Genomic DNA, 288,358 nt, shown 5'->3' with positions numbered 1-288,358 from the left:
TCCATTACAGTACATCGATTTGAGGATCGCTTTACTTCATAGTTGGCGCCGATGTTTCCTGGATCCTTTGGCTCCCATTTGAGATATAACCTTAAAGTGTAACTCTCCATTATATCAGTGCTGGGTGGTATAGTTGTCAAAGCAACCATATGATGTTCAGCAAGTTTGTGCATGAGACATTTTCTGATTAACGGAATCATGCATAGAACTCACTTGGCTTTGTATGGTTGCCTTGGCAACTATAGAGCCCAGCATAAGCGCTGGACACATTCCATGCTAATGGGGAAAAATCACTTAGCCAAACACTTATTACATTTCATTTTTAACATCTGGATCCACAGGGATCAAAACTTCCAACATGTCATTGTGAAAGGGTACACACACAGAAAAAGGTAAGGTCTGTGTAAGAGCTGGAAATGTTGTCCCCAAATCCTTTTGGAAGCCTTTTCTTTTGGAAATGGCTTACTTGCTTCCCTTTTGCCCTTTTGCTCTGGAAAAAGTGGTCTCTGACTCGATCCAAGATGTATTTATTCTGAAGAATCGCTGCAAAAGAAAAGCTTCTGAGAATGTAGAACTCATTTTTCAGCTAGTGACGAAGGCTAAATTCAAACTGAGAAAATTCTGCACAGAGATTTCGATTGCGCCCCATGCAGACTGTAAGTTAGCGCTAGGACCGCACGGAAATTGCCGTTCCCATAGGTGTGGATTTTGCCTCAGGAATGACAGAGATCATTCTTTTGGTGGGGAAAACTCGGCTGCTGCAATGCCATAATGTGGACGGTGCAGCGGAATTCCTTTGACAGCAATGGGATTCTACCGCAATGGAATTTCCGAGTGTAATTTCTAAGCAAAATTCAGCTCAGAAATTCCACAGTGTGAACCTAGCCTAAAAGTCCAGTTTTTACAGAGCTGCAAATTGTTTTCAATGCATGGTTTACATACCTACAATACTCATAAACACTTAGAGGCTCATGAGAGTAAGAAGATGGTATACTGCATCAATATTCCACAAGTGCATTGTCATTCCTGTTTACTGGGCATGAACAGGGCCGGATTAAGAGCATCATGGGCCTGGTGCTGAGGATTTTGATGGGCCTACAAGTGTCCGTGACCCAACAGCTGGGTTGCGGCCATTTGTGGGTTGCAGTGCAACTCCATTTACTTACATTATGTGCGACACGTACGACAAACATATGACATATGTAGGTAGCCAGGTCAGTAGCTTGCCAGTTGGATTGTTAGCGAACTAGGTAGATTGCCAGATAGCTAAGTAGAAGCAAGGTAGAGCAGCACATCCGAACAGCGTCAAGGTGATGTGGGTGCAAGTGGGCCCAATCGCAGCCCTGGTCGCTGGCGGCAGTAATCGACACAAATAGAAAGCGTCCCACAGCCTCCAATATAAGGTGCAAAGCAGTGTAGTTTATTTCCTCATATGTGGCAGATCTGTGAAACGTGTCAATGGCCGGAAGAAATGACCAATCAGAATGGACATTTACTGGTAAAACACCTGTGTTACTGAAGTGCATGCACTGACTGGCTGTCTGGTAGCGCCCCCTACAGTACAGGAAGGTACTACATGTTCTTTACTACTCTTTACCTGTACCAGGGTTAGCTGCTCCTTTGGACACCAGGTGAGGGCGACTCCATGATACTTTTTTAGGACACTGTGTACTGTACAGGACCCCGAAGAAGCTCCTGTCCTCTACATAGACCAGTGTTTCCCAACGAGGGTGCCTCCAGCTGTTGCAAAACTACAACTCCCAGCATGCCCGGACAGCCTTTGGCTGTCCAGGCATGCTGGGAGTTGTAGTTTTGCAACAGCTGGAGGCACCCTGGTTGGAAAACACTGAAATGGACAGTGATTACAGCTCCCAGCAGATCTTTCTTATTTATGTGTAAGGATTTGCTTTATCTGTATTAGTTATCTACTTATTTTTATTTAATCCTCACTTTTTCCTATTTTCAGATGACATTTTGGGGCTTCAGAACCAATTACCAGGTTTCCATAGAGTTCTGGTCTCAACATACAATGGTCGTCCCGAAACCTAATAATATTGTAACTTGAGGGACCATTGTATGGATATATGCGTGCAATGAAATACAATGTGTTTTGTGTTATTACATTTACATATCACCAAACCGATCATAGCGAAAATATAATCATGATTAAATACGTATCTTCAAGAGAATTAAAAACAATGGCGGAGGAGGGGTTAGGTCAAAAACACTCATCACATGTGTAAGTAATCATGGCAACGTGACAGGTTGTAAACAGACGCTCACTGCCTTGTGAACATAGAAAATGTGATGCGGCCTATACGCAGACCAGTATCACTAATAACACCACAATACAAGGGACATATAAATCTACCACACCATGACCACTACCATTACCACTGACACTGATATATTGTTATTGAATAAAAACCAGTACAGTATACAAAAGATCAATAACCCTACACAGGAATAGATTTGAGCTGTACACAGGGGCTGCAGACCATATAGGTTATTATAGTTATATACTCACGGGGCGTCTACTCTGATCTGAGTCGTTCACTTTTCTCTTTCTTCTCCATCTGTTCTGGGTCATCATGAAGATTTCTCCCAATCACAACTCGTCTTCACCGAATCTGCCGGACAAACATTTTAGGATTCTTGCTACAGCAAAGTCCTCACCCCTATATGTATTACACTGCCCCATATAGTAGTCCCTTCTGTACCCCTGTATAGTATTAGGCCCCAACATTGTCCTCATACATTATAATGCCCCCTCTCATTGCCCCATATAATATAATGCCCCCTCACATTGCCCCATATATAATAATGCCTTCTTACATTACCCCCCATAGATTATAATGCCCCCTAACATTGCCCCATATATAGTAATGCCCCCTCACATGACCCCCCATATATATATAGTAATGCCCCCTCATATAGTAATGCCCCCTCACATGACCCCCCCATATATAGTAATGCCCCCTCACATGACCCCCCCCCATATATAGTAATGCCCTCTCACATGGCCCCCACACATATAATAATGCCCCCCTCACATGGCTCCCACACATAATAATGCCCCCCTGACAGGCCCCCCCACACATAATAATGCCCCCCTCACATGTCCCCCTCATATAATAATGCCCCCCTCACATGTCCCCCACATATAATAATGCCCCCCTCACGTGTTCCCCACATATAATAATGCCCCCCTCACATGTCCCCCACATGTAATAATGCCCCCTCAAATGTCCCCCACATGTAATAATGCCCCCCCTCACATGTCCCCCACATGTAATATTCCCCCCCACATGTCCCCCACATATAATAATGCCCCCTCACATGTCCCCCACATATAGTAATGCCCCTATCACATGTCCCCCATATATAATAATGCCCCTCTCACATGTCCTCCACATATAATAATGCCCCTCTCACATGGCCCCCACATATAATAATGCCCCCTCACATGGCCGTCTCACATATTAATGGCCCCCACACATATTAGTGCCCCCTCACATATTAATGCCCCCTCACATGGCCCCCTATTATATTAACGCCCCCCCTCACATATTAATGCCCCCTCACACATTAATGCCCCCTCACATGGCCTCCACATATAATAATGCCCCCTCACATGGCCCCCTCACATATTAATTAATGCCCCCTCACACATTAATGCCCCCTCACACACATATGCCCTCTCACATAGTAACGCCCCCATATATGGAGGTCATGTGAGGGGGCATTACTTATATGGGGGCATTACTATATATGGGGGCCATGTGAGGGGTATTATTATGTATGGGAGGCATGTGAGGGGGCATTACTTATTGGGGGCAAAGTTAGGGGGGCATTACTTATTACTTTACCCCCATATAAGTAATGCCCCCTCACTTTGCCCCCATATAAGTAATGCCCCCTGTCACTTTGCCCCCATATAAGTAATGCCCCCTCACATAATAATGCCCCAGCAAAAAACAAAAAAAAACACTCACCTCTGTCTCGTTCCCCCGCAGCTCTTGTTCTCTCCTCTTCTCTCCTGTGCTGACAGCCTCCACAGAGCCGCTGCCGCACAGGAAGCCCGAGATGGAGTGACAGGACGGAGCCACCGGCTCCTTCCTGTTACGTCAGCTGCCGCACCGAGCGCACGCTCAACGCTGTGTGCGTCTTAAAGGCGCACTCAGTGTTGAAAGCTGCGGTCGCTCGGAGATTCGGGACAGGTGTCCCGGATCCTTCACCTGCTGGCCCAGTCGCAAGGGGAACGATGGGACCCGCAGGTGAAGCGTCCGGTTATGCACATGCAGGGACCGTGCCAGCACCGGTACCAGCATGTTGCAGCCCTCGGTCTGTGCGGCAGTTTGTGCAGGCCGTCGGGCCTATTTTAACGCAGGGGCCTGGAGCTGCCGCTCCATCCGCCCCTACGTTAATCCGGCCCTGGGCATGAAGATGAAATTTTATAACAATACAGGAGGCCTCGCATTATTCAGAACTTTCTTTACTGCAGCAAATTAGCAGTTAATATATAAAAGGTTTTTTTTTTTACAATAAAAAACTTGGGCACAAGGTGCAATCAAACATGCTATGTATGGATAGTAACCAATGAGAGTATACCCTAGGTTATAAAAGGAGCTGTAACTGAGGTAACTTCCTCTTTCTTTGCTGCTAGGATACAGATAAGTACCTATATAGCAATATTTTATTGTTCAACCACAATGGCCCTCATTTACTAACATGATTCCTACTCTTTTTGCCTGGTTTTGCGCCCAAATTCTGTCTCAGGGACCATGCGTCAGAATGTGCAACTGAAAAAACCCGACAGAATCTGAATCACTCTGAGTGAAAAAAAAAAACCTACAAAATGGGTGTTTTCTTTTTGGGAAAAGGGGCGTGTTCCCTACAGTTCATCCAGAATCACTAGTCTTTTCTGAAAATCACTCCGAAAATCATGTGAATTTTCTGGGAAGAAAACACGACACTTTAAAGCATGTATAAAGTTTCAGAAAGTGGAGTTAATTCTCTGGCTGTTTGTTCCTTTGCCTGCCTCGTCTTTTCAAAGCGATTCTTACTTGTAATTTTTAACTTTTTTTTGCACAATTAAATTATTAAGCAACGTTTTAGCTTTAGCGTGTCTTTTCAACACGTTTTTTTTTTGGGGACTTTAGCGATCCAAAGAAGTGTTGGAGATACCTTTTTGATTCAAATTTCGTAGGGTACTATTAAAAAATATTAAAATAAAAGATACAGCAGTGATGGAAAAAATTGTATTTAACAAAATTTATCTTTTTAATAACAACATTTTTATTAATTTTTAAACAGGGATCAATTTATGTGTGCGGACAGGGACCTAAAAATTTAGCCGACAATAATAAAAATGTAGTGTGTGTTTTTCACTACTTTTTCTACATTTTTTTAGGTAGCACTACTACTGCCGCCTTGTATAATAATGGGTCCCTGTTTCCCATATAATAGTAAAAACTTAATAAATAAATAAATATATACTGGCGCAGCAGATATAGTTAAAATAATTATTATAATTTATTTGGTTACTTGTATTCTTTTGCCACAGTTCCTGTATAGCCAAGAGAGTTATATATAAATTTATTAAATGCCAAAGAAAATATTTTGTGGCTGTAAAAATATTTATAGAAGTAGGCTATACGCACGTATTACTGCTATGCTGGTTTGTATGTGGCGAATTCTCCTAATAAAATCGTGGAGGAGGTAGCACCGTTTATAGGAAATAAATGTAATTCGTTACCCCTAGCAACTAAGAGAAATGAACACCTGCATAGACAGATCGCAGCGGGTGTTAGAAGTTACACTCTTTGCGATCTGTCTATTAATGCAGATACTACAGCTCCTAGCATGGAGCAGAGTGTGCATAGTATAGCAGAGATGCAGAGCGGCTGTATACATCGCTCGCTCGGCCACTCACTCATTCATATTTCCCTCAGAGCGGTGATTGGCTGCAACCATCTGGCCAATCACGATTCTGGGTGGAAAGTATGAATGAATGATGTGAATTTGTTGCATGGGGATGCTTCGGTCTTTTGCAGCGCTGGAGTCCTTCCTTCTGGAGCCCACTCTGATGTACCAGATCGTATATTTAGTTCAAATCGAATTGAGAGAAGTGCTGGAGTTTTCTTTCATTGTAACAAGCTGTTTGCAGATACATTTGTGCACAATGAGGAACGCGATCCCTGTCTGCGGATGCACTTGTGTATACTGGGGATCGCGATCTCTTAAAGTCTGTACAAAGAGAAGACAGCTCCGGTTCAGATACATTCTGATGGGGTCTCCCTGGATCATGGTGAAGGTATATGAGGAAACCTTACAGGTTAGCTTAAGTATTGAGGTTAGCCTGGTTTGGAATCGGCAGGTGTCATGTTGATTCTTGTCTGCTGGAGTCTTTGCATTTTTGCAGCACTGGAGACCCTCTAGTTCTGGCCCACCTTGCTGCGCATGGTATCTCATTTATAATTCACACGATTAGTTATGTGGATCGCAATGGTATATTATAGAGAGTCGATTATTTATATCTCCCATGTTTTTATTTGTATTTTTATGTAGTGCTGGAGACCTGGAGTTCAAGCCTACTTTGAGTTCCCCTTAGTTTTCTTTGGAGTGGGGGCCATTGTGTAGTGGGAAAAAGTAGTTATTCGGCAGAGTTAGAATATAGGTCCAGGGTAGGACATCAAGGTCACCTAATTAGAGTGGGTCCCTAACGTCCCTAGCATAAAATGGTGTAGAACTGGGTGGCGACCACCACCACTGCAACACCAGTGCCTACAGGGGGAACGACCCACTGGCAGACTGGCCCCAATGCCACTCAAACCAGTCCATGGGGCGCACCTCCCCACAAACACGGTACCACGGCAGCAACGGACGCCACACAGCACCACTCCAGTGTGAACACGGTGTAAAAGCTCACTTACCATGTGCTCCCAGTCAGACTGGGAGGCTGCTGGGAAAGAAAAGGCCCTTGTGTAGCTACCTGCTACTTATACCTGGTGTACCACACCACTGGTGTGGTGCTGTGTGGCGCATGTTGCTGCCGTGGCGCCGTGTCTGTGTGGAGGTGCAACACATGGACTGGTTTGAGTGGCGTTGGGGCTGCTCTGCCAGTGGTGTTGTGGCGGTGGTGTTTGCCGCCAAGTGCTACGCAATTTTATGTTAGGGACCCACTCTAGTTAGGTGGCCTTGACGTGGCGAGTGGGCTTGTACCTTTTGATCAAAATGTATACGAACAACCTGTTTTTGAATTTATGCTGAGAAGCGATTAGATCAAAATACAATATGTAGATGTGCGACCATGTCTGTTTCTTCTACTTGAATATATATATGTTCACACATTGGTGTGCTGCAGTCGCCCTTACTTGTGTGTATATGTGTATAAATGCAAGGCAAGCACTCACCACTCTTCTGGTAATATTTTCTTTATTCAAGTGGTTCGCATGACAAGGTGCATAATGTGCAAAGACAAGCAGCGGGTGGCAGAGCCGTGGGAGCTCTTCAAACAGGTAACAGCTGCTTCATAGTACAAGACAACTTCATCAGACCTCCCTCCTGGTGGCGTCAGTACCGGTTATACACCTGTGGTTGACGACGTCATCAGGTAGGCGTGTAACTAAAAAGTGCTAGTGATTTTAAAATAGTTAAAAACAAACAATGCAATGTATAATCATTAACAAGAACATCACTGTAGCGACAGGAATACTCCTAAATCTAACTTGTCATTGAGTCATGCATGGGTCATGTGGTGCTTCCCACATAATATCTCCTACAGTCGGCCCCGATCTGGTGCAAGAAAGGAATTTTTAGAAGGATAATAGCTATGCTAAATGCCCTAATATGGGGAAGGAAAAGAACGAGGATAAAAATAGAATACTTAAGTAAAGGAAGAGAGAAGGGAGGACTGAAACTTCCTGATATACAGGGATACTTTTTAGCAGGTCAAATGTACTATGGGGTGGAGTGGAGGAGATTTGGAATCTTTAAAAATATCATGGAAAAAACAAAAGGGAAATATCAGGTTCTTGAGTCAGGCCAGTTAAAAGAAGGGAGGTGGAAGGAAAATGCTATAATAGTAGGGATTTGTAAAACCTGGGAAAACTTTAAAAAAGAAATGAAAATAACGGGAATATTAGAGACAGCGCCAATTTGGCACAATGTAAACTTGAAAGAGGTAGCTAAGATGGAAACTAACAACTTGCATAGTGGATGTAAAATTTTGAGAGACGTGTGGAGAAAAGGAGAGTTAAGAAGGTGGAGAGAGGTGCAGGAAGAATTTAAATTAGGAAAAGGTATGTGGTTGGAATTTCAGGGTTTAAAAAGTGCCATATGCGGGTCACTAAAAGATAGTGGTAATCGGATAGTGGAAGGAACTGAAACTATAAGAAAAATGGAGGAGGGAAAAATAGTAAAGAAAGTTATGGCAGTAATTTATACCGAAATAATGAAAAATAAAGAAAATAACTTAAAACATAAATGCTTCCAGCAATGGGACGAAGAGTTAGGTGAGAGAAACAAATGCGGTTGGATGAATGTGTTCAGGAATATAAAAAGAATTTCCCCAAGCTTAGACCATCAACTGATACAATGGAACATAGTATATAGAATTAATTATACACCAAAATAATGGCAACTGTCCAAGATGTAAAATGGAAAACGCGGGATTCCTGCATATTATATGGGAATGTGAAAAAATATAAGAATATTGGGTGTCAATAATTGATGATATCGAGAGAAAAATAAAATATGAGATAAAAGATGATATAGCTTTGATTATCTTGGGTGATGATGGAAAAGTAAATAAAACAACAAAAGAAAGAGGAACTACTGAGGATGCTCTTTTATGCTAGATTATTAATAATCAGGAGATGGCTGGCCACAACTAAACCAGAGGTATGGGAGTGGAGGGAGGTGACAGGAAGGTTATTTGGTTAAAAAAAGGAAATTAGGTATTTTTTTTATTAATTTTTTTTTTTTTAAATGTGTTTTTTTTTTGTTTAATTTTTTTTATCTCATTATTATTATGTGAGAGGGATGGGAATCAGGGGGACACAAGAATAAAGGCGGGTAGAAATAATTGGGAAGATACCAAAGATCTAAAATGGAAAAAAAATGAAAGAAAAGAGAGAGAGAAAGGGAAGGGAAAGGAAAGAGAAAAGAAAATGAATTGATATAGTATAATGGAAATAGTAACAGAATGGGAAGGTGTTGTCCCTCTGCCTCCCGCCCACCCAGTAAGGGGAGATATGTCATGGGGGAGAAAGGTGAGGGCAGGGGAGGGGGGTGGGAAAAAAGATAAAATCTTGAAATTCAATGTATAAAATGTTATTTATTAAAATGTAAATGATAATTTTTTGATAATTAAAAAATAAAAATAAATAAAAAATATCGCCCACAGTCGCATGTCAACGCATATACGACATAGTCGCTTCGACAACACATGAAATCTCAGATTTTTACAAACTGCCCTCCTACATTAAAACTTTTACCTGCTAGGAAGGGGTTACACCAATTACAACTTTTACATTTGTAGTTACCTACTGGGGCCGTGCTACTCAGCCAATCTGGTTTCTCTGTGGAGAATCTGCTGCGGGTGATGGTGTCTCCGATATTATGCAACTAATAGTCTTTTTTTGAGCAAATTGTCCCAGTATCGGGTCCTTCTGTATTAAATACCAATTTTTCAGGATAGATTTCCTGATTTGGTTTGACATTGGACGGTGTTGAAATGCAAAGCAGACTCGTTGATTCTCAGCATCTTTTTTGTAGTTTTTGCTTTTTGAATTAATAGATTGTTTTAACAATTGATTCCTATCCATTCTATTAGCTTTATTGTACGCTTTATGTAAGATTTGCTCGGGGTATCCCCTATCTAAGCAATCGTTCAAACAGGTCACTTGCTTGTATTTCAAAATTATGTTGGGAACTGTTTATTCTTTTTAATCTTAAAAACTGGCTGTAAGGGACAGATGTTTTAACGTGTGTTGGGTGGTAGCTATCATGATGGAGGCAGTTGCTTGCCGTCTGTTTTCTTTACCCTTCTGTGTATATTACTCCATCATATACCTTAATCATGACATCTAAAAATTCCAACTTGTGAGGGCCAATTTTGTAAGTACATTTGAGATTTAGATTATTAGTACTGTTGACATAATTCACAAATTCCGAGAATTCTGCACCTGATCCTGTCCAAACAATTAACACGTCATAGACAAATCTGACATAATTTTTTATAAATTTAAAAAATTTATTTTTTGTGGAAAAAATGTAGTTCTGTTCAGGTGCGGCTGCATAAATATTTGCCAGGGAACAAGCCACCGGTGTCCCCATGGCTACGCCGCTCTTTTGACTATACCATACATTATTAAATTGAAAGAAATTGTTGGACAGGATTAGTGTGCTGTCCCATGCATTCAGCTTGTATTGAATATATGCAGTGCCAGACAAACTGTTACTTACACGTGTGTGTGTGTGTATATATATATATATATATATATATACACACACACACACACACACACACTTATACCTCACTCTCAAATATATGTGTTCATAATACCTCAACATCATACATTCATATGTCACCTGCACCAATAAACCCTAAAAATGGACCTATATTATAACTCTGCTGAATAACTCCTTTTTCCCACTACACAACAGCCCCCACTCCAAAGAAAACTAAGGGGAACTCAAAGTAGGCTTGAATTCCAGGTCTCCAGCACTACATAAAAATACAAATAAAAACATGGGAGATATAAATAATTGACTCTCTATAATATACCATTGCGATCCACATAGCTAATCGTGTGAATTATGAATGTGATACCATGCGCAGCAAGGTGGGCCAGAACTAGAGGGTCTCCAGCGCTGTAAAAATGCAAAGATTCCAGCAGACTAGAATCAGCATGACACCTGCCGATTCCAAACCAAGCTAACCTGTAAGGTTTCCTCATATACCTTCACAATGATCCAGGTAGACCCCATATGAATGTGTCTGAACCGGAGCTGTCTTCTCTTTGTTCAGACTTTAAGAGATCGCGATCCCCAGTATACACAAGTGCTTCCGCAGACAGGGATCGCGTTCCTCATTGTGCACAAATGTATCTGCAAACAGCTTGTTACAATGAAAGAAAACTCCAGCACTTCTCTCAATTCGATTTGAACGAAATATACGATCTGGTACATAAGAGTGGGCTCCAGAAGGAAGGACTCCAGTGCTGCAAAAGACCAAAGCATCCCCATACAACAAATTTGCCTGACTCATTCATATTTTCCGTCCAGAATGGTGATTGGCCGGATGGTTGCAGCCAATCACCGCTCTGAGGGAAATATGAGTGAGTGGCCGGAGTATAGTGCAGAGATGCGAGCGCTGTATACAGCCGCTCCATCTCTGCAATAGACAGGACGATCGCAGCGGATGTCAGTAGTGATACTCGCTGTGATCTGTTCTTACCTGCAGGTACTACTACTCCCAACATGGAGCACACTCTGCTCCATGTTGGGAGTAGTAGTACCTAAAGTGTATATGTGTGTACCAGCGCTTCCACGGGATATGTAAAAATACAACTGCCAGGTATTAATTATGGATCCCTGTATACCATAAGAATTGTTGCAATGCTAAAAAAAATAATAAATACCGGCACTTAATGAAATTTTTTTTTATTATTATTCAAATGAATAAAGGAGTAAGTGATCAATAAAATTCTTTAACCCCTTAAGGACGCAGCCCTTTTTCACCTTAAGGACTGAGCCCTTTTTCGCAATTATGACCACTGTCACTTTACGAATTAATAACGCGATAACGCTTTTACCGAATATTCTGATTCTGAGATTGTTTTTTCGTGACATATTCTACTTTATTTTGGTGGTAAATTTTCGGCGTTAATTGCATCCTTTTTTGGTGAAAAATCCCAAAATTTCATGAAAATTTTGAAAATTTTGCATTTTTTCTAACTTTGAAGCTCTCTGCTTGTAAGGAAAATGGATATTCACAATAAATTTTATTTTTATTCACAAATACAATATGTCCACTTTATGTTGGCATCATAAAATGGACATATTTTTACTTTTTGAAAAAATTAGAGGGCTTCAAAGTAGAGCAGCAATTTTCAAAAATGTCATGAAAATTGCTAAATCTGAAGGGACAGATGTTACAGAACTACAACACCCAGCATGCCTGGGCAGTTGAGGCATGCTGAGAGTTGTAGTTTGGCAACATCTGGAGGGCTACTGTTTGGGCACCACTGTAACAGTGGTCTCCAAACTGTGACCCTCCAGATGTTGCAAAACTACAACTCCCAGCATGCCCAGACAGCCTTTGGCTGTCTGGGCATGCTGGGAGTTGCAGTTTGGCCCCCCTAGTGGTTGCCACAGTAAAGATCGATTTACTTTCACTTTCAATTCCCCCCCCCCCCCCCAACCCCCACCCCCCAGGGTCGATTCCCTACCTGATCAGGATCCAGCAGGCTCCAGCGAAGATCCCAGGTCCCCAGGCATCTTCTCCTGCAGGCACGGCCTCCATCTTCTTCCAAGAGCCCCTCGACATCCAGGGGCGGGCAGAATGGGGGGTTGCCATGGCAACCCCCTGTCCTGCGCTGCCATTGGTCAGAACTCCGTTCTGAGTAATGGCAGGGGATAGGAGTAGATCGCAGCTTTGCGACCTCACTCCTATCCTTTAGGCTGATCGGGGCTGTTGCTGACAACTCCAATCAGCCCTATTATCTGGGTGATCGGGTCACCAGAGACCCGATCAGCCCGGAATTGGAGAAAATCGCATGTCTGAATTGACATGCGATTTTCTCCAATCGCCGACATGGGGGGGGGGTCTCAGGACCCCCCTGGGCGATGTGCCAGGGTGCCTGCTGAATGATTTCAGCAGGCATCCGGCTCCGGTCCCCAACCGGCTAGCGGTGGGGACCGGATTTCCCACGGGCGTATGGATACGCCCTCGGTCGGTCCTTAAGGACTCGGATTGCAGGGCGTATCCATACGCCCTGCATCCTGAAGAGGTTAAAAAGAAGGTTCATTCAGAGTGTTGGTGAGGGAGGGTTTTGATCATATTCCAAACAGTGGAAGGATGGTCGAGGAAACGGAAAATACAAATGTAATGAATGAGAGACTTCTCAATTATGATAGTAAGGTATATGTGGTTAAATGCTAACAAGTTTCCACGTGCCCTATTATGACAATGTTGCTGAGGGAATTCAAAAAATGTTCCTAGCGGACAAGTTGATTTTGGAGTGAAGGTGATATAATATAGACCTGTGAAGCAGATATGTATATAATAAATGAGAAAAAGGAAATTAATGTTGTTATAGTGTGAACGAAACAGAAAAAATAAAAGTGAAAGAACGTACTTAGCACGCTATAGGGAATCTTGTCAGTCCAGATATATGAGGTGAGGATAAGGATACTTCTGATGTGTACCCTTTAATTTCTCTTTGGGAAATGTAAAGCTGTTCCAAGGCTGGCAAGGAATCATTTTTGTGGAAGAAGATGCGTGCAAAAATATAAAGAAATGTATTTTAAAAATAAACTGATGTAGACAAATTTTTTTTTTTTTTTTTCATAAGAGGGAAAAATTCTAGTACGCTACTTACATTTATTTATACCAGAAAAAAAAAGGGTATATATGTTTAGTCCAATGCTTAAAAAGTGCTTAAAAAGGCAGCAGCAGTTTATTTGAACTGAGAATATACCCATAGGCGGGATACTCTGCAGGCATATATGGTAAAGTCCCGTAGTGTTGCACTTTTATAGTTGGAAGTGATTGTATTCTGTGGTCCTTTTGATATAGAAAAAAACAATACTTTAGTAACAGTTTCTGTATTGACATATAAAAGAAACAATGTATACTCAGATCCAGTGTGTTAAGTACACGCTAAGTGTAGCGGTACAGGTGTAATCTTCTGCAGTTGCGCTTATTGCACTGAAAAAAAAGTGGGATCCCCGTTGAGATGTATCCTATCTGAACGGTACTTAAAAAGTAAAAAGAGTACCTTATGAGGGGTCCCGGGGTGTTCTGAGGTTTCGATGGTGTCTCGGCATTTGTTGGTTTAGAAGTCCTGAATGGGGCTGTCTCCCAGACCGTTCAGGATTTCTAAACCAACAAACTGCAGAAGATTACACCTGTACCGCTACACTTAGCGTGTACTTAACACATTGGATCTGAGTATACATTGTTTCTCTTATATGTCAATACGGAAACTGTTACTAAAGTATTGTTTCTTTCTATATCAAAAGGACCACAGAATACAATCGCTTCCAACTGTAAGTGCAGTACTACGGGACTTTACAATATATGAGGCATACTAATGATGACGGCCATTTTTCTCTCAAATATAAGAGACCTACTATTAGAGAAATGGGTCCAGTTACCTATGACAGCGCGCATACATCTTGCAGCCACTATACCACCCCAGTGTTGCATCATCAACCCTCTACCCGAGAGGTCTGTGACATTTGGGTTAATAAAGCCTCCAAATGATCTAAACCAGGTTCATATGTTGAAGAATCTAATATTGAAGACTCGGATGATGAGCATGATGATTATTATGATTGTTCTGATGAATCAGATTCTAATGACCCCTCTTTCAATCCGAATATATCAGAGGGTGGTAATTCTACTTATGATGACACCTCTCTTTCAGATTCTCCTGTGTTAGACCGCTTAGGAGTCCCATTTTTTGATTGTGTGGTGATTAAACATCCACGCACTGGAGAATGGACTCCAAATCCTCAAGTGGAACGGTTCATCTCACATCCAAGACCAGTGCTCTCTTTGAATGCTGCACAAAACCCAGAATTAGACACCATACTTAAATACATACAAAAGTCAGCCAAAAATTCCAAAAAGGGCATTGATAGCAGCTTCTCTCTATGCCAAGATAAATTCCTTGACCTTTTGGGACCCCTTACAAAAATTTTAGATCTCTCAGAAAACGCTGCTATCACAGGCAACCCAATCAATATCCCTACTATGAGAGATTGGGCTCAAAGAGCCATTTGCCTTTTTGGCAGCATCAATGAAGCCTTTTGCATGGAAAGGAAAAGATCTATCCTTTTTAAAATTAGACTCACAATTAACACGCCTTGTTTCTTCCCAATCCTTGGTTCCTACTAAGGGTTTTCTCTTCTGAGATGAGATAATAAAGGAAATATCCAAATATGTTGGACTATTTTCATCATTAGATAAGGCTCAGACCTCACTGAAAAAAGTATTTTCAAACAAGGTTTTTGGACGGGCAGGTAAAAGTAGGGGACGTTTTCCCGGCCGAGAAAATTCTTTCCGTTCCCAATATAGAGGCCATTATCAACCTCAGGAAAGGTCAACTTTCCCAGTCCCAACCATACAAGCCCCCCCCCCTCCATTCTTCCCTTACAGAGGATGCCCTTGGAGGCAATTACGACAAATCCATTCTAGTTCCTTCTCAAGAGGTAGAATTTTTAGGATTCCTTATCAACACCCAGTCTACCCTTTTAAGTCTTCCTTCAAAGACATTAAAAACCATCAGGAAAGAGATTTGCTCTCTCCTCAACAAAGATCTTATCTCTTTGGGCCCGTATCATAGGTCTTCTTTCAGCTTCTATTCAAGCAATTCTTCCAGCCCCACTTCACTACAGAGCCCTCCAACGGTTGAAAATTCAACATTTACGAGAAGGACTAAGATATTCGGATCAAATCCATATTTCTCCTGAAGCAAAAGAAGAACTTCTATGGTGGCTTCACCATATCCAAGACTGGAATGGCAAAACAATCTTCCAATCCGGATCAAATTTTAGAATCGGATGCAAGTCTTTCTGGTTGGGGCGCTCAATGTGGCTCCCTTTCTACAGGAGGCAAATGGTCCCATACGGAATCATCTCTCAGATATTTCGAATTCCTGCATTTTGATCCGCATGGACAACATTCCTGCAGTACAGTACATAAATCGTTTTGAAGGCACGAAATCGGAACTCCTTTCCAACATTGCCAAAGATCTTTGGCAATTCTGTCTACTCAGGAATAGGGAATCAGGAATAGAATGTCTACTCAGTCTTTCCAACAGAGTTACAGATTGGAACTCGCGCTATCTAACTGACAGGGCTGTTTGAAGGAATTTGGGGGCCCCAAGCATAATGGACATGCAGGGCCCCCCCTTGATGTTCACGCACGTCATGCTCTAGGGCCGGCCCTTGAATTCTGGGAGCGCAACGTGAGCGAACGTCGATACAACGCACATTAGGTGCAGAAGAGTTCCCCCCTTATTAGGTGCAGCAGTGTTCCCCCCACATTAGGTGCAGCAGTGTTCCCTACCCATACCCCCTGTCCAGACCCCCCCCAGGGCCATTTTTTTGGTGGGGGGTTTGACTGCTGAGACCCCCCCACCGATCACCTCAGTTGAAGTGGTTCTCCAGCTGTTGGAAAGCTAAAACTCCCATCATGTCTGGAGAGCCTCAGGCAATGGGAGTTGTAGTTTTGTAACAGCTGGAGAGACACAGATTGCACACAGTTTTACCCATCATCACTGCAGAACTTACAAGTGACTACAGCTCTGATGGGACAGTCAGGAGAATACACAATGATGTCAGTGACCTGAGTGACGTCTTCTGACCGGAGTGATATCTTCTCTGTTCTCTGGTCCAGAGACCAGGTCTTCCTCCAGCTCCATCTTCTCTGCAGAGTCTGACATCCAGACATTGTTGGCTCCTCACTTTGTCAGCAGATCCTCATCCTCTGCATGATGACAGTAATCATTATAACCTTGCCAGAAAGTGTACCCTAAATAAAATACTGCCCCACACTGTACCCTGAATATGATACTGCCACACATTGTACCCTGAATATAATACTGCCCCCCACTGTACCCACCCTGAATATAATACTGCCCCCCACTGTACCCTGAATAAAAAACTGCTATACACTGTACCCACTAAATATGATACTGCCCCACACTGTACCCTGAATATAATACTGCCACACACTGTATCCACTAAATATAATTCTGCCACACACTGTATCCTGAATATAATATTGCCACACACTGTACCCTGAATACAATACTGCCACACATGCATACACATCATATATACATATACACCCTCTCTTATCCTCTGTGTCCTCATAACCCCCCGCCAAACCTCTCCTCATCATTACTGGGGGTGTGATGAGGAGAGGTGCAGGGGGGGGCACCTCTCATCACCCCCATAACCCCCCCCTGCATCTCTCATGACCCCCATAACACCCCCCTGCATCTCTCATGACCCCCATAACACCCCTGCATCTCTCATGACCCCCCCATAACACCCCCTCTGCATCTCTCATGACCCCCTTAACACCCCCCGGCATCTCTCATGACCCCATAACACCCCCCCCCCCTGCATCTCTTATGACCCCTATAACACCCCTGCATCTCTCATGACCCCCATAACACCGCCACACGCACAAACACACACACCTTCTCATCACCATTGCAGTCCCCTAACCACCATACAATCCCCCCCCCGGGCCAGTTTACTTACCCTGACGGGGATCGTTGCAGCGGCGTGAGTCTGCTGCTGCTCCTGTCACTGCACGGAGGATGCTGGAGGTTCGCGTGGGGATGTAAGCAGGGACAGGTCAGGTGATTGGCGTAGACGTGCGTGCCTGCGCAGGGCACGTGACGTCTCTACTCCCATCAGCCCCGGACCTGTCCGGTGCCGGCCCTGCTTTGTTTCTGCCGGCCCACGCCCCCCTATAAAGGTAATTTTATTGAAATGTGCGTCGTCCTCTCCCCAAATATCATTCAACTTGGGAAGTTAAACTACTTTTGCAACTACTCTTGAGAGGATAATGACTATCTTTCTCTAAAATTTTTCTCTCAAACTCACCACTTTATTATGTCTAATTTCTATTAAAATAGTGTCTGATGTCAGAGATCTAGATATATCCCATAGACACTAGTCTCCTCAAGGTGTTGTTTTTGATGTTCAAAGAAGAACGAAAACAAATTTACAAAGAATCTACTATCCTTCTTTTCCTCATCACGATAAACTGTGTAGTTAGATGTCTTAAATCTTACGAAAATAAAATGAAATCTCTTTGTCATCCTTCCCACTCTCAACTCCTAATTTCCTACTGTAAACCTCATTTACCCGTTTCTTTCCACTACTCTTGCGAAATGGGTCAGACAATGTATGCTTCTGGCCAATATTGACGTTTCTGTATTTGGTGCTCACTCTACAAGGGGTGCTGTTTCTACTAAAATTACTCAATCGGGTGTCTCGTTATCAGACCTTCTTAAAGCATCAGATTGGTCATCTGATTCCACCTTCAAGACCTTTTACTATTGACCTGAACCTCATGTCTCTATGTCTCTTCTTGAAAATGCTTAATTTTGTAATATAATTTATTTTAGTTTCAGTCATAGCTTTAAACTTTGTGATGGAAAGTATCGTTTTTTTTTAAATACAGGAGGCGAGCATTATCCCGCCCATTACCCACCCTTATGTTCCCTGGTATTGTTTTTCAGCATATTGATCATATTCAACCAAGACTTCATCTCAAGATACAGTTCCTGTTTTTCCTATTTTGAACCTACAACTCTACTCACCTGCCGGACTCCGAAGAATGTTACTGTTCATCTTCATCCATAGATGTTCAGCTGATCAACTTCATGGAATAATTTACTTATGACTTTAACACGTTATATTTAATGTAAAGAAAGAGGAAGTTACCTCAGTTACCGCTCCTTTTATAACCTAGGGGATACTCTCATTGGTTATTCTCCATACATAGCATGTTTGATTGCACCTTATGCCTAACTTTTTCTTATTATTGTAAAAAAAAAAAAAAAAACGTTTTAAATATTAACTGCTAATTTGCTGCAGTAAATAAAGTTCTGCATAATGCTCGCCTCCGGTATTTAATAAAATCTATACCTTCTGTCACGAAGGGTAGGAAAATTGGAAATTTTCCTATCCTAGGTGACGGAAAATTTGGATTTTATTAAAGACAAGATGCGAGTATTATGCTATGAACTTCTTTACGGAAACTCAGCAGCAAATAGATACTGTATGTTATCAAGAAAAGATTTTTTAAGGTGCATATGAACGTGCAACCTAGGATGTAAACTAGTATGATGTCCTATAAAATTAGCCAATCAGGTAGCATCACAGGTGATATAGATAATTGATTCCTAGGTATCATCCTTCTTCTTTGCGATCTGTCAACAAAACGAGAAGATCAACAGGAACTCCAACAAGTGAAGGTGAAAGTAGATGAAAGATGAAGGAAGGATAAGATCCATGAAGTCCCATCAAACTGGTACGGAAGGATGAATGGAAGTCACTGTGGAGCTGTTGAACAAAATAGAGAGAAATAGATTATAGGGATGGGTTCAGGGAGGGATAAGTCTTGTCTTCAATAAAAATCCAAATTTTCTGTCACCTAGGATAGGAATATATCCAATTTTAAGGCAAGACCAGACGCTTCGTATTATGCTAGTTTAAAGCTAATCATAAATTATATAAATATATAAATTAGAATATTTTAAATAAATACTAATATTAAGTTACAATAACATAGAAACATGGGATTCTGGTCTAAAATAAAAGGTTTTGAAAGTAGAATCGGAAGACCAATTGGCTGCCTTCAATAATTCCGAAAGGGAAGCACCAGATTGAAAAAGTTTGGTGGAAACTGCACTTCTAGTAGAGTGAGCAGTACATATAGAGATATCAATACCAGCTAGGTGCATAGTTTGTTTAACCCATCTGGCAAGAGTAGGTGAAGAGACTGAAGCATGAGGTTTGCAAAAGGAGATTAATAATGGAGAAGAGGGAGATCTAAGAGGTTTGGTTCTGGATTCATAGGATCGAAGACGACAAACAAAACAAAGTTTCTCATGATGAGGAAAGGAAGGATAAAAAACGGAATGAAGGTTCGTTTTGGTACGTCTAAACAACACCTTGAGGTGTAAATTGTCTGCGAGAAATGTCCAGTGACTTGACATCTGAGACCCTTATAACCGAAATGAGGCATAAAAGTGGGTTAAATTTGGAGGAGAGAAGCTTCAATGATAATTATTATTGTCCCAGGAAATGAACGTGTCAAGAACCATATTAATATTCCATGTGGAAGTGTATTTAAGTAAGTGGGGTCTATGGAAACGAATACTTTTTAAGTAACTGGCAGACTAAAGGATGTCTACTAACAGGAATGGCATCTATAGGAAGATGTTTAGAGAAAATTGCTGAACAATAAAGCTAACCTGTTGGGGATGAAGGGCACATGCATACACCCGTGGGAATTTCGGACAGGGATAACTGCTGATATTGATCAGCAGGCACCCTGCGCAAAATGCCCAGGGGGGTCGTCAAACCCCCCTATGGTGACCCGGAATATAAGGGGGATCGTGGTTGTCTAAGACACCTTCGATCCCCCTGAAGGGATAGGAGTGAGGTGGCAGGGGTGCCACCTCTCCTATCCCTGCTATTGGTTGTCAGAAGCGACGACCAATAGCAGATCGGGGGCAGGGGGTTAACTTTCGCTTTCCCCGTCCTGCCCCCCCCCCCAACAATAGGTGGGGCAGAACGCGGAAACCAAAGGGGACCGGGCGCCCACTTACCCATCCTGAGGCAGCAGGCGACTGTGATTGACGGGCGGCGACGTCGTGCGGCAGAAGAGGTCGGCTCCCTGGATCCTACGTAAGCAGGTAAGTTGCCTAGCAACATCTGGAGGGCTACAGTCTGAGACCACTATACAGTGGTCTCTAACCTGTAGCCCTCAAATATTGCAAAACTACAACTCCCAGCAGCCCCAGACAGCTGTTTGGGCATGCTGGAATATGTAGTTTTGCAACAGCTGGAGGGCTACAGTTTGAGACCACTTTACAGTGGTCTCTAAACTGTATCACTCCAGATCTTGCAAAACTACAACTCTTAGCATGCACAAACAGCTGTTTGCTGTCAGGGCATGCTGGGATTTGTAGTTTTGCAACATCTGGAGTGTCACAGTCGGAGATCACAGTGCAGTGGTCTATAAGCTGTAGCCCTCCAGGTGTTGCAAATCCTAGCATGCCCAAACAGCAAACAGCTGTCTCTGCATGCTTGGAGTTGTAGTTGCGTACCTCCAGCTGTTGCATAACTACATGCTGGGAGTTGTAGTTTTGCAACAGCTGGGGGCACACTGGTTGGAAAATACTGAGTTAGGTAACAGAACTTAACTGAAGGTTTTCCAACCAGTGTGCCTCCAGCTGTTGCAAAAGTAACAACTCCCAGCATGCATGGTCTGTCTCTGCATGCTTGGAGTTGTAGTTGCGTATCTCCAGCTGTTGCATAGCTACATGCTGGGAGTTGTAGTTTTGCAACAGCTGGGGGCACACTGGTTGGAAAATACTGAGTTAGGTAACAGAACTTAACTGAAGGTTTTCCAACCAGTGTGCCTCCAGCTGTTGCAAAAGTAACAACTCCCAGCATGCACGGTCTGTCAGTACATGCTGGGAGTTGTAGTTTTGAAACAGCTGGAGGTTTGCACCCCCCCCCCCCCCACCCCCCTGTGTTAATGTACAGGGTACATTCACACAGGCAGGTTTACAGTAAGTTTCCTGCTTCAAGTTTGGGCTGCAGGAAATTTTTCGCTACACTACACTAACACAAAATTAAGGGTAAAACACTACATAAACACCCCCTTACACTGTCCCGTCCCCCCCAATAAAAATGAAAAACTTATTGTACGGCAGTGTTTCCAAAACGGAGCCTCCAGCTGTTGCAAAACAACAACTCCCAGCATTTCTGGACTGCCACTGACTGTCCAGGCATGCTGGGAGTTTAGCAACAGCTGGAGGCACCCTGTTTGGGAATCACTGGTGTAGAATACCCCTATGTCCACCCCTATGCAATCCCTAATTTAGTCCTCAAATGCGCATGGCGCTTTCTCATTTCGGAGCCCTGACATATTTCAAGGAAACAGTTTAGGGCCACATATGGGGTATTTCTGTACTCGGGAGAAATTGCACTACAAATTTTGGGGGGCTTTTTCTCCTTTTACCCCTTATGAAAAGGAAAAGTTGGGGGCTACACCAGCATGTTAGTGTAAACATTTTATTTTTTTTACACTAACATGCTGGTGTTGCCCCATACTTTTTATTTTCACAAGCAATAAAAGGGAAAAAAAGACCCCCAAAATTTGTAATGCAATTTCTCCTGAGTACGGAAATACCCCATATGTGGGCGTAAAATGCTCTGCGGGCACACAACAAGGCTCAGGAGTGAGAGTGCACCATGTACATTTGAAGCCAAAATTGGTGATGTGCACAGGGGTGGCTGATTTTACAGCGGTTCTGACATAAACGCAAAAACATAAATACCGACATGTGACCCTATTTTGGAAACTACACCCCTCACAGAACGTGACAAGGGGTATAGTGAGCCTTAACACCCTACAGGTGTTTGACAAATTTTCATTAAATTTGGATGGGAAAATGAAAAAAAATATTTTTTTCACTAAAATGCTGGTGTTACCCTGAATTTTTCATTTTCACAAGGGAAAATAGGAAAAAAGCCCCCCAAAATTTGTAACCCCATTTCTTCTGAGTAAGAAAATACCACATATGTGGATGTAAAGTGCTCTGCGGGCAAACTACAATGCTCAGAAGAGAAGGCACGCCATTGGGATTTTGAAGAAAAAAATTGTCCAGAATCGAAGGCCAAGTGTGTCTACAAAGCCCCCATAGTGCCAGAACAATGGACCCCCCCACATGTGACCCCATTTTGGAAACTACACCCCTCATGTAATAAGGGGTGCAGTGAGCATTTACGCCCCACAGGTGTCCGACAGATTTTTTGGAACAGTGGTCCGTGAAAATGAAAAATTTTATTTTTCTTTTGCACAGCCCACTGTTCCAAAGATCTGTCAAACGCCAGTGGGGTGTAAATACTCAGCCATCGCTTTCTTCATATGACCCGGGACTATCATTCTAATAAGGTACCATGTACTTGATTGCATTCTGAGGTGCTGCAGTCCCCTTGTCTAAAGCCCACACACATCGCTGTATACGTGTGAGACTGCGGAGTCTCTAATAGCAAGCTCTCTGCTCTGAGAGCGGGGCTACATTGTAGCAATTCCAGTCCATCCGTTGCTCATTAACATTGTATCCACCACCAACATTGTATCTACTTCAAAGCATCACTATATCTATTGAGACGGCCAAGTCTACATTAGTGAGCTTTGATTAAAAAATCATTTCCGTGGACATTACAGTTACCAATAGCAATGTATTTTTGCCATTTTTGATGAAATATTGCCTCTATCTATTTGTGTTTCCACTGACCCACAAGGGCCCTGTGAGTCACGGTACACATATTAAATTTCAACATTGTGTAAAATCATATATAAATATAAATACATTTATTTACCATTTATTCTAGACCCTGAGCCTCAATTTCTTTAACGATTTGTTTGCCATTTTCGACACCGTGGGTATAGGTGCCATTTGAGTTGCTCGGGTCGCACGTCACTAGTCTGATAAGAGCCTCTCCCAAAATTTTCTCTGGGTGTAAATACTCACTGCACCCCTTATTCAATTCTGTGAGGGGTGTAGTTTCCAAAATTGGGTCACATGTGGGGGGGTCCACTGTTCTGGCACCACGGGGGGGGCTTTGTAAACCACATGGCCCCTGACTACCATTCCAAATGAATTCTCTTTCCAAAAGCTCACTGGCGCTCCTCCTCTTCTGAGCATTGTAGTTCGCCAGCAGAGCACTTGACGTCCACTTTCTCCTATTACCCCTTGTAAAAATGTAAAATTTAAGGAAAAAACTGCATTTTTCATTTACACATCCAACTTTAACAAAAAGTCGTCAAACACCTGTGGGTAGTTAAGGCTCACTGTACCCCTTGTTTTGTTACATAAGGGGTGCAGTTTCCAAAATAGTATGCCATGTGGTTACTTTTTTGCTGTTCTGACACCACAGGGGCTTCCTAAATGCGACAAGCATTGTAGTTTGCCCGCAGAGCATTTTACGTCCTAACATGGGGTATTTCCATACTCAGAAGAGATGGGGTTACAAATTTTGGGGGGGCATTTTCTCCCATTACCCTTGGTAAATTTGGGTAATTTTTTTTTTTTTCATTTACACATCCGACTTTAACGGAAAGTGATCAAACACCTGTGGGGTGTTAAGGCTAACTTGACCCCTTGTTACGTGCCTTGAGGGGTGTAGTTTCCAAAATAGTATGCCATGTGGGGTTTTCTGCTGTTCTGGTACCATAGGGGCTTTCTTAATGTGACATGCCCCCTCAAAAACCATTTCAGCAAAATTCACTCTCCAAAATCCCATTGTTGCTCCTTCCCTTCTGAGCCCTCTACTGCGCCCACCAAACACTTGACATACACATGAGGTATTTCCTTACTAGAGAGAAATTGGGTTAACACACTTACTGAATGTAATTTTTGATACTTTGAGGGGTTCAGTTTTTATAACTGGGTCATTTGTGGGGTATTTCTAATATGAAGGCCCTTCAAAACTGAACTGGTCCCTGAAAAATTCCGATTTTTGAAAATTTTGTGAAAAATTGGAAAATTGTTGATGAATTTTGAAGCCCTCTGATGTCTTCCAAAAGTAAAAACATGTCAACTTTATGATGCAAATATAAAGTAGACATATTGTATATGTGAATCAATATATAATTTATTTGGAATGTCTATTTTCCTTACAAGCAGAGAGCTTCAAAGTTAGAAAAATTCAAAATTTTCAAATTTTTCATCAAATTTTTTAATTTTTCACCAAGAAATAATGCAAGTATCAACGAAAATTTACCACTACCATAAAGTAGAATATGTCATGAAAAAACAGTCTCTGAATCAAATTTATGAGTAAAAGCATCCCAGAGTTATTAATGCTTAAAGTGACAGTGGTCAGATTTGCAAAAAATGCTCCCGTCCTTAGGGTCATAATCGGCTCTGTCCCCAAGGGGTTAATGGTTCTGTAGGCTTTTCCAGCATCAAAAGAAGCTGACAAAAAAATTTAAGATGTGGGATATAGGAGTTCGTAAGGGATCCAAATGTCGTTGATCACACCAATGAGACCAAAGTCCCCAGGCTGATCTGTAAGCTGATCTGGTACCCGGTGCCCATGCATCTGAAAGGATGTCCTGAATTGATTTTGAAAATTGGAGGTCATTTCTTGGTGACCTGATAAGCGACCAGAGGTAGTTGGCCCAAAAGAATCAGGGGGATGATAATTCCCTTGAGGATCTAGGAGGAGATCCTGAGTGGAGGGAAGAAGACGAGGAAGGAGGTGTAGAATTTGGGGGAACCACGATTGAGTTGGCCACAACCATAGTGGATTTCTGAATCGAATTTTGAAACAGAACCCGAAGAATGAGATTGAAAGGAGGAAAAGCATATAATGTCTTCTGAGACCAGAATTGTAGGAAGGTGTCCATGCCCAAAGCTTCTGGATCCGGACGCCAACTGAAAAATAGAGGTAACTGAGTGTTGAGGCAGGAAGCAAAAAGGTTCAGATGAAGGGGACCCCATAAAGAAATGATTGTTTGAAAAATTGGAGGATGAAGTTTCCAACCGCTGGGATCCGTAAGGTATCGAGAGTACCAATCTGCCACTGAATTGGAAATCCCCGGAAGGTATTCCACTTTCAGGATGATATTCCTGTCCGGACAGAAATGCCAAAAATCTTTGACAAAATCAGCGAGAATTTTAGAAGTCGTATCTCCCAAATGATTGATGTATTGGACAGCGGAAATGTTGTCCATGCGAAGGAGGATACAACAATGAGAGGAATTTTTTGCAAAACTTTTTAAGGCAAAAAATCCTGCTAATAATTCCAGACAGTTTATGTGTAGGTGAGATTCTGATGGGGACCATTTCCTTCCCCCCGTAGAAAGGGAGCAGCAGTGAGCTCCCCACCTGGAAAGAATTGTATGCGACTCTATAATGATGTCTGGATTCTAGGGCTGCAGCTAACAATTATTTTAATAATCTATTAGTTGTTGATTATTTTATCGATTATTAGGAAAAAACATCAAAATGCCAAAATAAGGGGTTCAGCTGATTCTACTTGAAGAATTATATACAATGGCCATATTAAAAGTATTCTAGCATGTGATGTGACCAAACAACAGCAATGTTTGACTTTTTTGTTTTTTTACATTTACGCCGGTTGCTATACATGGTCATTATTAATGATCCTGTACAGAAACCAGTGTAAATTTGATACTGCTGCATGGGTAACTGTCTGAACTATTAAATTAAAATGTTAATGATTTACTAACTTTTAATAGTTCAGACAATTTTTTTTTACGATTTTTGTATAGCAAAAAAAAGAAAGGTGGAGCTAATTTTTATTGGGGGCGGTTTATTTACATTTAATTTGTTTTTACTTTACACTTTTTGTATAGCACTCCTATACACATGGGGGTATTTGCAGACTGCAGAGCATTGCACCCGACCCATGTCTGTAGTACAGACACTATGATGCAATGCTCTGCACCCCCCATGTGTATAGCAGTGTATATGTACTACATACACACTGTTTTACCCGTGGGGGTATGTGCAGAGCATTGCACTCTTGTGTCTGTACTACAGACACAAGGGTAGAATGCTCTGCACAAACCCCCACGGGTAAAGCCGTGTGCACTGCTTACCGATATATACACATAGGGGTATATGCAGAGTGTTGCACCCTTGTGTCTATAGTACAGACACAAGGGTGCAATGCTCTGCACATACCCCTATGTGTATAGTAGTGTAAGTGTGTACTACATGCACACTGCTATACACATGGTAGTATGTGCAGAGCATTGCATCCTAGTGTCTGTACTACAGACACAGGGGTGCAATGCTCTGCACACACTGCTATACACATAGGAGTATATGCAGAGTGTTGCAACCTTGTGTCTGTAGTACATAAACTAGGATGCAATGATCTGCACATACTACCATGTGTATAGCAGTGTGCATGTAGTACACACTTACACTACTATACACATGGGGGTATGTGCAGAGCATTGCATCCTAGTGTCTGTTGATGACACTAGAGTGCAATGCTCTGCAGATACCCCCCATGTGTAGCAGCCCCTCCAGTAGACGGCAGCCCCCCACCCTTGTAGACAGCACTCACCTGCGGCTGTCCTCTGCCCTGTTCTCCCGTCCGCATCATGTTGTCCTATGGAGGAGCATGTGACATACACATCACTCTGCTTCCTTCATAGCGTTACGCTGGGCGCGGGGGAGGAGGTGGAATCATGTGTGTGTCACATGCTCCTCCATGGGACGGGATGCGGACGGGAGAAGCAGGTATCGGTTTTGGTATCGGGGACACTGAACGAGTCCCCGATACCATGAAAATTGCTAGTATTGCCCGATACTTCAATTCACTGCCGCCGCCCGACATGTCCCTGCTGCTGCTCTACTTCTAGCGCAATTAGCGCAGCGCCGGTACATGTCTATTCTCTGCTGCTCATCTCCATCTGGTACAGAGATTAGCAGCAAAGAATAGACATGCCCCGGCGCTGCGCTAATTGTGCTAGGAGTAGAGCAGCAGCAGGGACATGTAGGGCGGCGGCGGTGAATGAATGAAGCCTACATGCGGGACAGGTCAGCTTCATTCATTCACTGCCGCCGCGGACAACGAATCGGGCGATTATTAGATAACGGGATTCGTCAACAACGAATCCCGTTATCGAAGTTAATCGATTTTATGGATTAATCGTTGCAGCTCTACTGGATTCGGATGGAAGATCGCTTTCCCGTTCCAGGATTCTATGTGAGTGAGCCACCAAAGAAGTTCTTCTTTGGGTTCTAAAGATAGGGGAATTTGGTCGAAGTAACCGAGACCTTCTTTTAAGTGTCAAATCTTCAACCGTTGGAGAGCTCTGTAATGAAGAGGAGCTGGAAAAATGGCTTGAATGGAGGCTGATAAGAGACACATAATTCGAGCAATCGTCCTCAAAGATATTGGCCCTCATTTACTATTGCAAACCCGACATGTTTTGTCGGGTTGTGCGCCAGATTCTGTTGCATATCACCACAAATTCTGTCTGTGCCAGATTTTGCGCCAGAATTGAGAAAACCCTGACCAACTCTCCATTTTGCTTAGAAAACCCTAAAAAAGGGGCATGGCCACCGGGAAAAGGTGGCATGGTCTCCGAAAAAAAGGCGTGTTTCCGACATTTTCACAAAAAAACAACATATTTACTCATTTGAAAATTTGGTGGAAAACCCTACAGATCAGAGCATGTGTAAAAAAAAAAAAGCAAAGTGTAGGGAAAGTGGAAGATTTTTTTTAAATCAACTGGTGCCAGAAAGTTAAACAGATTTGTAAATTACAAATAAGAAGAATGAAAAGACGGGAGCAACTCATCTAAGACGCAAGAGGTTAACAAGGTACATTCTTTATTCCATAAAGTGCCAGTGCAAATGTAAAACACGGGAGGCAGATGTTACAGTGGGGGAGCAGCAGACAGCGGCGGGCCACGGTCCGTATCGTGCTATCAAATGAATAGGTACGTTTGGAGAAGAAGGGGAACATAATTTAATGAAAATAACCTCTGTCCAACTGTTAAGCATGGAGGTGAATCAATCTTACTTTGGGGTTATATTGCAGCCAGTGGCACAGGGAACATCTCACGAGTAGAAGGAAAAATGGATTCAATAAAATTTCAGCAAATTTTGGATGCTAACTTGATGCCATCTGTGAAAAAGCTGAAGTTAAAGAGAGGATCGCTTCTACAAATGGATAATGGTCCTAAACACACCTCGAAATCCATGGGGGATTACATTAAGAGGCGTAAACTGAAGGTTTTGCCATGGCCTTCACAATCTCCTGACCTCAACATAATTGAAAATCTATGGATAGACCTTAAAAGAGCAGTGCGTGACAGACAGCCCAGAAATCTCAAAGAACAGGAAGACTTTTGTAAGGAAGAATGGGCAAAGATACCTCAAACAAGAATTGAATGACTCTTGGTTGGCTACAAAAAGCTGTGATACTTGCCAAAGGGGGCAGTACAAGATATTAACTCTGCAGGGTGCCCAAACTTTTGCAGACGCCATTTTTTTGTTTTCTGTTATTTTGAAAGTGTAAATGATGGAAATAAAATCTAACTTTTGTTGACATATTATAAGAATGTCTAATCTGTAATTTGATGCCTTTTGGAGATTTTTCCATCTTTCCTTGGCTTCTTTATGCACATTAATACAAATTTTTACCTGGGGTGCCCAAACTTTTGATCCCCACTGTACACTACAATAATACCACACCATAGTACTTGACCCTATTTTGTAACAATTTGTTTTCTTTTATGTTTGTTATTCCTAAATGTCAATTAAACATTGATTAAAAAAAAAAAAGGCATTATTGATTCATGTGGTTTTAGAATGCTAGCCTGTCTGGTTCATTTCCACAGAAGAGTTACTGTACAGCATAATGCAAAAAAAGTTAATGCTGGCTATTAGAGTTGAGCAAACTTACAGTAAATTGGCTCGTAGCGAACCTCACAGCTCTGCTGTTGATTACTTTAGTCTGCGTAAATTAGTTCAGCTTTCCAAGGGCTCTGGTTGCCTGGAAAAGTCCGGTACAACAGTCTTAGGTCTCCTAAGTCTGTATCCACCTTTTCCAGACAAATGGAGCTCTTGGAAAGCTGAACTAATTTATGCAGACTAAAGTAATCAACAGTCGAGCTGCGAGGTTCACTACGAGCCAATTTACGGTAAGTTTGCTCAACTCTACTGGCTATGGTAGAATGGTGTTAAAACACACAGTACATCAAAGCATTCAGATGCATAACTGCTGAGCATGCACCATGCTGATCCCTGTCCACTACTAAAAGTCTAGTGCAGCTTTGCTTCTGTTCACTCAAACAGTAATGCGTTTCATGCAGACCCCTGTCCATGGTCTAAAGTGCCTACAAAATTAATATCAGAACTGGACCATGAAGCAATGGAAGAAGGTGGCCTGATTTGATGAAACATTGTTGATGGCCAAGTGTGTGCCTGTTTCAACAAGATAATCCAAACTGTCTTACTGCAAAAAAACAAAACAAAGTTTGAGCTATGGGACAAAGAATCCAAGTTGATGTTTTGGCCTCAATTCTCCAGAGCTCAATCAGCAAACGTGTAGGATGAGCTGGAATAACTAGTTTGATCCATAGAGGCCCTATCTCACAACATAAAGGACTTACATTTTTTTTCCAGGGTAATATGATTGATTGCCTATCTTTAGGATGGGCCATGTCAGCACCTTCGCGGATTAACTGTTTGGTATACACACTGCACAGTAAATGGGACCAGAATCAGTTGACTATGTTCATTGCCTAGTGGTTTGGTCTGATTACTCTAGCTCAGCTCCTGTTCACTTGAGCAAGAGCTAAACTACAGTAATGCAGCACCTCAACTACACCGTAAACAAAGCCAACTGCTTCTGGCCCCGTTCTATATGTACTGCAAGCACTAAACTTCTGATTGGTGGGGGATGCCTGGTGGTGTTGATAAATGGCCTATCCCAAAGATAGGCCATCAATCATGTTAACCTGGAAACCCCCTTTAATGGTCTATTCACACAAACGGTATTTTATGTTGCAGGTTGCTGATTTCAATGTAAACTAAATGACTGAACACAGCTTCAAACCCTGTGCATCAAATATGCGCAGGATACTGTACATGTGAATAGAACCTTAAAAAGTTATAGAAATGTGCCCCCCAGTATCAGCCTACTTGTGTTCCTGCTTTCTTGTGGCACAGTTGTTTATATATGTGCCATATCTTCAAACAGCAGATTAGCGAGTGAGCAATATCACATAAAAATCTGGACTTTCCTGTTGGCGCTTCATAGAAACATAGAATGTGTCGGCAGATAAGAACCATTTGGCCCATCTAGTCTTCCCAATAATCTGAATACTATCAATAGTCCCTGGCCCTATCTTATATGAAGGATAGCCTTATGCTTATCCCATGCATGTTTAACCCCTTAAAGACCCAGCCCAAATATACCTTAAGGACCCGGCCATTTTTTGAACATCTGACCACTGTCTATTCAAGCATTAATAACTCTGGGATGCTTTTACCTTTCATTCTGATTCCGAGATAGTTTTTTCGTGACATATTCTACTTTATGTTAGTGGTAAAATTTTATCGATACTTGTTTCATTTCTTGGTGAAAAATTCCAAAATTTTATGAAAAAATTGAAAATGTTGCATTTTTTTTTTACTTTGAAGCTCTCTGCTTATAAGGAAAATAGACTTTCCAAATAAATTCTACATTGATCCACATGCACAATGGGGGAGATTTATCAAAACCTGTGCAGAGGCGAAGTTGCCCAGTTGCCCATAGCAGCCAATCAGCTTTCTTCTTACTTTCTTAACAAGGCATCTAAAAAATTAAAGAAGAAAGCTGATTGGTTGCTATAGGCAACTGGACAACTTTGCCTCTGCACAGGTTTTGATAAATCTCCCCTAATATGTCTACTTTATGTTTGCATCATAAAGTTGACATGTTTTTACTTTTGGAAAACACCAGAGGGCTTCAAAGTTCACCAGCAATTTTCCAATTTTTCACAAAATTTTCAAAATCTGAATTTTTCAGGGACCAGTTCAGTTTTGAAGTGGATTTGAAGGGCCTTTATATTAGAAATACCCCACAAATGATCCAATAAAAAAAAACTGCACCCCTCAAAGTATCCAAAATGACATTCAGTAAGTGTGTTAACCCTTTAGGTGTTTCACAGGAATAGCAGCAAAGTGAAGGAGAAAATTCAAAATCTTCATTTTTTACATTCGCATGTTCTTGGAAACCCAGTTTTTGAATTTTTACAAGGGGTAAAAGGAGAGAAACAATTACATTGACGTGATCTAAGGTGACACAAGGTGCTCAATGCCAAGTGCAGTTGTGCACCTACTTTGGAGTGGAGGACCTGTACCTATGGATCACAATATGGTTTCACTACTGTGGTTAATGTAAACAATGACATTAGCTAACCCTCAAAACTGATGTAAAACTGAGACATTAGCCATTATATCCTTCTATGAAGGACACACTTGAGCCCGCACACCACGCCAAGGTTTCTCAGATGGTGCGGGACCATATCCGCTAACCTACCTGGCCAGATAAATAAAACCTGGAACCAAAATATGGCAGCCATAGGTCTGACCTGCAGATTGATCCTCAGTCACCTCCAGTGTGGACTAGGCACACATACAATGGGAGGGAGTAGACAAGCTACAAGCCCCACCCCTGGTTGGTTCATTTATAGCAGGCCTCACAGGTGAAACCCTAATGCTACCCAGCAAGATAAAAGGGTGCATTAGTATAAGCCTTAAGCAAAGACATATCGGCTTATATTTGCATGAACATGGTTATAGCAGGAAACTTAACCCCAAGTGCAGTTGTGCACCTTTGCTGGGGCGGAGGTCCTGCACTTGTACACCTTTGCTAAGGGCGATATCCCCAACAAAAATTGCATACAATGGAGGATGCCTGCAAACGGTCACAAGTACCACAATGGCATCCTGACACCAGATAAATGTGTATGTGGATGCATTAAACATGACTGACTTTAAACAATTACATTGACGTGATCTAAGGTGATACAAAAAGGAGAGAAATCTTCCAAAAATGTGTAACCCAATTTTTCTCAAGTAAGGAAATACAGTGACCCCCCGACTTATGATGGCCCCGACATATGATCATTTCAACATATGATGGCCTCTCAGAGCCCATCGTATGTTGAAGGCAGCATCGACATATGATGCTGCTGTGTGTCGGGGCCATCATACAAACAGCTATCTGACAGCACTGACAACTTCAGCATGTCACAGATAGTTGTTTAATGTGCCCCTTGTGTCCCGTTCTGCCTCCTGTTACTCACATGCTGTCCTGCTAACTCATGCAGGCTTCCACTGTGAGCTCCGTGTAAGCCCCGCCCCCCCCAGTGCAGCCATAGCCAATAGCCTGCAGCATCTTGCTGCAGGCATCCAATGAGCTGCTGGCTGCCCTCCCCTTCCTTTCCTATAGAGCTGTAGTCGGCAGGATCGTAATGGAGGACATTCTGTCTCCCCTGAAGGTATTTAAAGAACTGTACAGTACTGTATGCGATGTCACACATCACATACAATACATATACACACTATACACCCCATACATCAATGTTTCCCTATCAGTGTGCCTCCAGCTGTTGCAAAACTATAACTCCCAGCATGCCCAGACAGCCAATGGCTGTACATGCATGCTGGGAGTTGTAGTTGTGCAACAGCTGGAGGCACCCTGGTTTGTTAAACACTCCCCATACACTCCACATACAATGGTCATCCCAGAACCAATTAGCAGTTTCCCATAGAGATATGTATTCAACATACAATGGTTCCAAGGCCCCAGAACCAATTACCATTTTTACATAGACATATGTACTCGACATATGATGGTTTCAACATATGATGGTTCTCCTGGAACCAATTAATATCATATGTTGAGGGACCACTGTATGTGTATGTCAAGTGTTTGGCGGGCGCAGTAGAGGGCTCAGAAGGGAGGGAGCGACAATGGGATTTTGGAGAGTGAGTTTTTCTGAAATGGTTTTTGGGGGGCATGTCACATTTAAGAAGCCCCTATGGTGCAAAAAAAAAAAAAAACACATGGCATACTATTTTGGAAACTACACCCCTCAAGGAACGTAACAAGGGGTACAGTGAGCCTTCACACCCCACAGGTGTTTCACGACTTTATGTCAAAGTTGGATAAAATGCTAGTTTTCCCCCAAATTCTATATTTTTACAAAGAGTAATAGGAGAAAATGCCCCCCAAAATGTGTAACCCCATCTCTTCTGAGTATGGCAATACCCCATGTGTGGATGTCAAGTGCACTGCGGGCGCACTACAATGCTCAGAAGAGAAGGAGTCACATTTGGCCTTTGGAAAGCACATTTTGCTGAAATGGTTTTTCTAGGGCATGTCGCATTTAGGAAGCCCCTATGGTGCCAGAACAGTAAAAAAAAAAAAAAAAAACACATGGCATACCATTTTGGAAACTATACCCCTCAAGGAACGTAACAAGGGGTACAGTGAGCCTTAATACCCCACAGGTGGTTGATGACTTTTCGTTAAAGTTGGATGTGTAAATGAAAAAAAAAATTTTTTTTCACTAAAATGCTGGTTTTCCCCCAAATTTTACATTTTTAAAAGAGGTAATAGGAGAAAATGCCCCCCAAAATTTGTAACCCCATCTTTTCTGAGTATGGTAATACCCCATGTGTGGACGTCAAGTGCACTGCGGGCGCACTACAATGCTCAGAAGAGTCACATTTGGCTTTTGGAAAGCACATTTTGCTGAAATGGTTTTTGGGGGGCATGTCGCATTTAGGAAGCCCCTATGGTGCCAGAGCAGCAAAAAAAAAAAAAAAATAACACATGGCATACTATTTTGGAAGCTACACCCCTCAAGGAACGTAAAAGGGGTACCGTGAGCCTTCACACCACACAGGTGTTTCACGACTTTATGTCAAAGTTGGATGTGTTAATAATTTTTATTTATTTTTTCCACTAAAATGCTAGTTTTCCCCCAAATTTTATATTTTTACAAGGAGTAATAGAAGAAAATGCCCCCCAAAATTTGTAACCCCATCTCTTCTGAGTATGGTAATACCCCATGTGTGGACGTCAAGTGCACTGCGGGCGCACTACAATGCTCAGAACAGAAGTCACATTTGGCTTTTGGAAAGCACATTTTGCTGAAATGGTTTTTCTAGGGCATGTCGCATTTAGGAAGCCCCTATGGTGCCAGAACAGTAAAAAAAAAATAAAAAAAAAACACATGGCATACTATTTTGGAAACTATACCCCTCAAGGAACGTAACAAGGGGTCCAGTGAGCCTTACCACCCCACAGGTGTTTGACTACTTTGGATGTGTAAATTATTTTTTTATTTTTATTTTTTATTTTTTTTTTACTAAAATGCTGTTTTTTCCCCAAATTTTAGATTTTTAGAAAGGGTAATAGGAATGCCCCCCAAAATGTGTAACCCCATCTCTTCTGAGTATGGTAATACCCCATGTGTGGACATCAAGTGCACTGCGGGCACACTACAATGCTCTGAAGTGAAGGAGTCACACTTGCAAATTTTGCTGAAATGGGGGAGCATATCGCATTTAGTGCCAGAACAGCAAAAAAAAAAAATTAAAATTTGTAAATACATTTCTTTGAAATAAGGACATACCTCATATCTGGACCGGTCACAGAAGAACAGGAGTGCAGTCAGGGGCCTTGAGCTTCGAAATCGCTGCCTGTGGAGCCAGAGCAGTGGGAACCCCCCTCAAGGGGCATTACATGGGGTAATTAATAAACGTTACATGGGGTAAGTTACTAAAATGGGGTACAGTGGGACATAAAATTATAAAACAGGTTATGTTACCAGAATGATGACCCAGAACATAGCCAAAACTAAAGAATATGACCACCCCAAACCCTATACTCTAAATCATCATTCTGGGAATGTGATGTGTGTGGCCGTCCCTAACCTGTTGCCTCAAATGCGCACCCCGCTCAGGTGGAGAGAGAGCGCTGCGCATTTGAGGGAACATAAAAAGTCCCCGATGATAGTGACTCAGTGACCCATGCCCCGTTTTTTTGAAAAAATACCCCCAGAGGTCTTATCAGGTTATATTAAATTTTTTGCTGAAAATTTTTTTGGCCCAATTTAGTGGTTTTATGGGGTAAAAATTTGGAATGTACTCTGGACTTGGTACATTGGGGTCAAATTATGGTAAATTAAAATGAAAAGGGAAAATTTAGTACCGCATGGAAGTGTGATACTCCCTGAAGCAGTTTTTAATGCAGAGGCCCGGATGATCGGGGCAAGTGTCACATTGATAGGTGGTATCCTTCCGTATTCCCCTCCTGTGACACACACTGCATTTTTTCTGGGTTCGTCCCTTCTTTCCAGTGTGGGGGATCTCACCTGGAAAGTGTTGGCCTGGGACGATCCTGGCACCTATTACTTCAGTTTCTTCTGAACTCCGGCCTGCTCTTTCCCGGTCAGCAAAGATCAGGGCCTTTAGGACTTCTTCTTGGAACTGGAGGAATGTCCCTGTGCTGCCAGCGTTCTGGTACAGTACAAAAGAGTTGTACATGGCAACCTGTACCAAGTAGACCGCAACTTTTTTGTACCATACACGTGTTTTCCGCATGGCGTTATATGGCTTCAGGATTTGATCAGAAAGATCAACTCCCCCCATATACCGATTGTAATCCAGAATACAATCGGGCTTGAGGACCGTTGTTGTGGTACCTCGCACAGGGACAGGTGAGCTGCCGTTGCCATGAATAGTGGTCAGCATAAGGACATCCCTCTTATCCTTATACCTGACCAGCAACAGGTTTTCATGGGTAATGGCACGGGACTCACCCTTGGGCATAGGTGTCTGCAGAAGATTTAGAGGGAGGCCTCTCTGATTCTTCCGCACAGTCCCACAAGCGGACGTGGATCTGGTGGCAAGGGATGTGAAGAGAGGGATGCTGGTATAAAAGTTATCCACGTACATGTGGTAACCCTTATCCAGCAATAGGTACATAAGGTCCCAAACGATTTTCCCGCTAACACCCAGAGTGGAGGAACAATCTGGGGGTTCAATACGGGAATCTCGTCCCTCATACACCCTAAACTTGTAAGTGTACCCAGAGGTACTCTCACAAAGTTTATAAAGCTTCACACCATACTGCGCCCGCTTCGAGGGAATATACTGGCGGAATATGAGTCTCCCCCTAAAACTGATGAGAGACTCATCTACAAAGAGCTCCCTAAGCGGTACGTAGGCCTCCAAAAATTTGGCCCCAAAGTGATCGATGACCGGCCTCACTTTGTAAAGCCGGTCATAGGTGGGATCACCTCGGGGTGGACATGCCTCATTATCTGCATAATGCAGGCATTTCCGAATCGCCTCATACCACTCCCGTGCCATGGCCATACTGTACAGCGGGGTCGGGTATAGGACGTCCCTGCTCCAGTACTGCCTGACACTTGGCTTTTTGACCAGGCCCATGTGCAGCACGAGGCCCCAAAATGTCCTCATTTCGGCTGCACTGACGGCGTACCATTCATTGGACCTGGCCAAAAAAAGAATCTGGGTGGTGGGCGATGAACTGCTGAGAGTACAGATTCGTCTGCTCCACCATTAGATTGACCAGGCTGTCACTGAAACAATTACTGAAAAAGTCAAATTCAGTGAACTCAGCCGTGTCAATCCGGATTCCGGAGTCGCCAACAAACTCCGAAACCCGTGGCTGATAACCCTCTGGGGGTTTCCAGACAGGTTCACCGGAAGGGGTCTCCGGTAAAATCGCCTGGGGGGTCAGACTCCTAGTACGAGCGGCATCATCACCTGCACTAGTGCCGGCCAATGGGCCACTTTCATGGGGTGTGCGTGGCCTCGCCTGGCGGCGTCTACCCCGCCGTGCAGGGGGCTCATCATCACTGCTAGATGATGAGGACGACGATGAAGAACACAGGAATGTTGGATCTTCATCCAAGCATTCTGCTAGCGTTTCCTGCTGCTCTTTTACATTGTCTTCCTACCTTTAAGTCTTCTGAAATAATTACTCCTAAATACCTTTCCTCAGATACTGAGGTCAGGACTGTGTCAAATATTATATCTTCTGCCTGAGGGTTTTTACGCCCCAGGTGCATTATTTTGCACTTATCCACATTAAATTTCAGTTGCCAGAGTTCTGACCATTCTTCTAGTTTTCCTAATTCCTTTTCCATTTGGCGGATCCCTCCAGGAACATCAACCCTGTTACATATCTTGAGTCCAAGCTCAATGACTGTAGTTTATTGATAAGTCTTCTATGTGGCCTGTGTCTTCCTCTTCCCCCCCGGTACGAACATTATACTCCTAATGCCCTTCCACATCCTTGCTCAGTATTGAATGTACTATTACGTTTCTACTTCTCTCCTGATGATAACAATATAGCAAGATGTGGACCTTGTACACGCCTCACATCCTTCTGTTCTCCCTGCGGTCATGTGAAGGTGTTCACTTCCCACCTCTGTACCACTTGCACCAAGGAGCTGCCTTCTTCTTCATTGTTCCTCCGAATTTGTTCATTGGATGTGTATTGTATTCTATTATTTCTAATGTTATTTGTACTTGGTATACGTATATCTGTGTTCTTACAAAACTTTAATCAAATTTAACTTGTAAAAAAAAAAAAAAAAGTCTTCTATGTGGGACAGTGTCAAAAGCCTTACTAAAATCTAGATATGCGATGTCTACTGCCTCTCTGCCATCTATTATTTTAGTCACAAAAATCTATAAGATTTGTTTGACATGATCTCCATGAAGTAAACCCATGTTGTTTTTCATCTTGCAATCCATGGGATTTTCGATGTTCCACAATCCTATCCTTTAGTAGGGTTCCCCTCTTGGAATGATGAGTCTGTGGCACTCCATTGGTTCAAAACAAAAACTGTATTTTATTGGTGCAACAATTGTTATAAAATACAGTTTTCACCAACGAAGTGCCGCAGACGCATCATTCACAGAGGGGAAGCGCCAACAGGACAGTCCTGATTATTATGTAACATTGCTCACTTGCTAATCTGCGTTTTGGACCGGCTGACCTGGAGTCACCTGGACAGGGCACCGTGGCTTGCTGACCTCTACATCCCCTGCGATTCCACATGTCTGCTTAGGTGTTGTCCCCTCAGCACAACATCATTTGGTACGCCTCCATCTTTATCGTGCTGAAATACTGCTATTGTAACCCCTTACACTAGCGCACCTGTGTTTCTTCTTTTTTTATTTGTCTATATCTTCAAACAGGGCCATCCCGCTAAGCTGGTCTCAGCACAAATAACTACATGTCCCATGGTTAAAAAATACCATATAAAAGTTATATAATGGCCAAAAATAGTGATGCTTCTCATGTACACACACAGGACAGCTTATCCTGAAAAAGTCACCTGAAATGACAGGTGCGCCTTTAACAATAGGTCATTTTCTGATGACTCATTTCCATTAATTCCTTCAGAAGTCTTCATTCTGTTATATTGCTCCCTGCTGCTTGGACAGACAGCCTGATTTAGCATAAATGTTAATTGTATATGTTAGTGTGTAAATGTTGGAGAATAAAAATGAGCACGTGGAAAGATATTAGGGCTGCTTGATTTATGGCAAAAACAATTAAAATCGCCATAGTCACTCACAATTACTGTGATTATGTGCCTGCAAAATCCTGCAGAGGAAGGTAAAAGACCTCTGGCTCCCATTTGAACTCACTGGACCCTTGCGATCATACTCCAGGGGTCCAAAGAGCCCACCTGCGCCTCCATGTTCCCTATAGATGTCGTGATTTGCATTGGTCAGAGCATCTATAGGGTTAATAGTGGACATCAGTATCATTGTAAATGTACGGCTCTGTGTGCAAAGTAGCTTGCTACAGCGTGTGTCCTTTAGGGAGTAAAAGGGATTGTCAGGCAAAAATATTTTTTTCAGAAATATTCCCAGGCTGCCTGCCTAAATTAAAACCTGTACTGCTACCCCGCAGCCTCCATTATCATGGCACTGCACCTACTGGTAGTGTGGGGAATACTTCACATTGGTGCTCAGCGGATCATTGGCCGCAGCATTGTCCTGCCTCAACCAGTAATTGGCTAAGTGGCAATGTGCCATCCCCAGAAAGCACAGTGCAGCAATAAGAGGCAAACTGAGTGTGGGAGGTAGGTGCAGGCTTATATAATATAAGAAAACTGCCTGGGCTGTTATTTATTTTTTTTTTTTTTTTTTGTAAATAGCAAATCCTATATAGCAGTTTTATGTGTACTTAAAGGGGTACTCCGTCCCAGGACATCATCTCCCAAAAGGATAGGTCAGATAGCGGGGTGCGGGGTGCCCACCGCTGGGGACCCCTGGGATCTCGGCTGCAGCACCCCGCTGTCATAACTGCACAGAGCAAACTCGCTCCGTGCGTAATGACGGGCGATACAGGGGCTGGAGCATTGTGACGTCAGCCACGCCTGCTCCCATAGACTTGTATTGAGGGGGTGAGCCGTGATGTCACAATGCTCCGGCCCCTGTATCGTGCGTCATTATGCACAGAGCAAGTTTGCTCAGTGCAGTAATGACAACGGGGTGCTGCAGGCGGGACCCCCACGATCTGACATCTTGTCCCCTATCCTTTGGATAGGGGATAAGATGTCCTGGGGCGGAGTACCCCTTTAATATGTGAGAGCCACCAAAATAACTCTAGCTGAGGGCTGGTCCTTCAACCCTTATTCTATAATGTACCAGTAAAACTGCTGCAAATTCTACACTGATATGGGACCCTGTGGGGAGTGTGGTTGCATTATATTTCTGCTCAGTATGCAGGTATTTATAGACAGAACTTGCAATACAGCATGTCCCAAGGAACCATGAAGGTGTTAGGTGTAGGGACAGCTGAGACTTGGTATAGGGGACCTGCTTAACTGGTGTCACAGTTGCTAGATAGGATCACCAGCCTAAGCACACTTTCCCAACACTTAGCATTTGTTATAGGGGACGTCACCAATATCTGGGGCGATGCTAGTCTTTTTTTTCTTTTTTCCCCCTGGGGCACACCAAAGAGTGTCCAGCTCATGGTATCTTGGGGGTGCTATTAATGTTACAAGGGTGCAGGTCAAGCTGGAACTCCAGAAGGAGGATGAATGTGACAAGAGAGGAGTGGAGAGTAACCGGCAACTATACTGTTTAGCAGCAAAGTACAGTTGTATCTTGAACAAGTTAACAGCATATTGTATAGGGGCAAAGAGTTAACCTGTGCTGATTTAGTGAACTTCTTAAGTTTGTTACCTCAGGAGCTGAGAGAAATCACACTGTTGGCTCCCATTGATAGAAGTTATCTGAACACAACAGGAGGTCCACTAAGCTTACAGACTGTTAAAGAGTACCTGTCATCAAACCATATTTTCTAAACCAACTCAAATTTTATTCCCAAACTATTCCTAACACCCCTCCTGTGCTTAAATTTTTTTTCCCCCTTGCTCACATTTTGTGAGATTCCTGCAGTAGAAAGTGGCCATTCCATCAGGCGCGACATCACTGAAGCCTGCAAGAGCTGTCCCTCGCCATGCCCCGCCCACACTTCTGGAGTTTAGTCTCCTGCCAGGCCAGGAGGAGACCAAACTAACTGTTTCAATTGTGCAGGGAACAGAACAGAGCCACCCAGTGGCCTTTTTTTCAGTCACATTAAAAACATATAAAGGCTGAGAATTTTAACAGCAAGTAAATAGCAAAGTGTCTAATTACAAAAGGGACAATATATTAAAAGTTTAGTTTGGTGACAGGTACTCTTTAAGAGGTCTATGGACTTGCTACCCTCTCAGACTACAAGGAAATGGGATGTGGTTCTTCTTTATGGCCGCAGAGGAGATGTCCCTCAAACTTCTGAGGGTATTAATTGTGATGCCATTCAAGAATCAGATTGATCCCCTGGAAGGCTTTGATAAATAACTTCTCATAGGCTCCTCTTGCTTAAATATTTTTACTCCTTACTGGACTCTATATTTACAGCATATATTTTAACCATCTTAAAAAATACAGGAAAATATTTTGTAGAATATTGTTACTATTGCAGCATCTTTGACAAAGCATATTGTTAACATTCAATACACTTTGAAAAAAATATTTGTCAGAGAACCCCTTTAACTTAAGTTTTAAGGAAAACAAGAACTTTGAAATAAAGATCCACTTCTGTATAGCAAAGTACCAACTGACTTTCCTATTCAGATGCCTTTATTTTAGATTTTTGTCGAGTAAACCCACACTGAAAACTGCTATAATAATAAAACAAATCTATAACCAATGTCGTCTGCAAGCAAACTACACTGCCATCATAATATATTTTCTTTCATTTTCCCCACTGTTTAGGCTAAACATTTACACATCTTTGGTCTGTGGACCCATACAGTAGTTCAAGATTGACTATTGAAGCTAGCCATACACTTAAAGAGAACCTGGTGGGGCGTGGCCTGCATGGGGAGATGAGCAGACGCGCTGCTGCCTAGCTCCCGCTTACCCTGGGATTTATCCTGTTTTTATTCCCCCCTGACCCTCGGGACAGCTTACCGAAGGGTGCCTGGTGGAGGTGCTTGGTGGATTGTAACTAGCTCCTGCACTGACCTGATACAAATTTTTAGTTTGGGTGTATAGGTCTGCACTGGTTTAGTTAGTGTGACACAGGGATTGTTTTTGGGATCTTTTGCTGTTCCTATTTGTTCTTGCTGTTTGTTGGTGTTCTGTCTTTTTTGTTCGTCAGTGATGTCTGTGCTGTGCATGGGAGCTCCTTTGGTTACGGGGTACCTGTTCAATGGGGTAGGCCCTGGTAGTGCTGCATCTTGGTTTCATGATGGGGGTCCCTTAAGGTTTTCAGCTGGAAGGTCCGTGGCCTGAATTCCAAGTTTAAGAGGGTGCTGTGCCTGGATTTTGTTAAGAGACTTTCCCTGCATGTTATTTGTCTGCACTAAACCCATCTCATGGGTCAAAAGGTCCTGGCCCTGAAGAGGGTGTGGGTTGGCAAGGGTTACCACTCATCCTACTCATCCTTGGCTAGGGGGTCTCAGTCCTTGTCTCGAAGTCCCTCCCCTTGGTAATCTCCCAGGTTTCCTGTGACCATTTTGGTAGGTATGTGATTTTACATTGTGCGTTGTCCTCTTTCTGCTTTAATCTAGTTTCTTTGTATGTGCCTCCTCCCTTTCATGTGACCCTCTTGGACTTGATTGTGGATAAGCTGACTTCCTTCCCTACTGACCCTGTTCTTTTTATAGGAGACTTCAATGTTGTTCCTGACCCCGGCTCGATTGCATCAGTGCTGTGGACCCCGGATCCTCTGCATTAGCTTCTTGGTGGCTGGGGTTGAGCCTTACTGACCTTTGGAGATGGAAATACCCAGACTTCTCTTACTACTCCTTGGTGCATCGAACCTTCTCCTGCATCGACCTCACTTTTGCTTCGACTGACCAACTTCCTGCAGTGAGTGAGGTGTGCTATACTAGTAGAGGGATCTCAGATCATTCTGCCTTAATAGTTACCCTGTTCCTGGGTCCTAGGCCCTCCTCACAGTTGTGGAGAATGCATCCCAGGTGGATTCAGGTGGAAGAAATTTCATCTGCCTTGGAGACTGCTCACTCTGACTACTGGGCCCATAATAACTCCCATCCGGATGTCCTCATCCAGTGGGATGCTTACAAAGCCACGGTTAGGGGAGCATTTATGGTGGGGGTAGCGGGCAGGAGGGCGTTATTGGGAGCCCGGGAGTCGGCACTGCAGTCAGAAATAGGGGTTCTTGAGGCGGCGGTGGTGAGGGACCCTACTCCGGTGGGTGAGAGGGAGTGGGCTACAGCTCGGATCACTTTTGATTATCCAGAAAGATCAGGTTCATTTGAAACTGGCTGTGAGGGAGGAAGCCATATTTGAATTTGGGGATAAGAATGGTAAACTTTTGACCTGCCTCTCTAGGGTAAGCCGCCCTGTGGCTTCCCTACCTAGTGTACGCGCACGGGATGGGTCCCTTAACTCTGAACAGTCAGCCATCAATGAGGTTTTCTGTTCATTCTATAGCTCCTTGTACTCCTCTTCCTATGGGGTGGCCCCTGAGACTGTAATGTCCTTCTTGACAGACCTTCCCTTGTCCCGCTGACCCAGCTCCAGTCCCCTGGTTTGGAGAAGCAACTGAAGAGGTGAAGAGGCTGAATGATTCTTATCGCCCCATTTCCCTCCTCAATGTGGATATCAAAATTCTAGCAAAAGTCCTGGCGAACAGGCTTCAGGGGGGGGGGGGGGGGGTCATTTCCTCTGTAGTTCACCCTGACCAGACTGGGTTCATGTCTGGGAGGGCGACTTATGTTAATGTGAAAAGACTCCAGCTTAACATTTCTGCGGCAGAGGAGAATAGATCCCCTGGTTATGTGGTTAGCCTTGATGTTTATAAGGCCTTTGATTCAGTTGAGTGGCACTATATTTGGTGCCTGATGCAACTCCTCTGCTTGAGACCTGTTTTTCGGAAATGGGTTCAGTTGCTGTATGACTCCCCTAGGGCCCGAGTACGCACTCATTTGGAGATCTCTGAGTCGTTCCGGTTGGGTAGGGGCACTAGGCAGGAGTTCCTATCATCCTATTTGCTTTAGCTGTTGAGCCCCTGGCAGCGGCAGTTCGTTCCTCTACCTCAATTAAGGGGATCACTAGAGGTTTGTATGCAGACGATACCTTAGTGTACTTGGCTGATGTTGGGGACTCCCTGGACATTTTATTTTGTCTGTTGGAGAGGTTTGGGGAGGTCTCGGGTCTGCGGGTTAACTGGGCTAAATCCATCCATAATGTCCTTGTCCCGTGCTGGGCTTCTGCCCTCTGTACTTGCTACCTGGGTTACAGGTAGTGTCCCTCTTTAAATACCTGGGAGTGGAGGTGTCCCCTAACAACTCTGAGTTTATGGCCCTTAAAGGGTACCTCTCATCAAAAAAAACTTTTGATATATTATAGATTAATGTATGCAGAATAACTTTACAATTACATGTTATTAAAAAATATGCTTCTTTCTATTTAATTTTCCACTTTGAAGAAATGACAACTAGGGGTCTCCCTACCAGTCCTGGCAGCAAGCATTTCAGACTCATGCTGGAGTCCTAAACACTACGAGCTGCCAGTCTGCTTTGGTCACAAAGGAGAACACTCAGAGCTGCCAGCCTGCTTTGTTAACAGCCTGTCTGGCTGTGAACAAAGCAGGCTGGCAGCTCTGAGTGTTTAGGACTCCAGCATGAGTCAGAAATGCTTGCCGACAGGACTGATCGGGAAAAATACAATAGAAAGAAGCATATTTTTCATTAACATGCTATTGGAAAGTTATTCAACATTCATTAATCTAAAATATATCAAAAGTTTATTTGATGAGAGGTACCCTTTAATTTAGACCCCCTACTCGATAATACACTTACTCGCTTATGAGCGTGGGACTCCTTCCCCTTGTCCTTAGCTGGTAGGGTTAACATTTTTAAGATGCTCTTTCTACCCAAATTCCTCTACCACTTTCACTTGTCTCCTATTATTCCTCCCAAAGGCTTCTTTTTTTTTTTTTTTTTTTTTTTTTAATGAAACTTAACCGGGCTCTGAGATCCTTCTATTGGCAGAACAAACCTCCGAAGTTGGGACAGGCTCTGCTCCAGGCTCGTAAGCAGCGGGGGGTGTGGGGGAGACTAGCCGCCCCTAATATGCATAATTATTTTCTAGCTTCACAGCTGGTGTACGCGGCCTGGTGGATCGACCTGGACCTTTCCAATGCCTTCACGGCTTTGGCAGGGACTCTCCTGGGTTCCTATGAGACACTAACACGTTCTACAGGTATGTTCCCTCTCTCTCCTTACCGACCCCCGTTAAGACCGTGGCTGCGATCTGGTCGGTGGTTTCTGGGCGCTTCCCTCAGTCAGTTATTTTTCCCAGAGCACCCCTGTGGGGTAATCCACATTAGGAGCACTTAAGGGAGTTGGAGGCAGCCGGCTTTTGGAGCTCACAGGGAATCAGATTTGCCATGGACCTGTTTAGAGAGGATTGTGTCTTCCCTTCATTTGCTGAGGTTAGAGAGTGTTTTCAAGTCCCTGAGGATGTCCACTTCTGGTATCTTCAGCTGCGACATGCGGTCTCTGCCCAGTTACTCTGGAAGTTACCCCTGTATTTAATGAATTGGAACTGCTCCTGGGTACCACTGACCTGGCAAGGCCTCTTACTCAGAGTTATGCCTTACTGCAGTCAGTGGGTCCGGACCCGTTTGCTGTGGCGCAGTTGAAGCGGGTTGAGGATATTTCCAGTCTTTCGGAGGATATGTGGAGGGTGGTTTTCAAAACATCGTTGACCACGATTTTGTCTCCGGTTTAAAAACCGTACTGCAACAGCATACGTTTTTTTTAACATGGACGTCAATGGGAAACGCACATGTATATGGTTCCATACGGGAAAAACTTATACGTTTTTACTTTGCACATGCGCATTTGAATCCTAAAGTCCCCACCCAAGACCCCTCCCATTAAAAATGGACAACATTTTCAAAAACGTATGGGTTTTTTTTTCTATAAAAACTGACGGAACTGTATGCACTTTTAAAAACAGTATACTATTTAAAACGCATACGGTTTACTTTTTCCATACTGTTCCATCCGTTTTTTTGCCATACGGTTTTCTTTAGAAAAACGGATTGAAACCAGTATGGCAAAAACGTGATGTGAACCCAGCCTTAGCAATGAGCAAAAAAAAAAAAAAAACAATATGCAGTTAGGAAGGCAGATCTTAGCTATTGCTCTAAAACAGCTGATCGTTTCCCTTTGGAAATGACCTGTGGTCTAGGCAAAAAAAAAAAAAACAATAGCTTTTATGTTATCTTGTAGGCTCCATTTGTGTTATTACTTTCTTGCTACACCCATGGTTTCAGAGATATAGGTGTTTAACCATTTAGTTGACTATCTGCCCTGTTCACTGGAGAACTGCATTGCAAAATTGTTTCGAATGCTGGGCTCATAGTTGTTAACAAGAGCTTCATAATCACAGCCCCCTCAACATTATTCACACCTCCTGATGCTTCTAATAACAGTTATTAGATACCTTTATACAGGGAACAAATAATCGGCTGCACCATAACATATTACCACCTCCTAATGGCTTAAACACAACAAAACACAACAATACTCCCATGTAGTGAACATATATGACTACAATGCAGTTACTAGAGATGAGCGAAGTTACAGTGATTCGATTTGTCGCGAACTTCTCGGCTTGGCAGTTGCTGACTTTAGCCTATCCTTCTCCACGCTGACACCATCTGCCGGGGTAGAGTTGGAAGCTCCCATACACTTTAATCAGTTGAAAGTTACCGCTACAGTCAGCAGGTTGGGCTAATATAAAGAGAGTATGGCAGCCTTAAAGAGACTCTGTCACCTTTAAACCCCTCTAAAGTACAGTAATCAGTATATAGTTCAAAAGACATCGATAGTTAGAGATGAGCAAAGTTACAGTGATTCGATTCGTCACAAGCTTCTCGGCTCGGTGTTTGCTGACTTTAGCCTGCATAAATGAGTTCAGCTTTCAGGTTCAGCAAGGGCTCTAGGTCTTCCCCAGGAAACTATAGACCGGTAAGTCTAACGTGCATTGTGGGTAAATTGTTTGAAGGACTTATAAGGGATTACATACAGGAATACATAGGGGATAATAGTATTATAAGTGATAGCCAGCATGGGTTTACTAAGGATAGAAGTTGTCAAACCAATCTAATTTGCTTTTATGAAGAGGTGAGTAGAAGCCTTGACAGAGGAATGGCTGTGGATATAGTGTTTCTGGATTTTGCTAAAGCATTTGATACTGTCCCTCATAGACGTCTGACAGGTAAGTTAAGGTCTTTGGGTTTGGAAATTTTAGTTTGTAACTGGATTGAACACTGGCTCATGGATCGTACCCAGAGAGTGGTGGTCAATGATTCGTACTCTGATTGGTCCCCGGTTATTAGTGGTGTACCCCAAGGTTCAGTACTGGGCCCGCTGTTGTTTAATTTATTTATCAATGATATAGAGGATGGTGTTAACAGCTCTGTTTCTATCTTTGCAGATGACACCAAGCTTTGTAGCACAGTACAGTCTATAGAGGATGTGTATAAGTTACAAGATGACTTGGATAGACTAAGTGTCTGGGCATCCACTTGGCAAATGAGGTTCAATGTGGATAAATGTAAAGTTATGCATCTGGGTACTAATAACCTGCATGCATCGTATGTCTTAGGGGGGATTAAACTGGCAGAGTCACTGGTAGAGAAGGATCTGGGTGTACTTGTAGATCACAGACTACAGAATAGCATGCAATGTCAGGCTGCTGCTTCCAAAGCCGGCAGGATATTGTCATGTATCAAAAGAGGCATGGACTCAAGGGACAGGGACATAATACTCCCCCTTTATAAAGCATTGGTACGGCCTCACCTGGAAAATGCTGTTCAGTTTTGGGCACCTGTCCATAAAAGGGACACTGCGGAGTTGGAAAGGGTGCAGAGTCGCGCGACTAAACTAATATGGGGCATGGATCATCTTAGCTATGAGGAGCGATTAAAGGAGTTACAATTGTTTAGTCTTGAGAAGAGACGTTTAAGGGGGGATATGATAAACGTATATAAGTATATTAATGGCCCATACAAAAAATATGGAAAAAAAACTGTTCCAGGTTAAACCCCCCCAAAGGACGAGGGGGCACTCCCTCCGTCTGGAGAAGAAAAAGTTTAGTCTCAAGGGGCGACACACCTTCTTTACCGTGAGGACTGTGAATTTATGGAACGGTCTACCTCAGGAACTGGTCACAGCAGGAACAATTAACAGCTATAAAACAGGATTAGATACATTCCTGGAACAAAATAACATTAATGCTTATGAAGAAATATAAAATACCATCCCTTCCCCAATATCGCGCCACACCCCTACCCCTTAATTCCCTGGTTGAACTTGATGGACATATGTCTTTTTTCGACCGTACTAACTATGTGCTCCGGTGGGCTGGAGACTCTCTCCTAGGACTGTATCCACCTTTTCCAGCTCACCCGAGCACCTGAAAGCCCTGGGTGGCTGTCCTGCCCAAATTGTAATCCACCACTGTGCACACACACGGCTATATACACACAATATACACTGTATGCATATGCACAAAAACAGCAATGTACACAGGAGGGCAACTTAACACCACTATATACACACATGCACATCGCATCAATAGTACTAAAACATACAGACAAGCACTTTACATAGACGAACACTTTACTTTTAAGAGGATTGGAAATCTCTAGGAGGTGACATCTTGTCTGAAGTCTCCACATTCCTGCTCTCAGCTGGGACACTGTGGAGCCTCCTCCCGACTGCAGCAACAAATACAGGAGGTATATAAAGCAGGAGAAGGAGGCAGGGAGATGTTCAAATAGGCACGGGCTGAAGCCCCCTTTCTAGACGACCTATACATGTCCGTGTGGCACTGACAAAAAGAGCAGCACTAGCACTTCTTGGAATTTTATAAACGCCTGTATTATCTTTTTTATATTACTGCCATGTGTCACAACTACAGATTGGTTTTAGTGAAGCAGATTGATATCAAGTAGATTAATAGTACCTATCACGTGAGAGCAAGCAGCTTAGATATCATCCCCTAATTCCTATTCTATACACTCTTCCCATGTCATTTGGGTTACCATGATCCGCAGATAGTAAATACAGCACATCAGAGCTGAGACAGAACGCTGCAGACAGTGCTGAAGGGGAAGTACGTACATCATCTGCTTCTTTACTTAACCTTCCCATTAGACACCAGTATTATCCAAATACTGTTATACTTGGACTGGATGTCTTCTTTATAAGACTCATCATTTACACGTATCTTAAAGCACTTTGTCTATTCTTGCAGTTTCATATATTAAAATGAGCAACTCTAAAAATTCAAGTATGACTTGGATGTCCTATTCCCCCACCTGACCTCCATTGACTTGCCAATACCTCATGAGGACTATATAGAATTGATATATAATAATATATTGTAATTTTTATGATGAGATAATGCTGTCTTGTAGGATCACGTTATGTATCTAATAAAGGCTGGATGAACTATAGCAGCTTGTCTACACACACTAGATTAAAGGGGTACTCCGCTGCTTAGCGTTTGGAACAAACTCTTCTGAATGCTGGAGCCGGCAGCTCGTGATGTCATAGCCCTGCCCACTCGTGACATCACGCCCCGCCCTCTCAATGCAAGTCTATGGGAAGGGGCGTGACAGCCATAGACTTCTATTGAGGGGGCGGGTGTGACATCATAAGGCTATGACATCACAAGCGCCGGCTCCAGTGTTCGGAACAGTTTGTTCCAAACGCTGAGCAGCAGAGTACCCCTTTAAACTGAAGATTAGAGATAGAACCTACAGAGGAGAAAACTGGAGAAACATGCCATATACATATTATATAATGACCAGAAAAAGTGCTGCTCCTCAAATACACACACAACAGCTTATCCTAAAAAGTCACCTGAAACCACAGGTACTTCACATGAACAGGACCCTGGAATAAAGGGGGCTTCAAGAAAAAAAAAAAAAATAATATCTTATCTAGTTATATGTAGTAGTGAAGAGCTCATTAAAAAAAGGTTTATTCAAATGAATGTGATGGTGTTTTTGGTTTGACCCTTCTTAAGGGAATATCAGGTTACAAACATTCATACGGTATAAAAAAACACCATAATGCCCTGGGGCTGAGCAGATCTCCAATTGTGATAACCTTATCCTATTCACAAAAACATTCAGAAGATTAAAAAGCATTCAAAAGATTATAGCAGTGTTTCCCAACCGGTTTGCCCCCATTTGCCAACTCACTTTATAATAGCCATGACTCTTATTTAGCTATCTACAGATTCATATGAAGGCTTGATTTTTGTGAGACCAGTTATATTTTGTCATGTTATCCTTTATATTTCCATCAAATATGTTGCAAAACTGAAAAAAAATTATTATGTTTAACGCTTTGGCAGTTTGTTTTTAACGTAGTTTTCCTGTGTAGTCAATTTGACATGATTCTTTAGTTTGCTACAATTACAACAATACTCAACTTGTATAGTTTTGTACCAAATGTTTTGTACCAAATGTTTTACTATTTAAAAAAAATCAATATGTGTAGAAATATATGGAGAGAAAAATAATAAAAAACTGATTGGGGTTTGCTATAAGTCACCAAATATAATGGAAGCAACAGAAAATCAATCATTGAGGCAAATAGATAAGGCAGCAAATCACGTTAAGATTGTTATTATGGGGGACTTTAAAAGGGTTATCCAGAAACAGAGATAATTTCTTTCAAAAAACCGCTCAGTCTGTCTGTCTCCAGGTTGGGTGTGGTATTACAACGTGGCTCCATTCACTTCAATGGAACTAAGCTGCAGAACCACACCCAACCTGGAGACAGACGGGGAGCGATTTTTGAAATAATTTTTTTTTTATTCCTGGATAACCCCTTTAACTATCCCGATATAAACTGGGAGACTGAGACCTGTGAATCTCATAAAAGGAAACAGGTTTATGACTATAGTTTAAAGGGGTACTAGGGTGGAAAACTTTTTTTTTAAGTCAACTGGTGCCAGAAAGTTAAACAGATTTGTGAATAACTTCAATAAAAAAATCTTTACCCTTCCAGTACTTTTTAGCAGCTATTTATTACAGAGGAAATTATTTTCTTTTTGAATTTTTTTTGTCTTGTCCACAGTGCTCTCTAGAGATGAGCAAAGTTACAGTGATTCGATTTGTCACAAACTTCTCGGCTCGGCAGTTGCTGACTTTAGCCTGCATAAATTATTACAGCTCACCAGAGAACCCGAAAGCTGAAATAATTTATGCAGGCTAAAGTCAGCAACTGCCGAGCCGAGAAGTTTGTGACTAATCAAATCACTGTAACTTCGCTCATCTCTAGTGCTCTCTGCTGACACCTCTGTCCCTGTCAGGAACTGTCCAGAGCAGAATAGGTTTGCAATGGGGATTTTCTCCTGCTCTGGACAGTTCCTGATACGGGCATCAGGTGTCAGCAGAGAGCACTGTGGACAACACAAAAAAAATTCAAAAGAAAATAATTTTCCTCTGTAGCATACAGCTGCTAAAAAGTACTGATAATCATCAGTCCCAAATGGTGCAGCACCCGACCAGAGGGGGCGCCCTACTGGACTTTAAATTAACCAGCAGACCTGAAAGAGTAATTTATATGCAGGTAGGAAGACACCTAAGAAATAGTGATCACAATTTAATAGATTATAACTTATACTTCAGTAAGGGAACCCCCTAAAAAAAAAACAAAAAAAAAACAATGAACTTAAGAGGGTAAATTTTGGTCAGCTCAGAGAAGCCTTTTAACATTATAAATTGGGAAAATGTCCTCAAAAACAAATGCAGCTACTAAATGGGAGACTTTAGAACAGAAACAGGAAAAACGGGAGAAAACCAATGTGGATGCAAAAAAATGTAAAAGGGAAATAAATTAAACAAAAAAAGCATTTAAGCTACTGATACAGGAAGGTCGTGAAGGACCATAAAAAAAGCTACCGGGGAAAAAACAGATAAAAGCTAAAGTGGAGACAGAATTACTCATTGCCAAAAAGAGTAAAACTAACCACTATCTTAACCCCAGTGTTTTATAAAAAAAAATATATATATACTGGTGGGAAAATAGGAAAAAACAAAACATTTTTACTTAGTCCATAAAGTGGGAAAAGGGGGAGGAGGGGGAATTCTTTCCCGATCCCTGACTCATATATGGCAACCAGAATAAATTCCTCAATCAGTGTTCTATCCCCAATAATCTAGTATTCATAACTTGTAAAATTATATTTTTCCAGAGAAATCCAGCCCCCCCTGAACTTGTTTATTGAGTCAGACATCATAACATAATGTGGCAGAGAGTTCCATAGTCTCACTGCTCTTACAGTAAAGAATCTCTGTCTGGAACAGAGATTATTTCCTCTTCTTTCCCCTAGATGTAGACTATGCCCCTTGTCATGGTTATCGCTCTAGGTATAGGATCACTAGAAAGATCTCTGTACTGTCCCTTTATATATTTGTCTTTTGAGAAAAGACCTCTTAAGGGCCATTTGTCACAAACTAAATAACCCCACGATTGATAACCTTGGTACCGTAAACCACTCACTAACTTAATTATCTTGACCACCCTCCTATGAATCCGCTGCAGTTCTGCCATGTCCTTATATACAGGTGCTCAAAGTAAGTCCGATTTTGATTCTGTAGTACCCCACAATTTACAATGATCCCATTGGAGTATATAACCTCAATAACTACCCTCAGATTTTATCAGTCACTTGTTAGTCCACGTACATATATTTTCCTCTAGTTCCCGCATCTTTATTTCATGTACCATGTGGCACAGTAATAAATACATCTGATAAGTTCACAACTTCCTCTGTCCACCGATCCCGTCTATAACTGACCTCCTCATAGAAGATGATCAGATTAGTCTGACAGGACCGATCCTGCATAAACCCAAGCTGATTCTATGTAAAACTTTATTTTCACAAAGAAACTTTAGAATAGCATGTAGCTATCCCTAAAATATTAGGTGTGGCCTAAAGAGGAGACAAAATTATGGTTCACAACTCTGGTTTGATGTAAGTCAACTAATAGCTAGTCTATACTTAGAATAGTGTTCAGACACCTCAGATTGTACTGTAATAAATCTGGCGCATTTGACAGTGCCTGACCTGTGCCTATTGTTTTCGCAGTGCAATGTTAACCTGCACAATATTAGGTAGATGATTTTAAAGGGGTACTCCGCCCCTAGACATCTTATCCCCCTATCCATAGGAAAGGGGATAAGAGGTCTGATCGCGTGGGTCCTGCAGCTGGGACCCCCATGATCTCTGTGCAGTATCCAGTGAATGCTGGGTGCCGGCGACAGGGGTCGTGATGTCACTGCCACGCCCCCTCGTGACGTCACGTCAACTCAATGCAAGTCTATGGGTGGGGGTCGCCACGCCCCTTCGCATAGACTTGCATTGAGGGGGTGTGGCCACCCGCTTCAAGCGTTTGGAACAAAATGTTCCAAACGCTGGGGCAACCGAGTACCTCTTTAATGTATGTCAAACACACAATAGCATTTGGTGTATACAAGCCACATATGCCCAGTCACAAGGACGACACAAGCTCTTTTCATCAGTGGGGCAAATATAGAAAAAGATGAAATATGCAAAGGGACAAACACTTCCATATGACATTATGTAAGCTGCCAATACCTAAATGATGATATGATGTCTCCATTACCTAATCTTCTACTGCTACATAAATAAAGGGGTCATATTGAATGTCAGAATCCATGTAATGTACGACACAATATATTTTAATGCTGCCTCTTTGTTACTAAGTAACAACACTAAAGGAAGATAAGTTTGATGAAAACTAATTATCAACCTCTGTCCATAGAGACACCAAATATGACAAGGCAAGAATATCATTAACTCTTTGCTTACATACACAATATAATGGAACAGCTTTTTATTTCTAGTCAGTAGGTTTTAAGGGGTACTCCGGTGGAATTATTTTTTTTAAATCAACTGGTGCCAGAAAGTTAACAGATTTGTAAATTACATCTATTTTAAAATCTTAATCCTTCCAGTACTTATCAGCTGCTGTATCTTCCAGAGGAAGTTGTATAGTTCTTTTCTGTCTGACAACAGTGCTCTACGATGCCACCTCTGTCCATGTCAGGAACTGTCCAGAGCAGGAGCAAATCCCCCATAGCAAACTTATACTGCTCTGGACAGTTCCTAAAATAGAGGTGTCAGCAGAGAGCACTGTGGTCAGACAGAAAATAAATGTAAAAAGAAAAGAACTTACTGTGGAGCATGCAGCAGCTGATAAGTACTGGAAGGTACTGGAAAGTAATTTACAAATCTGTTAAAACTTTCTGGCACCAGTTGATTGAAAAAAAAAAAAAGAATTGTTTTCTACCGGAGTACCCCTTTAAGTCTATAGGTTCAACAACTTTTAGGCAAAAAGCACAGGACATAAAACATAATATCAACATAAGGAAACACATTGTATTCTGCACATTTGAATAATCCGGCGGGCGCTAGGACCACTCAGAAATGCACGGCCTCATAAACGGTAATGCATTATGAGCAAAATCCGCAAAAAGAAAAGAATAGACAAGTCTATTATTTCTGAATCTGGATTTCCACGCCAGAATCACCTGCTGCGGAAATTCCACCATGTTGAACAGTGCAGCAGAATCCAATTGAAATGTATGGGACTCTGCTGCAGAGACATGTCTGTGTGAACATAGCCTAAAATTGTGCCTCTTAATGATATGTAGATGCGAAAGCGCACACACAGTTAATGACAGGAAAGAGATGAGAGGCCGCTGTCATACTACATGCAAAACACTGGAGGCACACAAAAAGCTAAAATAAAGGAATACAAGGTGCAGGCTGGTATCAGTAGTGCAGCTTCCTGACAACCTACCCACAATTCTTCTTCAGTTCCACTGTGTCTGGCATCACAGACTCAACTCCACATGGAAGCTTGTCTCCCTTCTGTCCGTGCTGTGTCTTGTTGTACTCTGCTTCTAAATATCAGAGGAAAGGACACAAGCACAGCAGTATATGGGGCATATAGGGGGGTATTTATCAATTTTGCCTGTTGACAGTTTCTTTTTAACCTTTTTTTTTTTTCACTTTGGTTTTCGTGAACATCCACCAAATTTATCATTTGGCGCAAGTTGTTAGTAATTTTGGTGAAATGTTGAAATCAGCCGTTCACAGCGCCTTTTACACAGAACTTACCACCACAGAGGACGCGTATTTTACCCTGTAGAGCAGCCATTTCGGAGTCCCTCCTGCAGTATATCAGCAAGCGACATGAGTGATTTTCTTTTTTATAGCCACCATGTGAAATGGATTTTATTTTTAACTTGAGTATTATTATTATTTTTTGGTTACTTTAGTGCAGTGGTCTTCATCCTGTGGACCTCCAGATGTTGCAAAACTACAATTCCCAGCATGCCCGGACAGCCGTTGGCTGTCCGGGCATGCTGGGAGTTGTAGTTTTGCAACATCTGGAGGTCCTCGGGTTGGAGACCACTGCTTTAGTGCTTACTAGAGATGAGCGAACTTACAGTAAATTCCATTTGTCACGAACTTCTCGGCTCGGCAGTTGATGACTTTTCCTGCATAAATTAGTTCAGCTTTCCGGTGTTCCGGTGGGCTGGAAAAGGTGGATACAGTCCTAGTAGACTCTTTCCTAGGACTGTATCCACCTTTTCCAGCCCACCGGAGCACCTGAAGGCTGAACTAATTTACGCAGGAAAAGTCATCAACTGCCGAGCCGAGAAGTTAGTGACGAATCGAATTTACTGTAAGTTCGCTCATCTCTAGAGTTTACCTTTCCTGAACCTGTGTGGCCATGTCCAATGCTGGCTCAACGGAGGGTGAAGGTTCCTCAGGATAGTATTGAGCAGCCCCTTTTTAATGTATTTTGACGCCTTTACATTTTCTGACATTGCTAAGTGTGCTTTCCATGTGCAAAATTTCTTGGTGGGGATTTGCGCCCCAAAAAAACGGAATTTGCGCCAAAATTGCGCCAAAGATCGATTGGCGCAAGTGATAAATTACTGACTAAAGTTGTTACGTGGGAAAAAAACACATAAATCCTTTGATAAATACCCCCCATAGTGTACTGCATAATGTAATGTAACATTTATCCCAATACCATGAAATGTACATAGTAATTAGTACCAGCGTGCTGCTATAATTTTACTATCTGAATATGTATTTCGGCCCCAGCAGTGCAGCTGTAACCTTATAATAACTATAGTAGTTGTGTTGGATGTGCCAACCAATTTTAGTATTGCACGTGGAGGGAGTGGCTGCCTTCATTTTGGTTGTGCATGCCACCCATCCACCAGGGAATAGCTGAACCCTATGGGGAAGATATGTCAATATATGTCTGTGTGCAGCCACTTCAAGCCTTTTTTGCTGTGATTTTGGCTTGTGTGTGCCAAATTTATAAAAATGGCGCACAGACTTTGATAAATGTTGCACAAATTAAATAAAAGGGGTTATCCCGGGAAAAACTTTTTAATATATATATATATATCATATTAAACAGATTTGTAAATTACTTCTATTAAAAAATCTTAATCCTTTCAGTACTTATGAGTTAAGGATGTTCTTTTCTGTCTAAGTGCTCTCTGATGACACGTGTCTCGGGAACCGCCGAGTTTAGAAGCAAATCACCATAGCAAACCTCTTCTAAACTGGGCGGTTCCCGAGATACGTGTCATCAGAGAGCACTTAGACAGAAAAGAACAACCTTAACTTCAGATGCTCATAAGTACTGAAAGGATTAAGACTTTTTAATAGAAGTAATTTACAAATCTGTTTAACTTTCTGGAGCCAGTTGATATATATAAAAAAAAGTGTTTTCCTGGATAACCCCTTTAACCTCTAAGGCAAGGCAGAAGTGGCATACATTTTTTTTTTTTTTATAAAGTTTACATTATTTTTGTGCCTTTTTAAAATAAAAAGATGCAGTTAATAATTCTTGTCCACTGCATAGTGAAGAAAAATGACACTGCTTTTCACAACTAACTGCGCCAAATTACAGCCAAAATTGCCAGGAAGGCAATGATTAATCTCCCCTCTATGCCCAGAAATGTGTAGGCTTAGTGCTAGCGCAGAAGAGGCATCATTTACAATGTAGGGTCTGTCGCAAAATGAGGTTGCCTTACCATTGTGTTGATGGGGGTACCACCCTATTTGACCAAAGGGTATGCCAAGAACCTCTCTTTTTTATTATAGCACTATTGCATAAAAGGTCTCATATTATACATATATCTTAGCACGAACAGATTGCTGATGTCATTTTTCTATTTGCAACTGTTTTGCACATTAGGTATTGTATGCGACATCCAATTTATTTGCAGTATACAGTGGATTACTACTCGCCCTTCTTTTAGGGATCTGACAAGCCATCCGTGCACAGGTTCCCCTCTGCACCTCTTGATAAACCAAGGTCCCTCTGTTCCTGGATTCTGTCCCCCTCAGTGGTGATAACCTGCTTAATAACAAAGAGGAGGCAATCATTCTGTGCTTACCTGATCTGAGATTCAGTCTGGCTTTTATACCATTGAAGCCCACTTGACGCTTGAAATTGTGAACATTTGCAGATCTTTGTGAAACATGCTACTTCCCCAAATTACATAATCTTATCATTTTTGGTGTTGCAATTTCAATATTAAGAAGTGTAAAGTCTGTCTTTTCAGGATAAGCTATTGTGTGTATGGCATTTTTCATCCAATTTCTACTCTACAGGCTCGAATTCTCCATTGTCACTAAGCAAGTAGGTGGGGCCTCTACAATGTCTCCCACATAGGCCCCTTTCACACTATAAAAACACTTCCGTTATGAACGCCGTTAGGAAATCCGCAGTTATACGGCCGGTACAAAATCCCTAACGGCCGTTAAAAAAATCCCATAGACTATAATGGGATTTTCTAATAGCCGTTTTAACCCGTTATCGCCCATTATTAATAACTGCCATTATTTTGTGACGGGAGAATGAACGGCAGAAATAGGGCATGCACTAATTCTCTCGGTTCTATCACCCTTCACAAAATAACGGCAGTTATTAATAACGGGCGATAACGGGTTAAAACGGCTATTCGAAAAATCCCATAGACTATAATGGGATTTTCTAAGGACCGTTAGTGATTTTGTACCGGCCGTATAACTGCCGATTTCCTAACGGGCGTTCATAACGGAAGTGTTTTTATAGTGTGAAAGGGGCCATAGTGCACACACAAAAGGAGATCCTGCTTATTTTAGTGCATTACCGCACAACCAGCACTAATACGATACTATATCTAAAATAGTAAACATGTTTTTTTTTTTGTTTTTTTTTTTAGCAGTTTGCTTTTGGCCCTTCCCAACTACTCCCCCTCTATATAGATTGAGTCAGCATATAATTGGTCCCTTAGAGAGCTGTTATTTTGACTTTTAATGACAAGACAGAATTAAGATGTTTTTCCAGAGTGAATTAAAGATTAGAACGCAAGAAAACATTTTTTCCTCTTATAGATTTTTGGACAGTTTGTTAAAATGTAAAGTGACAAATTTTAAACTTGCCATAGACTGGAGATAGTTGGTGTATAAATCGTTTTTTGTGGTCCAGGCACTGGTCAGGTTCTTTCAACAGACATACTGCCGTACCATTTCCCAACATAGATTTTAATATCATTAACTTGAAACTATGAATGGCCAACAAAAACGGATTATAAAGGATTTGCCCTAGTAATCCTTTATGGCTTAGTTTACACACAGCATAACAAAACCCACCCCTGCTAGACTTTGCTATGATTTCATCTATTGTAATGGGCAAAAACATTGCAATAATTATTTATATTTTTCTATTTTATTTTTTATGGAATTCATCCATGTGTATTTAAGAAGCTAACAAGAACAAAAGCTGAAGCATGGTACACAAAGCTGATAAGATTGAGAAACAAAAAACAAAACAATAATACCCTTGACCGGGTGCTAACTGCCCCATTCTAGGGGAAGAATTACTTCCTGGCATAAATCCTGGATCATGTGGCATCTTCAGAAATCTGGCAACAGAACCAGTAATATATGTTTCAAAAAAGGTATCCAGGCCCCTCTTGAAGAGGTTTACTAAGTCAACATCACAACATTTTGTGGCAGAGTGTTTATTATTCTTACTGCTCTTACAGTAAAGAATCTCTGCATGTGATGAAACCTTCCCACCTCTTGGCGTAGTGGATGCCCCTTTGTTATGGGTACATCTGTAGGGGTAAAAAGATCAAATCCAACATTCACGTAGGCAGGTCCAGTTAAGTATCAAACGTTTAATGTATTAGATGAATGGTGCTAAATATTTCTTATTTAGTTGCAATTTTTTTTATAGACAAACTGCTGCATTAATATTATCCACAGTCCTCATTTGAATGGCAGATAAAAATATTACTGTTTTTCGTTACATTGCTGGACAACCGCATGTGCAGTCCTATCAGTGAGTCAACCATGAAGGGATAGGACATCAGACCTGTAGGGTTTAATATCCAGAGTGAGAATACCAGGAGGTGCCATAAATGTATTTTGTTTTAAGAAGCAGGATGGCAGGTGGCAGAGTCATCTGATCATATCAAAAGATTAATAACATGCTCTTTTATTCCAAAATAGTACTTTAATACTACAGCAGAGCATTCTTTAACACTATGGGGAGAACATGGACACAGTAGGTGCACAGCAGACACTATTCAAAACACCCCTAGTATGCCCTGCATACTACTACCAGCCTATTAAAGGCGATACGTCATGGGGAAAAACGTATCCCCTATCCAAAAGTTGGAGGATAAGTTTTAGACTGTGGGAAAGTCGACCACTGGGACCCCCCGCAATCTCCTGTACGGAGCCCTGGCGCGAAGCGTCGGCTGCCACCCCCCCCTTTCGTATATCTCTATGTTTGGCTGTCTTCGGCTCTCCCATAGAGATATATGGAGGGGGGCCTTCATGCAGGGGCCAGGACACGCCACTTCTGGGGAGAACCAGGGCTCCATACAGCAGATCGTGGGGGGTCCCAGCTGTCAGATCTCCTGCAATCTAAAACATATCCCCTATCCTGAGGTTAGAGGATAAGTTTTTCCCCATGATACTTCTTCATTAACCCCTTAAGGACACAGCCCATTTTCACCTCTAGGACACAGCCCTTTTTTGCACATCTGACCACTGTCACTTTAAACATTAATAACTCTGGCATGCCTTTACTTATCAATCTGATTCCGAGATTGTTTTTTCGTGACATATTCTACTTTAACATAGTGGTAAATTTTTGTGGTAACTTGCATCCTTTCTTGGTGAAAAATCCCCAAATTTGATGAAAAAATAGAAAATTTAGCATTTTTCTAACTTTGAAGCTCTCTGCTTGTAAGGAAAATGGATATTCCAAATATTTTTTTTGGGGATTCACATATACAATATGTCTACTTTATATTTTCATCATAAAATTGACATGTTTTTACTTTTGGAAGACACCAGAGGGCTTCAGAGTTCAGCAGCAATTTTACAATTTTTCACAAAATTTTCAAACTTGCTATTTTTCATGGACCAGTTCAGGTTTGAAGTGGATTTGAATGGTCTTCATATTAGAAATACCCCATTACAAAAACTGAACCCCCCCCCCCCCCCCCCAAAGTATAGTTCAAAATCTTCATTTTTTACACTTGCATGTTCTTGTAGACCCAATTTTTGAATTTTTACAAGGGGTAAAAGGATAAAATTTATACTTGAATTTCTCTCGAGTAAGCACATACCTCATATGTCTATGTAAATTGTTCGGCGGGCGCAGTAGAGGGCTCAGAAGCGAAGGAGTGACAAGGGGATTTTGGAGACTAAGTTTTTCTAAAATGGTTTTTGGGGGGCATGTTGCATTTAGGAAGCCCCTATGGTGCTAAAAAAGCAAAAAAAAAAGCATGGCATACCATTTTGGAAACTAGACCCCTTGAGGAACGTAACAAGGAACTAAGTGAGCCTTAATACCCCCCAGGTGTTTCATGACTTTTGCATATGTAAAAAAAAATAAATAAAAAAATTTTTTTTTACCAAAAATGCTTGGTTTAGCAAAAATTTTACATTTAAAAAAAAGGTAATAGCAGAAAATACCCCCAAAAATTTGAAGCCCAATTTCTCCCGATTCAGAAAACACGTAATAAGGGGATGAAAAGTGCTCTGCTGGCGCACTACAGGTCTCAGAAGAGAAGGAGTCACATTTGGCTTTTTGGAAGCAAATTTTGCTCTGGGGGCATGCCGCATTTAGGAAGCCCCTATGGTGCCAGGACAGAATAAAAAAAACCACATGGCATACCATTTTGGAAACTAGACCCCTTGGGGAACGTAACAAGGGGTAAAGTGAACCTTAATACCCCACAGGTGTTTCACGACTTTTGCATATGTAAAAAAAAAAATATTTTTTTTACACTAAAATGCTTGTTTTCCCCCAAATTTTACATTTTTACAAGGGATAACAGCAGAAAATACCCCCCAAAATTTGTAACCCCATCTCTTCTGAGTATGGAAATACCCAATAAGTGGATGTGAAGTGCACTGGGGGCGAACTACAATGCTCAGAAGAGAAGGAGCATCATTGAGCTTTTGGAGAGAGAATTTGGCCATGTGCATTTCCAAAGCCGCCCGTGGTGCCAGAACAGTGGACATGTGACCCCATTTTTAAAACTACACCCCTCACGGAAGGTAATAAGGGGTACAGGGAGAATTTACACCCCACTGGCATTTGACGGATCTTTGGAACAGTGGGCTGTGCAAATTAAAAATTTTATTTTTCATTTTCACAGACCCCTGTTTCAAAGATCTGTCAGACACCTGTGGGGTGTAAATGCTCACTGTACCCCTTATTACATTCCGTGAGGGGTATAGTTTCCAAAATGGGGTCACATGTGGGTATTTATTGTTTTGCACTTATGTCAGAACCGCTGTAAAATCAGCCACCGCTGTGCAAATCACCAATTTAGACCTCAAATTTACATGGTGCACTCTCCCTTCTGAGCCTTGTTGTGCGTCCCCAGAACACTTTGCGCCCACATATGGGGTATCTCCGTACTCAGGAGAAATTGCGTTACAAATTTTGGAGGCTTTTTTTCTTTTACCACTTGTGAAATTTTAAAGTATGGGGCAACACCAGTATGTTGGTGTACAAAAATGTTTTTTTTTTACACTAACATGCTGGTGTAGACCCCAACTTTACCTTTTCATAAGGGGTAAAAGGAGAAAAAGCCCCCCAAAATTTGTTAGGCAATTTCTCCCGAGTACGGCGATACCCCATATGTGGCCCTAAACTGTTGCCTTGAAATACGACAGGGCTCCAAAGTGAGAGCGCCATGCGCATTTGAGGCCTAAATTAGGGATTTGCATAGGGGTGGACATAGGGGTATTCTACACCAGTGATTCCCAAACAGTGTGCCTCCAGCTGTTGCTAAACTCCCAGCATGCTTGGACAGTCAATGGCTGTCCGGAAATGCTCAGAGTTTTTGTTTTGCAACAGCTGGAGGCTCCGTTTTGGAAACACTGCTGTAGGATACGTTTTTCATTTTAATTGGGGGGGTGGTAGGGGGGGGGGGGGCAGTGTACGTGTGTATATGTAGTGTTTTACTCTTTATTTTATGTTAGTGTGAATGTAACCTAAAAACACTACTCTACACTGACGGCGGATTACACTGAGTCTCCCGCTAGGAGTTTGAGCTGCGGCTGCAGCTCAAACTTGAAGCAGGGAACTCACTGTAATCCGCCGCCAGTGTGAATGTAACCTGTACATTCACATGGGAGGGGGGTGGGGGGCAAAAACTACAACTCCCAGCATGCACTGACAGAACGTGCATGCTGGGAGTTGTAGTTTTGCAACAGCTGGAGGCACACTGGTTGGAAAATACTGAGTTAGGTAATAGAACCTATTACCTAACTCGGTATTTCCCAACCAGTTTGCCTCCAGCTGTTGCAGAACTATAACTCTCAGCATGTACTGATTGCCAAAGGGAATGCTGGGAGATGTAGTTATGCAACAGCTGGAGGCACGCAAGTACAACTCCCAGCATGCCGAGACAGCCATTTGCTGTTCCTTAATGCTGGGAGTTGTAGTTTTGCAAGATTTAGAGGGGTTCAGGCTGGAGATCACTGACAGTGGTCTCTAAACTGTGGCCCCCCAGATGTTGCAAAACTACAAATCTCAGCATGCTAAGACAGCAAACTGCTGTCTGGGCATGCTGGGAGTTGTAGTTTTGTAACATCTGGAGGGCTACAGTTTAGAGACCACTGTCAGTGATCTCTAGCCTGAACCCCTCTAAATCTTGCAAAACTACAACTCCCAGCATGCCAACACAGCAAACAGATGTCAAGGCATGGTGGGAGTTGTAGTTTTGCAACATCTGGAGGGCCACAGTTTAGAGACCACTCTCCAAACTGTCGCCCTGCAGATGTTGCTAGGCAACAGACTCCCGGACACGCGGCGCCATACTCCCCTCCACCGCCGCCATGATCACAGCCGCCGCCGTCATCTGGAGCTCCACCGCCGGGTAAGTGACCGCCGCTGCTACGACACGGTTCCCCCCGCTGTGCCCGGACACCGATGGGTGGGCATAGCGGGGGGGGAACCGAACTAACCCCCCCGCCCCCAGTCTGCTATTGGTCGGTCGCTCCGCCGATCAACAGCAGGGATAGGAGGGGTGGCAACCCTGCCACCTCACTCCTATCTCTTCAAGGGGGATCGAGGGTGTCTTGGACACCCTCGATCCCCCTTATTTTATCGCGGCGCCGCTGTTGGTGGGCAGGGGGAGAGCGCTCCCCCTGCAAACACCATAGATGCCGTGATCAGAACTGATCACAGCATCTATGGGGTTAATGCTGCCGGGACCGGCGCGATCGCGGCCCCGGCAGCTGCAGTGGGACTCCGGCTGTGATTGACAGCTGAGTCCCACCCGCGATCTCCTGCGCTGCCTGCGGCAGAGCAGGAGATCGCTTGGACGTATGCATATGTCCATTTGCGTGAACGTGTAGTTCGTCTGGACGTATGCATACGGGAAGGGGTTAAAGGGGTACTCCACTGGAAAACTTTTTTTTTTTTATCAAATGGTGCCAGAAAATTAAACAGATTTGTAAATTACTTCTGTTAAAAAATCTTATTCCTTCCTGTACTTTTCAGCTGCTGTATGATTCACAGGAAGTTCTTTTCTTTTTGAATTTTTTCTTTCTTTCTGACTACAGTGCTCTCTGCTGACACCTCTGATTTAGGAACTGTCCAGAGTTGGAGTAAATCCCCATATAAAACCTATCATGCTCTGGCCAGTTCCTGACATGTTTATTCACTTTGTGTGTATTAGAACTAAACCAAAAAAGGGAGGGGAAAAAAAGCAAAATGGACATAATGTCACACCGAACTCCAAAAATGGTCTGGACAAAATTATTGGTACCCTTAACTTAATATTTGGTTGCACACCCTTTGGAAAAAATAACAAACCAGTGGCTTCATATAATCATCAATAAGCTTCTTACAGCTCTCAGCCGGAATGTTGGCCCACTCTTCCTTTACAAACTGCTCCAGGTCTCTCTTATTGGAAGGCGCCTTTTCCCAACAACAATTTTAAGATCTCTCCACAGGTGTTCAATGGGATTTAGATCTGGACTCATTGCTGGCCACTTCAGAACTCTCCAGTGCTTTGTTGCCATCCATTTTTGGGTGCTTTTAGACGTATTTTTGGGGTCATTGTACATTTGAGGCCTAAATTGGTGATTTGCACAGGGGTGGCTGATTTTACAGCGGTTCTGCCATAAACACAAAAAAATACCCACACGTGACCCCATTTTGGAAAATACACCCCTCACGGAACGTAACAAGGGGTATAGTGAGCCTGAACACCCCACAGGTGTTTGACAAAATAGTTGGATGGGAAAATGAGGAAAACATTTTTTTCGCTAAAATGCTGGTGTTACCTTAAATTTTTCATTTTCACAAGGGAAAATAGGAAAAAAGTCCCCCAAAATTTGTAAACCCATTTCTTCTGAGTAAGGACATAGCCCATATGTGGATGTAAAGTGCTCTGCGGGCGAACTACAATGCTCAGAAGAGAAGGAGCGCCATTGGGATATTGAAGAAAAAATTTGTCCGGAATTGAAGGCCACATGTGTTTACAAAGCCCCCATAGTGCCAGAACAATGGACCCCCCCCCACATGTGACCCCATTTTGAAAAATACACCCCTCACGTAATAAGGGGTACAGTGAGCATTTACGCCCTACAGGTGTCTGACAGATTTTTGGAACAGTGATCCATGAAAATTAAAAATAAAATGTTTAATTTGCACAGCCCACTGTTCGAAAGATCTGTCAAACGCCAGTGGGGTGTAAATACTCACTACACCACTTATTAAATTCTGTGAGGGGTGTCGTTTCCAAAATGGGGTCACATGTGGGGGGGTTGACTGTTCTGGCACCATGGGGGGCTTTGTAAACGCACATGGCCCCGACTTCCATTCCAAACAAATTCTCTTTCAAAAAGCTCAATCTCTTCTGAGCATTGTAGTGCGCCAGCAGAGCCCTTGACGTCCACACAAGGGGTATTTCCATACTCGGAAGAAATGGGGTTACAAATTTTGGTGGTCATTTTCTCCTATTACCCCTTGTAAAAATGTAAAATTTGGGGAGAAAACAGCATTTTTGTGAAATTTTTTTTTTTTTATTTACACATCCATCTTTCACAAAAAGTCGTGAAATACCTGTGAGGTGTTAAGGCTCACCGTACCCCTTGTTATGTTCCTTGAGGGGTGTAGTTTCCAAAATAGTATGCCATTTGTTTTTTTTTGCTGTTCTGGCACCATAGGTGCTTCCTAAATGCGACATGCCCCCCAAACACCATTTCAGCAAAATTTGCTTACCCAAAAGCCAAATGTGACTCCTTCTCTTCTGAGCATTGTAGTTCGCTCGCAGAGCATTTTATGTCCTAGCATGGGGTATTTATATACTCAGAAGAGATGGGGTTACAAATTTTGGGGGGCATTTCCTCCCATTACCCTTTGTAAAAATGATAAATTTGGGGAACAAACTTTTTTTCATTTACACATCCGACTTTAACAAAAAGTCCTCAAACACCTGTGGGGTGTGTTAAGGCTCACTGGACCCCTTGTTACGTGCCTTGAGGGGTGTAGTTTCCAAAATGGTATGCCATGTGGGGGATTTCTGCTGTTCTGGCACCATAGGGGCTTCCTAAATGTGACATGCCCCCCAAAAACCATTTCAGCAAAATTCCCTCTCCAAAATCCCATTGTCGCTCCTTCCCTTCTGAGCCCTCTAGTGCACCCGCCGAACACTTGACATACACATATGAGGTATTTCCTTACTCAAGAGAAATTGGGTTACAAATTTTGGGGGGATTTTTCATCTATTACCCCTTGTAAAAATTCAAAAACTGGGTCTACAAGAACATGCAAGTGTAAAAAATGAAGATTTTGAATTTTCTCCTTCACTTTGCTGCTATTCCTGTGAAACACCTAAAGGGTTAACGAACTTTCTGAATGTCATTTTGAATACTTTGAGGGGTGCAGTTTTTATAATGGGGTCATTTATGGGGTATTTTTGATAAGAAAGCCCTTGCTGCTATACTTTGAAGCCCTCTGGTGTCTTCCAAAATTAAAAACATGTCAACTTTATGATGCAAACATAAAGTAGACATGTTGTATATGTGAATCAATATAACATTTATCTGGAATATCCATTTTCCTTATAAGCAGAGCTTCAAAGTAAAACAAATGCAAAATTTACAATTTTTTCATCAAATTTTGGAATTTTTCACCAAGAAATGATGCAAGTATCGACAACATTTTACCACTAACATAAACTAGAATATGTCACGAAAAAACAATCTCGGAATCAGAATGAAAAGTAAAAGCATCCCAGAGTTATTAATGCTTAAAGTGACAGCGGTCAGATGTGCAAAAAATGGCTGAGTCCTTAAGGTATATTTGGGCTGGGTCATTAAGGGGTTAAGCATGCCATATTGGGGATTGGAGAATTATTTTTCCACTGTAATGGGGCAATTGGCATCAGCCTCATGAGGTTTTTTTTTTGCCATCCTTTGGATCAACACATTAGGTTTTGGGTTGAATTCGTTGGACTGTTGTCTTTTTTTCAATCTTACACAACCAATGTAACATTCTCATACAATATAATTTTTTTAAAGTAGTACCATAAAACCAGACTATATGAATTGGATATCAATGTAATCATATGGACTTACAGAATAAAGATAACATTTTACCAATAAGTAGAAAGGGAAGCCCCAATTATTTTTTTTTTATTCTGTCCACAGATTTTATTTTGTTTCCCTGTATATTTTGTGGTAAAATGAGCACTGTCATTACAAAGTACAATTGTTTGCTCAAAAAACAAGCACTCATATGAGTCTATAGGTAGAAAATATTAAAATGAGGAGGAAAAAAACAAAAGTTCAAAAATGAAAAATAGTCATCTGTCTGATTACTGAATTGCATTGTTGTCAGTCAACATTTCAGTATAGTGATCCCTCAAAATACAATGGCCTCAGGTTACAATATTTTCAATATACAATGATTTTTTATCGACCATTGTAATTCGAAAACATACAATTCCACAGGCAGTCCGGCTCTATAATATGTGTCAACGGCTGCAAGATCTTTCCAATCTCACTGGGCCTTTTAACACCTTAAGAACGAAGGGCGTACACCCTTGTGTCCTGGTACATAAGGAGCAGGGGCGTACCTGTACGCCCTGGTCCCGTTACCGGTGTTTAAAGCATGTTCACGGGCTGAGCATGCTTCGAATCCAGTGGGTCCCGACTGCTATCAGCAGCCAGGACCCAGGGTTAATGCAGAGCATCACCAATTGGGCTGTTGCCAGGCATTAAAGGGGTATTCCAGGCCAAAACTTTTTTTTATATATCAACTGGCTCCGGAAAGTTAAACAGATTTGTAAATTACTTCTATTAAAAAAATCTTAATCCTTCCAATAGTTATTAGCTTCAGAAGTTGAGTTGTTGTTTTCTGTCTAACTGCTCTCTGATGACTCACGTCCCGGGTGCGGTGCAGTTCCTATGGGGATATTCTCCCATCATGCACAGCTCCCGGGACGTGACCTCATCATTGAGCAGTTAGACAGAAAACTTCAGAAGCTAATAACTATTGGAAGGATTAAGATTTTTGAATAGAAGTAATTTACAAATCTGTTTAACTTTCCGGAGCCGGTTGATATATATATAAAAAAAAGGTTTTGCCTGGAATACCCCTTTAACGCTTTAGACACCGGAACCAAAGTTGATCACGTCATCTAAAATGAAAGTAAAACTATCCCGGCAGCTCAGCGGAGCTAATCGGACCATCACTTACCTGCCTCCTTGCCATCAGATCGGTGATCCTCTGCTGTCTCCAGCCTCTGCAGGGCATTGATAACCCTGCTCAATGCTGAGCCAAAGCTCACCATTGAACAGTGTATGCAATCGAAAGATTATATGGTATAGCCCCCTATGGGGGCTAAAAGAAAAAAAAGTGTACAAAAAAAAAAAAAATAAATAAAAAAAAAAAGTTAATCTGAATAAGCCTCCCCCCCCTAATAAAATTTTGAATCACCCCCATTTCCCATTATTTAAATAAAGTAATAAAAAATAATCAAAACATGTGTGCGTAAATGTCATAATTTAAAATATAAGGTTAGTTAACCGCACGGTTGATGGCGTACATGTAAAAAAAAAAAAATTTGTGCATTCTAGGTCACTTCATATACAAAAAATGTACAAAAAATGAAAAAAAAGCCATCAAAAAGTCCCATGAAAACAAAAATGGTACCGATAACTACAGACCACGACGCAAAAAAAATGTGGAAAAATATAGGGGTCAGAAGATGACAATTTTAAACATACTAATTTTGATGCATTTGATGCAATTTTTTTTTTAAGTAGTAAAATAAAACCTACAAAAATTGGGCATCTTTGTAATCGTATGGATGTACAGAATAAAGTTAAGGCGTAATTTTTACTGAAAAGTACACTGAGTAGAAACGAAAGTCCCCAAAATTTACAAAATGGTGTTTTTTTTTATTTATTTCACCCCAACTAATACGTTTTTTGTTTCGTTATTGATTTTGTTATAAAATAGCTGAAGTCATTACAATTGCTGATGCAAGAAATAAACCCTCATATGGCTCTGTAGGGGCAAAATTTTAAGCGGTATGATTTTTAGAAGGGGTGGGGGAATAAAAAAGTGCAAAAACGAAAAATCGCCTGGTTCTTAAGGGGTTAATGGCTAAACAAAAAAACATACGACTGAAGTGAATGGAGTAATTGACTGTATATAGCGTCTATAGCACAGTACTACATGTTCTTCACCACTCTTTACCTGTGCCAGAATGTGCTTCTCCTTTGGACAACAAGTGAGGGCAGTCTCATCTTTTTCCAGTACATTGAGGATTCTTAAAGGACCTTTCCTTTAAAGTTCCTGTCCTCAACATGAGAGGATTTACAGCTTTTAGCAGCGATCTCTGACTTATAAGGACTTGCTTTTGTTTTGTTAGTGTTTTTTTTTCCAACATTTTTTTTCTTATTTTTGGTTAACATTTTTGGGGCTTCACAACCAATGACTATTTTTCCCCACAGACTTCCGGTCTCAAGATACCATGGTTTCAACAATAGTCATGAAGAACCAATTTTGTAACTTGAGGGACCACTGCACTTACCGGTCCACCAATATGCTAAATTACTCCTATCCAAGTGTCTTGCGTAATATTTCACAAACTGAACCAAAAGGTCACAAAATGAAAGTCAAGGACAGAACTGATAGTCTTTTTCCATATTTTATTTGGGTAATTTAAAAGGTAACAATAGTGTTAAAACTACTACAATATCTTTCCACAGCCATAGCTCACAGACCCACAAATAACCTTCTATATATAGATTTTTTTTGCCTTTTTCTCCATTTTTACCTTTTTTTAACCTTACCTATCATAATAAAATGCCCATTATAACAGTTTCACACTAATAGCAACTATATGTGGAGGGAAGGATCTAGTATAATGTAAAGGAGAGGGGCATGTAATCTGTGATGTCATTATTGTATTTTGTAATCAAGTTAATAAGTAGAGAAATTATGGGGGCGCAGCTACGCCAGGCAGCCACATGGCCCATTTTATATAGGTCCTTCGTAGCTGAAGAAGCCCACAAGACATTGCTCTACAATGCATTCGGAGGATCTTTAGCTGTGAAGGTGATCACCAATGCATTGACATCAAGCTGGTGATATAGACAAAGCAATTTATTCTGTAACATATAAAAACACTGAACTTAGAAACTAGATCCCAAAAAATTTCTGAAAAAAGAATCAACTTTGATATACAAAAACAGTCATTGTATGTTTTATACAAAAGTTTCAAACATAAGTTCATTTTCTCAGTGCGTTTTTAAACCAGCTTAGTTACTGGGTCCAGCGCAAAGTATTTATATTTATATATAACTTTTTTTTTTTGTTTTTTTTTTACAATTTTTTTTTCCCGGAACAGTAATATAAAAAAAGAAAAGGAACGAAAAAAAAAAAGAAAAAAAAAGAATCTTAGAAAGAATCTTTGCTGGTCTTAAGAATGAATGTAACATGGAACCCTTTAATTCTCAGAGGCACAAAAGAAGGGCTCCTTAGACAAAAGAATGAACAGGGAAAAAAAAAAGTCATCAGTTTATTTATTCAGAGGATGCATTTTTCCAGTCTCCTCAAATAAACTTGATTCACTTTAACATCACTAGAAAAAAGAAATCTGTTAGAAACTGTACAAAAAATTAAAAAAAAAAAAAAAAAAAAAAAATTAACACATTATAATCCTGCAGGATTGTTTGATAGAACGAAAAGGCTTTAAGGAGCAGCATTTAAAGTATGGCCAGAGGTTTCTTTGGTTTGGTCTAACATAAAAGAGATGAGAAATCTATCTCAGACAGATTTACTATTTGTTAATTTTTAAGAAACCTGCACAATTGAAGACGAGCACTAAGGAGAATGTTATACAAGTGAGAGGTGCATCAGCCAAAATCAGTGTTAACCAATCAGTGGCTTGCCAGTCGATGCAAAACTACAACTCCCATCATGCAAAGAGAATAATTAAAAGTTGTAGTGTTGCAATAGCTCGGAGGGTTACACTTTGGTGAACACTGATCTAGATGTTCTCATGCTGCTCAGGGTCAGCTCCTTCCTGATAACTATAGAGGTGTTGCAGAGAATGAAAATCGTCTGTGCATTTTGTGGGTATACAGTATAAAGCAGAGGTCTGTATTTTTCATTGCACAACACAGCAGCCTTTCATTTAGCAGCTTGGTCTTGTATAACAAGTAATAACCAATTCAAAATGGTGCCTGTCCGGAAGAGAAAGAAGCCTTCTCCAACCAGAAACTGAAATCTTCTATAATAGGCAAGCAGCAAGACAAAGGTGGCAGCAACAGGACCACTCGGCACTGAACGGTTACAAACAGATGAGTTTAATGTCTCGGTCAAGGGATTAAAATGCATACATTCTGCAAGATTAGATTAAAATATGAAAACTAAAGTATTCCAGCTAAATGGTTCAAAGTGGGCTTCTAAAAATTTGAAGGTTTGGTGGGTCTATTCACATTAAATAAAAAAAGGAAAATAAACATAAAATGTTGTGTAATACAGAAAGGACATACATAAAACCAAAATTAAAAGAAAAGGTTTTAGCGGAGAGTAATTGCATAGCTGGATTTTCGGGTTTGAAATGCGTTTAAAGGAAAACACCACAATGTATGCTTCTACATGTTTACATGGACTAATGTGGAGCAATGGTATAAACGCTATTGAGATTATTCCTATGAATGTCAGTTATGTGCATTATTGAGGTGCTACATCGGGTCCAGGTAACGGATTTTATTGGCTGAGAAAGTCATTAACGCTGGATTGCAGTTCATCTTGTAAACTATAGTTCATCAGGAATGAAAAGAGAACGCTTTAAAGCCCCATTCCAAACACTCAGATGTGACTGCAAGTTCCTGATATATCCCTTTTCACCAAATCACTCACAGTTGGCCAAGAAGGGGACTGCTGGGACTAAGCCCTCATGCTTGATAGCTGTATCCTGATTTTCCTTCACAGCAGGTGTACACCTGCAGAGCCATGAATTTGTTAGACAGATGACCACCAATCACAAACAGCATTATAGATCTCAGCTGTGTGGGCCCCTGCTTGGGCTTTGCAAATGCAGGAATGGGAAATATTAAGAATAATGGCAGTCACCTCTGGGGTACTTGGGATTTAAAGCGTTAAATCTGGCTGCAAAAAAATGTAATACACCATCCCAGTTGTATAACAATCTTTAGACTTTTTTTTTTTAAAGATAATTAACAGCTACTAAGAGACAGATGCATTTTTGCACTTAGCTGTATACAAAAGGACACACAAACAATCCTTTTTGTGGTTTTTCCATCTCCCCTAAGCCATGCTGGGAAGTATTGCTGACCTTGTACTATCAAAACCTGCAGGATTGGCATTTCATCAATATCTCATTATTACACAAGTAAGAAACATCTGAACATCTGCATATATCGAGAATTAGTAAAAATCTGATATGATCGTAGAGTTGGCATGACCAGTCACGGGACCTTGTGCAAGGATGATTAGCACCTTTAAATACATAGAGTTTAAAAATATAAAGGAAATTCTAAAGCTCATTCATGAAAGAATGTTGCAACCTGCGCCAACAAAATCTAAAAGTTTTGCTGTGCCAGGACTGGTAAAAAGAACAGATTTTTTGCAGCAATAATCATGATTTCACTTGTGCTCACTTTGTTCAGTGGGTGTAAAATCAAGGACTTAAGATGAGGGGAGATGGGTAGAAGCCTCTGTTTGGGAAGGACCACTATATAACTCCCCTCAATGTCACATGATCGAAAATAAAAATTAACATCTGTACTCCGTGCACCTGAGTATGTGGGGGAACTGAGAAATGAAAAAAAAAAAATTACATCCCTGGTATCTCCTGTAGCCAGGAGAACCTACAATGTATTGGTCTGACAAACTTTGGAAGCCGCCCAGACACCAAAATATCTCCTCTGCAGTATGTGCTGGCAGCAAGTGAATTTAAGGCATCCAAACAGGGGGACTGATTCCTGCTGCTGGGGTTAGCAGCAGTGAGGATGACCAATTTCTGAGCAAATCATGTGGATGAAGGAACTGCTGAAGAGTAAACCACCATTGTGGCCAGAGCTGCTTATAATGCTGTCTTGGTATAAGCCTCTCTGGCCACTAGAACAGAAAAGCAAATCTAGAAGCCTCCTATTGTGAGCAGCAATACCTGGCTTTAATGTCACTATTTTACAATGCTCTTTACCAAATACTTTCAGCATGCAAATTCTACTTTTAAAAATGTCCAACTGAGCTTTGCTTCACATCAGCCTACCAGAAATAGCGCTCACTGTTAAGACAAAGTCTACCAACTCTGTGCCCGAGAGAATTGTAAAGCTATGATAAGGCTAATGGCACTTGAGCAGTGAAAAAAAAAAATTCCAATGAGCCAACACTCTGCTTACCCCCCCTCCAACATGAAAAGTAATTTCCAGGGCGGCCACACATCGGACCAGTAGCAGGAAGCCTGACAAGACTGCAGCTCAATGGTAGTCATATTACAACAACTAAGACTTTCCACTTGTCGCCTTTCATCTAGACACAGCCCACTGTTACCATAATCAGGCAAGTCTGAATAGTTTCAAAAATAGCCATCAACACAATTTAGCAATGACAGATGGTTTCAGTAGCATGGAACCCTCCCTTGGCATTTATCACAATTTTAAGACAGAAATGCATACTTGGGATGTGACAGATGATGGAACTCACACCAGATAGGTAGAACATTGTGCATTAAAGCAATAGCAAAACAATTTGGTTCACCAAACAAAGTTAATCATGTAAATGCATTTTATCTAACACTGCAAGGCGATTCTGAGGTAGGGTTTAAAACATTTGACCAATACAGGTATAGCGTTTCCATCAAATGCCTCTATGTCTTGTGCTGCCATTATCTGTAAACACCTCAGCCAAAAGGTCACAGCCAAACACGGAAATGGGAAGAGACAACAGTATCAATTTCATTCTGAGCAACCAGACAAACGTACAACCTTAAGAAGAAATGAGATTTGGAAAACCTAATTCTTCCCTAGAAAACACAAGACTTGTGAAGCAACAATAGCAGAGTCTGAAAAGGGTTGCACTGATCATAAAATAGAAAGAAACCGCAAACATACTGATATGTACCAGACACTAACTAGCTAAGCGCACATAGAACTCCTATTCTTATGCCAATCACAGATCCTTCATTATTTAACATGTCCTTCCATCCACATTCATTGAGAAACCCTGATTAATAGGGATATAGGTTAGCAAAACACAAACTGTAAAATGTAAATGTAAAAGAAAATATATGTATATGCTGCAAAAAAACTCAGTAGCTCAAAACAATTCTAATAAAAAATAGGAAAAAAATTGTGGGTACTTAATATGTCTTCCCACCCGTTGCCCTGGTTAGCGCTGCCATGAAAAGCAAAGTCTAAACAGGACAACGGAAACAATCATCATAAAATTGTACAGTAATAGAGATAGCTAGACCAAGAGGGAGCTGGGTCCCCTGGGAAGAGTTCTGCTGAGAGGTCTAGTGACTGGTCATGCGGCTCAGTGTCAGGAATAATGGTTGTATGGTGGGAGGGGGTGCCCGATGCCATTTTGAAAGTGGTGGTGCTGACGGTGGGATAGGTATTCAGCATAGCTCATTGTCATCTTCTCGCTACGGTATCTACACAGGAGAGACAGAAGAGAACATGTTAGATAATCTACTATAAATCTTACATGGGAAGAAGTGTAGCTGAAGGCTAATGGCTTTTCAGCAAGTGAAATAGACCTGATCAGCTGATGTATGGCTGATTGCACATGTATGGCCGTATTACACAGGGAGATAGCTGCCCGTTTGGCCTAAATAGGGCCCTAACACACTGGAGTAGGCGTGCATAGTCTTTGGAGAATTACGAACTCCTCCTGATCAAGTTAAAATTGTAGGTTCCGGTTCCATACCCATGTTACATTCTAACAGAACTACATTAAAAGCAATTCCATATGCAAATACCATAGAGGACACAGGACTGTTGTGTAAGCAGTCTACATAATCAGTTCTTAAGTAGATGTAGGTGAATATTAGGACTTCACAATAATATTTAATGTTTCACCGACACACTTCTTGCTTTCAGCATTTAAAGGACAGAAAGGTGGCCTCCGTATAAATACATGGATTACAAAACAGGGTATGTGTATAAAAGGAGAGGTGATATATGTGATGTAAAGAGAACCTGATTCAGATCGGTAAGCTGATCTGCCAGCAAAATCCCCCGGTGCAATGAAACTTAACCAACAGCTTGGCAACTAATGAAGTCTGTGAATGTAGGTCAGGGCAGGACAAGGGCAGCCCCAGTGAAATGCAAGCTGTGGATGCCGGCTTACACTGTACGTGTCAAAAGTATACAGGCCCCTGCTAACTGTGCTAATCTATCTATACTAAAAGAGTATGACTGTCTGCATACCAGGCAAACTTTTACTGACAACCAAGTATGCACCACCTATATGTACAATTCTACCAGGTGTAGAATTACGCTATTTTATATACTATATTTACACTACTTACACTATTAGATTTAGATTATTGTGGTTTCTTTTAGGATGAGTTTAATGACACTACTGTAGCACACATGAACATTACTGTAAAAGCAATATGCTGGTCCTTATAGGTGAGCACTGTGGATGGACAGCATAGAGTGCACCACCGTTGCAAGACTGTTGTCATGCAGGTAGGACAGGTGTGGATGAGGCCTAAAAAGATCAAAGACTAACTTTCCCATAAACACACAAAATTTAAGGTAAGTTAAATGAAGTCATCAAAAGTAAACAAAAAAAATAAAAATAAATGAAAGTTGCACTATGACTGTTTGCTAGGGGACTGTTGATAAATGGCAAATAATGTTCACCCACTGTATAATAAATGTATACAAACTTTCAAGTATACTGTACATTTCTGTATAACTTTACAAGTGGATGAATGTAAGAGGAAAAATACTACTGAATGACTGCAAGTAGAGACTGTGAAGGTTATGAGGAACTGACATAGAAAGTATTCATTCCATGGCAGCTATTCATACAAGGATGGCTCCGAAGGGTGTCCCGAGCTGGGGACCCCACTCAATGCCTTCTAAGTTCCCAAAAAGTATATGGACAGGGGTTGTCATAATGAGAATATCAATTTAAAAGGCGTTTACCTGTCATGGCTTTCATGTTACCTGAACCGGAAGAGCAGTCCCCGGAAATGTCTCTCTGCCCCACCAGCCTTAACTGATAGATCTTTCCCTTTTCCCTAACAGGAAGGGGACTATCGATCAAGGCTCGGCGCAGAAAAGCTTCTGGGGAATGCCCGAAGGACTCATGGTTCAGGCAGCATAAAGTTAATGCCAGGTTCCCTTTGATGATCCTGGATCACATACCTGGTCAGTTTTATAGTTTTCCTGAAGTCATTACTGATTGCAGCCTTGTATCCACCTTTCCTCAATAAGGAATCAATAGTTTGTATGTGGTCCCAACCTACAAAAGTAAACATTATCAGTAAGCCTTCCATGTTCATGAACAAAAACAAAAAGCGAAACATGCACTCATTCTAGAGGGTACACAACATTACCCAAAAGGAAAGCCATGTTTGAAACTGTCCTTGATATCTATAGCTTACATTAGCTAAGCTATAAGGATACACTGCCAACACACACTTATCACAGGAGACACTGTCCAATTTCTCATACATTGAAACTTAAACAAATTGTATGTTGGCTGCCATTACTACTGCCGAACCTCGTATAGATCACACACATGTTGCAGAAAATCAGTTTGAAACATTTTAGGTTTTGGGTAAGTAGATAAAAAGTAAAATGCCATCTCATGAGAAATGTATCCTTTATACCACAACATTTTTATGCATGTGTTCTGCAGAGAGAGAGAGCACTACCTTTTCTACAAGCATTCTATTGTGAACAATGTGTTCAGGAGGCAGGCATTATGCATTAATATTACAGCTATTGAAAGGCTGCTCTCTAATAACATGTTTCCCCAAACATATGAAAACCATGAATAATACAGAGCTTTTATACATTAAGACCTTAACTGCTGATATAGCAGTGTACTGAACTGAGCTATATTATTGGCTTGCCCTGGCAAAGAATATTAGCTTGTAAAATCTAATGCTATGTAGTACAAAAACGAATATATAAAAAAGGGAATCACTGTAAATGCAATGGGAAGTGATAAAAACAAACTGCCTTTGGCAACATCAGCAGCCAATTACAATGCAGCATTTATCTTTAAAAAGCAACCCCATAGTAGCCAGAGTCTAGCAAAACTGAAAGATGTCGTCTCTCCATTCATAAATCTGCCTAACTACATATAAATTGATCTACGATGGACAAGCAGATTTATGCAGATGTCCGCCAGGTGTAGACTATTTATTGCAAAAATAAATATACTATACATACTGTTAGTTACTTATCAACCTAGTTCTGCTGCCTTCGCTTCCTCCCATCAGACTCCCCAGGTCTAACATTTTACCATCTCAGGTAGGCCGCCATGAATAGCAATGCTTATCAATTGGGGAGAATGAGCAAAGGCTGCATAGGAAAACCAAGGTACTACACAACTTCCAGGGGAGAATGCGAGAACAGAATGACACACAGACTATTTTTCCTTGCATACAATGAGAGACTTTTTTTTTCTTTCATACAATAAATAAATAAATCATTTTTCATGAATCCTTTATCAGTACTAAGATATAAATATGCTCCCTCATTTATTACTAAAGGGACTGTAAACAGGGAAGTTACAAAGGCCTCTCCTCAACACCATCACAGTGCTTTCCAAATCACTATAGGGAAGGGGTTATAAACCCATTACTAGTTATAGGGATAGAATTTATGGTGGTGCCGTCATTAAGGATTCATTAAAACCGCACAGAAGGAAGACTTCCTTTTTCCCCCGCAGCATCCCTTTTCGTGATGGCACCATGATAGGAGCCATATCAGATAAGTAGCTCTAGGAAGGGACCTGTGGCTGAAGGACTCCACTGTCAAATGAGCAGTCTTGACTGGCCATGATATCCAATCTAGAGTGACCAGTAAATGTATGAAGATTTGACCACGTAGCAGTTGACAATCTTTCCCTTGATTCTGATAAGACTGTGGTTGCTTTTATTCAGCATGTTACTGTGCCTATGGAGGCTTTTCCTGCCTCTAATTTACCCCTAAACTGAAGGAAATGATTGTCATATATTCTCCAGGAATCTGTATCTTCCAAGTTCAGCATTTGAAATGTCCTCTCTTACTTGTTCTTTGCATTCCGAGAGAATGAGGGGAGAACTTCTTTGTTTCGGTATAATTCAGAAGAAACTTTTGGTACCAATTCTGCATTATATCTCAGAATCATTTTTATTCTTTAGTTGTGAAAAAGGGTCCCCACCCACCTCTCATGGAAAGGGACTGCTGCTTTGCATAATAGAAATTCGGTACAGGTGTTCGGTCCCCGGGCTGTATTCTTCTTACTTCCTGTTAGCCCGGCACGTCACACGGAGCTTCAGCGTATCACCGGCCGCAGCAATGTCTCGCCCCGGCTGGTGAAAGGCTGAAGCTCCGTGTGACGTGCCGGGCTAAAAGGAAGTAAGAAGAATACAGCCCGGGGACCGAAAACCTGTACCGGAGCTCCGGGGGCTCGTTGGCAGGTAAGAGAAAGTGTGTTTTCTTTTATTTTGCAGCACGGACGGGATAAAATGAAAAAAGTGTGCACCGGAGTACTCCTTTAAAGCTCTTAAAATAGTGACCCAGACACTCCTGTTTAAGCTGCACCGGAACTAGCACCCTTAGGGACATGGTGCCCCTTGCATGGATGTCTATATAATAAGATAAAAGATCCAGTCTACAACAATTAAAGAAAACCTCTCTCTCTGTCCTTAGAGGAAGCATTGCCCATCCATCACTTCCAGCATGACTGATGCTGATGTCTTGCCGGGTGGCTCATGTATGCACATATGATATGATCACAGCCTACAACTCCAAGTAGCAGCCCCCCCCTCACCTGCGAGACTTAGTATGCCTACAGTGTACCCATGCATTACCCCTCTCTGTGCTGGCACAGCATCTTCTGAAAGCAGAAGGGGAGACTTCTGGTGTCCCCATCGACCTTTCACTGCAACCAGGTTTATTTTTACCACGCCAAACACCGCCTCTCTGGCCCTTCCCTGTAGGGACAAAATAAACTGGGGTGGTGTTGAGAAGGGGTCTTTTTAACCTCTGTTTCCTACCCTACAGTGATGAGGAAACATTTTCTATTAGGGTGCCATCATGAAGGGAGATTCTGCGGAAAGTTACTTTTATATTTTAAACAACTATTGCCATGGGCCTTATTAAGCTATAATTTTACATTCCTGGAAAACTCTAATATAGGATTGTGTTAAAAGGGTATCACAGTCTGGCCTTTTATGGCATATCCACAGAACAGGCCATACATGTCTGATAGATGCAGGTCCCAACTCTGGTGCCTGGACCTGTCTCAAGAATGAGGGCCGCCTCAGTCCCGTATAGTCCACTTGGAGCAGCCAGAGTAAGTCAGGAAGTACAAATGATCAGAACATGCTGTTATGTCCTTTACGCAATGCTCAGAATTTGATAGAGGTTGCGTAAATAGTGTAGCACAGCAAGCTACACTGTATTGTCCTATGCTGTTTATGTAATGCCCATTAGCTACTAGCCTCTTGAGAGCGCCAACAATAAACAAAGCCTCTAGAAAAGATAAGTACATAAATAGCCCATTCAGCTGTTTTTAGCCACTCGCCAATGCAGGTTACTACAGGCTGGCCAGACAGTACCCATTTTCTAGATTAGTGTGGGCCCACATCTATCAAATGTTTATGTTATTTTCTGTGAATATACTATAAATGTCCAGATGAGAAGACCCATTCAAATGAAAATCCCCTTCAAAAATGGAATTGCTCCAGTGGTCAGCTGAGTACCACGGGCCAAGGCTTCTGTAAGGGTAGCCTTTCCAAGTTATTATACATATGTATATTTTAAACAGAAATATCCCTAATTGCCTATCCGCAGTAATCTCCATACCAATGAATTCTATGTATGGACCTATGCCTGCACCCATTACATTACTGCCTGCACATGTAGAAAATATAAAGCTCCCAATGGCAAGGATTCCATCTCAGGCCCTGCCTCACAGTGGATATTTTAAATGAGACAACCTGAATCAATGCAATTGTCCTGTTGGCTCTTAGAAGAAATCTGATTTCATACGGTAACCAAGCAAAAGAAAAAGCCGGCCCATGTGCTGCAGATCAGTAACCTGCACACCACTAAAAACCAGATGGTATAAACACTTTTGGGGTACAGTTGTTTAATAATAATAATAATGTATTTATATAGAGCCTACAGATTCCGCAGCATTGTATGCAACCTTTTATGGAGTATAATATTTAAATACAAAACCTGGGACTAAAAAGGGTTTTAAAGCAGCACAAAGACTCCAAACATTATCCAATAACATAATACTACATCAATGGTTGTTTGTAAATTTGTATAGATGATGGAACTTTAGAGCCAAGGTAATACAACAAGTGCAGATACCGTATATATACTCGAGTATAAGCAGAGTTTTTCAGCACGATTTTTTCATGCTGAAAATGCCCCCCTCAGCTTATTCTCGAGTGAACTCTCCGCCTGTCAATCCCTTCTCAGTGGTCTTCAACCAGCGGACCTCCAGAGGTTGCAAAACTACAACTCCCACCATGCCCGGACAGCCATCGGCTGTCCAGGCATGCTGGGAGTTGTAGTTTTGAAACCTCTGGAGGTCCGCAGGTTGAAGACCATTGCGGCCTTCGTCATCATCCAGACCCCCCCTTTAATTTTCTACTCGCCTCCCCTCAGTGGGAAGGAAGGGTGAGCTGGTCCAGGCCATCTATGCTGCAGGGACCGTCCAGTGGGGAGGGTTAGTCGTTCCGGGCTGTCCATGTTCCCTCTTCTCCACGCCTGCCCCGGACTAGTGACATTGCCTTGACGACGAACGTCCCTGTGCGTCGTCGTCAAGGCAACTTCACTAGTCCGGGGCAGGCCAGGAGCGCGGAGAAGAGGGTCCCCCCCCCCCGGTGAAAATGAACAGCCCGGAATGACTAACCTTCCACGCCGGACGGTGCCTGCAGCATTGATGGCCCGGACCAGCTTCCCACCGAGGGGATGTGAGTAGAAAACTAAAGGAAGGGCGGGGGGTCTGGATGATGACGAAGGCCACAGTGGTCTTCAACCTGACGGCTGTCCGGGCATGCTGGGAGTTGTAGTTTTGCAACATTTGGAGGTCCGCAGGTTGAAGACCACTGATGAAGGGATTGACAGGCGGTGATGCTGACGGGGGTGTTAATGACGGGGGTCTGGATGATGACATGGGGGGGATGATGTATTTCCCATCCTAGGCTTATAGTCAGGTCAATAACTTTTCCTGGGTTTTTGGGGTGAAATTAGGGGCCTCGGCTTATATTCGGGTCGGCTTATACTCGAGTATATACGGTAAGTACAATAGAGGCCCTAACAGAGTCTGCCTGAGACAAAGCCTTGAAGAGGGAAAATGATCTAAAAACAAGCAATCGTGTAATTTTTGTTTACTCTAAAAGACCCTTTCAGGCTATAAGCTATTTATGGATCTAGTAGCGTTGTTCTCACACTATTACCATTCTGAATTACTAAATGGGCAGAGTGAGATGATATAAAAGTTGGGGTATACATGTACCTGGTATTGCAACTCAGTCTTATACACATGAAATACTAGACGTAGACCCAGGACTAGAGTGGCGGGGTTTTTGGGAAAGGTCATCTCAGACTATTTGAATGTTAAAGGGGTACTCCGGTGAAAACCTTTTTTCTTTTAAATCAACTGGTGCCAGAAAGTTAAACATATTTATAAATTACTTCTATTAAAAAATCTTAATCCTTCCTGTACTTATTAGCTGCTGAATACCACAGAGGAAATTCTTTTCTTTTTGGAATGCTCTCTGATGACATTACAAGCACAGTTCTCTCTGCTGACGTTATTATAATAATAACGCTTTATTTATTGTTGTCCTTAGTGGGATTTGAACCCAAGTCCCCAGCACTGCAAGGCAGCAGTGCTAACCACTGAGCCACCATGCTGCCCTCAGCATACATCTGCTATGCATGGTTGCTAAAATGGACAGAGATGTCAGCAGAGAGCACTGTGTTCGTGATGTCATCAGTGTTCCAAAAAGAAAGGAATTTCCTCTGTAGCATTCAGCAGCTAATAAGTACTGGAAGGATTAAGATTTTTTAATAGACGTAATTTACAAATGTTTAACTTTCTGCCACCAGTTGATTTAAAAGAAAAAAGGTTTTCACCGGAGTACCCCTTTAATGTGTTAGAGTGACTATTAATGATTTATATTACTCCCTGTGTGTTCAGTAACATGACATAAAACAAATCCAAGCACAAAGCAATTCTTTTAGAGAAGCACATTAGTATGCACACACAGTACTTTATCAAGACAATAGGAGTACTGCATCAGTCTGCAGCAACTCACATTTATTGTGTTAATGCACAAAATATGTACTTCGTATAACTTCACTTAAACATGGGTTTTAAATTTTTTGGGGGGTTTTAAGTGCACTTTAAGCTACCAGCAAAAGTGCTAACCTAGAGGATTTCCTTTTAAAAGTGTATTCTTGCAGTGTTTGCCATCGTATACAGCAAAGTAGGGACGCACAGATACCTTTTTATTAATACACAGTGCCAATACTTTTTTTCAAATACTCACCGATACCAGTTTTTTTTTTGTTTTTTTTTAAGTGCATCCGTTATTTCCAAAATTGTAGCTAATCTGCCGAGATGGTTAACCACACTATAAAACCAATAATAACTTTGCATCTGCTTTTTGTGTGGTTACTTCTCTAAATAACACCTTTTTATGTGCAGTACATGTGTCAAGGAGGCGTGGCATAGTGGTATAATGTCAGAACAGTATATCAGTATTATTCTAGCAGTATATGATTGTATAATGTAAGCAACATATGTCAGTATTAACATAGTGGTACCAGACCCATATAAGAAAAGCCTGTAACAGGACATTCATCCCTTTTGACACTAACACCAGGTGTGGAAGGCCTGGTTCCTCCCAGGCAGGTATGTCCCATTCAGTTGGATATAATACTGTCTTTCTCTATGGTCCAAAATGATAAGGATCACAGTGGCCTGCACTTTCTCCATTTACACTGTGCGGTCTCTTACCTTGCAGTTGCAGTGAAGGCACTGTGGCCACAGATGCAGAAGTTCCTCAGGCTCTAGCCTGACAATCACTTAATGCTCCTTCTCCATGACTCCTCCAGGCTGCCAAATATCGCTCTGTACTGGGCCCCGCAGACAGTAGAAGGCTCAGTAATGCGCATGGTTGGTGGGATGCCAAGTCCCACCCTCCTCCGTGGCCTCTGGACTGGAGGGTGGAGAGGCAGCTTTCACAAAAGGACACTTTCAGTTATGTTTGAAGAAACTGTGGCAGTGTACGGGGCAATTCCTGGTATAACCGGACCCCAAAGAACAGGTCTGCTGCACTGCCCACTAGCCTAGGAGGAGAAGCACAGCCATGGTGGATCAGGGTGGCACAGATCATGGAGGACTGCTGTCAGTGTTGGTCTGTGGAATCTGGTTGTGTTCTGTCACTCGCGCTGTGCTCCAAGCATCACTCCCAATGCGGTCAGCTGTTCCGAAGTGCTGTCATTGGTTATTATTCTACTACGCCACTGTATAATGATCTGACTCAACTGATGAGCCAAGGTTGTTTCATGTCTGTTATCACCCGTGCAGTACTTTTGCTAATCAATAATCGGAGCAGGTATCGGAATAGGTATCGGGACATTTGCACAAGTACTGTACAAGGACTTGTAAATGTCCAGTATAGGCACCAATACAGATACTGGTATCAGAATCAGTGCATCACTACTGCAAGGCAAATATAAGCATAAGCCAATAAAGCCTGGGTGGGTCTTGCAGCCACAAGGGGTCCCACAGGAGGTGATCTAAGCAATAGTTTAATAATAGTTGGGAATCACTGTTATTCGGATCTTATTTGTGCAGGCTTGAAGAGGTTTACTGACCAAATTTTTTTCACAAAAGAACGTACTGCCAGCTATATTCAAGTACAAATATAAACAGAATGTGGGAACATTTCAAAGGGGAACCTGTCAGGTGTTTCATACTGCCCATATGACAAGCAGCATGAAACAGACCAGCTTCCTTGTTACAATGAACTGTGATTTACACTAACACTGCAGCATTTCAGAGCGAGTAGTTTGAAAACCTACTAGGAAGATTATGAATCACAAAAATGGTCCCTAGTGGCCTCACCCCACCCTGCTTGACTGACCGCTCTTTTCTAATTTATGTATAGAAAAGATATCTCTATGAGGTAAGGGAGGAGCCACTAGGGACAGCTTACTGACTTGGTGCCTTGTTCTAGGCCGGTTCTACCACTGTTTTCTCTGAAAAGCATTTTAGTGTATATGACTGCTTGAGGTTGAAAAGCTGTCTGTCTTTGTTTCATGTAAGGTTCAAGTTCATGTCACTGTTCTATTAAACAAAAAACAAAACAAAAAAAAAACGACAACTTTTCACATGTTAAAGAGACATATCAAAAAGTTTTGATCAGTTGGTGCCTGGGAGCTGAGACCCATAACTATTGTTAGAATGAGCGGGGAGAAGTGCTCAGCAAAGCAGTTTTCTCACCAACTCTTCTTGCTGCAGGAGCTGGTCACATAGTTTTTCTAAAGAATCTGTCCCTATGATGGGGAGAGAAGAGCTTCTCCATGCTCATCTCAACAATTGGGTGGGTGTGTGTGTGTGGTGTCCAATCAAAACTTGACTTGTCATAGTGACACTTGATGCAGGAAAGCGAACCCATACCCTGCTGTAACTAGTAATAAAGGTCAGGAAAAGTAGGCCTTCATGTTATAGAGGAAATTGTTTCCTGTGGTGAGCGTGTATACAAGAGGTTTCATGGACTGAAGAGCTCCTAATAGAGAAGAATCATGTAAGAAAACTTACCCCTTATCTGAAGGATAGGGGATAAGTTTTAGATTGCAGGGGGTCCAAGCGTTGGGGCCCCCGTGATCTCCTGTTTGGAGTCCCAGCTCTCCTTCACAGCGGTACGTCACGCCCCCCAGCCAAAGCGGGGGCCGCCACGCCCCCTGCATATAGCTCTATGGGAGAGCCGTTTGGCAATCTTCGGCTCTCCCATAGAGGGGGCATAGCGGTCCCTGCTTTGGGCGGGGTCATGAAGCACCACTGTGAAGGAGAGCTGGGTAGGGGATACATTTTCTTACATGATACTTCTTTAAAGGGAATGTGTCAGGTCTTTGTTATGCTCAGAGCTGCAGACATGGGCAGATATCTAATAGGTAGATAAAACCAGTAATACCTGATGGCTGTTTCTATGTTATAAAATATTTCCTCTCAGATCAGCCGTAGAGGTCATGTTGAATTGCAGCATGCACGCATTCTCCCTCCTCCAACCCTCCCTGGATGACTGATGTACAAGGCTTAGTGCTCAAAGCCACACAAAGGGGTGGGGGAGGGATGAGCAGGCATGATGCAGCTCAGCCTGTCCAGCTCTTGAGCTTAAAGGAAATACATGATTTTATAACTCTGAGCAGTTTTTCTTCTAAAAAAAAAAAAAAAATGGTTCCATTCTAACAGTTTCTGGTATCGCAGTGCTTTACATTAGGATTTTTTGAATCCTAGACATAAAAAATGCCTAAATAAGGCTGCAGCATACGAAATACTGTTATAAATGTACTTTTGTGATTTTGTAACTGAAGAACCTCTTTAAGAACGGGCAACTCACCTGCAGTTGCTTTCTAAACTTTCCTGACCTACAGAGGAATAGCGTTAGTATATAAACACATACATATGTAACAGCACATTAGATTTAGTATAAGATAAAAGCCTTACAATTAATATCTGATCCACCATCTGACATCAGTGCAAGGTCACATTTTGTATTTTGGTTTGTATGTATTTTTTTATACTCTTTAACCAATTGTTATGAAATAAAGTGCATCAATGACCTTGCTCCTTTGCAACCTCCGGTAAGTACGTGGCGGTTCTTTTGGATCCTTTTTCATTGATGAATTCTATTCTAATGCCATGTACACCCACCTGAAAAAAACCGGTAGTTTGGTTAGTATATTTCAGGAGAGATAACACAATAATAATTCTAGTGCAGCGTGGAAGGTCACAAAGTATTTTGGCCCATTTTTTCCTGTGCTTGTCCTTTAGAAGTTAATGCTGCAAAGAAAAAAAAGGGAGTTTGCAGGTTAAACCTGAGGCCCAATATCGTTACTGTTAAAGTTCTGCAGAAGGAACAAAGGCAGGTAAAAAATATAGTAATACTCAGAAGCTCTGTAAAGGGCTGACTTTTGTACATATAGAAATGTAGCGAACACATACAGAGATGTCTGCTGTGACTTGGTCAGTGTTTTTAGCATTCCTCACTTATAACAGTACTGAGGTGCTAGAAATACACAGTCCCCATCAACACTCTACAGCTGGCCATACACGCAAGATAAAAGCCACAGAGCCAACACCATTCTCCATGTGAATATGCACATATGATGAGTAGAACAGAAATGTTTACTTCCTGGGTAACTCATGATTGTTTAATCCTTGCTGCCAGGGGATGGTCCAAAAAACATTAGATTTGTAAGACCTTATAATGCTAGGGTTAAGATAGGTTAAATGGCCCTCCAAGATATTTGCCCAAATGTATGGTGCCGATACAGGGAATTTAAAAAATAGAAACAGTGAGTTTTTGAACCAAAAAGGAGTAAGGGATATGTTCTTTCTAAATGTTGAATAATCTGCTTATAACAAGGTATTCAAACTACAGGGTGGGCCATTTATATAGATACACCTTAATAAAATGGGAATGGTTGGTGATATTAACTTCCTGTTTGTGGCACATTAGTATATGTGAGGGTGGAAACTTTTCAAGATGGGTGGTGACCAGGGCGGCTATTTTGAAGTCGGCCATTTTGAATCCAACTTTTGTTTTTTCAATAGGAAGAGGGTCATGTGACACATCAAACTTATTGGGAATTTTACAAGAAAAACAATGATGTGCTTGGTTTTAACGTAATTTTATTATTTCATTAGTTATTTACAAGTTTCTGACCACTTATAAAATGTGTTCAATGTGCTGCCCATTGTGTTGGATTGTCAATGCAACCCTCTTCTCCCACTCTTCACACACTGATAGCAACACCGCAGGAGAAATGCTAGCACAGGCTTCCAGTATCCATAGTTTCAGGTGCTGCACATCTCGTATCTTCACAGCATAGACAATTGCCTTCTGATGACCCCAAAGATTAAAGTCTAAGGGGGTCAGATCGGGAGACCTTGGGGGCCATTCAACTGGCCCATGACGACCAATCCACTTTCCAGGAAACTGTTCATCTAGGAATGCTCATACATTGGATAGATCCCTCCATGACTGTTGGAACACAAAAATTGATGGTATGGTGTGGTGTGGTATATGGGGTACAAAGAAAGTGGGGCCATTCTTCATCAATGGAAAACTCAAGGCCACTGGATATGCAAAATTGCTACATAATGATGTGTTTCCCTCTTTATGCACTGAGCTGGCAAATTCCCTGAGTTTTTCCATCAAGAAGGGGCTCCACCACATTATGGGTGTCACGTCCGAGCATTCCTAGATGAACAGTTTCCTGGAAAGTGGATTGGTTGTCGTGGGCCAGTTGAATGGCCCCCAAGGTCTCCCGAACTAACCCCCTTAGGATCTTTGGGGTCATCTGAAGGCAATTGTGTATGCTGTGAAGATACGAGATGTGCAGCACCTGAAACTACGGATACTGGAAGCCTGTGCTAGCATTTCTCCTGCGGTGTTGCTATCAGTGTGTGAAGAGTGGGAGAAGATGGTTGCATTGACAATCCAACACAATGTGCAGCATATTGAACACATTTTATAAGTGGCCAGAAACTTGTAAATAACTTTATTCTTTCATGAGTTATGTTAAAACCAAGCACATCATTGTTTTTCTTGTGAAATTCCCAATAAGTTTGATGTGTCACATGACCCTCTTCCTATTGAAAAAAACAAAAGTTGGATTCAAAATGGATGACTTCAAAATGGCCACCATGGTCACCACCCATCTTGAGTCCCCCCCCCCTCACATATACTTATGTGCCACAAACAGGAAGTTAATATCACCAACCATTCCCATTTTATTAAGGTGTATCCATATAAATGTATATAACATTTAGACCTTCATGATAGACATTGAGAATCTTACAATTCAAATACTGAGAATGCAAAGTTAAAGAAGAGCAATATGGATTTGTGGCAGGGCTTCATCTTGTTGGTATTACAGTAGTTGGTGTTTCTGTCCTCTCAGGTTGACCTTAATGGACATTCATCTCTGATTCTTATTAAAATTCTCGCCCATCCCAGATAATGTTTGCCTATTTTCTGAGTATGGCTGACTAGTTCATTCGTTTTATTTCCCTGCTCTTAATAAAATGGTGAGACCAACATCCAGCATTAAAATAATTTCAAATTTATGAAACTACTCAACTTTTTTCCCCAATTGTCTTGAAAGTTTAACTTTTTTCTGGCAAAATTTTTTCACGGCTTCAAATTTTCGTAAAGTTTACATCTCTAGTCATAAGTTGTTCAGCAACCTTGTCAGAAATTTTCACTCTGAACCGTCTTTTTGCTGGGGTCAGGAGATGCCATCAAAAAGGGGAAGTCTTGGCATCGATGCTGATCTGGTCAAGTATAACTGGCATTAAAAGGGGTATTCCGGTGGAAAACCATTTTAAATCAACTGGTGCCAGAAAGTAAAACAGATTTGTAAATTACTTCTATTTAAAAATCTTTTAAATTTATTTTCTGTCTGACCACAGTGCTCTCTGCTGACACCTTTGTCCATGTCAGGAAATGTCCAGAGTAGGAGCAATTCCCCATAGCAAACCTATCCTGCTCTGAACAGTTCCTGGCATGGACAGAGGTGTCAGCAGAGAGCACTGTGGTCAGACAGAAAATAAATGAAATAAAATAAAGTTCCTCTGGAGCATACAGCAACTGATAAGTACTGAAAGGATTAAGATTTTTAAATAGAAGTAATTTACAAACCTGTAACTTTCTGGCCCCAGTTGATTTGAAAAAAAAATAATTATTGTTTTCCACCAGAATACGCCTTTAAACTCCAGCAAACAAAAGAATATATTTTTCTATTTTTACTGGGAATTTTATTTAAAAGGGTCTTCCCATGAAACACCTTTAGTGTCTTTAGTGGGGGTTCAAATGGTGAGAAACCCTCCAATCATGATAGTGGGGTTCCTGAGGTCTCCCTGGTTTCATATAATGGTGGATAGACCTATGTGCTGCTGTTCCATTCAATTCTATCAGCTGAACAAACACGGCCGAGTACAGTGGATTCATTGTTACAACACAGTCCGTGACCCAATTACTCCAAAAAAGACCTACTATACTGAAATAAAAAGTCTATTTTTGTGTAACACAAATAGTGTTTATTACCCCAGATAATTAACTGTATACTAGAAGAACTTTGAAGTGTAACTATTATGTCTAAAACGTCTTATAAAATAAAAATAAACAAATTGAAAACAATTAATGAACATGCATTGGTCATGGAGAAAACAAATGACAGGGCGCATATATAGAGCAACAAATAAAGCTATAGCCATAAAACTAATGCATACTGAAAATTGCTAAATGGCACCCTGTTTAGAATGCCAAAAATGGACCAGGACCTGAACTAGTTAACCAAAATGGAGGCAGTGAAGACAAAACTGGGAATCACCATTGAACAGCAGCCACCACTGGGAGCAAAGCATCTGGACTGCTTCAAAACATATCAGATGAGATTAGGCCAAATCCCTTTTGAGTCCATGAGCACAGCATACGGTAGAGAAATCATACAAGCTGTCAAGTTATTTCTATTGCTTTTCCTGGAAATCACAAAAGTTACAGACATTAAAGTGTACCTGTTGCTTTAAAGAAAACTTGCCATGTCCTAGAGATATGTCAAACGTTTAGATTGGTGGAGTTCTGAATGTTCAGAACCCAATCAACTGTTAGAATGAGTAGGAAGAAAAGTGCAGCTGACCGAGACAATCCCATAGACTTACATTGTAGGTTTATCGCCCTTCTCCTATCTAACTCAACACAATTCCCCCGAAGGCATAAAGCCTGAGGTACAAACATAATATAATATAAAAAATATATATATATATGTAATTCCCCTAAAACTTAACTTGTAATGTTATACTGACGCAATCTGTTGAATATATATATATATATATTTTATATATATATATATATATATATATATTTATTATACCCCTTGCCTGCACGTGGGAAGCAGCTTGCCTATTTTCCTCCTGAAACATGTAGTGGGGGGCATTGTGTCTGTTTTAATAAGGTTTGCCTTTTGTTTACTGTAAGGTGGATGGTTATCCATGTGTGTGGAGGAGCTATCATATGCCCCCACTATGAATTATGTGATTGTGGAATTACATCCACCATGTAGTACTTGAACCGGCACAGGGGCATAGAGTCTAACAGTATGTTCAAGCACCAGTTTCCTTTTAGTCTATAATATTTAAAGATTTAGGGGAATCACCTACATATAGGGATTTTTGTACATAGGGCTTTATGCCTTGGGGGGTAATTGTGTCGCGTTGTAATTGTAATCCCGGATTACCCTTGAGAAATTTGTGTATGCTTCTATCTAGTTACAGCTATTGTTTAGGGTGTGAACACCCAGACCCTGAGCCATCTACAACATGTCAAAATTATGCCCATTTAAAAGGAAATGTGTCATTTTTTTTACTTTATTTGTAATAATATTAATGTGCATGTAAATACTATACTATTAATTGTTCAGTGCTATAGTTTTCTGTTTATTATTAATAAATACTTCTACTTGGCGCTGCCATGTCTAATAGCATCATGTCCTCTGTCACAACACAGGCACAGATGCTTTACAGTGGAGACAGCACAAAACTATGGCTCCGGTTTCGTTTAGTCACATTGTAGACACACTTGTAGTGCTATGTGCATGATCAGCAGCCTGGGCAAGTCACCTACAAGCTGAAGTAGAGGTTGCTCCACCCCTGCAGAATGCCAATACTCCCTCATAAATTCTTCTGGCCTGTCATGGCTGACCACTTCTTCACCTCCCTGCCAGCTTCCTGATCTGCCCCCCCACTGCCAGGTACCAGGTACTGGAGGAGCAACGTGTTGTGACAGTACACTTAGACTTCACAAGGTGATGCCACTCCATCTCCTGCCCCATTTCTCCACAGTGACACTTTGTAGTAGAAGGCAAGGCTGAGATATAATTGGAGCTCAGCTTTCCTCCCTATGCCCTCGCAGACATTTCTTGCTTTCCTACAGGCTCTAGAAAGCCACTTTATACAACTTAGACATAGGTGAGAGGGGGATTACATAGACCTATGCAGGGCTGGATAAGTATTTGGTGGCATAGAAGCATATACAGACTGTGCAGTGGCCAGGACTGCTGTACAGCATCAAGCGAGACAGATACAACTAACAGGGGCACAAATGCAGTATGAACCTGGTCTTTCTGGGGTAGAATAAGATGACAGCGTATTGGTATCACTTTACTGTCTCCACGTCCTCATAGTTCCTACCATGGCCCCTGTCAGAGGTAAAGGGAGATGTGAATAGCACCTTTTCTTTTTTACGTGGTGTGCATGACTTTGGACATCTATATGTGCAGGGGTCTGGCCTTAGCTAAAGGTCCCCACTTTAGACTAATGTCTGTCGTCTCATCTGTTGGTGTAGTGAGGAGGTTGCTATACACTTTGAACACCGACTTAAAGGTGCGCCTACACCTTATATTTAAGTCAGCCGCTGGTAGGTTCGGCCTACCACCTGAGGTATATGGTGGTCTCCCCACTCTTCACAGACAGATGTGCAGAAGACCGCATGAATGGGAAGGGCAAACAGCCAGCTCTCTGATGTGCCCCACCACTGCCAGGTACTGGAGCAGCATTGCTTTGTGCTGAGTGTGACAGTACACTTACATTTTAACGCATGATGTCAAATAGCTTAAAAGATATAGAGCAAACTTTTGTGTTCATGGACGCTGGATGTAGCACATTTTTTATGGAGCCCTTTGGGAGATATTGTATGAAAGTGCCATTAACTGTACCACTGAGCACTAATGAGGGCATTATGTGAATGGTACTATAGAATATGCATAGCCCTATTTTTGGAAGTGATATATTGCTCTGTAATTTTGATGGGCAATAATATATAGTACTAAACATCCAGGCAGACACACATGGATGGCATACAAAACGGAAACAGATACATGGTGTGAATGCACCCTTACTGAAGTCATACTCTGGCTTAGTGTCCTAGGCATAAGCTGTAAGTACAGCCTTTTGTTACATCATGTCTTATCCTCCAGTCACCTCCAGAGCTGCACTTCCTATTCTGCAGTTACATAATCTTATATTCTGGTTGTCTCCAAAGGTGGGTGACAAGTGGCTACCTGCAGCTGGTACCCACCAGTAATGATCATTTTGAAGCATGTGGATGAGATGTGTTAAAACATCAACCACTGGTACTTTAATATGCTGCAAATTTTCTACCTGCAAATTCCACAGCAGATTTGCCGAATGTGAATATGCATATAGTCTGAAGCAGTTGTACTGTGCAGACAACAAAATGACGCTGCACAACGGAGTTGAAACCCGTCCTCCTTGTGTACATAGTCATAAGAGGAAGGGAGGTGTGAGGTCACCAGCAGGAAGAGAGGTGAGGCCAAATCTGCAGAAGGCATGTTACAGTTGCATTCTGTCTACAGTAAAGTTGCCTTCTCCACATTGCTAAAGTTAGCTTCCTCTACTGGTGGACAGTGGGAAATCTAAAAAAATTTTTTTTTTCCAGATTTCCCAACAAATGAGAAAAATAAAACAACATTTCCAAAAATATAATAAAAACACGAAGAAGAAAAAAAAAACATTTAACCTCTAATAAGAAATAAAATATAATTGGTGACACATTCCCTTTAACTGCCTGGTGTGTAGTATACAAAATATTAATTGCTTAACCCCTTAAGGACCAATCCCATTATGACCTTAAAGGAGATGTCCGGTGCTCACTTTTCTTATTTTATCCGTTCCGGGCTGACAAATAAAAGAAAACTAATTTTCTCTTACCTGCCTAATCTCCCCTGGTGCTTCAGTACATACAGGTGTTCGGTCCCCGGGCTGTATTCTTCTTACTTCCTGTTAGCCCGGCACGTCACACGGCGCTTCAACCCATCACCGGCCGCAGCGATGTCCCGCCTCGGCCAGTAATAGGCTGAAGCTCCGTGTGACCTGCCGGGCTAACAGGAAGTAAGAAGAATACAGCCCTGGGACCGAACACCTGTACCGGAGCACCAAGGGAGCGTAGGCAGGTAAGAGAAAATTAGTTTTCTTTTATTTTTCAGCCCGGAACAGATACAATAAGAAAAGTGAGCACCGGACATGTCCTTTAAGAACCAGAGCATTTTTTTGCACATCTGACCACTGTCAATTTAGCCATTAATAACTCTGGGATGTTTTTACTCCTGAATCTGATTCAGAGATAGTTTTTTCATGACATATTCTACTTTAACATAGTGGTAAATTTTCATTGATACTTGCATAATTTCTTGGTGAAAAAAAAAATGTCATGAACAATTTGAAAATGTTGCATTTTTTCTAACTTTGAAGCTCTCTGCTTGTAAGGAAAATAGACATACTAATTAAATTATATATTGGGTCACATATACAATATGTCTACTTTATGTTTGCATCATAAAGTTGCCATGTTTTTACTTTTGGAAGACATCAGAGGGCTTCAAAGTTCAGCAGCAATTTTCCAATTTCTCAAATTTTCTAAATCTGAATTTGTCAGTGACCAGTTCAGATTAGAAGGGCCTTCATTTTAGAAATATCCCATAAATGACCCCATTATAAAAAATTGCACCCCTCAAAGTATACAAAATGGTATTCAGAAAGTTTGTTAACCCTTTAGGTGTTTCACAGGAATAGCAGCAAAGTGAAGGAGAAAATTCAAAATCTTAATTTTTTACACTCGAATGTTCTTGTAGACCCAGTAGAGCCATTTTTTTTATTTTTACAAGGGGTAAAAGGAGAAAAAGTCCCCACAAAATAAGGAAATATCCTATATGTGTATGTCAAGTGTTCTGCGGGCGCAGTAGAGGGCTCAGAAGGGAAGGAGCAACAATGGGATTTTGGAGAGTGAATTTTGCTGAAATGGTTTTTGGGGGGCATGTCACATTTAGGAATCCCCCATGATGCCAGAACAGCAAAAAAAAACAAAAAACTCAAGGAACGTAACAAGGGGTCTAGTGAGCCTTGACACCTCACAGGTGTTTGGTGATTTTTCATTAAGGTTGAATCTGTAAGTCAGAAAAAAAAAATGTCACTAAAATGCTGCTTTTCCCCAAAATTTTTCATTTTTACAAGGGGTAGTAGGAGAAAATCCCCCCAAAATTTGTAACCCTATTCCTTCTGAGTATGGAAATATCCCATACGTGGATGTTAAGTGCTCTGCGAGTGCACTACAATGCTCAGAAGAGAAGGAGCCACATTTGGCTTTTGGAAAGCAAATTTTGCTGAAATGGTTTTCGGGGGGCATGCTGCATTTAGGAAGCCCCCATGGTGCCAGCAGAACCCCCCCCCCCCCACATGTGACACCATTTTATAAACTACACCCCCCAAGGAACATAAGGGGTGCAGTGATAATTTATCCCCAAACCGTAATTCCAAGATGTTTTGAACAGCCTACTGTTCCAAAAATCTTGGAATCACCTTTGGAGTCTAAACGCTCACTGTACCTCTTCCTACATTCCTTGAGGGGTGTAGTTTCCAAAATGTGGTTACATGTGGGGGGGGGGGGGGGGGGTTCCACTGTCCCAGCACAATGGGGGCTTTGCAAACACACCATGCTACCAACCTCCATTCCAGCCAAATCCATTCTCCAAATAGGCTGATGGTGCTCGCTACCTTATGAGCTCTGCAGTATGTACACACATTTACACATATGGGGTATTTCCATACCCCAGAAAAGTTGTTTTACAAATTTTGGGGGCCTTTTTCCCATTTATCCCTTGTGAAAATAAAAAGTGTAGGGCTACATCAAAAGGTTAGTGTAAAAAATTTTAGTTTTTATTTTCACGGCTGATTGTTCCAAAAATCTGTCAGACACCTGTAGAGTCTGAATGCTCAATGCACCCCTTTTTACATTCCTTGAGGGTGCAGTTTTCAAAATGGGGTAACTTGTCGGTTATTTTATTTTTGGTTTTATGTCTGAACCTCTGCATCTAAAAGCCATTGCTGTAAAAATCATCAATTTAGGCTTCTAATGTGCATGGTGCTCCCTCACTCCTGATCCCTGCAATGCACCCAAAAGCACTTTACGACCACACATGGGGTATTTCCATACTCTGGAAAAGTTACGTTACAAATTTTGGGGGTCTTTTTCCCCTTTTACAACTTGGGAAAATGAAAAAAAAAAAAACAGTAGCATGTAATTGTAGAACAAAAAAAATTATTTTTCCACTAACATGCTGGTGTAGCCCCAAAGTTTTCATTTTCAGAAGGGGTAAAAGGGGAACATTGTAAATGTAATACTCCATAAACGTATGATACGCCTTGAAGCATTCTTTTATGCAGAGGCCTGGTTTTTCAGGACAGGTGTCACACTGGAAAATGGTGTCCTTTCTTATCCCCTTTTTTTAAGACAGACCGTCCCTTCTTTCCAGTGTGAGGGACCTCTCCTGGAAAATGTTGCCCTGGGAACAATACAGGGGCCTACAGTTCCAGAGGTACTTGGGCCCTCTACTTCCCGGTCTCCAAAGATCAGGGCCTAGATCACTACCTCCTGGAACTGGAAGAATGTTCCCATGTTGCCTGCACTCCAGAATAGTACAATAGCATTGTACAATGCCTACTGGACCATGTACAATGCAATTTTTTGTACCATCTTCTGGTTTTGCGCATGGCGCTTTATGGTCCGAGGACTTGATCAGAGAGATCAACTCCTACCGTTGTAGCGGTACCTCGCACAATGACAGGGGTGCTGCCATTACAGTAAATGGTGGTCAGCATAAGGCCTCCCTCTTTCACTAGTAACGGACCTATATTCACCCCTAGGGATCAGTAGGGGATGTGTGGGGTGGCCTCTGATTTTTCCGCACAGTGCCACAAGCTGCAGTGGTTCTGGCGGAAAGGGTCTTGAAAAGAGAGATGCTGGTATAAAAGTTAACCACATACAAGTGGCTACATCAGTTCCTACACAATTTTCCTGCTAATTCCTAGGATGGGGGGGCATTCTGGGGGTTCAATGCAGGAATCCTTCCCTTCATACACCCTAAGCCTGTAAGTGTACCCTGAGGTGCTCTCACAGAGCTTGCATACTTTCACGCCATACCTTGCCCTTTTACTGAGAACGTACTGGTGGAAATTTAGTCTACCTTTGAAACTAATAGGCCTCTGCAAATTTATTAGGGAAATAATCTATGACCGGCCTGATTTTAAATAGGCGGTCCGGCCCATATGTGGGATCACTTCGGGACGTGGCATGACCATACAGTGGAGTGGGGTGTTACACAGAACACTCCAGTATTGCCTAATGGTCAGCTTTTTGACTAAGCCCATATGCAGCATGAGGCCCCAAAATGTCCTCATCTCGGCTGCATTGATGGGAGCCCATCTATAGGGCCTAGCCAAAAAAGAATCGGGGTGCTGGGTCACAAACTTTTCGGCGTACAAGTTTGTTTGAGCCACCAAATTGACAAAGTCCTCACTGAAAAAAAAACAAAAAAAAAAGTCCATTTGAATTCCTGGGCGGCCAGCAAACCCAGGAATCAGTGGTGCATAATCATCCGGAACTGGGGTCCAGATAGGGTCATGTATAGGGGGGGGACAGGGAAACACTGTACGGCGGACAGGGCTACTAGTTAGGGGGCCGCTACCGGCATTGCCCTACGCTGCCGCCTTCTAGGAGGCTCATCATCAGTGGATGAAGAGGACGAAAAGAAGAAGCTGGGATCTTCCCCTTCCCCATCACTGATTGATTCGGTATCTGAGGCAAGCATTTTAATATTTTTTTTTTTTGGGGGGGGGGGGTGTTGTGTTTGTGTGAAAATTTTGTGTTTTTATGTACTTTATTTATAAGAAGTGTAGTGATTATGCAATAGTACAAAACACAAACACTTACCGAAAAAATGCAAGGGGTATGGTCCGGCCACACAGTGCAGAAAAGCGACTGATGGCACGGACCGCAAACACCCTCTCTAAATAACAAACAAAAAAAAAAAAACCTGTGCAAAAAAAAAAATTTGATAAATATATATATATATATATATATATATATATATATGCTGCAGCAGCAAAATGCACTGATGGGTCACCTAGACCCACAGAGCAGTGCTGCTGCAGAACCCACTAACTGTCCCTGCCTGTACTACAGCTCACCCCCACTCACCAACAACAATAGGTCACTGGAAGCAGACGCCGCACACTAGATCCGCTGCAGAACTCCTTCCTCCACTCACTGCTGGGACTCGAGTTAGTGGACAAAGCGGGGGAAGGAGTTTTCAAAGTTGTTAGACTGTGCTGCCATTGGTGGGTTGGTCCTGACCGACCAATGGCAGCAATTAGAGGAGTGGCAACCTTGCCACCTACCTCCTTTACTGAATGGTGATTGGCGCTGTCGCTAATCACCATGTATTACCGGGTCATCAGGTCACAGGGGGGCCGAAATGAAGCTGGCTCGCTGCGATTGAACAGTACGAAGTTCCGTCCCATCGCAGCGATCGCTGTAACAGGAGGGGGGTTAAATCCCCCTCGGGCGACGTGTGAAGATGCCTGCTGTTAGAAAACAGCAGTCATCTTCACCCGATCCAAAACATATGGAGGATAAATGTACGACAAGGTGCGGGAAGTACCACTGTTTACCATTTACGTCCATTGTCATTAAGGGATTAATGTTCTGAGCTTGTATATGGGGGGTGGTCAATCATTGTGCGTGGGTGGGGAAAACTCACAGAACTGGTAGGGATTAAAAAGCAAAGCAAACGATTTTACTATACTACTATGTAGTGACCTTATTGATGTCATAAAATGTGATCGCTAACCGGTCTGCATAGCTGAGCTTATGGTGACAGTACTGGACACTTAGGATATTGGATGAAGGGAACTGCACACTTTAGAAATAGCTTGGACTCACTTCATTCGCAGTCTAGTACCCACTGTTCAAAAACTGCCCTGGAAGTGCAGGCCACATAACACAATGATCATTATGTTCCATAAATACTCATTTTTAAAAGGATCATATGTCTTGAAGGTCTTTGTCTCTTACCTCCCAGTCCAAGTAATCACATACATCTTCAAAATTTGTAAGCAGAGACACTGAGCAGAATAGCCGTGGCAGCTCATCCCTCGTCATTGGGGGAAAACGGCTATCTTTAAGGGCACTGCAAGAAATGAACAAAAAAAAAAAAACTTTAAATCTTTCTGGCAAGCATGTAAATATGTACTTAGACATTCCCCAAAGGCTTGGGGTGGGAACATTCTATTTAACCACAAATGTTTTGGCATTACATAGTGCTACATAAAAGGAGGAGTATAAGAAATGCATCCAGATAGGATTAAAGAACCCACAAACTATTAGACTTAAGAAGCAAAGCAAGCGTGAGAACCTCCCCAACAGCCCCGCCTCCGTGCCTCCTAAAATGAATGCTTTTAGTCTGGAAAACAAAAATCTATTGCGGATTCTTCACTCCACTTAAAGCACCATGTTGCTAAGATAGAGTGATGCCATGGCCAGATGTTTCTGCAGGCTACATTTACTATAGATGGGGATAATGTTTTTTTCCCTCACATCAAAATAGTAACACAAGTCTCTGACTCAACCATTTGGTGTGCTGCTAAAACACTTTCAACCACATTCACACCAAGTCAGGGTAGACAAATCCTAGTCTCCAAGATTCCATGGGAACTACACAGTCTGCACTATTGGCGGCTGGGTGCTTTCACACGGAGACACATATATTGGGGGAGATTTATCAAAACCTGTGTAGAGGAAGAGTGGTGCAGTTGTCCATAGCAACCAATCAGATTGCTTCTTTAATATTTAAAAGGCCTCTAAAAAATAAATGCAGCAATCTGATTGGTTGCTATGGGCAACTGCATTACTGTTCGGCTACACAAATTTTGATGGATCTCCCTCGTTGAGCGGGATCCTGTCAATGACAGCAACCAGCTCCATATGTTCCTGCAAAAGTGATCACAGACCAATCTTGCAGAGCAACATAAGCGTATGGTTGCAGTGTGCACCTCTAGCAAACACCGATACAGCATCTATGTAGTTTCCCCCGAGGAGTGTCAGTGCATTGCAGAATGCTGTAGAGTTGACAGCATGAATGGCGGGCATCTTTTAGAGATTTGGCTTTAACTATTCAGGGGAAAGGATGGGGGAGGGGTTCTCTTTGATGACTGGGGAAGTTAGAGGTTTGGCTTCTGTGACTACTACTTAAAGGGGTACTCCGCTGCTCAGCGTTGGGAACAAACTGTTCCGAACACTGAAGCCGGGAGTTAGTGATGTCATAGCCCCGCCCCTCAATGCAAGTCTATGGGAGGGGGCATGACAGCCGTCACAGACTTGCATTGAGGGGGCGGGCTGTGATATCATGAGGGGTATGGCTATGACATCACGAGCTCCCAGCTCCAGCGTTCGGAACAGTTTGTTCCAAACGCTAAGCAGCGGAGTACCCCTTTATGTTGGGGGTGCACCGAATAATATTGGGGGTACATTCATTTATCGTGGTAATTGTGTGAAAACTGCCCCCTTTTGTATTGTTTTCGTTACCATTATGGTAAAGCTGTAGGAAAATAACTTGCATATGGTTTTGCTATGGTACTCTAATGGTGCAGATTTGTCTAGACAATTGCAAGCACAGATGAATTGTTCATATTAATATGTAACAATGTCAGAAGGAAATCTATAGAACCCTCCAATAAACAAACCTTCTAAACAACCGCTGTCAGTGGATTCGTTTCAGGTTTACAGCTACCATGAAGCACTTGGCATCTGCTTGTACAGGAAGCCTGACCTGAAATGCCCCAACAAGCAGGCTAACCAGACAAACTGCACTTGGCTTCTCCAGGGAGCACTTCTCCGGTGACCCAGACTGTCATTATATTTACAGATGCATTAAGAAATCACTGGGTAAGCTTCAAGCTGAACACAAGGAATCTTTAAATAGAAACCATCTTTAAAAAGAAAGTGTGGCCTCTATACTGCAACTGAAGGAGTTGTGCAAAAACAAAGGACTAGGATAGAGTAACAGGTAACTCAATCCTTTATAAGACACTTGTCAGTTTAGGATTTTAACGCAAACTACCAGCAAAGAGTCCAAATGCTACATAATGCTAGACCTTTTTTATTAAATATATTTACCGTATATACTCGAGTATAAGCCGACCCGAATATAAGCGGAGGCCCCAAATTTCACCCCAAAAACCCAGGAAAAGTTATTGACTCGACTATAAGCCTAGGGTGGGAAATAAATCATCCTCCCCCAATGTAATCATCCCCTCCATCATCACCGCCTGTCAATCCCTTCATCAGTAGTCTTCAACCTGCGGACCTCCAGATGTTGCAAAACTACAACTCCCAGCATGCCCGGACAGCCGATGGCTGTCCGGGCATGCTGGGAGTTGTAGTTTTGCAACATCTGGAGGTCCGCAGGTTGAACACCACTGAGAAGGGATTGACAGGCGGAGAGTTAACTCGAGTATAAGAAAAATCGTGCTGAAAAACTCGGCTTATACTCGAGTATATACGGTAACCACTTGCCCACCAGCCATTAGGCAAACAAAGCTTCTGGGTGATTGGCAATTAACTTTGTACAGTTCTAAAATAGCCATGCAGAGTATCGCAGCAGCAGGGAAGCAGTGTCCCTACAAGAACAGCTCTCATGAGAGAAGGCAGGGAGGGTGTATTACCGTCCCTGCTTGCCCAATTGCTCTGGGTGATCTGACTGCAAGTGTTCAATACCTTTGTAGCTGCAATGCATGGAAAATAAAGCATTACAGTGCTCTTCAAAATCAATAGGGTGTCCATGTAATGCACAGATATGCCAGGCCCTCCCGCTGAGCTGCTTTATGCTTGGCTTACTGATGGTGGTACTAAGTGCAGACCTCTCCTGTGATCAGTAGGTCAGTTCTGATAAAACTCCAAGGGAAGAGAACCGACACGCTGACCATTTATACCTATTACGACTGTAGCAAATAGCTGACAGTATTTCGGTAGTCATGTAACCTGTTCTTTACTTTGGGAAATAAAAGGAAGAATAAATCTGAAACGGAGACTACGGATGCCTACTATTGGAACAGCATTCTGTATGAAGTGATCTGTGACAGGCTGGTGATTTCAGTGGTGCATGGAATATGCATTAGCATTCGGGAAAAATCTAGTTATTCTTTGACGGGAAACCTCAAGATCCTATAAAGAATTTGGTGTGTACATTCTTGGAAAGCTGTATTTGTCGACAGACCAGTGATTTAAAGTGAGGATTAACATTGATGTTGCATTCATGTCATCGCCTGCAATAAACCTGAAGCTCTGAATGATTGCCATCTGTTTAACAAGTAAGAATCCAATTCTGTTACTATCCAGCAGTGCTCCACAAAACAAATATAGTGGATATTAAGGGTGAGATTTGGTTGCTGGAATAACAAGGCAATAAAAGTTACCATTATGCCAGCAAACTGATCCTCCCACATTGTGTGAGCTCACTTGAACATTATGTGCAGTGTCTTTAGCCAACTTTGCCACTTGTTAAAATTAGAAAAAAACAAAACCTAACCAGAACATTTTTCTCTACAGAACCAATGTTTTACACTGCAGCCTTGGGCTATACTAGGCCAGAGAGAAACTTGCCTTGCCATAAAAGTCAGGTACTGCTCTCTAACACCTAATCTTTTAGGAGCCCAAACTATAGAAATTATTATAGATGTTTTCTAAAAACTAGGGCTGGGCAGTATAACAGTTCATATCGAATACGGAAATTTTTGTGCTGCACGAAATGAATTTTTCCCCATACCGCAATACCGGTTTGGCCCCTCCCCCTCGGGAATGAATGAATTGCCCAGTGCTGCGCTGTCCCTATTGGGGAACTAATCCTACGTGACCCGCGAACGCTGTTCTGCGCCTCCCCCCCCCCCCATTAATTATCAACCCAGCCCAGCGCTGTCCCCATCGGGGTACTACTCACATGTCACCCGCATGCGCTGCCCTCCTCATCCTGTTTGTTACGGCTGCCGGCTGACACGCTATACCAGTGGTCTCCAACCTGCGGACCTCCAGATGTTGCAAAACTACAACTCCCAGCCGTTGGCTGTCCGGGCATGCTGGGAGTTGTAGTTTTGCAACATCTGGAGGTGCACAGGTTGGAGACCACTGCTCTATACAGTGATCCCTCAACTTACAATGGCCTCAACATACAATAGTTTCAACATACAATGGTCTTTTCTGGACCATTGTAAGTTGAAACCGGACTCAACATATAATGTACAGACAGTCCAGATCTGTGAAACGTGTCAATGGCTGGAAGAACCGACCAATCAGAATGGGCATTTTACTGGGAAACCCCCTGTATTACTGAAGCGTATGCACTGACTGGTGTCTGGTAGCACCCCCTACAGTACAGGGAGGTATTACATGTTCTGTACTCTTTACCTGTACCAGGGTTACCTGCTCCTTTGGACACCAGAATAGGGCGACTCCATGTTACTTTTTTTAGGACATTGCGTACTGTACAGGACTCCAAAGAAGATCCTGTCCTCAACATAGACCAGTGTTTCCCAAGCAGGGTGCCCCCAGCTGTTGCAAAACTACAACTCCCAGCATGCCCGGACAGCCTTTGGCTGTCCGGGAATGCTGGGAGTTGTAGTTTTGCAACATCTGGAGGCTCCCTGCTTGGGAAACACTGACAGTGATTTCCAGCTCCCAGCAGATCATTCTTACTTTTATATATAAGGATTTGCTTTATCTGTATTAGTTATCTACTTATTTTTCTTTAATTTTCACTTTTTCCTATTTTTGGAGGACATTTTGGTGCCTTTAGAACCAATTACCAGGTTTCCATAGAGTTATGGTCTCAACATACAATGGTTTCAACATACAATGGCCGTCCTGGAACCAATTAATATTGTAACTTGAGGGACCACTGTACTGTGTGGTATCCCTATGCCCGGGCTGCAAAAAACAAAAAATAAACTAACTCACCTCCTGTTGGTCCGGTACCGGCCTCACTTGTTTCCTGGGGACAGGAATGTCGGACAGCCGTCAACCTATCAACAGCCGCAGCGATGTTCCGCCTCGGCTGGTGATAGGCTGAGCCCACTGTCATGTAAGAAGCCGGCTCCTTACATGACAGTGGGCTCTGCCCATCACCGGCCGAGGCGGAACATTGCTGCGGCTGGTGATAGGCTGATGGCTGTCCGACATTCCCGTCCCCAGCGTAAGGCCGACGTAGGTGCGTTAAAGTTTACTTTGTTTCCCTTCTGCAGCCCGGGCATAGGGATACCGCACAGTATAGAGTGCCAGCGCCCGCAACAAACAGGACGAGGAGGGCAGTGCTTGCCTGTGACATGTGATACACACATTTGGTCATACCGCCCAGCCCTACTAAAAACCACAAAATATGTTAAAGGCAATGGCAAAGTGGGCACTAAGGACACAACCAGTGCTATGATTAACATTATAGCTGGCATAAATTCATGAACATCATGGTGATGACAATCCAACAAACTCTGGTATGGGCATCGGTAGTATCCATTGCGCCAAAAAACCTAACAACCTGGCTTTCACACCACAACTCCAAATCTCAAAATAGGTGCATAGCTACGGGTTTTAAACAAAGCTATTTAGTTTAAGGCTTTCATGCTTTTTTGGGTAAATGTTTAAGTGCATCTGTCACCTCCGGACAGACAATGGAGCTGTACAAAAGTATGAACATGGGAACGGCACAGGTATGCATAGTAATAGAGCAGATTATTTACTGAGACACCTGCTAAACAAAAATGTCTCCAAGCGGAAATTCCATAGTGTATATGGGCCTGCGTCGTAGCTCAGACACACAAAAGTAGGCAGCACACCAAATTAGCAGGGTGCTAGAGCGCATTGTGTGTAAAAAAATAAATGGCTTGTACTCTGTTTTATTACTAACTACAGAGTTAAACATTTCCTATGGAAGTGACGTCGACACAAAACTGTGCATTGGAAACTTCATGAAATGGGTTTCCATGGTTGAACAATGCCATGCATCAGCAGTGGAAATGTGTTCTCGGGTAATGAATCACCTCACACTGTCTGGTAATCTGATGAACAAATCTACGTTTGGCAGATGGCTGGAAAATCCTACCAGAATGCATAGTGCCTAGTATAGAATTAGTTAGAGAGGGATAACTGTGTGGGGCTGTTTTTTAGGTCTTGGGCTAGGCACATTGGGGAAGATTCATCAAGACCTGTGCTGAGGAAAAGTTGACCAGTTGCCCATAGCAACCAGATTGCTTCTTTCATTTTTCAAAGGACTTTTCAAAAATGAAAGAAAAATCTGAATGGTTGCCATGACAGATATTTCACCCACACTAAACACAATATACTGGGTTATAGTGAATAGCTGTAAAAAGAGGGGTTACTTACATTTTTAGGAGGTTAGGTATTCCTGAGCTATGCCTCTTACAATCTTATTGCCATTGTGCTCCAGGATGCAATGGAGGCAGGGGAGCCAGCTTGTGCAGCTCCCCTGCCTCATCAATATTCACTCCCTGACAGGCCCCTTCAGTAATGTGAGAGACTGTGGGGGTGTCAGGGGGGGGTGAATAGGACTGGGCTGAACACTTCTCCACGCTACACCACCTGGCTCTCATCACGGAAGGGGGCGGGCTGGGGAGTAAATATTGATGAGGCAAGGGAGAAGGGCAAGCTGGCTCAACGCCACCATTGTTGCTAGAACGCAATGGCAACGAGATTGTTACAGGTTTTAGCAGCATAAATACAAATTCTCAAACACAGGCTGACATTTATCAAATGATGTCTAGTAGTTTTTCTTCACCTTTTTTGTGACTGTGGTTTTCACGTGTGCGCAACATTTTTTATCAAAACATCACAAGGACAATGATAAATTTGATGTGATATCAGTATAGAATTACAAAGAAAGCAGCGTTGCAATCACCAGGGATAATCCAGATAAAATAATCTGTTATAATGGAAAACTTTAAAAGCCCAACTTCTCAAGCCATATGAAGACAGACAAGGAGATCTGGCTAGCAGGGGACGGAGGTAGAGGCCACCCTCTGCACACCAGCTCTCTGTCTTCGTACCACTTTTAAAGTTTTCCATAATAAAAGTGCAACGCTGCTTTCTTTGTAATTCTATACTTGGATAGCTGTTACTTTGGAGTGTTTTTTGCACCACCATTATCCTTTGCATGCGGTTGTAATTTATCCTCCACAATTTGGTTTTGAGGGTTTTAGCAGTGCCTAGTCATTTTTCTTTTTCCTACTGGATATGGCAATGAGGTGTTATCAGTACTTTGTACATTTCCATGGGTTAGAGGTTTTCCTCACGTCTCCTTTTAGATGGTGTAGATTTGAGCCTCAATTTTACTCTTTGTGCAAACATTTGCGACTTTTTACAAAAGTGGCAATTAAATGTGTGACCACTGCATGGTAAAAAAAGGATAAATGGTGAACTGCAAGACCACACTGTGAAAAACAGCACAAAAGTTGCAAAAAACCTCCAATGCGCCTTAACTGTGCCAAATCTAGACAGCAGAACAGCTCTATATGCAACAATAAATGTCCCCCATGAACTCCAAAATCTTGTGCTGGTCTAACTCCAAATTAACGCCCATGATTTTTGGAATGTCCATATCGGTGTGAAGCTCATACAGCTATGGACATCTTTTTGACTATATAATGTATATCTAATCCGGACCTCGAAGAAACTTAAAAATAGACCTATTTTTCACTTTTAAAAAGAAGGTCATTATAGGGGACTTTTTTTAGTAAGCAAAAAGACAGACAGAAACAAACAGGACAACTGACAGAGTTTCCCTAAAGGTAACAAAGTGTGGTGTTTGCCCCCAATGTAAATATAATACATCGGGAGGTACTTTGGGAGGAGTCAGTTTTAGAGTAAATTAATTACCTGTCGCAGTTCGTATGTGGTGTACTACATGATTTGCAGTTGTTCTAGATACTACATAGGCAAAACTGTGAGGCAGTTACGTGTGAGGATATAAGAACATTATTCAATTAGGACAGGTGTAGGTTCACCTCGCTTTGTGCAACATATGAAAGACATACATAATATTGGGTATGGGCATCTTAGATTCGGAGGTTTGGAAATAGTAAAGAATTGTGAATGGGAGAGATGTCTCTTATTACGAGCAGAAGCCCGGTGGATTTTACGGTTAGATGCTAAGGTCCCACTTTGTCTTAATGATAGATTGGACATGTTTCCATTTCTATAATTTTTTTCTGTATAATAAGATTCTTGTTATATACTTCCCTGCTTAAATATGTCACTAATGAGGTGTTTTTAGTTATTGTGTAAGATTAGTTTTTTGATCTGTTGTCCACATCACCTGATCATATGAGTGCACTATTTACACGTACATCGCAATGACTTAAATGAGGCCGGAAGAAGTGCATCATACTGCGTGAAACCTGCCTATACCTGCCTGCCCGTCCACCGGGAGATCCGAAGAGGAGCCGAGAGACATCTGATTTTGCGGTGAGTGCAGAATTCTATTGGCTACTGCTTCTTTATATTTGCCTGAGATTCTATTGGGGTTTTCCTAGCACCACTGCAAGTCTCGTTCACCTCATAGCCTGCAGCGTTTACCCGAGACTCCTTCTCCATGTGTCTTGGTGGAGTGGAGTTTGTATTGCCGCTTCATGCCTTCTGCTGACTGACTGATCAGTTAAAATGTCTTATCCTATGTTCCCCTGAAAGATACCAGATGGCATTTCATCGTCTTACTTAAAGGGGTACTCTGGAGGACTGGAAAGAACTACACAACTTCCTCTGGAGCATACAGCATCAGATAAGTACTGCAATACTAAAGATTTTTGAATAAAAGTAATTTACAAATCTACATAACTTTCTGACACCGGTTGATTTGAAAACACTTTTCCTCCAAAGTACCACCTTTAAGTAAAAATGATGACGATACAGGGGAAAAAAAAATCTGAAGATGCAGGTTTTTAGACAAGTTTCATAACTTTTTGTTGCTTATTGCAGCATATTCCACAAGGGGGTTTCCCACAATCACTTATGACATACAGTGGGGATCAAAAGTTTGGGCACCCCAGGTAAAAATGTGTATTAATGTGCATAAAGAAGCCAAGGAAAGATGGAAAAATCTCCAAAAGGCATCAAATTACAGATTAGACATTCTTATAATCAGGACTAACGAGTCGGTGGATAAATGTTCCGACTCCGCAGTTTTTTTTTTTTACTTCCGACTCCTCTGTATTAATATGCGAATGTATTTATAAACACTTACAGTTGAATCCAAGAAGCTGTTCCACCAAGTTCTTCTAAGCTCTTCTAGCAGAGAGTGGTAGTTGGGCAGAAGCTGCTGCAGTCTTCTTTTTGTGTGCTGATCTGCTGCTGAAGATAGGGCAGTAGGAGGATCCAGGAAGGGGCATTTATTATAAAACATGATTTCCCTAGTAGAATCCCTTAGTCATGTTTAAAAGTTTAAGCTAACAATCGGAGTTTACAAGTTTTTATAGCCTTAGCTGAATGGCAGCAGTTTTTTCCAATGGTTTACAGCTTCAGTCTTGAACTATTGACCCTCCATTGCCTTCACTTATCAGTGAGAGGCTAGGTTACCCATGGGTTCCCTGTAACAGCAGAACACAACACTATGGAAAGTATCAGTTATGCGGCTCCTAATTGTGCATTTCGTGCCATATAGTGAAGTACATGAAAAGCATGCTTCTTCACGGTCACTTAACGTGTTCGTTTTGCGGTTACATGAGGTACTGCATGCATTGGTCTTTATTCTTACAGTAGAAGTGTCATTAATTATAACTTTTAGTGAATTGGGACATTTAAACTTGCTTTTTTTTTTTTATTCCAATCTAAATTTAGTAGGAGTCTGAGTCTGTGCATTGTTTGCCGACTCCAACTCCAGGTACCCAAAACTTCGTCCGACTCCTCGACAGACTCCACAGCACTGCTTATATTATGTCAACACAAGTTAGATTTTGTTTCCATCATTTACACTTTCAAAATAAAAGAAAACAAAAAAATTGAGTCTGCAAAAGTTTGGGCACCCTGCAGAATTTATAGCATGCACTGCCCCCTTTGCAAAGCTGAGACCTGCCAGTGTCATGGATTGTTCTCAATCATCATCTGGGAAGACCAGGTGATGTCAATCTCAAAGGTGTTAAATGCCCAGACTCATCTAACCTTGCCCCAACAATCAGCACCATGGGTTCTTCTAAGCAGTTGTCTAGAAATCTGAAACTGAAAATAGCTGACACTCAAAAAGCTGGAGAAGGCTATAAGAAGATAGCAAAACGTTTTCAGATTTCAATATCCTCTGTTCGGAATGTAATTAAGAAATGGCATTCATCAGGAACAGTGGAAGTTAAAGCAAGATTTTGAAGACCAAGAAAAATATCAAACAGAACAGCTCGCAGGATTGTGAGAAAAACAATTCAAAACCCACGTTTGACTGCACAATCCCTCCAGAAAGATCTGACAGACACTGGAGTTGTGGTACACTATGTCTCTATAGAGATACTTGTACAAATATGGTCTTCATGGAAGAGTCATCAGAAGAAAACCTCTTCTACGTCCTCACCACAAAAATCAGCGTTTGAACTTTGCAAATGAACATATAGACAAGCCTGATGCATTTTGGAAACAAGTTCTGTGGACGATTGAGGTTAAAATTGAACTTTTTGGCCGGAATGAACAAAGGTACGTTTGGAGAAGAAGGGGAACAGAATTTAATGAAAAGAACCTCTGTCCAACTGTTAAGAATGGGGGTGGATCAATTATGCTTTGGGGTTGTATTGCAGCCAGTGGCAAAGGGAACATCTCACGAGTAGAAGGAATAATGGATTCAATAAAATTTCAGCAAATTTTGGATGCTAACTTGATGCCATCTGTGAAAAAGCTTAAGTTAAAGATAGGATGGCTTCTACAAATGGATAATGATCCTAAACACACCTCGAAATCCACCAGGGGATTACATCAAGAGGCGTTAACTGAAGGTTTTGCCATGGTCTTCACAATCTCCTGACCTCAACATAATTGAAAATCTTTGGATAGACCTTAAAAGAGCAGGCCGTGACAGACAGCCCAGAAATCACAAAGAACTGGAAGACTTTTGTAAGGAAGAATGGGCAAAGATACCACAAACAAGAATTGAAAGACTCTTGGCTGGCTAGAAAAAGCATTTACAAGCTGTGATACTTGCCAAAGGGGGCAGTACAAGATATTAACTCTGCAGGGTGCCCAAACTTTCGCAGATGACATTTTTTTGTTTTCTGTTATTTTGAAAGGTGTAAATGATGGAAATAAAATCTAACTTTTGTTGACATAAAGAATGTCTAATCTGTCATTTGATGCCTTGTGGAGATTTTTCCATCTTTCCTTGGCTCCTTTATGCACATTAATACAAAGTTTTACCTGGGGTGCCCAAACTTTTGATCCCCACTGTAGCAATTTATTATGCCACATCTTACAAGTGGGGTCCAAGCACAGGGATTCCCACCAATTACAAGTTGTGGCCAACAAACCCCCTGCTACCAAGCAATGGATTTGAGCATGCAATCTTGGTATCTATTGATGTCTACAGGATGCAGAGAAACAAGTTAACACACTGGCTGAACTGCTTCCATATATCACATAGACTTCAAACATAGGAAATCTGCATAATACAACTAAAAGATTTCTGAAGCACAACAAATGGTTGTGAATTACCTGGTAAGTGTGTACTCCCTGAGACCAGAATGCAGGTTCATGGCAGAAAAGGTTCCTATGCATCCACGCAGCCTTTTGTCCCGTCCAATCTTCCATGTTACAAACAGTGGGCTCGCAAAAGAAAAGCACAGAAAATGGTACATTTACTAACACGATATTTTCTGCTTGCGTATTGAGTACACAGTACAATGTAATGTCCCAAAAAAAAGGGGGCATCACAGTAACGTCAATTTTTCAATAGTAGGACAGCACACACTTTCTGCTCCTATGGTGTCTTTGTCCTGTGCCATTTCCACAGTTTGCTGAAAGGTTTCTCTTTATTATGGCGGTGGAGCGTTAATAAATGTTTAGGCAATTATTGCATGCATTCAATGTGAGCTGTCCTACGGAAAAATTGGATTATTCATATTTTTGTGACAGTCAGACTATAAAGATATTATCAATGTGATAAGCACCTTGAAGGACAATCATGAACTAAAAAGATGGCCACCAGTACCAAACAGTGCATTCAAGTTTTTGACTGTCTGGCCACCTTCAAGCCTATGTGACGCTGGTGGAGATGGTCGGGCACCGAATAGCGCCAAGTTGGCTGTGTTATGTAATTTGCCAACATTATAGGAGTAGTCCAGTACTGAAAACTTATTTCCTATCCTAAGGATAGGGGATACGTTTCAGATCGTGGGGGTCCGACCGCTGGGGCCCCCCCGCAATCTCCTGTATGGGGCCCTGGCACCCGGGGGCGGGTTGACCACCGCACGAAGCTGCGGCTGACACGCCCCCTCAATACAACTCTATGGCAGAGCCAGAGCGCTGCCTTCAGCAATCTCCAGCTCCGCCATAGCGCTATTGAGAGGGTGCGTCAGCGGCCGCTTTGTGCGGTGGTCAACACGCCCCCCTTCCCATGGGCTGCCGGGGCCTTGTACAGGAGATCGCGGGGGGCCCCAGCAGTCTGAACCCCCGCAATCTGAAACTTATCCCCTATTCTTAGGATAGGGGATATGTTTTTCAGGACTGGACTACTCCTTTAATGCCAACAGGAGTTACACATTGTATAACACAGCGGACTTGGCTGTTTAAAGGGGTACTCCGGTGCTTACACATCTTATCCCCAACCAAAGGATAGGGGATAAGATGCCTGATTGCGGGAGTCCCGCCGCTGGGGATCCCAGAGATCTTGCACGCGGCCCCCCGTTTGTAATCAGTCCCTGAAGCGTGTTCGCTCCGGGTCTGATTACCGGCGACCACGCGGCCGGCGGCGTGTGACGCCACGCCTCCGCCCCCCTGTGACGTCACGCTCCGCCCCTCAATTTAAGCCTACGGGAGGGGGCGTGATAGCTCCCGTAGGCTTGCATTGAGGGGCGGAGCGTGACATCACACGGGGGAGGAGGCGTGACGTCACACGCTGCCGGCCCTGTGGTCACCGGTAATCAGACCCGGAGCGAACACACTCCGGGGACAGATTACAAACGGGGTGCCGCATGCAAGATCCCGGGGATCCCCAGCGGCGGGGACCCCCCGTTAAAGTATGAGCCAAGTGGGGGTCTTGTCTTGTCAATTTTGGCACCACTCTTAACACATTTTTTTTATATAATAGTACACCTACATCAATATAAAATTGGGTTTAAATGCCAGATTCAAAAACTTTTTATATGTTGTACATCTTGGTAAAAAAAAAATTTCTTATATACTTCATAAGAAATTTTTATTTCCTTTCTATAGAAATCATGGATTATAAAATCATGGCTTTGTCCAAGCTTAAAGGGGTACTCCGGTGGAATACAATTTTTCTTCAAATCAACCGATACCAGAAAGTTATACAGATTTGTAAATTACTTCTATTTAAAAATCTTAATCCTTCCAGTACTTAGCTGCTGTATGCTCCACAGGAAGTTATATTTCTTTTTGGAGTTCAATTCAGTCTTACCACAGTGCTCTCTGCTGACACCTCTGTCCGTATCAGGAACTGTCCAGAGCAGGAGAGGTTTGCTATGGGGCTTTGCTCCTACTCTGAACAGTTCCTGACCTGGACAGAGGTTCAGCAGAGAGCACTGTGGTCAGACTGAAAATAACTCCAGAAAGAGATGCAACTTCCTCTGGAGTACCTGTCAAACCATATTTTCTAAACTAAAAAATTATAAATAATATTGTCTAAACTAACTCAGATTATATTCTCTAACTACTAGACTACTAACGCCCCTACTGCCCTTAAAAAAATTTCTGACCTTTAAAAAGTTCTGTATTTTACCTTTTCCCTTGCTCACATTGTGTGAGCTCCTGGCAGGAGAAAGTGGGCGTTCCCCAGCAGACGCAACGTCACTGAAGCCTGCGAGAGCTGCGCGTAGCCATGCCCCGCACGTTTTTTCAATCACATTAAAAACATATAAAAAGGTTGAGAATTTTAACAGCAAGTAAATAGCAAAGTGTCTTATAAATTACATAAGGAACAAGTTTATGTTGGTGACAGGTACTTTAAAAGCACAGGAATGGACAAAGTCCAGTAAGTGAGGGTGGGCTAGCACTCTTCTGTGTCTGATAGTACAGGAGAGAGCACAGAGGAGTGCTATCAGACAGGAGAGAGCACAGAGGAGTGCTATCAGACGGGAGAGAGCACAGAGGAGTGCTATCAGACAGGAGAGAGCACAGAGGAGTGCTATCAGACGGGAGAGAGCACAGAGGAATGCTAGCCCACACTTACTAAATGGACTATGTTCATGCCTGTGCTTCAGCTTGGACAAAGCCATGGTTTTATAAGCCATGATTTCTATAAAATAGAAATAAAATTTGCTTATGAAGTATATTAGAAAGGTTAATATTTTGCCAAGATGTGCAATATATAAAAAGATTTTGTATCTGACAGTGCCCATTTAAGATGACAGGCCTGCAAGCAGTATGCCCTGGTTGCCATGACAACACATCAGCATCCCACAATCACAATGAAAAGGGTAATGGCACTGACAGAAGGAGCTACTTATATGCATTCACTTAGATGCCTCAGTCAATACTAAGTACGGTAAATGGCTCAGCGCATTTACCTCCAAAACTGGCCATTACAGCAGGGCAACGGCTGTATAATACAACTCTTCACACAATAGGTGATTGTAACAACTATGCCAGGACACTGAGTTACTCTTATAGGCTTGGGCATTTTAGAGTAATCAGAGTAAAAAAATGCAGCTAGTACCAAGGCTACTAGTCATGGGGCCGGTCCTGGTGGCTCCTTCCTGCTCAGCTTGAGTGAAGCACCTCTACCTGTCTGTCAGAGAGTAGTTACCTGCAACCACCCCCATATGACTACTTACCCTGGTCCCGGTGACATTTAAAATCTATGATTACTCTGAAATGCCTGAGCGTATCAGAGTAATTCATAGTGTTCAGAAATTGCACTGGCCACACGAGTTTTATGCTGCCCGCGATTTGGGTAGCATAAAACCAATGACTGGTTCCCGTTAAGGGTAACTCAGGCAACATGGCAGCTCATGTAGAGAAATAAAAAATACACAATCAGTAAATAAAAACAGACCAAATAAAATGTTATCAACTTTAAATGGTAAAAAAAAAAAAAAAAAGCATTTACTGTCACAATAACTGGACGAATCCAACACTCAGGACAGAAGGGGGGGGGGGGGGGCAAACAAAACCAAATGCGGATACAGTACACTCCAATCTCCTATACTGCTCAGAACATATGCAAAACGTCACTTCTCATTGCATTTCATGTCATCCATTACACCCCATTAGGCTGTCCTTTCAACCAGTCTGAATTTTGTTTATAATGCAGTTTTTATTTTATTAAGTGTATACACTATATACACACACAAACCAAGACAAATAATTGCATCATAAATAAATGCAGACTGGCTGAAAAGAGACAGCCTAATGGGGTGTAATGGATGACATGAAATACAGTGACATTCTGCGTATGTACTGGGAAATTTCTGAACAATGCAGGAAGCAGTAAGAACACATCACTTGCTCCTATCTTTAATATATATATATATATATACATACACACACACACACACATATACATATATATATATATATATATATATATATATATATATATATATATATATATATATATATACATACATACATATATATATACACACATATATATATATATATATATATATATATATAACTCACCCGCATTTGTCAGGGTTTTTGTTTAAGTCCCATACAAGTCTATGGGAAATATATGTTACTGCATAACTTCCAAACGGCTGGAGATATTTTGATAATACTTGGTCACATGTTACTTATATGTCCATTATAAATATAGGATAGTTAATTTAATTCTTAACTACCCCTATTTGTGAGGGTCGGGGCTTTTGTTTAAAGTCCCATGCAAATCAGTGGGAAATGTATGTTCCACATAACCTCCGTACGGCTGGAGATATTTCAATACCTGGTACACATATTACTTATATGTCAAATAAAAATATATGAGTTAAATTAACCCTTACCTACACCCTTATATAAAAGATGGGTTTTTGTTTCAAGTCCCATGCAAGTATATGGGACTTCTAGTACCTTACTCCACAAGGTCTGCTTTGCATTTCCTGGTGAATGTTTCAGTCCGGCTTGCAAGCCACACCCAATCTCACAAAGACATGCCCACATTTTAAGCCCCATCCTTTTATTATCTACCCTTTTGGTGCATTGGTCTGGTTTGCAAATCACGCCCAGTCCCACAAAGTCACTTCCCATTCTATTTTCAGCTTACAATATCTTCATCACAAGTAAGTTCCGCGGGGGAACAGGACGTGGGGGGACGGGACATAGAACAAAATATGAGGTCGGAATATGAGGAGGGGATTTCTAGTCAGGATATGAGGAGGGGTTATGGGGTCAGGACTTTGGGACAGGATATGAGGACAAAAACTTCCACCTTTGTTGCGTTTCCCCCACAAGGATAAGGTAGGAAAAACCGGGGAGCGGCGGGTACTCAGCTTGTAGAAATTATAAAAGTGAATTGATGTATAGGCTAAAAGATAAACAAAACAGTATTGAAAAGAAATCTGTCACCAATGTCACCTGCACTAACCTGTTGGTGCAGGTGACACTGGTGACAACGGTACTTATTCCATTCCATGGCAGGGATCTCCTGTAATCTCTTCCATTAGCTTCGCTCCGGGCACCCGGCTTGTGGCACGGGCGGAGCTAAATTACGTCTCCGCTGCTGTTCTCTCACAGTGAGACCCAGCAGAGAACAGCAGCGGCTTGGGGCACGGGTGGAGCTTAGCGACATCACTATTGCTCCTCCCTGCTGGGTCCCGCTGTGAGAACAGCAGCGGTGACGTCTGTAAGCTCTGCCCGTGCCCCAAGCAGGGTGCCCGGAGCAAAGATAACGGAAGAGATTACAGGGGATCCCCGCCATGGAATGGGACAAGGTAGGTACAGTAAAAAAAAAAAAAAAAAGGGGGGGGGGGGGCGGCGAACAACCAAGCTAGCAACTACAAAATGATGCACACCAAAAAATTATATTACGAAATGTGCATATGAAAAATATTCCTTTATTCATGATTTCAAATATACAAGAAACGAGAGTACACAAACATTTAAAATCATTTAACACACATATGTAATGTTCAGGCGGAGGAATGTAGTCCTACAACACCCACCCCGTACTAGGAAAAATATTCCAACAAGCAGATGTATGTGATCCCAGATAAAGATAATATCACAGAAAAAAAAATTATTGAGTCATATAGCATCCAAATCCCACATTGCAAACAAAAATAAAAAAAATGGAATAAATGAAAACCGATGCTCACATGTAAAAACAAGCAAGACTATATCACCTATATATGCCAAAGCGTACCTAGCAGTATATAGCGGAAAAAAGCGGAGGTAGCGCCGGGTGCGGTGTAGGTCTCTAGCCGGTCTAGGTGGGTACTCGTAGGGAGGGTAGCGTGTCCCTTGCCGGTGATGGTAGCTTGGTATGCAGGCCTGCAGCGTGAGGATGGAGCCCAGAGGTGGATCCGTTTGTAGAATGCAGAAAATGTAGAAAAATGCTGCGGTGGCGCTTCCAAGGAATTCACCCAAAGTCGTGGGTATAGGTATAAAGTAATTTATTTTTACAGCATAAAGAAATCAAAGAAAATAATAAAAAAGCAAGACACGTTTCGGGAGTCACAGCTCCCTTTTTCAATTGCAGGTGGTTGCTGTGTGGCCAGGTGACAGGTGTGGGGATTTAAATACACAAAAATGGCGCCAAACCAGGTGAGCTGGAGACGTCATGTGGGATGGATGCCGGGGCCAGGTGTGGACTGGACAAGAGAGACATATATAGAACAACATTTTCAATAAAAGAGCATGAAAACCCCGTAAAACATGAAAAAATGCATAGGTATAGTCTTTTACAGGAGTATTTAGAAGTTGAAATAGAACTGCGAGAAATGTCCGTAGTAGCGACCAATCAGAGAGCTGCCGGTGTCCGTGGGACCAATCAGGAGGCAGTAGGCGGAGGCTGTCATCGCTGTGCTGGGTTGCCACGGCAGGTGTATGAATGGAGACGAGCCTATAAAGGCTGATTGGTCGCTTGCTGTGAGATAGTGTAAAGGCGACCAATCAGGATAGTGCCGTACATGATTGAGTATATTAAGCTGTCAAGGGCGAAAGTCTGTGTGGAGAGGTCGTCCAAAGATGGGCATGGGGATAGTGGGCTAGATTCTGATAGGCTGTCCGTGATTTCGAGTGAGCCAATCAGAGGGGGGACGTATAATCGCTGCTAGGGTTGTCTGGGCGGTGGCCAATCGGAGAGGAGACGTGTATATCCTCTCCGGGAGATTCCTAGAGGCATCGGCGGCAATTCTTTTTTGAAGAGTACGACCAATCGCTGCTGAGCAGATCCGGGCGGCGACCAATCGTGAAGAAGGAGTTGTTTAGGTGACCAATCATGAAGAAGGAGGTATTTGAACGCCGTCAGGGTGCCAGTATCAGGCTTGAACTTTGTCCGGTCGGGCTGTCATCCGATCTGGTGGTCAACGAGGTCCGGATATCGCTTGGAATTTTTCATGGAAGGGCTGTAAAGAAAAGGAGAGATAGAGAAAGGGGAGGGAAGAGAAAAACAGGTGGCTTCTGCGGTGGCTTGGTGTCGTCTTGTCCCGCAGTGAGGAGGCATACGCTACGGCTGTCACAATGTCATCGGGACCCATCGGCTTGTCTTTAGCTGGCATCGGTGAGGTGGGTGGACTTGCATTCCGGCAGCAGTAGGTGGAGGGGTGGATTAGGTAACATTTTCGATGTATTCATTCAAACCCGAGGGTGTCAACGTTTTAAGGGTGAAGATCCAGAAATGTTCCCGTTTTCTCAGTACTGCGAAGCGGTGGGCAGTGTCAGCGGAGATGTGTTCAATAGGTGTGATGGTGTGTCACCTGAAGTCGCTGCTGTGCTTTTCCGCTGCATGTCTGGAGACACTGTGGAGTTGGTACCCCTTGGTAACATTGGATCTGTGCTTGTTAATGCGATGATTTAGTGGTTGCATGGTGCACCCGACGTACTGAAGACCACAGGGACAGTTAATGAAACTCCTGATGGGTTAAGTAATGTTGGTCACCCTGCAGGTGAATTTTGTGCATTTGTTAGCAATGTTGTTGCAATATTTGCAGAGGGGTTTGTTGCACTTGTATGAACCGGTAAAGGGTGGGGTGTCCAGCAAGGTGGTTTGCTTCTTTGGTGCTTTGAGTTTGCTAGGTGCCAGCATATTTTTAAGGGACCTGTTTTTTCTGAAGGTGATGTTTGGTCTAGGTGGCAGAATGTCTTTGAGGAAGGAACTGGCAGATGACCCTGACCATCAAATCGTCAGACAAAGGCGGCGGCATCGTCCTGCTCAACAGGACCGACTACCTGAAGGAATCACAGAGGCTCCTCTCTGACCGCACTTTCTACAGCAAGTTAACACGAAACCCCATCACTAACCAACAAAAAGAGCTCATTAAACTGCTCAACCACGGCCTCACAGACGGCATCACCACCAAGCAGGAGTACAACTACATTAACATCACAGAACCGGACACCCCGCTGTTCTACTACCTGCCCAACATCCACAAAGCCCAAAAAAAAAAACACCCGGCAGACCAATCATGGCCGGCATCAAGTCCCTGACATCGAACCTGTCACAGTATGTGGACATCATCCTACAGCCATACGTCCAAGCACTACCCTCATACACCAGGGATACCACAGACTTCATTAACTCCCTCCTTGATGTAAGGTGGGAAAATCACTACAGCCTCCTGACTATGAACATTACCTCCCTGTACACCATCATTGACCACCACCTGGGCATAGCTGAAGTATCGCATTTCCTTCAAAGTGATCCCACTATGCCATCACTCCAGCGCCAATTCATCCTGGACAGCATCCTCTTCATCCTGCAGAACAATACGTTCTAATTCAACGGCAGCATTCAAACTTTGCATACTGTACAAAAGATACATAGACGACATCTTCATCTGGGATAGCCCCAAGGAAAACCTCAACAACTTCCTGACTTCCCTAAATGAAAATTCCTGGAACATCCAATTCACGTCTAACCACTCAGAGGACTCCATCGAATACCTGGATGTTATCGTCTACCACACCGAGGACAATCGGGTCAAAACCAAGACCTATTTCAAGTCAGTGGATGGGAACAGCTACCTCAACTATGACAGCTGCCATTTCAGAAAGTGGACACATCCCCTTTGGTCAATACAAAAGAATCAGAAGAAACTGCACCGAACCTTCAGACTTCGAGAACTAAAGTAAAATCCTGGACCAGCGCTTCAAATCCAAAGGCTATCCTGCCTCACTCATCAACCAAAGCAAGCTCAAGGCAAGCAAATTCTCACAAAAAGAGTGCTTGAAACCCAAAGTCACCAACAATGACCTACCTGAGCAAACCCACTCCTTCAATTTCATCACCACCTATAATGATTATCACGAATTCATCAAAAGGATCATCACTGACCTGCAGGGTGACCAACATTACTTCCCCCATCAGGAGTTTCATTAACTGCAGCACCTCCTACGTGATCTACCTCCTCGGGTGCCCCTGTGGTCTTCAGTACGTCGGGCGCACCATCCAACCATTAAATCAGCTAATTAACAAGCACAGATCCAATGTTACCAAGGGGTACCAACTCCACAGTGTCTCCAGACATGCAGCGGAAAAGCACAGCAGCGACTTCAGGTGCCACACCATCACACCTATTGAACACATCTCCGCTGACACTGCCTACCGCTTAGCAGTACTGAGAAAACGGGAACATTTCTGGATCTTTACCCTTAAAACGTTGACACCCTCGGGTTTGAATGAATACATCGAAAATGTTACCTAATCCACCCCTCCACCTACTGCTGCCGGAATGCAAGTCCACCCACCTCACTGATGCCAGCTAAAGACAAGCCGATGGGTCCCGATGACATTGCGACAGCCGTAACGAATGCCTCCTCACTGTGGGACAAGACGACACCAAGCCGCCGCAGAAGCCACCTGTTTTTTCTCCCCTCCCCTTTCTCTCTCTCTCCTTTTCTTTACAGGTCTCACAGCCCTTCCATGAAAAATTCCAAGCGATATCCGGACCCCAATGACCAACAGAACGGATGACAGCCCGACCGGACAAAGTTCAAGCCTGATACAAACACCCTGACAGCGTTCAAAGACCTCCTTCTTCATGATTGGTCGCCTAAACACCTTCACGATTGGTCGCCGCCCGGACCTGCTCAGCAGCGTTTGGTCGTACTCTTCAAAAAAGAATTGCCGCCGATGCCTCTAGGAATCTCCCGGAGAGGATATACACGTCTCATCTCCGATTGGCCACACCCCGGACGATCCTAGCAGCGATTGGCTGACATTTTTGAAAGACACTTTACCGCCACCAGCTGCAGCAACCTGGAACCCGGACTTATACGTCCCCCCTCTGATTGGCTCACTTGATATCACGGACAGCCTATCAGAATCTAGCCCATGACAGCGTAACTATACTCAGTCATGTATGGCTCTATCCTGATTGGTCGCCTTTACACTATCCCACAGCAAGCGACATATCAGCCTTTAGAGGCTCGTCTCCATTCATACACCTGCCGCGGCAACCCAGTACAGTGATGACAGCCTCCATCTACTGCCTCCTGATTGGTCCCACGGACACTGGCAGCTCTCTGATTGGTCGCTACTAAGGACATTTCTCGCGGTTCTATTTGAACTTCTAAATGCTCCTGTAAAGACTATACCTATGCATTTTTTCATGTTTTACGTGATTTTATTGAAAATGTTGTACTATGTATGTCTCTTTTGCCCAGTCCACACCTGGTCCCGGCATCCATTCCACATGATGTCACTAGCTCACCTGGTTTGGCGCCATTTTTGTGTATTTAAATCCCCACACCTGTCACCAGGCCACACAGCAACCACCTGCAATTGAAAAAGGGAGTTGTGACTCCCGAAACGCGTCTTGCTTTTTTTATTTATTTTCTTTGATTTCTTTATGCTGTAAAAATAAATTACTTTATACCTATACCCACGACTTTGGGTGTTTTCCTTGGAAGCGCCACCACAGCATTTTTCTACATTTTCTGCAAAGCGTAACTAGAAGACACAAGTACCAAAATAACCACTGGCGCAAAGTATAAGTAAATAGCAGGTGCTAGTAATGATGCAGTATGTGAAATGTATACCATAAATGATGAGCTACAGGTCTGGAAGGTGCACGTGCTATAGGACTGCCTGTGGGACCCACGATGTTTCAATAAGAGTGCCGGGACTGCATACACCCAAGTATGGGAGAAGCTATCCCCACGCCTTAGGCGGAAAGAGGGCAATCAAGTAGAGCGCATACAGAACGAAAAATGGTGCGCATCATTTTGTAGTTGCTAGCTTGGTTCTTCCCCCCTTTTTTGTTACAATATTCTAGCAACTGGTTTGCACCCAGATTGTTGCTATTTATGGGTGGTGCCCGTCCTTCCTATTTACACAGGGTAAGTACCGTTGTCACCAGTGTCACCTGCACTCTGTCGGTACCGACAGGATAGTGCAGGTGACACTGGTGACAGATTTCCTTTAAAGCAATAGAGTGATTTTACTGTGTATACTTGAAGTCATACTCCTTCACAAGAGCCCTTAATCTGGGCCATCTATGACACACCATAGATAGCACTTTGTATCTTGAATCTCATGCTGAAATCAAATGCAATGGGCATTGTCTGCTAGAATAAAGAACCCCTAATGGTAGTAGCACTGACCCTGGGATGGTTTTGAGTTTCACAAAAATAAATACCTTATATAGTCACTGGTGGTCTATGTTCAGTCCATTAAACGCAATAGGCCTCCTATGTCAGCATTTTTTTGCTACTATCCTGATGTATACCCACAACATATAGCATAACGGTGTAAGTGGGGCCTTAAAGGGGTTATCCAGGAAAAAAAAATGTTTTTATATATCAACTGGCTCCAGAAAGTTAAAACAGATTTGTAAATTACTTCAGTACTTATGAGCTGCTGAAGATGAGTTGTTCTTTTGTGTCTAAGTGCTCTCTGATGACACGTGTCTCGGGAACCGCCCAGTTTAGAAGCAAATCCCCATAGCAAACCTATTCTACTCTGTGCTGTTCCAGAGACAAGCAAAGATGTCAGTAGAGAGCACTGTTGCCAGACAGAAAACAACAACTCAACTTCAGCAGCTGCTAATTATAGAAAGGATTAAGATTTTTTTAATAGAAGTAATTTACAAATCTGTTTAACTTTCTGGAGACAGTTGATATAAAAAATTTTTTTTCCTGGAATACCCCTTTAAAGGGGTACTTCGATGGAAACTTTTCTTTTTTTTTTTTAAATCAACTGATGCCAGAAAGTTGAACAGATTTGTAAATTACTTCTATAAAAAAAAAATCTTAATCCTTCAAGTACTTAGCTGCTGTATACTACAAAGGACGTTATTTTCTTTTTGAGTTATTTTCTGTCTGACCACAGAGCTCTCTGCTGACACCTCTGTCCATAGCAGGAACTGTCCAGAGCAGGAGAAAAGCCCCATAGCAAACATATGCTGCTCTGGACAATTCCTGACACGGACAGAGGTGTCAGCAGAGAGTACTGTGGTCGTGACAGAAAGGAAATCAAAAAAGAAAAGAACTTCCTCTCTAGCATACAGCAGCTGATAAGTATTGGAAGGATTAGGAATTTTAAATAGAAGTAATTTACAAATCTGTTTAACTTTCTGGCACCAGTTGATAAAAAAATAAATTTAAAAATTTAAAAAATTACACCGGAGTACCCCTTTAAATGGGTAAATCCACAAGTGGATGCTATCCCTTCATCCACAACATAGTTGACAACTAGCTCATTAGTGAGGTCAAACCACTAGGACCCCCCACCAATTACAACAGGGTCCCTTGTTCCCCCAAGCGAGTGGAGCAGAAGATTGCACACTCGCTCATCACTGCATTAACTAGAGCAGTGTTTGCCAACTAAGGTGCCGTTGGCTGACCCAGAATGCTGGGTTTTGTAGTTTTGCAACAGCTGGAGACGCCCTGGTTGGGAAATATTGAACTAGAGTATAGTGCTTGCAAAGTTTATAAGTCGCAACACAGTAAATAGAGTGTGGCAGAGAAGGGGAAAAGGGGCTCAAAGAACAACACCCAACAGCAGCTTTACAATATGGCAAAGATTTCTAAGGCTGGGTTCACACCACGTTTTTCAAATACGGTTACCGTATACGGTTTTCTGCTAAAAAACCGTATGCAACCGTATACAACCGTATGACTCCAAATTAAAACGTATACGGTTTTTCCCCGTACGGTTCTATCCGTTTGCATCAGTTTCTGCCAACGGTTTTGCTATTTTGTTGGAATTCGTTTTCAAGCAATTTAACAAAGTTATTATTGTTCTATTGAAATTCCAATCTGCGCATGTGTCAACTCCAAAAACGGATTAGAAAAACCATGTGCAACCGTATTCTGAAATTCTGTGTAAGGTTCTCATAGACAACAATGTTAAAAGAACCGCATACGGTTCGCATACGGTTTTTCATCTGGAGGCAAAAACATGGTCAACAGCGTTTTTGCCTACGGTTGAAAATTCGGAAAAACCGTATCCGAGGCAAAACGGATGCAACAGTACACAACATTTGGAATACGGTTTACAATGCATTCTCTATGCATACGGTTTCAGATACGGTCCTATATGTTTTTTTGTGGAAAACCGTATACGCTTACCGTATTTGAAAAACGTGGTGTGAACCCAGCCTAACAAAGATACTTTCATGTGTGGGCATTGTGCATGTCTGCTGAGTAACAGCTATGCCACGCTTCATCTTACATTCACAGGTGAAAACAAACATTGCAAAAGGTGTCCATATTCTTTTAGAGTCTGGCGAAGAGAAAAATCGTTCTGGTAAAATGAACAGGAAGAAAGGATGTGCAAAGCAACTCTTACAACACCTTTCCAGGTAGCTTTCCCTTAAAGGGGTACTTCACTGGAAAATATATTTGCCAGAAATAAACAGATTTGTTAATGACTTCTGTTAAAAAATCTTAATGCTTCCAGTACTTATTAGCTGCTGTATTATCCACAGGAAGTCATGTTCTTATTGAATTTTCTTTGTCTGACCATAGTGCTCTCTGCTGACCCCTTTGTTCATGTCAGGAACTGTCCAGAGAAGGAGCAAATCCCCTTAGCAAACCTCTCCTGCTGTGAACAGTTCCCGACATGGACAGAGGTGTCAGCAGAGAGCACTGTGGTCAGACTGCAAAGAACTACACAACTTCCTCTGGAGAATACAGCAGCTGATAAGTACTGGAAGGATTAAGATTTTTAAATAGAAGTCATTAACAAATCTGTAACTTTCTGGCACAAGTTAAAAAAAAAAAAAAAAAAAAAAAAAAAAAGGTTTTCCAGTGGAGTATCCCTTTAATATCAATGTTTTACTCCAACAAGGAGTGTTTAGACATGACTGGGAATGTATGCCAGAGTGTAAGTCAGATCTCTCCAGGATGAAGGAATACCCATCTGCAGAAAGCTGTTTCAGGGTTATTGCCTCTCATGTCTGTAGATGGGTATTCTGGAGAGCCGTGAGGGCCTATAAGGGTGCGTTCACACTGAGGAATAGGAGAGGAATCCTCGAGTAAAAATTCTGCAGAAAATTTTGCTCAAAATTAATGCAGATTTTTTTTCGCGCAAATTCCGTGTGGAAACTATTTAGAGCAGAATTTTTTTTTTTTACCACATGTTCTTCTAGCGGAACAGAATTCCACAGCAGAATTCTGCAAGCGGAATTTAAGCAGTGTGAACAGTGCAGAGTAAAATAGATTGAAGTCAATGGCAAAGCAGATGTTAATTATTTCTAGGCGGAGAATTCAAGAGAAATTACTCGAGTAAATTCCTCTTGAATTACTCAGTGTGAATGCACATTAAGTCTCTACACATTTATGATGCATTTATGGTGGAAAACTTGTTTTTTTTTTTATCAACTGTTGCCAGAAAGTTAAACAGATTTGTAAATTACTTCTATTAAAAAAAATCTTAATCCTTCCAGTACTAATCAGCTTATGTATTCTCCAGAAGAAGCTACCGTATATACTCGAGTATAAGCCGAGTTTTTCAGCACGATTTTTCGTGCTGAAAACACCCCCCTCGGCTTATACTCGAGTGAACTCCCCCACCCGCAGTGGTCTTCAACCTGCGGACCTCCAGAGGTTTCAAAACTACAACTCCCAGCAAGCCCAGGCAGCCATCGGCTGTCCGGGCTTGCTGGGAGTTGTAGTTTTGAAACCTCCGGAGGTCCGCAGGTTGAAGACCACTGCGGCCTTCAACATCATCCAGCCCCCTCTCACCCCCTTTAGTTCTGAGTACTCACCTCCGCTCGGCGCTGGTCCGGTCCTGCAGGACTGTCCGGTGAGGAGGTGGTCCGGTGGGATAGTGGTTCCGGGCTGCTATCTTCACCGGGGAGGCCTCTTCTAAGCGCTTCGGGCCCGGCCTCAGAATAGTCACGTTGCCGTGACAACGACGCAGAGGTGCGTTCATTGCCAACGTACTTCTGCGTCATTGTCAAGGCAACGCCTCTATTCCGGGCCGGAAGCGTGGAGAAGAGGCGCCCCCGGTGAAGATAGCAGCCCGGACCACCTCCTCACCGGACCACCTCCTCTCCGGACAGCCCTGCAGGACCGGACCAGCGCCGAGCGGAGGTGAGTACTCAGAACTAAAGGGGGTGAGAGGGGGCTGGATGATGTTGAAGGCCGCAGTGGTCTTCAACCTGCGGACCTCCGGAGGTTTCAAAACTACAACTCCCAGCAAGCCCGGACAGCCGATGGCTGCCCGGGCTTGCTGGGAGTTGTAGTTTTGAAACCTCTGGAGGTCCGCAGGTTGAAGACCACTGAGGGCGAATGATGAGAAGAGGATGATGAAGGGGGGGGGTGTGGGGATGATGAAGGGGGGTGGGGATGATGAAGGGGGGGGTGTGGGATGATTACAAGGGGATGATGAAGGGGGGATGTGTGGGATGATAAGGGGATGATGAAGGGGGGATGTGTGGGATGATAAGGGGATGATGAAGGGGGGATGTGTGGGATGATAAGGGGATGATGAAGGGGGGGATGTGTGGGATGATAAGGGGATGATGAAGGGGGGGATGTGTGGGATGATAAGGGGATGATGAAGGGGGGATGTGTGGGATGATAAGGGGATGATGAAGGGGGGATGTGTGGGATGATGACAAGGGGATGATGATGAGGATGTTAATGACGGGTCTGGATGATGACAGGGGGGGGATGAGGTATTTCCCACCCTAGGCTTATACTCGAGTCAATAACTTTTCCTGGGATTTTGGGTTGAAATTAGGGGTCTCGGCTTATACTCGGGTCGGCTTATACTCGAGTATATACGGTAAGTAGTTATTGTCAGTCTGACCACATTGCTCTCTGCTGACACCTCTGTCCATGTCAGGAACTGTCCGGAGCAGGAGAGGTTTGCTACAGGGATTCACGGACAGAGGTGACAGCAGAGAGCACTGTGGTCAGACTGGAAAGAACAACTCAACTTCCTCTGTAGTATACAGCAACTGATAAGTGCTGGAAGGATTAAGATTTTTTAATAGAAGTAATTTACAAATCTGTATAAAACTTTCTGAAACCAGTTGATTTGAAATAAATTGTTTTCCACCGGAGAACCCCTTTAAGGATGAACATTATCCCTTTGGTAAAATTAACCCATAGAGGACATGCAACATAAATGTAAAAACACAAACCCAACGTTAGTCAGTCTCATGGTGATCATGTTAGACCTCCAACTTTCTGGAGGGTGAAACAGTGGGGCTTTACAATGGGGCTTTATATACAATAGGGAATGGTTCTTGCTGTAGCCAGTTAACTCATTGCAGGAGGCAGGTTTGTTTCTAAAAGATAATCTGTCACCCACATTTACATTATAGCTGTACACGGGGGGAAAGAAAAAGTGTGTGTGTATATATATATATATATATATATATATACACATACACATTATATATATATATACACATACACACACAAAAAAAAGGGCTTACAACTGGGTGCATCATGGTACTATCTCCTGACAGCAAGAGTAGCAGTTCATACAGTGCCATATTTGCCCTCAGAAATGACAACATTCTACAGTGTTAGTCAGATACAATACGCTGTTCCTACAGTAATTCTGGCAGACTTGCATTATAGTTGCCAACCAGGAGTCGAACATGGGTATATGGGGTTTGACCATTACATCTAAATACAGACGGTTATTGGTGTTTTATTAGCTAACAAGGATTAGACCTGCCACTCATTGTCTCATGTAACTTTTGGACCATAAAGCAGGGAATCGCTCTCTCATCTGAAAGGCCATGGCTACTACATTTTATAACTGACAATATGTCATAAGGCCTTGAAAAACATCAGTAGAGTAAATCAGACCAAAAAGTGGCACACCCGTCACATACATGATGTACAGTGTATATAACAGCTTTTGCACCATTTTCAAAATGGACTATAAAAAATTCTCAAAAATATAAATGTTTAGCAAGTTAGGTCAAAATTATAGAGTGACAGACTGTATAGATAAATATCAAAACATAGAAGACAAGCTGAAAGAATGACGAAGGCACTCACCGGTGATAGAACGGTGACTTTATTGGTGACAACAGCATCAGAATGAGGGACGCCACTTGCGGCGTCCCTCATCCTGATGCTGTTGTCTGCCGGTTGTCACCAATAAAGAGTCACCATTCTATCAACGGTGAGTGTCTTCGTCATTCTTTCAGCTTGTATTCAGTGCTTATTTTATGGATTGAGTACCACGGTGTCCCTCATCCCAATGCCGTTGTCTGCTGGTTGTCACCAATAAAGAGTCACAGTTCTATTATCACCGGTGAGTGCCATTGTCATTCTTTCAGCTTGTATTCCATGCTTAATTTTCTGGATTGAGCACCCCGGTGGATCGTGTACGGGCTAAGTGTCCATGAGTGCTGTGTGTTTGTTAAGCGGGATTACTACAGGGGCTGTGCCGAACGCTCTGTCTATTGCACCTTGCATTTGACATACATAGAAGACATGATTTTTAAACAAAACGCAGAGAATGTAGAATATGTCTGATCAGCACATTCCTCGCCACTGCCTCCTGTAATATGCAGTGTTTTCATGTGGAACGTACGAGGGAGTGATAGAGAACACTGAGCTCCAAGTGTCAGCCATACGTTAGGAATCAAAAGCCCCCAGGATCTGTTCTTTTTCAGCAAGTTGGCAGCATGATCTCTTAAAGCACCAGATCGGGTTTCTGCTACCACCACTGCTTGGTGCCTCTTCTGTTCTCTCCAAAGAAGAATGGAACAAAGAAGCAGAGGCACACAGCTACAATAGAGGGAGCGCATTAGGGAATAGTGCCGTGTGCAGGAGGTCTAACTAATACACTTCAACATGTATCAAGCGCCAGGCATTTACATTGTTAACAGAGAGTTAGAACTGCAATACCAAGGATAGGATTACCTGTGTAACTCCGCAGTCATTAACATGATTTTATAAGCTCTGAATTTACAGACGTTCTTATGGTAATGAATATAGATCACCATATCTAATCTCACTATTCCTGCACTGGGTTTACATTATAGAAGTTAGGGTTTATGAATAAAAGGAAAAAACAGTAGATCCACATGAGCCAGAACAGCAATCTCTCAGGAAATGAGAAAAACCATGCGCGCACTGCTGGCAGAGAGGAGCGCTCCACCATTCAGACGTGACCTCATATGACTGGAGCAGGGGGAGAACACAAACAAGTGTCCTTACTGGTTGGAGCACATCCTTCTGAGCCGAGCGAAACAAAAGACTGGGTATTATATTGTGCTACAGAGCCTCACTCATTGCTGCCACACCTGCCTTATAAGCATATACGCTTTTCTATATACAGACTTGTGGTGGCCCAGTAAGGGAGGTGTTACATTGTGGTCCTGCTGTCCTGTCCGGCAGCCTCCTTCAGTGTCCCAAGGCCCCCTGCATTTGTTTCCCCATTGTAAATATGTTTTACCATGTAAAGTGTTAGAAAATGTAATGTTTTAAGAGTTATACCATGTAATACGTCATGTGATTGTTACCTAGGAGGTACCAGTGACCAGGTGATCCCAAGAGTGACCTATGGGCTCCCTGCTAGTCTCCCCCATATAAGCCCTGGTTGGAGCTAGCTTCTTTCTCTTTGAGCTCTGCTTTTCTGCTAAGCTGAGGTCCAGCGCAGTCGTGCCTAGTGTGTGTGTGTGTGTGTGTCCAGAGTGTTACAGTCCTACTACAAGTCCCAGCAAGCTCTTAAGGTCTCTGCGTCACTGGTCACCTCATTGGGCCCTGGCTGAACTGTATAGACTTTACCAACTGTCTACCCTCAGTAAAGCTACAGTTGTCCGTAACTTGGCGTTGCAGTCTTTATTGCCCCCGTTCCTCTGGACAGGTTTGGTAAATCTCCCCCACAATGCCCACTTATATGCAGACACAATAAATGACTGCTATTGAAATGAGTAATAGAATGTGGAAACTAGGGATGTCCCGATACCATTTTTTCTTTAAGAACTAGTATGAGTACTGATACTTTAATTCTAGTACTCGCCAATACCAAGAACGAGTACTTTTATTTTAAAGGGAATCTGACACCAGCGTGACCCGGTTTCTGGCGCTGCTTACTGTGCTAATATGTGGGTCCTTGTGTACAATGGAGGCGGCTGCTGTAGTATGAGCCAAGATTTCTCTCTTCTCCATTGGGCAGAACAGGGAATTTGCATTGGGGGCAAAACCAATGTCTCCGGAGTGATTGGGCTGACATTCACATGGTGAGCAGCGGTAGAAACCGGGTCACCTGTACTATCTACCTATAAATTCAAGTTAGTGCAGGTGACTCTGCTGTAAGATTGCCTTTAATAGTAGGTAGTATCCACTTGTAGGTAGTATAGATAGTTGCAGACATTAGTAGCAGTCCCCCTGTAGACAGCACCTCCTCTTGTCCCCCCTGTAGACAGCGCCCCCTCTTGCCCCCTTGTAGACAGCGCCCCCCATGTCCCACTTGTAGACAGCGGGCCCCCCCCCCCCCCCTTTATAGACAGCGGCCCCCCCCCCCCCCCCTATATAGACAGCACTCACCTGCGGCTGACCTCGGGTGTTGCAGCTCCACTGTCCCGTTCTCTCGATCGCATCATTGCGTCCTACGGAGGAGTATGTGACATACATGTCACTCTGCTTCCTCCGTAGCGTTACGCTGGGAGCAGGGGAGGAGGAGTGACGTGTGTTACATGCTCCTCCATAGGACGTAATGATTGTGATCGGGAGAACGGGACAGCACAGCACCAGGTATAGGGCATGGTATCGGGGACATTAAACGGGTCCCCGATACCATGCAAATGCAGAGTATCGGCCCCGATACCAATACTAGTATCGGTATCGGGACATCCGTAGTGGAAACAATACACTATCAGCTTGTTGCCTTTAGCTGTCCAAGCATGCTGGGAGTTGTAGTTTTGCAACTCCTGGAGGCACCCTGCTTGGGAAACACTGCCCTATAATGTGGATGGGGTTAGACCTTTCATTCCATGGGTATTTTAGTACTGGAAAGACTTGTACCTGCCACCTGTACACAGCCAGTCCATCACTCTCTATGGGTCAGCGAAGATTGCCAAATGCTAAAATCTACAAATGTTGTACACCATTTCTCCAACTTTCATCATTACGTTGTTTTTGATTTCTAAAGACACAAAGGGGCATTCCTGTTAATAAATAGATGGCTTATTTCTAGAGTATGCCATTACTTTATGGTCAGCAGGGATTGGGTCTGTAGAGCATGAAGTGGGCTGAAACAACACATGCCTTTCATTGCACAGGCCTGCCTTAGCACCTCAGGATACATAATGTATATGTTCACAAAGGAGGTCTAACCATTTAGGAGCCCCCTCTGATCACAAGTCCCCAACTTCCCTTTGTGAATGGAATTGCAGAGCACCTTTGCTTCAGCAGCTCCATTCATTGCTGACAGAGGTTGCATATTTAATTATATTACCCTTAACAACATTAAAATATAGCCGATAAAAAATAATAAGTGGTGACAGCAGTATATGAAGAATGTAGTGTAAGCACCTGGCAGTAAATACCATCCAGATACAAGAAGGCACAGTCACTGACCTTGACATCGAGATGGCAATAGGCTCTGCAGATGCAGCAGAGCTCAGGCCTTCTTACTCTACATATACAAGCTCAGCTCTGCTACATTTGATGAGGCCGTCAGACTGACCGGATGCTGGGATAGGTACCATGTCACACTGGTGAAAGGTACAACCAGCTCAGAACAAAAGCCATTCTGTCACCCGAGGCATCGCCACACATGATGCCAATGAAGTTATGCTGAGAATTACCACATACACCATGCTAAGAAATGTAGTTCTGCAGCTTACTACACAAGCTATGCTGGGAGTTGTAGTTGCTCAACCAATGTGACTCTTGCGTGTCTCCCTTTTTACCGGTAGCCCACCCACCCAATACCTGACCACTCTCTACCTCCCCTGCTTTTATCGTGATGGGTGCCTGCACCGAGCACTCCACTGCCTAGACCTTATTGACCAGTAGTGGGGGAGCAGCTGTATGGCTGGGAAACACTGCCCTTTGGTAAGCATTGGAGCAGAGTACAACCTACTGCCCATGTCATATCCGGATGAGCTCAATTTCTACCACACTGTCTCTCTCTGACTACGGGGTGGCACGGCCATGTTTGTCAGTCAGTCATGTGCACCTTCTGCTTAACCTCTTAAGGACCAAGCCCATTTTGACCTTAAAGGGGTACTCCGATGAAAAACTTTGAAACTCTCTGGTTGCAAGGAAAATGGACATGCCAAATAAATCATATTGATTCACATATACAAATATGTCTACTTTATGTTGGCATCATAAAGTTGACATGTTTTTACTTTTCAAAGCCATAAGAGGGCTTCAAAGTATAGCAGCAATTTTCCATATTTTCACATAAAATTCTAAATGTGAATTTTTCTAGGACCAGTTCAATTTGAGTGGCCTTTCTGTAAGAAATCACCCTAAAAAGGACCTCATTATAGAAACTGCACCCCTCAAAGTATTCAAATTGGCATTCAGAAAGTGGAGGACATAGCAGCAAAGTGGAAGAGAAAACTCAAAATCTCCATTTTTTTACACTAACATGTTCTTGTAGCCACATTTTATTTTTTATTTGTACAAGTAGTAAAAGCAGTATCCTCTAAGATCTTGTCCAACTCTGGTCCGAACACCTGAAGGCCCCTGAAAGGAAGTGAGCAAAGCTAATTGTTTAGACAGGGAATCCCCAGGCCAGGCTTTAAGCCAGAGTGCACAGCAGACAGATTTTGACAGACAAGAGGATCTGGCACCAAATCTCACGGATTCAGCTGAGGCATCCACCAGAAATCCAGTAGCCATTTTAAGGAGGGGAGAAGAAACTAAAATCTGATCCCTGGGGGTACCCTTTTTAAATGTGGCCTTCACCACGGTTAAGCCAGATAAACATGGCTCTGGCAACAAAAGTAGAAGCCACATTAGCTTAAATTGAGAAAGCCTTTGTCTCCCCACAATCTCTTGACCCCTTAACGACCACGGACGTAAACGTACGTCCTGGTTTGGCAGGACTTCCCGCACCAGGACGTACAGTTACGTCCTGTGTATGACCGCGAGCATCGGAACAGTGGTTGCGTCACACACGGCAGGTTCCAGCTGCTAGTAGCAGCCGGGGACCCTCCCGTAATGGCCGACATTTGCAATCGCGCGGATGTCCGCCATTAACCCCTCAGATGCCATGATCAGTACAGATCATGGCATCTGCGGCAGTGCGGTACTTTGAATGGATGATCAGATCGCCCGCATCGCTGCGATCCGATCATCCAGCATGGCGGCCAGAGGTCCCCTCACCTGGCTCAGGCCGTCTCCCGGGATCTTCTGCTCTGGTCTGCGATTGAGCAGACCAGAGCAGAAGATGACCTATAATACTGATCAGTGCTGTGTCCTGTACATAGCACTGAACAGTATTATCAGTGGTATCGATATAAAGTACAGATGACTGTGCAAAAAATGAGCCCTCATACCGCCCTATATATGGAAAAATGAAAAAGTTATAGGTGGTCAAAATAGGGCGATTTTAGATTACTGATTTTGTACAAAAAGTTTTAGATTTTACAAAAATATAAAAGTATCTAGCCATGGGTATCATTTTAATCGTATTTACCCACATAATAAAGAACACGTCATTTTTACCGTAAAAGTGTATAGTGTGAAAACAAAACCCTCCAAAATGCGCAAAAATGGAGTTTTCATTTAAATTTCCTCCCTAAAAAATGTTTTTTTGGGTTCGCCGTACATTTTATGGTAAAATGAGAGGTTTCATTACAGAGTACAATTGGTCACGCAAAAAACAACCCCTTATATGGGTCTGTAGATGGAAATATAAAGGAGTTATGGATTTTAGAAGGCGAGGAGGAAAAAACGAAAATGCAAAAATAAAATTGGCCTGTCCTTAAGGTGAAAATGGGCTTGGTCCTTAAGGGGTTAAGTAACCCCTCTGACCTATGGTCCATGGTATCCTTAAAGGGGTACTCCAAAGGATAGGGTATAAGATGCCTGATCGTGGGGGTCCCGCGTGATCTTGTACGCTGCACTCCATTAAAATCAGTCCCCGGTGCATGCTGTCAAGCCCCCTCCCATAGGCTTGCATTGAGGGGGCGGAGCCGTGATGTCACAATGTTCCGGCCCCGTGATAGACCGTAATCAGACCGGGAGCGAACATGCTCCGGGGACTGATTTTAACGGGGTGCAGCGTGCAAGATCATGGGGGTCTCCAGGGGCGGGACCCCCACAATCAGGCATCTTATCCCCTATCCATAAGATGTCATATAACGGTGGTCCTGCCGCTGGGGACCCCCGGGATCTCGGCTGCAGCACCCACCTGTTGTGGCTTCCGGCAGCGCTGGAGGCTCTCAGCCTAACGCCTCCCGACCACGGTGGCGTGAGCTCGTGACGTCACGACTCCGCCCAGTGTGACGTCACGCCCCACCCCCTTAATGCAAGTCTATGGGAGGGGGTGGTCTTGCATAGACTTGCATTGAGGGGTGGGGCATGATGTCACACGGAGGGCGGAGTCGTGACATCACAATCTCACGTCACCGTGGTCGTGAGCCGAAGCCTCCAGCGTATCCGGAAGCTGCAACAGGTGGGTGCTCTAGCCGAGATCCCGGGGGTCCCCAGCGGTGGGACCCCCGCGATCTGACATCTTATCCCCTATCCTTTGAATAAGGGATAAGATGTCTAGGGGCGGAGTACCCCTTTAAGTTGACAGGCAACCTCAAAAAGGAAATAGAAGTACGTTTACATACTTTGGCAATTGGTATGTCTACTTTGGGGATTTCATCCCAAACCTTGGAGTCCTCCGGACTAAATGGAAGTCTATTTTTTTTTTTTTACCTCTTCCAACTCCTCTAAAACGAGTTCTTTAGGTTGGGATTAACAGGAAAAAACTTGTGTTTTTTGGCTCTCAACATCTAGTCCTGGATAGAACGGGGTTTTACTTCCTTCTCAATGTCCATGGTATTACAGACAGCGGCTAACAGGGAATCAGTATTACTAGAGTCAAAATAGTATTTGCCCACTATTTCTGAATCAGTAATCCCTTCCCCCTCATCTAAATCAATTTCTGAGGCAGCACCGACTACTAGAAGGGTGTCCTCTGGGTCAGAGGAGGAGTCTAAGGAGGCTTTAGCACGCTTAACAGGTGCGGTGCTAGGGCCTGGATCAGGAAGGGAGTGTTTTCCATCCAGAGAGGAATGAATTTCTTCTCTAATCATGGACATGATATCCTGTAACATGGCGGACCTTTCCTCAGTGACTATGGTCCCAACACAGGCATAACAGATCCCGCTCCTATACTTGCTAGGTAGAGCAATACAGCACCCTGGGCTCCCTATCTCGTTCCTCCCTCCCTCCTCAAAGGTTCCTTGACCCCCTTTAAAAAAAATAAAAAAAATTTACTGAGGGAAGCCTATAAGTAACAGCGTGTAGAGGGGAAGGGGGTGGGAGAACCACCTTACTCACTGTTACAGACGTCTCTTGGGCATCCATAGTGTCAACTTCAGAGCAGTGCAACAGACCTGCGTCGTTCCACATGTAAGCAGGGACCGCCTTATACTGAAGGGAATCCCGCGTCATAGCACCGGCCCAGTCCACTACAGATGCCGCTCGTTAGCCGGGCGGGCCTCATTCAGAGGGTGCCTGCGGCCTACGGCAGTCTGGAGATCTGCCGCTGCTCAGACCTGCAGAGCCCTCCCCAAGAGTCATGCTGGTTTGGGGATGTCGGATCCCAGAACAGGGGACCCCCAAGGTGAGGGTAGAGGCCTATGGGGGGGGGGGGGGGGGGCTGCTTGACCGGAGGAAAGACCGTCAAGGGCCCCGATCGACCAAACCCCACACTCTTCCATGCATCCCTCACGCTGTAGGAACAGGAAAACCACTGGGGTGTGTTTAGGGAGGGGCCCTTTTATTCTCCCTGTTTCCTGTCCCTACAGTGATGGGAGGAGCAACCTCCATTTTGGTCACCAGAGACCAGGACAACCCAAAATCGCCATCAGAACTTTGACATAGGCATTGCCATGGGATGTCTGCACAACAATTTCAGCTGGCATTTTGTTCCGATCACCACCGTGCACCAGGCCGGTCCTTAAGTCCCATGACGCAAGGGCCTACATGTACACCCTTCTTCCTGGTGGGGTTAAAAGGCAAAAAATACGAGGCTTGGTTTTATAATCAACTCATCCTTGCAACTTTTTGATGGAAAGCGCTGACAAGAACCAAGGCGTCAGGAAGAAATTCTTGGTTGTCATGGTAACCTGGCACCTGGGATTTGTCTAGCCCTGTAGTAGATCACAAAACTGACAAAAAGGTAATGTGGACTGCTCACCTCTATTTTAGACATCCAATAATTTTTTTGGTCAAATGTACAAGTACACGCCCCTTACCAAACAGCTTTGGTTGGCCTCAGGAGAACAACTTGTTAATAAACTAGTCGAAAGTGAGGGGTAGGTATAATACAGCAGCTTTTGCTTACCATCCCTGCACACACAGCAAGACCCTCTCCTTTTTATCCTTAGCTATGGGACATGTTTGCAGAAGATTGATGTCAAGCAGCAACCAGAGAACCTTTGCTATGTAAGCAAGACAATTCACTCTCTATGGTAGATAAAATCAGACATATGGAAATACATAATAGTTACCACAGGATTTCCACAGATTCTATATTACAGATATGTATGCATGACCCTAATATAGCACAGACACTTCATGGTCCAACCATTTTTAGCCTTTGACACCTCATTTCACATGGTGTGGTACTAGGGAATCCCAAATTTATTGTGACCGAGCTGCTCAAATAAGCATAACCCAAAATCATACAAAGGGCAGCTCATTCAGAACTCCTGACCAAATAACTGTACACACACAAAACATGAGCCATATAAATGCTCCATTCCAAGTCAACAACACAGTACAGTATAGCTGTCTGTATTAAGCAGAGCCAGATGTCTCATTCAGCTCGCTACAGTAGAAGTACAAGTTTCTCATGATCTCACATGACAGCTTCAGCAGTCTAAGTGTACATCATATGACACCATGTGGAAATATAGAACCAAAGGGTGCGGTCAAGGAAACAGCCATCGAGACAATATGAATAGCACATGAACACATTCTTTAACCACTTGTTGGCAGGTGTAACCGTAAGTTTATATCCTATGTATGTAGAAGAGTATTACAATGCAGCCCTCAGACAACTTAAAGGGGTAGTCCAGTGGTGAAAAACTTATCCCCTATCCTAAGGATAGGGGAGAAGTTTGAGATCGCGGGGGGTCCGACCGCTGGGGCCCCCTGCGGTCTCTCTGTACGGGGCCCCGGCTCTCCGCCCAGATAGCGGGTGTCGACCCCCGCACGAGGCGGCGGCCGACACGCCCCCTCAATACATCTCAATGGCAGAGCCGGAGATTGCCGAAGCCAGCGCTTCGGCTCTGCCATAGAGTTGTATTGAGGGGGCGTGTCGGCCGCCGCCTCGTGCGGGGGTCGACATCCGCTACCCCTCGGGCTGTCGGGGCTCCGTACAGGAGATCGCAGGGGGCCCCAGCGGTCGGACCCCCCGCGATCTGCAACTTATCCCCTATCCTTAGGATAGGGGATAAGTTGTTCACCACTGGACTACTCCTTTAAAGGGGTATTCTGGCCATTGACATCTTATCCCCTATCCAAATGATAGGGGGATAAGATGTCTGTGCAGTGTGCTGCTCTGGTGATGGAGACGTTTTGCCACACACCCTCCTTTCATGTCTATGGTAGGGGACAGGATATCTAAGGTCAGAATACCCCTTTAAGTTGCTTTATGTGCTAACAGTACAGTGATATGTTTTTAATCGCTTCATTCAGGGTACATATATCTTGGCACTTAACTGGTATAATTTGGGAGGGGGGGAGTTAGTAAAAAAAAATTCTAATGCAATCTATCAATGGGGTCAGCACTGATCCTTAACTGCAAGAGAATCTAACAGCTAGTTAATCTGCACTAGTGCGGGTGAAGAGCTGTATAATGAGGGGTTGCTTGCTGAAATTTGTTGGTTAGGTGCTGCGTTAGGCTTGTAAATATTTATTTGTAATGCACACTAGCACACATTGGAGACTGGAAGCCGGCTAAGGCTGGGTTCACACTACGTTTTCTCCCATACGGGAGGGCATACGGCAGGGGGGAGCTAAAACCTCGCGCTCCCGTATGCCTTCGTATGCGCTCCCGTATGTCATTCATTTCAATGAGCCGGCCGGAGTGAAACGTTCGGTCCGGTCGGCTCATTTTTGCGCCGTATGCGCTTTTACAACCGGACCTAAAACTGTGGTCAACCACGGTTTGAGGTCCGGTTGTAAAAGCGCATACGGCGCAAAAATGAGCCGACCGGACCGAACGTTTCACTCCGGCCGGCTCATTGAAATGAATGACATACGGGAGCGCATACGAAGGCATACGGGAGCGCGAGGTTTTAGCTCCCCCCTGCCGTATGCGCTCCCTAGAAAACGTAGTGTGAACCCAGCCTAACCGAGCTCCCGCTACCTCCATATTGCATGCTGGGGCACATTAGGAATAAAATTATTTACAAGCATAAAGCAGCACCTAACCAACGGATTTGAGTGAGTAACCCCTCATTTTACAGCCCTTCACCAACACTAACCTAGTATACTGGGTTTAGTGTGGGTGAACTAGCTGTCAGATTCTCTAATAATGGGGGGCATACTGATAGCACTATGAATAATGGTGGCACTCTCACAAGTATAATAAAAGGAAAGCACTAAGAATAAAGGGTATGTTCACATGTACAATGGGTAGCAAAATCAGCTGCAGAAAATATGCAGCAGATCCTGTACATCCCTAAAGATGTATTTTAAACTCCCCTGCACAGGCTCCTACCTCCAAAGGGGGCTTCAATCACAGTTATAGGCTGGTGTCTGTGTGGCCAGGAACATGCTTAAAAAAAGAGGACATGCGGTCCAGATTAGAAAAATGTATCCCCTATAAGGCTAGAATTCCACTGAGGTTTTTCACGCAAAAACGCAGATAAAAATGCCCATTTTGCCGCACTGTTTTTTTTCTGTGAAAATCTTGGCGTTTCCCTCCCATAGAAGTCTATGGGAGTGAAAAAAGATGAAGAAAAACGCCATGTGGGCTTTAACTTTGGCTTTTTGCAGGCAGCTTTTATTTTTTTTTTTTGGACTTTAGCGATCCAAAAAAGTCATGGAGATACTTTTTTGTTACATTTCATAGGGTACCATTAAAAAATAAAAATAAAAAGATACAGTAGTGATGGGAAAAAAATTGTATTTAGCAAAATTTATATTTTTTAGAACTACATTTTTATTTATTTTTAAACAGTAATCAATTTGTGTGGGCGGGCAGAGAACTAAAAATCTAGCCAGCAATATAAAAAATGTAGAAAAGGCTCATTATAAAAATATTTTTTTTTTCATAATTAATTTTGTAAAACTTATTAGTAATGTATTTTTAATTATGTGTTTAATAAAAAGTGTTTTTTTACTTTAACTTTTTTTTATCGATTTTTTTAGGTAGTACTATGGCCCCTTTCACACTAAAACGTCAGTCATAAAAATATTGAAAATCATCCGTTAGAAAATCCCATTATAGTCTACGGGATTTTTCTAATAGCCATTTTAACCCGTTATTAATAACAGCCATTATTTTGTGATGGGCGAATGAACGGAAGAAATAGTACATGCACTATTTCTCCCGTTACGATCGCCCATCACAAAATAACGTCCGTTAATGGGCGATAACGGGTTAAAAAGACTATTAGAAAATCCCATTATAGTCTATGGGATTTTTCTAACGGCTGATTTTCAAGATATTTATGACAGACATTAATTATGGATGAATTTTTAAAGTGTGAAAGGAGCCTAATACTCCCAGCATGGAGCAGAGTATGCTCCATGTTGGGAGTAGCAGTAACTGCAGTTAAGGTCAGATCAGAGCATGTGTCACTCCTGACACCCGCGCTGCGATCCTCTGGTATAAGCTATAGAAGCGGGGCAGCCGCACTTGTCTGGTCCCCTGCCCGATACTATACTCTGCTTTGATGTGAAGTTCTCTTCACTTCACAGATTCCCATTTCCAACTGAGAGATGTGATTGGCCAGATAGTGTTGGCCACTCAAAGCTCTCAGCAGCATATATGAATCTGTCAAGTAAAGATAACCTCACAACACAGCGGAGTATAGTGCCGGGCAGGGGACCAGACAAGTGCGGCTGCCGCCCAATTCTATAGCTTATACCAGAGGATCGCAGCGGGTGTCAGGAGTGACACATGCTCTGATCTGACCTTAACTGCAGTTACTGTTACTCCCAACATGGAGCATACTCTGCTTCATGCTGAGAGCTGTAGTACCTGCATTAATAGACAGATCACAACGGGTGTCAGAAGTGACACCCAGGCCATCTGTCTATTAGTACAGATACTACAGCTCTCAGCCTGGAGCAGAGTGTGCTCCATGTTGGGAGCAGTAGTACCTGCAGGGACAGATTGCAGTGAGCGTCACTCCTGATACCTGTTGTGATCGAATTTAGGCACTCAGCTGTGCTCACAGCTACAGAGCCGGGAGAACAGCTGATACTGAGCAGTAGATATATGTCGTATATCTACTGCCCAGCAAGAAGTTATAGTGAGACTGCAATATGTATACAGTACAGTATACACATTGCTGGCTCACTTAACACCTTGCTGAGCTGTGCGCTACGTGCCAGCCCAGCAAAGAAAGAGTTAAAGGGGTATTCCAGCCAAAAACTTTTTTTATATATATATCAACTGGCTCCGGAAAGTTACAGATTTGTAAATTACTTCTATTAAAAAAATCTTAATCCTTCCAATAGTTATTAGCTTCTGAAGTTTTCTGTCTAACTGCTCAATGATGATGTCACATCACGGGAGCTGTGCATGATGGGAGAATATCCCCATAGGAGCTGGACAGCTCCCGGGACGTGAGTCATCAGAAAGCAGTTAGACAGAAAACAGCAACTCAACTTCAGAAGCTAATAACTATTGTAAGGATTAAGATTTTTTTAATAGAAGTAATTTACAAATCTGTTTAATTTTCCGGAGCTAGTGGATATATAAAAAAAAGTTTTTGCCTGGAATACCCCTTTAACTTATACCAGTGGACAGTAGGTTAACCCTTTGAGCGGTAAACACTATATATAGCTATCTATAGATAGCTGTATATAGAAGACAAAGAAGTCCCCTTACCTCCCTCCAGTCCCGGCTGGGTCTTGTAAATCTGCCCCTAGTGATGACATAATTGGGGGGGCGGAGCCACAGACGGGTGCCAGGCTGGTAAGGGTGTGAGGCTCTGTTCACATTGTACATTTTGTATAATATAAACAGACCATTCTGCCAGTGTCCTCCCAGACAGGGAGACTCCAGCTGTTGCTAAACCACAACTCCAAGCATGCCCAGACAGCCAAAGGCTGTCTGGGCATGCTGGGAGTTGTAGTTTTGCAACAATTGGAGGCTCCCTGTTTGGGAAGACATTGCAATATGGGCGCTCTCCCCAGTGGAGAGCACCAAAAATGTCACAATTTTTTGTGCTTTTTTTTTTCCTTCAAGTTTCAGATCCGTGTATGATTACGGCGGATTCGATGGACTACTGCAGATGAATTGGATTTTTTTTCTTTTAATAAAATGGCTAACAAGGGCTGTGGGGGGGGGGGGGAGAGTGTTTTTAAATAAAATCATTTTTTCAATGTGTCTTTTTTAAATTGAATTTTCAGGCTTAGTAGTGGAGGCAGTCTTATTGATGGAATCCATTATTAGTAACATCAGGCTGTTGCTGCTTGGTTGGTACCTGGCTGTGAATAAAAATACTGGGAACCCTATGCGTTTTTTTTCCCATAAATAAATAAAAAAAACACAGGGTTCCCCGTATTTGTATTCTCATCCAGATACCAACCAAGCAGCAACAGCTTGACGTTACCAGGGTGGGCGAGGACCATTGTTACTGGCCCTCCCCAGCGTAAATAATGCCAGCCTGTTACCGCCTAGGTAGGCCCCAGAGCGCCATTTTTGACACTCCGGGCCTGTTGGTGCCGACCCCTGTGGTGGTGGATACCGGGGTGATAATTGGGGGTTAGCGCTAGCTATTTTGGGGGCTAACACTAAGCCTCAGCTTAGTAATGGATTCCATCAATACGACGGCTTCCACTACTAAGCCTGAAAATTCAATTAAAAAAAAAACACATTGGAAAAATTTTATTTAAAAAAAAGATCAAATAAAAAAAACACTCCCCCATAGCCCTCGTTAACAATTTTATTAAAATGAGTCAGCCGAATCCGCCGTAATCCTTTGCAAACACGGATCTGAAACAAGAAGAAAAAAGAAAGAAAAAAAAAATTGGTTAGGACATTTTTGGCGCTCTCCGGTGGGGAGAGCGCCAATAATGCAATGTCTTCCCAAACAGAGAGCCTCCAATTGTTGCAAAACTACAACTCCCAGCATGCCCAGACAGCCTTTGGTTCACATTATACAAAATGGACAATGTGAACAGGGCCTCACACCCTTACTATCTATAGATAGCTGTATATACTGTATACCGACCAAAGGGGCTATAGGAGCAGTGATCCCTGTCAGTATAGTGACAGGATTCCCAGCTCCTGTATAGTATACATGGGTACACTATGCACCCCTGTATACTATAGGGCCTGGAGAGGTGAGTAGTGATGCTGTATATCACTCCTCACCTCCTTACTCTGTGGACCAGGTGCTCAGCATCCGACCCACAGAGTGGTACCCTGAAGGCAGTGAAAAAACTGCCACTGGGTATAAATTTGGCTATTGCCACCCACCAGGAAAAATGCCAGAAAAAAACACCAGAAAAACTGCGTTTTTGCTGGTGGGAAAAAACCTCAGGGAGTCAAAACAATCTTCATTTTTGCACTTTCATTTTTTCCTCCTCATCTTCTAAAAATCATTCTGCACCTACAGAGCCATATAAGGGCTTGTTTTTTGCGTCACCAATTGAACTTTGTAATGACATCACTTATTTTATAACAATCTGTGGCGAATCCCCCAAAAATTATTTGTGGCATGAAATGAAAATTTAAAAAAAGCCATTTTGCTACTTTTTAGGGCTTCCGTTTCAACACCGTGCACAGTGCCTCCCTGTGCATGAACGTCCCTGTGCATCGTTCTCAGGGCAACATCACTAGCCCAGGGCAGGCCCGGAGAAGAGGGCCTAGCCCCCCCCCCCCCCCCCGGTGAAAATGGACAGCCCGGAACAACTAACCCTCCCCACCGGACGGCCCCTGCAGCATATATGGTACATGCACCAAAATTTGTATGTTTAAAGTGGTCATCTTCTGACCCCCTATAACTTTTATTTTTCCATGTATGAGGCTATATGAGGGCTTATTTTGCGCCGTGGTCTGTAGTTTTTATCAGTACCATTTTTATTTTGATGGGACTTTTTGATCGCTTTTTATTAATATTTTTATGGTATATGAAGTGACCAAAAATTCTCAATTTTTGTTTTACAATTTTGGACTTAGGAATCTTTTTTATTTTTATGCATTTGCCATCGACCGTGCGGTTTAGCTAACCTTATATTTTAATAGTTCGGACATTTATGCACGCTTTGGTACCACATGATTATTTTTTTTTTTATTACATAATTTTATAAAAAAATTATTAAAAACAGGAAAACGGGGGTGATTAAAATTTTTATTTGGGGGAGTCTTATTCACATTTGTTCTCATTTTGGCATAGAGCAGTGGATTGACGATCAGACGACAAGGAGGCAGGTGAGGGCCGCACATTAGCCGTGGGTCCTGGCTGCCCATAGCAACCGGGAGCCACGGGGTTTACCCTGTTCTCCACTTGTGAGACCGGTTTAAACCCCGTTAGCGGTTTGGAAAGGAGTTAAAAAAAAAAAGAAAAAGAAAAAAGCTGTCTGCTGCAATGGTCTGGAACGGGGCATCCAATCACCTCATGAGTCTGCTGGCAAACACGTGCTGTGATTGGCTGCTACATTTGGGGAAATCAGCTGAAGAAATGAGTGGAAGACACCTATTTTAGATACTTCGGATCAACCCCACTGCCTAAAAGTAGAGCTAAATCTCATGTGAATCTGTATATCTATGGAAAGTGTATAAGGCTCGGTCCAAGATTTCTGCAGCAAAGATACATAACATTTTAGTTCACCATGTGAATATAGGCAAAGGGCCCTTATGACCACACCTTGTCAGATGGGAAAACATAGGGGAAAGGATAAAAGGGAAAACTTTGAAAGGACTGTGAAAATACAGATGTCGCTTAAAGTATGCAAAAGTCAGGCAAGAAAGCCCCTCAAGCCATAAATTCCAGACATTTGATCAACACAAATGTTCAACAATCTGCTGACTTGGCTTTTCTCCAGAACAGCGGGTGCTGAACAAATGGAGGTTTACTGGGCAGTTTTATCAAATGCGTTTCCAATTGTTACAAAACCATAATGATATTAAACCACAATATTAAAGTGTATCGCCAATGTCTGAACAGGGCGTCATTCTCCCCCTAGTAGAGAACCATGTATAGGATAGAACCACTAAGCTTCCTGCTCCGTCACTAGTGCGTCCCTCAGTGTTATGTGATTCTATGGCACTGGGTCTAGTGCAGGAAGCAGCTATAAAATGAAAGTAATTTTGAAAAATAACAGTACTTCACAAAAATAATTTTAAATAATTTAACATTCATTGGATGTACACTTAAAGGAACACAGTGGCCCTCATTTACAAAGACTGGAGTGTCGGTTAGTTTTTTTTTTTTTCAGTGTACTTTTTTTCCTTGTGATTTACTAATCTGTCGCCCAATTTCCCTTTCTTTCTGTCTTTTTTTTTCTCTGTCGCACAAAATGTATTCTGTGCGACAGAAAAAAGTATCTGCAAATTCTTACTACATTAGTGCTTGTACTACTACCCCCATCATGGAACAGGGTCTGTTCCATGTTGGGGGTAGTAGTACAGGGGCTGAGGGATTGATCACACCGGGTCTCACTTCTGAGACCCGATCCAAATCGAAAGTTATTAAGCAGGGGAGCGGGCGGCATGTTCCGATCCCCTGCAATGTACTGTAAACTTTCATTTTTAAATTCCCCACCAGAAGCCCTGAATGGCCGGGACCGAGGAGCCAATCAGGGCTCCTGGCAAGGTTTTAATATAGAAGCGCTGTGGTGGGCAAAGATGTATAGAATAGCTGGGGGGGTATATATCTGGCCCCTCCAGCGTTTCTATATATATTTACCCCTGCTGCGCTATATCAAAATTAGTGCCAGCTGCGCTTGAATAAATGTACTGCCGCCCCCCAGCGCTATTATATATCTATACTGACCCCCGCTGCGCATATTTATATATATATATATATATATATATATATATATATATATATATATATATATATACACTGCCCGCCCCAAGCTGCGGATATTAATCTTCATCTTCTCCCTCCCCTGGCTGCCAATGAATAAAAACTCTATTAGCGGGGGAGCAGAGGGCTGCTGCCCGCTCTCGCTGCTAAGAGTTTGTCATTCATTGCGGGCAGCAGCTGCATATGCTGTGGGGGTCAGACATAGGGATATATGTCTGACCCTCACAGCATACATATACAAATGCCGGCTCACAGCTATGAATGACAAGTAAGCTATTGGCAGCAGCAGCGCGAGCCTCCGCTCCCTGCACTGCTTTACTTTTCATTCATAGCGGTGAGCCGGCACCTGTATATATAGATGCTGTGAGGGTCAGACATATATCCATATGTCTGACCCCTACCGCGCTCCCCCGCTAATAAGAGTTTTCATTCATTGGCAGCCAGGGGAGGGAGAAGATGAAGATTAATATGTGCAGCTTGGGGGGGGGCAGAGTATATATATTTATAAATATGCACAGCGGGGGCCACTAAGTTTGATATAGCGCAGCAGGGGGAAGATATATAGAAACGCTGGAGGGGCCAGATATATACCCCCCCAGCGATTCTATACATCTTTGCCCACCACAGCGCTTCTATATTAAAACCCTGCCAGGAGGGCTTCTGGTGGGGAATTTAAAAATGAAAGTTTACAGTACATTGCAGGTTATTGGAACATGCCGCCCGCTCCCCTGCTTATTAACATCTGATCAGATCGGGTCTCAGAAGTGAGACCCGGTGCGATCAATCCCTCAGCCCCTGTACTACTACCCCCAACATGGAACAGACCCTGTTCCATGCTTGGGGTAGCAGGATTTACTCAGTTTTGAGTAATTTCCCTACAGCTCAGAGCTGTCGGGTTTCTGTAAAGCAAAACTCATAGGTTTTCCTGTGAGTTTTCTTCACACTCGGAGGGTTTTTTCTCTTTTTGTTGGGAACACGCCCTTTTTGTCAGGAAAAACGCCACTTTTGTAGTTTTTTTTTTCACTCTGAGTGATTTTGATTTTGTCAGGTTGTGCGCCAAATTCTGGCGCAAAACCCGACAAAAAAGTGTCGGGATCCTGTTAGTAAATAAGGGCCTGTATGTGCAAGTGTAATGATGAGTCCATTCTCTATTGCACAACTTGTGAATGCTTTTTATTGTAAAGGAAAAAAATCTTATTTTAGATATCTAATGGAAATGCAGAATTCTTTTTCCATGCTCCATCACTACATGCCTGGTGGACCCGCTATGATTATTGTTTGGTAACATTGCGTCCCATGTAACCTGTGTGCCCATGTAAAGGCTTTTTTCCTGCATCACAGTCCTCAAGAAGAGCGTTTAGGGACGGGACACAACACTAACAACTACACTGAGAAATTGGAGCACTGTGTGCTCAGCTCATTAACCCTACTCCTATAATCCCATAGACATGTGGCCATACATGCAATGATGTCACTTCAGACATTGTCACTAGGCAATAATGTTAAACAAATGCACTGGGAGTAGGAGACACAGCAAAAATAGAACAGGAAACAAGGCAAGCACTGGTGTACTGCCCAGATATATATCTTACTTACCAGTGAAGATTCTGCATTTAAACAAGTGGATTTAATTCCCACTTAAACAAGAAATGTCATCACTTAGAATTGTCAAAATATATAAATACCATATGCAAAAAGATGTACAAAAAGGGGCACTAGTTTGTCTCTCCTGAGACATTTGAGCAACAATCCTCAGAATGCGAACATGCCCCACATGGCCAGGCCTGCCAGTGCAAGAGAGACACTTTTTTGCAGTCTGTTCAGGCTCAGAGGGTGGGGTCCTTAAAGGAAAACTGTCACATATTTTCTCCTGCACTATCCACAGGTATTGGTGGATAGTGCGGGAGACGCTGATTAAAACGAGCCCTACCTTTGTCTGATCCGTGCCGCCGTTCACCCGCAATTGTAGTTTTAATCTCTGTGTATATCCTGCTGTAACTGGCATGGGCGGGGCTTCTGTGGGCTAACTGACACTGACGTCAGCGCCGCTCATGACTATTCATCCCCCCTCCATCCTGTTCTCCCTCTCTTCGCCGCTCCTAACCAGAGGAAGGGGGGGATGAATATTTATGAGCGGCGCTGACGTCAGTGTCAGTTAGCCCACAGAAGCCCCGCCCGTGCCAGTTACAGCAGGATATACACAGATTAAAACTACAATTGCGGTGCGAACGGCGGCACGGATCAGACCAAGGTAGGGCTCGTTTTAATCAGCACTGAAAATATGTGACAGTTTTCCTTTAAAATGGAATATGGAATGTGGTCATCTTGGCAAAACAACATCTTGGACACTTTGCTTAGGATGATGCCAGATTTTGACCTATGAACCCAGTGTTAAACTGCAACCACAGTGGCACTGTAGCATAACACGCCAGCTGTTCATAGGAATGTACAGCTATGTAAGTGCTTTCTTATAAAGCTCTCTGCTATATCTAAGGCTGCATTCACACCACATTTTTGCAATACAGTTTCCGTATCAGGTTTTTGATGAAAAACTGATTCCTCAAAACAGTACTAAACTCTAGCAAAACGTGTATACAAATTTTAACCTGCATACGATTTGAAAAATTATGTCCTGTTGAATCAGTTTTTTAAGAAAAAACTGTATACATTTTTAAATTTTCACTCCATTATTAATAAAGTTTAACTTTTTTTGATTGAAATTCCAAGAAAAAAACCCAGATGTGGTTAAAACCAGATGGAACCGTACGCACATACAGTTCCCATTGACTCCCATGTAAAAAAAGAAAAAAAAACTGTGTACGGTTTCAATACAATTTTTCACACCCGGACCAAAAACTGTGGTAGGCTGGAGTTTTGGGAAGGTAAAAAAAAATTGACAAAACCCTACAAGATGCAAAACGGATGCAACAGGATGCATCATTTGGCATACGGTTGTCAATGCATACGGCTTTCAATACGGTTCCATATGGTTTTCGAATGCAGCCTAAGAGGGCACACCAAGTGAGTGACACCCATTCGGTATCCAGATATAGGTGGTCATGCAGTGACATCTAAATTGTACTGCCAGTATAAACTGCTTTCTGGATTATATTATAGGTCTATATGAGCATAAATATTATGCAGTATACTAAATCTACTAATGCTGTACCATGTATATTACAACAGCGCAGGGAGATTAGAAGTGCCAGAGAAATCAGCTATTGCGTCCAACATATGGGGAAATGTTTCCCCAGAACTTTGGCAGGGTGTCTGCTGGCATATAGCAAATGTTTATGAGCAGCTCCTGACAGCAGAGAGGTCAGATCAGTGTTATCACAGGGCTATAAACCTCATTGTAGCCAAGCAAGCTTCAAATTTAGTCCATATCATATTCCTTGTATATGCGATACCTTCTAACAAGACAAAGTGGCGACACCTGTTTTTACTGAAAGGTGTATGTGTTTTGCACCATTTTCCACCCTTGTATACATTAAGGAGATTTATCATGTATGGCTTTTATATGGCAATTTTTTTTTTTACTTACTTATGCTTACATGCGCCCTATTTATCAAATAGTCGCACGACCTTGATAATTCACACGTAAGCAAAACCCGGGAAACCGGCTTAGGCTGGGTTCACACTACGTTTTGTCCCATACGGGAGCGCATACGGCAGGAGGGAGCTAAAACCTCACGCTCCCGTATGCCATTCACTTCAATGAGCCGACCGGAGTGAAACGTTCGGTCCGGTCGGCTCCACCGGACCGAACGTTTCACTCCGGTCGGCTCATTGAAGTGAATGGCATACGGGAGCGCATACGGTTACATACGGGAGCGCGAGCTTTTAGCTCCCTCCTGCCGTATGCGCTCCCGTATGGGACAAAACGTAGTGTGAACCCAGCCTTACAAAAGCATTTTTTAAAGCAGGAAAGTTTTCCCTTATGTGTGTCATTGGAACTCACAGGTCATTTTAACATAAAGTGGTGTACAATAGCGCAGAGTACTATGTTATACTATACAGTGACCCCCCCCGACCTACGATGGCCCCGACATACGATAATTTCAACATGTGATGGCCTCTCAGAGACCATTGCATGTTGAAGGCAGCATCAACATACGATGCTTTTGTATGTCGGGGCCATCGCATAAACGGCTATCCGGCAGTGCAGACTGCTTCAGCTGCTCCGGATAGCTGTCTACGGTGCTTCGTGTGGTCCGCTGACGATCACTTACCTGTCCTCAGGGCTCCGGCTCTTCCTCTTCGGGATCCCTTGCATCGTCGGCGCTCTCCATCGTCATCATCACGTCGCTGCGCACGCCGTCCCGTCATCCAATAGGAGCAGCGTGCGTAGTGACGTGTTGGTGGCGACGGAGAGCGAGGATGCCGGGGAAGCAGAGGCCTTGCCGGAGCGTCAGGGACGCGGCGACAGCGATGGAAGGCGACATCCAGGGCAGCGGGGACAGGTGAGTACAACTTCATATACCAGTGGTCTTCAACCTGCGGCCCTCCAGATGTTGCAAAACTACAACTCCCAGCATGCCCGGACAGCCAACGGCTGTCCGGGCATGCTGGGTGTTGTAGTTTTGCAACATCTGGAGGTCCGCAGGTTGAAGACTACTGTCCTATACTTTACATTGCACGGATCCCTAAACATACGATTGTTTCAACAAACGATGGTCCGTTTGGAACAGATTACCATCGTATGTTGAAGTTAAAAGTTATTACTATCAGTCACATACACTTGTATGTCATTTAGCAGAGAACACGCCTTAAAAGAGGCGACCCTGCAAAGTATACCCTTATGCCCTACACATTTCCCTAGCAACACATGTTTCAATCTGATGTTATGCTGGGATCATCTTTTGGAGACATAGGAGGTTTAGCTAAACAATCAGTCACAAGGAAACCTAAAAAGCCATAGGTCAAATATCGTGGACAAAAAACAAACAAAACAAACCACCTAATAGCCATAAGAATCCTTATCAACCTGATTATAAAGCTTATGCTTCCCCTCTTCTACATAACTAATAGCTATGACCGAGGTAGGAAAAGACAAGAAGTATAATGTGAGGTGCACACATAGGACTGGCTTCCAAGAAAACAAAGTCAATAATAATAGCGGGACCATTGCCCACAATAAACAGCCCACAGCAAGAAATTCACTGCACTTCTGGGCAGTATAGACAGATAAAGTTCTGTATTCCACCATTCCACATGGAGACTGTCCAAGAGACTGGAAGTAACCAATCATGTTTACATAAAGAAAGAATTATTCCTACCATTAAGTCCATGTTTTTCCAAGTAGCAAACAGGTTTATTTGGGGTATTTTCTGAAACATTCAGTACTGCTGTTATTTTTTTGAACTAAAACAAAACAATGGCTATTAAATAAATCAATTTTGAAATGTTAATATACAATCCACAGATTATTATGTACAATAAGTCATATTTAGTTTCTTTACAAGTTAAAGTTAGTGACCCAGAATCTCCTATTGCTGGGGCACTGAAATTATCCCAAGGGATAGAAGGTCCTGAACATTCCTCTCTGCGTATACTCGAAGGTCATGTTCACACGGAAAACACGGGAGGACATTCCGCACATTTACTTCATTTGGAAGCTAGGACCGCTCGGAAATGTGCCGTCTTTATAGGCAGAAATGCATTTCCAAACTATAGGGATGTCCCGATATTAGGGATCGACCGATTATCGGTATGGCCGATATTATCGTCCGATAATCACGATTTTGGGCATTTGGTATTGGCAATTACCTTGCAGATGAGCCAATAATGCCCCGACCCACACCGCCTCTATTGCCTCCCCATCCCCGGTTTTATAATTACCTGTTCCCGGAGCTCAAGCTACTTCTTGCTCCTGCTACGTCCTGCGTTACGCTGTGCGCAATGACGAGTGACGTGACGTGCGCGACGTGACATCACCGTCAGTGCACACAGTGACAGTTCAGGAGGATGCCATTGGAGCCAGATGTGGAGTGGACCCCGGGAACAGGTAATTATAAAACCGGGGATGGGGGAGGCAATGGGGCCGGTGCGGTGGTCGCGGTGCGGTGATAGGTCTCAGGACCCCCGGACAGGCAGGGGGTGAGAAGCGGGTTGCGGCGGCGGCCTATGGCACCGCAAAAGCCAATGCAGTGCATTGATTTACAGCGCCCGCTTTAAATCAATGATCTGCAGCGGTGTCGCGGGGAGATAAATAGCCGATAACTTATACCGGATTATTGGTATAAGTTATCGGCTATCGGCCCTAACCTCCACCAATTATTGGTATCGGCCCTAAAAAAACGATATCTGTCGATCCCTACCCGATATGCATGGTATCACATGGTACCAATACCCGGCATTTGCATGGTATTGGGGACTTGTTTATTGTCCCCGATACCAAGTCCGATACCTGCTGCAGTGCGGCTGCCCCATTCTTCCGTCCGCACCATGGCATCCCATGGAGGAGCATGTGACACACAAACTACCTCCTCCACTGCACCCAGCGTGACGCTATGGAGGAAGCAGAGTGACGTGTATGTCACATGCTCCTCCGTAGGACACCATGATGCGGACGGTAGAACAGGGCAGCAGAGCGGCAACACCCAACAGGAGTGGAATTGTCCTATGGAAGGTGGCGTTGGTGCTCTGCTGCGGATTGGCAGGAAGAAGAGCAGGAGGAGAGACATGTCCCGGGCTCCGGGAGAGGAGGAGGTGAAGTGAGGTAACAAGAGATTGCTACTCTTCAGTGTCGCCTGATGTCAGGGACCCGAGCATTTTCACTTATGTTATAGAGTGACCCGAGAAGTGAATGAGAGAGGATGTCTCCTGCTGGTGAGGGACGGGAGGGGTATGGAGACTGACATCTCATGTACGGAGGGTCATATACTCACAGGGGCAGTGACATGGGGTTAAATTGACACTGTGCATAAGACACTGCTGAGGTGTATACTGCCGCTGCCTACAAAGGGGGGGGGGGGGGGGGGGCAGACGGCAGACGCTGCCTACAAAGGGGGGGGGGGAATGAACGGGGGCCGCTGCCTACAAGGGGGGGCGCTGCCACGCTGCCTACAAAGGGGGGGGGACACTGTCTACAAAGGGGGGGGGGGGCATCCTGGGACTTTTAGTACCTCTATTTTGCACTGTGGTATGTACCTGGTTATCATTCACTGCCATATAGTTCCATCCAAAGTTACTGTTATACTGCACTTGCACTTTATATATGCCTTTGGCATTAGAAATAGCAGTTTGAGCTTGTAGAAGCCCCATGATCTAGCAGTTGTTTAAACACTATTTTCTCAGTGCTAGCACATATTGCATATTTGCCTTGATGTATGTTTGTCCCAGGTATGCCACCTGTCTGTCGTATTCCTCTTTTTTTAATCACGTTTATACATTTTAAAATCATGTGAAAAATTGTGCCTTTTATTCATCAATATTTGAGTAGCTCCTTTTTCTTTTGGTATACCTACTATTAAAGGGAATCTTACAGCAGAGTCACCTGCACTAACTTCAATTTATATGTAAATAGTGCAGGTGACCCGGTTTCTACCGCTGCTCATCGTGTGAACATCAGCGCTATCGCTCCAGAGACATCGGGCTCACAGCCAAAGCAAATTCCCTGTTCTCTGCAATGGAGTAGAGAGAAATCTTTAATCATACTACAGCAGCCGCCTTCATTGCACACAATAAGGAACCCACATATCAGCATGGTAAGAAGCGCCAAAAACCGGGTCACCCTGGCGTCAGATTCCCTTAATAAAATAAATAAATAAATAAAAAAGAAAAGTACTCGTAATTGGTATCAGCGAGTACTAGAATTAAAGTATCGGTACTCATACTCTGTCTTAAAAACTTTTTTTTTAAATGGTATCGGGACATCCCTACCAAACGGAATTCGCAAAAACATTGAATAGGTTTAAGTTCTGTGGACACTGGAATCTGGATTTTCGGGAATTCTGCTATCTACACAGTGCAGGAGAATCCCATTGATATCAATGGGACTTTACTGCAGCGTAATTTCAGAGTGGAATATTTCCACAGAATTCCACTGTGTGAACATGGCCTAAGGCTGAAAGTAAGCTTTGCTATGGGGATTTTCTCCTGCTCTGGCCTCCTAGGACTGTATCCATTTTTTCCAGCACACCGGAGCACCTGGAAGCTGAACTAATTTATGCAGGCTAAAGTCAGCAACCGCCGAGCCGTGAGGTTTGTGACGAATCGAATTACTGTAACTTTGCCATTCAAAATGAAGAATTTCCAAGTGTAATTCCATTTATAAATTACACTCAGAAATTTCGGTTGAGCAGTGTCCCATTGTAGTCAATGGGATTCTGCTGCACAGTAGCTTCTGAAATTCTTGCTTCATGTGGAACACATGGATGGCAATGTCCTTGAGTTCCTAGCACAGACTGATCCAGTCGACATCAGCCGCCCTCGGAATCTCTGACCATAATTTTTCCTTAGTATGCGCCCAGTCTAACTCGTGGTGATGTGCAGAAGAAAACTAGTGTAAGAAAAAAAAATAATAATTTGTATAAGAGAAAAGACAAAAAGTTGAGCTGAAGAAAACAATACATAAAAAGCGTTTAACATTGGGCCTGAGCCAATTACCCTAAAACAGACCGATAATAGCTCAAAATTGAAGGGTGACTTGTTCGAAAAAAACTTCTGATATGTTGCCTAAACATATTAAAAGTTTGGATCACCCCAGGTCTCACTCTTTACACCCGCTGCAATTGCTAGTCATAAGTCAGGGAAGAGAGCGACAGCATGTTGCACTACCCGGCCGGCCACCAAACCTGACCTTTTTTCGGCATTGAATTATGCAGAGAAAAGGTCAGATTTGATTTACAGCTGGGAAGTATGGCGCACGCTGCCACAAACTCGAAGCAGGTCTCAGAAGTGAGAACCGGTACAACCAAAACTTCAGACATGTAAGGCAACACTACTTGATTTTAATTAGAACATAACAAAAATGCAACGTTTTATTATTTAGAAAATCTAAAAATGTATACAATACAAATAGATAAGATCATAAAGCTACATTGGTCACACAAAAAATGCTGCAAATATCATACCATGAACCTATCAAATTAACCCCTTAGGGACTCACTCTATGCATTAATAACTCAGAATAAAAGGTAAAAGCATCTGATTCAGAGATAGTTTTTGCGTGACATTTTACTTTAACATACTGGTAAATTTTTGTCGTTACTTGCATTTTTTCTTGGTGAAAAATCCCAAAGTTTGATGAAAATTTTGAAAATGTAGCTGCTTTCTAACTTAGAAACTTTCTGCTTGTAAGGAAAATGGACATTCCAAATAAATTACTGTATATATTGATTCACAAATACAATATGTCTACTTTATGTTTGCATCATAAAGTCGACATGTTTTTACTTTTAGACATTAGAGGGCTTCAAAGTATTGCAGCAATTTTCAAAATTTTCACAAAAAAAAATCAAAATCTTAATTTTTCAGTGGCCAGTTAAGTTTGAAGTGGATTTGAGGGGCTTTTCTGTGAGAAATACCCCATAAATGACCCCATTATAGAAACTGCACCTCTCAAAGTATTCAAAATGACATTCAGAAAGTTTGTAAACCCTTAAGGTGTTTCACAGGAATAGCAGCAAAGTGAAGGAGAAAATTCAAAATCTTCATTTTCTTTTTTTACACTCACATGTTCTTGTAGAGCCATTTTTGGAATTTTTACAAGGGGTAAAAGGAGAGAAATCACCCCAAAATTTGTAACCCAATTCCTCTCGAGTAAGGAAATACCTCATATGTGTATGTAAAGTGCTCCATGGGTGCACTACAGGGCTCAGAAGGGAAGGAGCAACAATGGGATTTTGGAGAGTGAATTTTGCTGAAATGGTTTTTGGGCGGCATGTTGCATTTAGGAAGCCTCAATGGTGCCAGAACAGCAAAAAATAAAAAATAAAAACACATGGCATACTATTTTGGAAACTACACCCCTCAAGGAACGTAACAAGGAGTACAGTAGGCTGTGCAAATGAAAAATTACATTTTTAATTTTTCACAGACCACTGTTCCAAAAATCTGTCAGACACCTGTAGCGAAAGTGCTCACTGTACCCCTTATTACGTTCCGTGAGAGGTGTAGTTTCCAAAATGGGGTCACATGTTGGGGGGGTCCATTGTTCTGGCACTATGGGGGCTTTGTAAACACACATGGGCCTTCAATTCTGGACAATTTTTTTTTTCTCCAGAAGCCCAATGGCGCTCCTCTTCTGAGCATTGTAGTTCGCCCGCAGAGCACTTTACATCCACACATGGGGTATGTTCTTACTCAGAAGAAATAGGGTTACACATTTTTTTTCCCTATTTTCATTTGTGAAAATGAAAAATTTAGGGTAACAAGCATTTTAGTGGAAAAAAAATATTCTCTTCATTTTCCCATCCAACGTTAACAAAAAATTTAAAACATCTGTGGGGTATTAAGGCTCACTATACCCCTTGTTACGTTCCGTGAGGGGAGTAGTTTCCAAAATGGGGTCACATGTGGGTATTTTTTTTTTTGCATTTATGCCACAACATCTGTAAAATCAGCCACCCTTGTGCAAATCACCAATTTAGGCCTCAAATGTACAGAGTGCGCTCTCACTCCTGAGCCTTGTTGTGTGCCCGCAGAGCATTTTACATCCACATATGGGGTATTTACGTACTCAGGAGAAATTGCTTTACAAATTTTGGGGGGCTTTTTTCCTTTTACACCTTGTGAAAATGAAAAGTATTGGGCAACACCAGCATGTCAGTGTTTTTTACAATAACATGCAAGTGTAGACCCCAACTTTACCTTTTCATAAGGGGTAAAAGGAGAAAAAGCCCCCCAAAATTTGTTATGGGGTATTTCCATACTCTGGAGAAATTGCCTAACAAATTTCGGGGGGCTTTTTCTCCTTTTACCCCTTATGAAAAAGTAAAGTTGGGGTCTACACTTGCATGTTATTGTAAAAAACCATGCTGGTGTTTCACAAGATGTAAAAGGAAAAAAGCCCCCCAAAATTTGTAAAGCAATTTCTCCTGAGTACGGAAATACCCCATATGTGGCCCTAAACTGTTTCCTTGAAATACGACGGGGCACCGAAGTGAGAAAGCGCCATGCGCATTTGAGACCTAAATTAGGGATTTGCTTAGGGACGGACCCGGATGCAAGTATTACACTTGCTTCAGATACCAAAATGATCCTATGGCAGTGCTTCTCAAACAGGGTTCCTCCAGCTGGAAGCTCCGTTTTGGAAACAGTGCCGTACCAGATGTTTTTCATTTTTATTGGGGGGGGGGGGGGGGTGTAACTGTGTAGGGGTATATGTAGTGCTTTACTTTTTATTTTGTAAAGTGTAGTGCAGTGTTTTTAGGGTACATTCACACAAGCGGGGGTTCACAGCGAGTTTCCCGCTGGGAGCAAGAAACTCACTGTAAACGCGCCCGTGTGAATTCACATGGGGGGGGGCAAACCTGCGGCTGTTGCAAAAGTACAACTCCCAGCATGCCCTTTGGCTGTCGTGCATGCTGGGGGGTTGTAGTTATGCAACAGCTGGAGGCACACTGTTTGCCCAAACACTGGGAGTTTGTTACTTAACTCAGTGTTTTGCAACCAGTGTGCCTCCAGTTGTTGCATAACTACAACCCCCAGCAAGCGCAAACTACCAAAGGGCATGCTGGGAGTTGTAGTTGTGACTTCTGCTGTTGCATGACAACAACTCCCAGCTAGCCTTACCTCCTGCTGCTGGGCAGTGAAGATACGCCAGCCGTCACACTGCTGCTGGGGCCCCGATCCCGCCGCCGATGGTGGGGATCGGGGGCCCCAGCCTCAGGTACACACTCCCGTCACCTGCTCTCGCCCTTCGGAACCGGAGCGGAGCGGGCGCCATTAGGGAAACCCCCACAGCAAGTGTCCAGATTCGAATCAGGACAATCGTGAGGTGGCACCAGTGCCACCTCACTCCTGCTGCTAAAGGATGATAGGTGCCATCTCGGACGACACCTATCATCCTTTTTCTCCAGGTCACCGATTGACCCGGATTTGCGGCGATCGACTACATGGGGGGGGATGAGGGTTCTCAGGACCCACCCCAGGCGTTGTCACGGGATGACAGCTGAATTATTTCAGCAGGGATCCCGGTCCGGTCCCTGCCCGGTCAGCAGCAGGGACCAGAAATACAGGTACACCCTGAGTCCTTAAGGATCGGGATGCATGGAGTATGCAAACACCCTGCGTCCCCAAGAGGTTAAACACAAAGAGAAAAAAAATGGGTCTATTGTTAGGCAGGTTAGGTGTTACTGGTGCCTTACACTTTACAATAAATGTAAGAAGCAAACTACATCGTGCTTCATCCTAATAATATGTAGCCAGACGATGAGCAGTGCTGTGCACAATAGACTGATGGTGTAAAGTAACAGTATGTTATCTCACAGGCTAGCAATAGTCTGCAATAACATCCCGTACACAATACTGGAATCATCATGGGGTAGACAGGAAGGTCCGTGTGCAAATATTTTAAGTATTAGGCGAACCTTTACTCCCCTATAAGACCAAAGCCAAGGCTTACTGACTACTACAACACCAAAAATCTGAGGGTCAACACAGGACTAAGGTTAGGAGAATTCCTCTAAACCAGGGTTTCCCAACTAGGATTGCTTCAGCTGTTGCAAAACTACAACTCCCAGCATGCCCGGACAGCCTTTCGCTGTCCTGGTATGCTGGTAGTTGTAGTTTAGCAACAGCTGGAGGCCCCCGGGTTGGGAAACACTGCTCTAAACAGTCTGGGGGTCACACCATCGTCCTTCCCTTATTGTTCTACTGATCCTAGGTCAAGGCCAACAAGCATAATTTCAGCCCTTTCTTCCCTCCCAGCTTGGAGCTATGGCTGGTTTTCATGTTTCCTCCCCCTCTTCGCTTTCTATAATGTCAACAAACATGAACTTAAACAGCTTTCCCCCTCCCCCACCGCCTGCCTCAACCAGACAAAACACTTGTCAGCTAGCGCCAATCCGGTCATACCCAACATACATGCACAGGCATCTTCAGCCATGTTAATCTCTTACTCCAAACCAGTGTTTCCCAACCAGGGTGCCTCCAGTTGTTGCAAAACTACATCTCCCAGCATGCCCGGACAGCCAACGGTTGTCCGGGAATGCTGGGGGATGTCGTTTTGCAACAGCTGGAGGCACCCTGGTTGGGAAACACTGCCCCATACCAATGTTTCACAAACAGTGACTCTCCAGCTATTGCAAAACTACAACTCCCAACATGATGCGAGTTATAGCTTTGCAACAGTTGGAGAACACTTCTCTCTTTGTTCAATTACCTATAGCTCCCCTGCGGCTGTAAAACTACAACTCACAGCATGTCCCATGGTGGAAGCTGTAGTTCTGCATTAAAGGGGTACTCCCGTGGAATTTTTTTTTTTTTTTTTATCATCAACTGGTGCCAGAAAGTTAAATAGATTTGTAAATCACTTCTATTAAAAAATCTTAATCCTTCCAGTACTTTTTAGGGGCTGTATACTAAAGAGAAATCCAAAAAGAAATGCATTTCCTGTGATGTCCTGACCACAGTGCCCTCTGCTGACCTCTGCTGTCCATTTTAGGAACTGTCAGGAGAAGAAGAAAATCCCCATAGCAAACATATGCTGCTCTGGACAGTTCCTAAAATGGACAGCAGAGGTCAGCAGAGAGCACTGTGGTCAGGACATCACAGGAAATTCATTTCTTTTTGGATTTCTCTTTAGTATACAGCCCCTAAAAAGTACTGGAAGGATTAAGATTTTTTAATAGAAGTGATTTACAAATCTGTTTAACTTTCTGGCACCAGTTGATTTAAAGGGGTTCTCCGGTGCTTACACATCTTTTCCCCTATCCAAAGGATAGGGGATAAGATACATGATCGCGGGAGTACCGCCGCTGGGGACCCCCGGGATCATGCACGCGGCACCCGTTTGTAATCAGTCCCCCGGAGCGTGTTCGCTCCGGGACCGATTACAGGCGACCACCGGGCCGGCGGAGTGTGACGTCACGCCTCCGCCCCCGTGTGACGTCATGCTCCGCCACTCAATGCAAGCCTACATGAGGGGCCCGGTGGTCGCCTGTAATCAGTCCCGGAGCGAACACTCTCTGGGGACTGATTACAAACGGGGTGCCGCGTGCATGATCCCGGGGGTCCCCAGCGGCGGGAATCCCGCGATCAGGCATCTTATCCGCTATCCTTTGGATAGAGGATAAGATGTCTAAGCACCAGAGAACCCCTTTAAAAAAAAAAAAAAAAAAAAAAAGTTTTCCACGGGAGTACCTCTTTAAGGGAACATCGTTCTTTACATCAGCTCTACCCTTCCCTTTCACGGGGTGCCGTGAACCATCCTGGCATTTCTTTCTTTGCCAACCTACAACAAATCTGTCACAGCAGATGAGTAGACCGTGATACAAACTATTGCGATATCTATCTACGCATACACTACACGATTTTCTTGAGACTTTTTAAATGTGTCAATAGATTTCTTCTCAGACATAAGAGTCAATGGCAAATAAGGGATACGTTATGTGGCAAATCCAGCAAACCTCATGACTAATACGGTGTATAGGATATAGGGCAGGTCTTAGTAGTGTACTTAGGCCCGAATGACCGGCTATTCACAGAGTTGGGTGACATCACCAAAAACTGAGTATTTTCCCTTTATTTTACTATATATTTAGGAAATAAACTGCTGTATACCATACACCAGCATTAGTTTTAAACATCCAGCAACGCAACTTTATTTTTTTCCCCTCAAGTGTGTAAAACAAAACCACAGTGTGAACCCAACTGAACAATAGCCAATCACAGTTCAGCATTCAACTCTTATAGAGCTCTAGTAAAATTAAAGTAGAGCTGTGATTGGCTGTTAAGGGCAAATAAGACAGGTTTACTTTTAAAATGGTTTTTATCATCTCCCCCGCTGCACATATTATTCCTGATGACAACTGTAAATATTATTCCCTATCACTAGTACAGTATGTGCAGAATGTATACACAGTGTCCCCCTGGCCAGTACAGTACACACAGTGTCCCCCTGGCCAGTACAGCATACAGTGTCCCCCTGGCCAGTACAGCATACAGTGCCCCCTGGCCAGTACAGCATACAGTGCCCCCTGGCCAGTACAGCACACACAGTGCCCCCCTGCCCAGTACAGCACACACAGTGCCCCCCTGCCCAGTACAGCACACACAGTGCCCCCCTGCCCAGTACAGCACACACAGTGTCCCCCTGCCCAGTACAGCACACACAGTGTCCCCCTGCCCAGTACAGCACACAGTGTCCCCCTGGCCAGTACAGCACACAGTGTCCCCCTGGCCAGTACAGCACACAGTGTCCCCCTGGCCAGTACAGCACACAGTGTCCCCCTGCCCAGTACAGCACACAGTGTCCCCCTGCCCAGTACAGCACACAGTGTCCCCCTGCCCAGTACAGCACACAGTGTCCCCCTGCCCAGTACAGCACACAGTGTCCCCCTGCCCAGTACAGCATACAGTGTCCCCCTGCCCAGTACAGCATACAGTGTCCCCCTGCCCAGTACAGCATACAGTGTCCCCCTGCCCAGTACAGCATACAGTGTCCCCCTGCCCAGTACAGCATACAGTGTCCCCCTGCCCAGTACAGCATACAGTGTCCCCCTGCCCAGTACAGCATACAGTGTCCCCCTGCCCAGTACAGCATACAGTGTCCCCCTGCCCAGTACAGCGCACACAGTGTCCCCCTGCCCAGTACAGCACACACAGTGCCCCCCTGCCCAGTACAGCACACACAGTGCCCCCCTGCCCAGTACAGCACACACAGTGCCCCCCTGCCCAGTACAGCACACACAGTGCCCCCCTGCCCAGTACAGCACACACAGTGCCCCCCTGCCCAGTACAGCACACACAGTGCCCCCCTGCCCAGTACAGCACACACAGTGCCCCCCTGGCCAGTACAGCACACACAGTGCCCCCCTGGCCAGTACAGCACACACAGTGCCCCCCTGCCCAGTACAGCACACACAGTGCCCCCCTGCCCAGTACAGCACACACAGTGCCCCCCTGCCCAGTACAGCACACACAGTGCCCCCCTGCCCAGTACAGCACACACAGTGCCCCCCTGCCCAGTACAGCACACACAGTGCCCCCCTGCCCAGTACAGCACACACAGTGCCCCCCTGCCCAGTACAGCACACACAGTGCCCCCCTGGCCAGTACAGCACACACAGTGCCCCCCTGGCCAGTACAGCACACACAGTGCCCCCCTGGCCAGTACAGCACACACAGTGCCCCCCTGGCCAGTACAGCACACACAGTGCCCCCCTGGCCAGTACAGCACACACAGTGTCCCCCTGCCCAGTACAGCACACAGTGTCCCCCTGCCCAGTACAGCACACAGTGTCCCCCTGCCCAGTACAGCACACAGTGTCCCCCTGCCCAGTACAGCACACAGTGTCCCCCTGCCCAGTACAGCACACAGTGTCCCCCTGCCCAGTACAGCACACAGTGTCCCCCTGCCCAGTACAGCACACAGTGTCCCCCTGCCCAGTACAGCACACAGTGTCCCCCTGCCCAGTACAGCACACAGTGTCCCCCTGCCCAGTACAGCACACAGTGTCCCCCTGCCCAGTACAGCACACAGTGTCCCCCTGCCCAGTACAGCACACAGTGTCCCCCTGCCCAGTACAGCACACAGTGTCCCCCTGCCCAGTACAGCATACAGTGTCCCCCTGCCCAGTACAGCATACAGTGTCCCCCTGCCCAGTACAGCATACAGTGTCCCCCTGCCCAGTACAGCATACAGTGTCCCCCTGCCCAGTACAGCATACAGTGTCCCCCTGCCCAGTACAGCATACAGTGTCCCCCTGCCCAGTACAGCATACAGTGTCCCCCTGCCCAGTACAGCATACAGTGTCCCCCTGCCCAGTACAGCATACAGTGTCCCCCTGCCCAGTACAGCATACAGTGTCCCCCTGCCCAGTACAGCATACAGTGTCCCCCTGCCCAGTACAGCATACAGTGTCCCCCTGCCCAGTACAGCATACAGTGTCCCCCTGCCCAGTACAGCATACAGTGTCCCCCTGCCCAGTACAGCATACAGTGTCCCCCTGCCCAGTACAGCATACAGTGTCCCCCGGCCCAGTACAGCATACAGTGTCCCCCGGCCCAGTACAGCATACAGTGTCCCCCTGCCCAGTACAGCATACAGTGTCCCCCGGCCCAGTACAGCATACAGTGTCCCCCGGCCCAGTACAGCATACAGTGTCCCCCGGCCCAGTACAGCATACAGTGTCCCCCGGCCCAGTACAGCATACAGTGTCCCCCGGCCCAGTACAGCATACAGTGTCCCCCGGCCCAGTACAGCATACAGTGTCCCCCGGCCCAGTACAGCATACAGTGTCCCCCGGCCCAGTACAGCATACAGTGTCCCCCTGCCCAGTACAGCATACAGTGTCCCCCTGCCCAGTACAGCATACAGTGTCCCCCTGCCCAGTACAGCATACAGTGTCCCCCTGCCCAGTACAGCATACAGTGTCCCCCTGCCCAGTACAGCATACAGTGTCCCCCTGCCCAGTACAGCATACAGTGTCCCCCTGCCCAGTACAGCATACAGTGTCCCCCTGGCCAGTACAGCATACAGTGTCCCCCTGGCCAGTACAGCATACAGTGTCCCCCTGGCCAGTACAGCATACAGTGTCCCCCTGCCCAGTACAGCATACAGTGTCCCCCTGCCCAGTACAGCATACAGTGTCCCCCTGCCCAGTACAGCATACAGTGTCCCCCTGCCCAGTACAGCATACAGTGTCCCCCTGCCCAGTACAGCATACAGTGTCCCCCTGCCCAGTACAGCATACAGTGTCCCCCTGCCCAGTACAGCATACAGTGTCCCCCTGCCCAGTACAGCATACAGTGTCCCCCTGCCCAGTACAGCATACAGTGTCCCCCTGCCCAGTACAGCATACAGTGTCCCCCTGCCCAGTACAGCATACAGTGTCCCCCTGCCCAGTACAGCATACAGTGTCCCCCTGCCCAGTACAGCATACAGTGTCCCCCTGCCCAGTACAGCATACAGTGTCCCCCTGCCCAGTACAGCATACAGTGTCCCCCTGCCCAGTACAGCATACAGTGTCCCCCTGCCCAGTACAGCATACAGTGTCCCCCTGCCCAGTACAGCATACAGTGTCCCCCTGCCCAGTACAGCATACAGTGTCCCCCTGCCCAGTACAGCATACAGTGTCCCCCTGCCCAGTACAGCATACAGTGTCCCCCTGCCCAGTACAGCATACAGTGTCCCCCTGCCCAGTACAGCATACAGTGTCCCCCTGCCCAGTACAGCATAGTGTCCCCCTGCCCAGTACAGCATACAGTGTCCCCCTGCCCAGTACAGCATACAGTGTCCCCCTGCCCAGTACAGCATACAGTGTCCCCCTGCCCAGTACAGCATACAGTGTCCCCCTGCCCAGTACAGCATACAGTGTCCCCCTGCCCAGTACAGCATACAGTGTCCCCCTGCCCAGTACAGCATACAGTGTCCCCCTGCCCAGTACAGCATACAGTGTCCCCCTGCCCAGTACAGCATACAGTGTCCCCCTGCCCAGTACAGCATACAGTGTCCCCCTGCCCAGTACAGCATACAGTGTCCCCCTGCCCAGTACAGCATACAGTGTCCCCCGGCCCAGTACAGCATACAGTGTCCCCCGGCCCAGTACAGCATACAGTGTCCCCCGGCCCAGTACAGCATACAGTGTCCCCCTGGCCAGTACAGCATACAGTGTCCCCCTGGCCAGTACAGCATACAGTGTCCCCCTGGCCAGTACAGTATACAGTGTCCCCCTGGCCAGTACAGCATACAGTGTCCCCCTGGCCAGTACAGCATACAGTGTCCCCCTGGCCAGTACAGCACACAGTGTCCCCCTGCCCAGTACAGCATACAGTGTCCCCCTGCCCAGTACAGCATACAGTGTCCCCCTGCCCAGTACAGCATACAGTGTCCCCCTGCCCAGTACAGCATACAGTGTCCCCCTGGCCAGTACAGTATACAGTGTCCCCCTGGCCAGTACAGCATACAGTGTCCCCCTGCCCAGTACAGCATACAGTGTCCCCCTGCCCAGTACAGCATACAGTGTCCCCCTGCCCAGTACAGCATACAGTGTCCCCCTGCCCAGTACAGCATACAGTGTCCCCCTGGCCAGTACAGCATACAGTGTCCCCCTGGCCAGTACAGCATACAGTGTCCCCCTGCCCAGTACAGCATACAGTGTCCCCCTGGCCAGTACAGCATACAGTGTCCCCCTGCCCAGTACAGCATACAGTGTCCCCCTGCCCAGTACAGCATACAGTGTCCCCCTGCCCAGTACAGCATACAGTGTCCCCCTGCCCAGTACAGCATACAGTGTCCCCCTGCCCAGTACAGCATACAGTGTCCCCCTGCCCAGTACAGCATACAGTGTCCCCCTGCCCAGTACAGCATACAGTGTCCCCCTGCCCAGTACAGCATACAGTGTCCCCCTGCCCAGTACAGCATACAGTGTCCCCCTGCCCAGTACAGCATACAGTGTCCCCCTGCCCAGTACAGCATACAGTGTCCCCCTGGCCAGTACAGCATACAGTGTCCCCCTGCCCAGTACAGCATACAGTGTCCCCCTGCCCAGTACAGCATACAGTGTCCCCCTGCCCAGTACAGCATACAGTGTCCCCCGGCCCAGTACAGCATACAGTGTCCCCCGGCCCAGTACAGCATACAGTGTCCCCCGGCCCAGTACAGCATACAGTGTCCCCCTGGCCAGTACAGCATACAGTGTCCCCCTGGCCAGTACAGCATACAGTGTCCCCCTGGCCAGTACAGTATACAGTGTCCCCCTGGCCAGTACAGCATACAGTGTCCCCCTGGCCAGTACAGCATACAGTGTCCCCCTGGCCAGTACAGCATACAGTGTCCCCCTGCCCAGTACAGCATACAGTGTCCCCCTGCCCAGTACAGCATACAGTGTCCCCCTGCCCAGTACAGCATACAGTGTCCCCCTGCCCAGTACAGCATACAGTGTCCCCCTGCCCAGTACAGTATACAGTGTCCCCCTGGCCAGTACAGTATACAGTGTCCCCCTGGCCAGTACAGTATACACAGTCCCCATGACCAGTACAGTATACAGTCCCCCTGGCCAGTACAGTATACACAGTCCCCATGACCAGTACAGTATACACAGTCCCCATGACCAGTACAGTATACACAGTCCCCATGGCCAGTACACAGTATACACAGTCCCCCTGGCCAGTACACAGTATACACAGTCCCCCTGGCCAGTACAGTATACACAGTCCCCCTGAACAGCACAGTATACACAGTCCCCCTGACCAGTACAGTATACACAGTCCCCCTTTCCAGTACAGTATACAGTGTCCCCATGACCAGTATATACACTATAGGTCTATTAGACAAGGATGCCCATCTGAGGTACAGACAGTATTTGGCTGACATGGCAGATGTGAGGTGATCGCTGATGGATGTGTGTACTGCACTGTGGCCTATGTTGGAGCTATGTATACACAGTATGGTTGTAGTGCAGACTGGTGTTCTAGGCACATATATACATTATAAATGGCAGAGGACAGATGCCATGGCTGCAGCAGTGAGGGGCACATGTATCCATGCCCTCCAGACTGTGCCCCCCACAGCTGCCATCCATCTGCCCGCTCACCACCTCCCCCCAGGCCGGCCGCCACTTACTATGGGTCATTGGTGAAGCGTGGTGTGCGGGGCGGCTGGTACCCGTACAGATGGCAATACAGAACATCGAAGCAGAAGCAGCACATCTCCGCCGAGACCACCATCTTCCGGGATCCGGGGCTTAGACTGGAGCCACAGCCCGGAGAGAGAGTCCCGCAGCCAGGTGATAGGCTATTACCACAAGCCAGGCCGTTCATCCGGCTGCTTCCACCAGGCCCGCTCCCGGAGCCTCCGAGCCCCAGCTCCGCCCCGCGGCACTGGCTCTCCCCGCTGCAGTGGGGACCGCCCGGACCCCCTGAGCCAGACGGCGGTGAGCTGGACAGTTTCTGCTTCTTCACCCCGCAGCAGCCCGCCGCCATCTTGGAACAGTCTCCCACGCACCGCTTCCGACCCATGCTCCGGGCGTCCTCCTCCTGTGCGTGGTGACGTCGAAACGCCCGGACTTCGTAGCTCCGCCCACTGCTGTCAGTCACACGGATGGTTGCTCCGCCCACTGCCTTCTGGAGCCGCTTGATTGGCAGGACGGAGGACGTGTCAGTGTGGCCCCCACCTCGTGCAGCTGGATGATTGACAGTCGTGTAGCCCCTGCAGAGGGAGACACAGAGGGGGGTGCTGGGTCAGTGCAAACAGCTGACAGAGACAACAAGGAGGGAGGGGGCACAGGGATAACAGGCTCACGTCTGATGCTCCATTACAGTCAATCATAGGAGACCACACATGGATACCAGTCAATACATTGTACGGGGGAACTACAGATCCAAGCATGACACATTATCCTCATCACATGATCACAGTGTACAGACTGAAAATACTGAGGGGCTTTGTTGTCTTCCTAGGGGTGACTAAGGCTGGGCAAGCATGTTTGTTCATAGTGGTAAAATCATATACAATATACTGTATATAGCAAATACATATTAAAGGGAAAGTGACAGATAGACCAACCCGACTAACCTGAATATACTGATGGTTAGTTTGTGTGATCCTGACTAGAGATGAGCGAATTTACAGTAAATTTGATTCGTCACAAACTTCTCGGCTCGGCAGTTGATGACTTTTCCTACATAAATTAGTTCAGCTTTCCTGTGCTCCGGTGGGCTGGAAAAGGTGGATACAGTCCTAGGAGACTCTTTCCTAGGACTGTATCCACCTTTTCCGGAGCACCGGAAAGCTGAACTAATTTATGCAGGATAAGTCATCAACTGCCGAGCCGAGAAGTTCGTGACGAATCAAATTTACTGTAAATTCGCTCATCTCTAATCCTGACTAGCGTTGCTCGCGAATATTCGCAATGCGAATTTTATTCGCGAATATCACATATTCGCGAATATATCACTATATATTCGTAATTACGAATATTCGTTTGTTTTTTTTTGTTTTGTTTTTTTCACAGTACACATCACAGTGATCATCCCTCTCTGCTTCCAGCTTGTGTGGTGTAAAGAAGGCTCTAATACTACTGTGTGAGACTGGCGTGCAAATTGTCGCATATGCGAATTTTGTTTAAACTAAATTTGATTATTCTAATTTTCGCATAGGGTTATTTTCGCATACGCGAATATTCGCATATGCGAAAAATAAAACGAGAATATTACGAATATGCAAATATTTGCGAATATATGACGAATATTCGTCCATATATTCGCGAATATTCGCTAATTCGAATATGGCCTATGCCGCTCAACACTAATCCTGACTGAAACAATGTGTTCCTTACCCCAGTCCATTTAGATGTTCCCAAGATATAGTACAATCTAACAATATGCAAATTAACTCTTAACTGCACTGGAGGCGGGTCTGAAGACCATCTGCACCTCTGAGGCCATCCTCTGGGTCCTGTTCGCGCCACCCTGCTGATCAGTAATGATCTCCTTGATAAGTACGGCGGCCCGAACGGCACCCAGGGGATGGCCTCAGAGGAGCAGATAGTCCTCAGACCCGCCTTCATTGCAAAACGGTCATCCTGTTCACCCACACGAAATCCAATACATCGGGTTATAGGTCGGGTGAACCGGAGACCGATGCTGGGTCTCTGACTATATACATACCTTCTGTCTGGCACCTGGTCCCTCTGAAGATCCCCTTCTATCTTCATTGAATTGCGCACGAGAGCCAGGCCCGCCGGTGTGAGGTGAGATTTCCGAACCCATGCAAAAACCGAACCGCTCGGAGCGGTTCGGTTTTTGCATGGGTTCGGAAATCTCACCTCACACCGGCTGAATTTGAATATTCATGGTCGCTCTTCACACAAGCGTTTGTGCCTACTGAGCACTCACATGACCAGCGACCATAAATATTCAAATTCACCCTGCCCGCCTTCAGCGCGCAATTCAGCGCCGATAGAAGCTAATCTTCAGAGGGACTGGGCAGTACATATATTAGTCAGAGATTCCGCAACGGTCTCCGGATCACCCACACTATAACCCGGTGTATTGGATTTAGTGTGGGTGAACAGGATGACAAGAGGTCATGCGCATATTGTAAGATTATACTATATCTCGAAAATGTCTGAACGGACTGGGGTAAGGAATACATTTTTTACTCAGAATCACCCACACCCCTGTATATTCAGGTTAGTCGGGTTGATCCATCTGTCAGTCTCTTTTTAAAGATGCAACAAAAACACACAGTGTGAACACAGCCTTCGGAAGCAAAATGCGGCCAATATATGAAGCATGTGCCAAAACTGTAAACATTTCACCCAGTGTTCCTCTTGCTGTTTCAAAACTACAAGTCCCAGCATGGCTGGACAGACTTTGGCATCAGCCATCAGCCATGACTAAGACTCACTGGTGAGTCGAAACGCGTCGGTGCGTTTGTGTCCCACTTCTTCTCTTGTTTTTATGCTTTTCGTGCATTGGATTTTAACATGAAGAATAAAGTCTAAATTTTTATCCAGCCTGGGAGCCGGAACTTACGTTCTCTACTGTGATCAGCCAAAGACACACTGGTTGAGGAATACTGATTTAAAGGAAACGGCCCAGCCGTTGTGCCGTTGTCACTCCGCCCAGCTCATCAATATGCATGGCCTCCCTCCCTGCTCTCGCGGCATGGCACATGCGCCGCTACCGGGGTACATCCAGAAGTGATGTCAGTTTCAGCCTCATGAGGTTGAAAATGATGCCGCTTCAGGGTGTACTTTGGGAGCGGCGCATGCGGCGTGGTGAAAACCTGAGAGAAGGGAGGGAGGCCGTGCATATTGATGAGCTGGGCGGATCACCTGCCCGGCAGAAGATCACGTGGGGTGCCTGAACCTCCGGTCCTAGCCCCACCCATGCCCGAGAGACCTCATTTACATAAAAAGAAAAAAAGCGATAACGGCGCAACAGCTGGGCCATACAGGACATTGTAAGTATCATTTTGATGAGTATCACCCGTATCACCCGCCTATGACAGGTTAGTGTGGGTGATACTGATGACAGATTTCCTTTAACCTCTTGAGGTCCAGGTCAATGTCGACACAGATTACTGTTGGCGCAGTGGTCATCAATCTGTGCCTCTCTACTGCAGAAGGACATGCAAGGAGTTGTAGTTTTGCATCAGCTGGAATGCCGCAGGATGGACACATCTACACTAGCATTTAGTATAATCTAGCTCATTTTTTACTTTCATTTATTATACAGGTCATTACAGTCATTGTTATGGATATTGACATTTTGTGTTTTTACATCCATTATATCCCATTTAGTATACATTTCCCTGCCCCCACAGTCTAAAGCTTAGCTAACCTGTTTTTCCACTTTATGTGAGGAGAGAAGGTGGACACTAAGCCAAATGGGCGGGCATTATGGGATTTTACTGGAAAACATAGGGTCCTCTTTCTCTCTAAATATATTGACTGTATCATTTCTACACTTAATATTTAGATCCATGCTAGATTGCTAAACATAGAGTATGTATTATTGTATTAATGCTTGTATGTATGTCTTATTTGGTTTAGCTAATTAATGTTTTATTAACTGTTATCAACTTTGCTGGTTACCGAGTGATTGTTAATTTGGTGGGATACACTGCTGGTACAAGACATTTCTGCCAAAATACCTTGTACAATTATTTCATAGTTGTACAAAACTTAAAGGGTAGCTCCCACCATCCCTTTTTTTCCCCTCTCTGTCCCTGCCTATTTCCCATCTATCCCTAACCCCCTCCCTGCCTTTATTATAATTTTTTTTCTATATAAAAAAATGCCTTTTTGTCTGTCTGGTAGTGTACTCACTACCAGGCAGACTTCACCGGCAGGCGCGACGTCACTGATGCCTGCTGGGGCCGACACTTCCGCTCTTAGTTCATCTATACAGGGTGCCTCCAGCTGTTTCACCACTACAACTCCCAGCTTGCCCTGACATCTATTGGCTGTCAGGGCATGCTGGGAGTTGTAGTGGGGAAAAAACTGGAGGCACCCTGTGATAAAAACAATACATGGCCGCGGCGCAACCCGAACCCCGCCCGAACCCCGATACCAAACCCCGCCGCGCTCCCCCCCGCCGCGCAACCTCCCCCCGCTGCGCAACCCGCTCCTCCTCCCCCCCCCAGACATACCAGGACAGTGCAGCGACGCGGCCGGCGTGAAAAGTAAGTGCAGGACAGCAGCGACGGGATGCCGGGAGGCGGGGCCGGCGTGGGAGGCCAGGGAGCAGGGGAGCCAATGCGCTTCTTCTGTTCTCAGTGCTCGCTCCCACCTGTCTGATTGACAGGCAAGGAGCGAGCGCAGGAATTAGGACCGATGCCCGTCCGGCATCGGTCCAAATTCAGGCGAGACGTCACGCCAGGCTGCAGCTGGCCACTAGGAGGGAGACCCCTAGTGGCCGGTTTTCAAACGTAAAATACACTGTGTTAATAAAAAATAAATTTTTTTTTTTTTACTATATTAGAGATATGTTGTAGTACATAAGTACTACAACATATCAAAAATACAAGTTGGTGACAGTGCCCATTTAATCAATGTTTCTGGTTGTTTACAAAGATATTTAGGCCCTATAAATTTAGCCTGTACTTCCTGCTTCCGTTTCATATTGTTGGTGGCCATTTTGGGGACTCTAACAAAGTAAGTATATTTTCGGGGGAGGGGCATGTTTTGTTGTACTCTTATCCTAAAAACCACAATTGGTGTAGTCAGCAGGATTTGCCACAATAAGTGGAGCTGCAGACAGGATTATCACCTGTCATGATACTATATATTAATTACAGAGGGTAAAATAAGTACTGAACACTTAAAGGGGTACTCCGGCGGAAAACACTTTTTTTTTTAAATCAACTGGTGCCAAAAAGTTAGATTTATAAATTACTTCTATTTAAAAATCATAATCCTTCAAGTACTTATCAGCTGCTGTATTATCCAGAGGAAGTTGAGTAGTTCTTTTCTGTCTGACCACAGTGCTCTCTGCTGACACCTCTGTCAGTGTCATGAACTGTCCAGGGTAGAATATAGAACTTACATTCAAGTGACACATGTGGCCCTTTAGAACTCTGTACATAAAAATAAGGGGACAGATGTAAAACTTGCGACAAAAAAAAATACAGTGTAAACACAGCTCCAGCTTGAAAGATTTTAGGTTTGCTATGGGGATTTTCTCCTGCTCTGGACAGTTCCTGACAGGGACAGAGGCTGCAGCAGAGAGCACTGTGGTCAGACAGAAAAGAACTATGCAACTTTTTCTGTAGCATACAGCAGCTGATAAGTACTGGAAGGATTAAGATTTTTTAATAGAAGTAATTTACAAATCTGTTTACCTTTTTGGGACCAGTTGATTTAAAAAAAATGTTTTTCACTGGAGTACCTCTTTAATCATTTTTGTTGCTAAATTATATATTTTCACATGAGCTATTGACATGAAAATTGAAAATGTTGGTAACAACCCAAGTAATCCATACAAAGTAACCAAATCAAGTAAACTCAGAAATGAAGTTAAATTTGAAGGGAACCTTTCATCAGATTGAACTATATATAACACATGGCAACACTCTGTATATGGTAAAATCTTCTTCTCTTTATCCTCCCTGGGAGATGTTGTTGTCTGCAGGGCATTTGTGCGAGACTCGCAGTTCCCTCTGTGTCTGCTCATTGCAGCGGATTGCTGCTGCGAGTGGAACACATGCGCACAACGGGAGGCACACTCTAGGGACGGGCAGTAGCGCATCCACAGCATCAAATACACTGCAGAGGCGCTACGTGTGACCCTGCCATTGAAACATATTTTTTGGCATATGATACAGCAGGGAAAATAAATAATATTTGTAATTTACTTCCAGTAAAAAAAAAATCTCTTTTTATGTCACTTTCATGGCCTTATAAATTTGGCCACAAGGGGTCTCCCTTCTGGTCCAGACTGCATTCTGTCTGCTCAACTCAAAAGCACAGACTTTTGTCTCCTGGCAGGAGACCAAATTCAGGAAGTGCAGTCTGACCATAGGCAGTGAATAGCACTCACTCTCCCTGTTTCATCTCTGTTTCATACACAGGCAGAGAGCGAGTGCTATTCACTGCCTATGGCCAGACCGTACTTCCTGAATTTGGTCTCCTGCCACTCCAGCAGTGCTTTTGAGCAGACGGAATGTGGTCTGGACTAGAAGGGAGACCCCTAGTGGCCACATTTATAAGGCCATGAAAGTGACATAAAAATAATTTTTTTTTTTACAGGGAGTAAAGTAAATGACAAATCTTATTTATTTTACCTGCTGTATCATATGCCAAAACTAATTTTAATGACAGTGCCCAGTGTCCCCCACCAGCCCCAGTAAATATTCCCCTGGGCAGGGAGCTATACTTACCTAGTCCCATCTACTGCACTGTAATCACACCCCCTAAGCTTAATTGACAGCCAGGCACAGCCTTCATCATCGCTCTGCTCTGTCTGCTGGGAGTAGAGCGATGACAAAGGCTGTGGCCAGGCTGTCAATTACACTGAAGGGGCGTGATTACAGTGCAGTAGACAGGTATAGGTTAGTACAGCTCTCCAGCCGAGGGGACTACTTAAGGGGCCGGTGGGGGACACTTTAAAACTATATATCCTCACCATTCCTGTGGGCAGGAAAATCCCCTGGGGTGAGAAAGAAGTTTTTACAATATATATATATATATATGTTTTGTCTCGGTACCGCATCCTATCCGGTACCTTTGTATATAAGTCCCCATAGCCAGAGTCCCTAGGACGTCGGGGTTCTTCCTAACTAGCCCGCCCCTAGTCACCTCTCATCTAGGTATTAGTTATTTAATAATTCTTCAGGATTTGTATATATATAGGATTGTACATGTGTATATAAATGGTTAATTACCTATGCATAGCGTAACAGGACCTGCGGGTCACGTGACCGGGTGAACTCTATGGTTTTATGCTTGAGGACCTTTGGACCTGTGACGTTTATCTCCCATCACTCCTTGTAACGGTGAGTGACAGTTGATTGGACCAGTAAAAATGGCCCTGCCCCTGCCCATATAAGGGAGCGGCGGCCATTGCTCACTCTCTTTCCTCGTGGGCTGTTGATGGAGAAGGATCTGCGCTGCTGTCTTCAGTGAGTTTAGGCCTGAGCCTTGCGGCGACGGCTGATATCTGCTAAATTGTGAGTGTGTCAATCCCTAAACCCTCTGCAAGATCACCGGACCTTATCTATCCCCTAAATCCAGACAGATCTTTGTAATATTCCCTAATTCAGAGACTTTTATGAGAAGTCAAGGTCCGCAACAACTGTCAGTCATTGCACTAGATGGAGACTGTATTCCTGAGACTGTTACTGTTCATTGAATGTACCGCAAGCATTTAAGTAAAGTTATCCAAGTTCAAGTACCTTGTGGACCTTCGGTCATTTTATGCATGCACCTATCGTTACTGGGAAGGGCGGCGATAGGCCGGAGAAGTACCTCAGCATACTAGCCCTCAGCCTGGCGTCACAAACTATAGGGTTAACATTAACCCCTCATCTACCGAAACAACACCCCAACTACCATACACCCCCCCAAGGGCTGCCACATATATATATATATATATATATATATATATATATATACAGGGGAATATGCAAATCAGCTCATTGTAATGAGCTGATTTGCATATTCCCCTACCCAGAATGCTTAGTGGCCCTTGAAAGCTCCGTCACACCAGGAGTGGTGAACTCTCCCTGAGTTAAATACTCAACCCATTTAGTATATATATATATATATATATATATATATATATATATATATCACGTTGCTACCATTCAAGACTCCATTTCTGAATAAAAAGCATGTTGAAGCTGGTGTTAAGATTGCTGCACAACATTTGAAAAAGCCAGAAAAATACTGTGAAAATATAGGGAAAGATTTATCAAAACCCGTGCAGAGGACCAGTGGCCCATATCAACCAATCAGATTGCTTCTTTCATTTAAAAAAAAAAAAAGGCCTCTGAAAAATGAAAGAAGCGATCTGATTGGTTGCTGTGGGCAACTGGTCAACTTTTCCTTTGCACAGGTTTTGATAAATCTCCCTCATAATGTGGTCAGATTAGAGAAAAATTGGGCTGTTTCGATGCCATAATACACACTAGGGGAGATTTATCAAAAACCTGTGCAGAGGAAAAGTTGACCAGTTGCCCATAGCAACCAATCAGATCGCTTCTTTCATTTTTCACAGACCTTTTTTTTTTTAAAATAAAAGAAGTGATCTGATTGGTTGCTATGGGCAACTGTTCAACTTTTCCTCTGCACAGGTTTTAATAAATCTCCTCCATGTGTGGAGGAAAAATGGCGCTGCACATCACCCTATAGTAAAGTTTGGAGTTTGAACATCATGGTGTGGGATGGCTTTCAGCAAATAGTATTGGCAAACGTCACATAATTGAAGGAAGGATGAATGAGCAAATTTACTTGGACATCTCTTGCCATCTATCAGAATGATGAAGATGAAACAAGGATGGACATTTAAGCAAGACAATGGGGGAGATTTAGCAAAGCCTGTGTAAAGGAAAGTTGCCCATAGAAACCAATCATATTGCTTCTTTTATTTTTCAAAGGCTTCTTTAAAAATAAAATAAGCATTAAGCAATCTGGTTGATATGGACAACTAGGCAACTTTGTCTCTGCACACATTTTCATAAATCTTCCCCGATGATCCTAGACACTCAGTTCTGTTTTCAAAGAAAGAGAATAAATCTGCTAGAATGGCCCAGACAATCACCTGACTTAAATCCTATTATAAATCTATAGAAAGAACTGAAGATCATTTTTCATAGAATAGGCAAACGGAATCTTCAATATATGAAAGCTGTTTGTGTGGAAGAATGGGCCACAATCACAGCACAGCAATGTACGTGACTACTTTCTCCATATAGGCTGGCTTCACATGGGTGTTTTACACATACGTCCATCTATATTATGGCGGTAAGTCCTGGTCTGATGATCCGAACTAACACCTGTGAAATTGTGACTGTCTGTACAGCTGTAGCCCCCTCTGATCAGCGGGACAAGTACTGGAGCTAGCAGGACACCAGAATTTTAATGACACTATTAAATAATGAATTATCTTAAGATTCCCCCTACATGTATATATGGCCTGCAATTATCAAGAAATAAATAAAACATACAATAAGGGAAAGAAGCTTGTGCTGCTATTGAGACTAAAGGAAAACTCATTAACAGCCTAAATGTAATCTCATATTTCCTCCTGCTGCACATTAAGGGTGCGTTCACACGTACGCAGATTTGATGCTCAGGATTTGATGCACAGGATTTTCTGCTGCAGATTTCGACGTACAGCACAGCTTCTAATCTGCAGTTACAAATCCTGTGCATCAACTCTGCGCAGGATCCTGTATGTGTGAATGTACCCTAAAGGGGTATTCTAGGATATTTTTTTGTTTGACTATGCTACAAGGGCTGTAAAGTTTGTGTAGTTCATAATATAGTGTCTGTACCTGTGTGTCTCACAATTCTTCTGTGATTTTCGCCCTTATATTTATTTTTAACAGCATACAAAATAACTCATGTCTCGGGATTTCCCAGGTTTCAGTGCGTCGAGACCTGACATCCCTAGTCAGGTGATGACATCGAGCCTGTCTGATTTAAAGTGTACCTGTCGTCAACAAAAACTTTTTATATTATACGTATATTTGTAACGTACATTTGTTAAAAAATTTGTATATTTTTGTCTCTACAGCTATTTTTTGCGTGTCTCTATGAGGAGTCCAAATACAGGAAGTGTGGGTGGACAAGCAGGGCTCTGCACACTGAGGCTCTATGACATGTCCCTGGCTCACACAGCAGGATGATACACAAGCCAGGAGCCTGCACAGAGCCCTACTTCTCCTGCCCTCACTTCCTGTATTTGGACTCCTCATAGACACTCACAGGCAATAGCTGCAAGGACAGCATTTTTTCACCCAAAAATATACACATTTTGTAATCAATGTATATTACAAATATACATATAATGGTATTATCTACATAATATCAAAAGTTTTTGTAGGCGACAGGTACACTTTGATAGGTGGAGCGACTGCTGAGTGGGAGAGAGATCATTTTACAGCAGCTGGAGGCACCCTGGTTAGAAAACACTGGTCTTTTGAATGGAATGCAACTCATTCGTCTTTCAATGGGTGGGGTGGCTGATGTTTGGGAGGGAGGAAAATTACCTCAAACTTACAAGCATGGAACTATGAGATGGGTAGTTTGAGAACGAAATCCAACAGGAAATACCCAGTTTACAAAAAGGTAGACATGTGCAATTTGGTTCGGCACGAATGTCTAATTTACCGAATTTTACCGTTTTCGGCCATTCGGACCGATCCGAATGCATGAAAACATATTTTGAACATTCCTGAATAGCCACGATAATACGAATAGCAAAGTAACGAATGCATTCGTTATCCGTAAACGAACGTAAAGAATTCATTCTAATAACAAAAAAATAATAAAAAAGATACAGTAGTGATGGAAACAATTGTATCTAACGAAATGTATATTTTTTATTATGAAATGTTTATTAATTTTTAAACAGGGATCAATTTATGTGGGCAGGTAAAGCACTAAAAATGTAGCCGACAATAATAAATATGTAGTGTGTGCGTGTTTTTCACTTTTTTAAAAACATTTTTTAGGTAGTACTACTACTCCCAGCATGGAACACACTGTACCATGATGGGAGTAGTAGTTACCTGTACTAATTGACAGATCGCCGGGGTCCCTTGCGATCCTCTTGTATAATGTATAGATGCGGCGGCAGCTCTTCTATGGTCCCCTGCACTCACGTATACATACACATATTCATATTTCCCGCAGAGCTGTGATTGGCCAGATGGTTCCAGCCAATCACAACTCTCTGTGAGAAATAGGAATATGTGTATATATACGGCCATGCAGGGGACCAAAGGAGAGGGGCCGCCGCATCCATACATTATACAGGAGCATCACAGCGGGTGTCAGGAGTGATACCCGCAGTGATCTTTCCTTTACTACAAGTACTACTACTCCCAACATGGAGTACACTCTGCTCCATGCTGGGAGCTGTAGTACCTGCATTAATAGACAGATTGCAGCGGGTGTCAGAAGTTACACTCGCTTCAATATGTCTATTAATGCAGGTACTACAGCTCCCAGCATGGAGCAGAGTGTGCTCCATGTTGGGAGTATTAGTACCTGCAGTAAGGGACAGATCCCAGCGGATGTCACTTCTCCTGACACCCGCTGCGATCCTCCTGATGTGAATGTCGGGATCAGCTGTTCTCAGGGCTACAGGAGAACAGCTGACGCTGAGCCGTAGGTATACATCGTATATCTACTGCCCAGCAAGAACTTACAGTGAGCCTGCAGTGTGTATACAGTATACACATTGCTGGCTCACTTAACCCCTTGCTGAGCTGGGCGCTATGCGCAAGCCCAGCAAGGAAAGAGTTAACATACACTGCTGGAAAGTGTAGGTTAACCCTTTGGGCGGTATACACTATATACAGCTATCTATAGATAGCTGTATATAGTGTATACGGAAGACGAAGTCCGCTTACTTCCCTCGCGTACCGGGCAGGTCTGTGTAGCTCTGCCCCCTAGCGATGACGTCATTAGGGGCGGAGCTACAGAAGGGAACAAGGCTAGTTAATCTGAAGCTCTGTTCACATTGTCCGTTTTGTATAATGTGAACAGACCCTTCTGGCAGTGTCTACCCAGACAGGGAGACCCCAGCTGTTGCTAAACTACAACTCCCAGCATGTCCAGACAGCCAAAGGCTGTCTGGGCATGCTGGGAGTTGTAGTTTTTCACCAATTGATGGCTCCCTGTTTGGGTAGACATTGCATCATGGGTGCTCTCCCCAGCGGACAGCGCCAAAAATGTCATAACCAATTTTTTGTGTTTTTTTTGTTCTCGTTTCAGATCCGTGTATGCAGAGGATTACTGCGGATTCGATGGATTACGTGGGATTTTTTATAAAATGGTTAACGAGGGCTGTGGGGGAGTGTTTTTTTTTAAATAAAATAATTTTTCCAATGTGTTGTGTTTTTTTTCATTGAATTTTCAGGCTTAAAAAAAAAAGGGAAAAACACGCACACACTACATTTTTATTATTGTCGGCTACATTTTTAGAGCTTTACCCGCTCACATAAATTAATTGCTGTTTAAAAATTAATAAACATTTCATAATAAAAAAGATACATTTCGTTAGATACAATTGTTTCCATTAAAAGTCCCAAAAAAAATAAAAAGATTTACCGAATGTACCCGAATACCGAATGTATCCGAAAAATAAGACCGAACACCCGAATACTGAATGTATCCGAAAAATCAAAAACGAAAATATTACCGAAGCGAAAAAAATTTCCAAAACGAAAAAATGAAACGAAACAAAATGAAAATTTTTCTAGTGCACAAGTCTACAAAAAGGCAGCCACAACATTATGGTAATCTCACAAAATAGCCATTTAGCCCCAAGACAAGCACAGATCCTTCCTAAGCATGCCCATTACTGTCTGGCAGGTAAGTACAAAAATAACCTTATGTTGGATAACCCCTTTAATGGGGCAAGTAAATCCCCTTGTAGGAGGCCCGCTTAAGTAGAATGAGCCTTTGTGAGGTATGTAGGGATTGCAGAGAGAATAGCATATATTAATGCACTCACAAATCCAACAGGGAATGGGTGGTTATAAAGCCCTCGCTCCTTTATTCCTCCACATGTACAGGATAAGCAAGTTTCCCACTCTCCGAAAGGGCTCTGTCCCCTAAAGATAAATTCTTATCAAAAGCCTAAAGATCTGATTCTTTCTCCGAAGATGGATTAGAAAAATACACATGCAAGGTTATGACCTGATGATATTTGCAAATAAAGACCAATTTGGAGAGAATGATTGTATGAGCATCAACAAATCAGGAAGAAATGTTGTGTAAGTAAATACGCTGCGGATCCGTTCCATGTGACCATACCCTTAACCCCTTAAGGACCCAGCCCATTTTCACCTTAAAGAATTTTTTGCACATCTAACCACTGCCACTTTAAGCATTAATAATTCTAGGATGCTTTTACTTTTCATTCTAATTCCGAGATAGTTTTTTGTAACATATTCTACTTTAGGTTAGCGATAAATTTTTGTCGATACAATATTTGCATATTGTTTTTGAAACTCTCTGCTTATAAGGAAAATGGACATCCTAAATAAATTATATATTGATTCACATATACAATATGTCTACTTTATGTTTGCGTCATAAAGTTGACGTGTTTTTACTTTTGGAAGACATCAGAGGGCTTCAAAGTTCAGCAGCAATTTTCCAATTTTTCACAAAATTTTCACTTCAGTTTTGAAGTGGATTTGAAGGGCCTTCATATTAGAAATACCCCATAAATGACCCCATTATAAAAACGGCACCCCTCAAAGTGTTACGCCGAGCGCTCCGGGTCCCTGCTCCTCCCCGGAGCGCTCACGGCGTGTCTCTCCCTGCAGCTCCCCGGTCAGACCCGCTGACCGGGAGCGCTGCACTGACATTGCCGGCGGGGATGCGATTCGCACAGCAGGACGCGCCCGCTCGCGAATCGCATCCCAAGTCACTTACCCGTCCCGGTCCCCGGCTGTCATGTGCTGGCGCGTGCGGCTCCGCTCTCTAGGGCGCGCGCGCGCCAGCTCTCTGAGACTTAAAGGGCCAGTGCACCAATGATTGGTGCCTGACCCAATTAGCTTAATTAGCTTCCACCTGCTCCCTGGCTATATCACCTCACTTCCCCTGCACTCCCTTGCCGGATCTTGTTGCCTTGTGCCAGTGAAAGCGTTTAGTGTGGTCCAAAGCCTGTGTTACCTGATCTCCTGCTATCCATATTGACTACGAACCTTGCCGCCTGCCCCGACCTTCTGCTACGTCTGACCGTGCCTCTGCCTAGTCCTTCTGTCCCACGCCTTCTCAGATGTCAGCGAGGTTGAGCCGTTGCTAGTGGATATGACCTGGTTGCTACCGCCGCAGCAAGACCATCCCGCTTTGCGGCGGGCTCTGGTGAACACCAGTAGCCACTTAGAACCGGTCTACCGGCACGGTCCACGCCAATCCCTCGCTGACACAGTGGATCCACAACCTGTAAGCCGAATCGTGTCAGTAGATCCGGCCATGGATCCCGCTGAGGTGCCGCTGCCAAGTCTCGCTGACCTTACCACGGTGGTCGCTCAGCAATCGCAGCAAATTGCCCAACAAGGACAGCAGCTGTCGCAGTTGACCGCCACGTTACAGCAACTTCTGCCTCTGCTACAGCAGCAACCATCTCCTCCACCAGCTCCTGCACCTCCTCCGCAGCGAGTGGCCGCTCCTAGCCTCCGCTTGTCCCTGCCGGACAAATTTGATGGGGACTCTAGACTCTGCCGTGGATGTTCCCTGCACATGGAGATGTTGTCGGACCTGTTTCCTACAGAACGGTCTAAGGTGGCGTTTGTAGTGAGCCTTCTTTCAGGAGAGGCCTTGTCTTGGGCCACACCGCTCTGGGACCGCAATGATCCTGCCACAGCCACAGTCCAGTCCTTCTTCGCTGAAGTCCGTAGTGTCTTCGAGGAACCAGCCCGAGCTTCTTCTGCCGAGACTGCCCTGCTGAACCTGGTCCAGGGTAATTCTTCAGTAGGCGAGTACGCCATCCAATTTCGTACTCTCGCTTCCGAATTATCTTGGAATAATGAGGCTCTCTGAGCGACCTTTAAAAAAGGCCTATCCAGTAACATCAAGGATGTGCTGGCCGCACGAGAGATTCCTGCCAACCTGCAAGAACTTATCCATTTGGCCACCCGCATTGACATGCGTTTTTCTGAGAGACACCAGGAGCTCCGCCAGGAAAAAGACTTAGATCTCTGGGCACCTCTTCCACAGTATCCTTTGCAATCTACGCCTGGGCCTCCCGCCGAGGAGGCCATGCAAGTGGATCGGTCTCGCCTGACCCAGGAAGAGAGGAATCGCCGTAGGGAAGAAAATCTTTGTCTGTACTGTGCCAGTACCGAACATTTCTTGGTGGATTGCCCTATTCGTCCTCCACGTCTAGGAAACGCACGCACGCACCCAGCTCACGTGGGTGTGGCGTCTCTTGGTTCGAAGTCTGGTTCTCCACGTCTCACGGTGCCCGTGCGGATTTCTCCTTCTGCCAACTCCTCCCTCTCAGCCGTGGCCTGCTTGGACTCTGGTGCCTCTGGGAATTTTATTCTGGATTCTTTGGTGAATAAATTCTGCATCCCGGTGACCCGTCTCGTCAAGCCGCTCTACATTTCTGCGGTCAACGGAGTTAGATTGGATTGCACCGTGCGTTACCGCACAAAACCCCTCTTAATGTGCATTGGACCCCATCACGAATTGATTGAATTTTTTGTCCTTCCCAACTGCACCTCTGAGGTCCTCCTCGGTCTGCCATGGCTCCAGCTTCATTCTCCCGCCCTTGACTGGACCACCAGGGAGATCAAGAACTGGGACTCTGCTTGCCATAAGAAATGCCTCTCCCCCCCCTCCCAGTCCCGTCAGGCAAGCCTCAGTGCCTCCTCCTACACCTGGTTTCCCCAAGGCTTATCAGGACTGTACCTTGCCTCCTCATGGTCCCCGTCCTGGTGACACACTGCCCCGTGCCAAGCTTCACCCTCTGCCCTCCCTCCCCATTCTCACTCCTGCTGTACTGCCTGCCTTTGAGGAAACCCTACAGTCACTCCCGGTGTCCTCGTCCCATGTGAAGCAGCTGGCGGACAAAAAAAGGGGGAGACCTAAGGGGGGGTACTGATACGCCGAGCGCTCCGGGTCCCTGCTCCTCCCCGGAGCGCTCACGGCATCTCTCTCCCTGCAGCGCCCCGGTCAGACCCGCTGACCGGGAGCGCTGCACTGACATTGCCGGCGGGGATGCGATTCGCACAGCGGGACGCGCCCGCTCGCGAATCGCATCCCAAGTCACTTACCCATCCCGGTCCCCGGCTGTCATGTGCTGGCGCCCGCGGCTCCGCTCTCTAGGGCGCGCGCGCGCCAGCTCTCTGAGACTTAAAGGGCCAGTGCACCAATGATTGGTGCCTGGCCCAATTAGCTTAATTAGCTTCCACCTGCTCCCTGGCTATATCACCTCACTTCCCCTGCACTCCCTTGCCGGATCTTGTTGCCTTGTGCCAGTGAAAGCGTTTAGTGTTGTCCAAAGCCTGTGTTACCTGATCTCCTGCTATCCATATTGACTACGAACCTTGCCGCCTGCCCCGACCTTCTGCTACGTCTGACCTTGCCTCTGCCTAGTCCTTCTGTCCCACGTCTTCTCAGCAGTCAGCGAGGTTGAGCCGTTGCTAGTGGATACGACCTGGTTGCTACCGCCGCAGCAAGACCGTCCCGCTTTGCGGCGGGCTCTGGTGAACACCAGTAGCCACTTAGAACCGGTCTACCGGCACGGTCCACGCCAATCCCTCGCTGACACAGTGGATCCACAACCTGTAAGCCAAATCGTGACACAAAGTATTCAAAATGACATTCAGAAAGTTTGTTAACCCTTTAGGTGTTTCCCAGGAATAGCAGCAAAATGAAGGAGAAATTTCAAAATCTCTTTTTTACACTCGCATGTTCTTGTAAACCTAGTTTTTGAATTTTAACAAGGGGTGATAGGAGAAAAAGCCCCCCAAAATTTGTAACCCAATTTCTCTCGCGTAAGGAAATACCTCATATGTGTATGTGAAGTGCTCGGCGAGCGCAGTAGAGGGCTCAGAAGGGAAGGAGCGACAATGGGATTTTGGAGAGTGAGTTTTTCTGAAATGGTTTTTGAGGGGCATGTCACATATAGGAAGCCCCTATGGTGCCAGAACAGCAAAAAAAAAAAAAAAACACATGGCATACTATTTTGGAAACTACACCCCTCAAGGCATGTAACAAGGGGTCCAGTGAGCCTTAACACCCCACAGGTGTTTGACGACTTTTCATTAAATTTGGATGTGTAAATGATTTTTTTTTTATTTTTTTTTACTAAAATGCAGTTTTCCCCCCAAATTTTACATTTTTACAAGTGTAATAGGAGAAAATGCCCCCCAAAGTTTGTAACCCCATTTCTTCTGAGTATGGAAATACCCCATGTGTGGACGTCAAGTGCTCTGCTGGCGCACTACAATGCTCAGAAGAGGAGGAGCGCCATTGAGCTTTTAGAGAGAGAATTTGTTTGGAATAGAAGTGGGAGGCCATGTGCGTTTACAAAGCCCCCCATGGTGCCAGAACAGTGGACCCCCCACATGTGACCCCATTGTGGAAACTACACCCATAATTTAATAAGGGGTGCAGTGAGCATTTACACCCCACTGGCGTTTGACATATCTTTGGAACAGTGGGCTGTACAAATGAAAAATACATTTTTCATTTTCACAGACCACTGTTCCAAAGATATGTCAAACGCCAGTGGGGTGTAAATGCTCACTGTACTCATTATTACATTACACGAGGGGTGTAGTTTCCAAAATGGGGATCACATGGGGGGGGGGGGGGGGGTTCCAATGTTCTGGCACTATGGGAGCTTTGTAAACACACATGGCCTTCAATTCGGGACAATTTTTCTCTCCAAAATTACAATGGCGCTCCTTCTCTTCTGAGCATTGTAATGCACCCGCAGAGCACTTTACATCCACGTATGGAGTATTTTCTTACTCAGAAAGAATTATGGGGGGCTTTTTTCCTATTTTCCCTTGTGAAAATTAAAAATTTAGGGTAACACCAGCATTTTAGTGAAAAAAGATTTTTTTCTTCATTTTCCCATCCAACTTTAACGAAAATTTGTCAAACACCTGTGGGGTGTTAAGGCTCACTATACCCCTTGTTACCGCTCTCACTCCTGAGCCCTATTGTGTACCCGCAGAGCATTTTACATCCACATATGGGGTATTTCCGTACTCAGGAGAAATTGCGTTACAAATTTTGTGGGTCTTTTTTTCCTTTTACCGCTTGTGAAAATAAGAACTATGGGGCAACCCCAGCATGTTAGTGTAAAAAAAGAAAAAAAAATTGCACTAACAGGCTGGTGTAGACCCCAACTTTTCCTTTTCATAAGGGGTAAAAGGAGAAAAAGCCCCCCAAAATTTCTAACGCAATTGCTCCCGAGTACGGAAATACCCCATATGTGGCCCTATTCTGTTTCCTTGAAATACAACAGGGCTCCGAAGTGAGAGAGCGTCATGCGCATTTGAGGGCTAAATTACGGATTGCATAGGGGTGGACATAGGGGTATTCTACGCCAGTGATTCCAGAACAGGGTGCCTCCAGCTGTTGCTAAACTCCCAGCATGCCTAGACAGTCAGTGGCTGTCCGGAAATGCTGGGAGTTGTTGTTTTGCAACAGCTGGAGGCTCCGTTTTGGAAACACTGCCGTACAATGTGTTTTTCATATTTATTGGGGGGGACAGTGTAAGGGGTGTATATGTAGTGTTTTACCCTTTATCATGTGTTAGTGTAGTGTTTTTAGGATACATTCGCACTGGCGGCGGTTTACGGTGAGTTTCTCGCTAGGAGTTTGCGCTGTGGCAGAAATTTTGCTGCAGGTCAAACTTGAAGCAAGAAACTCACTGTAAACCTGCCCGTGTGAAATTGCTCTGTACATTCACATGGGGGGCAAACCTCCAGCTGTTTCAAAACTACAACTCCCACCATGTACTGACAGACCGTGCATGCTGGGAGTTGTACTTTTGCAACAGCTGGAGGCACACTGGTTGGCAAACCTTCAGTTAGGTTCTGTATTTTCCAACCAGTGTGTCTCCAGCTGTTGCAAAACTACAACTCCCAGCATGTACTGATCGCCGAAGGGCATGCTGGGAAATGTAGTTATGCAACAACTGGAGGTACGCAACTACAATTCCCAGCATGCCGAGACAGCTGTTTGCTGTTTGGGCATGCTGGGATTTGTAGTTTTTCAACATCTGGAAGGCTACAGTTTAGAGACCACTGCACAGTGATCTCCAAACTGTGGCCCTCCAGATCTTGCAAAACTACAAATCCCAGCATGCCCAGACAGCAAACTGCTGTGTGGGCATGCTGGGAGTTGTAGTTTTGCAAGATCTAGAGGGCCACAGTTTAGAGATCACTGCACAGTGATCTCCAAACTGCAGCCCTCCAGCTGTTGCAAAACTACAAATCCCAGCATGCCCAAACAGCAAACAGCTGGAAGTATTAGTTTTGCAACATCTGGAGGGCTACAGTTTAGAGACCACTGTATAGTGGTCTCAAACTGTAGCCCTCCAGATGTTGTTAGGCAACCTACCGGCTTCCGTAGTCTGCACCAGGGAGCAAGCCGCACGTTATCGCCACCCGCTGCCGCCGCCAATCATCGCCCGCTGCCACCAATGGTAAGTGACCTCCAGCGCCGGTCACCTACGGTTCCCCTGCTCTGCCCGGATTTCCGTGGGTGGGCAGAGCGGGGGAACCGAACTTTATCCCCCCCGCACCCGATCTGCTATTGGTTGGTCGCTTCTGACCCACCAATAGCAGGGATAGGAGGGGTGGCACCTCTGCCACCTAACTACTATCTCTTCAGGGGGACTGGGGGTATCTTGGACACCCCCGATCCCCATTATTTTCCGAGTCAACGGGTCACTGTAGACCGGTATGACCCGGAATCGCCGCAAATCGCCGGTGTGAATTCACCGGCGATTTGCGGCGATCGCCAACATGGGGGGGGTCGCAATGCCCCCCTGGGCATTGGTACGGGATGCCTACTGAATGATTTCAGCAGGCATCCCGTTTTGATCACCGCCCGGTGAGCTGCGGTGATCAGAGATGCGGAGGGCGTACAGGTACGCTCTCCGTCCTTAAGTGATAAGACGCGAGGGCATATCCTTACGCCCTCCATCCGCAACAAGTTAAAGTGGTCAGGTTGAACGACCCCAGCTTCTGGTAGAGCTGAATGCCATGAGACACCAGTATCTCCCTCGACCCATTAGCAAGAGTTAAGAGAACAAAGATCTCTTGGGCCAAAATGGAATGATTGCAATTAGAGATGAGGGAATCGAAGCTGACGAATCAGAATTCGTTACGAATTTCATGAAAAATTTGAAACGCAACGAATGCAAATATCGCCGCGATTCTATCACGCAAATCGCTTCATTAAACTCCATTTAGTGCGGTCTAGGCTCCAGGGCATCTAAAATGTCAGATCCACATATAAGGACATGGGGCAAGAAACTCTGGGAAGGCAAGTCGGGAAGGCGGCTAGGTGAGATTACCCTGAATCACATGCAGGATGCAGCCTATCAGCAGCCAGTCACCCCGTGATGTCACAGCCCTATATAATTGGCAGCCATATTCCGGCTAGTCACTTCATTCATTACACTGCAGAGGGATAGGACGTACACCCTGTGTGTGTGTTACACAGAAAAGCTTTTCCAGCAGTGTTTCACCTACTAGTCACATCAGCGTTCTGGTGGACAGAGAGCATTGCTTTTTTTCACTGAAAAGGATTTTCACTGCCGCCATTAACCTCCCAGTCACTTTCTACAGCATTATATTACAGAGAGGGTCAGAGAGCTGTGTGTTGCCTCATATATTTCAGCAAGCTGGCTCATCTTCATAAACCTTAGCAGAGGAGGCAGAAATAATTTTGTGTCTTTTTTCCACAAGAAATCATCTGCTGGTTATACTAGTTTGTAGACGGTATAATACCCAGCAGTCCATTCCTAATAGTCTTTGACAGAGTGCATACTATAACAGCCGAGCGAGCTCCGGCCAGACACACTGGCCGTGAGCGCGCTGTTATGTCTCCGTTGACGGCAGGGCTGGGATCTGCATCGCGGGATGCACCTACATGCGAATCCCAGTCCATCACTCACCTCCCTCAGCCACTGCCTCACTGTGTCCTCGCAACTCTTTCACTTAAAGGGCCAGTGCTCTATTAATCAAGTGTCTACACCTGTCCTTAAATATCAGCTCCTCCCTTGTTTCCCTGACCGATCTTTGGTTACCTTGTGCCACAGTGAAATTCCTGCTACCGTGTACCTGTTCATTGCTACCTTACCTTCCCTGCACCTGTGTTACCTACCTAGACCTACTGCCATCTTGCCACGTCCTGCCAGTCTCCTGTGCCACGTAATCTCCCAGTTATCTGTGTGGACGAGTGGTGACAGGGGTAGCGACCTGGGTGCTGCCTGCCGCAGCAAGACCATCCCGCTGTGTGGCAGGCTCTGGAGAAAACCAGCAGCACCTTAGACTCCGCTCCCTGGCACGGCTCACGTCATCATCCACACAGGCCCAGAGGATCACCCATCTGCCGTGTCCTGTTAGAAATACGTTTTTTAAGCATACTGTAGCACATTTTTTTGCTCTCATATGTGCATACCACATACGTACATCTAAGTAGTGTACTATTTTGTAACTGTTAATCTGTCAAGGGCCTATATACTGTGAAAGGCCAGCCAAAAGTGCACACCTGCTGCTGTTCTAGACAAATACTGCCTTAAGCATAGTAAAGCATATTGTACTCCCCTCATGTAGGCACTAAGCATGTCAGGCAGAGAAGTGCCAGGACGTACACAGAGGAGTGGCAGAGGAGGGGCGAGTGGCAGCAGGAGTCGCAGAGAGAGGTCTGAGCTCCCAGTATCAGCTAGTGGTCGTGTCTCGACCAGCAACCCGTCTGCCGTCGTCGATTGGTTAACACGGTCATCCACTTCATCACAAGTGACATCTGACACCCCCAGTCAACAGTCGGTTGGTTCCTCAGACACAACCCTCAGTTGGCATGGCCCGGGAGCCTTCCCTGTCCTCCATTTGCCTCTGTCCTATACTGTTCCCTCCCCTAAAGAAGTATCTTATGCTGTGGGTTCAGCTCCACTATACAGTGAGGACGATCTAATAGAGGACAGTCAGCAGCTACTGCCCAGCCAAGAAGTGGATGATCCATCAACCGCTTCCTCTGCTAGGCGGGCAAGTAGTGATGAGGAGAGTCATGTGGAAGGTGGTGTTGCCAGCGCCCACTCTTTCAGCCAGCCAAGGCTCCACCACCTCAGCCGAAGGGATCTGTGTGTCATACCCTCCTTCTGTCGCTGCAGATGCTCCTGCTCCTCCTACTTTTAGTCAGTCATTCCGCCAACAATCCATCGGCAAAGCCATGTCCAAGAGACAACAGTATGCGCCCACTCATCCAACGGTGCAGAAGCTGAATATGCTCCTGTCTAAGTTGCTGGTGCTGCAGTCCCTCCCTTTTCAAGTGGTGGACTCTGCATCTTTCAGAGAACTGGTGGCTTGTGCTGAGCCGAGGTGGAGAGTGCCAAGCCGTCATTTCTTTGCGAAGAAGGCAGTACCAGCCCTGCACAATTTTGTGGAAGAGAAGGTGGGCCAGTCCTTGAGCCTGTTGGTGTGTACCAAAGTGCACGGCAGCACCGACGTCTGGAGCTGTAACTGAAGCAAACAGCCCGGCGACAGAACACCTGTACCAGAGCTACTGGGTCACGTTGGCAGGTAAGAGAAAGTTTGTGCCCTTTTTTTTTTCAGCTCGGACCGGATAAAATAAGAAAAGTGCACGCCGGACTACTCATTTAATACAGATTCGCCGTGAATAAATTTGGACCGAACCGAATCAAATTTTTCAAAAGTTTGCTCATCTCTAATCACGGTGACCTGATCCTGTTTGACCTTCATCAATACCCTCGGCGTCATGGAAGGGTTTCCAATATTGTGTCCCTTGCATGTTTATGTAGTACTGTAGGTACTGTAGTCTGACAGGTAGCCCATTATTCTTTTGAGTTTGAGGAAAAAGATCTTTTTGTGGGGAACCAGACCCTGAAAATGGTCAGTAGTCTGGGAGAAGCTCCATTTCTCATCTTGTCCCACCAGGCCAGGGACCGACAGACATTGCCGGAGATTACACATACCCTGTCTTAGTCGGAAAACCACCTGTTCAAAAATCTCAGTCCTGAGAGTAACGTGACGGAGGACCTGTGAATCCTGGCTTCTTCCTGAATGTGATTCTTCTCCTACACAGGGTAGAACACTTATCCCTTGGACTCTTAGGATAGCCATCACTGAAACCACTAACATTGTGAAGATCAAGAGGCCTAAGGAGATTCCAAAAGAAAGCACTCGAAACTGAAGGTGCCATAACTCCTATGAAAACTTCAATACTCAGAATAATCCTGTGGCCAGGAAATATTTGGATGTGGATATAGGTATCTTTTAAATTGAGAAATCTTCTGCTTCTAAGATGGTCTGGACAGAGCTTACTGTCTCCTTTGAACATTTTTTCTTAATAATAAAATGATTATGGTAAGGAAGATCAATTATTAACCTCCACTTGTCCAAGGTCTTGGGAACCAATAGGACAGGAGAGTTAACACCTTTTCCTAACTCTACCACAAAGGAAAACTGAGGAGATATCTGATTGAATAGAGTCGGGACAAAGCCCCTTCTGATATTATTCAGAACCTACTAGTTCCTGATGTTGGACTCTAAGGCAGGAGGAAAAATGGACAGGTGTCCTCCTTTTGCACATTTTTGGCATGAGAAAACTTGACATTTGGAGGTGGACTTCTGGAGGCTCCTCTTTTGGATGTGTTTGTACCTCTTTCTCTCCTCTACAAACGTCTCTCTGCCTTGATCTTTGAGGGGATCTTTCCTCCCTTTGATATCTATGAAAAATTCAAGAAGCCTGTGGAAGGGACCTAGCTTTCTTTCCTGAGAGGGCCTCAAGCAGGGGTCAAGTTCCAGGCCAAAAAGTCTCCAGGAGAAAAGACTTGATACATGGTATTTTGAGGGGTTATCCTTAGACCAAGGCCATGTCTGGCAGCTGTTGATAGAGACATTGCTCTACAGCCCATCTTAATCTGCTGAGTCACAGAGTTAATCCACTGCTAATGAGACCTGCTTGAAGGTGGCAAGTCTTGCAGAATGATCCTCTGTCCACCCAGCAGTCACTCTACCCATTGAAGCACAGGCAGGCTCCCTCTGAACACCTGACTAGTGATGTGATGTCTCGGGTCGCCCAGCAAAATCTGCTGGGAAAACGACACTCATTTTGTATGCTGTTAAAAATTAACATTGGGGCAAAAATCACAGAAGAATTGCCACCATGAAACACAGGTACCGACACTATATTATTAACTACACTAACTTTACAGCCCCTGTAGCATAGTCAAATAAGGGGAGATAATTTAATGTACTACTAACCCAAGGACAAGAAAAAACTCACTGGCCGTAGCTTAACTGGACATAGATATATATATATATTTACAGGGAGGTTTCATGTAAATTATTACATTTTTTCATTAAAATGTATGCTGTCCTGTTAGATCACAAGGCAAGAATACCCCATTATAGGGGACATAAGGGAATAGTTTAATTTAGTGGCAGTAAACAGTTCTGAATAATAATAATTGTTCTTAATACTGGCTTCCATGGGGGAAGCCATATTGCCTGAGCTTCTGCTCTGCTCTGTTAACAGTATTTAGAGATATGCTTTAAAACAGCACCAAACACTTAAAGGGGTACTCTGGTGGAAAACAATTTTTTCCAATCAACTGGTACCAAAAAGGTAAACAGATTTGTAAATTAAAGAATATAGAATATAATCACTCCTCTAAGATTTCACCTACAAAAGATGCATAAGGATATTTCAAGGATTGCAAAATTGGAATAAAATTTAAATTTATTAAAAATGTCAATATAAAAAATATGATAAAATATATATCTTGGCACTAATATAGGAATAAACCACCACTGGGCCCTAGTGGGGATATTCACAAAATATGTAAATTTTAGAACATTATTCACATTTCTGAAAAATAATAAATTGGCATCAATCTAATAGTCAATGCCAATTTATTATTTTTCAGAAATGTGAATAATGTTCTAAAATTTACATATTGTGTGAATATCCCCACTAGGGCCCAGTGGTGGTTTATTCCTATATTAGTGCCAAGATATATATTTTATCATATTTTTTATATTGACATTTTTAATAAATTTAAATGTTATTCCAATTTTGCAATCCATGAAATATCATTATGCACCTTTTGTAGGTGAAATCTTAGAGGAGTGATTATATTCTATATTCTTTGATTTTCCTTGGCCGGTAGGTTCCGGTATTTAATCACACTATCCTCAGATTTTTGGTTGTGAGCTGCACCAAAAATTATATATTACTTCTATTTAAAAATCTTAATCCTTCCAGTACTCTTCAGCTGCTGCATGCTTCACAGGAAGTTATTTTCTTTTTGAATTTATTTTCTGTCTGACCACAGTGCTCTCTGCTGACACCTCTGTCTGTGTCAGGAACAGTCCAGAGTAGAAGCAAATCCTCATAGCAAACCTATCCTGCTATGGACAGTTCCTGACACGGACTGAGGTGTCAGCAGAGAGCACTGTGGTCAGACAGAAAAGAAATTAAAAAAGAAAATAACTTCCTCTGGAGCATACAGCATCTGATACGAACTGGAAGGGTTAAAGGGGTACTCCAGTGAAAAACTTCTTTTTTTTTAAATCAACTGGTGCCATAAAGTTAAACAGATTTGAAAATTACTTCTATTAAAAAATCTTAATCCTTCCTGTAGTTATTAGTTGCTGAATACTAAAGCGGAAATTATTTTCTTTTTGAAACACAGAGCTGTCTGCTGACATTATGAGCACAGTGCTCTCTGCTGACATCTCTGTCCATTTTAGGAACTGACCAGAACAGCATATGTTTGCTATGGGGATTTCCTTTTACTCTGGGCAGTCCCTAAAATAGACAGAGATGTCAGCAGAGAGCACTGTGCTCATGATGTCAGCAGACAGCTCTGTTTCAAATGGAAAAGAATTTCCACTGTAGTATTCAGCAGCTAATAAGTACAGAAAGGATTAAGATTTTTTAATAGAAGTAATTTACAAATCTGTTTAACTTTCTGGCACCAGTTGATTTAAATAAATAAATAAATAAATAAAGTTTTCACCGGAGTACCCCTTTAACCCCTTAACCCCTTAAGGACCAGGCCATTTTACACCTTAAGGACCAGAGCGTTTTTTGCAAATCTGACCACTGTCACTTTAAACATTAATAACATTAATAATCCCCAAATTTGATGAAAAAAATAAAAAGTTAGCATTTTTCTAACTTTGAAGCACTCTGCTTGTAAGGAAAATGGATATTCAAAATATATTTTTTGGGGGTTCACATATACAATATGTCTACTTTATGTTTGCATCATAAAATTTATCAGTTTTTACTTTTGGAAGACATCAGAGGGCTTCAAAGTTCAGCAGCAATTTTGAAATTTTTCACAAAATTTTCAAACTCACTATTTTTCAGGGACCAGTTCAGTTTTGAAGTGGATTTGAAGGGTCTTTATATTAGAAATACCCCACAAAAGACCCTATTATAAAAACTACACCCCCCAAAGTATTCAAAATGACATTCAGTAAGTGTATTAGCCCTTTAGGTGTTTCACAGGAATAGCAGCAAAGTGAAGTAGAAAATTCAAAATCTTCATTTTTTACACTCGCATGTTCTTGTAGACCCAATTTTTCAATTTTTGCAAGGGGTAAAAAGGAGAAAATTTTTACTTGTATTTGAAACCAAATTTCTCTCGAGTAAGCACATACCTCATATGTCTATGTTAATTGTTCAGCGGGCGCAGAAGAGGGCTCAGAAGGGAAGGAGCGACAAATGGTTTTTGGGGGGCATGTCACCTTTAGGAAGCCCCTATGGTGCCAGGACAGCAAAAAAAAAAAAAAAAAACACATGGCATACCATTTTGGAAACTAGACCCCTTGGGGAACGTAACAAGGGGTAGAGTGAACCTTAATACCCCACAGGTGATTCACGACTTTTGCATATGTAAAAAAATATATATATTTTTTACCTAAAATGCTTGGTTTCCCAAAAATTTTACATTTTTAAAAAGGGTAATAGCAGAAAATACCCCCCCAAAATTTGAAGCCCAATTTCTCCCGATACAGAAGACACCCCATATGGGGGTGAAAAGTGCTCTGCTGGCGCACTACAGGTCTCAGAAGAGAAGGAGTCACATTTGGCTTTTAGAAAGCAAATTTTGCTCTGGGGGCATGCCGTATTTCGGAAGCCCCTATGGTGCCAGAACAGCAAAAAAAAAAACACATGGCATACCATTTTGGAAACTAGACCCCTCAGGGAACGTAACAAGGGGTAATGTGAACCTTAATACCCTACAGGTGTTTCACGACTTTTGCATATGTATAAAAATATATATTTTTTTTACCTAAAATGCTTGGTTTCCCAAAATGTTTACATTTTTAAAAAGGGTAATAGCAGAAAATACCCCCCAAAATTTGAAGCCCAATTTCTCCCGATTCAGAAAACACCCCATATGGTGGTGAAAAGTGCTCTGCTGGCACACTACAGGTCTCAGAAGAGAAGGAGTCACATTTGGCTTTTTGAAAGCAAATTTTGCTCTGGGGGCATGCCGCATTTAGGAAGCCCCTATGGTGCCAGAACAGCAAAAAAAAAACACATGGCATACCATTTTGGAAACTAGACCCCTCGGGGAACGTAACAAGGGGTAATGTGAACCTTAATACCCTACAGGTGTTTCACGACTTTTGCATATGTATAAAAATATATATTTTTTTTACCTAAAATGCTTGGTTTCCCAAAATTTTTATAATTTTTAAAAGGGTAATAGCAGAAAATACCCCCCAAAATTTGAAGCCCAATTTCTCCCGATTCAGAAAACACCCCATATGGGGGTGAAAAGTGCTCTGCTGGCACACTACAGGTCTCAGAAGAGAAGGAGTCACATTTGGCTTTTTGAAAGCAAATTTTGCTCTGGGGGCATGCCGCATTTAGGAAGCCCCTATGGTGCCAGAACAGCAAAAAAAAAACACATGGCATACCATTTTGGAAAATAGACCCCTCGGGGAACGTAACAAGGGGTAATGTGAACCTTAATACCCTACAGGTGTTTCACGACTTTTGCATATGTATAAAAATATATATATTTTTTACCTAAAATGCTTGTTTTCCCAAAAAATTTGACATTTTTTAAAATCCTGAGTACGGCGATACCCCATATGTGACCCTAAACTGTTGCCTTGAAATACGACAGGGCTCCAAAGTGAGAGCGCCATGCGCATTTGAGGCCTGAATTAGGGACTTGCATAGGGGTGGACATAGGGGTATTCTACGCCAGTGATTCCCAAACAGGGTGCCTCCAGCTGTTGTAAAACTCCCAGCATGCCTAGACAGTCAACGGCTATCTGGCAATACTGGGAGTAGTTGTTTTGCAACAGCTGGTGGCTCCGTTTTGGAAACAGTGGCGTACCAGACGTTTTTCATTTTTATTGGGGAGGGGAGGGGGTTTGTAAAGGGGTATGTGTATATGTAGTGTTTTTTACTTTTTATTTTATTTTGTGTTAGTGTAGTGTAGTGTTTTTAGGGTACAGTCGCACGGGCAGGGGTTCACAGTAGTTTCTCGCTGGCAGTTTGAGCTGCGGCAGAAAATTTGCCGCAGCTCAAACTTGCAGCCGGATACTTACTGTAATCCTCCGCCCATGTGAGTGTACCCTGTACATTCACATTGGGGGGGGGGGGGGCATCCAGCTGTTGCAAAACTACAACTCCCAGTATGTACGGTCTATCAGTGCATGCTGGGAGTTGTAGTTTTGCAACCGCTGGAGGCTCCGTTTTGGAAACAGTGGCGTACCAGACGTTTTTCATTTTTATTGGGGAGGGGGGCTGTGTAGGGGTATGTGTATACGTAGTTTTTTTACTTTTTGTTTTATTGTGTGTTAGTGTAGTGTTTTTAGGACAGTCGCACGGGCGGGGGTTCACAGTAGTTTCTCGCTGGCAGTTTGAGCTGCGGCAGAAAATTTGCCGCAGCTCAAACTTGCAGCCGGATACTTACTGTAATCCTCCGCCCATGTGAGTGTACCCTGTACATTCACATTGGGGGGGGGGGGGGGGGGAACATCCATCTGTTGCAAAACTACAACTCCCAGCATGTACGGTCTATCAGTGCATGCTGGGAGTTGTAGTTTTGCAACAGCTGGAGGCACACTGGTTGTGAAACACCGAGTTTGGTAACAAACTCAGTGTTTTGCAACCAGTGTGCCTTCAGCTGTTGCAAAAGCTACAACCCCCAGCATGTACGGACAGCGGAAGGGCATACTGGGTCTTGTAGTTATGCAACAGCTGGAGGCATACTACTTTGGCTGGGGATGCTGGGGATTGTAATTATGCAACAGCTGGAGACACACTGGTTTGCTACTTAACTCAGTGTGCCTTCAGCTGTTGCAAAACTACAACTCTCAGCAGTCAGACAGCCAATGGGCATGCTGGGAGTTGTAGTTATGCAACCACCAGATGCACCACTACAACTCCCAGCATGCACTTTAGCTGATTGTGCAAGCTGGGAGTTGTAGTTATACAACAGCTGAAGGTACACTTTTCCATAGAAAAAATGTGCCTCCAGCTGTTGCAAAACCATAAATCCCAGCATGCCCATAAGGGAATGCTGGGAGTTGTGGTGGTCTGCCTCCTCCTGTTGCATAACTACAGCTCCCAGCATGCCCTTTTTGCAACAGCTGGATGTTTCTCCCCCCCCCCAATGTGAATGTACAGGGTACACTCACATGGGCAGAGGTTTACAGTAAGTATCCGGCTGCAAGTTTGAGCTGCGGCAAATTTTCTGCCGCAGCTCAAACTGCCAGCGAGAAACTACTGTGAACCCCCGCCCATGCGACTGTACCCTAAACACACTACACTACCAAAAAATAAAATAAAAAGTAAAAAACTCTACATATACACATACCCCTACACAGCCCCCCTCCCCAATAAAAATGAAAAACGTTTGGTCCGACACTGTTTCCAAAACGAAGCCTCCAGCTGTTGCAAAACAACTACTCCCAGTATTGCCAGATAGCCGTTGACTGTCCAGGCATGCTGGGAGTTTTACAACAGCTGGAGGCACCCTGTTTGGGAATCACTGGCGTAGAATACCCCTATGTCCACCCCTATGCAAGTCCCTAATTCAGGCCTCAAATGCGCATGGCACTCTCACTTTGGAGCCCTGTCGTATTTCAAGGCAACAGTTTAGGGCCACATATGGGGTATCGCCGTACTCGGGAGAAATTGTGTTACAAATTTTGGGGGGTATTTTCTGCTATTACCCTTTTTAAAAATGTAAAATTATTGGGAAACCAAGCATTTTAGGTAAAAATGTTTTTATATTTTTTTACATATGCAAAAGTCGTGAATCACCTGTGGGGTATTAAGGTTCACTTTACCCCTTGTTACGTTCCCCGAGGGGTCTAGTTTCCAAAATGGTATGCCATGTGTTTTTTTTTTTTGCTGTCCTGGCACCATAGGGGCTTCCTAAAGGTGACATGCCCCCCAAAAACCATTTGTCGCTCCTTCCCTTCTGAGCCCTCTACTGCGCCTGCCGAACAATTAACATAGACATATGAGGTATGTGCTTACTCGAGAGAAATTGGGTTTCAAATACAAGTAACAATTTTCTCCTTTTTACCCCTTGCAAAAATTCAAAAATTGGGTCTACAAGAACATGCGAGTGTAAAAAATGAAGATTGTGAATTTTCTCCTTCACTTTGCTGCTATTCCTGTGAAACACCTAAAGGGTTAATACACTTATTGAATGTCATTTTGAATACTTTGGGGGGTGTAGTTTTTATAATGGGGTCTTTTGTGGGGTATTTCTAATATGAAGACCCTTCAAATCCACTTCAAACCTGAACTGGTCCATGAAAAATAGCGAGTTTGAAAATTTTGTGAAAAATTTCAAAATTGCTGCTGAACTTTGAAGCCCTCTGGTGTCTTCCAAAAGTAAAAACTCATAAATTTTATGATGCAAACATAAAGAAGACATAATGTATATGTGAACCAAATTTTTTTTTATTTTGAATATCCATTTTCCTTACAAGCAGAGAGCTTCAAAGTTAGAAAAATGCAAAATTTTCATTTTTTTCATCAAATTTGGGGATTTTTCACCAAGAAAGGATGCAAGTTACCATAAAATTTTACCACTATGTTAAAGTAGAATATGTCACGAAAAAACAATCTTGGAATCAGAATGATAACTAAAAGCATTCCAGAGTTATTAATGTTTAAAGTGACAGTGGTCAGAATTGCAAAAAAAAACGCTCTGGTCCTTAAGGTGTAAAATGGCCTGGTCCTTAAGGGGTTAAGTAATTTAACAAATCTGTTTAACTTTCTGGTACCAGTTGATTTGAAATTTTTCCCACCGGAGTACCCCTTTAAGAAACAACAGACTGAAACTGACACATTCATTTGTATAGGAGAGTTTTTTTTAGACATGCTGTGTGTGACCAGAGAAGAAGCCATTGTTCAGGGAGGGAAAGCAAAGCTGTGACATTACCCATTATGAATGGTTAATCTTGTGATATTTATGTACAGTATTTATGTATGTTCATTGTAATCTTGTTAATAATGGAATATCTGCTGAAAAAAGTCTAAAGAACAGGAAGTGTCAGCTTATTATAAGGCCTTGGGCTAAGATGAAAACTGCAAGATTTTGGGAATTTTTGTGAAATATAGATAGCAGTGTGCACACAAGATTTCCACTTCATTCTAATGCTTAGGCCCCTTGCTTTCAAGATAAATGGGGACCCAGCAGATGAATTCCCAGTAATCATAATTGTATCAGCTATCCTGTGGCTAAGAGATGAATGTTGTTGGTAGGACAACTATTTAAAACTTTTCACATTTTTTCATTTTATTACATTTTTTTGCAAACATGCTATTCTTTATCAACCAGAGTACCTTTAACCAAATACATTTTTAATATAGTGATCCTTGTGTAATTAGCAGACACTTACCCATTCACTTGCTTTTAAAATTATCAACATAAATATGTTTAAAATGTAACATAAAAAACGACCACTAGTTGTCTCTGTTCAGTTCCCTGCCACAATTAATACAGTGAATTTGGTCTCCTCCTGGCCTGGCAGGAGACCAATTTCAGGAAGTGCTTCTTTGCACTGAGCTTGATTGACAGCTGCAAGGAAACTGAAAGCTCCACAGATTCTCACAGAAAGCCACACGGACTGAAAACTGCAGGAGAGCCTTACTGAAAGCAACACAGACTGAAACATGCACAGAGCATGAGATCTTCTATTCATCAGAGCACTGGAACAATGTGAGGGCAGAAGTGGTCCCCCAGCAGGCTTCAGTGATATCATGCCTGCTGGGAAATGCCCACTTTCTCCTTCTGGGAAATTGCACTATGTGAGCAAGAAGAATGGTAAGATACAGAGCTTTTTAAAGCTCTGACATTTTTTTAAGGGCTGGAGGGGTGTTATTAATAGTTAGGGAACATAAAAACTATAATAAAATGTCTCCAATTCCATTATATTTGGATAATGACAGCTATATGGAGATCCAGTATCCAGTATACCATCCAGTATCTGAGTGTCAGCAACATCCCTGCATTTGGTTTGTGATGACAGCAAATAGTTTTTTGTCAGCTTAGTTTTCAGTAATATGCCAAGATCATGTTCCACACCTAGTCTACAACATTGATCAAATTGCCATAAAAAACCCCCACAATAAACCTTAGAAGGAAATCTTCAGTTTAATTGTACATAATATTAATACTGGGTTTTATTATCAGTCTTTTATTATTATCTAAATATCATAATAGATGGAGGACATTTTAATCCCACATTATCCATTTATTATGGATTCAGTATCTGTCAGGTGAGTTCATATCCATGAACATGTAGTCTGCTGATTGAATAGGGAAAAGAGTTTTCATACTTGTGCTGCGTATTCATGATGCATCGGTGTAATCTGTATAAATATATTTGTGGTGTCCCGGTACAGGACATGCTAGTAGGGCTCTCCTGGAGGGCTAACCCCTAGTCGCCTTGTATAAATGTGTATTAATGTATATTGGTGTATATATTTATATATTTAATTATAGTAAACCTCTGTATAGGACCTTAGAGGTCACGTGCCTTTAAATACATTATGTTATGTTAAGGTTCAAGGACCTTTGGGTCATGTGACATACCCATAGTTCCTTAGGTCAGGACTGACAGGTTTGCAGATCCAACGAGCTTTGTACCTGCCCCCTTAATATATAAGGGGCTGCTGCCACTAGATTCTTTCTCTTCCTGCTGAACTCAAAAGCAGTAACATCTCTCTTGGTCCCTGCACTTCAAAGCAATCACATCAATCTATATCTCTTCATCAATTCAAGCTAGGCCTGAAGCCTTATCTTCCGCAGCCACTAAAACGTGAGTCATCCAGCTCAAAACTACTAAAATCCTGTGTGACTACTGCAACTCAATTATATTCAAATCAGTAGCACAGTGGCTAGCAAACAAAAGCTCCTTGTTCTCAGAAGTCCCAGCAAAACCTGTGAGGAACCTGAACTATGGTCCTCTATACCAAGACTGTTCTGTTACCTACAGTTGCATAAAATATGCAGTAAAGTTTGTTCCCATTTTCATCAAATATCTGCTGTGGACATTCAATTATTTATCCCTGCTGTTTGTGGGACAGTTGGCGGTAGGAACATTAACCATTGGGAAACCACACCCTGGCGTCACGACAACAAAGGGTTAATACCAGCACCCTACATCACTACCACTTGCAACACCCCATTGCATCCTTCACCCCAGACTACAACATATTTATTACATTCTAATGGATATGGATTAGCTCTGGACATATCTACCTTTATTCGCTGTACATGTCAAAACATATAAAGAACTTGGTCCTTTTGAGTATACGGCTGGGTTTACATGTAGAATTTTGATAAGTGCTTGGTCCTAGCTTTAGATCTCATTTTGGTCAATGTTTTTAGCCAAAATCAAGAGTGGGTTCAAAGTCTGAAAAGGGTGCAAAACTTTCCATTACAGATTTTCTCTGTGTCAGCTCCTCTTCTGGTTTTGGATAACAATACTGACCAAAATACAGACTAAAATACTACATGTGAACCCAGCGTTTCTCCCTATTTATTGATTTTGAAGACAATGGTCTGAAATGATCAAGAATGTGACTGTTTTTCCTCAGGAAAATAAGCTTAAAGGGTAGCTCCCACCATCACATTTTTTTTTTTGCTAGCCTGTTCCCCCCCCCCTCTACGGCACTAGCCCGTTCCCTCCTACACCCCCCCGCCCCGCATACCCCGTTCCCTCATTACACTTGCAGTTACTGCAGAGTCCGGCAGCGGGCGTGCAGGGACGGGACAGCGGCGGCAATGAGGCGGCGGCGGCGATGGGCAGGAGGAGTGGCCTCCCAGCCAGTGGCCGTGGAGCCAATGCACTCGCTCCCGCCTGTCTGATTGACAGGCAGGGAGCGAGTGCAGCCTAACTGAAAAAGGACTGATTGCCACTCCAAAATCAGTCCTTTTTCAGTAACCGGTTTTTAAATGTAAATGAAACCTTTTTAATGAAAAAAATAAAAAATAAAAGTATATTACAGATATGTTGTAGTACATAAGTACTACAACATATCAAAAAATAAAGTTGCTGACAGTGCCCATTTAATAAAACTTAATGGGCACTGTCAGATGTTGTTACTGATGAAAATGAATGATGTTATATAATGGGCACTGTCAGATGCCAGATGTTGTTACTGATGAAAATTAATGACCTTATATAATGTGATTGTTTAACTTTTTTTTAAAATATTTAGTAAAAAAAAACTGCTCCCATACCTACTGGGACACTAACCAGTCTTGCAGCAGAATCAGCTGGTCCATGAATCATGGACAAGAGATGACTCATGGACAAAGCTGGATGAGCAGACCCACCAATCACCTCCCACCATTGCAAGGGAGAGACACACCCCTTCCCCTGAGAGGATTTCCAGCACTGTGAGCTGATGAAAAGAGGTATTTTTAAATTAAAGGCTGAAAGTATACATGATGTTTTCCTGTAGATATTGTAAGCAATCAGCTGGCAAAATGGTAGATGGGAGGCTTTTAGACATCCTATCCCCTGTCCAAAGGATAGGGGATAAGATGTCTGATCGCAGGGGGCCGGTCCTGGCATTCTGAACATTTATGTTCAGAATGCCGGTTATCGGCCGGACGTGGTCTTCATGTAATGCCCCGACCCTCCATTTATGTCTATGGAAAGGGAAGTGGCGGCTGTGTCCCAGTGGCCAGACCCCCCGCAATCAGATATCTTATCCCCTATCCTTTAGAAAGGGGATAAGAGTTTTAGGGGAAGAGTAACACTTTAAGACTGGAGTTTAAGTCCGGTTTTTGGGAGGGACTGAAGGTTCTGGAGATAAAGTCACTCCCATACTCCAGTTCTGTTGTGTGAGTTTGAGTCTGATCTTACAGGTGTGAGTACTGCCAGAGAGCAGCGGAGATGATTTTCTATTAAGTAGATAAGTTTGTCTGTGGTATGTTGGATACTGATACATTGCACCAAAAATACGTACTTTGGAACTGAACATGCCAAGTTTTGGGTGAGAAGCTCAGAAGTTTATGTTTTTTGTAAAGAACCTGATGTGAAGCTGCAAGTGGAACTTATTACTGTATGTGAATTGTTACAATAAGCTCAAGACTACTGAACTAGGACATTTGCCTGTTACGGTCTGTTTGCTTGATAGCAATACTGTTGGAAGAGTCCCATTCTACAATATTGATGCTGTATTTTAAAGGGGTATTTGGGTCATAGACATGTTATCCCCTATCCAAAGGATAGGGCATGAGATGTCTGATAGTGAGGGGCCCGCCGCTGGCAGCCCCTGTGATCTCTGTGCAGCACTTGGCATTCTGTGCTTGGCTGCAGCCATAGTGTCGGACATCTCAGAGTTTCCGGGACTGGAGACATGACCTCATGACACGCCCCTTGTGATGTCACGCCACGTCCCCTCCATTCGTGTCAATCAGACATTTTTAAACCCAGTCTGGCCACTACCAAAAATGAAAAAAAAAATTCTATGAAAAATACCTTTGATACAAAGCCAAAGGAAGCTTTAAAAATAAGAAAATGCATTAAGAAAAGGCTATAATGGAAATGTCATAATATATGTACACCAGTTGTTGGTGTAACATACTTGCAAATCATTGCTCAAAGGTCATTTGCACAAAAAGGGCAGGTTACAACACGCTCACCACTTTTAAAAAAAGTAGTTGGAGGTTCACATAAAAGGGGATAGGGCCTCTACGGCCTGGCAAGTTTTTTTTTTTTATAATTTACGTATGTTAGTGAAAATAATAGCAGAAATCCATGCCAGCTCATTACTGTGCCTCATAGAAAGCCACATAGAGCTGGATTTATTGAGAGACTTAAAGGGGAACTCCACTGGAAAACATTTTTTTAAAATAAACTGGAGCCAGAAAGTTAAACAGATTTGTAAATGACTTCTATGAAAAAAATCGTAATCCTTCCAGTACTTATCAGCTGCTGTTATGATCCACAGGAAGTTCTTTCCTTTTTGAATTTCCTTTCTGTCTGACCACAGTGCTCTCTACTGACACCTCTGTCCATTTTAGGAACTGTCCAGAGTAGGAGCAAATCCCCATAGAAAACCTATCCTGCTCTGGACAGTTCCTGACATGGACAGAGGTGTCAGCAGAGATCACTGTGGTAAGGCACTGTGGATCATAACAGCAGCTGATAAGTACTGGAAGGTTTAAGATTTTTTTATCAAAATAATTTACAAGTCTGTTTTGACTTTCTGGCACCAGTTGATTTAAAATTTTTTTTTTTCTAGTGGAGTACCCCTTTAAGAATGGCATATGAAACAGTTGTATTGTATCTAAAGTGATTTAATAGAGGACAGTGACCGAATCATTGAATTTCTGAAGATCATTCTAATTTCAGTTTTCATGTTCTGCATTTACTCATTACAATTATCTGAAACAATAAAAAACAAGAGTGCTCCCTGGTGTAACACCTTCAAGGTAGGAAAATAAAACAAGTGAGCCAAGGACCAACTCACCAATAACGGTTGTGCAAAATACCGTCACAACACGTCTGAAAGATTAATCAAGAAAGGCTGCTGCACCTTTTCTCCACATGCTCCAAGCCTGAACAATAGATTCCAAAACCACACCACACTCCACGGAGGATTACAGGGTGCTTCCAATGAGGTAGTCCAATGGATATATTAAAACGGTTTATTAAAACGTACTATGCATTACAATACCAATCAGGTTTCTTCTTCAGGTACCAGTGATCGAATCATAAAATTTCTGAAGATCATTTTAATTCCAGTTATCATGTTCTGCATTTACTTATTACAATTTTATGTCCGACAGGAGGCTTACAATATATGCATTAACTTTCTTTACTAACTCACAGCACCAAAGTAGTTAATGACAGAGTTAACAAGAAAGAAAAAACTTTAAGGTGCAGCCAAACATTAAAGTGCATCCGAACATTATAGGTAACAGTAACATCCAATCACGTTAGAGAAAAGGTGATATAAGGTTAGGCAGGTGTAAATCCTCCCTCTTTCTTTGCTGCTCACAGCAAGAGATACATATTGTTGTTTTTTCCTCTCAGTAATTTGATATATTATACTCCCATATAATACTAGCATATCATTATATTAGCTTGTTATAATCCCATATTGCCTATTAATACCATCCTTCTCGCACTGACAGTCTCCCGCTCGCATACTCTGCATAGCCTACGGTCCTTCTATACTTATCATAACCTACCCTATCCTATCCCAGGAAAGTAGGGTACTTTTCAGTACTGCTTCCTTATTATTAATTTCTTAATATTTCATACCATTTCCATTCCCTACTGTATAGTCATTATCAAAGATAACTAGTAGTAAAAAAGAAACAGAAGTGGCACCAATACCTTAAGCCTCCTAAGACCACGAGATGGAGACGGCGTCCCGCTAGTCTGAAAATCCACCCTGGCAGCGGAGGTGCTAGGACAACAAAGACCGCAGTCACCAAATAATAATAAATGAAGCCTCTGAGCGCTCCACTGTCCATGTCCTCCGTGTTCGCGTTGTGACCCGAGATGGGAACAGGATTACCTGGACTGAAGCGGTGAGTGCAGGGCACCCTTTTTTCTTCATTTATTATTATTATCAAAGATAAGATGACTTCAGAGAATTCTCACAGTAAAGTCACTAGAGAGGAAAATACCTCTACTATTAATGATGGAGATATGTTTAACTCTGAATTAATAAAAAAATATAGTAGACCAATCTGTATCCAAATCGGTACATTTAGCAGTTAAATCTGCAATGTCTTCCATACGTGATTCTATATCAGAATCTGTAGCTATGGCCGTTTCTAACCCAAAACCAACTACCATTTACCCTTCCACTCCATCCGATAACTTTTGGTCAGCAGAAGAATCTACAGCTGACCTAGCCAAGGGACATAAACATCAGGGAAAATGCAAGCAAAAAGACACTTTTGCACCAAGGACAACCAAAAAAACCCTTCTAAGCGATTCACTCGCACTGGGTTAGGTCAAGAGAATTCAGACAGACCAGGTCATGCTAGTCACCAGAATGATGCTAGTTGATCGCATCCCAGACCCTCTGCCCTAGAGGAAGACAAACATAATAGGGCCAAGAAAGCTCAGAGAAGAGCAAAACCCGATTCCTATGTAGTCCCTTCCTCCTCTTTGTCAGACTCATATTCTGACATATCAGATCTATCTGATGAGAAGATGCATTCTGAAGAAGGTGACATTTCTGACAATAATTATGCTGACACTGGGGAAATCCCAGAATCTGCAAAGGCACACCTTATTTCTATCCGGACCTTATCAAACACCCAAGGTCCTCAGAGTGGTTACCTAATCCTCAACTAGCCAAATACTTATCTAACAGAATAAGGAAAGCTCTTGATAGAGCAACACGGAACAAATTAAGATCAGAGCACCCAAGACCCACATTACCTGCTAAAGCAGAGTGTACCCCCGAAATTGACCCCATACTGGTAAAATATATAAATAAATCGGGGAAGAATCCAAAGAAATGCCTGGACAGGTCACTTAAAGCTTGCCAGGACAAGCTACTAGATATTCTATGTCCATTGACAAAAATATTAGAACTGTCCAAGATTTCACTATCATCCAGACAACCTATTGATAACGCTGTTATGCATGGTTGGGCCCAAAGGGCTCTCTGCCTTCTAGGCAATGCCAACACGGCCATGTCAGCAGAAAGACGCTGCACTATTTTAATGAGGCTTAACCCTCAATTGGCTAAACTCGCCACAACCGAACTTGAGCAATCCTCTGAAGGTCCCTTATTCGGAGATGCTTTTATAAAAGAAATTGGAAAGGTTATTGGCATCTTCATTTCTCTGGATAAAGACCAAACTTCATTAAGAAAAGTGTTCCCACTATTTTTTTTTGGATTGGCTGGGAAAGGAAGGGGCCGCTTTCCAAGCAGAGCCTCCTCTTCCAGGTAAGATTCCAGAGCCCCCCCCCAGGACAGAAACAATTTCCAGCCTTCCTCCTTAAAATCAGTCCCGTTCTTCCCAACCAGAGGACGCCCATGGAGAGCCAGAGGCAATTGCGGTTATCCCAGGACCAGACCCTCCTCAGGTAAGTCCGATCCCTCAATTTTCTTCTCTTCTTCCCTTGGGAGGAAGACTCCAACATTTTACCCACGCTTGGGCTTCCATAACTTCAGATCTGTGGATACTGAACACAGTGTCAGGTTTTCTGATAGAATTCACTTCACCTCCAATACAACATTCTCACCCTCATCCGATTCAATTCTCACTTATGGATCAAAATCTTATAGACCTAGAGGTCAAAAACCTTATTACCAAAGGAGCAAGGACACAGACCAGTCATCAATTTACGTCTCCTAAACAATTTCATTTTCTATCAAAATTTCATAATGGAAAGGATCCACCTTCTCAGAGATATCCTAATACAAAATGACTGGCTAGTAAAGGTAGATCTAAAAGATGCCTACCTTACAGTACCCATTCATCCTTCTCACCAACAATGCCTTCAGTTCATTTGGAAAGACCAAAAATGGCAATTTACGTGCCTACCATTTGACCTATCATCAACCCCATGGTGCTTCACGAAACTAATGAAGCCCATACATACTATCCTTACTACGGAGCAGAGGTGTTCGTCTTATAATATACTTAGACGACATCCTTATCATGGCTCAATACCATACTTTAATAATTCGTCACCTCCTCATTTCTCTAGGTTTTTCAATCAATTACTTCAAGGGAAGTCGAATTTTTGGGTTTCATGATAGATACTCAGAAGACTATTCTGAGTTTACTCCTCAAGAAACTCTGTACGATACGGAAATAAATACGTTCAACCTTAACCAAACAAATGATATCAATAAGGACTATTGCCCGGATAATAGGCCTGTTGTCAGCCTCAATTCAGGCCATTTTTCCAGCTCCACTACATTATCGGGCTTTACAACGTCTCAAAATTCAGCATTTGAGACAAGGCATGGACTATTCAAATATGAAAGTCATCTCTCACGAAGCCAAAGAAGAACTTCTTTGGTGGTTTTATCACATCCAAGCTTGGAATGGCAAGACCATTTTCCACTATTCTCTAGATCTCATACTAGAATCAGATGCCAGCCTTCTAGGCTGGTGAGCCCGTTGCGGTCCACTTACCACAGGAGGGAAGTGGTCAGAGAAAGAAACCGGTCTCCACATCAATTGCTTGGAACTATTAGCAGGTTTCTTTGCTTTAAAGAGCTTCGCAAAATACAGATCGCATTGCTGTATCTTGCTTCGAATGGACAATATCTCAGCGGTTCAATACATCAACCGCTTAGGAGGAACTATATCCAAAACCTTGTCAGAAATCGCGAAGGATTTTTGGCATTTCTGCCCAGAGAAGAACATCAATTTGAAAGCAGAATATTTACCTGGTCTAGCCAATTCTATCGCAGACTGGAATTCTTGTTTCCTTTCGGATTCCAGCGATTGGAAACTAGACTCTTCTGTTTTTTCCTCTCTCAATACCCTATGGGGTCCCCTATATATGGATTTATTTGCTTTCTGGTTGAACAGTCAATTTCCCCTATTATTCAGTTGGCGTCCGGACCCATACACCCTCGGAATAGATGCATATCTACAAATTTGGCCTCAAGAGACCCTATATGCTTTTCCTCCCTTTGCATTGATCCCAAGAGTCGTTTCCCAAGTAATAACTCAACAATCAACCATGGTACTGATAACTCCATGGTGGTCATCCCAGACTTGGTTTCCCCAAATCCTCAGTTTGGCGATGGACATCCCGAGCATCCTACCAGTATTTCCTCTTCTGCTCCAAGACTCATCAGGGAATCCACACCCTCTCATTCAATCGTGCTCCCTATCGTTGATTGCATGGATGATCACGGGTCATTCTCAATTGATTGCGAAATTTCACAATCAACTAGAGAAATCCTATCTGAAGCCTTGGCTCCGGGCACCCGTAAAGCTTACAGATCATCCTGGTGACTTTTGGTTCATTGGTGCTCTCAACGATCTTTGGATCCCGTTCGAGCATCTATCCCTCATATTCTAAATTTCCTTTCAGCATCCTTTGATTCGGGTAAAGCTTATAGAACTATAAACCTCTATCGCTCTGCTATATCTACTGAACATGAACATGTTAATTCCTTTCCAATTGGCAAACATCCTCTTGTATGCCGTTGTCACGATGCCGGCTGGCAGGAGGTCTGTCACGATGCCGGCTGGCAGGAGGACTGTCACGATGCCGGCTGGCAGGAGGTGGATCCTCTGTGCCAGAGAGGGATTGGCGTGGACCGTGCTAGTGGACCGGTTCTAAGTCACTACTGGTTTTCACCAGAGCCCGCCGCAAAGCGGGATGGTCTTGCTGCGGCGGTAGTGACCAGGTCGTATCCACTAGCAACGGCTCAACCTCTCTGGCTGCTGAAGATAGGCGCGGTACAAGGGAGTAGACAGAAGCAAGGTCGGACGTAGCAGAAGGTCGGGGCAGGCAGCAAGGATCGTAGTCAGGGGCAACGGCAGGAGGTCAGGAACACGGGCTAGGAACAAACAAGGGAACGCTTTCACTAGGCACAAGGGCAACAAGATCCGGCAAGGGAGTGCATGGGAGGAGGTCAGATATAGTCAGGGACCAGGTGGAAGCCAATTAAGCTAATTGGGCCAGGCACCAATCATTGGTGCACTGGCCCTTTAAGTCTCAGGGAGCTGGCGCGCGCGCGCCCTAGAGAGCGGAGCCGCGCGCGCCAGCACATGACAGCAGGGGACGGGAACGGGTAAGTGACCTGGGATGCGATTCGCGAGCGGGCGCGTCCCGCTGTGCGAATCGCATCCCCGACGGCCATGACAGTGCAGCGCTCCCGGTCAGCGGGACCGACCGGGGCGCTGCGGAGAGAGAGACGCCGTACGCGCTCCGGGGAGGAGCGGGGACCCGGAGCGCTAGGCGTAACAGTACCCCCCCCCTTAGGTCTCCCCTTCTCTTTGTCCGGTAACTGCCCCCCCTGGGATGAGGACACCGGGAAAGGATGGAGGGATTCCTCAACGGCAGGCAGTACAGCAGGAGTGGGAATGGGGAGGGAGGGCAGAGGGCGAGGCCTGGCACGGGGCAGTGTGACACCAGGACGAGGGCCACGAGGAGGCACCGAGGCTTGCCTGACTGGACTGGGAGGGGGGGAGAGGCACTTCTTAAGGCGGGCAGAGTCCATAACGACCTTAGGGAGACCGGATACAGGAGGAACCACAGGGTCACGGCAGGGAGTACTGGGAACCGGTTTAAGGCAGTCCTTGAAGCAAGAGGTACCCCAGCTCTTGATCTCCCCTGAGGACCAATCCAGGGTTGGGGAATGGTGTTGAAGCCAGGGTAGTCCAAGGAGAATTTCAGAAGTGCAATTGGAGAGGACCAAAAACTCAATTTTCTCATGATGAGGTCCGATGCACATTAGGAGGGGCTCCGTGCGGAAACGCACGGTGCAATCCAACCTGGCTCCGTTGACCGCGGAAATGTGGAGTGGCTTGACAAGACGGGTCACCGAGATGCGGAATTTATTCACCAAGGACTCCCGAATAAAATTCCCAGAGGCACCAGAGTCCAGGCAGGCCACGGCTGAGAGGGAAGAGCTGGCTGAAGAAGAAATCCGTACAGGCACCGTGAGACGTGGAGAAGCCGACTTAGCATCAAGAGACGCCACACCCACGAGAGCTGGGTGCGAGCGTGCGTTTCCCAGACGTGGAGGACGGATAGGGCAATCCACCAAAAAATGTTCGGTACTGGCACAGTACAGACAAAGATTCTCTTCCTTACGGCGATTCCTCTCTTCCAGGGTCAGGCGAGACCGATCCACTTGCATGGCCTCCTCGGCGGGAGGCCTAGGCGCAGATTGCAATGGAGACTGTGGGAGAGGTGTCCAGAGATCTAAGTCTTTTTCCTGGCGGAGCTCTTGATGCCTCTCAGAAAAACGCATGTCAATGCGAGTGGCTAGATGAATGAGTTCATGCAGATTAGCAGGAGTATCTCGTGCGGCCAGAACATCTTTAATGTTGCTGGATAGGCCTTTTTTAAAGGTCGCGCAGAGGGCCTCATTATTCCAGGAAAGTTCAGAAGCAAGTGTACGGAATTGTATGGCGTACTCGCCAACGGAAGAATTACCCTGGACCAGGTTCAGCAGGGCAGTCTCAGCAGAAGAGGCTCGGGCAGGTTCCTCAAAGACACTTCGAATTTCCGAGAAGAAGGAGTGTACAGAGGCAGTGATGGGGTCATTGCGGTCCCAGAGCGGTGTGGCCCATGACAGGGCTTTTCCAGACAGAAGGCTGACTACGAAAGCCACCTTAGACCTTTCAGTAGGAAACTGGTCCGACATCATCTCCAAGTGCAGGGAACATTGCGAAAGAAAGCCACGGCAAAACTTAGAGTCCCCATTAAATTTGTCCGGCAAGGACAGGCGGAGGCTAGGAGTGGCCACTCGCTGCGGAAGGGGTGCAGGAGCTGGCGGAGGAGATGATTGCTGCTGAAGTTGCGACTGAAGTTGCTGCACAATGGTGGACACTTCCGACAGCTGGTGGGTTAGATGGGTGATCTGTCGGGATTGCTGGGCGACCACCGTGGTGATATCAGAGATATAAGGCAGAGGAACTTCAGCGGGATCCATGGCCGGATCTACTGTCACGATGCCGGCTGGCAGGAGGTCTGTCACGATGCCGGCTGGCAGGAGGACTGTCACGATGCCGGCTGGCAGGAGGTGGATCCTCTGTGCCAGAGAGGGATTGGCGTGGACCGTGCTAGTGGACCGGTTCTAAGTCACTACTGGTTTTCACCAGAGCCCGCCGCAAAGCGGGATGGTCTTGCTGCGGCGGTAGTGACCAGGTCGTATCCACTAGCAACGGCTCTACCTCTCTGGCTGCTGAAGATAGGCGCGGTACAAGGGAGTAGACAGAAGCAAGGTCGGACGTAGCAGAAGGTCGGGGCAGGCAGCAAGGATCGTAGTCAGGGGCAACGGCAGGAGGTCAGGAACACGGGCTAGGAACAAACAAGGGAACGCTTTCACTAGGCACAAGGGCAACAAGATCCGGCAAGGGAGTGCATGGGAGGAGGTCAGATATAGTCAGGGACCAGGTGGAAGCCAATTAAGCTAATTGGGCCAGGCACCAATCATTGGTGCACTGGCCCTTTAAGTCTCAGGGAGCTGGCGCGCGCGCGCCCTAGAGAGCGGAGCCGCGCGCGCCAGCACATGACAGCAGGGGACGGGAACGGGTAAGTGACCTGGGATGCGATTCGCGAGCGGGCGCGTCCCGCTGTGCGAATCGCATCCCCGACGGCCATGACAGTGCAGCGCTCCCGGTCAGCGGGACCGACCGGGGCGCTGCGGAGAGAGAGACGCCGTACGCGCTCCGGGGAGGAGCGGGGACCCGGAGCGCTAGGCGTAACAGCCGTCTACTTAAAGGAATTAGATTTAGGAGACCTCCTTGTCCGAAATATGATTCCACTTGGCATGCTTCCCTTATTCTTTATGGGGGAGATTTATCAAAACCTATGCAAAGGAAAAGTTGCCTAGTTGCCCATAGCAACTAATCAGATTGCTTCTTTCATTTTCCACAGGCCCTTTTGAAAATGAAAGAAGCTATCTGATTGGTTGCTATGGGCAACTGGGCAATTTTTACTCTGCACAGGTTTTGATAAATCTCCCCCAATATGTTCTCTTCTTGGGAAGACAATAAATCCCTTTCCCTAAAATTCTTATCTATAAAACTAACCGTTCTTCTATGTTTAATTTCTCTTAAGAGATTTTCTGACATGAAAGCTCTAGACATTTCACGCAGACCTTTCTCCCCTCACAGAGTTTTGTTTACGATCTCTCGTCGTACCAAAGCCAACATTCACTCAGTTTTTTATCCATCTTTTACACATCATCCTAAATTATGTGTAGTAAGATGCCTTAAGTCTTATGAACTCAAGACAAATTCCCTTCGCAATCATTCTTTCCCTCAATTACTCATTTCATACTGTAAACCCCATCTTCCTGTTTCTTCTGCTACTTTAGCAAGATGGGTCAGACAAGCCATGCATATGGCTGGAATTGATGTTTCCAAATTTGGTGCTCACTCCACTCGAGGAGCAATGTCCACTAAAACTCTTCAAGCAGGAGGCTCACTCAATGACCATCTAAAAGCGGCCGACTGGTCGTCTGAATCCACCTTCAAGACCTTTTACTTTAGACCAAAGCCTCCTGTCGGACATAAAATTTAAGACTTTCCTAGTTTTAATGACGGAAAATATAGATTTTATTAACGACAGGAGGCGAGCAATATCCCTCCCTATATGTATGTTCCCTCCTTTATTTTTATTATTATTATTATTATTATTATTTATGTCTTTTCCCCTATGTTTCAGCTCATTAGAGTTTATCTTATACACCTGCACCGGTTGTTTTCGTTTGATGATTACTTCTTTCAAGTCTTCCTAAAATGATTTCAAGTCCTCGACCAAGGAACCTCCTGGATCTACAGGATATTATCGATGGACAAGTCTCTTCACTACCAAGTCATTGGAGTTTAAACATTTGTTACATATATTATAATCTTCACATCTCAGAAAGAGGGTTACACCTGCCTAACCTTATATCACCTGTACTCTAACATGATTGGATGTTGCTGTTACCTATAATGTTCGGATGCACTTTAATGTTTGGCTGCACCTTAAAGTTTTTTCTTTCTTGTTAACTCTGCCATTAACTACTTCGCTGCTGTGAGTTAGTAAAGAAAGTTAATGCATATATTGCTCGCCTCCTGTCATTAATAAAATCTAAATTTTCCGTCATTAAAACTAAGAAAATCTACAATTATCTGACATTTTGAGTAAAATTCTTGTGGAAATCTGTATGTATGCATTATATTCTGGTGCAGCGACAGACAATATGAACCTTTGTGTGTACAGTCATATCTTCTGACATTTAATATGAACTCAAGCGGATAGAAGAGAGAATGGCAGTATCTTAATCAGTTCATTGGGTCTTATTGATTGGAATGCTGCTGTTCTTGGTTTTGTATGCTTGAGTACTAATTTGAGAAAAAGCACATGTTCCAGTTGCAAGGATTCTGCAACTGTAAAATGCTTTATTGAAGTTATCTTTATTCTTATTTGCACTATTATAGATAAATGACAGTTGAGGCCCTGAAGCTACAAAGGGCCTGTGACTCTCTTCAGAGTGCTCTTTCCCTGATGATTTTTCTCAGCTCTGTCTACTTACTGGCCCAATTGCTTATTTTGAAAATGCTGTGTTGCAGGAAACCTACGGGTACAGTGTCCATACTTTTCCCTTCAGCTAGTAGTAGCCCATATTAATATACCATAAGGGAGCTGACTTTTCCATACATGTCATGTAGTTGTCTGCTCTCCCAATCCCAAGACATGGACATTCTCTGCTTGGCTAAGCATACATGTGTTTTGAATGGGGAGAGAAGAAAGAATATTGCATTTTAACTTGGCCGATCCTTTTGGTCTTAGAGAAGATGAACTGCTAAACAGCCAGTGGAAGGTGAGAACTCCCCAACAACATTTACCCTTTGGGGAGAATCAGGTTGCCCATGTACATGTTATGTGTCATCTGATGTGTATGGTCAGCTTTAGTAGTTGCACTGCGAGGTCACATGTAAAGTCATTTCAGCTGTGTCCCCCCTCTTCACCTATTAAAGGGTTTGTCTTGCGAAGATAACCCCTGTCCATATGCCCTATTAGAACTGCTCTGCCAGACTTGTGCTCTTGCATTAATGGCTGAATTGATCTGAAATATATCATTTTACTGCAGGGAAGATGTCTAGCCTACTATGATGTACCCAGGCAAAATAATGAGGCTAACCCATGAGTTGTGCCCTTTTCCCCCTGGTCACAGCAGGGCTTGCCCTTACCATATTTCTAAAGCAGTGTCTCTCCTCTACAGCCACAGGAGGCTCCACCCTTTACCCATAAAGTAACTGCAGGACTACCTATCTCCTTCCAGTGTTCCTTTTTTCTCAGTCACAGAAGCCCCCTGGCCATAAAATGCCACAGTAGTTATTGCAATGCTTCCTTCATATACATTTCAGAAACTTCCTCCCAGTATAGAGGGATAATCAGGTGCTGCACACTTCATATACTTGTGACAGTAGTGTCTTCCCTAGCAGGGCCTAGTACAGCGATGGTAAACCTATGTCACACGTGCTAGAGGTGGAACGTGGGGGCCTCTCTGCTGCCATGTGAGCCATAGGCTTGCCCAGGGCCCAGTACACTCCACTTTAATGCGACTCCACCAATATAAAAGCCATGAGACAGAGGAGAGGTGAAGCCAGGAGAGAAGAGAGTGCCGCAGCCTCCTTATTGTAGCCTGGTGGCCACGCGGTGTCAATGGCATCAGGCTGCTTGACTAATCTAATAATACTTATCCTGTACTGGTTCTAAGTTAGCGGCTGAAAAAACAGCCACTTTTATGTGTAAATGTAGCTTTCAACTGCCAGGGTCACAAACAGCTATAAAAAACAATATTCATAATTTCTTATAGCAACCACAGGATCCGGAACCAATGGTTATCACTTCCTGGACCTGTATAACTATGTCATGGGGCTATTAAGGGGTTGAATATGGCTTGGGACTCGAGCTGGCTCCATGTCTGGCAAACACTGTTAGTAACAGATAGCCCATCTCCTTCATCCCTATTGTCACTGCAGGGGCCTTCTTTCCCTAGTAGAGACATTGGGATAACTTCTCCTTTTTCCCTTCGTGGTGGTGGAAGCAGGACTTCTCTTTTTCCTTCCCGCAATATGGCTCTGCTTTCTCTTTTCTCTCTTGGCCAAAACAGGGCTCTTTCTACTCTTTCCCTACTACCGTATTTTTCGCCGTATAAGACGCACTTTTTCTTCCCCAAAACTGGGGGGAAAAAGTTGGTGCGTCTTATACGGTGAATACACCCCTATCGCGGCGGTCCCTCAACGGGCCATCAACGGCCGGTACCCGCGGCTAATACAGGACATCACCGATCGCGGTGATGCCCTGTATTAACCCTTCAGATGCGGCGATCAAAGCTGACCGCCGCGTCTGAAGGGAAAGTGACACTAACCCGGCTGTTCAGTCGGGCTATTCGGGACCGCCGTGATTTCACCGCGGTGGTCCCGAACAGCCCGACTGAATAGCCGGGTTAGTGCTTACAGGACACCGGGAGGGACCTTACCTGCCTCCTCGGTGTCTTCTCCGTTCAGGGATCCCCTGTATGGCTGGCGCTCTCCTTCCTCGTCATCCCGTCGTCGCGTACGTGCGTCGGCACGCGTAACGGCGTGATGACGGCGACGGAGAGCGAGGATACCCGGCCGGCAGCAGAGACGTTCCGGAGCGACGGGGACAGCGATGGAGCAACATCCAGGGCAGCGGTGACGGGTCCGGAGCGGCGGGGACACGTGAGTATTACCTCCTATGCAATGGTCTTCAATCTGCGGACCTCCAGATGTTGCAAAACTACAACTCCCAGCATGGCTGTCCGGGCATGCTGGAAGTTGTAGTTTTGCAACATCTGGAGGTCCGCAGGTTGAAGACCACTATTGGGTTCAAAATCTTTAATTTTTTAGATTTTGCACCTAAAAATAGGGTGCGTCTTATATGCCGGTGCGTCCTATAGGACGAAAAATACGGTAGTTAAAGAATCTCTCAGGGTCTCTCTATCTTAAATTATATCATTTTTTTTTTTTACAAAAATCCAACAATATAGTGTTCCTAATATAATGTATAATATTATGGAATATCTAGCAGGAAGCATATGCTTCTTCACTGTACCAATCAATATTTTGTGTTATGTTCTGTAGAACAATAAATAACTTACCACACCTGTTCGCAAACAGATACATATTGTTATACATCTTATATATAGAACCAATCACATCTGCAAATCTATAAATATTATAATTAGATCCATAACTATAAAGCATATGGCCTTAACAGTTGTAAAAATGGAACCTGTGGTTATTTATGTAATTATTAATGGAGTAAGCTTCTATAAATTAATAGGAAAAATACAATGTACAATAGAATATGACCCAATGAAAATACTGTTACAAAAATAAAATAAAGATTACATATTCAAACAGCAACTCCTGCCAAATTAACATTAGGATTTATCATTCTCAATGGCTTTGTGAATTGTCCAAGTAATTTTTTTTTTTTTTAATTATGAGCATATTTCTTACTGTACACTAAGATTTGTGGCCTATTCATCTATTTTCTGAAAAACTAAGTGTCTGGGATGCATTCACCTGACCCTTGCATGCTATTGGTACCACAGCGTACTATACTCAAATTTAGAACAAGAGAAGAGCTTTAAAGAATTATTCCAGCATATTTTCTGTTGTAAAAAAAGCTGCGGATTCTACAGCTCCCTGTCCCTGCTGCTCTCAGTATATTTTCTTAAATTAATTTTGTTATTGTAATTTGTATATTTTATATATTATTGTGCCTTTAAGGGTGCAACCCATGAGACCCTGCAGTGAACCCGATGTGACCCTGCCTGCCAATGAGAACCCCGAAGTCTCCCCTGTATAGTGAGGTGCAGGGGAGGAGTTAGTCAGTCCAGTGCTAGACATTGTTCAGTCCAGTTCCAACAAAGCTCTTGAGCAAGAGCTTAGCTCAGGTGTGCTGTGTGTCGTGTGCTCTGAGGAGAAGCCTACTTCAAATCTAATCTGACAACTGGTCATCCTGAAAGTGTTGCTCGCAATGAGGAAATTCATGCCTCTACGGAATGTTCTTCAGTACCTTGACAGGACCCTAGAAACCAGGATTCAATCTTCAGTCACAAGTCAGTATAATTTTGTCCAGTGAAAGCACCAGAATTCTCAGCAGGGCAACAGAGCTCCCAAAGGGTTATGCTGCACTCTCACATCAACAGCTAGCTGTATGTGTAATACCATCTGCGCCAGCTCAAAGACAGTTATCCGTAACCTGACGTTGGTGTGTTCATTTACTCCCCGTGTCTGGCCCAGGAGAAGCTGTCCTCAACCTCGGATCGTGTATAGGATAATGGTGCCAAGGCATCACAAAGTGATCAGGTATTTGTATTAACACCCCGTGGACACCACACACACAGGAGAGACTCAGGAACAGGCAGCTGTTGGAACAGCAGCTGTGTGGGATTGGGCAGGCGAGTCTGGTTGTCACGATGCCGGCTGGCAGGTAGTGGATCCTCTGTGCCAGAGAGGGATTGGCGTGGACCGTGCTAGTGGACCGGTTCTAAGCCACTACTGGTTTTCACCAGAGCCCGCCGCAAAGCGGGATGGTCTTGCTGCGGCGGTAGTGACCAGGTCGTATCCACTAGCAACGGCTCACCTCTCTGGCTGCTGAAGATAGGCGCGGTACAAGGGAGTAGGCAAAAGCAAGGTCGGACGTAGCAGAAGGTCGGGGCAGGCAGCAAGGATCGTAGTCAGGGGCAACGGCAGAAGGTCTGGAAACACAGGCAAGGAACACACAAGGAACGCTTTCACTGGCACTAAGGCAACAAGATCCGGCAAGGGAGTGCAGGGGAAGTGAGGTGATATAGGGAAGTGCACAGGTGAACACACTAATTGGAACCACTGCGCCAATCAGCGGCGCAGTGGCCCTTTAAATCGCAGAGACCCGGCGCGCGCGCGCCCTAGGGAGCGGGGCCGCGCGCGCCGGGACAGAACAGACGGAGAGCGAGTCAGGTAGGGGAGCCGGGGTGCGCATCGCGAGCGGGCGCTACCCGCATCGCGAATCGCATCCCGGCTGGCAGCGGAATCGCAGCGCCCCGGGTCAGAGGACGTGACCGGAGCGCTGCCGCGGGGAGAGTGAAGCGAGCGCTCCGGGGAGGAGCGGGGACCCGGAGCGCTCGGCGTAACAGTACCCCCCCCCTTGGGTCTCCCCCTCTTCTTAGAGCCTGAGAACCTGAGGAGCAGACTTTTGTCTAGGATGTTGTCCTCAGGTTCCCAGGATCTCTCTTCAGGACCACAACCCTCCCAGTCCACTAAAAAAAAATTTTTCCCTCTGACCTTTTTGGCAGCTAAAATTTCTTTGACCGAGAAGATGTCCGAGGAGCCGGAAACAGGAGTGGGAGGAACAGATTTGGGAGAAAAACGGTTGAGGATGAGTGGTTTGAGAAGAGAGACGTGAAAGGCATTAGGGATACGAAGAGAGGGAGGAAGAAGAAGTTTATAAGAGACAGGATTAATTTGACACAAAATTTTGAAAGGACCAAGATAGCGTGGTCCCAACTTGTAGCTAGGGACACGGAAGCGGACATATTTAGCGGAGAGCCATACCTTGTCTCCAGGGGAAAAAACGGGGGGAGCTCTTCTTTTCTTATCCGCGAACTTCTTCATGCGTGATGAAGCCTGTAAGAGAGATTTTTGGGTCTCTCTCCATATGATGGAAAGGTCACGAGAAATTTCATCCACAGCGGGCAGACCAGAGGGCAAGGGAGTAGGGAGGGGGGGAAGAGGGTGACGGCCGTACACCACGAAAAATGGGGATTTGGAGGAAGACTCAGAGACCCTGAAGTTATACGAGAATTCGGCCCATGGGAGGAGATCTGCCCAGTCATCCTGGCGGGAGGAAACAAAATGTCGCAAATAATCACCCAAGATCTGGTTAATCCTTTCTACTTGTCCATTGGACTGGGGATGATATGCAGAAGAAAAATTTAATTTAATCTTGAGTTGTTTACAGAGAGCCCTCCAGAATTTAGACACGAATTGGACGCCTCTATCCGAGACAATCTGCGTAGGCAACCCGTGAAGACGAAAAATGTGTACAAAAAATTGTTTAGCCAACTGAGGCGCAGAAGGAAGACCAGGAAGAGGGATGAAATGTGCCATTTTGGAGAATCGATCAACGACCACCCAAATAACAGTGTTGCCACGGGAAGGGGGTAAATCAGTAATAAAATCCATACCAATCAGAGACCAAGGCTGTTCGGGGACAGGCAGAGGAAGAAGAAAACCAGCGGGCTTCTGGCGAGGAGTCTTATCCCGGGCACAGATAGTGCAGGCTCGCACAAAGTCCACAACATCCGTCTCCAGAGTCGGCCACCAATAGAAGCGGGAGATGAGTTGCACAGATTTCTTGATACCCGCATGACCTGCGAGATGGGAGGAGTGACCCCATTTGAGGATTCCGAGGCGTTGGCGAGGAGAAACAAAGGTCTTTCCTGGAGGAGTCTGCCTGATGGAGGCAGGAGAAGTGGAGATCAGGCAGTCAGGTGGAATGATGTGTTGCGGAGAGAGTTCAACTTCTGAGGCATCCGAGGAACGAGAGAGAGCATCGGCCCTAATGTTCTTATCGGCAGGACGAAAGTGAATCTCAAAATTAAATCGGGCAAAGAACAGAGACCACCGGGCCTGGCGAGGATTCAGCCGTTGGGCAGACTGGAGGTAGGAGAGGTTCTTGTGGTCGGTGTAGATAATAACAGGAGAACTTGATCCCTCCAGCAGATGCCTCCATTCCTCAAGTGCTAATTTAATGGCTAGAAGCTCTCGATCCCCGATGGAGTAGTTCCTCTCCGCTGGAGAGAAGGTCCTAGAGAAAAAACCACAAGTGACAGCATGCCCGGAAGAATTTTTTTGTAGAAGAACAGCTCCAGCTCCCACTGAGGAGGCATCAACCTCCAATAGGAAGGGTTTGGAAGGGTCAGGTCTGGAGAGGACGGGAGCCGAAGAAAAGGCAGACTTGAGTCGTTTAAAGGCGTCTTCTGCTTGAGGAGGCCAGGACTTGGGATCAGCATTTTTTTTGGTTAAAGCCACGATAGGAGCCACAATGGTAGAAAAATTTGGAATAAATTGCCTGTAATAATTGGCGAACCCCAAAAAGCGTTGGATAGCACGGAGTCCGGAGGGGCGTGGCCAATCTAAGACGGCAGAGAGTTTGACTGGATCCATCTGTAGTCCCTGGCCAGAGACCAAATATCCTAGAAAAGGAAGAGATTGGCATTCAAACAGACATTTCTCAATTTTGGCATAGAGTTGGTTGTCACGAAGTCTCTGAAGAACCATACGGACATGCTGGCGGTGTTCTTCTAGATTGGCAGAAAAAATTAGGATATCGTCCAGATATACAACAACACAGGAGTATAACAGATCACGAAAAATTTCATTGACAAAGTCTTGGAAGACGGCAGGGGCGTTGCACAGTCCAAAGGGCATGACCAGATACTCAAAGTGTCCATCTCTGGTGTTAAATGCCGTTTTCCACTCGTCCCCCTCTCTGATGCGGATGAGGTTATAGGCGCCTCTTAAGTCCAATTTAGTGAAGATGTGGGCACCTTGGAGGCGATCAAAGAGTTCAGAGATGAGGGGTAAGGGGTAGCGGTTCTTAACCGTGATTTTATTAAGACCGCGGTAGTCAATGCAAGGACGTAGGGAGCCATCTTTTTTGGACACAAAGAAAAATCCGGCTCCGGCAGGAGAGGAGGATTTACGGATAAAGCCCTTTTTTAGATTCTCCTGGACGTATTCGGACATGGCAAGAGTCTCTGGGGCAGAGAGAGGATAAATTCTTCCCCGGGGTGGAGTAGTGCCCGGGAGGAGGTCGATAGGGCAATCATAAGGCCTGTGAGGAGGTAGAGTCTCAGCTTGTTTTTTGCAGAAAACATCCGCGAAGTCCATATAGGCCTTAGGGAGACCGGTTACTGGAGGAACCACAGAGTTACGGCAAGGGTTACTGGGAACCGGTTTTAGACAGTTCTTGGAACAAGAGGACCCCCAACTCTTGATCTCCCCAGTGGACCAATCCAGGGTAGGGGAATGAAGTTGAAGCCAGGGAAGTCCAAGGAGAATTTCCGAGGTGCAATTGGGGAGGACCAAAAGTTCAATCCTCTCATGATGAGATCCGATGCTCATAAGAAGGGGCTCCGTGCGGAAACGTATGGTACAGTCCAATCTTTCATTATTTACACAATTGATGTAGAGGGGTCTGGCGAGACTGGTCACCGAGATGTTGAACCTGTTGACGAGAGAGGCCAAAATAAAATTTCCTGCAGATCCAGAGTCCAAGAAGGCCACTGTAGAGAAGGAGAAGGCAGAGGCAGACATCCGCACAGGCACAGTAAGACGTGGAGAAGCAGAGTAGACATCAAGGACTGTCTCACCTTTGTGCGGAGTCAGCGTACGTCTTTCCAGGCGGGGAGGACGGATAGGACAATCTCTCAGGAAGTGTTCGGTACTAGCACAGTACAGGCAGAGGTTCTCCATACGGCGTCGTGTCCTCTCTTGAGGTGTCAGGCGAGACCGGTCGACCTGCATAGCCTCCACGGCGGGAGGCACAGGAACAGATTGCAGGGGACCAGAGGAGAGAGGAGCCGAGGAGAAGAAACGCCTCGTGCGAACAGAGTCCATATCTTGGCGGAGTTCCTGACGCCTTTCGGAAAAACGCATGTCAATGCGAGTGGCTAGGTGAATAAGTTCATGTAGATTAGCAGGAATTTCTCGTGCGGCCAGAACATCTTTAATGTTGCTGGATAGGCCTTTTTTGAAGGTCGCGCAGAGGGCCTCATTATTCCAGGACAATTCTGAAGCAAGAGTACGGAATTGTACGGCATACTCGCCAACGGAAGAATTACCCTGGACCAGGTTCAACAGGGCAGTCTCAGCAGAAGAGGCTCGGGCAGGTTCCTCAAAGACACTTCGGATTTCCGAGAAGAAGGAGTGTACAGAGGCAGTGACGGGGTCATTGCGGTCCCAGAGCGGTGTGGCCCATGACAGGGCTTTTCCGGACAGAAGGCTGACTACGAAAGCCACCTTAGACCTTTCAGTGGGAAACAGGTCCGACATCATCTCCAGATGCAGGGAACATTGGGAAAGAAAGCCACGGCAAAACTTAGAGTCCCCATCAAATTTATCCGGCAAGGATAAGCGTATCCCAGGAGCGGCCACTCGCTGCGGAGGAGGTGCAGGAGCTGGCGGAGGAGATGACTGCTGAAGCTGTGGTAGTAACTGTTGTAGCATAATGGTCAGTTGAGACAGCTGTTGGCCTTGTTGCGCTATCTGTTGTGACTGCTGGGCGACCACCGTGGTGAGGTCAGCGACAACTGGCAGAGGAACTTCAGCGGGATCCATGGCCGGATCTACTGTCACGATGCCGGCTGGCAGGTAGTGGATCCTCTGTGCCAGAGAGGGATTGGCGTGGACCGTGCTAGTGGACCGGTTCTAAGCCACTACTGGTTTTCACCAGAGCCCGCCGCAAAGCGGGATGGTCTTGCTGCGGCGGTAGTGACCAGGTCGTATCCACTAGCAACGGCTCACCTCTCTGGCTGCTGAAGATAGGCGCGGTACAAGGGAGTAGGCAAAAGCAAGGTCGGACGTAGCAGAAGGTCGGGGCAGGCAGCAAGGATCGTAGTCAGGGGCAACGGCAGAAGGTCTGGAAACACAGGCAAGGAACACACAAGGAACGCTTTCACTGGCACTAAGGCAACAAGATCCGGCAAGGGAGTGCAGGGGAAGTGAGGTGATATAGGGAAGTGCACAGGTGAACACACTAATTGGAACCACTGCGCCAATCAGCGGCGCAGTGGCCCTTTAAATCGCAGAGACCCGGCGCGCGCGCGCCCTAGGGAGCGGGGCCGCGCGCGCCGGGACAGAACAGATGGAGAGCGAGTCAGGTAGGGGAGCCGGGGTGCGCATCGCGAGCGGGCGCTACCCGCATCGCGAATCGCATCCCGGCTGGCAGCGGAATCGCAGCGCCCCGGGTCAGAGGACGTGACCGGAGCGCTGCCGCGGGGAGAGTGAAGCGAGCGCTCCGGGGAGGAGCGGGGACCCGGAGCGCTCGGCGTAACACTGGTTTTGTTTATAATTTTTAAAGCTTTTTTTTTAATGTCTTATTATTTTTATAATAATCTATATAATCTAGCTTTTATGTTTTCATGGAATGTTTATAAGAATGGGTATGCAATAAGTCAATATAAACACAATTTCGATGCACCTCTCATGCCCAAAATTGACCACCACCTAAACTTTTGCAGGCACCCTCGGTTTCCCATCACAGCAATAAACAATCAATATCTCAATCTCAGATATCTACTGAATTAACATTGGTAGTGTATGCTACAGACTATTCACTGGGCTAAATAGAATTAAAAATTTAGAGAGCAAGAAAAAACAAACAAAAAACTACAAAAAAACAGAATATATATATATATATATATATATATATATATATATACATACACACAAGTACATGAAATCACAGAAATAAGAGGGAAGAAAATATCATCCCCTGGCATATGGTCCTTTTCAGTGATGTGATTTGGACGCTTTCAAGTTACAGAAGACGCCCCCACATTGTCTCACAATTCTTTTATCCCTCCCAAACACACCTACTTCTTGCTACATGAGTTGGAGGGCAGTCTTGCGGGATGAGCTGATTATGACACTCTGAGGGTGGGATTAGAACAGTTAAAGTTGTGCCTGAGGGCTGACAATAGGAGATATCACATCTGCCGTGCATGGCACAATTACTTCACCCAGCTCATCATATTTACGGATATCAGCTGGTCGGTTAGAGATTATATATGAGTTATTTGACATAAGCATAATGCCACAATTCAATATCTCTGCTTTCTGTCATGTCAGGCCTATCATGTTTGATCTTCCAAAGATGCTTGAAACCCACTGATTCTAAATCTATTTTTAGATTGACCTTCCCTGCAGTAGGTATCATAATATGGCATATCCTACATACCACACCTTATTTCATTTCCTGCAATGGGATTCTTATGGGACCATATATCACCCTTTTGGGCAGGGGGGTTTCCCAGCCAGTAAGTTTAAATGAAGTGTGACTTAGTCCTGTGCCTCAAAGGGATATGTATACACAGAAATGGAAATGCAGGAGGAACAAATGTTTCATATGCATGAACATACGGTAGTACAAAGTCACAATTTTACAGTTTTCAGTCTGGCCATTTAGGCTGACATTTTCCATTCTGTAGAGAAAGCATTTAAGTAGTAACACACACACACACATATATATATATATATATATATATATATATATATATAATGGGCACAGGCCTTTTACAGTTGGTAATGATCCCAGCTCTCCACCTTCCCCCTGCACAGTGACCTCTGCACAGGTCACACAACATGCCTAGAAAACTCTCCCGTAGAAGTCAATAGGGTCAGCTTGAGTCAAGTCCATGTTGCTCCTGTAAAGCATATCTCTAAATGCTGTGCAGAAACCTTAGGCGCTATGGCCTACCATCAAAATTAAACAAAATATGAGATGTGATACATCATCATCACAAATAACAGATTCCTTAAAAACAGGTTTTGCCAGAAAAGTAATAGCTATTGATGTAGCAGCCACTGCAGGGTAAATGTAGTATTACTGTAGGGGTTTTACAAAAAGCAGGAATCCTCTTGCATTTCTTGTCTGTTTGTTTGTTTTGAGGAAGTTGCTATGCAGCTATCTCACAGCTGATCTATTACACTATATAAGATGGACATGGATCCTAGTTCTAGGTTAGTTTATAGTGAAGATTATAGCAGATGATTCCTTTTGTTTTCTAGTGCCTTGTTCTTGTGTAGTTTGTTCCTAGTTTTTCGATTCACCATTGTGTAATCTTTATGTCTGTATTTTGAAGTTGCTGCATCCACAAAACCCCATTTAACACCATGCTAAAAATGAAGCAAGGCAGTAGGAAATATGTGCAAGGACATTTTACTATTATTATTATTATTGCATTATCATTAATTAATGGTGCAAAATCATTTTTGTTTGTTTAACCCCTTAACGATGCAGGATGTAAATGTACGTCCTGGTGAGGTGGTACTTAATGCACCAGGACGTACATTTATGTCCTATACATAACCGCAATCTGAGCAATGCTCGTGTCATGCGCGGCAGGTCCCGGCTGCTGATAGCAGCCAGAGACCCGCCGGTAATGGCCGACATCTGCAATCGTGCAAAAAAGTAAAAAATAAAAGTAAAAAAAACGTGAAGAATCACCTCCCCCAATAAAAATGTAAATTGTCCCTTTTTCCCCATTCTACTCCCAAAAAGTGTAAACTATTTTTTTTAAATAATCATATTTGGTATCGCCGCATGCACAAATATCTGAACTATTAAAATATAATGTTACCGTATGTACTCGAGTATAAGCCGACCCGAATATAAGCCGAGGCCTCCAATTTCACCCCAAAAACTTATTGACTCAAGTATAAGCCTAGCGTGGAAAATACATCATTCCCCCTCCTCCTGTCTTCCATCATCCCCCCCCGTCACCATCCCGACCCCCTCTGTCATCATCCCGACCCCCTGTTATCATCCAGACCCCCATTATCCCCCCTGTCATCATCCAGACCCCCCCTCATCCCCCCCTGTCATCATCTACACCTTCGTCATCATACATACTCCCCTCTCTTGTTCTCTACTCACTTTCCCAGTTTTAGCTCTGTTGGTCCTTCGCTAGCAGCCATCCATCGTCGCCCATCTAAGCTGCGGGGACCGTCCGAATTCCAAGGGGAGAGTTGAGCCGGTTCGGGCTGTCCATCTTGACCGGAAGGCCCTCTTCTCCGCTCCACGCCTGCCCCGTACTAGTAACGCTGCATTGATGACGCTGCGGAGGGACATCCGTGCGCAGGGACGCCCTTGATGTCACGGACGTCTGCTGTGCACGGACGTCCCTGTGCGGTTGCGTCAATGCAGTGTCACTAGTCCGGGGCTGGCCCGGAGCGGTGAAGAGGGCCTTCCAGTCAAGATGGATGGTCCGGACTGGCTCACCCTCCCCACTGGAATTCGGACAGTCCCTGCAGCGTCCCTGGGTGCGATGGACAGCCTGGCCTATCCCCCTCGCCACCCCCACCAGTATGCCTGCGTGTTTTTTTTCTTCAATCGAGTATAAGCCAAGGTAAGCCAATCCTGTACGATGAACAATGTGAAAGTGTAAAAAAAAAAGTCCAAATTTATTCCCGAAAAAATTGATAAAAAATGTATTAATACTTTTATATATGCAAATGTGGTATCAAAAAAAATTACAGATCACGGCGCAAAAAATTAGCCCTCATACTGCCGCTTATGAAAAAATGAAAAAGTTATAGGTCAGCAAAATAGAGGGATTTTAAACGCACTAATTTAGTTAAAAACTTTGCGATTTTTTTTAAGCGCTATAATAATAGAAAAGTATGTAATCATGGGTATAATTTTAATCGTATTGACCCACAGAATAAAGAAAACATGTTTATTTTCCGTAAAGTGTACAGCATGAAAACAAACCTTCCAAAATTAGCAACATTGTGGTTTTCTTATCAATTTCCCCACACAAATAGTTTATTTTTTTGGTTGCTCCATACATTTTATGGTAAAATGAATGATGCCATTACAAGGGACAACTGGTCGCGCAAAAAACAAGCCCTCATACTAGTCTCTCGATGAAAATATAAAAAGGTTATGATTTTTAGAAAGCAAGGAGGAAAAAAACTAACGTCCTTAAAGGAGAACTCCGGAATAGGAAAATGATCGTCCATACTGCCGGCAGTAAAAAAATAAACAGGTACATACCTTCCTTCACTCCCCCGGTGCCTCCGGTAACCCGCTCCGGCCTCCGCCGCGATCCTCTTCCTGGTTGCCGGCGGTTGGAGAGTCATACTGTACTCAGCCAATCATCGGCCGTAGCGAAGTCCCGACTCGGCCGGCGAAATGCTGAGCGGCAGTGTGAGAACGAAAACGTCACACTGCTGCCGCCTATCACCGGCCTTGTCGGGACTTTGCTGCGGCCGGTGATTGGCTGAGTGCAGTATGACTCGCCAACCACCGGCAACCAGGAAGAAGATCGCAGCGGAGGCCGGAGCCGGTTACTGGAGGCAACGGGGGAGCGAAGGAAGGTATGTACCTGTTTATTTTTTTACTGCCGGCAGTATGGATGATAATTTTCCTATTCTGGAGTTCTCCTTTAAGGCCCAAATGGGTGGAGTCCTTAAGGGGTTAAAAAATGTGCTCAGTTTCTCTGAAATCAACTTTGATCTAGTCATACATCATCTTAGAAGCTTGTTCAGGAGAGAAGAGAGAGCAGTTGGAGACTAAGCTATCAGACAGCTCATCTGTATGAATTTTACTCTGCATAGCAGTCTGCACTGTATGTTACTGGATTTAGGCTGCAGAAATCAAACTGAGCAAAATTTTTAATAAAGACCTATAAGAAAAATATTTGTTTATATCATAACAAGTACAATGTGATAATACGAAAATAGCATTGAGGTGTTATGGTAGTTCAATGTTTTTGTTTTTAATCCAGACCAATGCATCAAGTTCAAGGAGTTTATATATTATCCCAGTGCTTGGTTGAAAATTTCGGTGCTTGTTATTTTCCATAGTTCTATTTGCTCCCTAGGATACGATCCCTTGTATCTGTGAAACCCGCTTGTTCAATAACTGATTTAAATAATTACAATGTGCCTGCACTGTGGAATTTATTGTAACAAAATCTGTGTACTGAATGGGAGGCTTAAAGGTTGATATATATAGGCTTTAAACCTGCCACCAACAGACATTAGAGATAAGGAAGTAAGCGCTCCATAGAATAATATTGTTTTAAACCCAAAGAGTGAGATAGGCTTATAAATTAACTGCTCACCCTGGGCGGTTGTGTAGTCACATATACAACAATGGAAAAGGTGCATGAAATAGGTCGTCTGCTGCCCTCCGGAACATGTACGGCAATAGATATTTGGCTTCGGGAGAAACCGGCTCACGGCGCTGATCGACTGACAGGTAGATTGACTAAAAGAGGATTTATTGACCAGAATGCAATGCGTTTTGCTGCACATGCGCAGTTTCCTCAGGCATCTGATGCCTGAGGAAGCTGCGCATGCACAGCGAAACGCATTGCATTCTTGTCAATAAATCCTCTTTTAGTCAATCTACCTGTCTGGTCGATCAGCGCCGTGAGGCGGTTTCTCCCAAAGCCAAATATCTATTATCAACAGACATTAGCTTTCAAAGGGTTACTGTCAATTACAGTAAAACATATCCCCTATTTGCAGGAGTCCAATGGGCTTATGGGCCTGCTTCTTTGGCCCCCTATTACACTTCCTTCCATAGCCCCATGTCTCATCTATAATGCTTCCATTGCCACCCACTCATATACACTGCTTGAATGGGTTCCCTTTCTCATATATACTGCTCCTATGGATCCCATGTGTTTCCATACTAGGCATTGCCAGGTGCCATATACAGTTTACAAAGAAAATCTTCTAGAAAAGAATACTATTGTACAAATGACTTCCAGTGGAGAATGGTATGTTAGAGCCCATACAGTCCTTTTCTAGGGGCTATACACGTTTTGCCAAATCAAAAAACCTCTGTATGCCTGTATGCCTATACCGTACCTCTGAATTTGGAGGTACAGTATAAGTCGATACACTTGGAAGCTAAATGGAGCCATAATAACAGGATGAGTGACGTACTGGTATTATATTGCATAGCCCACATTTTTATTCAAATGTCCACCAAAATAGAAGTAGAACAATGATGTGTAACAGTAGGTACACATGAAATAACTACAGTGATCCCTCAACTTACAATGGCCTCAAAATACAATAGTTTCAACATACAATGGTCTTTTCTGGACCATTGTAACTTGAAACCAGACTCAACATACAATGCTATGGAATCTATGAAACGTGTCAATGGCTGGAAGAACCGACCAATCAGAATGGATATTTCACTGGTAAAACCCCTGTATTACTGAAGCGCATGCACTGACTGGTATCTGGTTTCGCCCCCTACAGTACAGGGAGGTATTACATGTTCCGTACTCTTTACCTCTGCCAGGGTTATCTGCTCCTTTGGACACCAGGTGAGGGTGGCTCCATTTTCGTTTTTTTTGGACATTGTGTGTTCTGTACAGACCCTGAAGAAGCTTCTTTCCTCTACATAGACCAGTGTTTCCCAAAGAGGGTGCCTCCAGCTGTTGCAAAACTACAACTCCCAGCATGCTGTGAGTTGTAGTTTTGCAACAGCTGGAGGCACCCTCTTTGGGAAACACTGAAATAGACAGTGATTTACAGCTCCCAGCAGATCTTTATTACTTTTATATGTAAGGATTTGCTTTATCTGTATTAGGTACCTACTTATTTTTCTTTGATCCTCACTTTTTCCTATTTTTGGATGACATTTTGGTGCCTTCAGATCCAATTACTATGTTTCCATAGAGTTCTGGTCTCAACATACAATGGTTTCAACATACAATGGTCGTCCTGGAACCAATTAATATTGTAACTTGAGGGACCACTGTATACAAATGTTACATAACAATGATACTTATTCAAAACATTTTAGAACAAAAACAACTTATTATCAATAATATTCCACCAATTTGAGATCACAGATACTTCCAGTTCTACTTTTATCTTACAATCGATTTATAGAAGGTAAGTGATTACACTAGAATAATTATAACTATTCTTACTAATGTAAATCTATAGCATTAACCAGGGAGGATGTAACTTCTGCTCTCCAGGATGTCATTTAATCAGAGGCAGTTAAACATGGTGGCTTCCTTCTCATGTAACTTGCTTAGCTGGTTTTCATTCTGTCTATTTCAGGGCATGGGACCAGAGTTAGGCTGTTTACCAGCAGTACACATAGTTACTTCCTCCCTAATTGTCTGTCCAATCAAAGCACATCACATACTACTCTTTGCTATGCCAGTTGGACTGCACTCAACAGTCGGGCACTGTGTTGGGGGATGATTTTTGTGCACTTCTATATATGTCATGTAGGAGGAAAAGCAGTTGTTGATGCACTGGTTTTGCAAGGTGGTATGAAAGCATAAATGAAAGACAAGCTGAAGACAAGCCCACAAATTACAGTGAAGGCTTAGATACAGAAGGCAGCACTGTATACAAACAGCAGCAACACACCAATAAAGGAGTTACATTGAGCACTGAAACAGTGAGACTGTCCCGATTAGTTAAGATGGCTTCAGGCAGACTGAATAAATAGTGCGCCAATGTTACAGATTAATGCTATATTTAAAAAAAAAATATGCATTAGCCCCTTCCCTAACAAAAGTCTAAAGCTAGGTTTCCACTTAGTTTTTTTTTTTTAGTTTTTTGTACACCTAAAAAAACGCCAGCAAAAACGCCAGAAAAACTGCCACAGGTTTTTCCTGAGTTTTGGCAGTTTTTCTGGCGTTTTTTCTGGCATTTTCCCTGGTGTGTGGAAACAGCCAAATTTGCAGAGTGTAAGGAGATGAGGAGTGATGTACAGCATCACTACTCCTTTCCTCCGGCCATATAGTATACTGGGGGGCATAGAGTACCCGTATATACTATACAGGAGCCGGGAATCCTGTCACCAGACTGACAGGACTCCCTGCTCCCATAGCCCCTTTGGGCGGTATACAGAATATACAGCTATCTATAGATAGCTGTATATAGTGTATACAGAACTGGAGGTCCACTTACCTCCCTCGTTTCTCTCACCGCCGGTCCGTGTAGATCCGCCCCCTAGTGATGACGTCATTAGGGGGGCGGGGCTACATAAGGTATTCAGGCTAGTCTGAAGCTCTGTTCACATTGTCCGTTTTGGATAATGTGAACAGACTCTTCTGCCAATGTCTACCCAGACAGGGAGATTCCAGCTGTTGCTAAACTACAACTCCCAGCATGCCCAGACAGCCAAAAGCTGTCTGGGCATGCTGGTAGTTGTAGTTTTGCACCAATTGGAGGCTCACTGTTTAGGTAGACATTGCATTATGGGTGCTCTCCCCTGCAGAGAGTGCAAAAAATGTCCTAACCCATTTTTTGTGTGTTTTTTTTCTTCTCGTTTCAGATCCGTGTATGCAGAGGATTACGACGGATGAACTTTATTTTTTTTTATTTTAATAAAATGGTTAACGAGGGCTGTGGAGTGTTTTTTTAAATAAAATAATTTTTCCAATGTGTTGTGTCTTTTTTTAATTGAACATTCAGGCTTAGTTATGGAGGCTGTCTAATAGACGGACAAAAACAGCTGTCGCTAACCCCCAATTATTACCCTGGTACCCACCGCCACAGGAGTGCTGAGAAGAGCTGGTACCAACAGGCCCGGAGCGTCAAAAAAGGCCCTCCTGGGCCTAGGTGGTAACAGGCTGGCGTTATTTAGGCTGGGGAGGGCCAGTAACAATGGTCCTCGCCCACCCTGGTAACGTCAGGCTGTTGCTGCTTTGTTGGTATCGTGCTGATAGTGAATATACAGGGAACCCTATGCGTTTTTTTTTTCATTAAAAAAATAAAAAGGGTTCCCATGCTGAGAGTTGTAGTTTTGCAACAGCTGGAGGCACCCTGTTAAGGAAACACTGATCTATGTCCTATTATAGTGTTTCCCAACCAGGGTGCCTCCAGCTGTTGCAAAACTACAACTCCCAGCATGCTGAGAGTTGTAGTTTTGCAACAGCTGGAGGCCCCCTGTTAAGGAAACACTGATCTATGTCCTATTTTAGTGTTTCCCAACCAGGGTACCTCCAGCTGTTGCAAAACTACAACTGCCAGCATGCTAGGAGTTGTAGTTTTGCAACAGCTGAAGGCACCCCTGGTGAGAAAAGGGGGGGGTGAGCAGGGATCGTGCTGAGAAGGGGGGAGGGATGATGCTGGAAAAGGTTGGACAGGGATGGTGTAGGGGGGGGGGGAGTTTGGGGGAGTTTACCTTCCTCAGAAGCCGTTCTGCGCTCCTGGGCTCCTGTATTCTCCAGGCACTTCCTTCTTTCTGGGGTCATGTGATGCTTTGGTGTCACATGACCCAAGCAGAACAGGGGAAACTGCCAATCAGCAGAGGGGGAAGAGGAGGGTAAGTCCCCTGCGATATCTCTTTCCTGCACAGACCTCCGACCGTCCCTGTCACAGGCTCGCACTGCACTGCAGATTGAGTTTACAAAAGCGGCCTGTGACAGGGATGCCCGCTCCTCCCGCCCCCCCCCCAAAAAAAACTTTCAGCAGCCGCTGCATTATGCATACAAGGTCCTGATACAAGTGTCAGGACCTTGTATGCTGTTGTGAGGCGCTGGCCGACTGCTGCTGCAATTGGGCAGCCAAGCACGGGCCGGCCAGCTCATGGGGTGGGCGGCCTACCAGGAATTTTCCCGATATCCCGGTAGTGGTCCGGCCCGGCCCTGGTCCCCTGCACTGCCGTATATATACACATATTCCTATTTCCCACAGAGTCGTGAATGGGTGGAACCATCTGACCAATCACAGCTCTCTGCAGGAAATATGAATAGTGCAGGGACCATAGAAGAGCGGCCACATCTATACATTATACAGGATCGCAACTGACCCGGCGATCTGTCAATTAGTACAGGCAACTCCTCCTCCTATCATGGAACAGTGTGTTCCATGCTGGGAGTAGTAGTACTACCTAAAAAATGTAAAAAAAATAAAAAGTGAAACACACACACACACACACACACTACATTTTTATTATTGTCGGCTACATTTTTATTGCCCTACCCGCGCACATAAATTGATCTCTGTTTAAAAATGAATTAAAATGTTTTAATAAAAAGATACATTTCGTTAAATACAATTTTTTCCATCACTACTGTATCTTTTTTATTATTATTTTTTAATGGTACCCTACTAAATTTTAATAAAAAAGGTATCTCCAACACTTTTTTTGGATGGTCCAAAAGAGAATAAAAACCGCCTGAAAAAACGTCAAATTTAAAACCCACATGGTGTTTTTCTTGGCGTATTTTCACTCCTATAGACTTCTATGGGAGAAAAACGCCAAGATTTTCCCGAAAAACGCCAAAGTCTCAACAAGAGGTCGTTTTTTTTAAACTGCCAAGTAGCCCGAAAACGCCAAAAGGATAAAAAAAAACGCCGAACTGAAAAACGCCAAGTGGATTTGGCATTTTGAAGTTTACTATTGACTTGCAGCTAACATCTGGCCGCAGCGTTTTTTCACAAAAAAAACGCCATGCAGCAGAATGGGCGTTTTATTGCCGTTTTTATAAAAAAAAAAAAACAAGTGGAAACCTAGCCTCATTCACCCACCTTTTTCCATTTTTCAAATAAAAAAATGCTAACAAACAAAAAACATAAATATATTTGGTATTACCACATGCAGAAATGTCCAAACTATTAACATATAATGTTTACAAAACCGTGTGGGGAATTTCATGAATGTAAAATAAAAAATACTAAAATGGCAGAATTTGTGATTGCTTGGTCACTACAAATATTAGAAAAAAGTATGTAATAAGTGATCAAAAAGTCCTGTCTTAACAAAAATGGCACAGATAAAAACCAAAGATCACAGGAACAAAAAAGGGCCCTCATGCAGCCCTATACAAAAGAGGGGGAGATGAAAGAGCCGTACTGAGGCGTTGCAGTCCTGGAGCATAGCTGACCAAGGGCCCCGCCTCTTGGACCATTTGGGATGACTGCCTGAGTGTTTACTAAAGTGTTTTTTTTATGAATATACTGCAAGACTAAATAATATCATAGGTATGCCAGGAGTAAGCTTGTAAAGCCCTACTGCACTGTGTGTGCAGCTTTACAAGTCATGTGACAGATGCACTTTAAGGAGTTAATGGTACAACTTCTATCTTTTATATACAGACTTGGGTTAAACTCTGTTAAATGTATTTTTCCATAACATCAGGACATATTTTTCTCTGACAAAGTGCTTTCAATGTTCGCTGTAATCGGATTCCTTAATAAAAATGTAATCTCTCTTAAATTAAAAATCAAAATTATTTGATTCCGTAACATATTAAAGGTTATATTTTGATGTTTTTCATTTGTTTGTAAAGTATGTACTTAAACACATGACAAGCAGTCAGATTTACTATAACTAGAGCATTGTATTTTCATCTCACAAGCCACACAAAGGACAAGCTGTAGTATTAAATGGCAAATTACCATATATACTCGAGTATAAGCCGACCCCAATATAAGCCGAGGCGCCTAATTTCACCCCAAAAACCCAGGAAAAGTTATTGACTCGATTATAAACCTAGGGTGGGAATTACTTCATCCGGCCATGTCATCATCCAGACCCCCGTCATCATCCAGACCCCCGTCATCATCCCCCCCTTCATCATCACCGCCTGTCAATCCCTTCAGCCATCGGCTGTCCGAGCATGCTGGGAGTTGTAGTTTTGAAACCTCTGGAGGTCCGCAGGTTGAAGACCACTGCGGCCTTCGTCATCATCCAGACCCCCCCTTTAGTTTTCTTCTCACCTCCCCTCCCCTCGGTGGGAAGGAAGGGTGAGCTGGTCCGGGCCATCTATGCTGCAGGGACCGTCTGGTGGGGAGGGTTAGTCGTTCCGGGCTGTCCATTTTCACCGGGGGGGGCCCTCTTTTCTGCGCTCCAGGCCTGCCCCGGACTAGTGACGTTGCCTTGACGATGAAGCACAGGGACGTTCATGCGCAGGGAGGCTGCGAATGAACGACCCTGTGAGGTGTTGTCAAGGCAATGTCACTATACTCAAGTGAACCGAGTTTTTCAGCCTGATTTTTCGTGCTGAAAATGCCCCTCTCAGCTTATACTCAAGTGAACTCTTGAATATAAGCCGAGGGGGGCATTTTCAGCACGAAAAATCGGGCTGAAAAACTCAGCTTATACTCGAGTATATACGGTAAGCTTTTCTGTGTGAGTAACCCAGTATTAAATGGTTATGTATTTAATACCTTCGTAATGCCCATAATGTATAGCTCTTATTATTTATTATTATATATAGACAGATATTCACCACTTATGTATGGTACTGAGCCTATACTGGGCATACATTAGGACTGAAAGGACTGACACATTGATGATGACATTCTGTCACCATTTCCTTAAAGGAAAACTGTCGTCTGTGTCACTCGCACAACCTGTTGGTACAGACTTGTAGAGCAGGTGACGCTGAATATAATGATACTTACCGCCTGCCAGACTGTCGCTCCATTTTGTTGTTATTCTTCTGATTCGATTGCAGGCTTGGAGCATGGGTGGAGTTTGAGGAGCACAATGACATTACTACTGCAGCTTTCTCACTCTACTGGTGTTCTAAATATTCTTGCTTTCCCTTTAATACTGAGAGGGAGGTGTATGCAGCCTCTGCCAATCAGGGAGAAGCTGCAAGCTGCTGGGTGCCACAGACTCAAGATTCCTCAGGGCGCATGAATCTTCAGCACACCGGCAGAGTAAGAAAGCATCAGCAGCTGTGACATCATCATGCAACCCAATAAGAAGCATTATGGCCGAACAGAGCGATGAATCGTGGGGGTGGGGTGTGTGTGGCAGGGGTAAGTATAATTTTAATCCGTTTCACCTGCACTGCAAGCCTGTACCAACAGGTTGTGCTGGTGACAGTGATGATAGTTTTCCTTTAAAGGAAAACTCATTATACACAACTTTGGCTTACACATTTGTGCACATCAGAATTCCTGGTGAATAGTTTTACACGTTTCAAAGATTCATTCATGCTTCATATTACACAGATTTTGGACCCTGGTTACTTGTGTTTCATAAAGTACAAAGCTAATACTGAGATTAGTTTTACATACTGCACAGAACCTAGTCCCTGGTGGCTAGTGCTACATACCACTCGGAATAAAGTAAGTTGAGTTATGCATTTCACAGTGCACACTGGCTGTTGCTACTGGATATTTATTCTAATGTATAAAGCAAGTAGAGAGCACTGTATATTTAGAGCATGATTACAAGTAGTAGATTATGTGATTATTGTTATTAGTGAATTACTAACCCAGCTCTTTTGTGACTTTTGTCATACAGAGCCCATACTCATCTGACTCACAATCTATGCAGAGCTAACAATGGAATGGCGTGTATAGAAAATAATGGTCATTCTTCAGCCATCCTGCTCTGGAGTACAATACCAATATTGGAGCAACACACTTTTTTAGGTAGCGTAGCAGGATACTCCTGACACTGAATGCCAACTATAAACCCAACAAACTTTTTATGGACCACAATGCAATACGTTTCCTGGCCGACAGCGCAAGGAGTATCCTGCTACGCTACCTGGAAGTGTGTTACTCTAATAATGCCTGGTATTGTGGCAGTGACAGGATAAGATTGTTGACAACCAAGGCAAAGCAGGAAAACCTAATCTAACCTTATCCAGCTCATACTTCCAATAATTATAGTTTATACTGGATAGTTTTTATAATCCAGTATAATCCTTGACTCAATTTCTGCATAAATATTCTTGTTTTTGTCAACAAACACCAGACTTAACAATGTCACTAGATCAACATTTTACAAACATTCTCCTCTATTTTGTACTTTTCTAGCCCTAATGAGTATGGAAATACCCCATATGTGGGTGTAAAATTCTCCGTGGACTCACAACAAGGCTCAGGAGTGAGAGCGCATTTGAGGCCTAAATTGGTGATTTGCACAGGGGTGGCTGATTTTACAGCGGTTCTGACATAAAAGCAAAAAATAAATACCCACGTGTGACTCTATTTTCAAAACTACACCCCTAACGGAAAGTAACAAGGGGTATAGTGAGCCTTAACATCCCACAGGTGTTTGACAAATTTTCGTTAAAGTTGGATGGGAAAATGAAAAAAATATTTTTTTTAACTAAAATGCTGGTGTTGCCCTAAATTTTTCATTTTCACAAGGGAAAATAGGAAAAAAAAGCCCCCCAAAATTTGTAACCCCATTTCTTCTGAGTAAGAACACACCCCATATGTGGATGTAAAGTGCTCTGTGGGCGAACTACAATGCTCAGAAGAGAAGGAGTGCCATTGGGCTTTTGAAGAGAAAATTTGTCTGGAATTAAAGGCCACAAATGTTTACAAAGCCCCGATAGTGCCAGAACAATGGACCCCCCCCCCACATGTGACCCCCTCACGTAATGTAATAAGGGGTGCAGTGAGCATTTATGCCCCACAGGTGCCTGACAGATTTTTGGAACAGTGGTCCGTGAAAATGAAAAATTTAAATTTTCATTTGCACTGCCCACTGTTCCAAAGATATGTCAAACACCAGTGGCGTTTAAATGCTCACTACACCCCTTATTAAATTCTGTGAGGGGTGTAGTTTCCAAAATGGGGTCACATGTGGAGGGGAGTGTTCTGGCACCACAGGGGGCTTTGTAAACGCACATGGCCCCTGACTTCCATTCCAAACAAATTCTCTCTCCAAAAGCTTAATGGCACTCCTCCTCTTCTGAGCATTGTAGTGTGCCAGCAGAGCACTTGATATCCACTCATGGGGTATTTCCATACTCAGAAGAAATGGGGTTACAAATTTTGGGGGGCATTTTCTCCTATTTTCTCCTAAAAATGTAAAATTTGGGGAAAAAACAGCATTTTTAGTGAAATTTTTTTATTTTTTCACTACATCCATTGTTATGTACCTTTAGGGGTGTAGTTTCCAAAATAGTATGCCATATGTTTTTTTTTTTTTTTTTTTGCTGTTCTGGCACAATAGGGGCTTCCTAAATGAGACATGCCCCTCAAAAACCATTTCAGCCAAATTCACTCTCCAAAATCCCATTGTTGCTCCTTCCCTTCTGACCCCTCTACTGCACCCGCCGAACACTTCCCATACACATATGAGGTATTTCCTTACTCGAGAGAAATTGGGTTGCAAATTTTTTTCCTATTACCCCTTGTAAAAATTCAAAAACTGGGTCTTCAAGAACATGAGTGTAAAAAATGAAGATTTTGAATTTTCTCCTTCACTTTGCTGCTATTCTTGTGAAAACACCTAAAGGGTTAACAAACTTTCTGAATGCCATTTTGAATAGTTTGAGGGGTGCAGTTTTTATAATGGGGTCATTTATGGGGTATTTCTAATATGAAGGCCCTTCAAATCCACTTCAAAACTGATCTGGTCCCTGAAAAATTCTGATTTTGAAAATGTTGTGAAAAATTTGAAAATTGCTGCTGAACTTTGCAGCCCTCTGATGTCTTCCAAAAATAAAAACATGTCAACTTTATGATGCAAACATAATATGTGAATCAATATAAAATGTATTTGGAATGTCTATTTTCCTTACAAAGAGCTTCAAAGTTAGAAAAATGCAAAATTTTTGCATTTTTCATGAAATTTTTGCATTTTTCAACAAGACGTGTTACCACTATGTTAAAGTAGAATATGTCATGAAAAAACATTCTCGAAATCAAATTCATAAGTAAAAGAATCCCCGAGTTATTAATGCTTAAAGTGACAGTGGTCAGATGTGCAAAAAATGCTCTGGTCCTTAAGAAGAAAATGGACTTGGTCCTCCTTAAAGGGGTACTCCTGTGGAAAACTTTTTGTTTTTTAAATTAACTGGTGCCAGAAAGTTAAACAGATTTTTAAATTACTTCTATTAAAAAAATCTTAATCCTTCCAGTACTTTTTAGTGGCTATATACTACAGAAGAAATGCTTTTCTTTTTGGATTTCTCTGATGTCATGACCACAGTGCTCTCTGCTGACCTCTGCTGTCCATTTTTGGAACTGTCCAGAGTAGGAGAAAATCCCCATAGTAAACATATGCTGCTCTGGACAGTTCCTAAAATGGACAGCAGAGGTCAGCAGAGAGCACTGTGTTTGTGACAGAGAAATCCAAAAAGAAAATATTTCCTCTGTAGTATACAGCAGCTAATAAGTACTGGAAGGATTAAGATTTTTTAATAGAAGTAATTTACAAATCTGTTTAACTTTCTGGCACCAGTTGATTAAAAAAAAAAAAGAAAAGTTTTCCACGGGAGTACCCTTTAACCCCTTCAGGACGGAGCCCATTTTGGCCTTAAGGACCGGAGCGTTTTTTGCACATCTGACCACTGTCACTTTAATCATTAATAACTCTGGAATGCTTTTAGTTATCATTCTGATTCCGAGATTGTTTTTTCGTGACATATTCTACTTTAACATAGTGGTAAATTTTTGTCGATACTTGCATCCTTTCTTGGTGAAAAATCCGTAAATTTGATGAAAAATTTGAAAATTTAGCATTTTTCTAACTTTGAAGCTTTCTGCTTGTAAGGAAAATGGATATTACGAATACATTTTTTTTTGGTTCACATATACAATATGTCTACTTTATGTTTGCATCATAAAATTGACGTGTTTTTACTTTTGGAAGACACCAGAGGGCTTCAACGGTCAGCAGCAATTTTCCGATTTTTCACAAAATTTTCAAACTCAGTATTTTTCAGGGACCAGTTCAGGTTTGAAGTGGATTTGAAGGGTCTTCATATTAGAAATACCCCATAAATGACCCCATTATAAAAACTACACCCCCCAAAGTATTAAAAATGACATTCAGTAAGTGTTTTAACCCTTTAGGTGTTTCACACGAATAGCAGCAAAGTGAAGGAGAAAATTCACAATCTTCATTTTTTACACTCACATGTTCTTGTAGACCCAATTTTAGAATTTTTACAAGGGGTAAAAGGACAAAATTTTTACTTGTATTTGTAGCCCAATTTCTCTCGAGTAAGCACATACCTCATATGTCTATGTAAAATGTTCGGCGGGCGCAGTAGAGGGCTCAGAAGGGAAGGAGCGACAAGGGGATTTTGGAGAGTACGTTTTTCTGAAATGGTTTTTGGGGGGCATGTTACCTTTAGGAAGCCCTTATGGTGCCAGAACAGCAAAAAAAACCCACATGGCATACCATTTTGGAAACTAGACCCCTCGGGGAATGTAACATGGGATAAAGTGAACCTTAATACCCCACAGGTGTTTCACGACTTTTGCAAATGTAAAAAAAAATGCTTGTTTTCCCCAAAAATTTTTATTTTTAAAAAGGGTAATAGCAGAAAATACCCCTAAAAATTTGAAGCCCAATTTCTCCCGATTCAGAAAACACCCCATATGGGGGTGAAAAGTGCTCTGCTGGCGCACTACAGGTCTCAGAAGAGAAGGAGTCACATTTGGCTTTTTGAAAGCGAATTTTGCTCTGGGGGCATGCCGCATTTAGGAAGCCCCTATGGTGCCAGGATAGCAAAAAAAAAACACATGGCATACCATTTTGGAAACTAGACCCCTCGGGGAACGTAACAAGGGGTTAAGTGAACCTTTATACCCCACAGGTGTTTCACGACTTTTGCATATGTAAATTTTTTTTTTTTTTTTTACCTAAAATGCTTGTTTTCCCCAAAATTTTACATTTTTAAAAAGGGTAAAAGCAGAAAATACCCCCCAAAATTTGTAACACAATTTCTCCCGAGTACGGCGATACCCCATATGTGACCCTAAACTGTTGCCTTGAAATACGACAGGGCTCCAAAGTGAGAGCGCCATGCGCATTTGAGGCCTAAATTAGGGATTGCATAGGGGTGGACATAGGGGTATTCTACGCCAGTGATTCCCAAACAGGGTGCCTCCAGCTGTTGCAAAACTCCCAGCATGCCTGGACAGTCAACGGCTGTCCGACAATACTGGGAGTTGTTTTGCAACAGCTGGAGGCTCCGTTCTGGAAACAGTGGCGTACCAGACGTTTTTCATTTTTATTGGGGAGGGGAGGGGGGCTGTGTAGGGGTATGTGTATATGTAGTGTTTTTTACTTTTTATTTTATTTTTTGTGGTAGTGTAGTGTAGTGTTTTTAGGGTACAGTCGCACGGGCGGGGGGTTCACAGTAGTTTCTCGCTGGCAATTTGAGCTGCAGCAGAAAGTTTGCGGCAGCTCAAATTTGCAGCCAGATACTTACTGTAATCCTCCGCCCATGTGAGTGTACCCTGTACGTTCACATTGGGGGGGGGACATCCAGCTGTTGCATAACTACAACTCCCAGCATGCCCGTTGGCTGTCGGTGACTGCTGAGAGTTGTAGTTTTGCAACAACTGTAGGCACACTGGTTATGTATCACTGAGTTTGTGACCTAACTCAGTGTTTCACAACCAGTGTGCCTCCAGCTGTTGCAAAACTACAACTCCCAGCATGTACGGTGCATGGTGTAAGGTGACTGCTGAGAGTTGTAGTTTGCAACAGCTGGAGGCACACCGGTCGTGAAACACTGAGTTAGGTAAAAAAAAACTCTTGAGTTTCACAACCAGTGTGCCTTCAGCTGTTGCAAAACTACAACTCTCAGCAGTCACCGACAGCCAACGGGCATGCTGGGAGTTGTAGTTATGCAACCAGCAGATGCACCACTACAACTCCCAGCATGCACTTTAGCTGTTTGTGCAAGCTGGGAGTTGTAGTTATACAACAGCTGAAGGTACACTTTTCCATAGAAAGAATGTGCCTCCAGCTGTTGCAAAACCATAAGTCCCAGCATGCCCATAAGGGAATGCTGGGAGTTGTGGTGGTCTGCCTCCTGCTGTTGCATAACTACAGCTCCCAGCATGCCCTTTTTGCATGCTGGGAGCTGTTGCTAAGCAACAGCAGGAGGCTGTAACTCACCTCCTGCTGCTGCTCCATCGCAGGCTGTCCCTCGCCGCCGCAGCTGCTCCTGGGGCCCCGATCCCAACAGGGGCGCCGGGGATCGGGGTCCCCAGCACCGGGGGTCGTCTTCCCGCACCCGCTCACGTCCTCCGGAAGAGGGGCGGAGCGGGTGCGGGAGTGACACCCGCAGCAGGCGCCCTGATTGGTCGGCCGGTAATCCGGCCGACGAATCAGGGCGATCGTGAGGTGGCACCAGTGCCACCTCACCCCTGCAGGCTCTGGCTGTTCGGGGCCGTCAGAGACGGCCCCAAACAGCCAGTAATTCCGGGTCACCGGGTCACCGGAGACCCGATTGACCCGGAATCGCCGCAGATCTGCGGCGATCGCCGACATGGGGGGGCATAATGACCCCCCTGGGCGATATGCCGGGATGCCTGCTGAACGATTTCAGCAGGCATCCGGCTCCGGTCCCCAACCGGCTAGCGGTGGGGGCCGGAATTCCCACGGGCGTATGGATACGCCCTCGGTCCTTAAGGACTCGGGATGCAGGGCGTATCCATACGCCCTATGTCCTGAAGAGGTTAACGACGCAGGACGTATATTTACGTCCTGCGCCGGCTCCCGCGATATGAAGCGGGATCGCGCCGCGATCCTGCATCATATCGCGTCGGTCCCGGCGCTCATCAACGGCCGGGACCCGCGGCTAATACCACACATCGCCGATCACGGCGATGTGCGGTATTAACCCTTTAGAAGCGGCGGTCAAAGCTGACCGCCGCTTCTAAAGTGAAACTGAAAGTGACCCGGCTGCTCAGTCAGGCTGTTCGGGACCGCCGCGGTGAAATCGCGGCGTCCCGAACAGCTGACCGGACACCGGGAGGGCCCTTACCTGCCTCCTCGGTGTCCGATCGATGAATGACTGCTCCGTGCCTGAGATCCAGGCAGGAGCAGTCAAGCGCCGATAATGCTGATCACAGGCGTGTTAATACACGCCTGTGATCAGCATAGGAGATCAGTGTGTGCAGTGTTATAGGTCCCTATGGGACCTATAACACTGCAAAAAAAATGTAAAAAAAAAAGTGTTAATAAAGGTCATTTAACCCCTTCCCTAATAAAAGTTTGAATCACCCCCCTTTTCCCATAAAAAAAATAAAACAGTGTAAAAAAAAATAATAATAAACATATGTGGTATCGCCGCGTATGTAAATGTCCGAACTATAAAAATATATCATTAATTAAGCCGTACGGTCAATGGCGTACGCGCAAAAAAATTCCAAAGTCCAAAAAAGCGTATTTTGGTCACTTTTTATACCATTAAAAAAATGAATAAAAAGTGATCAAAAAGTCCGATCAAAACAAAAATCATACCGATAAAAACTTCAGATCACGGCGCAAAAAATGAGTCCTCATACCGCCCTGTACATGGAAAAATAAAAAAGTTATAGGGGTCAGAAGATGACATTTTTAAACGTATAAATTTTCCTGCATGTAGTTATGATTTTTTTGCGACAAAATTAAACCTATATAAGTAGGGTATCATTTTAACCGTATGGACCTACAGAATAATGATAAGGTGTAATTTTTACCGAAATATGCACTGCGTAGAAACGGAAGCCCCCAAAAGTTACAAAATGGCGTTTTTGTTTCGATTTTGTCGCACAATGATTTTTTTTTCCGTTTCGCCGTGCATTTTTGGGTAAAATGACTAATATCACTGCAAAGTAGAATTGGCGACGCAAAAAAAAAAGCCATAATATGGATTTTTAGGTGGAAAATTGAAAGGGTTATGATTTTTAGAAGGTAAGGAGGAAAAAACAAAAGTGCAAAAACGGAAAAACCCTGAGTCCTTAAGGGGTTAAGGGGTTAAAAAAAAGGTTGCTATATACTGTATGTACCCAGCCAAACATGTTACCAATAGGAACTAATAGGAACAAATCCTTGCACGCCATCATCAATAGAAAACAAAGGAGTCTAAGAATATGGTAACACAAAGCAATTTTATAAAAGTAGTCAAATATTTTAAACAATGTTAAAATTGATATCACCATAATTGTACTGATCTGCAAAATATAGTTAACAAATCAATGTTACCATGTAGTCACTGTGAACAGAAAACCCAAAAAGCAATGACAAAATTATGTTTTTTTTTCCATTTTTCCACAGGGAAATTTATTTTCAATACATTATATAGCACGATAAATGGTGCTCGTCTTACAAAAATAAGCCCTTTTCAGCCATTTGATGGAAAGATTAGTAAAAAATAAAAATGCTGCCACCAAAATTGGCTGCATCAGGAAAGGGTTAAGAATAGCCCAGAGTAACATATTAACCATACCTCTTCTATCAGGCACTTGTCAGTGCACTTTAGAGATGAATAACAGAGACTGGCTGAACAGGTTAGCTATTGCTGAAAGGACCAACAATAACAATGGTTTAAAAAATTATTTTAGAATACCGTATTTATCGGCGTATAACACGCACTTTTTAGGCTAAAATGTTTTGCCTAAAGTCTATGTGCGTGTTCTACGCCAATAAGCCGCTGCAGTTCAATGATTTAAAGCGGGCGCTTTAAATCCAATGAACTGCAGCGGCTTTGCAGATGCAGAGACAGCCAGCACTGCCTTCTCTCCCCCTGGCTATCGGCGCCGCTGCCCGTTCTCTCCCCCTGACTAACGGTGCCGGCAGACAGGGGGAGAGAAGGGGCAGCGGCACCCATTGCCGACGCCGCTGCCCCGTTGCCTCCCCCCATCCCCGGTTGTATAATTACCTCTTGCCGGGGTCGGGACCGCGCTGCTTCAGGCCTCCGGTGTGCGTTCCCTGCGTCGTTGCTATGTGCTGCACAGCGCGGCGCATGACGTCAGTGGTCAGATAGTCAGGGGGAGAGAACGGGCAGCAGCGCAGATAGCTAGCGGGAGAGAAGCGGCGGCAGCAGGGCTCTAGACCCCAGGAAAGGCAGGGGGAGAGAAGCGGGCAGCGACGGCCTCTCTCCCCCTGCCTTTCCTGGGGGTGTATCGGGGTATACACGCGCACACACGCACCCTCATTTTACCATGGATATTTGGGTAAAAAACTTTTTTTACCCAAATATCCTTGGTAAAATGAGGGTGCGTGTTATAGGCCGGTGCGTGGTATACCCCGATAAATACGGTACATTGAATATAAATGATGGCAAAAGAATGTTCACTGTGTATCTGTAAATAGACAGCCAGCTGAAAGATTGTGCTGGAGATTCATTGCTAGCGTTGAAAGGTAATAATGACTCAAACAACTCATCTCCCAGTGCAACCTCACAATAACATGACCTGTCAATCAGTAACATAAGATGACCTTACATCATATATAAATTGTACTGTGACAAGGGAAATAAGATAAGTGTGGCTTAAACGGTGATGTACTATATTACTATGTCATCGTGAATGAAAATATCAAGATAATTATTGTGTTTCTGTAATTCGGATACTGAAGACAATGTTGTTTAGGGAAGAAGCAATTTTAAACTCCCTAAGGAAGCTGAGTCATCAAAGAGCAGTTTTACATAGGTGTACAAAAGATTTTTTTTAAAGATAAAAAGTAGCTCTGTAGTTAAAGAAATAGTCCAGTTTAGGAAAATATATCCCCTATTCAAAAAATAGAGGATGAGTTTCAGATTGCGGTGGGTCGGAGGGGGGGGGGGGGGGACCCCCGCAAACTCCTGCCTGGTGCCCGGATCTCCCCATGCTTGGATCTGTGTCGACCACGGCAAAAAGGGGTGTTGAACACGCCTCTTCCATGCATCTCAATGAGAAAGCCAGAAATACACTAGTACAGAACTTTGACTCACCCATAGAGAAGCATGCCGGAGAGCCGTTGAGGAGATTGCTGGAGTTCTGAAACAAACAGTATATACTTGGAAATTAACTGAATATAGTCACCAGTAGACAACATTAGGTTCATTGTACTCAATGTATCAGGTGTCAGAACCAGTGGTGTTAAACGGTTCTGACAGCTCTCTGTTTTGTTTTGGTTTGTGCTATGCCCAGCTGTCTGGACTGGTCAGCGGACCTTGATGTGAGCACCTGGTCTGGGCCTATATAAGTTGGCAGTCTACTCCCAATCCTTGCCTTCTATAGAGCTATGTGTTCTCCTAGCTAGCATTTATATTGTATCTCGTATATCTGGCATGTTGACCCTTTGGCTCCGCACTCTGAGTCATCTCCTGGCCTTACAATAGTGTCAACTCCTTCCCCGCCCAGACATGTTCTTGCATAATGGAAGCTATGTCTGCTTTGGTGGAGCAAATGCAGGGCTTGACTCAGCTGGGCCAGAATTTAGCTGGAAGACTTCAGCAATATGAATCTTCTCAGTCTCAGTCAGTATTAGTCCAGACCTTGACTCAGAGGTTGCAAAATCGGGAGCAGTTAGTTCAGAACTTGCTAGCCAGAATTCAGGAGCTGGAGTCTGCCCGAACTCAGGTGTCATCTGTTCCTGTTTCAGCTCCTGTGGAGCCACAAGTTAGTCTCCCTGACCAATTTTCTGGTAACAGCAAGATGTTCAAAACTTTTTGTGAGAGCTGCAAATTGTACTTCAGGTTAAGGCCTTACACATCTTGGTACTGAGGCCCAAAGAGTGGGTATTATTATATCTCTTTTGCAAGGGGTTCCCCAAGAATGGGTATTTTCCCTTGGTCCTGATGCTCCAGAGTTGTCCTCAGTGGACGCCTTATTTGCGGTATTGGGTCTCTTGTATGCTGAACCGGACTGTGCTGCATACGCTGAGAGTCAACTGCGTACATTGAAGCAAGGTTGCAGACCAGTAGAGGAGTACTGTGCGCATTTTAGAAAGAATACTCCAGCCTTGATTTGTCAGTTCAGACTAGGGTTATCTTCACCTTAAAGGACATGCTTGTATCTCCCATCGGCACATATGATGTTTGGAGCAGTTCTTTGTCCCTCGTGGCTTGGATTTTGCTCTGATATACATTATCAGCTCTGAGCCTTATATAGACACGAATGCATCTTTTTAAATCCTGTCCAATCCTCTCCTGACACCCTTGACCAAGCCATGACTTTAGCTGTGCGTTTGGATAGACGTTTGCGAGAACGCAAACGGGAGTGTTCTACACCCTCTGTCTCTTCTGTCCTGCTTGATTCCTCTCCTGCCTCTCAATCTATGCCAGAGGAGGAACCTATGCAGATGAACGCAGGAGGTTTCGTCAACTCTATGGCCTGTACCCCAAGGTTCAGTACTGGGACCGCTGTTGTTTAATTTATTTATCAATGATATAGAGGATGGTATTAACAGCTCTGTTTCTATCTTTGCAGATGACACCAAGCTTTGTAGCACGGTACAGTCTATAGAGGATGTGCATAAGTTACAAGATGACTTGGATAGACTAAGTGTCTGGGCATCCACTTGGCAAATGAGGTTCAATGTGGATAAATGTAAAGTTATGCATCTGGGTACTAATAACCTGCATGCATCGTATGTCTTAGGGGGGATTAAACTGGCAGAGTCACTGGTAGAGAAGGATCTGGGTGTACTTGTAGATCACAGACTACAGAATAGCATGCAATGTCAGGCTGCTGCTTCCAAAGCCGGCAGGATATTGTCATGTATCAAAAGAGGCATGGACTCAAGGGACAGGGACATAATACTCCCCCTTTATAAAGCATTGGTACGGCCTCACCTGGAATATGCTGTTCAGTTTTGGTCACCTGTCCATAAAAGGGACACTGCGGAGTTGGAAAGGGTGCAGAGACGCGCGACTAAACTAATATGGGGCATGGAACATCTTAGCTATGAGGAGCGATTAAAGGAGTTACAATTGTTTAGTCTTGAGAAGAGACGTTTAAGGGGGGATATGATAAACGTATATAAGTATATTAATGGCCCATACAAAAAATATGGAGAAAAACTGTTCCAGGTTAAACCCCCCCAAAGGACGAGGGGGCACTCCCTCCGTCTGGAGAAAAAAAAGTTTAGTCTCAAGGGGCGACACGCCTTCTTTACCGTGAGGACTGTGAATTTATGGAACGGTCTACCTCAGGAACTGGTCACAGCAGGAACAATTAACAGCTTTAAAACAGGATTAGATACATTCCTGGAACAAAATAAGATTAATGCTTATGAAGAAATATAAAATCTCATCCCTTCCCCAATATCGCGCCACACCCCTACCCCTTAATTCCCTGGTTGAACTTGATGGACATATGTCTTTTTTCGACCGTACTAACTATGTAACTATGTAACTATGTAACTATGTGTTTTTACTGTGGGGAGGACACTCATTTCATCGGATCCTGTATCAAGTGTCCGTGTCCAAGTGGTAATCAGGGAGGCCACTTGGGTGCATAGGTATGTCATGTCCCTCAGAGAACTACATCTGAAAAAGTTCTTCTGGTGGGGCATTGTTTCAATAGTGTGCACTCCTTCCCTGCCCAGACGTGACATCAGGCATCAGTATAGGTAAGTATACTATTCTGCAGGTATGCAAATATATACCCTGAATGTGGGTAACTTGTTAAGGGGCCAAATTGAACTCAGTGAAAAGGCAATCTGAACTCAATGAGAATGTAAAAAGGACATTTTAGAAATGTTTGAAAATGTATTAAAAAGGAAAAAAAATTCATATGGACATAAGTATTCAGACACTGCTATGACACTAGCAATTTAGCTCTGACAACTTTGAGATACTTCTATACCTTGATTGGAGTGACCTGTGGTAAATTCAGTGGATAGGACAGGATTTAGAAAGATGCACTTGTGTCTTTATAAGGCTCAGAGCTGATAATGTATATCAGAGCAAAATCCAAGTCACGAGGGACAATGAACTGCTCCAAACATCATATGTGCAGATGGGAGATACTTCCAGAAGGTCAACCATCACTACATCACTCTACCAATCTTTGCTTTATGGCCAGAAAGAAGCCTCTCCTCATCAAATGACATAAAAGCATATAGTGGTGGCAGCATCATGCTGTGGTGATAGTTTGGGACAGGGAAACTGGTCAGGGCTGTGGGAAATATACATTGAGCAAAGTAAAGACATATTCTTAATAAACCTAAACCAAAGTGCTCTGGACCTCAGACTGTGCTAAAGGTTCACCTTCCAACAAGATACTGACCCAAAGCACACAGCCATGACAACACAGGAGTGGTTTAGGGTCAACTCTTTGAATGTCCTTGAGTGGCCCAACCCAACCTGACAGTACAAACCTTGTGGCATCATACCTAAGAAGAATGGAGGCTTTAATTGCTAAACTAACTTGGAGCATGCCAATGTTTTGCATCTAAACCTATACTGGTCCTAATCTGGTCCAGCATTATAGGCTTATATTCTAAGGGTATAACAATGGGATAGAGAGAAGGGGCCTCCTACCTTGGGCAACTTCCTAAGGATTTAAACAGATGAGATCAGAGTTATTGCTGTTATAGAAGAAGGTTGACTGTATATTACAAGCATCCACTAGTGATATTGAGGGCATAGCTCCTCTGCCTGCACTATGTGGGAACAGTAAAGGATCCCATAGGAATGACCTGCTCACTCTATTACAGCAAAGGCTGTCTTGTTTAGCTCCTATATGTTCACTTAAGTGGTCCACAATGCTTTTCATCGCCTATTGTGTGTTCATATCCCCTGCACTAATTCTGTAGGAAATGTGAACCACAGTATGGTGATCTATATATTTGCTATAGTAGATGAACGAGGCAGGGGTCTGGGTTCCATTCCATGATACGCACAGTTAAAGAAGACATAAAAGCTCTACTGAATTTTCAGTTTTAGTAATTGTATTGTCCATGAAATAACTATTCTGAAGCAAATATCATACCACCTCCCTTGATTCCCCTGTGCCACTTCATTACCCCCGTCTCCTTGATCCTCTGCTATACCATTACTCACCAGACCTGTGACATCCTTTGTGGCATCCTCCCGCTCCGCTGGCGCAATGTCAGAGATGTCACTTGTCGGAAGTCCTGGCAGACATCACAGCTCACTGATTTAAAGTGCTGCAGCGCCAGTTGTCAGTTCAAAATCAGACAGCACACACCGTGGCCACCTAAGAACAGTGGGCAGCAACAGCTGCGGGACAGGACGGTCCAGCGATACACCTGGGGACTGTTGCCGACACACTTTTGTGCTGTGGAACCCAGTTTGGAAAGCTCTGCTGTACTGCAGCACTAATTATACAGAGAGGGGGAGATTTATCAAAACCTGTCCGGAGGCAAAGTTGCTGAGTTGACCATAGCAACCAATCAGATTGCTTCTTTCATTGATCAGATGCCTTTTCAAAAATGAAAGAAGCGAGCTGATAGGTTGCTATGGGCAACTCGGCAACTTTTCCTCTGGACAGGTTTTGATAAATCTCCCCCAGAGTGTGTTAGGAACATGCCTCTTTGCCAAGAGAAATAGTAACATCCAGATGTTAGTTGTCAATTTATTCATACATTTATAGGATCAATAAAAAAGAAATGGAATGCAGAATTGTTCTAGGAAATGCAAATATTTACTATAACAGACATGTTAGAGGAACTAATAGGTAATCTTTTAATACAGATGCAATACGACCATACTTGAAAGCCCTAAGGCATGTACATGCAGCAGTATTCAGAATCCTTATGTCATGGGGATCTCAAGTATGCCATCTGTGACATTGATGCAAAGTTTTTAATTGACTGAACCCTATGGCCTTAGTCACACTTCGGTATGTAAGATCTATATTAGTTCTACTTTTTTTTTGGTGGATGACAAACACATCTCTATTAGTACAGTTTTTAGCCCCATGAAGTCAATGGGTTGAATTATTAAATGCACACGGAATATTGTGATAGTACACATGGTCATATTTGCCTAATTGTTTTGTATTTGTAGTTCAGCAGAATTAGCAGAACAGTAAAATTTAAAAAATTTAACAAATAAGAAACTGACAAAGTACAGCCCCAATCCCCAATATGGAATCAAAAACGGAAAAAAAAGGTCTGTATTTTATCCATATTTTTAGAAGAAAGTGTGAAGTCTTTAGGCTGCTTTTTTGTTTCAATATAAGTCTTGTTTATGTATTTTCAGTCAGTTTAGGAAATCAGCATGCTGCAATAAGCAAACATCATCTGTGTTACTGCTGACCCCTAGAGGATCTCTATAATATTTCCTATGTCTATACTCTTTAGCTATTTTATGGGGTCTAGTAAAGTATTGTAATAATATTGAAAAATGATTCCCCCCCCCCTCTTAATCATTGAATTGAGATTTTTCATTCAGTGGCATTGCCTTAACATTCATTTAGTCTGACTTTAAAAACATTGGTTAAGGAATGGGCCACTCTAAAGAGTTCAATACATTTTTGCCTAATAATGTAACAGGTTGCCACTGCAGTGACAAGTCAGGTTGTGAAATTTCTTCCCCTCTAGATCTTCCATGACCAACTTTAAGTGGTATTATTGAGAACTTAAGAGTTAAGGAATTGCAACAACCACGTTAAATTACAAGGCAGAGTCACCAAGTCCTGAGGGAAATAGTTCATATAAGTCACTGACTTAAAGGGGTGATCCAGTGAAAAACAACTAATTCCCTATCCACAGGATAGGAGATTAATGTCAGATTGTGGGGGTCCAAACGCTTTGACCCCCCTCAATCTCCTAACCAGGACTTGGCTGTCTGAGAGGAGTGCGTGCTGCAGCTGGCATGTGCTTCATTCATTCACTCTCTACCCGAGTGTTGTACTTGGACATCTCCGATGCTACCATAGACATGAATCAGGCGCATGCCGCCTGCAATATGTGCTCTACTCAGAGAGCTGGGTTCTGTTCAGAAGATCAAGTGGCGTCCTAAGAGTAGCTTATGATCTAATAACAGTCATAGGTAAGTTGCAATGCAAATATAAAAATAATACCTATGTATCATCTGTTCTTTCTTCATTCCTTAGGGAGAGTAAGCCTATGGCCTAGGGTCTGTGCACCCTAGGGTCGGAACCCCTGTGTGCTGAAAATCCCGACACCTGCTGCTTGATGGACAAGCAGGACTTGGTTTAAAGCATGGTGGGCATGTAAGGCAGATGCCTAACTCAGCACACGCAGCGCCTGCACATGGATTTTAACTTCTATCAATGAGCACCAAGCACAATGCCTAATGTCAAATGGAGAGGTGTAAAGCTTGCTCCACTGGAGCAGTGCAAACATGTTCTGTGGAGTGAGGAATCATGCTTCTCTATCTCTCAGACTGATGCACAAGTCTGAATTTGGCAAAAGTTTGGTTTGGAGAAATAATATTATGGAGTTGTTTTTTTTTTAGAATTTGGCCTAGGTCCTATAGTTCCAATGAACTAAGACATTTTGGACAATTTTATGCTTCCAGCATTGTGGGAAAAGGTTGGGTTCGCCCTTTTTCTGTTTCAGCATGACTATGCCCCAGTGCACAAAGTAAGGTCCATAAAAAAGCATGGCTGGTATGGAAAAACATGACTGGCTGCCATTTAACACTTTTGGGATAACCTAGAACATAGATTGTAAGACAACCACTCTCATTCAACATCAGTGTCTGAACTTACAAATTCTCTTCTGGATGAATTGGCTTAAAGGGGTACTCCACTGGAAAACATTTTTTTTTTAAATCAACTGGTGCCAGAAAGTTAAACAGATTTGAAAGTTACTTCTATTTAAACATCTTAATCCTTCCAGTACTTATCAGCTGCTGTATGATCCACAGGAAGTTCTTTTCTTATTGAATTCCCTTTCTGTCTGACCACAGTGCTCTCTGCTGACACCTCTGTCCATGTCAGGAACTGTCCAGAGCAGGATAGCTTTCATATGGGTATTTGCTCCTACACTGGACAGTTCCTAAAATAGACAGAGGTGTCAGCAGAGCGCACTGTGGTCAGACAGAAAGGAAATTCAAAAAGAAAAGAACTTCATGTGGAACATACAGCAGCTGATAATTACTGGTTGAATTAAGATTTTATTTTAAAATAAAAGTAATTCACAAATCTGTTTAACTTTCTGGCACCAGTTGATTTAAACAAAAATGTTTTCCAGTGGATTACCACTTTAAATCCCCACAGACACACTCCAAAAAATGTTAAAACATGCAAAGAGGCAACACTTCCATATTACTGCCTTTTGATTAAGAACTGGGTGTCCTAAAAGTTCCTGTAGGAATAAGACTTATGTCTTCCAATATCCCAGTACCCATGTGACCCTGATTTCCCAATAGGAGGCCCCTAGTTAGGCCAGATATATAGTGCAGGGGGGGGGGGTATTCAGGTTTTAGTGTGGAGTGCAGAGCTCAGTGTGAGCTGCTGTGTGGAGAATAGACAGCAGGAGTGTGAGGTGATTGAAGGAAAGCCTAAAGAAAATTTTCAAGCAAACAACCAGTGTTCCCCACTCAGGCGGAGTCAGAAATTCCTAATTGTGAGCACAAGAGCTGGTGAGTCGATGGGCCACACAGTGCTAGTTCATACCCTGGCAGTGTAGCATTAATTGGACACTATCAGAACCCTAGTCAGCATGGGAGGCCTCAGAATTAACCCTAAAGTTCAAAGCCTGCAACAAGTCAAGTGGGTGTAAAATATTGCAAGTCACAGTAAGTCCAGTATTTCCTGCCTGGCCCAGGAGAAGCTGTCCTATCCTTTGACCATGTAGGTTAACGGTGCCCTGGCATCGCGATCATATCCAAACACAGTACCCCATAATTGGGAGCCACAGAAGTTCATAGTGAAAGGAAGTCAAAAGGTGAAGGGACACTCTGTATCTGTAGGCTTGAGGAAAAAAAAAACTTCCAGAGGTGGGACCCAGTCAGGTGGTGGTGTACTTATCCTGTATTCTGCTGTGTGTAAATTATTTTCTACCTTATCAAATGCAGAAATTGTGGCACAGGGCCATCTCTGAGTCTTTTTTACAAGCATTCCGAAAAAAATTGTTGCAACAGGACTGGTGTTCAAAATAGTGAAGAAGAAAAAGCCTTTGTAAACAATGGGGACTTTAGGTATGTGTTTTAGTAATACATTGTATTATTTCACATATATTGAGACAGAATTGTTATACAGAGAGTAAAAATTGATGGCCTATCCTAAAGATGGATCTTTGATACAATGACTGAATGTCAGTTGTGCTCTCAGATGAGAATTAAACTGTTGGACTACCTCCAAATGTTTTAAATCTCAGACATGCATAGTTTTTGGAAGCTAGTGATTAAAGGAGAACTTCATGGAAATGTTTTTCATACATTATGACTGAGTTGTCAGGATAAACATAATAAACTTTAACTTACCTTCCGCTGCTTCGCCAGGTCCTGCCCAAATCACAGTCCCATCCTCTGGTGCGGTCTGCTTTCAGCTTTTGGTGCCCGACACTAAACACTGCAGCTCAGTTTAACGCTGGCCACAGTAATGTCTCTCGCCAGTGATAGACTGAGTGTCACCAGCCAGTGATTAGCTGAGCCATAGTGAGACGTGTTGGGCACCAAAAGCCAGAAGAAGACCGAGACTGGAGGATGGGATGTGATGTTGGCGGCACCGGGGAAGCAGTGGAAGCTAAGTTAAAGATTTTGCTTTTTCTTCTGGCAGACAGGGCATAACGAATAAGAAAAATTTCACCGGAGTTCTCCTTTATATTCTCACATTGCCTGTGTAAATCTACCATACAAAACTGAAATTTTAAGGCAGAACAAGACGCTCATATCATGCTTTTTACTTCTTTTACTGAACTCAGCAGCAAATAAGTACTGTATGTATTCAAGATTTTTTTTTACCTATAAGGTGCAGACAAGCCTGCTAAACAGGATGCAACATGGTATGCTGTAACATCATAGTAACCAATCAGGTCACAGTGTAGGTAATATAGGTAACTGTTGCCCAGGCAACTACCTTTTTCTTTGCTGCTCAGCAGCGTGTTAAAACCAGTATATACTTTGCTCCTTAAAAAACTTTATCTTATGTTTTACCAATTCATATTAAATTCTTAATTTATTTTCATTTATTCATATTAATTTATATTCATTTATTCTCCTATTCATATATATATATATATATATATATATATATATATATATATATTTATGTATTTATATATTTATTTTTCCTTCAATTTTTTTTCCATGATAAATTTCATTTCATTCCCCCTTTTTATCTTACTCCCCCCTTTTTATTTTAATCCCTGTTATATATTAAGTATATATAATTTACCTTGATGACTTCCTTCTTATGGCACATTCCAAAGATCTACTTTTACTCCACATGTAGTGGACTTTATCCCTCCTGACTCACCTGGGTTTTCTCATCAACTTCAAGAAATCCATTCTTTCCCATCTCAAGAACCAGAATTTCATGATCAATACTCAATTGACCACTTTGAGCCTTCCTCCCAGAAGACTGAAAACCATTTGGAAAGAGATCTGTCAAGTTCTCCGCAAAGATCTAATTTCTCTGAGGACAATAGCTCGAATTGTGGGTCTCCTTTCAGCCTCCATTCAGGCAATTTTTCCCGCTCCTCTCCACTACAGAGCTTTCCAGCGTTTGAAGATCCGCCATTTAAGAGAGGGTCTTTGTTATTTGGACGAGATTCATCTCTCTTTTGAAGCCAAAGAAGAACTTCTTTGGTGGCTTTCTCACATAGAATCCTGGAATGGGAAAGCGATATTCCATCCGAATCCAGGGATCATTATAGAATCAGATGCGAGCCTCACTCATTGCGGCCCCCTTTCTACCGGAGGGAAATGGTCTCCATCAGGATCCAATCTTCACATAAATTGCCAAGAATTACAAGTGGGATTCTTCACCTTAAAGAGTTTTGCAAAAAATTCCTCCTACTGTTGTATCCTCCTTCGCATGGACAACATATCCGCTGTCCAATACATCAATCACTTTGAAGGTACGACTTCCAAACTTCTTGCAGATTTTGTCAAGGATTCTTGGCATTTCTGTCTGGACATGAACATTGTCCTGAAAGCGGAATATCTTCCAGGAATTTCCAACTCTGTAGCGAATTGGTACTTACGCAATCTGACAGATTCCAGCAATTGGAAACTTCATCCTCCAATCTTTCAAACAATCAATCTATTATGTGGCCCTTTTCATTTGGACCTATTAGCTTCCCGTATCAACACTCAACTTTCTCTTTTCTTCATCTGGCGTCCGGATCCAAAGGCATTGGGTATAGACGCCTTTCTTTACTTCTGGCCTCAGAAGATACTATACGCCTTTCCTCCTTTCAATCTCATTCCACGGGTTCTTTTCCAAACTTCAATTGAGAAATCCATGATAGTTCTAATTACCCCGTTATGGCCAACTCAATCTTGGTTTCCCCAAATCTTACATCTTCTCATAGACCTTCCACGACTCCTTCCTTCTATTCCAAATCTCTTTCTGGACCCTCAAGGGAACTATCATCCTTTAATTTTATCCGACCAATTACCTCTGGTTGCTTGATTGATCTCAGGTCGGCAAGACCTGACTTTCAATTTTCTCAATCGACTCAATACATCCTTTCTGATGCCTGGGCCCCGGGTACCAGATCAGCTTAATGATCGACCTGTAAACTTTGGATTCATTGGTGCGATCAACGGGACTTGGATCCCTTACGAGCACCTATATCTCACATCTTAAATTTCCTTTCAGCATCCTATGACGCTGATAAAGCTCACAGAATTATTAACCTTTATTGTTCTGCAATTTCTTCCAGACATTTCCCTTTAGATTCTATTCCCATTGGCAGACATCCTTTAGTTTGCCAATTACTTAAAGGCATTCATTTTCGTCAACCTCCTTTATCTAAATATAATTCCACTTGGGATGTTAACCTCATTCTGAATATGTTCATCTCTTGGGATGATAATGACTTCTCTTCTTTAAACTCACAGTTCTCCTCTGTCTTATTTAGGTTAAACGTGTTTCCGATGTCAGATCTCTTGATATATCTTGCAGACAATTTACTCCCCAGGGAGTTCTCTTTTCTATTTTTCGTCGTACCAAAATGAACCTTCATTCAGTCTTATATCCTTCTTTTCCACACCACGAAAAGCTCTGTAGAGTTCGTTGTCTTTGTTCTTATGAATCCAGAACGGAATATCTCTGAATTCCTTCTTCCTCTCAACTACTAATTTCTTTTTGCAAACCACATGCTCTTGTCTCTTCACCCACTCTAGCTAAATGGGTTAGACAAACCATGGGTTTGGTAGGCATTGATATCTCAAAATTTGGTGCTCATTCTACAAGAGGAGCTGTTTCTACCAAATTATTCCAATCAGGAACTTCCCTCTCAGATTTTATGAAAGCGGCCAACTGGTCCTCTGATTCTACTTTTAAAACTTTTTATTTTAAACCAGAATCTCATGTCTTTATGATCTTATTATAGCATAATTCTAATGTTCATCAGGGAGTGTCTGATGAAGCGAGATTGCGAAACGGCGTAGGGGTAGTACGGGTCCATTTCATGTGAGTACACCAGCAGGTCTACGTATTGTCAGTGACTAGTGTGGCTTGTTCTTTAGACTTACCTGAGTCAGGGGACAGCATGGTATGGATGGAGGGTTGGAAGATTATATCTTCATAACCCCCATTTACCTCTCTCCCCTGCTGTTCCATATTAGTCACACCAATCCCTGGACAGTTGCTGTATCACACTCATGCTTGCACTTTATACCTTTATTTACCGTATTTATTATAAAATGTTTAGCCTAAAGTCTACCTGCGTGTTATACGCCGATAAGCCGCTGCAGTTCAATGATTTAAAGCGGGCGCTTTAAATCAATGAACTGCAGCAGCTTTGCAGGTGCAGAGACAGCCAGCGCTGCTGGCTTCTCTCCCCCTGCCTGCCCTGGGGTCTAGAGCCCTGCTGCCGGCCCTTCTCTCCCCCTGGCTATCGGCGCCGCTGCCCGTTCTCTCCCCCTGACTATCGGTGTCGGCGGCCCATTGCCGGCGTCGATAGCCAGGGGGAGAGAAGCGGCGCCTGCAATGGGGCAGCGGCGCCGACAGACAGGGGGAGAGGAGGGGAGGCAGCAGGGCTCTAGACCCCAGGAAAGGCAGGGGGAGAGAAGCGGGCAGTGACGGCCTCTCTCCCCCTGCCTTTCCTGGGGGTGTATCGGGGTATACGCGTGCACACACACGCACCCTCATTTTACCATGGATATTTGGGTAAAAAACTTTTTTTTACCCAAATATCCTTGGTAAAATGAGGGTGCGTGTTATAGGCCTGATAAATACGGTATATCTGTGTAGCGTCATGTTCTATATGCATTGCTAGCAAGTAAATTTATATATCAGATTCAGCACTCAGTAGTTTATGGTTAAGTACATAACATTGCAAGAACCTTTTGCACATTTTGTCTGATTGCTTCTGATTCTTTTAATTATGTTTTAAATTGTGTATTTCAATATATATTTGTTCTACTTTAATACAATAGTTCTGTGTTTGGTGCTTTTTGATAGGTTTCTCTATGTGTGACATATTTATCAAGTGCTGTATATTGTGTACTACATGGGCTAAGCACCAAAAATACAGTGATAATTGCACAAAAAGTGCTATCCAGTGTGTGAATACCTACATATATCCTCTTATTAAATCTATTGATAAAAACCAAATTTTGAGGATAAGAAATGCATGCTACATTAGTAAGTGAGTATCGCATGTTGTCTAGAATTTAGATGGACACTACAAATGTGGCCATCTGAGATGTACTACATGTGGATTTATGGAGTTTAACAGTAACTACACATCATGTGCTACATAGTTAGAATATGATGTTTAAATTTACATCAATTGAAGCAAATCTCAATTATCTAGCAACATGTTCGGCCTATAATTTACAGTATGTTGGACACACAAGTAATGCCCTTAAAATTAAATTTACACAACATCTGTCTGACATAAAAAATTCAGCTGTGGGCATTTTGGCCTCAGCCGTCACTTCAGAGAACAGCATTTAGGGGACACCAGCACTTTAAAAGTGCAAGGTATTGAAAGGGTTATCACTCTCCTAGAGCTGGCAACCTCAAGGGCAAACTGATGAATAGGAAAAAACATTATGGATTTTTTTTATTAACCCCTTCCCGCAGAATGCCTTATATAAACAGCAGATTGTGCAGGCACGTTACGCATCCCGCCGTTTATATAGGGCCAGAGACAGACAACTTCTGCAAGTCCCCCCAGGACCATCTGTGGATGTGAAAGTTCTGATCCCCGCTCTGCCCGCCACTAAAAGGCAGGCAGAGCAGGGGAAGAGGACCCCAAGAGCTGAAGCTGAACGAATCAGCTTTGTCAAGGGTAGCGAGGCTAATGCCTCGCATTAGCCTCGCTACCCTTGACAAAGCTGATTCGTTCAGTGAAACGTCGGGGAGGCTATTAGCTAGGTGGTTTTAACACAGTGGGTTTACAGGGGCCTCAACGGAAAGGGAACAAATTGGGACCAGTAGCTAAGTTGTGCTGGATAACAGGCTCACAGCAATAAGTGGTTAACTGGATCCCAAAATATGTTCCCAACAAATGATTGTGCAATACTCACTATACACATATTACCCCATTACCGCTGGAATTTTAAACGTAGTTGTGGGGTGTATATTTTAAGAGGATAAACAATAAAGGTGGTTTTTAAGGGGGGTTCTAGTAAAGGGTTCTTCCCCGTGAAGGGGCAACCACTTAACGGTTGTTATTGATTGATTTTCCCTGTAACCTCCAGGGACAGTACTTTTTGTATTCTGTTCTATTCATCACAGCACTTCAAAGATGTGAGGGCAGAAGTGTTCCCCTAGCAAGCTTCAGTGATTTTTCCTGCGGGTAAACGCCTTCTTTCTCCTGCTGGGAGATTGCACTCTGTTCTGTGAGCAAGAAGAACGGTAAAATACAGAGCTTTTTAAAGCTCTGACATTCTTTTTAACTGTGGGAGGAGTTTTAGGAGTAGTTAGGGAACATAGCCTTAGTTAGTTTACAAAAGTTTTTTTGGTGTCAGGTACTCTATAAGTTTTTTTTATTTTTTAAGAGAGGTGCATATTTGTTTGTTTTTTTAGATATGTTAAAAGACGCCTATGTCATGTGATTTGCTCTCTTTCTATTGAAGAGTGGTATGTTGTGTACAGAGTATGGTTTATGACTAAGGCTTTTACGCCAAAATGCGTCACACTCACTCCTTTGTCTGGATGTATGGATCTGGACTGATTTTATATCAATAAATAGGTTTCTGCAGCAGCTGTATCTGCTGGTCACCACTTTCGTTTTGTTTCTGGACAATTATGGTGGTGGTGGACAGGTGTACAAAGAAAGCACATTTAGTACCTGCTTTAGGTCTTCCTACCACTCAACAGACATCAGACTTATTCATGCACAACATCTTTTGTCTTCATGAAGTACCCCATTCTGTCGTATTGAACAGTGCTCCAAATTCACCTCCTTCTTCTGGACTCAATTCTGCCTTAGTCTGCATATGTCATGTTGCCTTTCATGCGCTTATCACCCCCAATATAGCAAACAAACTGAAAGGACCAACCAGACCCTTGAGCAATTTATATGTTGTTTCTCCTCCCATCTACAAGACAATTGGAATAATCAGTTACTATTAGCTGAATTTGCTTACAAATAACAGGAGCATGTATCCAGCTTAATTCTACGTACATTTTACGAGCATTATCGCTACCATCCAAGTACCTTATCAGACCTGCTCTCTGTGATAGATGTATCTAAAGTATTGCAATACCTACAAAACCTTTGTGCGCTTCTTTGTACATTAACAAGCTAGCTAGCCACTTAGCAGTAACAACAAAAAAGACAAGCGGACCGCAGGCGTTCCAAGAGGACTGCTACTCCCCCTTCTCCGAAGAATACATGGTGCAGGAAATTCTGGATTCCAGAAGGAATCGTAGCAATCAGGAGTACCTGGTCCAACGTAGGGGTATGGTCCCAAGGAACGTTCTTGGGAGCCTATTGGTCATCTTCATGCTGAAGTGAGGTCCTTTTATCAGAAACATCCTGGAAAGCCTTGTGGAGATCGTGTCTTTGGGGGTAGTACGTTCATGTAGCCAGAGGGGCTCCTTTATCTGGGCACAGACAAAAAGTACCATCTCATCATCTCTCTTCACTGTCATGGCAGTCGGGGATGAGTGCCCATGCCTGAGACAGAACTCACATCTACTATTACGCAGATGCCCAAACATGTCTGCTTGCGTACGGATGACTTACAGAGCACTTACCTGTACAGCATGGAAAATGTCTGAAGAACAACCCTCCACCAGAATACAATCCTATAGAACCAGCCACACCTGTGTTGTCTACTGTTGGCTTAAAAACCCAGCCAGTTCTCTGGATCACTGCTGGGTTATTATGCTGCCTTATACACAGAGACTTAGCTGTTGTTTCTACATTCTCTGTTACTGTATCCCATACCTTTTTATTGTACTCCTTGGATTACAACCTTTGGGTGTTCTTCTGACCATGCACTGTGCTACCTTCCATGACCTCAGATTGCCCATGCAGGTACTGTGTTCTGGACTTTATTATTTGTTTATATTCATTTGCTATTTTCATTGGTTCTTGCCACTGGGTACCATACTAGAATAAATGGCAGCCACTTTCTAGGTTACACACATTAGGACACAGTGGCCCTGATTTACTATTGTAAACCCAACCTGCTTGTTAGGGTGTGTGCCAAAATGTGGTGCAGTGCAGCACAATTTGGTGCATAGCCCACAAATTCTGTCTGCACCAGAATATGTGATGCCATAATCCAGAATAAACCTACAAGCCTGACAAACCTGAAAAGAGGTGTGATCGGACAGAAGGAGCCTGGTTGACCAAAAGAAGGGGCTTGTTCCTACAACCCGATTTATTTACTATTGAATTCACACAAAATCCTGTTAAGAAATGACTGAAAATTCTCACCAAAAAAAAGTTGTTTCCTGATCAAGTTGTTTCCGAAGAAGATCTTTCCTGACGTGTGTAGTAAATAGAGTAGAATTTTGCATGTCTGAGACAACATTCCACACTAATAACAACCAACACTCTTAGTAAACCGGGGCCACTGTGTTAAATATTGACCATTTTAACAAGAAGAAAACTTCTATACTCTACATTTACAAGTCAATATTTGAGCCAAAACCAACCAATTGCCAATCACTTAATAATATATTTGGTGAAACACAATTTTCTTCCTGTGCCTTGACGTGATATAGACCCCAATAATGGGCAACCCTGGACTAGTTTGTTTCCAAAAAAAGATAATTGGTCAGTTTCCTTATTATCTTCTGTGTCCTGACACTGTGTGTGTGTGTGTGCGCACGTGCAAGAGGTTGATTTATCACTTCAGTATGCCAATTTTATGATATACAGATTTTTAGAACAAATTTTTGCCTAAGGCCCATTTTAGGCAACCCAGTTTAGTGTTTTTTTTTTTTTTTTTACTGCTCTTCACACTACTTTAGAAAACAAGAAGGCAGGGTCTAGTGGGAAGGAGCGTGGCCTATGTGGGTTGATGTATTTACTATAATTTATACCAGAAATCTATACCATCTCTGCATTAGAGCTAAAATTTGTCCCCCCCCCCCCATGTTCTCGATCTGCCAGTTCAATCTGGATTTCCTTAAAGGTGTACTCAGCCCCTAGACATCTTATCCTCTATCCAAAGGATAGGGCATAAGATGTCTAATCGTGAGGGTCCCCCTGCTGGGACCCCCACAATATCTGTGCAACACTCCGTGTTCATCTATTGACTTGCATTGAGGGGGCGTGACGTGATGTCACAAGGGGCGTGGCCGTGATGTCACGACCCCCGCCGCACGCTATATTTTGTTCCAGCGGAGTACCCCTTTAAAGGGAACCTATCATCACTTTCATGCTGCCTGAACTGTGAGTCATCAAGACAGTTACTGGTGTATTTTGGTTGCCTCCCCAGTATTAAATAATAGATTTTTCCCTAAAAAATCGTAGTGATCTATTTACCAAGGATGGTGCTTTAGTTTTGCTTGCTGATTTAAGATGTATAATAAAACTCGATTAAAATTATTTCTATTACCCTTACAGTCAGACCCTTTAGGGTAATTTCTAACTTTGTGGTTGCTGCATGAAGATGAAACCACACCCACATGCCGTGGACAATCTTTGCTTACTCCCACCTTCCAGCTCCTCTATGGGTGACATAGTGTACATCTGTCTTAGGTTGCGTTCACATGCTATTATTAGCAGCGGGTTGCCCGCTGCAGGAATCCCGCTGCGAGTTACGCTACCATTGATTTAAATGGGTCCACAGACAGTCGGCAATAGTGTCAGATTTGCGGACTGTCCGCGGACCCATTCAAATGAATGGTAATGTAACTCACAGCGGGTTTCCCACAGCGGGAAACTCGTTGCTAGTTACTAGTGTGTGAACGCACCCTTAGGCTGGGTTCACAATATGTTTTAACCCCTTAAGGACCAAGACCATTTTGACCTTAAGGACCAGGCCAATTTTATTTTTACATTTTCGTTATTTCCTCCTTGGAACTCTTTTATATTTTCATTCACAGACTATAGGAGGGGTTGTTTTTTGCACAACCAGTTGTCCTGCGTAGTGACATCTCTCACTTTACCATAAAATGTATGGCGCAACAAAAAAAAAAATACTATTTGTGTGGGGAAATTCAAAAGAAAACCGCAATTTTGCTAATTTTGGAGGGTTTTGTTTTCACGCAGTACAATTAATGATAAAAATTACATGTGTTTCTTATTCTGTGGGTCACCACGATTAAAATGATACTCATGATTACATACTTTTCTATTCTTGTTGTACTTAAAAAAAAAAAAAAAACTTTTTAACCATATTAGTGTGTTTAAAATCCTTCTATTTTGACGACCTATGACTTTTTCCTTTTTCCATATAAACGGAGGTATGAGGGCTCATTTTTGATGCAATGATCTGTACTTTTTATTGATACCACATTTGTGTATATAAAACTTTTAATATTTTTTAAATTATTTTTTTAAAATAAAATATGACAAAAAGCAGCAATTTAGCGCTTTTTTTAACGTTCACGCTGTTCACTGTAAGGTATCAATAACATAATATTTTAATAGTTCGGACATTTATGCACGCGGCGATACCAAATATGTGTATTAATTATTTTTTTTTTACACTTTATGGGGTAAAATTGGAAAAAAAGGACATTTAAAATTTTTATTGGGGTAGGAGATTTTTCTAATTTTTTTACTTATTTTTTTTTACTTTTATTTTTACACTATAACCCCTTGGGGACGGAGCCCATTATGACCCTAAGGACGGGAGCATTTTTTGCAAATCTGACCACTGTCACTTTAAGCATTAATAACTCTTGGATGCTTTTACTTATAAATTTGATTCCAAGATTGTTTTTTCGTGACATATTCTACTTTATGTTAGTGGTAAATTTTCATCAATACTTGCATCCTTTCTTGGTGAAAAATTCAAAAATTTTATGAAAAATTAGAAAATTTTGCATTTTTCTAACTTTGAAGCTCTCTGCTTATAAGGAATATGGATATTCCAAATAAATTATATATTGATTCACATATACAATATGTCTACTTTATGTTTGCATCATAAAATTGATGAGTTTTTACTTTTGGAAGACACCAGAGGGCTTCAAAGTTCAGCAGCAATTTTCCAATTTTTCGCAAAATTTTCAAAATCGAAATTTTTCATGGACCAGTTCAGGTTTGAAGTGGATTTGAAGGGCCTTCTTATTAGAAATACCCCACAAATGACCCCATTATAAAAACTGCACCCCTCAAAGTATTCAAAATGACATTCAGTAAGTGTGTTAACCCTTTAGGTGTTTCACAGGAATAGCAGCAAAGTGAAGGAGAAAATTCAAAATCTTCATTTTTTACACTGGCATGTTCTTGTAGACCCAGTTTTTGAATGTTCACAAGGGGTAAAAGGAAAAAAAATCCTCTCAAAATTTGTAACCCAATTTCTCTCGAGTAAGGAAATACCTCATATGTGTATGTCAAGTGTTCGGCGGGTGCACTAGAGGGCTCACAAGGGAAGGAGCAACAATGGGATTTAGGAGAGTGAGTTTTTCTGAAATGGTTTTTGGGGGGCATGTCCTATTTAGGAAGCCCCTATGGTGCCAGGACAGCAAAAAACCCCACATCGCACACTATTATGGAAACGACACCCCTCAAGGAACGTAACAAGGGGTATGGTGAGCCTTAACACCCCACAGGTGTTTGACAACTTTTTGTTAAAGTCGGATGTGTAAATGAAAAAAAAAATTCCACAAAAATGCTGGTTTTTCCCCAAATTTTACTTTTTTTTTTACAAAGGGTAATAGGAGAAAATGCCCCCCAAAATGTATAACCCCATTTCTTCTGAGTATGGAAATACCCCATGTTTGGACGTCAAGTGCTCTGTGAGCGAACTACAATGCTCAGAAGAGAAGGAGCGCCATTGAGCTTTTCGAGAGAGAATTTGTTTGGAATGGAAGTCGGGGGCCATGTGCATTTACAAAGCCCCCAGTGGTGCCAGAACAGTGGACCCCCCACATGTGACCCCATTTTGGAAAGTACACCCCTCACGGAATGTAATAAGGGGTACAGTGAGCATTTACATCCTACTGGCGTTTGACAGATCTTTGGAACAGTGGGCTGTGCAAATGAAAAATTACATTTTTCATTTTCACGGACCACTGTTCCAAAAACCTGTCAGACACTTGTGGGGCGTAAATGCTCACTGTACCCCTTATTACATTCCATGAGGGGTGTAGTTTCCCAAATGGGATCACATGTGGGTATTTATTTTTTTGGGTTTATGTTAGAACCGCTGTAAAATCAGCCACCCCTGTGCAAATCGCCAATTTCAGCCTCAAATGTACATAGTGCACTCTCTTTCTTGAGCCTTGTTGTGCATCCGCAGATCATTTTACGCCCACATATGGGGTATTTCCGTACTCAGGAGAAATTGCGTTACAAATTTTGGGGGTCTTTTTTTCCTTTTACCTATTGTGAAAATAAAAAGTAAAGGGCAACACCAGCATGTTAGTGTAAAATTTTTTTTTTTTTTACACAAACAGGCTGGTGTAGACCCCAACTTTTCCTTTTCATAAGGGGTAAAAGGAGAAAAAGCCCCCCAAAATTTGTAGTGTAATTTCTCCCGAGTACGGAGATACACCATATGTGGCCCTAAACTGTTTCCTTGAAATACGACAGGGCTCCGAAGTGAGAGAGCGCCATGCGCATTTGAGGACTAAATTAGGGATTGCATAGGGGTGGACATAGGGGTATTCTACGCCAGTGATTCCCAAACAGGGTGCCTCCAGCTTCTGCTAAACTCCAAGCATGCCTGGACAGTCAGTGGCTGTCTGGAAATGCTGGGAGTTGTTGTTTTGCAACAGCTGGAGGCTCCGTTTTGGAAAAACTGCCGTACAATTCGTTTTTCATTTTTATTGGGGGGGGGGGGCAGTGTAAGGGGGTGTTTATGTAGTGTTTTACCCTTTATTTTGTGTTAGTGTAGTGTAGTGTTTTTAGGGTACAGTCATACTGGCGGGTTACGGTGAGTTTCCCGCTAGGAATTTGCGCTGCGGCGAAAAATTTGCCGCAGCTCATACTTGAAGCAGGAAACTTGCTGTAAACCCGCCCGTGTGAATGTAACCTGTACGTTCACATGGGGGGGGGGGGGGGGGGGGCAAACCTCCAGCTGTTTCAAAACTACAACTCCCAGCATGTACTGACAGACCGTGCATGCTGGGAGTTGTAGTTTTGCAACAGCTGGAGGCACACTGGTTGGAAAACCTTCAGTTAGGTTCTGTTACCTAACTCAGTATTTTCCAACCAGTGAGCCTCCAGCTGTTGCAAAACTACAACTCCCAGCATGCACGGTCTGTCAGTACATGCTGGGAGTTGTAGTTTTGCAACATCTGGAGGCACACTGGTTGGAAAACCTTCAGTTAGGTTCTGTTACCTAACTCAGTATTTTCCAACCAGTGTGCCTCCAGCTGTTGCAAAACTACAATTCCCAGCATGTACTGATCACAGAAGGGCATGCTGGGAGATGTAGTTATGCAACATCTGGAGTGCTACAATTTAGAGACCACTGAACAGTGATCTCCAAACTGTGGACCTTCAGATGTTGCAAAACTACAACTCCCAGCATGCCCAGACAGCAAACAGCTGTGTGAGCATGCTAGGAGTTGTAGTTTTGCAAGATCTAGAGGGCAGTATAGAGATCACTGGGCAGTGGTCTCTAAACTGCAGACCTCCAGCTGTTGCAAAACTACAAATTCCAGCATGCACACACAGCAAACAGCTGTCTGGGCATGCTGGGAGTTGTAGTTTTGCAACATCTGGAGGGCTACAGTCTAGAGACCACTATAGTGGTCTCAGACTGTAGCCCTCTAGATGTTGTTAGGCAACTACTCACCGGCTTCCGTCGCATCCGGGAGCCGTCCTCTTCTGCCGCACGCCGCCGCAGATCTCCGTCGCCGCCCGCCGATCCCCGTCGCTCCGCTGCCTCCGGAGAGGTAAGTGGACTCTCCTCTTCGCTTTCCCCGTTCTGCCCCGCCTATTGTGGGTGGGCAGGACGGGGAAAACGAAAGTAAACCCCCCCCGCCCCAGATCTGCTATTGGTGGTCGCGTCTAGACCACCAATAGCAGGGATAGGAGGGGTGGCACCCGTGCCACCTCACTCCTATCACTTTAGGGGGATCGTGGGTGTCTTAGACACCCGCGATCCCCCTTCTATTCCGGGTCACCATAGACCCGTAATGACCCGGAATTGGCAAGTCGCAAGTGTGAATTCATGGGGGGGTCTAATGACCCCCTGGGCATTTGCACGGGGTGCCTGCTGATAGATATCAGCAGTCACCCCGGCCCGGTCCCCGCCCGGCGCGCGGCGGGGACCGAAATTCCCACGGGCGTATGGATACGCCCTTCGTCCTTAAGTACCAGGACGCAAGGGCGTATGCATACGCCCTTCGTCCCCAACAGGTTAATAGACCCCATAGGGGACTATTTATAGCAATCCTTTGATTGCTAATACTATTCAGTGCTATGCATAGAACATAGCACTGATCAGTGTTATTGGTGATCTTCTGCTCTGGTCTGCTCGATCTCAGACCAGAGCAGAAGACCCACGGAAGGCAGCGGAGGCAGGTGAATGGTCCTCCGTGTGCCATTCTGGATGATCGGATTGCCGCGAGCGATCCATCATCCATATTTCTGACCGCACTCCCGCAGATGCCATGATCTGTATTGATCACGGCATCTGAGGGGTTTATGACAGACATCCGTGCGATCGCTGCGCATGATCCCAGCTTCGCTCCGATGCTTGCGGTCATGTACATAACGTAAATATAATAGTACAGCATCACCAGGACGTAAATTTACATCCTTTGTCGTTAAGGGGTTAAGCTGGGGGGAGCGAAAATGGTGCTCCCATATCCCAGCTGTATCCGGCCCGTAGGTAATCCATTTCAATGGGCTGAATGGAGTCAAACCCTGACTCTGGTTGACTCATTTTGCCCCAAATATGGTTTTAGGTAGACCATGGTTTTAGGTCCGGTGGGAAAACCCTTTGACTTCGGTCGGCTCATTGAAATGCATTACATACAGGCCGGATAAAGGAGCACCTGGTTTTCGCTCCCCCCCCCCCCCCCCCAGCCGTATACAGTCCCGTATTGCTTAAAACATAGTGTGAACCCAGTCTAACAGGGCCTAGAAGGTTTCAGTGAGAGAGGAGGTGTGCAAGGCTATGGCACTTGAGCAACTTTGCCCCACCTCCTTACAAAAAAGGTGATTTTAATAGCTCTGTAACCACCATCAGCTTCAGGTTGGAACTCCACTTAGGCTTTTTTTTGTAAAAACGCCGTCAAAAATGCCAATTTTCCCACGCGGCGTTTTTTCAGTGAAAAAATGCCGCGTCCAGATGTTAGCTGCAAGTCAATGGTAAACTGCAAAATGCCAGATTCACTTGCCGTTTTTCAGTTTGGCGTTTTTTTAATCCTTTTGACGTTTTTCAGCAATTTCAGGCTCAGAGTCTGGATTTTCAAAACGCCTGCCAAAACCTAGTTTGGCGTTTTTTGCCCTGAAATCGTGGCGTTTTCCTCCCATAGAAGTCTATGGGAGAGCAAAAACGCAAAGAAAAACGCCATGTTGGTTTTAAATTTTGCGTTTTTGCAGGCATTTTTTTATTCTTTTTTGGACTTTAGCGATCCCAAAAAATTATGGAGATACCTTTTTTATTCGTATTATTTCGTAGGGTACCATAAAAAAAATTCATAAAAAAGATACAGTAGTGATGGAAAAAATTGTACCTAATGAAATTTATCTTTTTTATTACGAAATGTTTGTTAATTTTTAAACAGGGATCAATTTATGTGAGCGGGTAAAGCGCTAAAAATGTAGCCGACAATAATAAAAATGTAGTGTGTGTGTTTTTCACCTTTTTCTTTTTTACATTTTTCAGGTAGTACTACTATTCCCAGAATGGAAAACACTGTTCCATGATGGGAGTAGTAGTTACCTGTACTTATTGACAGATCGCCCGTTGCGACCCTTTTATATAATGTATAGATGCGGTGGCCGCTCTTCTATGGTCCCCTGCACTCACGTATATATACACAAATTCATATTTCCCGCAGAGAGCTGTGATTGGTCAGATAGTTCCAGCCAATCACAGCTCTCTGTGAGAAATCAGAATGTGTATATATAAAATCAGAATGTGTATATATACGGCGTGCAGGGGACCATAGGAGAGCGCCGGCCGCTGCATCCTTACATTATACTGGAGCATCACAGCGGGAGTCAGGAGTGATACCCACAGTGATCTTTCATTAACTACAAGTACTACTACTCCCAACATGGAGTACACTCTGCTCCATGCTGGGAGCTGTAGTACCTGCCTTAATAGACAGATCGCAGGGGGTGTCAGAAGTTACACTCACTGCGATCTGTCAATTAATGCAGGTACTACAGCTCCCAGCATGGAGCAGAGTGTGCCCTATATTGGGAGTAGTAGTGCCTGCTAAAGGACACATTACAGCGGGTGTCACTACTGACACCCGCTGTGACCGTCCTGTCTATAGCAGAGATGCAGAGCGGCTGTATACATAGCTCGCATCCCTGCTCTGCACTGTACTCCGGGTTGGCCGCTCATTCATTCATTGATGTTTCCCTCAGAGCTGTGATTGGCTGCAACCATCTGGCCAATCACAGCTCTGGGTGGGAAATATGAATGGCCAGCGATGTGAATAGAGCAGAGATGTGAGCGCTGTATAGAGCCACATCTCTGCTATATTATGGTCGATCGCATTGGGTGTCAGACTGACATCCGGGGCGATATGTCTATAGTCCAGGTACTACTACTCCCAGCATGGAACAGTCTTGTTCCATGCTGCGAGTAGTAGTACTACATAAAAAATGGGGAAAAAAAGAGAAAAAAAAAAGTTAAGCACACACACACTTTATGAATAAATGTATTAAAATTTTGTTAGAAAAAAATAAACATTTAGTTAAATACATTTTTACATCCCTACTGCATCCTTTTTTTTTTTTTTTGGGTACCCAACTATTTTGTAAAAAAAAAAAGCAAAAGGGGCCAAAAACGGCAAATTCCACACAAAGGTAAAAACGCCAGAAAAAAAACGCCAAAACGCAGGGAAAACCTGTGGCAGTTTTTCTGGCGTTTTTTCTGGCGTTTTTAAACAACAAAAATCGCAGGGCAAAAACCTCAGTGGAGTTCCAGCCTAATAGCTATCAACCAGCGTCTGCACCTCTTTGCAACATAAAGATTTGACATAGTCCCTTAACCCTTTAAGGACCCAGCCAATTTTCACTGTAGGACCCGGCCATTTTTTGAACATCTGACCACTGTCACTTTAAACATTAATAACTCTGGAATGCTTTTAGTTATCATTCTGATTCCTAGATTGTTTTTTCGTGACATATTCTACTTTAACATAGTGGCAAAATTTTGTGGTAAGTTGCATCATTTCTTGGTGAAAAATCCCAAAATTTGATGAAAAATTTGAAAATTTAGCATTTTTCTAACTTTGAAGCTCTCTGCTTGTAAGGAAAATGGATATTCCAAATAAAAGAAATTTTTGATTCACATATACAATATGTCTACTTTATGTTTGCATCATAAAATTGACAAGTTTTTACTTTTGGAAGACACCAGAGGGCTTCAAAGTTAAGCAGCAATTTTCCAATTTTTCACAAAATTTTCAAACTCACAATTTTTCAGGGACCAGTTCAGGTTTGAAGTGGATTTGAAGGGTCTTCATATTAGAAATACCCCACAAATGACCCCATTATAAAAACTGCACCCCCTAAAGTATTCATAATGACATTCAGTCAGCATTTTAACCCTTTAGGTATTTCACAGGAATAGCAGCAAAGTGAAGGAGAAAATTCACAATCTTCATTTTTTACACTCGCATGTTCTTGTAGACCCAATTTTTGAATTTTTACAAGGGGTAAAAGGAGAAAATTTATACTTATGTTTGTAGCCCAATTTCTCTCGAGTAAGCACATACCTCATATGTCTATGTAAAGTGTTCGGCGGGCGCAGTAGAGGGCTCAGAAGCGAAGGAGCGAAAAGGGGATTTTGGAGAGTACGTTGTTCTGAAATGGTTTTTGGGGGGCATGTTTCCTTTAGGAAGCCCCTATGGTGCCAGAGCAACAAAAAAAAAAAAAAACACATGCCAAACCATTTTGGAAACTAAACCCCTTGAGGAACGTAAAATGGAATAAAGTGAGCCTTAATACCCCACAGGTGTTTCACAACTTTTGCATATGTAAAAAAAAAAATTTTTTCACTAAAATGTGTGTTTCCCCCCAAATTTCACATTTTTGCAAGGGTTAATAGCAGAAAAGACCCCCCAAAATTTGTAACCCCATCTCTTCTTAGTATGGAGGTACCCCATAAGTTGACCTGAAGTGCACTACAGGCGAACTACAATGCTCAGAAGAGAAGGAGTCATATTTGGCTTTTTGAGAGCAAATTTTGCTTGGGGGGCATGTCACATTTAGGAAGCCCCTATGGTGCCAGAACAGCAAAAAAAAAAAATACATGGCATACCATTTTGGAAACTAGACCCCTTGAGGAACGTAACAAGGAATAAAGTGAGCCATAATACCCCACAGGGGTTTCACGACTTTTGCATATGTAAAAAAAAATATATAATTTTCACTAAAATGTGCGCTTCCCCCCAAATTTCACATTTTTGCAAGGGTTAATAGCAGAAAAGACCCCCCAAAATTTGTAACCCCATCTCTTCTGAGTATGGAAATACCCCATGTGTGGACGTCAAGTGCTCTGCTGGCGCACTACAATGCTCAGAAGAGAAGGAGCCCCATTGAGCTTTTGGGAAAAAAATTGTTTGGAATGGAAGTCAGGGGCCATGTGCGTTTACAAAGCCCCCCGTGGTGCCAGAACAGTGGACCCCCAAACATGTGACCCTATTTTGGAAACTACACCCCTCACAGAATTTAATAAGGGGTGCAGTGAGTATTTACACCCCACTGGCGTTTGACAGATCTTTGGAGCTGTGGGCTGTGCAAATGAAAAATAAAATTTTTCATTTTCACGGACCACTGTTCCAAAAATCTGTCAGACACCTGTGGGGCGTAAATGTACCCCTTATTACATTACGTGAGGGGTGTAGTTTCCAAAATGGGGTCACATGTGGGTATTTATATTTTTGCGTTTATGTCAGAACCGCTGTAAAATCAGCCACTCCTCTGCAAATCACCAATTTAGGCCTCAAATGTACATAGTGCGCTCTCACTCCTGAGCCTTGTTGTGCCCCCGCCGAGCATTTTACGCCTACATCTGGGGTATTTATGTACTCAGGAGAAATTGCGTTACAAATTTTGGGGGTCTTTTTTTCCTTTTAACGCTTGTGAAAATAAAAAGTATAGGGCAACACCAGCATGTTAGTGTAAAATGGTTTTAATTTTTTTACACTAACAAGCTGGTGTAGCCCCAACTTTTCCTTTTCATAAGGGGTAAAAGGAGAAAAAGCCCCCCAATATTTGTAGTGCAATTTCTCCTGAGTTCGGAGATACCCCATATGTGGCCCTAAACTGTTTCCTTGAAATACGACAGGGCTCTGAAGTGAGAGAGCGCCATGCGCATTTGAGGACTAAATTAGGGATCGCATAGGGGTGGACATAGGGGTATTCTACGCCAGTGTTTCCCAAACAGGGTGCCTCCAGCTGTTTCTAAATTCCCAGCATGCCTGGACAGTCAGTGGCTGTCCAGAAATGCTGGGAGTTGTTGTTTTGCAACAGCTGGAGGCTCCATTTTGGAAACACTGCCATACAATAAGGTTTTCATTTTTATTGGGGGGGGGACAGTGTAAGGGATGTATATGTTGTGTTTTACTCTTTATTATGTGTTAGTGTAGTGTAGTGTTTTTAGGGTACATTCGCACTGACGTGTTACGGTGAGTTTCCCGCTAGGAGTTTGAGCTGCGGCGAAAAATTTGCCGCAGCCCAAACTTGAAGCAGGAAACTTACTGTAAGCCTGCCCGTGTGAATGTACCCTGTACGTTCATACGTTCACATGGGGGGGGGGGGGGGCAAACCTCCAGCTGTTTCAAAACTACAACTCCCAGCATGTACTGACAGACCGTGCATGCAGGGAGTTGTACTTTTGCAACAGCTGGAGGCACACTGGTTGGAAAACCTTCAGTTAGGTTCTGTTACCTAACTCAGTATTTTCTAACCAGTGTGCCTCCCAGCATGTACTGATCGCCGACGGGCATGCTGGGAGAAGTAGCTATGCAATAGCTGGAGGTACGCAACTACAACTCCCAGCATGCCGAGACAGCTGATTGCTGTTTGGACATGCTGGGATTTGCAGTTTTGCAACATCTGGAGGGCTACAGTTTTAGAGAACACTGCAAAGTGATCTCCAAACTGTGGTCCTCCAGCTGTTGCAAAACTACAATTCCCAGCATGCCAAGACAGCAAACAGTTGTTTGGGCATGCTAGGAGTTGTAGTTTTGCAAGATCTGGAGGGCTACAGTTTAGGGACCACTATATAGTGGTCTCAAACTGTAGCCCTCCAGCTGTTGCAAAACTACATATTCCAGCATGCCCAAACAGCTGTCTGGGCATGCTGGGAGTTTTAGTTTTGCAACATCTGGAGGGCTACAGTTAGAGACCACTGTATAATGGTCTCAAACTGTACCCTGCAGATGTTGCTAGGCAACTCACCGGCTTCCGTCGGATGCAGCCACACTTCATCACCGCCCGCCCACCCGGATCGGTAAGTGGATCTTCAGCGACGATCCCCGTCGTTTCCCCATCCTGCCCCGCCTATTGTGGGAGGGCAGGACGGGGAAAACAAAAGTAAACCCCCCCCACTCCGATCTGCTATTGGTGGTCGCGTCTAGACCACCAATAGCAGGGATAGGAGGGGTGGCACCCGTGCCACCTCACTCCTATCGCTTCAGGGGGATCCTGGGTGTCTTAGACACCTGCGATCCCCCTTACATTCTTGGTCACCGGGTCACTATAGACCCGTAATGACCCGGAATCGCGCAAATCGCAAGTGTGAATTCACTTGCGATTTGCCGCGATTGCCGAAATTGGGGGGGTCTCATGACCCCCCTGGGCATTTGCACGGGATGCCTGCTGAATGATTTCAGCAGGCATCCCGCTCCGATCCCCGCCCGGCGCACGGCGGGGAACGGAACTGCCCATGACGGGTTAAAGAGTACCTATCACCGAACTAAACTTTTAATATATTATTCTTTATGTAATTCTAAGACACTATGCTATTTACTTGCTGTTAAAATTCTCAACTTTTATATGTTTTTAATGTGATTACAAAAAAACGGCCACTAGGTGGCTCTGTTCTGTTCCCTGCACAAGTCGAACAGTTAGTTTGGTCTCCTCCAGGACTTGCAAAAGTCCAAACTCAGGAAGTACTTGTGGGGCATGGCGAGGCACAGCTCTCACAGGCTTCAGTGATGTCACGCCACCTGAGGAACGCCCACTTTCACCTGCCGGTTGTGTTAGGGCAGAAGGGTTGTTAGGAGTAGTTAGGGAATATAATCTGAGTTAGTTTACAAAATAAGGTTTGATGACAGGTACTCTTTAACATTGCTTAAACAAGGTACACTAAAGTGGTACTCTTTTTATAGAAATGGTAAATATTAGGGATCGACCGACATCGATTTTTTATGGCCAATACCGATAATCTGTGGAGGTTAGGGCCAACAGCCGATAACTTATACCGATATTCCGGTATAAGTTATTGGCCATTTAACCCCCCCCCCCCGACTTCCGCTGCAGATCATTGATTTAAAGTGGGCGCTTTAAATCAATGAACTGCAGCGGAATTTGCGGTGCCATAGGCTGCCGCCACCCGCTTCTCTCCCCCTGCCTGTCCGGGGGTCCTCCTGAGTCCTATCACTGCCACCGCGACCGCCCCCCCATATTAATAGTGGGATCAAAGTGGTCCATTACCACTATATGATTTATTGACTTAGAAACCATGCATATATTTGAAACCGGCCACCACATCATAAAGTAAAATCTCCCTTAGCGGACACCTCCCAAAAGGGGACATCTCCCAATAGCGGACAGTTTTTTATTTCCCGGCAGAGTCAAATAAGACTTAATGTATTTGCACTCTTGAATAGGGGACTATCCCAATAGCGGATTGGAAAACACTCCCAATAGGAGACAAAACACGCCTAATAGGGGACAACCAGGCTTTTGTGCTGTCCCTACCTTATCGGGGGGTACAGTCAATAACCCAGTAAGGGGTTCAGGCTCCCAAGGGGCCCTGGCCCCAACAGCACCCCCTTGCAGCAACCCCAAACAGTGGTCTCCTGCTTCTGTATGCCCGCCGACCACATCATTCTCCCCTGATCCCCCCTGCCACTTTATTCCCCCTGTGACAAACCATCCACCCTTTATCACCCTCTGTGCCACATTATTTCCCCTTGATCTTCCACTGTGCTATTTCATTCCCCCATTTATCACCCTTTGTGCAAATTCATAACACCCTCTTTACCTGTGCCATTTCATCCCCTGTGCCATTTCATTCCCCCCTTATCCCACCTGTGCCATTTTATCCCCCTTTTCCCTCCTGTGCCACTTTATTCCCCCTGTGCCAAATCATCCCCCCCCTCACTCCTTGTGCCACATCACTTTTCCCCTTCCCTCCTCCTCCTGTTGTTTTTCCTAACTGGCCAGCAGGCTCAGGTGCAGGGGCTCTCAGCGGGTTCTCCTGACATCCTCTACGCAATCATTGAGAGCAGTGATGGCTGCAGGCACTGATGAATGACGCTCTTGAGGTCACTTGTCAGTGCCCGCAGCCGCTGCTGCTGCTCCCAGTAAGTGCAGCGCAGAGGACGTCAGGAGAATATAAGACCCGCTAAGAACCCCTGCACCTGAGCCTGCTGGCTAGGTAAGAAAAACAAAAGGGGAAGAGGAAAGGGGAAAAGAGATGTGACACAAGGGGTGGGGGGATGATTTGGCACAGTGGGCAAGAAATGGCACAAGGGGTGGTAAAAAAGGGTTGAGGAATTTGCACAAAGGGGAATAAAGTGGTACAGGGTATAAAGTGGGAATGAAATGGCACAGGGGGTTCAAGGGGGGGGGGGAGAATTAAGTGGCATTGGAGGGATCAAGAGGGAGAATAAAATGGCACAGGGGGATGAAATGGTTCACAGGGATGATTAAACGGCACTGGGAGATTCTACTGTAATATAGTTTTTTGTCATGTTTTATAGGTAATTACACTCAGTGAGAACAGTACAATAGTTGATAATTTGGTAAGATTTTTGAGCCTTTTTTCCCAACGGGGGACTTTTTTTTCCCCCCTTTGAGTGTCCACTATTTGGAGATTCTACTTTTATTTATATTTCTCCCGTAATTATGGACAGGCATCATACAGATAAAACATTCTATTGTCACATGTTATGGTAATCAGTTTAGGCCATATACTATAAACATTCACAGAAAAAGCAGGGAAAATATATTTAGGTTTAGTGTGCCTTTTAGAAACCTTAAAGGGGTACGCCAGTGTTTTATTTTTTTTTTTTATCCCTAAGAAGTGTTTGATCACGTCGGATCCAACCACTGCGACTCCCCCCCAATTCCTACCTGACACCTTGGCTCTCCTCATGCATGGAGTGGGTCGACATGACCCCTTTTTGCATCTCTAATGGAGCCAGAGATACAGGAGCCCCGTACTCTAGTATTTGTGCAAAAGAGACCTTCACCCCTGAACAGATCACCCCTATCCAAAGGATATGAAGTAAGATGCTGGACTACCCCTTTAAGTTTTCTAAAAGGAATGTTCATATAATATAGCCTAACCTGATTACCATAACATGTGACAATAGTGACAAAGTAAAATGCTGGAATACCCCGTATCCCTCAGATAGCCCTCTCCAATATTCAGGTGGTTAAGGAATTTAAATACTTAGGTATTACCATCACACCCTTTTTACACGATTTTATACCCCGGAATCTGACGCCCCTGCTGGACAAGAGTTCTCAGAAGGTAGCTGTCTGGTGTAAATTACCGATCTCAGTGATTGGCCGGACTAATCTAACAAAAATGGTGCTCATGCCGCAATTATTATATGTGCTGCAGAACTCGCCAGTGTGGATAGCCATGACTTACTTTTATAGGATACAACGGCTTTTCAGACAGTTGGTGTGGGGGGGGGGGGGGGGGGGGTCGACTGCCAGGATCAAACTTGAGACACTACAAAGGGGAAAAACTTCAGGTGGGCTAGCGTTACCTAATCCCTGGCTGTATTTCCTTGCCTCACAGATACATCAGATTAGAGGGTGGGTGAAGATATCTCTCCTGGGTCCTACGGGTCGGTTGTTTATGGCCAGACAAGAAGGGATGTTGCCATTGCATATTCTGGAGATTGGCTTGACCAGACCTCCGGATTCCTCTCCCACTACTCAACTCCTTTGCAAGCTTTGGGGCCACGCGCGTAAATTACTGGGTCTTACAAGTTTCATATCGTGTACACCGCTGTGGCGTAACCCCGGCTTGCCAGTTTTCTACTCTTTTGTGGATGCTGGTTATTGGGAAAGGAAGAGACTGTGTGAAGTGGGGCAGTTGGCTGTACAGGGGGTAGTCCGATCTTTTGAGGACTTGCAGGAGGAGTTTGCTTTACCACGCTCCTCGTTTTATCGGTACCTGCAACTCCGTCACGTGTACGGAACTCAAAATCGTCTGCGGCTGATGGAGGTGCAAACTAACAGGGTCCTAGACTCGGTTATTGTGAAACGGGAATCTGCTGGAGTTATTTCTTGGCAGTACGGTGAGCTATTGAGTTTTTACCATGAACGGTTCCCTTTGACGGTCCGACATAAGTGGGAGAGAGACCTTGGTGGGCTGAGTGACGAGGAATGGTGTATAGTGTTGTCGCTTACCCCGTCGCTGTCTCTGTCGGAGGCTAACAGGCTGTCACAGCTGTTCTTTCTACATAGGGTGTATAAGACCCCTCTGTTCTTATATAAGGTTGGTGTTCGGTCCGACTCTGCCTGCCCTAGGTGTGGGGAGCTGCAGGCTCACTTGCTTCACATGATGTCCCGTTTTAGATGCTTATTGGGCTGATGTGTTACGCCTTGTCAGGGATGTTTATGGGGTTACTCTGCTTAGAGAACCTATGGTATGCTTACTAGGTCTTATTGGATGTGATAGGGAACCTTCCATGAGAGAGGTGGGGATCTTACGTGTGCTGTACCAAGCCAGGAAATTCATTGCGCAGTATTGGATTAGACCGGCTCCTCCGGGTGTAGCTGATCTTATTAACAGAATATGGCAGATAGTACGCTTGGAGAAAGGGATATATATTAAACGTAACGTTGAACGGAAATTTGATAATATTTGGGGACCCTGGGTACACCATTTTGACCCCCTGAGGACTGGTTCGTAATTGCTTGTGACCTCTCGGCCTGTGTTTATCTTGGGATTGGCTTATGGTCTGGGGACTCTCTGTGTGTGACTTCACTCTCTTCCTTGTCTGCCCTTTTCTTTCTCTCCTCTTCTGGTGGCTGTGTTGGATTGCCTGGGGGTGCTGCATGCTGGAGTCGTGTGCGCTGGGATTGGGGGAGTCTCCCTATTGGAATATGAGTATATTGAAACCTATAGTTTACTGCTTGTGTCTATTCCTGCTCCTGCAGAGGGAAGTGACGGATTGTTTGTATGTACGGTGGGTGGGGGGTTTATTGTTGGGGAAATGTTGTTGTATGTTTAAAAGTGGTTAAACTATTAATAAAAATATCTGATTTAAAAAAAAAAAATGCTGGAATACCCCTTTATGGTATATTCACACGTACAATATTCTGCGTAGATTTGATGCGCAGGATTTTTTGCTGCAGATTTTAATGTAAACTGAATGACTGAGCACAGCTTGAAATCCTGCGCATCAAATCTGCGCAGAATACTGTACGTGTGAATTGACCCTTAAAGGGAATTTGTTATCACAAAATTACCTATCGTTTAAATCAAGTTTTTATGTTAAACATACTTCTTAAAGGGGTATTCCAGGAATTTTATTTGACTATGCTACAGGGGCTGTAAAGTTAGTGTAGTTCATAATATAGTGTCTGTACCTGTGTGTGACGGTTTTCTCACAATTCTAATGTGATTTTCACCCCAATATTTATTTTTTAACAGCATATAAAATGACTGTTGTCTCCAGGGAGCCTGTCTGCTTCAATGGGTTGAGGGATCGCTTGGTGGGAGAGAGATCAATCTGCAACTAATGCAACAGCTGTAGGCGCCCTGATTGAAAACCACAGGTCTTTTGAATGGATGCAGCTCATTTATGTTTCAATGGGTGGAGTGGCTGATGTGAGGGAGGGAGGAAAATGGAATTATGGGATTTGTAGGCACAGAAGAAAACTCAAATAGGAAATACCAGTTCACAAAAAGCTAGCCACAGTGTTATGGTAATCTCACAACATAGCCATGTAGCACCAAGACAAGTGCAGATCCTTCCTAAGCATGTCCATTACTGTCTGGCAGGTACGTACTAAAATCACCTTATGGTGGATAACCCCTTTTAGAATTGTTTGTGATTTTTTTTCTAATTTTTAATTTTATTATCTACACTATATTAAATAATCCTGAAATCTTGCAGTTTACAATCTGGCTTCTCAGCCTCCTAATAAGCTGACACTTCCTATTCTGTAGAGAAAGGTTTTGGTAGTCACATCATTCCCACCACAGACAAGATTACAATGCTAGACAACCCCTATTTATAAGTAACACAGGATCCACCATTTACAGTAGATGATGACCAATGCTGTCCTCCTTCCTCCCCGTACAATGAACTCTGCACAGGTTACACAGCATGCCCAGAAAACTCTCCCAATATTAATAAGTCCTCTCCAGTCCATTGTTTTCTATGCCCATGTAGCTGCTATGAAATATATCTTTAAAGGCTGGTAAAAAAGCAAAGCAAATGATCAGACAGCATAGCTGTCCTCACAATAACATACAAAAAATTACAAAAAAATTCAGTAAGGAAATACAAACAGATAAAATATAAACAGATAAAAAGAACATGTTTCAGTATCCGTCCCTGATCTGTAAAAAAATCTAGACAATAAAGAGGGAAATGGCTTAGAAAACACATTTATATTTACACTATTAGGAATTTCTGAGTTAATGGAGTCCCCTGTTAAGGATTAAAAACACAGAATGTAAAATCCAGCCCTTTTTCATAAAATAAAAGCTACTGTCTGTCAGGGTCCGGACTAGCGGCTGGTGAGGACACCGGAGGTGGATCCTCTGTGCCAGAGAGGAGATGACGCGGGTCGTACTGGGGAATCGGTTCTAAGCAGTTACTGGTGTTCACCAGAGCCCGCCGCAAAGCGGGATGGACCTCTCAGGCAGCTGAGACTGGCAAGGTACACAAGGACTAGACAGAGGCGAGGTCAGACGTAGCAGAAGGTCAGGGCAGGCAGCGAGGTTCGTAGTCAGGGGACACAGCAGAAGGTCTGGTTACACAGGCTAGGGAACACACAATAACGCTTTCTCAGGGCACAAGGCAACAAGATCCGGCAAGGACGGGAAGGGGAAGTGTGTATTTATGTGTAGGGAGGTGATTGAACTGATTGGGCCAGGCACCAATTAGCGGTGCGCTGGCCCTTTAAATGTTAGAACGTCGGCGCGCGCCCTAGGGAGCGGGGCCGCGCGCCGGGACAGCCACAGGAGGAGGAGGGTGAGTAGAACGGGGCGCGATCCGCGAGCGGGTCTGACCCGCCATGTGGATCGCGTCCCCGCCGGCATGAACACAGCAGCGCTCGCGGTCAGAGACAGAGACCGGAGTGCTGCTGTTAGCATCCGGGGAAGCCGCGGGACCCGGAGCGCTTGGCGTTACACTGTCTTTATTTTATTGCACAAAATACATTTCATGACAGATCCATGTAGCAACAGCTGTCCTATTTGGGAAACCATATGCCCTTACTCATAGCTGTGAGCTATGATTAAGGGCACATGGCGCCTGAAACAAGTCAGCTGTTGCTACATAGACCTATTCTAAAATGTTTTTTGTACTTTTTCCCCCCTAAAAACGAGAAAATAAAGATTTTTATTTCATAAACAATTGCTGCTTTTTTATTCTGTGTATGTAATGCTATTTCCTTTTCTGTCGCTCTGGAGGACCAGTTCCACATTGCACATACTACCAATGTGTTTGAATAGGCACATTGTAATGCTTAGATTTCCATGTAGTGCAGGTGAATTTAACACTTGCTTCCAGGTTTCCCCACAAATAACCGCTGCTTCCTGGTGACCTAGTAGGATCCACCATATCTGGTTACTGTTATGGGATGCTTTTAAAGACAGTCTAGGCATATTATTTTGTTCCAATATTATTGTTGAGTATTTCAGCCCATCTGTAGGTTAAAGGAACTGAACGCACAGATCCATAGAAGAGTTTGGGTTAGGTCATCTGAGGTCAGGCTTAGTCATAATATGGGGGCAAAGGGGTATCATCTGGGCATTACCTGCATGGCAGCAAAACTGCACAGCTGAGAAGCTCTGCCCTCTGAGGGTATGCCAGCTCTTGCACTGAAGTCCGTCATTAATAATTGGACAATTCACTCGGGAAATGCTCTGCATGGCAGCTGTGTAATCTCTACCCCCTCTCTGCACTGATATCTATGATTATTGCAGGAAAGAACAGGAAGCTGAACGATCATCTGTAAGGCACTGCCAGGACACCGCTGGAAATAAACTCCTATTACTGCCCTCCACTAGTGTTACCAAAATTAACCATTTGACTGTCCTAAACCCCCAGGAAATCTTACATTCACCCCTTCATTGGTCTAGGACACCAGAGATCCGGGCATTAACCCCTTCATTGCCCTAGGACACCAAGGATTCTGACATAAATCCCCCAATAGACCTTGATGCCTAGGGATCCCGACATTAACCCTTTACTGTCCTAAACCAGCAGGGATACTGACATTACCTCTTTACTTCACTCAACCATCAGACAACAACCTCTTTACGGACATAGATCATGAGGGTTGCTGTCCTTAAAAGGAACCGGTCACAATGAAAATACTAATCTAATCTGTCTGCATTAAGTTATAGAGCAGGAAGAGCTGAGCGGATTGATATGCTATTTATTTATTTGTGGGAAAGGATTCTGCATAACTTGTAATTTATTGATTACAATCTGGTATCTTTCCATCCTTAGGAGTGCAATGGATTATCCTATCATTGAATGATCCTATCCACTGGAATACAAGTTATATAGAATCTTTCCCACAAAGATATATATCAATCTACTCTGCTCCTCCTGCTCTGTAACATGATGCTGATAGATTACATAGCATTTTCATGGTGACAGGTTCCCTTTAAGGACATGTTCACACCTACAGTCAATGGATTATCCTATCATTGAATGATCCTATCCACTGGACTACAAGTTATATAGAATCTTTCCCACAAAGATATATATCAATCTACTCTGCTCCTCCTGCTCTGTAACATGATGCCGATAGATTACATAGCATTTTCATGGTGACAGGTTCCCTTTAAGGACATGTTCACACCTACTGTATGCACTACAGATTTGATGTTGTGCATTTGATGCAGCAGATTTCATGCTGTGTTCAGCTATTTATTTATATTAATTCACACAGCATAAAATCCAAAGCATCAGATCTGCAGCATATACAGTATGTGTGAACATGCCCTAACCCTTTCACTACCATAGACCACCAGGGATGCAGACATAAGCCTTTAATGCCCTACATCTGGAATGGATTGTATGGAATCATACTATTTCCTTGAATACTTTGTGGGTCTGGTTGATGTCATTCTTGAAATATTTTGATACTGTTCTGTATTGCTCTGTTTGAGGTAACAGTGTTCCTAACTGCCCTGCTCACTATCTTTAAAGGGAATATTGGTTATATTCAGTACTGTCTGTCTGTCTCATACATGATACTTTTCTGGCAATAGAGATTGTAGTGATTAGTTCTCTATCTTGCTTTTACTGGACAAGATCTATATGGTTTAAAAGGCATGGTGTGGCTGGATAGGCTCATCTTCACTTATCAAAGAACATACAAATCGAAATAGATATAGTATAGCATCTACAATACACCCTTTCAATAACGGCAAAGCTATTTCCGCTTTCTGAGTTCCGGGTTATCTTTATAAATTATTGTTACAGAGATTCCACAGAATGAATTGCCATTTTTCATTTTTTATCCAGAACAGTTACTGTGCCAGTATGGAAAAATAATGACATTTCCAAAACCAATATCCCCAGGGATAAAACTTGAAACTTGGCATTATTCATGGAAATTAGGGACAGATGTCTAATAGTGAGGAAAGCTGCAGAACTGAGTGGATATGTAGCTGTACAGAATGAACTGCCTTGCAGAGTCTTAGGCGTAGTTGGGTATAACTGTATTATAACATTTACTTTGTAACATGGTATGTTAAATACAAGAGGCGGGCTTACTGATGTTTAGGTGTAGAAGCCCCTGATACTGATATCAGTTCTGTGGTTGGAACCCATAGCTCTCCAGCTGTTGCAAAAGTTAAACCCCCAACATGTTTCGAAAACCATAGGAGGAGTTCAGTACCAGGGTGATTTAGGGATAAATGGGTGGTTTTTACTTCAGTTAAAAAGGTTGTTGGTGAACATCCCAGTTTAATAAATTTATTTACAGGATTGTCTCATAAAAGCAACTCTATTCTAGATTTCCTAATGGGGCATATGGAGATAGAGGGGGGTGGGGGGGGGGGGGGGGGGGATGGGAACCATTTGGGGCCCCCCTCTCTATTAGCCAGCATGTAGAACCAATCTATGAGAACTATTCAGATTTTGGCAGACTCTAGTGATCCTGGATGACCATTCATCTGACTGGCTGCCATGAAATGCCACATTTCTCTTGGCTGACTTCCCCTGGTAAGTCAGCTGTTCACTGCGTCACCTGCCTTTTCGAAAGGGGCTGTCTCCGATAGATAACTTAGGTAATATCTATATAAAAAAGTGTATCTAATTACAGTTAATTTGCAGATTATGTTTGAGCAACCAAAGAACACCCATTAATCTTGAGCCATCCATTGATTTTAATTACATTCCTGCAATACTCCCAATGATTAAAGCTTTTGTTCTCTTGGATTTTAGCTATAGGTGCTTGATTGGGGGGGGGGGGGGGGGGGTCCTCCAGTGTCTGAACCCCTACATTAAATAAATGTACCTTAATAGGCATAGGAAGAAGAATACAGGTTGTTAGATGTGGTCTCTATTTGCTTTATTATACCAAAATCTTGGCTTGGATGTTTCTGAATACTATAATAGATATGACACTGCACAGATTGATTCCTGTAGAGTCATTTTGTCCTGTTTCTAATGATATCAGGCACTGCCTATGTACTATTGTGCTGCATACTGTATATCTGCAGTGAATTGGTTCTAGCCAAATCATGCTAGGAGTATAAGGTGATAATGGGATCATGTGCACCCATGGAAGATAAAGAATAAATGACAACTGGCTTCTGCTTTCACATGAATCCATGGGTTTGACAAGTGTATCTTTATCTAAGTCAGTAGAGCCATGTCTTAAGATTATGGTGTACACCAGTGGTCTCCAACCTGCGGACCTCCAGATGTTGCAAAACTACAACTCCCAGCATGCCCGGACAGCCGTTGGCTGTCCGGGTCATGCTGGGAGTTGTAGTTTTGCAACATCTGGAGGCCCGCAGGTTGAAGACCACTGGTACATGAACAGCTTCACAATAGCACTAGGCCTAGCTGAGATGGATAACATCCCTCCTAAGCTAATAATGGGTTATTCTGATGACACTGCTGATCATTAGGCTTGCAGAGCAATAGAAGGAAGCCTTATTTCACGTGGAGGCACTGCTGTTAAGACATCTTTGCAGTGTAGATGAGCGTCTCCGCTCATCTGCAGCTTGGCATGGCACATTCCCTCAGGCTTGCAGTGTGTTACTGTAGGGTAGTGCCAGGTTACTGTACACAGCTCATCAGTGGGGTCCTGTGTCTACCACGCAGTGCTGCGTCATGTACTTCTCAGTTCACACACAGTCACATCCTCCTGGTCCTATGTGCCCTATGGGCTCTGCTATGAGCTGATTATGATGTATAGTATAGCGAAAACTACTGAAGAATGAAACCATAGATACAGGGTCATTAACTATTTGTAGACCGGAAGAATCTAGCATCTTTGTGAATACACTCTGTATAGCTGTTAAATATACATTTATGAAATAAGGCCTGCGCAATACTTCCAGGCATATAAATGGTCAATAGATAGATAGATGGATAGATAGATAGATAGATAGATGGATAGATGGATAGATAGATATGAGATAGATGGATAGATAGATAGATATGAGATACATAGATAGATAGATATGAGATACATTCTATCTATCTGTAAAGCTTGAGCTTTATAACATACTGGTTGTAAGATGAAAATCTTAGATGCCTCTATCACCGATAAAGGAAATTCACACAGGAATGATGAAAGGAAATAGCACTACTTACAAGTGCAGAGAAATGGAGATCAGACGATCCTGCCTGTGCCTGCCATGGCAGCAAAGATAGATTTGGAAGACATGGACACAGAGAGCTCGCCCCACACAAATCCCATCATTACAATAAAAAGGCTGCAGTATGAAGTGTGCGGTCCTTACCGTGCTGCAGCTGTCTACCAATCCGTGCGATGAAGCCTGAGATCCCGATATAGAGGCTTCCCTGGCTGAAGGTGGAAGGGAGAGACGGTTCGTGGAGCGATCAGAGGAGGGGAAGAGGGAAATCAGTAGGAAAGAGAGGATTCCACAATGCATATAACTGCGGGTTCTTATCATGCTCCCTGCGTTTCCCTGAGCTGCATCTGCACTACAGTCGGAGAGAGAGAGTGAGAGCAAGAGAGAAAAATGTCCCAAAAATAGCCCCGGCTGCCAATGACTTGCTGAAACCTGAGAAAGAATTGCTGAATTTAAAGATCTGGGTCGCAGTGGGTGTGTGGATTAAACTGAGGAGAAAAGGGTTGGCAGGAAACACAGGGGAACAGCGCCACGTGGGTCCTTGGAATAAAACACCGGAGTGAGGGGAAGATGACCTGATCTCTGACCACAGGGGACAAATTTCTGCTGATAATGGCCTCACAGGCCCGGTCTGGCTATGATATGAAACCTACATATGGGAATGAGCTGGAATTTACAATCTAGGTGGGCTATACTGAGAGGCCAATAGAACTGATAGTAGTGTCCTCCTGGCCCCAGTCCTGAGGCTGAACTGAAGTTCATATAACAAAGGCATAGCTGAAGATGTGACTGGCTGACTACCAGAAGGTCACTTGTCTATCAAAGAGGCATTGCAGTAAATCTGTACTGAGCTTCAGAACCCATAAATCAAGGGGAAGCCCTCTCTCCTATAAAGATGGTTCCTTAATTTACATTGAAGTCACTTTCTTATTCATTTTTTGCCTGTGTTGTAATTTTCACAGACATTCACAGATATATTTACATAAAATTATTGAAAAAAGACACATGTCATCAAGCTCAACAATGGGAGGGGAAAACATGCGGATGCAAGGGAGGGGTATGGGTAACTTTAGTGCAGGAGTTCTATACTTTTATACAAGCATTAGTGATATTTTGTTCTAACAATTAGTCTAAGCCTGTTTCAAATCCCTCAAATGTTGTATCTGTGACCAACTGCTGAGGTTGACTGTTCCACAGATTTACAATTCTTATGGTAAAAAAAAGGTTTGTCACCTCTGCAGATGAAACAGAGGCGAAGTTAAGGACTTCTTGTCTTTTGTGGGGGTTTTACTTGGAATAGTTTTTTGCTATCATTTTTGTAGGGGACACTTATATACTGATTGATGGGCCTATTAAGGTGAAAGCCCATGATCCGGTTGCCTTGTGTTTGCGGAGCTGTTGGCTGTATGTAGTAACTCTGAAATGTTGTCGTTAGCCTGCATATTTTTAAAACTTGCTAGTTTGAACAATTACAATTATACTTTATCAATAATTAACACTATCAATTATTTTATAAAAAGCACAGGTTAACATCTTCAGAATGTTGATTTGATTGTAATAGGGTTGAAAAAGGGCAGTCCATCCAGATGAAGGCAAAAAAAACATTATGAGGCAGATGGCAATTGCCCCATACCAGGGGAAAAAATCCTGCCCGACTCCTCCAATATGGCAATCAGAATAAATCCCTGTATCCACGTTCTGACGTTATGACACTGACTGTGTTTGCAGCTCTGTTCCTAAGGCTACGACACTGAAGTTACATATATCCGGTGTCCGGCTTCTGCAAAACTGGGCAAAAATTGCCACAACTCATGTCAGAAGTGCATCAGTGGGCATCAGTTGCATATCATCCAGCATCCATTGTTTGTGATTGCCGGATGGGGAAACGCAGCAAGATGTGTTCCACTGTCTGTGCCGGTCCGGCATCCAAACTGAGACGCCAGATGATCGGGATCAGTTCTTGCTTTATTTTTCCTTCATTTTCTGCAACGCTGGAGGGACAAAAAAACTGAAGACGCATATATGTAAAGGAAGATTAGGACACAAGCCCCAGGATACATATAACCCCCTCAAAAAAAAAACCCCAAAAAAAAAAAAACTAAATAATTATATAAATATATAGCAATCATATAACATTGAATCCAGGATGCTAGGAGCAAATATTACTACCATAAAGAGATGAAAAGATATTACCTCCTGTTTGCTGCTAAATACCCAATTAATAGAAAGATAGCAAGGAAGGCTGCAGCACACCAGGAGGAACGGTGAAAGAACCGTTCATCCTGGTGTGCTGCAGCCTTCCTTGCTATCTAGTTATCCGGTGCCTGGGACCCGGCCATACTACTGTGTGCACCCACTGCAACTTCTTCTAAGGGGTGCTGCCCTATGTCTGCTGTCCAATTAATAGAAAGATATTATCAGTGATACCACAACATATTGCTGTAATAATTGTGCAATATCATGACCACCATCACTACCTTTACAGACCGTAAAGACCATTCAGATCATAAAAGTCATTACATTGCAGTTACATCCTGTGACTCACAGTTAGTGTCTTCTCTGATAGTAGTTGTTCACTTTCCCTTTTTTTGGTCTGCAGCACCCATGCTCTTGGTCTACTCCACCAAGGCTCTTGGTCAGCAGCATTTAGGGCCTTGGTCTGGGCACCCAGTCTCTAGGTCTGCCACATCTAAGCCACAACACATATTAATCTTTACCTTTCAACCTTCATACTATACTATTTACATCACATGCATCATGTATATCATAAAAAAAAAAATCATAAACTGTAAGCAAGCAGCAGATAGAAAAGGGGACAAGAGATATGTATCACTGAGATTTTTTGGGTGCTGGTTTTGGGAGTGACTAAAGGTTCTGGAAATAAAGTCACTCCCATACTCCAGTTCTGTTGTGTAAGTTTCCGTCTGATCTCACAGGTGTGAGCACTGCCAGAGAGCAGGAGAGCGGAGTTGCTCAGAAGTGGATCAGCTTGTGTATGTTGGATGCTGAGACAATGTCCTAAAAACATCGACTTTGGGAATGAATGTACCAACTTTTGAGTGAGATGCTCAGAAGTTTATGCTTAAGTAAATAACGTGATGTAAAGATGTTAAAGTTTCTGTTATACCACATGCTACAAGTGGAACTTGTGTGAATTGTGTGAATTGTTACAATAAACCCATGAATTCTGTACTGTGACACCTGCCTGTTTGGGTCTGTTTGCTTGCTGACAAGACTGTTTGAAGGGTCTCCTTCTACAATGCATATATACCGGTAGTTATTCTATACCATTGCTGCCAGTATACCAGGAGCAAATATTACCACCATATAGTGATGAAAAATAACCTCCATTTTGCTACCAAACACCACAGAAAGATATTACTAAATTATACCAATGATACAACTATATATTGCTTCAATAATTGTGCAACATCATGACCGACATCACTATTATTGCAGACTATACAGTCCATATAAGGAATTACATTGCAGTTAAATCCTGTTATTCACAGATGATACCTTTTCTGATCAGAATTGTCACTTTCCCTTGTCTTGGTCTGCAGCACCCAGGCTCTTAAACCACTAAGCCCAGACACTGTCAGCAGCACCATAGCTCTTGGCCAGCAGCACCATAGCTCTTGGTCAGCAGCACCATATGTCTTGGCCAGCAGCACCATAGCTCTTGGCCAGCAGCACCATAGCTCTTGGCTAGCAGCACCATAGCTCTTGGCCAGCAGCACCATAGCTCTTGGCCAGCAGCACCATAGCTCTTGGCCAGCAGCACCATAGCTCTTGGTCAGCTGCCCCATAGCTCTTGGCCAGCTGCCCCA

At 43.7% G+C, this 288,358-nt stretch overlaps 1 protein-coding gene across 5 annotated transcripts; it reads right to left on the bottom strand.

Moving 5' to 3' along the window:
- Nucleotides 1–69,921: 69,921 nt before the first annotated feature.
- AMMECR1 (AMMECR nuclear protein 1) lies at nt 69,922–285,511 on the bottom strand. 5 transcript variants are annotated; one of them, XM_056538916.1, is made up of 7 exons: nt 284,676–285,511; nt 165,536–166,120; nt 110,348–110,458; nt 98,687–98,801; nt 86,319–86,409; nt 76,650–76,746; nt 69,922–74,920 (listed from the first exon to the last, which is right to left on the bottom strand). In XM_056538916.1, exons 2-7 carry the CDS (start codon nt 165,928–165,930, stop codon nt 74,806–74,808), a joined length of 924 nt encoding a protein of 307 aa, XP_056394891.1. In that variant the 5' UTR covers nt 165,931–166,120; nt 284,676–285,511; the 3' UTR covers nt 69,922–74,805. The 5 variants fall into 5 exon arrangements, 4 of the variants coding, with proteins under 4 accessions (XP_056394891.1, XP_056394892.1, XP_056394889.1 ...); XM_056538917.1 differs by lacking the exon at nt 284,676–285,511 and adding an exon at nt 284,527–284,609; XM_056538914.1 differs by lacking the exon at nt 284,676–285,511 and adding an exon at nt 234,172–234,285.
- Between the last annotated feature and the right edge of the window lie 2,847 nt (nt 285,512–288,358).

The sequence above is a fragment of the Hyla sarda genome, chromosome 9 (genome assembly GCF_029499605.1).
Source record: "Hyla sarda isolate aHylSar1 chromosome 9, aHylSar1.hap1, whole genome shotgun sequence".
Lineage (NCBI taxonomy): Eukaryota > Metazoa > Chordata > Amphibia > Anura > Hylidae > Hyla > Hyla sarda.
Note: the sequence above shows the minus strand (reverse complement) of the source record. Positions and strands in the feature narration are given on the sequence as shown.

Coding starts and splice junctions, on each gene's coding strand:
- AMMECR1 (XM_056538914.1), bottom strand. CDS start 234,263: ATGTCATTGTGCTCCTCAAACTCCACCCATGCTCCAAGCCTGCAATCG. Junction 166,121..234,171: donor GAGCGACAGTCTGGCAGGCG/GTAAGTATCATT, acceptor CTCCCTCTGCAG/GGGCTACACGACTGTCAATC. Junction 76,747..86,318: donor GGAGGTTGCAAAGGAGCAAG/GTCATTGATGCA, acceptor TTACTTTTGTAG/GTTGGGACCACATACAAACT.